At 43.1% G+C, this 288358-nt stretch overlaps 3 protein-coding genes across 9 annotated transcripts; 2 read left to right on the top strand and 1 right to left on the bottom strand.

Moving 5' to 3' along the window:
* The first annotated feature begins 3492 nt into the window (after positions 1-3492).
* On the top strand, positions 3493-4417 carry LOC121289300 (GTP-binding protein Di-Ras2-like). The gene has a single exon (XM_041208610.1). It carries the CDS (start codon positions 3584-3586, stop codon positions 4178-4180), a length of 597 nt encoding a protein of 198 aa, XP_041064544.1. The 5' UTR covers positions 3493-3583; the 3' UTR covers positions 4181-4417.
* An 80244-nt stretch (positions 4418-84661) lies between these two features.
* LOC121289360 (guanine nucleotide-binding protein G(I)/G(S)/G(O) subunit gamma-12) lies at positions 84662-187646 on the top strand. 4 transcript variants are annotated; one of them, XM_041208728.1, is made up of 7 exons: positions 84662-84802; positions 101261-101302; positions 106307-106365; positions 108640-108704; positions 180188-180244; positions 180350-180457; positions 184903-187646. In XM_041208728.1, exons 6-7 carry the CDS (start codon positions 180377-180379, stop codon positions 185026-185028), a joined length of 207 nt encoding a protein of 68 aa, XP_041064662.1. In that variant the 5' UTR covers positions 84662-84802; positions 101261-101302; positions 106307-106365; positions 108640-108704; positions 180188-180244; positions 180350-180376; the 3' UTR covers positions 185029-187646. The 4 variants fall into 4 exon arrangements, with proteins under 4 accessions (XP_041064662.1, XP_041064661.1, XP_041064663.1 ...); XM_041208727.1 differs by lacking the exon at positions 108640-108704; XM_041208729.1 differs by lacking the exons at positions 101261-101302; positions 108640-108704.
* A 16470-nt stretch (positions 187647-204116) lies between these two features.
* On the bottom strand, positions 204117-206213 carry LOC121289119 (growth arrest and DNA damage-inducible protein GADD45 alpha-like). Of its 4 annotated transcripts, none has more exons than XM_041208175.1 (4): positions 206038-206213; positions 205633-205770; positions 205312-205525; positions 204117-204865 (listed from the first exon to the last, which is right to left on the bottom strand). In XM_041208175.1, the coding sequence occupies exons 1-4, from the start codon at positions 206076-206078 to the stop codon at positions 204755-204757; spliced, it is 504 nt and encodes a 167-aa protein (XP_041064109.1). In that variant the 5' UTR covers positions 206079-206213; the 3' UTR covers positions 204117-204754. The 4 variants fall into 4 exon arrangements, with proteins under 4 accessions (XP_041064109.1, XP_041064110.1, XP_041064111.1 ...); XM_041208176.1 differs by having other exon boundaries at positions 205633-205749; XM_041208177.1 differs by having other exon boundaries at positions 205633-205734.
* Between the last annotated feature and the right edge of the window lie 82145 nt (positions 206214-288358).

Below are 288358 nucleotides of genomic sequence, written 5' to 3'. Positions count from 1 at the left end.
GGATGGGAGGAGAGAGGGAATCGACCCCAGAACAGGATTCTGCAACTGACGTCAAACTGAGATCTTTCCAGTGATGATCTTCCCCCACCTCCCCCACACATCGTAATTTATTTAGTCATTTCCAGGGATATCCTTTCCCGAGTGAGCTTTCGTGCTCCGATTTGAGGAAAACAGGGACATATAGGACTGACTGGGATAGAGTCTTGAAGTTCATGAAGTGTTCCGTGTTCCCACCTTCTTGGACGGTGCGTATTCCTGCTGCCTGGTACCTTGACATTCCCCCTGTTCATTATGCGTGAACCTAGACTGCGAATATCAGCAACAACAACATTTGATTCCGTTTTCACCCGACGATATGCATGCCTGCCAGCAACGGATCGCAAGATTGCTTCAAGAAGCAATTTTTGACCCATTTCTAATTAGGGGGCTCTGAGGCCGAATGTAGCATCCCAACTGTTGCGCAATTGGCATCGGTGAACTCGGCAGATCTGGAATGATCGCGGGTGCCATGCCGTCTGCATGTGGAATGCGTTTTAAATTCCCCCAGCCTCCTAAATGTGGATTGACACTTTAATTTATCGTGTGAAATGATCTCAGTGGAGTCTGAAGGAAGTTGCTGTTTTTTTCTCTCTACTAGAGGCGTCGATTGGAATATATTGCAGATGATACAAAGATAGGTGGAGGGACAGGTAGTATTGAGGAGGTGGGGAGGCTGCAGAAGGATTTGGACAGATTGGGAGAATGGGCAAAGAAGTGGCAGATGGAATACAAGGTGGGGAAGTGTGAGGTCATGCACTTTGGTAGGAAGAATAGAGGCATAGACTATTTTCTAAATGGGGAGAGAATTCAGAAATCTGGAGTGCAAAGGGACTTGGGAGTCCTGGTCCAGGATTCGCTGGTCAGACCACTTTTAGAATATTGTGAGCAATTTTGGGCCTCGTATCTCAGGAAGGATGTGCTGGCCCTGGAGAGGGTCCGGAGGAGGTTCACGAGAATTACCCCAGAAATGAAAGGCTTAACATATGAGGAACGTTTGAGGACTCTGGGTCTATACTCGATGGAGTTTAGAAGGATGAGGGGGTATCTGATTGAAACTTATAGAATACTGAAAGGCGTGGATAGAGTGGATGTGGGGAAGATGTTTCCATTAGTAGGTGAGACTAGCACCCGAGGGCACAGCCTCAGAGTAAAGGGAAGACCTTTTAGAACAGAGATGAGGAGAAACTTCTTTAGCCAGAGAGTGGTGAATCTACGGAATTCATTGCCACAGAAGGCTGTGGAGGCCATGTCATTGAGTGTATTTAAGACCGAGATGGATAGGTTCTTGATTGGTAAAGGGATCAAAAGTTACGGGGAGAAGGCGGGAGAATGGGGTTGAGAAACTTATCAGCCATGATTGAATGGCGGAGCAGACTCGATGGGCCGAATGGCCTAATTTCTGCTCCTATGTCTTATGGTCTTATATTAGAATTAAGAACCACAGTAGTTTACAGTGATTGAACATGGGAAATGGTATTTCCTTTTCATGGGATTTGATGGGGTTTTTTTTTGACAGCATTTTGGAATCAAGTTCTATGATTTTATCAGCTGAAATTTTAACGACTGGTTTATGGTGACTATGGTGAATTCAATTTTGATCTTGAAGTATATGATTTTCTGGGAGTGCACTGATGATTTTGGGATCAGTTTTGTGATTTGGTCAATTTTTCCATGAAACCCATAAAGTAATTGATCTTGATTACAACTACTGTTTTCTTGGTGTATTTGCATTTATTATCTGAAAGTCTTTTTTTGAATTTTGAATAAGTTGCATTCACATATATTTAATGAAGCTGTTGTACTCTTATGATCAAGTGAAGTTAAGTCTATGCACCCCACCCCTCCCTCTCCTGGTTTAACTTGTTTTGTAAGTGTTTAACTGTTTACATGCTGTGATTATAAAAGGCACACAGAGACAGGTTTTCTTGAGTTTTAAAAAAGGATAGTTTTTATTGTACTTAACTCAGTCTAAGTAAAATAATAAAAATGCTCCAACAGTCACAGACACACACACACACACACACACACACACAAACAGATTACAGAATGGGGACAATAGATTGAGTAATTTAGAGCATGGTAAAATTGGAGAGGTCTACAGCTCTTGAAGGTTGATGATTCAGCTGGTTTCAGGTTGAACTCAGTGGTCTTGCTGCTTTTGTTGTCAAGGTGGTTTAAAGATGTACATGAATGATTTACCTGTTCTCTGGAGACAGCAGTGCGAGATTAAGTTCCTTTTAAAATTCTGTCAGACAGGGTTCAAACCTTGCATGTTGGATGGAGTGAGAGAGAGAGAGGGAAGGAGCCCACTCAGGGCTTTGTTCCTTCAGTATCTCCTGCTCTGGTCTGCAGAGAAAGCAGGTGCTTAAGCATACAAAGGGTTGGCTTGTCCGTTTCTCTACAACTGCCCAGTGGCCCAAATATGGCCATGGCAGGTGTATTCTAGTTACATTGATTAGATCATGCTGGGAATTCCTCTGTCAGCCTGGGTCCCATTGTCCAAGTGATTGTAATGGTCTAATGGTTTGCCTCCATTTCCAGGTGATTGTCTGAATGCTTTGCTAATGGGATAGGAGATGGCCACTATTCATTGCTTTCAAGACAATTGTTCCTGGTGCTTTGCAGACAGGTTACCTCTATTTCAATAGTTTTGGAATGCAGAAGGTACAGTGATGCAAAGGTGACCCCAAGTCATTGCAATGTGGCTTTAGCAATTTTTAAAGAAAATCAATTAGGGGTTTCTAGTCAGTAAATTCAAAAGTCATTCTTTTGACATGAAGCATGGTTTCACAACAGTATGTTTTTTGATTATATGGTATGTACCACGGAGTGCACTAATACAGTCAGATTTGTTGGTATGGTTATTGTTTAGTGATTTAAGGCAATTTGTTCTGGTTTTCTAGAGACCAGTTGGGTTGGGAATGGGGACACCCCGTCATGGGGCTAGGATTGTTGTTCTTCATCAGTGGATTGTAATTGTGTTTGTGAGGATTAAATACAACCCTTGCCTCTTGTGTATATCTGACTTTCTTCACCCTGCCAATGATGGCCATGCCTTCAGCTGTCTCGGCCCTACATACTAAAAATCTTTCCTCAGACCTCCTCACTTCTCCAATTCTCTCACCTAAGGTGCTTCTTACAACCTACACCTTTGACAGATTGTTTAGTTTGTTGTCCTAATATCTAATTTGGTCCAATGTCAATTTATGCGTGATTACACCCAGCAGAGTTTTGAATGAACTCAAGCTCATGCAAGATAAAAGATGGGAGGATGTTTAGGAGAGTTTTGGAGCATCTGGAATTAGTAAAGGTATTGAGGAGGGTTTCACCAGCAAATGTGCTAAGGTAGAGTTGGAGCAGTGTTATTGAGATGGAAGTAAGTGGTCTCTCTGATGGAGAGGATATGAGACTAATTATGTGTTTGTTTGTTTTTTACAGCTCCACAACAATTTGGGGAATGTAAGGGACTAGAATCACGCACGACTAAAGCAATTCTTAACTGCAAAGGATTTTAACTGCAAGTATCTGCACATAATCTTCAGAAATGCCAGAGCAAAGCAATGATTACAGGGTGGTTGTGTTTGGAGCTGCAGGAGTTGGGAAAAGTTCCTTAGTCCTGCGCTTTGTTAGAGGGACTTTCAGAGAAACATACATTCCAACAGTTGAAGATACATACAGGCAGGTAATCAGCTGTGATAAAAATATCTGTACACTTCAAATCACGGACACCACAGGGAGTCATCAGTTCCCTGCAATGCAGAGGCTGTCCATTTCCAAAGGGCATGCCTTCATTCTGGTATACTCTGTGACCAGCAAACAATCCATGGAGGAACTGCAGCCCATCTATGAGCAGATCTGTCAAATCAAAGGGAACATTCAGAACATCCCCATTATGTTAGTGGGAAATAAGAGGGATGAGACTCAGAGGGAAGTGGAAGCCACTGAAGGAGAAGCTCTGGCCACAAAGTGGATGTGTTCTTTTATGGAGACCTCTGCCAAACTCAACTACAATGTGCAGGAACTTTTCCAAGAGTTGCTTAATTTGGAAAAGAGGAGACCGGTGAGCCTCCAAGTGGATGGAAAGAAATCCAAACAGCAAAAGAGAAAAGATAAACTGAAAGGAAAGTGCTCTCTAATGTGAAATGCAAGTTATTTAAATCATATCTACTGCAACCAGGCATGGATTTCATAGACATCCTGTGCAAAGGGGGCCATTTTTACACAGAATGACTCATTTCCTAACAATCCATAAGACAGACCAAACTAGTATTAAATCAGTTGTACTCTTAATGAATCACAATTAATGCAATCCATCCGGTGGTTTATTAGTTTAGGTTGTTGGTTGGAAAAGACATGCTTCTTGCAATTTCAAATTTAAATCATAATTTCCATATGTACATGGTTAATGCAACAAAAATATATTAAAATTTTATCTGCATGAATAACGTCTGTAGAGTTCTTACTTAGTTATAAAACAAATATTTTACATTCAAGTAAGCCAATGGAAATACACCTGACTGTTGACAAGTTAAATGCATTCAATGACATTTATTTCTCCTTCCAATTTTCTTCCTTCAAGGTAATGACTTGTCCTGGGCTCTCCTGTAGCTGGATAAACTGTCCATTCTTCATGCATAAGTTAGACAATGAGTAGCAGCATGTATTTGAACTTCCAGGGCATCACATTCTGCTCCTGCTCCTACTAATAGCCATGGATCTGCATATTTCAATAGGGGAAACTGGGCATGACCACAAATGAGAACTTGGCTGATCGCTCGCTGCTTTAGTCCAGAGGCAGTGGCCAATTATTGCACCCCAGCTGCTAGACCAGTTTGATTTTTTTTTAGGTTATGTTCTCAGCCTCCCCACTCACCCACCCCCACTTCTCTGATGATGTCCATACACATGATCCAAAATTTTGGACAGAAAATAATTCCAAGTTTCTATTCTGAACTGGTCAGCAGTGACCTTGGAATAACTCTTTCTCTTATTTTCCATCTCTGTGGAGAGACCCAGCATGAGCTCAGCACTTCCCCACAATTGAACTTGGAGAATGCAGCATTGAACTTTTGGCCTACTATTTGCATTGTGTTGATGTTCCATAAATAGATTTATTTTCCAGAAATCCAGAGCTTGTACAAAAAAATGAAATAACAACATATACAGCAGCCCTCCAATATCTCACCCAAGTGGTTAAGTTTGAATGTAATCAAAGTATTTGACAATGGAGGTTTCACCTTCAAGATCCCTCTTCTCTTTATTTAATGCTCATGTACATATCAGGAATTGCTAGATAATGATTAGATGTATGAATCATACATGTGTTTTCCCTCAATAACTCAGGTACACTGAGTCCAACTGTAGTGCCTTTATTGCCACCCTGACCAAGGTCAGCCATCCCAGCACAAACATTTTGAACCCTTAAACTTTCTGGTCTTTGTCTTAGCAGCACATACCAACTGACTGATATGGAAATTCTGGTGTTTTCCATTGTCTCTTCAATGATATTTCTCTTTCTGTTCTTCAACCATACAGCATAGTACATGTCAGATCACTTCTGTTGGTCACATACATGCATTTACAGCAGGAATTTAAAGATTGTGATCAGGAACAGGAACTCTAGGTAATTTTTCTGTCTTCTATGCCTGGTAGACTGAGTTCAGTTGTGGCACTACACTAGATATAATCAGCAAACTCAACACAGACTGGGCTTTGAACTTGTGGCCTTCATGATGTATATATTTCAGCAGTTTACTGCCATAACCAACTGAGCCACTGAGGCAACCTTTATATTTTTTTCTCTATCTTTACATTTATTTGTTATTGAGCACCTAAGTGTCACTTCAGCACAGTACTGAAAGAGTACTACATTATCAGAAGTGACAGCTTTCAGATGAGATTTGAACCAAGCCAAATTTGCTGTTCGGGTGGGCATAAAAGATCCCAGGCATCCTTTTCTTAAACAAAAAGGCAGGGAAGTCTTCTGGTGTCTTAGCCAAAATGTATCCTTGAACCAGCACCAAAAACAATTTAACTGATTATTTATCTCATTGCTGTTTGTGGAACCTTGTGTACAAATTGGCTGCGGTGTTTGCCTACCAGAAAATGTGCATTTTAAAAGTTACTAATTGGCTTTGATGTACTTTGGGACACCCTGAATTTATTCCTTTTATTATTTGCTTCCAGCTTTCCTGAGTTCTTTAAATATGTCAATCTCATGTGAAGGAAAGCAAATTGTTTGAATTAAATGCAAAATAATGCAGATGATGACAATCACTAACAAAATCAGAAAATGCTGCAGCTGATGAGAAAGTATGAGCCAGATGACTCTTCAAGTATAAAACCTTTTGTCCGAATTCAGCACTATGAGCAATTATTTGACTTTGCTTTGTTCAGGAATCTCAGACACAGACTTGATGAACCAAATGGCTCCTTCTGTGCTGTAATGACTCTATGACTCATTTGGCCTTCAGATTACCTTCCTCCCTGTTCTTCCATTTGGCTGTTCTCTGTGATGTTCAGCTCTACTAGTTCAGGCTCAAACTCATTCTAATCTGACCACTCTTAAGATACAATCTCTCATGCCTAGCAGAATTAATTGCTTTTACAGTCTATTATACTATGATAAACAAAAACTTGCACACGGTGTAATCTAGGAGGCAACATGCCTGTGGGTGACGATCAAACATCTTATCCTTCAGAATAAACACAGGACCAGAAAATCTAGGATCCTTGTTCTGCCAGCAAAGACATGAAATTCCTCCAAAGTCATGGGCATGGCGTCATGTCCAAAGTCACTTGCACTTATACAGATGCAACAGTGGCACCCATCTAACTCTCAAAAGTCAGATCTACATCATGACATTGGAGTCCCTGCCCAACTTTTTTTCTTTCCTCACTGAAACTTCAGCCCAATTGCATTTAATATGAGTTGCTTCATGTTCTCCAGAATCTCAATGGACAGACAAATGATATTCTCTCATAGTTTATTCCTGCCTTAAACTACCAATCAAGATTATATTGAAGTGTAACTAGCTGAAGCAAGAGGAAACACAGATGATTTAATTGGAATCCAAAATTCTAGGGATTATGGGAGTGGGGCAGAAATATAGTATAAATATAGTGTATGGGGCGGGGACACCCTGGGGTAGCACCAGATCCCTATAGAACTGTAACTAAAAATTCTGCCCTTGAATGGAAGGGGAATATGGGGACTGAAGGGAGTGATGAACTTAAGCTTGCCGCCCATAAATTTCCAACGAGGATTGAAGCGTCTTGGGTCATATTAATGTTTGTTCTGATCAGAGTCTCAAGCTTGGCTCCACTTTAATTTTCTTGTACTTCATTAGGGCAGGCATCTCTCTTGTATCTCTACAGTTGTGAACCACTTGTCCAGAGTGCTAAATGCCTCCATTCTCTATAATTGGGATGGGGGCAACATGTGGGCCTTTAAGTCCTTACAAGGTCTCTGTAACTTTAGGCCACAGTCCATGTTCCAAAAACAAAATAGTGCAGATGATGAAAATTTCAAACAAAATGAGTAAATTTTGGAGACTCTCAGCAAGCCAGACTGGATCTGATGAAAAAATGCACCAGCACTATTTTGCTTTGGAACATGGACTGTGGGTGTAAAGTTCCACAGACCCTTGTAAAATGTTCTCAAAAATCTTTGAGGATTGCTGTAATGGGGTCTAAATTGGTTCAGTATCAGTGACACAAAGTTCAGTTGTTAAATTGGAGTGTTCACACAGAGTATTCCTGCTAACTACAGTTGCTCAATAGCCTGACAAAGCAAAAATCCATTAAAGACTTTAGATATGAGCCTAAAATAAAACTAATCTTTGCTTTGGATTCCAAACTGAGATAAAAGAATAACCAAAAGGTGTCTTTCACAATTAAATTCAGCTGTCACTCACATCAAGTTTCATGTTGGTTTCCCAGATGCCTGCTTCCATCTCCTTAGACAAGGGTCCACAGCGTGTGAACTATGAAGGTCTGCCTGATGAGATAAATAATGACAAATAATTACGTGTATTCCTTCTCACAAACAACCAGGATTAAGAGTTTCTGTTATTTATTTGAATTGAGCAATTAATATTTGTTATTCAGCCTACATATTCAGTGGTATCTCTCCTGCCTCTTTAAAATGATTTGTAATAATAAGCATGTTCTAGGCATTCATCTAGATAATCTGTCTCCAACCAACAGTAAACAAATTAAAACAAAAATAAAATACTGAAGATACTGGAAATGTGAAATAAAAACAGAAAATTCAGGAAACTCTCATCAGGTCAGGCAGCATCTGTGGAGGGAGTTAAAGGGTGGGATTATAATGCAGACGAGGATGTGGGTTTGGGTATGGGTGGGGGTGATATTAAACCTAGTAAAAATGCAAATGCATCGGGAAGCCCCTGCAACCCTCTAAGTCCCACATTTAACTAGGGCATGGTGGGCTGGTTGCTTACAACCCTTTCAGGGGAGTTATAAAACTAAATTAAACATTTATTAATAGAAGGAAAGATTTTAAGCACATATATAGGTCTACAAATTACCACTATAATAACTTCTAAATCCTGTAATTAATCTGGCTCCCAGTTACTCCTCCATTAAGGCGTAAGTAAAACAAAATATAAGTTTCAACAGATCCGGTAAAGCACACAATAGACTGGACAGTGATATTCACAGTAAGTTTTCTTAGCTTCGGTTCCTGTAGACAGCAACTTCATGAATAGAGGCTGGAGGCTTTTCACACTCGTGTAAGATCATAGAATGCCTTCCCCCTTACACATAACCTCATCTCCTTTATACATGGTTCTCCCTTTTTAATGTAAATTCCAAAGTTCCAATATGTCCTTGCAAATTTACTTTGCTCATAATATAAATCTTTCACAGCACTCATATATTATCAGTAACCGTTTGGAGAAAAACACACTGTTTGTCTTAGCTTCTTGTGGCTAGGTGTAACATTTTACCATGTCTTTGAAATTCAAACTAACCTAATTTACCTAAAAATGCAAATGTTCCTCACACCTCACATTCTAAAACTTCAGCCATGTTTACGTATTTAACATTTCAAACCTAGCTTCCCTCTTGATAACTCAGAAGCTCCAGACAAGCTGTCTCCAATTCAATTAAATCCCCCTCTCCCACACACATCCACACAGAAACTAATCCAAACCCCACTATTAACCTACTTTTACAATAAATCACATCAATGTTATGGAAATTATTATATTTTCATGACACAACTGATAGGTTTTAATGGCCTGGGATGTTGATGGTCCCAGACCGGAACTGTTCAACTTTGATGTCTTGCATCACTGGCTTGAGGCCATGTGGCTTTTCTCACTTGCCAAGTGTGAGTGAGATGCTAACAAAGACCAAATCATGTGATGTGCTGATGTCCCAGAATTTGGCATAGAATCATATTGGGTTAATATACTTTGTTTACTTGATCACTACACATAACTAAACTACTAATTGTAAACAATTATCAAACTTAAACTTTTCTACACTCCAGATGTCTCCAGGGTTTTGCTGGAGCCGTATTCAAGATCTGCCATCAGCAGCCCACAAATAGGAGACTGATGGGTTGTTTGCCAGGGCTGGCAACTTTGTGAACTTTGCTGGTGACACATCAGAAGGAGTGGATACTCAGATCTATGACTCTGTCCAGCTTCCCACAGTTGCACATAAGTGGCATTTGTGCACTGTCGATTAACAGAATGGACAACATGGGAAAGTGGTGAAAAATAATACAATTTACATGATTCTATTAAAGAACAGAGACTTAACAATGTAACATCTTCTAATAGACCCTTGTGCAACTACAAAGCTTTACTTTCCCTTTCCTACCACTCTTGTGTATTGCAACCCCTGTGGCTTCAGCAGAGGTAGAGGCAGGGTGATGATAATCCTGCTCTGACTACTAAGATCCTCTTGCCTGCCAGTTGGAGCCCATGAGGCCCATGAAGACTGCCTCAAGTGAAATCTGCTCAGGGGCAGCATCAGCCTTTGGGACAAGAGGCAGCATGTAGAGTATATGCTGAAGGGAACGGGGATGGGGGGGATTGCAATGAGTGAGGAATTGGAGCACCCACCTCAATGTCTCTTTTTGCCATCAACCCTTTCATGGGATTGCTGTACTTCATTGCTACCACTCAACTGAAGAGCAGCTTGCTACAGATCAATGTACAACTGCAAGGCCAATGTTAAGGGGTATCTTTCATCTTATTAAGATACCACACATGTTGGTATCCTGAATGTAGAAGGTCAAGGCTTGTGTGGACTCATTTGATTACTGCAACTGATGTTCAATGGAGTTGCCAGTCCATCCATGAAAGAAGAGATTGCCACAATGCCCTAGAACATCAACACATTCACACTTGAAACGGACTCTTCCATTCTTATGCAATTGTGGGCAGTGTGCTTGGAAAGCCTGTCAGTAGGTCACCCATTTTCTGATGCTTCTCAGTCATTCAGCTTTTGAAAAATGACCATGGGGTACAGCATCTGTACCCAGCTAAGCAGTGCTTGGAGGCTGCTATGCTCTTTGGCAGTGACTGCCCATCTGTTCCTGTCACCACAATCTGCTCTTGCTCACTTTTCAAATCTGAGTCAGAAGGTAAAAATCCAAACTATCTAGTCAGTCCCATTGAAGTGCAAATATTTGAGTTGATAAACGTGAGTTCACTGACAGTGCATGCTCAGAACCAATCAGTTCTTCTGAGGAATCATAGTCCATGAGTTGCGTGGAAAGCTACTGCACACATGAAGGTCCTATCAGGTGGAATGATATAAATTAGTAATGGAAAGGTAAGAATTTTACAACTTCTCATTAAGGAGATAATATTTCACTCATTGCTGAAATCAATGACTGAGTGTTATATGCATGAGCATCATGTTTCATTCTGTAGATGGGAGTCCCATCGTTGATGGCTAGAGATGCTGAAATGCCTTTGACCTCCAACACCAGCTCTGCTGCAGTTGTCAGCTGTGAGATTGTGGGTGAATACCTGCACTTCTATCCCTCTCACTTGTGTTCTGTACTCTGTCCTCCTGCAAAGGAGGAAATAGCAGACTTGTGAGTGACTGCAAGGACATGTGTTCATCCAGTGGATGGACTGCATTTGGTGATGATGAATATTAGGGAGAGGCATCAAATTGCATAAAGATGAGAGTGAGTGACAGTGGTGAATGGATAGATGGGGATGTGAAGAAGTGCATAGCAAGGAAAGAATGGGTATGCTTGTAATGTTATGGAGTAAGCTTGACAAGACAGAGTGAAGAGGTGGGGTCATGTGCACAGCGAGACGTAGGTGAATAAGCAACTGCACTCTCCTGACTTGGTTATATTATTAAAAGCTTCCTGCACTGAATCAAAGACTATTCCTCCTGCTCAGCTCCTGGGCCACCTGCAGCCATGCCTTCTCTGAGGCAGCAGCAGATTTCTTCCTGCCATTACTGGGGAGATTATTCCTGCAGCTCCTCACTACCGCCAAGGGAGGCATCAAAGGAGGCATGATTAAAGACTACGCAGACTTTGACTCCCCTAAATCCATTGTCAAAAGTTTTTCCTCTCTTGCTTCCAGATTCCAACTGCTGAAAATTTCACCTTTGGATTGGCCCTTTAAAGATGGAAGTTGAGATTGCTTTGTGCAGGTCTGTACCAGCCCTGCTGCCATGCAATCAACACCAAATCTGGGAATAAGATGATAACAATCAGCTTGTGTTAAGATGCCACAGACAGACATGCTGAACTTACTCTGAAAGAGAGTCATACAGACTCAAAATGTTAACTTTGTTTTTCACTCCACAGATGCTGCCAGACCTGCTGAGCTTTTCCAGCATTTCCTGTTTTTTTGCTGAACTTACTTCCTGGGTTTCCCCTACTCCCACGTGCATCAATGTTATTATCAGGGCCAAAATTTCAGGTTAATGACCTTTCATCAGAACTGCCATCATCAGCAAACAAATTAAGATAGTTACCAGCTGGTGAGCTACCAAAGGTCCTCAAAGAAATATAAAAAAATAGACAATATTTTGGTTAGCAACAAACAATTCCTTTATCCATCACACCCACATCGTAGTTGTTCACGGACAAACTTCATGGTGCAGTTTTTAGAAAGGACATATTTTGTCTTCAGCTTCTCTCCAATCATTTCCCCTTCCCTTGTCTTCTTTTCCAAACATGTTAGCTCCTTGCTCTGGTATGATTTCACTGGTGCCAGTTGTCCTCCAGCTTTGGACTATTCAACTTGGAGTTAGCCCTGGTAGGGATATTACAACTGATGTTCACATAGGTGACTAGATAGCAATAAATAAAGACTGGCCAATTTTACCTCCCAAGCCTCAATGCCAACAATCACCTAAACTGCTGAGTAAAGGTTAGCTGTGATTCCCCTACCACTGTCCCAGCTGAGATCAGCTATCCCAGTGCAGCTCAGGAATCTACTCTGGAAGCTACTTGGCCTGTGTGGCTCTGCTGCTCACTGGATATATCTTGAGAGGGGACCAACCTTCCAATGTGATGAATAATTTGAAAGTTAATTGTCACTAGTATAACGTCAGACAGTTCTGATGTAAGGGCTTAGGATATAATTCAAAGTTAAGAGGGATCAGCTTTCTTAAAGACAACAAAGCATGAACAAAGTTCCATAGTGAAAGAAAGGATGACCGGAAGGTAAAATTAAAACAGATGGTATTGGACAAGGAAGTTCAGAGAAATATCTTGAGCAGGAATGGCATCAAAGAAAATCATAGATTTTATGATATTGGTGCAAGCTAGGCCCAAAAGGTTAGAAGCAGCCTTAAATGGGATTGTGTTGCTTGCGCCTAATTTTCTGAGATCAGCTCAATAGCACAGTTCTAGGTGCAGATGCAAGTGTCAGCAGGGAATGCATGTTGGTGAAATTTCAATGAACAGAGACACAAGAGGAGTGTCACAGTCAGGGAAATAGTAGCACAGGGTGCCAAAAACACTGATAAATTTGTAATTGCTCAAAAGACATCTTACCCTTTCCCAAGTCTGAAAAGAGAGGAGACTAAGCAGCAGCAGGTAATAATGAAGGAAAAGAAGCCCAAGATGAAGAATGAGGTATTTAAGCTCAGTTAGCACCCCTGAAGATCATCCCGCCACCATAAAACTGGAAGTGCTGATTCTGTACAGTGCCCCACGAGTAGTAAAAGCGTGGGAAGGTGGAGAATCACACAGGAGTGCAATGCAATACCATCTAGGATGGGAATTACTGTCAATACCTACAAGCTACAGGATCTGAGCATTTAAAGGTATGTTGTGAAAATTGCTGAAAACTTAAAAGGAGCTGGATACAGGGAAACTATGAATTTCCTTCTGGGGTTTTCATTGTTTCCTTGCTTTGAGGGGGAAGATAATGAGGACACAGAGAAAGGAAGGGCAGAAACCAGGAATGTGCTGCAACATACATGCAGGGAACATCTGACAGACAGATATCCACCTAACAGGTTCACCATAAAGGTCCCATCTGAAACCTTTTTTACCTCACCACTCCCAAATTCTGTAACCTGCTCCAACTCTACAACAACCCTGAGCTGTTAATTCCTCTGATTGTGACCTCTTGTGTATCCTTCACCCCATCATTTCCTTCAAGGTGCTCTACTCTAGAATTTGCACTCTCAATCACTCAGCCTTGTTATTTTACATTCTTCCTTAAATATCCTCCTCAAACACTTGTTTCAGTGTCAACAGTGGCTCAATTGATAACACTCTCATCTCTGAGCTAGAAGATTATTGGTTCAAGTCCCACTCCAAGACTTGAGTATGAAAATTAAGTTATTCCAAAACTAAACTGAGATTTATGTGAAACATCATATGGCAATATTTTGAAAAACAACATGGGAGTTTCCCCTGGTGTTCTGGACAATATTCATACATCAATTAACATCACAAAAATAGATTATTGCATCATTTTCACAATATTGTTTTATAGGAGCTTGTTGTGCATAAATTGGCTGTGGTTCCTACATTGCAACAGTTACTTTACTTCAAAAGTATTTAATTGGCTGTGAAGTGCTTTGGACCATCCTGTGGTCATGAGAAGCGCTAAATAAATGCAAGTTTTTTGGCAAAGCTTTTGGTCAATCCGCCCAAATATTTTTCTCTTTGGCTTGCTTCCCATTTTTTCTGATTATACCTACATGAATTACCTTAGGACTATTTTCTATGTTAAAGGCACGATATATGTATACAAGCAGTAGGTAAATTATTTTTAGAAGGCTATGGGTTTCCCCTAGCACTGTCAGTGATATATCAACTGTTGGAACCTAACTTGCAGCCTCTTTTCACTGGCCTTTTATGAAGTTGACAATAGCTTTTATATGCACCTAAATACTTTCAGGTGGCCTCTGGTGATTTTAGTAACATCTATCTGCCAGCAGTGTATCGTTGTCTTAGATGGTCAAGGAACTTCTCTGAGTTTATTCAGTTCTACTGGATCTTCTTAAAGCAGGGAGAGAGAAAATTCAACTGTTCCATCAGCATCCTATCACTCATTTTCTTTTGGAAGTGCTGTTGGGTGCATAATACATCCTCGCAAAAGTACGCAGCTGTAGTAATTATAATTTTAATAAATGTAGGACTGTAGCTTTAAGAATAATCCTGTGCTGTAAGATCACATGATATGTGTAAACCAATCAATTTGCAGTGCAGGGAACCTCTTAGAGAGAGTTCTTCGTTAGTTATACAGTTGGATGCACACATGTAGCTGCTGCTGCTGTCTTGTAGATAAAGTTCAATGTCTCCCCCAAGAAAAGTTGCCTAGAAAATCAACGCTATAACAAACTGGTGATGAGGGTAAACTAGATCTGGTGCTGTTCCTCGCCCAGCGATTGTGAGTATCTAAGATAATTAAAAAGATAAACTCATCCGAGATGCCACAGTTTGGCAGAATTGATCCCTTTGAGCTAGCCACAGATGACTGGCCTCAATATATAGAACGTCTTAGGTTCTACTTTCAAGCCAACAAAATCACTGAGGAGGAAAAGAAAAGAGTGGTTCTCCTAAGTATTTGTGGGAGCAAGACGTACAGTTTAATTGAAAGCTTAATGGCCTCCAACCGCCACTAGCCAAAAATTTAGAGGAAACATCTCAACAGCAAATTTGAAAACTAATCTTTATCGACGTGGAAACAATCATACTCCTAACGATTGCTGATTTAAAGAGGTGCAGTGCTATTTTCATCACAAAAGAGGGCACATATTGAAACATTGCAAAATGAAATTATAACAGGCTTCCAGGCAACAAACAAAGTCAAATGAAGTATATAATGTGGAAGAACCAGAAACAACCAATTCTGACATTTATTCCTTATTCAACATGAAAGTAGGGAAGACAGCCAATCACTGTCACTTTACATGTGAATGGAAAACCCTTAAAAGTGGAAGTAGACACTGGTGCTTCTTCCAGTGTAATAGAAGAATATACTTTCAGATATTTGAATAAAGATGATCAGTAATTAAATTTGGAACAGACTTCTGCAAGTTAAAAATGTGTACAGTGAAGAAATCCAAGTAAAGGGTATTACCAGCACACTTGTTTATTCTAGACACCAAATAGCACAACTACCAGTGATGGTGGTAGAAGGTGAAGGACCAAGCCTTCTAGGTCATGACTGGTTGAAAGAGATTGAATTAAACTGGTCAGAAATCTTGAGTAGGAGGACTGCCAGAGCTACTAAAAATTATGATATCATCTTCCTCGCCAAGATTTAGGTGGATTCAGAAAGCAAGACTGGTGTCATATGCTCTGAGAGAGAAGGCTGACACTGAGCTGAACTGGCTAGAGAAGCTGGGTGTCATAAAAGTGGTTCAGTTCTCAGAGCGGGCAGCACATATAATCCCTGCCCCAAAACTGGATCAGACCGTCTGGATCTGTGGGGAGTATAAGCTAATGGTCAACAAAGCAGCCAAACTGGACAGGTACTCTATTCCCAAGATTGAAAACCTTTATGCTAAACTAGCAGGAGGGACAATGTATACAAAGCTAGATATGAGTCATGCATATCAGCAACTGGAACTGGATGATGACTCCAAAGAATTTGTGATCGTAAACACCCACAAAGGGTTATGTATCAATACACATTGGTGCTAACCTGTGATGCCCTTAGGTGTTTCTTCGGCCTGTGCCATTTTCCAGAGATTGATAGAGAGCTTGCTACAAGGGCTACCTCAAGTTGTGATCTACCTGGACAATGTTCTAATAACAGGGTTCATGGAAACGGAACACTTGGCTAATCTGGAGGAAATCCTGAAATGATTTTTAGAAGCTGGAGGATTTTTAGAAGCGCTTAAAGAAGGAAAAATGTACTTTTCAGGCAAATGAAGTCATTTATTTGGGCCACTGGATAGATGCCCAAGGGTTACACCCTATTGAAGAGAAGGTTAAGGCAATCAGAGAGGCACTTACACCTAAGAATGTCTCTAAACTTAAATCATTTTTAGGGATAGTAAATTATTGTGGCCAATTTCTACCAAATTTATCAATGGTATCAGCCCCTCTACATTCACTGCTAAAGAAAAACAGCATTGGTTTTGGAAGTCACCCCAGGAAGAAGCCTTCATGAAAGTCAAACAGCTCTTGCACTCTTCAAACTTGTTAGTGCACTACGACCCGACAAAGGAATTGGTGCTAACCTGTGATGCGTCCCCCTATGGAGTGGGAGCATTACTAACTCACAAAATGGACGACGATGCAGAAAGGCCAATAGTCTATGTATCCAGGACATTTACCACAGCTGAAAAAGGATACTCTTAGATTGAAAAGGAAGGTCTGTCAATTATTTTTGGTCTGAAAATTCCACCAATACGTGTATGGGTGACAGTTCATGATAGTATCAGACCACAAATCACTCTTGGGACTGCTTAGTGAGGAAAAGGCTATCCCTCCCATAGCTTCTACATGAATTCAAAGATGGGCCCTAATTTTAGTGGCATATGAATACACTTTTGTGCAAAGACCAGGGATTCATATAGCCAATGCCAATCCCTAAGTTGCCTTCCTTTGCAAGAGAAAGTGTCCCAATTCCTCAAGAGATCGTATTAGCAATGAATTTCCTGGATTTCTCACTAGTCTGTGCCAAGCAGGTAGAATCTGGATGAATTGTGATCCAGACCTGTCTCAGTTGAGAGACCAAGTGTTAAATGGATGGTTCCAAGAATCAGTCCCTGATGAATTGAAGCCATTTTTCAACTTAAGACACAAAAGGAGCAGTCAAGATGGTATCCTATTATGGGGTGTGCGAGTAGTAGTTCCTTCGCAAGGAAGGGAACTGCTCTTAGTAGAGTTACACAGTGCCCATCCAGGAATCTCAAGAATGAAGATAATTGCACGAAGTTATCTTTGGTGGTTGGGAATGGATGGCGATATTGAGAAGATGGTTAAACACTGTGTGCAATGCCAACAGCTACAGAAGTTGCCAAAGGCAACCCCATTACACCCATGGGAGTGGCCTGGTTGGCCCTGGTGAGATTGCACATAGGTTATGTCAGCCCTTTCCTTGGAACCATGTTTCTACTGCTTATAGATGTTCATTCCAAGTGGTCAGACAGATATGAAGTTAAGTCGCCAATGTCAGGCGCTACTATAGAAAAATTACACCAAAGCTTTTCTGTCCATGGATTGCCAGAAGTAATCATCTCAGATAATGGTAATGCGTTTACTAGCCCTGAATTTCAAAGATTTGTCAGCCTAAATGGTATCAACCACATGAAGACTGCACTATACCATCCGTCATCTAATGTGGAAAGAGCGGTTCAGACTTTTAAGGCAGGAGTTAAAAAGTTAACATGTGAATCATTGGAAATTAAATTTGTTCATTTCCTATTTCACTACAGAGCAACACCCACACTACTACAGGAGCAACACCTGCAGAATTATTGATGAGGCGCTGTCTTCGAACAAGATTAAGTCTGATACTTCCCAATTTGGGGGGGAAGATGGGGAAAAGTAAAGGGAACCAAAAAAATGACTCATGATTTGCATAGATATGAATGGCAATTTACTACTGGTGAAGCAATGTTAGTAAGGAAATTCAGCGGAGGACTGAAGTGGTTACCTGCTAAACTAAGCTCTGTGACTAGACCATTGTCATACCACATAGAAGTGGAGGGCTGGATCACCCTTAATCATGTGGGTTAACTAAGAAGAAGGGAGATACCCCAACAAAATGATGTTCCACCTGTAACCATTGCTGAACCTGTGGTTCCTGTTGAAGTTGCTCAGCCAAGGATAGACATGCCCGATGTCTCTGTCGGAGTGAACGACACTGAATGGCCTGTGCCTAATGAGGTACCTGATGATATTGCAGTTCCAGAGACTGTGGTTCCTTCCAAAGATTTGGAAGTCATGGAGCTACGATGTTCCCATGGATCAGGAAACCGCCTGAAAGACTGAACTTATAATTTCATGACCTGTGTAAATATTGTATTGTCCTGAGATAAATATCCTTGTAAATACAAGAAAAGTTAAAGGGGGAGGAATGTAGTCATTATGGTTTTGATAAACATGGGACTGCAGCTTTAAGAATAATCCTGTGTTTCAAGATCACATGATCTGTGTAAGCCAATCAGTTTGCAATGTGGGGAACCTCAAGAGGACAGATCTCTAGGAGTTCTTCTTTAGATATAGAGTTAGATGCACACATGTAGCTGCTGCTGCTATCTTGCAAATAAAGTTCAATGTTTCCACCAAGAAAAGTTGCTTGAAAAACAGCAGGTATATTCTAGTTACAGGTAAAGAAGGAAAATGCAATATGTATCTCAAAATTTTCATCAATACAATGCTGGTTGCAAAGAACACCCAGTTGTCCCTGGAGTTCAGCATTGTTAAGGGTCCCAGGGGATTTCAATTTTAACAGGCTGACTTTCACAATGTTATCAATGAAAGAACAATCTATTTATTTAAGGAAACAGGAGGGAATGACAACTTACAAATAGGTGACTTTCATCAGATACCATAGGCACTAGAGAATGTCCACAGTAGCCAAGATAGGGCCTTATGCTGAAATGGCAGTTTAGCCTGCCTTTAGTGCAAGATGTCATCTTGGTAAAGAAATCGCAGATTGTACTTAGAATAGCTGTCCAGAGGATCTTTAAACAGCTGCTGGAGGTTTGAAGAGGACTTTTGAAACACATCGGGAGATTTTACAAAGCAGAATATTAAGGATGCTGGAAATAAAAACAGAAAATACTGGAAATGGTTTGTCAAGAGTACATCAACAATGTAGCAATGTTTATTCCGCAAGTTATCTGAGGACTTCACCTAAAGAGAATGTGCTGTCGACCCCATCTTATTGGATACCATATAAGAGTCAGCAGGAGAAAGGGAGTGCATCTTGTTCAGATCCTCCATGCTCTGCAGAAGGAATGAGAGGACATGAGGCCAGGCAGAGCAGCAGCAGTTGTTGCAGGAGAGAGACAGGAGGACCAGATTGACTCCTTTCCCCTACAGTTCAAGGCATCCCTCCTTCTCTGGGCCTCCTCCACCAGGATCTCCAATACCATACCTGAGAACCTGTGTGCCTTCTCACTCAGTCCCTGAGCTGTGCTGAGCTGGTGTGTGTCAGCTAGCCTACTACACATCTTCAGAGGAAGTGGTTGACTGAAATTATGTGTAACCTTGAGTAATATATCTGCAGGTGTCCGTTTTAGCACCTCGAGGCAAGTTCAGATTATATTAATCAACATGTAGGGTCAAAATTTGCTATTTCCAGACTTTCAAACAAACACCTCTTACTAGTATAGCATCCATGTTTTGGTCTTTACACAAAAATAATACCTTGGCACGTCCCAGGTGCCAGAGGTCACAGGAATGTTTAAAAAGATCCCCATGATTGTTAGACCCACTTATAATGCAGTAAGATGCCACTGTCATTCCGCCTCTCACTTGAGACAGGTGCCCCTGTAGCATCAAGTGGCCCTTGTGCCCATCCAAAATAATTAAGAGCCCCTGACCCAGGAAATAGCTAAGTGGGCAATCAAGCGGGAGATTAAAGTTGCCCACTGCCATGATATATCTGCCCCCATTGAAGCAGAGCAGAAATCTAGGAGCAGTGTATTTATCAACAGAGACATCAGGGAGCTCCAGCTGACAATAGATTGTAGGAAATTCTTTCTTCTGTCTTGGGATTCCTGTGAGTTGCTAGAATCTCCCAAAAGATGAAAGCAGTGCAAAATCTCAGTATTCAGAATGAGTCAGAAATGCCTCATTTATTAACACTCAGTTTCAGTTCAGACCTTTTTAAATACAGAAAAGCTAACAAAATAAATTTCCAACACATATGGAACAAGTGATTCTTATTTTTATAAAGCCGAGTAAAATATTTTATGGAAACATCTCAGAAAATATTTTTTAAGCAAATATGCTTTAATATGGTTTAGCTTTTAAACATTAGTAATTCTGAAAGTGTCTCCGGGTCGTGATAGCTGCGAGTTTGTGTGGGCGTTTGAAAGTAGGCCAGGGAGCACTTTAATTATATGCATTGTTTTCCTCCATACTAATGCCTGCTTGCCACCCACATGGGAACAAGTGCCAGTATGTGCTATACATTCAATGAGTTTCCAAATTACAATAAACCCTGAAATTAACATTGATGTGGAACAATGCATTTTTCTGTCTTTTGAGTCAAATACTGTTTAATATTGACAGTTACAGCCATTTACAGTTGCATTAGATTTTATCAGTGCTGGAATTCAATGCATTTTATTCATTTATTTTAGTTAATTCAGTATTTTTATCACAGTTTTTGCTTATCATGGTGATTTATGTTAGAACTGGGCAATGGAATAGTTCACATCTCAAACATCTAAACCTACATTCTTTGATTGGTAATTCAACTGGTGGGTAAAAAGTACGTTTAACTAATTGTGAAGTGGGGCAGCGATCTTTAGATCTCCACCCAGATGATGCATCAAGCACATTTCTGGCTGTAGCTTTGATTGGCACAGGAGGCTCCTGCTTGAAATAGGCTAGAGCATAGTTTGAATATTTTATTTAGGTGCCCAAATAATTTTCTTGGAAGTCCATACAATTTCCTACCATTCTTTTCTGCATTAGAAAAGTGACTAGACTTCAAAGTTACTTAATTGGCTGTAAAGTGTATGGCGACATCCTGAGGTCTTGAAATTACTATTTAAATGCAAGTCTTTCTTTCTTTATCCAAGCATGACTAACACAGAGTTCCCCACTTGCAGTATGACTGCCCAGAATAGCCAGGAAACTGAGCTATTTAATGCTCCAAGTGACAAGATTGTTTTTCAAATTTTCAAACCACTTCTCAATCATTTTTCTTTTTGTTTTCCCTCTTGTCACTTGCATTTTGAGCCTTTGCGCCAATTGAGCAGTCTTTTTTCCACGAAAGTCGCAATAGTGCCACAATGAGGTTCCCTATGGAAATTTTCCAATATTTAAAAGAAGAAAGAAGGGAAGCTGTTATGTGTCCTGTTTCCCTTAAGTTAGAAATAATCACATTTTAAATGCAAAATGCTGAAGCTTCATTGAGCGTATTTCTTGCTGCTCTCCATGTAGCTGGTGGGCTGATAGACTGATGCATTGTCACTCGGTGACAATGGTGAACGTGGCACTCTGGGATATATATTGAAATAACAATGAATTCCTAGATCTTTATGAATAATATAACAATATAACAGGAGCAACAGTGGATGTTAGGTGGGTCCAAATGTATCAAAGGTATGCTGCACCCATCACTCAGTAACCACTGCACCAGAATCTACAGCCGGAGATGAACCTATCTCTATTTGTTAGAGGGACAGCACATATGCAGGCTTCAACTTACTAGGGATGATACAAGTTGGGTTGCAGGCACTGTAACCGCTCTTCAACACCAAAACAGCATCCAACTTTTACAAAAATATAAGAACATAATAGGCACTGGAGTAAGCCATTTGGCTCTTCGAGCCTTCTTTGCCATTCAACAAGATTATGGCTAATTTTCTACTTCAATTCCACCTCCCTGCACCATCTCCATATTCATTAATTTCCACAATCTATCTACAACTGACTTCAATTTTTTCAATGAATGATCATCCACAACTCTCTGGAGTAGAGAATTCCACAAAGAATCATAACCTTTGAGTGAAGAAATTTTGCCTTATCTCAGTCCTAAATAGCCAACTCCTTATTCTAAGACTGTGGCCCCATGTTCCAATTCCATAACCAGGAGAAACATTTTCTCAGCATCTACCTTGCCAAGCCCCTCAACACTTTTATATGTTTCAATTAGATCACCTCTCATTCTTCTAAACTTCAGTGAATTGTTATGACGTGGCAGATGATGTGTGCCAGGTGGATCAAATCCACGAGGGAAACTTGATCATGCGGTCGCAACTGTTTTGCAATTTGTATTTTATTCCAAGAGGCGTGCCCTGAATTCAGAAGTAATAAAACTACCACGACTTCAGAAGTTTTCAAAAAACTAAATTAAACATTTATTAACAAAGAAAAGATTTCAAGCACATACATAGGTCTACAAATTACTACTATATTAATTGCTAAAACCCCTAATTAATCTGGCTCCCAGTTACACCTCCATTAAGGTGACAGTAAAAACAAATAGATTTAAACAGACCCAGGCAAAGCAACATGATACCCTGTTTCAAAGTGAGTTTTCTCAGCTTTGGTTCCTGTAGACAGCAACTTGATGCATAGAAGCTGGAGGCTTTTCACACTTGTGTTAGATCTTAGAATTTCTTCTCCTCTTACACATAGTCTCATCTCCTTTGTACATGTTTCTCCCTTTTTAATGTAAATTCCATTGTTCCGATATGTCTTTGGAACTTTATCTTTCTCATAATATAAATCTTTTCTTAGTACTAATTTTATCAGTAACCTTTGGGAAAAATAAACACACTGTTTGGCTTTGCTTCTCTGTCTAGGTGTAAGATCTTACCAGCTCCTTGAAATTTAAACTAACCTAACATATCTAAAAATGCAAATTTTTCTCACACCTCACATTCTAAAACTTCAGCCATATTCACATATTTAGCATTAAAACCTAGCTTCTTTTTTAATGATTCAAAACCTCATGACCAGCCGTCTCCAATTCAATTAACCCTGCCCCCCCCACGCACATATATACACAGAGAAACTAATGCAACCCCGACTATTAACCCACTTTTACAAAAAAATCAGCATAATATTATGAAAATTATTATATTTTCATGACAGAATATAGACTTTAGATTCATTCCAAGTTATTACTGGCACTTGAATAGCATAAGTCAAACAACTGTCCACAGATGTACAAAGCAAGTGTCCAATTGTTTGAGAAAGCAAAGTCAGTTCCTTCCCCATGGACATCCAGCAACAGTACGAGGGGACTATACAATTTGACAGAGTGGCAGGATTCAAGATCCAAAGTGTAAGAGATTGACCCCTCTTGGTTATATGTGCTTCTTTGTACAATTGTCACGATGATGTGACGTTGTTATGTGTGATATTAATCTTTAATTTAATTGGCCGATCAAACATTTTTTTATTAGTTCATGGAATGTAGGCATCGATGGTTAGGCAAGCAAAGGGCTCATAAATACTGAATCCTCTACGTTTGCATTTCATCGCTGAATTTTAATTTGGCTAAAAAGACATCTCCTACTGTATAACTTGTTGTTCTGCATGCTTATGTGTGTGTGTGTGTGTGTGTGTGTGTTGCCATGGTTGGGGTGTGTGCTTATATTTTTAATTACCTATAACTTTACCTGGCTGGGTTTTTAGCTCAATAAAAAACTAAACCTTTTTGTTTAAAGTCAATAAAACCTGTCAGATTGGTTTCATTGCAATCAGCACATAAATGGTTAAGCATAGATATTGAATTAATACCTTCACCCTTACAAAAAGACCCTGTTATGGCCAGTCCTGGACTGGCAGAATAAGGGAGTCATTTCACCCCTCTTCACGTGTTCATAACACTATCGCTGTGGATAGAAAGGGATTCCAATAAAGAGAGAATTTGAATTTCTATAGAGCATTTCATGTTCTCAAGACATCTCAAAATGATTGCAATGAATTAAGTACTTTTAAAGTGTATCATTGTTGGAAAGTAGGAAACACAGTAGGCAATTTCTACACAGCAAAGCAATAACGACCAGATAATCTGTTTTTTAGTGATGTTAGTTGAAGGATACATATATTGGTCAGAATATCAGGAAGAACTCCACTGTTCTTCTTCAAATAGTGTCATGGATATTTTCACGTGGTGAGTTGTTAGAGTCTGGAATATATTGTCTGAAAGGGGATGGAAGCATATTCAATAGTAACTTTCAAAAGGAAATTGGATAAATACTTGAAGAAGAAAAACATGCAGGGCTATGAGAAAGGATCGGTGGGACATAATTAGATAGTTTTTTTCAAGGAATTGGCATAGACAGGAGGTACTGAACAGCCTCTTTCTGTGCTGTACAAATCTCTAACTCCATAATATTGCTCTGATGATTGCACAGGTAGATTTTTTAAAATATTAATTTACAAGATGTGGACATCACTGGCTAGGCCAGCATTTATTGCCCATCCCTAGTTGCCCTTGAGAAGGTGGTGGTGAGCTGCCTTCTTGAACTGCTGCAATCGACATGGTGTAGGTATACCCACAGTGCTGTTAGGGAGGGAGTTCCAGGATTTTACCCAGTGACAGTGAAGGAATGGTGAAAAAATTCCAGGTCCGGATAGTGAATGGCTTGGATGGCACTTCCAGATTGTGGTGTATCTGCCGCCCTTCTTCTTCTAGATGGTAGTGGTTGTGGGTTTGGAAAGTGCTACCTAAGGAGCCTTGGTGAGTTTCTGCAGTACATCTTGTATATGATACACGAAGTTGCCACTCTGCATCGGTGGTGGAGGAAGTGAATATTTGTGGAATGGGTGCCAATCAAGTGGACTGCTTTGTCCTAGATGGTATCAAGCTTCTTGAGTGTTGTGGGAGCTGTACTCATCCAGGCAAGTGGAGAATATTCCATCACACTCCTGACTTGTGCCTTGTAGATGGTGCACAGGCTTTGGGGAGTCAGGAGGTGAGTTACTCACTGCAGGGTTTCTAGCCTCTGACCTGCTCTTGTAGCCATAGTATTTACATGGCTAGTCCAGTTCAGTTTCTGGTCACTAGTAAACCCCAGGATGTTGATAGTGGGGGGTTCAGCGACGGTAATGCCATTGAATGTCAAGGGGTGATTGTTAGATTCTCTCTTGTTGAAGATGGTCATTGCCTGGCACTTGAGTTGGGTGAATGTTACATTCCACTTGTCAGCCCAAGACTGGGCATTGTTCAGGTCTTGCTGCATTTGGACATGGACTGCTTCGTTATCTGAGGAGTCACGAATGGTGCTGACATTGTGCAATCATCAGTGAACATCCCCACTTCTGAACTTAAGATGGAAGGAAGGTTATTGATGAAGCAGCTAAAGATGGTTGGGCCGTGAACACTGCCCTGAGGGACTCCTGCAGTGATGTCCTGGAACTGAGATGATTGACCTACAACAAACGCAGTCATCTTCCTTTGTGCTAGGTATGACTCCAACCAGCAGAGAGTTTTCTCCTTGATTCCCATTGACACCAGTTTTGCCAGGGCTCCTTGATGCCACATTCGGTCAAATGCTTCCTTGATGTCAAAGGCAGTCACTCTGGAGTTCAGTTCTTTTGTCCATGTTTGAACCAAGGCTGTAATGAGGTCAGTAGCTGAGTGACCCTGGCGGAACCCAAATTGAATATCAGTAAGCAGGTTATTGCTAAGCAAGTGCCACTTGATAGCACTGCTGTTGACCCCTTCCATCACTTTCCTGATGATCGAGTGTAGACTGATGGGGTGGTAGCTGGCCGCATTGGATTTGTCCTGCTTTGTGTACAGGACATACCTAGGCAATTTTCCACATTGCCAGGTAGATCTCCTCCCATTCCCCTGCCCTGCTTTTCTTGGGGCCTGCTATACTGCCAAAGACGGCTGCTCTCCAAAGTTTCACTTCAATCCAAACAAGGGATTGATTTTTATGGAGGTAGCAGGAATACTGCTACTGGGGTTGAAAGCTGGGTGGCAGGGCAGAGGGGAGGGGTGGTAGGGTTGCCAAACTTCTAGGGTTGATTTAGAGTCTCCAGGGATTGAAAATCAATCTCCAGGACAGTGATGTGTGCAACCCTGCTGAAAAAGATTGGGTTTATTTTGCCATTTTCTTTGAACATCTCTCTTTACTAGATATAAAAATATTGAAAATGGGAAATGAAGACTGTTTGACTGAAAATTGGGTGGTGAGTCTTTTTGCTTTCCAATTGGTTTAGAAAGGCAGAACATCAGAAGGATGGATTTGTTGGCTGACTAATGGCTGGAGCATGGGGCAAGTCATGTGTTGAAACCTCCAGGAGAATATTTAATCAAGTTAGCAACCCTAGCAGGAAAGGGGTGTGCCCACAACTAGGCAAGAGGCAGGACCTCAGGCTGCTCTTTGCTGGCAGCAGCCAATTAAGTGGCAGCCACTGGGGCTGAAGGCCTATTAAGGAAGACTGTCTTCCCCAAGAAGCTACTGACCCAATCAGAAGGCCAGCAGTACTGCAGCCTCAGCAGTCCCACCACTAGCAGTGGCCTTTGCTAGGGCTGCACCTGGCGGGTGAGGGGTCATCAATGGCCAGCACTGACGAACCTAGGTAAGTGGGGTAGCCTGGGCCTGAGAGGTAGGCCTGGCAATGTGGTGTGGGGGTGGAGGAGGTGGTGCCATCACCGTGTTGGTGGTCACTGCCTCCATTGTTCCTAGAGATGTTTAAAGTTCTAAGGGTGGAATTTTTTGTGCCCGCTGGCATTGGGCATGTTCAGTGGCGTGAGTGGACAATATGGCGAGAAGGCCAAAAATTGGTTTCATGTGGTTGTGAAACGAGTTTGCTCAGCCCGTCGATGGCAGGCTGCGTCTCCCACCGTCCAAGGTTGGGAACCTTATTGTAATACATCTGCATATCATCATAAGGCCAGCCTGCCAGAATCATTCCCCTCCATGCTGGATCATCCACCCATGTCAGCGGGAAAGCACGCCCGTGCAGAACAGGTATTGACAAGTATGACATGAAGAAGTCGGGACTTACTGCCAGAGCCTTGCTCACACTGACAACAACAGGACCCTAGAGGAACATCCATGGCATGCTGGGAGGATTCTTATGGACATAGCATTGCCGCAAAGTAGCCCTGGAAAGTTGGAAAGTCCACTGTTGAGGGTCTGCTCACAACAGATGATTATTGAGGGGGTGGAGAGGAAAGTCCAATTGTGTTTGGGAGAGGAAGATGTACCAGGAGAATGGGAGGGAAAGGTTGGGAGGCGGGGAACGAAGGTGTTGGGGGGAAGGTTGAGACTGGGGAGGGACTATGCGGGGAGAAGGAGGTAACGGGGGAGAAGATGGCAACTGGTGAGGTAGGTGTAAGGGAAGGAGTTCAGAGGGGGGAAGGAGTGCAGAGAGGGGAGGGAGTAAGGGTGAAGGAAGAATTAAGGGTTGAGGAAGGAATGCAGAGAGGGGAGGCAGTAAGGATGGAGGAAGGAGTGTGGAATGGGGACGGAGAAGGTTGGAGGAAGAAGTAAGGCTGGAGGATAGAATCAGAAAGCGGGAAGGACTAAGGGTGGCGGAAGAAGCAAGGGTGTCTGAAGGAGTCAGGAAGGGGGAAGGAATAAGGGGCAGGAAATCCAGGGTGGGGGGAAGAGATTTCAGGGGGCAGGGGGAATAGTTTCAAGGGGGGAAGGGGTTCAAGGGGGAGAGGATTTCCAAGGTGGGAAGGAGTATGGAGGGGGGGGTTTGTCCAGTGGAACATGTAAGGGAGGGTTCTGATGAGTCCATGACTGTCTCCTAGGGAGCAAACTGAGGGTGGGCGTGATATGAGGGAATGGTGAGAATGACCCAGGACAGAGTGAGGTGGTAGGGTGGAAAGGTGAGGGTTCAATGGTAGCTACAGAAGGGACGGCGAGGGTGGTTGGTGGGGACTCGGAGGCAGACACGGATTCTGGGGGTAGGAAGGAGGAGGTCGGGGGGAGGGGGGTGTTAATGTGGATGGGGGTGGCCTTTTCAGGAAGGAAGGGAACGTGCAAGTTCAGCTGGACATCCCTAAAAGAAAAGGGTTGCGGCTGGTGGGTCGCGGAGGGGACATGGAAGGTGATGCTGGGGGTCAACAGTGACGGAGGGAAAGGGAGTGGATGACTGGTGGAGGGGAAAGAACGGGGAAGTAAAAGAAAAACTTTACTACTACCATGCATTACTACCATGCTGGCTAAATCGAAATTGAAATGAAAGTCATGGTGGGCGAGATCAGGTGCTGCATGGGAGTGTGATCATTGGGTGGGCGGAGATGCAGGTCAGCTCAGATGAACAACTGAAAGAGAACTCCAGCAGGCAGCATTGAAAATGCTCATAACATTGAGGCAAGTGTGATGTGGGAAGGATCGTGTGCGTACAAGAGTGCTTACATGAGGACCCGAAAGGCCCTGCCCCACATGCGCACAGACACACATACACACACACACACACACAAAACTTCTCTCTTCAGAATCATTCGTGGACTGGCTGCTTGTAGCTGAACTGCTAGTTGGTGAGGGCAAGGGGTTGGATACAGTGGGAGGACTCATGAAGCCTGTCAATGAAGCTGAAAGACAACATAACACATTATTCAGCGAAAGTGAATATATTTCCAGATTGTAAAGTGACAAAATGTGTTCACCCATACAGCCAACTGTGCTCAGAATTTCTTAAGTTTTGAATGCCTTGGACTTCTAGGCAATGCCCTGACATCCGCAGTGGGGGTGGAGACAGCCTGTGCAACGTTTCGCCCTGTTGCCTCTGGTGCTATTGGCATGCGTCCTCTGTAAAGCCAAGGCCTTGGGGGCCCTGGCTTGCTCTGGCTGTCCTCCTGTGGGCCAGCTGCTCCCTCTGCGGTGACAGAGGACAAGGCTGAGGCAAAGGGGACTTGGAGGGAGAGGACAGACTCTGAGATTCCTAAGTGGATGACCCAGGGGTGTCCAGCTTCCACTCGTCCTATCTTCTGGTGCTGGGGATCCCGGCCTGACTCCTTGAGGGGAAGGAGCACCTGGGGGAAGTTGAGTTGCCCCATTTCCCCTTCATGTCTCCACTGCAGGAACTTGCCCATGGCTCCTGTGATGGAGTGCTGGTCTACGCACATCCCTGTGTTCTGTTGGATCAAGGACTCCATAGCGTTCGCCATCCTCCCCATGGAGACCTCCATACACATACATGTGGGCACCACTTCATCAGAGAATAGGCGGACGCACTCCTCTGATTCGTCCGCATTATGTTCCCCTGCCTTCCCCAGGATGAGTTGGAAGGCCAAATCCAGAGGTTCATCATCTGACTCGGACCTCACAAATGCCTCTTCCCCAGCAGTCCCGTGAGTGCCAGGGAGCTCAGCTGAACCTGCCTCCTCTTGCTGCTGACACGTCCGTGCGGTGACCACCAGATTGTGAACCGGAGCCTGCTCTAGATCCAGGTCCTACCAAGGTGTGTGTCTCTGCACTGGTGGAAGGCGTGAGTAAGGGCTGTGACGGTTCTTCCAGGCTGCTTATTTCCAGCTCTTCAATGGAGAAGGAGTCCTCTTGGCTGGAGGTGAGGACTTGGATGGAGCTGAGGGACTGGCTGGCTGTGGGTGTCGACCACTTGGCAGAGTTCCCTGTGAACCAAAGAAGACATAATTAGTGTATGTCAGCAGAGTCAAAAGCAAGAGAGAGAGCACTCACAGTTGTGTTGAGACAGGGATGATGTAGTGCGGGATCCTCATGAGGGTGTTCGCCGCCGATCTCACCATCGCAGCAGGCATGGTCCACATCCTCACCAGTCAGCACAATGGCATGCTCCTCAAAGTGAGTGAGGGGCCCAATGTGGGCTATTCCACCCCGAGTCTGGGACCTCTCCCAACGGTTGCAAGCAGGTTTCTCCTGCATGGAAACAGATGGAGAGAGTGAGAGCAGGACGCATGGCACTGCTTGGAATGTTTGTGTGGTGAGCGGAAACATGAATGGGATGAGGATGCGAGCTCAAGAGGATGTGAGTCTGAGGAAGATGTGAGAGTGTTTGTGAAAGTTAGTGGTGTTGTCCCTTGAGGTGTGAGATCCCTGTGGATGTGTGATGGGTTTGTGTGTGTGTGAGTTGAAAGTGATGAGAAGAATGACTTACCCTGGTGGAACGGAGGAGATCATTCATCCTCTTGCTACACTGGGTGGCTGTCCTCTTTTGCAGGGCGTTGGCGCTGACCAGCCCTGCCTCTGCCTCCCAAGCTGGATTGGTGATGTTGCTGCCCATTCTGCTGCCAGAGAGGGGGTGGAGGACATCATGGCAGGCCTCTAATTTGCCCAAAGGCACTCGAGGGACCCATCTTTGTACCTTTCGTGGCCATGTCTTCTGTGCAGCAGTTGTAGGCTGGAAGCACTGAGAGGTGTCCACATGACTGCACTTTAAATATGGCGCCTGGCATGATGAAGCGGCAAGGTGATGGCATTGCAGGTGAATGAGAGTCCTCCCACGTCCTTTGGGAATGCATAATCATTGTGGCAGGATTGGGACGATATGGCGTGAGAAGCCGTCATTGTGGCTGGTGGGTAAAACGTCATTTTTCCTGCCCGCTACTGCCATTGATGCAAATCTGGGACGATTCCACCATAAATTTTAAATCTTTATATTTTTCCTTACCTTTCCTTTCAGCCTTCTTTCCATTTCTCTCTTAACCCAATTTTTCTTTCCTTCTCTATTTCTTTTGTGTATCAAATGTGACTCTAATTCTCTCTCTTTTCTTCTCTGTCATCGCTCTGTTTCATTCTCTATCCTTAAATCTTATTAGTTAAGGAGATAGATTCTTGTTCGCATCAATCACTAAGGTCCCAGGTGGCCTGCTATCAGCATGCACTTCCAATAATTCATGGCACAAAATTGATTTGAACTGAAGGCTGAGGAAAATGACCTAACTAATGGGCCATGCTGCAAGATCACCTTTCCAGCAAATTCTGAGTCATTGTTTCAATGGGCTGCAAAGCAATTAGATAAGGCATCTCTCCCAATGGTTAACTAGACAAATGCAATGAGCAATGGTACTTACCTAACAAGACAGGAAAACCCCAGGTTTCTACTCCTGATTGCTATCCAACTAATGGAAAGTACACCTATGTGGGTTAGGATGCAGAATTGATTGTCTGTTCATGTTCCCACAGTTGAATAGTCCACTGGCAATTGCTGTCAAGATTTACACATGACGAACAGCCAGTTGGATAAGATATTGGAGGATTGGTAGGCCCTCTGGACCAAACCACTACACTTCCTGGAAAAAAGGACGGAGGAATTTGGTTAGAAAACCAAATCTTGGAAAACGGGTTCAAAGCTATTTGTGCAGTCTTATCATGTTAGTACTGAAAGATATATACTGCATTCATATTAAAACCAAAAGCAATTTTCAAAGCCTCTGGCAGTGAGGCTGGTTTTTACTGGTGTTACAGGCTGGCATAATTTCAGATCTGATAAATTATGCACAGTAGGAAGTGTGTGCAGTAACTATGTAGGAGGTGTGTGAGATCTATTAAATGTCTTTAAAAGCATTTTTATAGCATTTGCACCATCACCTGGCAGAAATAAGGTTTTACAGCGTCACAAAAACAAAATATGCCTTGTAACTTCAGGAATCATCCTCATTTTCACACCTCACAATTTTAGGAATCTCGTCCCTCTGATAATTTTAGGTCTTTGCCAAATAAAATTGTACTCCCAAAAGTCAATAGTTGGGAGGATCCCAAATTTCTTTTCCATTCTTTCATACTGTACAGAAGGATTTATTGTGATTCCGAAGAGGTTGGGTCAGCTGCACTTCTCTTTTGATGGAGCTTACCTCAGCGATCCCCCTACTGGCTGTTGTAACATCAGCAGACCTCACTTCCATGGTTTATCAGGGGTTTCTGACAATTATCTGTCAAAGTTCTGATGATGAATTGGGGAAATTCCAAGATGTTTCATGACCTCTACTACAAATAAGAAGTAAGTGTTTGAACAACTGAGATCGATAGAGTTTTAATGTGTAATGGGTATCAAGGGATATGAGCAAGGGTGGATACATGAAGTTAAAATACAGGTCAACCATGAACTAATTTAAAAATGGAACAGTGCAAAAGGCTGATTAGCCTACTCCAGATTCTATTTCATTATGTTACAAACATAGATTTCTTTTTTTTAAAAAATAAGGAAGTCTCTTTCTTCATAGGCTTCTGAGCTTTACTGTGATCTGTACTTTCATTGTTTTCTACTGAGACTGTATCCATTGCTGGACTGCTTCAGTTCTAAAACTTGGATTGCACCTGGTTCATTGCTGCACCCTCAGTTCTGCTCCGCTGACAGGAAGTTTTCACATTACGCACAGCTAGCTCTGATCTAACATAAGATCATAAGGTATAAGAGCAGGAATAGGCCATTCGGCCCTTCAAGCCTGCCCCACCATTCAATAAGATCATGGCTGATCTGCCCCAGGCCTGAACTCCTCTTTCATGCCAGCTCCTTATAGCCTTCAACTTCCTGATCTATCTACCTCCTCTTTAAATATTTTCAGTGATCTAACCTCCACAACTCTCTGAGGTAGAGAATTTTAAAAATTTGCTACCCTCTGAGAGAAGAAATTCCTTCACATCTCCGTTTTAAATGAATGTTCCCTTATTCTGTAACTATGCACCCTAGTTGGAGATTCCCCCAATAGTGGAAATCTGCTTAACATCTACCCTGTCAAGCCCCCTCAGGATCTTTTACATTTCAATAAGATCACCCCTCGTTCTTCTGAAGTTTAATGAATAAAGGCCTAACCTGTTTAGCCGTTCTTGATAGATCAACCCCTTCATCCCAGGAATCAGCCTCATGAATCTCTTTTGAACAGCCTCCAATGCCAGAATATTCTTTCTTAAATACGGGGACCAAAACTGTATACAGTACTCCAGGTGTGGCCTCGCCAACACCCTGTACAGGTGTAACAAGACTTCCCTGTTTTTAAATTCCAAACCCTTAGCAATACAGGCCAAAATTCAATTTGCTTTCTTAATTACTTGTTGCACCTGCATGATAACTTTTTGTGTTTCATGCACAGGAACAGCTAGATCCCTCTTGTGCTGCATTTGTTTGGAGTTTCTCTCCATTTAAATAATAGTCAGCCTTTTGATTCTTCCTACCAAAGTGCATGACCTTACACTTCCTACAGTAAACTCCATCTGCCAAGTTTTTGCCCACTCACTCAGCCTATCTATATCCCCTTGCAGATTCCTTATGTCCTCATCACAACATGCCTTCCCACCTATTTTTGTACCGTCAGCAAATTTGGATACATTACACTCTGTCCCCTCCTCCAATTCATTAATATAGATAGTAAATAATTGAGGCCCGAGGACTGACCCTTGAGGCACTCCATTAGTTACGTCTTGCCAACCTGAAAAAGCCCCATTAATCCCGACTCTCTAACTTCTGTGTGCTAACCAATCCTCAATCCATGCTAATGCATTATCCCCACTACGGTGAGCTCCTATCTTGTGCAATAATCTTTTATGTAGCACCTTAATTAATGCCTTCTGGAAATCCAAATACACTACATCTACTAGTTCCCCTTTATCAACTCTGCTTGTTATATCCTCAAAAAACTTTAGCAAATTTGTCAAACATGATTACCCTTTTACGCAACTATGTTTACTCTGTTTGATTGCGTTAAGCTTCTCTAAATGACCTGCTATTTCTTCCTTAATAATGGACTCTAGAATTTTCCTAATGACAGAAGTTAGGCTGACTATAGTTCCCTGCTTTTTGTCTCCCTCCCTTCTTGAACAGGGGCATCACAATAGCAGTTTTCCAATCCGCAGGGACCCTCCCGGATTTCAGTGAGTTCTGGAATATTTCAGCCAATGCCTCCACTATCTCAGCAGCCATTTTCTTTAAAACCCTTGGATACAGGCCATCAGGTCCTGGTGACTTGTCTGCCTTTAGTCCCATTAGTTTGTCAAATACTTTGTCCCTCATGATAGAGACTGTTACAAGATCTTTCATCCCATTAGCTCCTTGCTTATCTAATATCTTTGGAATGTTCATAGTGTCCTCCACCGTGAAGACTGATGCAAAATATTGGTTTAAGTTATCTGCCATTTCCCTGTTTCCATGGTATCAATTCTCCAGACGCATCCTCCAAGGGTCCCACGCTCACTTTAGCCTTAGCTTTTGATTGGACACTCTCCTTGACTAGCATTATTAACCATGGGTGGTTCATCCTTCTCCTTGAGCCCTTCTTTTTGACCAGGATAAATTTTTGCTGAGTTTTATGAAATATGTGTTTAAATGCCTGCCACTGCTCATCCACTGACCTTCCCCTTAGTCTATTTTCCCAGCCTGCTTTACACAACTCTTTCTTCATACCCCTGTAATTGCCCTTATTTAAGTTGAGGACATTGGTTTGAGACCTGAGTTGCTCACCCTCAAACTGAATTTGAAATTCTACCATGTTGTGATCGCTACCCCCTAGAAAATCCTTAACTACGATATCTCTTATTAATCCCACCTGATTACACATTACTAGATTTAAAATAGCCTGCTCCTGGGTAGGTTCTGCAATATATTGACCTAAGAAACAATCCCTGATGCACGCTACCAATTCGTCTTCCATGTTACTCTTGCCAATCTGATTTGTCCAGTTAATATGCAGATTAAAATCACCCATAACAATTGTAGTGCCCTTCTTACATGCCTCCATTATTTCCCCATCTATACTTTGTGCTACAGTGAAGCAACACTTCAGGGACTTATAGGTGAGTCCCACCCATGACTTCCTCCCCTTGCTATTCCTTATTTTCACCCAAAATGATTCCACATAATGATCCATTGCACCTATATCACTACTCACCACTGTACCGATACCTTCCCTTATTAACAAAGCTACCCCACCTCTTTTCCCTTTTTGCCTATTTTTCCAGAATATCCTTGAATACTGAGTTCCCAGTCTTGGTCACCCTGCAATCACATCGCTGTAATAGCTATCAAGCTATGTTCATTTATTTCTATTTGTGCCGAGAACTCATCTATTTTGTTACAAGTGCTGCATACATTCAGATAAAGAACCTTAAGCTTTGACTTTTTACCATTATTACTCATTCTGGTTCTAATTTCTGCTGCGCTCTTCTGCTAATATTTTCTGCCCCTTCCAGTCACACTTTGATTATCATTCACCTCTTCACAACCCTGCACCTCTGCCTCTTGTTTCTTTTTGATTTTTTAAACTTTCCTTCAATTGAACCCTCCCCTGACTAATTAGTTTAAAGTCCTATCTACAACCATTGTTATACAATTCACCAGGACACTCGTCACAGCATTGTTCAAATGAAGCCCGTCCCAAAAGAACTACTCTCTCCTTCCCCAGTACTGGTGCCAGTGCCCCATGAATTGGAATCCATTTCTCCCACATCAGTCTTTGAGACACGCATTCACCTCTCTAATCTTATTTACCCTACGTCATTTTGCCCATGGCTCAGGTAGTAATCCAGAGATTATTACCTTTGTAGTTCTGCTTTTTAATTGATCTCTGAGCTGCTCGTTGTCCTTCAGCAGAATCTGAGTCCAACCTATGTCATTGGTACCTACATGGACCACAGCAACTGGATCCTTCCCCTCTCACTTCAAGTTTCTCTAGTTCCCATCCTGTCCAGGATTTGCTCCCTTGCTGCCAAATAAGCATTGCTTTGCTCATATAACTTACCATCTGCCTCAACTCATGTGATTTTGGTGAGGTAGGTGTCTGAAATCCAAAGTATGCAGATTCGAACTGGTAGGGGCAAGGCTGAACTTTGTGGATTCATTTGGATAGCTAGGGTGCCTTTTTGGATCGGGAGGGTGATCCTTTGTATATAGGTCATGGAACACCTTTGGGAGAGTTCGGGTGCCCTTTGGGAGAGGTAAGATACTCTCTGGCAGAGGTAATATACCCCATTAGGAGAGGCCTTTGGGATTGTTAAAAGTAGACATGAATATCAATAAACTCATTGAAACTGACAAAGCTAACAAAGAACTGTCAAGATGTCAAAGAACTGTCAAGTTGTCAAAGAACTGTCAAAATTCATTGGAACAGCCATAGATCATTGGAACTGTGGAAGCTTTCACAGGATTTAACTGCACTGGGCTTTAATTTTTATAAAAATGTGTGGAGCTTAAAAAGATCAGTGCTTGCTATTTCACTCTGCCTGTTGACTTCACTGGACTGGTTTCATGGTCAGAATTAATGATAATAGATTTATATTCCAGATTTATCTGAATTTAAATTCTCCAGCTGCCTAGGTGTGATTTGAACTCATGTCTCTGGATTGTTAGTCCAGGCCTCTGAGTCACTAGTCCAGTGGCATAACCATGAGTTTACTGTATCCTGCCTCCCTGCCAGCTCTTTCTTTTTCACCCTTTCCTATCTCTTTGTCCCCTCTTTCTATTTTGGAGTGTGTCCTTAGTTCTGCTCATGACATTTTCTTTAATTTACAAGTGTTTTGCTTTTGTATCAGCTCAATATATTATATTTAATGTCTCTACCATCTACAGCACACAACGACTTATTTCAGTGCAGAGAATACGTTGATCATTTCCTGTAGGACATGGTCCTAAGCTGCAGTAAATAGTACTTTATCTAATTTTTAATGTAGTCATGATAGTTCAGTTTATTTGAAGAATAATGTCAAAGAGCAGTCAACAGCTTCTTGGAGTATGGTTTAGAAGCAAACATTTCCCCTTATTTCTTTGAATATATTAGAAGTAATATTCTTGATGTTCAATAATTCTTTTCTTTTTCTCTGTAACCAAACTAATGCATTTTGTTTCATTGGTTTACAATTAATTAAAGCAACAATTTGAAACTGAGACCGATTTCTTGGATTTGAAATAACAGATTTAGGTATTATCATGAGTAGATTCTTAATTATGCTAATGAAAGGACTTTAAGCTGTAGGCTGCACAGCTGGGAAGGTATTGTGATCATTTCGGCTACCTACTGGGTGGAATTTAATGCCCTCCACTGTGGCAAGTATGTGGCAGGAGGGCATTTAATAAGATGGGACATTGGCAGACGGGGACCCTGCCGTCTTCCCGCCTCTACTCCAATTAATTCTATGGCAGGAAGGCACATGGACAGGCTTCCTGCTCAAAGCCAATTGAGGCCCTTAATTGGGCAATTAATGCCCACTTAAGGGACTTATCCTGCTGCCACTGGCAGGGGCTCGCCATGCAAGGAGCACAACCTGCAAACCCCTGCAGGGTTGCTTGCGGGTTTCCAGGGTGGGTGGGGGTCCCTCGTTTGAAGGCACTTAGTACCTGATCGATGGGCCTGGCATTGGAATGGTATCAGAGAGCTACCCCTACTTTGCCAACTCTCACCTATGACCCACCTCCCATCATCACTCATTTGTGTTCTGGGCTCCAGCGGCAATACTAGGCCTCATGTGTGTGCCTTATTGGCAACAGCTAGCATCTCATCTGTGGCACTGCTGCACAAGCAGCTCTTGGCAGGTGTGAATTCTGCCCCCGAGGTCCTTGATCCTGGATAAGGCCTGCTGCTGTGCAGTTAAGTGCATGAGTGTAGTTAATATGGGCGGCCTTCCCCAATCGAGGTGATGTGGGGCTCTCACCAGCTCACCAGCCAGTTTGCAAGATCCCCTTCACCTCCATTAAATACTGCCCTTTGTCTCTCCTCCTTTCCTAAGTTCCTTGTCTTGGGTCATCTACATGACCCAATCACACTTTCAATCGAGGCCTGAACCATGGCAGGACCTTGCTCTGTGATTTGAAGGTGGAAATAATCACAACCTCTCAGGTTTGCAGTCTTGTTTGATCGCTGGGCAGTTCCTCTGTCTGTGTAGAAGTGTGGGTGTGTGTAGTGAAGTGCCTCCGAAGCTTAAACCTTGACCTCTTTTTCCAGGTTTTCTGAGTGGCCCTTCATTTGTGTGCCCAGGGGACTAATTGTGAGGAGACCGTGGTGAGAGACCAGAAATACATCCTTCTCTGCCTCACTCTAATAAGTATGTTGGACCTACACCTCTTTCAGGCACAGGATTTAAGTTTAGGAATTCCTGGAGCAGTGAAGTAAGGGCAGAGAGCTGTTGTAAAGGAATTCCAACTTCACTACTTTCATAAGAATGTTAAAGCCTAAGAAATAGGAACATAAGTAGTCCACACAGCCCCCTCAAGACTGCTCCACCATTCAGTAAGTTCATGACTGATCTTCAACTTCAACCCACTTTCCTGCCCAATCCTTATATCCCTTGATTACCTTAGAATCCAAAAACCTATTGATCTCTGATTTGAGTATACTCAACGCTACAGCTCTCTAAGGTAGAGAGCTCAGAAGAGAGACTTCTCTTTGTCTCAGTCCTAATGGCTGACCCGTTGAGAATTTGAGAATATGGCTGGGATTTTCCGTTCCTGTTTGCAGCGGGCTTCATGGCAGGTGCGAGCAGAAAATATCGCACGAAGGTCAAAAATTGGTTTTATGGCATTGTAAAATCAGTTTGAGATTGTGCGCTGCAGCCTGTGTTCCCACTGCAGCATGCTGGGAACATCATTTCAATGTACTTGCACCTTGCTATAAGGATTCCTTACCAGAATCATACCCTCACACTAGATCATCAGGGCATGTTGGCGTGCAATTAGAGTGTGTTTCACAACTATATATAAGCGATGTGCACCTGGCGACCTACACTTCGCTCATGACTTTGAAGTTTATTCGTCTACCTTGCACCATGCAGTGCTCATGGTAATCAGCGCCAGGCATCGCAAGCAGAGCCACATTGCTTTCAGGGGGGTGTCAGAGGCAAGTTTCTAGCTACCAGACCAGCGATAAGGCGAGGGTGGCTTTTAATGGGCTTCAGAGTTAGGGCAGCACTGAGGAAGGGGGAGGAACTGGCCTGAGGCATGGGAAAGGGCTGCAGGACTCGGGTTGTATGGGGGGGTTACGAGTCGGGAAGGTTGCCCTCAGACACATGACTGGAGAAAGGATGCGGTGGGGTGGTTACTGCCCTCAGCACTAGGATTGGGAGGGGATATGTTATAGAGTGGCATAAGTCACTTGGGGCCAGAATGGAAGGAGTGGTGAGTGAGGAAGCGCTTCAGTTTACATTGTTGAGCTTGCAAAGACTGTCCTTGTCCCAGGGCAGGGAGGGGAGGCCATGTCAGTCCAGCCTCAGTTGTGCCCAGAATGGTGTGCGCAGGGCATTGTCATAACATCACTCACCTCAGTTTGTGGGGTTTCTGGCATTATATTGGGCTGCAGATAGCACACTCAGTCAGGGGAGGCATCTGCAGCCTACAAAACGGGAAAAGGCATGGTGGGATTATCTGAAGGTTTTGGGGGGGTATATGTTTAACAGTGCAAGTGGTCTCAAGATGGGCAGGGGTGGAGTCCACACAGGGCAGGGGCTAATGAACGGATATCCACCACAACCATGATGGGATCAAGGAATACAGGGGGAGGATTGAGACGTCTTGGAGGGAAGGAAATTTGAATGTTAAGCTTCTCCGGGATGATGGGAGGGGTTTCCATTTTCACACAGAGAGGGTCCAAGCTGGTCTGACAGTGAGAGCTCAGCACCACCATCTTCCAAGCTGCAGTGATAGCACAGGACAAAATTAAAACGAGAAGTTCTGCTGGTGAGGGCTCTGTAGGCGGATTGGAGGGAAGATGCATGCACTGGAGGGCTGATTAAAGGGACACCCAGCTGAACTGTGCATTCCCAAATGGGGAGAGAGAGAGACACAGCTGAGACATGTTAGGAGCCTTTCAATGACAATGGAGGGAATCAGGAAAGTAAAGCAATGATGAGCATTCACGTGAGACTAATCCCACAAAATGGCACTGATCAATCTCCCTATTTTAACCCCTTGTTCGCAGCTGGATATTATCCAGAGTGACAATAAACTGCAGAGCAATCGGGCGACTAGAAGAACTTCAGAAACATGTTAGAATCATGGTGCTGGATGGTTCACAGAAGAGAAGCCTCAGGCCTCCCTCAAATAATGTCATTTCCTGACTAAACACATACTCATGTTTATTCCAAAGAGTGTAGTATTAGACTGCAGTGAATGAGGATCCCAGTGCCTGGGCTGAAAGCAGCACATCCAGGTGGCTGGCCAAAGCAATGTCATAACAGTCGGTCATATAAAGACGGGGGTACGGGGGTGAGCACCTTGATACGTACTCTGCACTAGCTATCATTTCAGGGGCGAGTAGTTTCCGACACAAGAACAAAGATTTTGGACCCATATTCACTGATGAGTCATTGACAGAGAGAGGACCTTTGGAGACAAATGCTGACTCTTGTCTGTTTCTCATTGATACTGCAGAGAGGAGACCATTAGGAAGATGGAGCCTGGATTTATTTTTGCCCGCATAATCACATATAGGCAGGAGAGAACAAGGAGGAGATTGTGACAGAGGCACCAGGATTGCCAAAGGGAGGAGCAAAATCCTCAAGATCAAGGGGCAGCAGAACCCACTCTGGATGCCGACAATACAGCTCACAAGGGTGTACAGAACTCAGATGCCTTATCTGCAGATGAGTGAGAACCAATGTCATTGATGCCTCCCCATACTCAGGAATCTGGTGACTCTGATTTGCCACATTCTTTAGGAATTAGCCCCATGGGGACTGGGAGGACATTCATTGCCAGTGACTCTGAAAGTAATGGTTGGTCTCCCAACTTCTACGCCAGTGGCTCCTTTCAGGGCTCTGCTGGGGACCTGTGTGGGATCTCTCAAGCACTCACACACAAATGCATTCATAAGGTCACAAGCGCACTTTTTGCCCAGGCCCACAATTATGTAAACTTCGACAGGGATTAAGCAAGCTAGGACACCAGAGCACTGGGCTTTGCTGAGATTTCCGGATTCCCACAGGTGCAGGGTGCCATCGACTGCCCTCATGTGGTTATAAAAGTTCCCTGGCAACAGGCACTCCAATGCACAAACAGGAAAGGCTACCACTCGCTCACTGTACAGCTGGTATGCAACCATAAGTAACTTATCATGCAGGTTTGTGCCAGATACCCAGAAAGCGTCCACGACTCATACATCTTAAGTAGATCGCAGATCCTAGACATCTTTGAGGGACCACACAGGATGCAGGGCTGACTCCTCTGTGACAAAGGGTACCCTCAAAGGACATTGCTGATGAGGAGGTGTCAGACTCCTGCAGAGAGAAGATACAACGAGGCTCATGCAACTACCTGAAGATCGGTGGAGCACACCAGAGGCATCTTAAAGCTGCGATTCCGACATCTAGACAGATCTGATGGAGCACTCCAGTACACTCCCCAGAGGGTCTCATGGATCACTGTGGCTTGCTGCACAACCTGACACTGAAAAGTGCAGAGGACTTGCCAGATGCTGACATGGGGTAGCTACATGTCTCCTTCAATGAGGAGGACAACAAAGGGGATGAGGGCATTGAGTTGGAGGAAGCCAAGGCTGCAGGGGAAGAGGCCACAGCACCGGCCAGACAAGATAGTCATATGCATGAGGCCTTCAGAGACACCATACTCTATGAGGAGGATGATGAGTTGCGGTGAGTACCCTCTTGGACAAGTGCCTTCTATCATGGGCCAACATGAACACCAGATTTGCTATTCCTCTCATTTCAACCATGAAGTAAGGGAGTGAATAGTTACACATTAGGCTTATATTGTCCTGATCCTTTGAAGGACAATGAAGCCTCGGGAGCATGTGTCCGTGCTGAGATGAGGTGCTAACTGGAGGAGGGAGTCCCAGCATCAGAAGTCAGAAGGTGCTGCCTCTTCAAGCATCTCTCCAGCATCCTGGTTGTAGTGGCAGCCTACAAAAGCCAGAAGCTGTTCCACTAACCTCAGTGGGCTTGGAGCTATATGTCTTCAAACTGACAAAGCTCATCAAGGAGATCCATCTCCAGCAACAGGACAACGCATTCTGGGTAACGCCAATGGTGAAACTGAGAGGTGACACTTTGGCCATGGCAGCCGAGGACATTCTGCAGGAGTGCATCAAATCAGACTCAATCTTCTGTGTCACTTTCCTCTCTATCACATTAACATTCGGCACTCTCAGTTAGGGATGCTGCCCTGCTTTTATTCTCAATTTACTATACATGTGGACCACCTGAGGATGACGACGTTCAACCACTTGTGTGCCGGACAATGTGCCCTCATTCCATAAACACAGTTAACATTAAGGTCAAGGCATCGCTGATGTCAGAATGACCTGGAAAAGGGCCACGCACTGTGGTGATATGGAAGCACACCACATAGAAGACATGTCCACGATAGTGACATCTGCACTAAGTGGGGGGTGGACTATGGTATCACACCCGACTGACAGCATAAAAAGGAGACAAAAATAAGAGGAGATGATAAATGGGTGCGATTCTATTTAGTTTTGTGAACATTATATACATGTCATGAACACCAGTGTCATCATTATGCTCCTAAATCTTTTTAACTTTCCTAACCCTATCACTACGTCTGGATGCTTCCCTGACATCCACGGCGGAGGTGGAGGTAGCCTGCTGACTGCGACGCCCTGTTGTCTGTGATGACTTTGGTGAGCATCCTCTGGAGGACCAAGACCTGGAGGGCCCCAGTCTCCTTTGAGTGTCCTGCTGTGGGGAAGATGCACCCTCCTTGGCTTGTGGAGCTGGAGGTGATGGAGCCAGAGGAAGAGGGGATTGGGATTGGCTGGACAGGTCTGGGGTCACTTGGGGGATGGCCTCAGGATGTCCAACTGCTGACCCTCCTCCCTATGGGTGCCCGAGGGCCCCTGGCTGATTCCTTGAGGAGAAGGTGCAGCTGGAGTGTGATCAAGATGCCCCACCCAACCCTTGCGTAGTCACTGATGGATGCCACCAATGGCTACAGTGATGCAGTGCTGCTCCTACAGCAGTGCAGGCCCAATGTCCTGGACCAAGGTCTCCTTGGCGGCCGCCGTCCCACCAGTGTTGGCCTCAGTGCATTGGCAAGCCGGTGCTATCACCTCAGATTGAATGCAGGGGGACTCCTCCATCATTCATTACAATTTGAGGAATGCAGCTGACATTCCTTACTGATGTTCCCGTGATTGTCGCAGCAGCTCCACCTACTGATTAAGGACTGAGTCCAGAGGCTCGTCATCAGACTCAAACTCAGCAGAATCCTGGCCTCCAACAGCCCTCCGAGTGTTGGTGAACTCGGATGTCTCTGTCTCTGGCTCCTGTGGACCAGATTGTGTGCTGCGCTCAGCAGATTGTGACCCTGAGACTGCTCTAAGCCCTTTTGAGGTGTGTGTCTCCACGATGCTGAAGGTTATAGCTGAGTGCAGTGACATGCTCTCCTCTGGTTCCTGATCTGAGTGCTGTTGAGGCTGGAGCTGAGGGCCTGCCAAATGGATGCCCTCTAGTGCTTTCCAGAGGTGCCTTTGAAAGAAAGGAGAGATCATTAGTGGATGACAGGTGACTCTAAAACAGGACAATGCACTCACAGTATGGTTGTCTCAGGGATAAGTTGGTGCAGGATCCTCACTTGGGTGTGCACTACACCCCCTCACTGTCAGCGCAGGCACGGTTCACGTCCTCTCCAGCCAGCTCGATGGCTCAATTCTCGTAGGGAGTGAGGACGTTGATTTTGGCCACTCCACTGCCAGTTGGAGACATCTTCCTTCGACTGTGTGTGAGCTTATCCTGCACAAAGACAGATGGAGGCTGTGAGCGGGACTCATACCAGGGTAGATAATAAGGATGCCTGCCACGTGTGGGTGTGACTGCAGCCATGGATGGGATGAGGACACGAACTGCAGAGGATATTAAGCCAGATGGAGATGTGAAGGTCTGTGTGAAAATAAGTGGTGATGTCCCTTGAGCTGGCAGTGAGTGAGATGCCAGTGAATGTGTGGCAGGATGGCAAGTGTGTGAGTTGAGAGCGATGAGATGGTTGCCTTACCCTGGCAGCACGGATGAGATCATTCATCCTCTTTCTACACTGACCTCTTCTGTGCTGCATTGGTACTGACTACCACTGCCTGCTAAGCCAGAGCGGTGAGGTTGGTGGTCCTCCTCCAGCAGCATGCTTTTTCCCTTTGGGAACCTTGTCTTCCGTGGAACAATCCTGGGCTGCAGACATTAAAAAGTTGTGCATGGGTGCTGTTTAAATATGGTGTCCAGAGTGAGGAAATGGTGAGCTTACGATGAGACGTGTTTCTCGTGAGTGCATAATTAAAGTGACGGGAAGCAGATGATGGTGCACAAAATTGTGGCCCACAGGTAGAACACCGTTTTTCACATTTGCTGCCGCACTTAGTGCAATGACGGTAAAATCCCGCCCTATGACCTCTAGTTCTACACTCCCAGCCAGTGGAAACAGCCTCTCATCATGAACCATGTCAAGCCTCCCAGCATCGCATATGCTTCAATGAGATCACTTCTCATTCTTCTAAACTCCAGAGTATGGACCCATTTGATTGAATTTCTCCTGATAGGAAAGCCCTTTGATTCCAGGAATCAATCTTGTGAGCCTTCGTTGCACCCTTCTAAGGCAAATATATCCTTCCTTAGTGACCGAGACCAGAACTGAACACAGCACTCCAGGTTTGGTCTCACCAAATCCCTATAGTATTGCAAGGCTTCCTTGCCCTTGTATTCCAATCCCTTTACAATAAAGATAAATATACTTTTTGCCTTCTAAATTGCATGCAGTCCCTCAATGTTAACTTTCTGTGTTTCATGTATAAGGACAACAAAATCTTTTGGAGAAACAATATTTATAAGTTTCTCACCATTTAAAAAATATTCTGATCTTCTATTCTTCCTACCAAAGTGAACAGCATTCATTTAACTCATTAATATAAATTGTAAATAGTTGAGGCCCCAGCATTAATTCTTGTGGCACCCCAATAGTAACACCTACCAACCTGAAAATGACCTGTTTATTCCTACTCTCTGTTTTCTGTTCTTGAATCATCATCTATCTATGGAAATATATATACCCTAATTCCATGAATCCCAGCCTTGTGTAACAACTTATTGTGTGGCACTTTATTAAATGCCTTTTGGAAATCCATACAGACTCCATCCCTGGTCCTTCCTTACTTATTCTGTTAGTTGCACCCGTAGAAAACTCCAATAGATTTATTAAACATAGTTTTCCTTTCATAAAATCATTTGACTCTGCCTAATCATGTTATGATTTTCTAAGTGCTCTATTACCACTTCCTTAGTAATGGATTAAAGCATCTGCCCAATGACTGATGTCATAGCTAACTTGTCTGTAGTTCGCTATTTACTCTTTCTTTCTTTTCTTGAATAATAGTATTATAATTGCTACCTTCCAATCCACTGGGACAGTTGTAGAATTTAGGGAATTTTGGAAAATCAAAGCAGTGTGCATCAACTATTTCTGCAGCCACCTGTTTAGAACCCTAGAGTGTAGGCCATCAGGTCTAGGGGATTTGGAGGCTTTTAGTTCCATTAATTTCCCTAGTAATTTTTCTTTACTGGTATTAATTACATTCAATTCCTCATTCTCATTAGACTCTGGTTCCCCAATATTTCTGGCATGTTTTTCACATCTTCAACTGTGAAGGCAAACACAAAATACTTGTTTAACTTCTCTGCCATTTCCCTCTACTCGCTTATAATTTCTCCTGTCTCTGCCTCTGGAGGACAATGTTTGCTTTCACTAATCTCTTCGTTTACACATACTTATAGATGCTCTTACAATCTGTTTAATATTTCTTGCTTGTTTGCTTTTCTTCTATTTTCTCCCTCTTTATCAAGTTCTAGTCACCCTTAGCTTGTTTCTAAAACTCTCCCAATTCTCTGGTTTACTACACTTCTTACAATAATATAAGCCTATGCTTTTAATCCCTATCCCTAACCTCTTTAGTTAGATACAAATGGATCATTTTCCAATGGAGGTTTTGCTTCTCAATAGAATATAGAATTTTTTTCATTCATTTACGGGATATGGACGTTGCTCGGTATGCCAGCATAAGTGCCCACCCCTAATTGCCCTTGATGAAATGGTGTTGAGCTGCCTTCTTGAACCGCTGTGGTGTAGGTACACCGATAGGGCTGTTAGGGAGGAAGCTCCAGGATTTTGACCCAGAGACAGTGAAAGAACAGTGATATATTTCCAAGTCAGGATGGTGAGTGGCTTGAAGGGGATCTTCCAGGTGATGGTGTTTCCATGTATCTGGTGCCCTTGACCTTTTAGCAGTTGTGGTCTTGGAAGGTACTGTCTAAGGGGCCTTGGTGAACTCCTGCAGTGCATCTTGTAGATGTACACACTGCTGCTACTGTTCATCAGTGGTGGAGGGAGTGAACGTTTGTGGAAGGGGTGCCAATCAATGAAATTTTTCTTTAAATATTTGCCATCTTTAAATATGTACCATCATACCTTTTAATCTATTTTCTCAATCTACCTTAGCCATCTCACCCCCTCATGCCTATGTAATTGGCTTTATTTAAGTTTAATGATCTCATTTCAGACTTAAGCACTTCCCTCTCAAATTCAATTTGAAATTCTATCATATTAAAATTCTTCTGCCCATAGGATGCATTACTATGAGATTACTAATTAAACCTGTCTCACTACACAAGACAAGGCTTCAAATAGCATCTTCCTTGGTTAGTTCCAAGAATTATTGTTCTAAGGAACTGTCTTGAATGTATTTCATGAACTTGCCCTCCAGATTACTTTTGACAATTTGATTTGTCTAATCTAAATAAAGATTAAGGTCACCCACGATTATCACATTACCTATGTTACAAGCTCCTTTTTATTTTTTTTACTCTTTCATGGGATGTGAGCTTCACTGGTTAGGCCAGCATTTATTGCCCATCCCTAATTGCCCTTGAGAAGGTGGCAGTGAGCCACCTTCTTGAATCGCAGCAGTCCATCTGGTGTAGGTATACCCACAGCACAGTTAGGAAGAATTCCATGTTTTGACCCAACGACAGTGAAGAAATGATGATTTAGCTCCAAGTCACGATTGTGAGAAAACTGTTTTGGAAAATTTGAAGGACATTGAATTTTGGACATTCCTCCTCTTGTGTTATTTTTAAAAGTTTGCAAGATAAATTTGGGGCTGTGAATATGCCATTCTTCAAGAAACCATGGATCACAATGGATGTCCAGTGGGAACACCTGGAAAGGGAAGAGATGCTTTGTATACCTAAGTTAACAAAGATTCCTTCAACTGTGCACTTCTGGACAGTGGTTGTACTTCTATGGTGTGTGGCATGGAATGGCTTGACTGCTAGCTGGAGTCTCTCAATGAGGCAGACCGACCGAAGTTCAAGGACTATGAAAGTTCTACCTGCTTCAGCTTCAGAGATGACAATACATTAACATCCTCCGAGCAGGTGGTCCTCCCATGTAAGATAGCAGGGATCAATCTGTTTATCAGTACTGATGTGGTTTCTATTATTAAGTCGATCTGCGATGAAGAAGGCTCAGATGATGCTAGATATGAAGGATGATAGAGCAGTCATGTTTAGAAAAAATGTGGATCTACATTTGACTCGGTCAGGCCATTACTGCTTGCCACTAAGGAAGCCAGAGATTTTTCATCAAAAAGTTCATGAAGTTTTTTTAACTGCTGAAAATAAGAATTTGGTGGACAAAAAGAAGATAATTTGGAAATTACATAGACAGTTTGCACATCTGGTGCCACAGAAACTGAAGACTCTACTTCGAGATGCGGGAGTGGTTGATAAAGGATACAATCACCTTATTGAACAAATCACTGCTCCGTGTGAAATTTGTCTTAAATATCGCAAGACATCACCGCGACCTGTTGTGAGCTTGCCACTACCCAGGGAGTTTAACAATGGACTTGAAAGTTTGGGACAAGGACAGGGGCATTTTTTTACTAAACTTCATAGATATGGCAAGCAGATTTAGCCTATCCACTGTAATACATAGTAAAGACAAAAGGACCATTGTCGATAAGGTCAGGGAGAAATGGGTAGGATTAGGAACACCAATGGAATAGGATTAGGGACACCAATGAAGTTCCTCACAGGTAATGGTGGGGAATTCGCCAATGAAGAATTTCAAGATATGTGCGAAAATTTAAACATCATAGTTATGCACACTGCAGCTGAGAGCCTGTTTAGGAATGGTCTTTGTGAAAGAAACCATACAGTAATAGATGACATGTTACATATAATATTGGCTGATCAACCAGGTTGTAAACTGCAAACGGCAACAGCATGGGCAGTGCACACAAAGAATTCTCTGCAAATGGTTGAGGGGTACAATCCATACCAGTTGGTGTGGGGTGGTGGTACAGTCCTTTGGATGCTCCCCCTGCTCTAGAAGGGACTGGCATTAACTCCACCTTTTCTGCTCATCTGAACGCTTTGCATGCAGGCAGAAAATCTTTCCTTAAAGCTGAGGTTTCAGAGAAAATTCGGCCCTACAGCACCACATAAGACCCCAGCCAGCTTAAAGGAATGTTAGAGAGAAGAGAGATCTCTAAGATACAATGGGTTGATACAAGTCACCAACTATCAGACTATTTTACGAAAAGAAGTGCCTGCTTTAAGAAATTATTAAATGTATTGGGAGAGGGGTGTGTTATGTTATGATGAAATGGAAAAAACTTTTTTGTTTTATAATTAATTGTTTATATACATATATTTGGTAAAGGAAATACGGGATCTATAGATGTGGAAATACGTGACATTATTTCCTTCTGTTTGTTTCAAGAAGAATGTTCTTTAATTTTCTTTCAAAGTTTTAAGCTTTAATTTAAAAAGAAAAGAGGGGAATCTGTATAAATAATCACACTGCATTGCAATCACCTTGTTAAAGACAATTGCTAGTTAAACAGGTGATGGGCATTGATTAACCATCTAAACAGATGTAGCTGGAACAGTGTGTGGAAGCTATTTGGAAGTCAGTAGTACTGAAGAGCTATCTTGAAAATAAATCAGCTTGAACCAAAAGACCAGCCTGGACTAATTCTTCTACTACAACCTCTTATTGTGAGTAACAATAAATGTCAGTGAGTTCAGCTTTAAATGCCATATTGTTGTTGAATCACTAGCCTCACATATGGCTGCAAGTCCTTCCTCCCATGGTGGAGAGACAGTGCTCTCCACTATTGGAGTGGCTATGATTGAAGCTGTAGCTAATTGCAGAGCTGAAAACACAGAAGATGGTATGCTCATAGCTAATCCTCCTTCTTATATCCTGCTTCCCCTGATTGCATATCTCTTCTGATTGGCAAAATACACATGGTGTAAGGATGCATCTCTTGCTTCCCTCCCTTTGCCTCACCACAATCTTACCTTGATGTTGACCTTTCTCAAGACCTATAATGATGACAGAGAAGAGGTGGAAATGGAAGCAGAGACTGATTATGAAGAAACACCATCCCCAATCTCATACTCTCAGCCACCAGCTCAGAAGCTGGCACTGTGCATACCTTGGGGGTTAGTGTAGAGTCAGGATTGGAATGTGGTGAGTCACTGGGCATGAATAGGCTGCTACCAGGGCAGGGGCAAAGTGCAGATGCCAGCTCACTAGAAGGTGAGGTTGCACATTGAGTTCTGCTGTAATGAACTCAGCTGAGAACTTTGATGGGACAGGCTGCAGAAAAAGATAATGGATGTGCACATTGAACTGCCTTGTGTTTTAGTAGGCCTGGCAGAACACCAGTGTGCCATATCAAGGACCATGAAGGAGGCCAGCACTGATGTCGCACAGGTCTTTGTGCAGAGCTTGGAGCCCATTCTTTCCAGTGTGGAAGTGGTGGTCAAGTCCATTAGAACACTTGTGGATGCAACTTTAATGCAGCATCTGATGGTTAATATTTCAGCTTCCATTGTGGCACGGACAAAAGCCATGCAATGTTTCACTGCTTCACTGGAAGCTGAGACTGAAATCATGCAAGCTCAGCTTGCTGTCATACTACCTAGATTGCTGCAATAATCCTCTGGATAGCAATACTCGAGGGCTTGCATGTTCTCACAGAAGCCCAGCAATCTGTGCTTCAGCAGATTATAGGATTGCTGCGGTGCTGCTCCAAAGTAGTGAGACTGGTTCTGTGGAGAATGAACATGCTGCCTTCTCTCAGGATGGCAGCATTCACTGCCACTGTACCAGTGCCCTGGCTGTTGGCTGCCAGCCAATGAGCCCAGAGTGCTGCTGCCCATGCTGAGGTGGTGCTATCTGAAGCCAAGCTGGCCAATCAGAGGTTGTCAGCTCTTGTGGTCAGCAGCACCACTGTGGAGGCTATGGGTGCTGCTGGTGTTGCAGGGTATTGGTTTGGTAGGTCTGAAGAAGTTTTCATAATCATATGTAGGTTAACTGTAAGTCTTTGTTTGCTCTTAGGACTATTTACAAATATACAGTAAAGAGTACAAGCTAGGAGCTGTCTCCATGTTTGCTGGCACACACAGCTCTGCCCAACACTTGACTGACTCCCAGGTGCAGGTCATGTGTTCTCTTACATCATTTGTAGGTGGTACTGTACTCAGTCACACATTAACCCTATATGTGCCAGACCCTCATACTACAGCTGGAGGGACAGGCACTGGAGTCCTAGGATCATGGAGTGACCGAGGCCATAGCTAAGTAATGTGGTGGGCGCTCATGGGGAGAGGAATGCAAAGGACTCCACATCAAGGGCAGTGAGTTGGTTCTCAGCAGGGCTGCCTTCCTGATGTCCAGTCCCTCAATCAGGCACTGAATGCCTTTGATCAAGAGATCACCCCCCACCCAGGGCCAGGAGGTGACAAGCTGGCCATATGTTTTAGCTGCTGTGCACACCACATGGTGACAGGCCTGCCTGCAGCTGGCTTAATACCAGTCCAGCAGGATGAGGTCCTTAAGTGGTCATTAATTGGCACTTAGGAGCCTCAATTGATGGTGGGATGGGAAGGTCGACCATGGGCCTTCCTCCCCAGAACTTGATTCTGGTGGAGTTGGAAAGACAGCAGGGTCCCGGTATGCCACTATCCCACCTAATTAAATGCCCTTCCCACTGCCAAGATCACCACCAGAGAGAGCAGAAGATTCCACCCTGTAACTCTGTTTCTCTCCATGGATGTGGCCTGGCCTGCTGAGTATTTCCAGCATTTTCTGTTTTTATTTTGGAAAGGGCTTCTTCCTTCTTCCGACTCCTCTTCCCTCTCCTCAGCTGCTTGCTGCATTCCTGGTGTCCTCATATGATCATGGGCTCGTGCAGGATGCAGCAGATGTGCTCTGTGTGTATTGCAGGGCTCCTCCTGAGTGGTCTAGTCAATAGAAGCTTTGTTAAAGCACTCCAATAGTCTGCCAGATGACATTTCATGTGGCAGCATAGCTTTTATTGTATGCATGCTGTGCACGTATGCATGGATTGTGCACCGGAGTGATGAGCCAGATGGCCAGTGGATAGTACTTACTGTCTAGTAGCCACCCTCAGATTTCTTGTGGTGGTTCAAATGCTGATGGTACAGTGGACTATCATAGAATAAAGGCATCATGACTGCTGCCAGGACTTTTGCCATGGACTTTATGATCCTCTGAGCATGGTCGCACACCAACTTGGCTTGAGGGAGTGGAAACCTTTGTGGTCCATGTCAGAATTTACATGTGGTGCCTGCAAAATGACAGGTGTGCAGTCAATGGCAGCCTGCACCATGGGCAAGTCCAGTCTCTGAGTGAAGCCACATTCTTTCTCCACCTGCTTCTCTCTGGGGACAGAGAATGAAACATATTCCAATGTCCTTGCTTACAGAGCTTCAGTGTCTTCCCTTGTATAACAGTGGATGGCGAACTGCAAGATTCTAGAAAAATATTGCCTGTTCCAGCCTGAAATGAGGACGTGCGAAAAAAATTCATAGCCACAGTCACTTTCACAACCAATGGCAATGCCATCCTCCCCCTGCTCTGAGGCTGCATGTTTGCATGCAACAGGTGACAGATTTTAGCCAGCACCTCCAAACAGAGGTATCTGAAACATTGTTCCGCTGAGGTTAAGATTGGAGAATTGCTCCCTGGGTGTTTATGGCCTCCTGTTGAGAGCTCTTCTCCCCTCCTTCTCCTTTCTCTTCAAGCAGTGTGTTCTCTGTCACAACAAAAACAGAATTACCTGGAAAAACTCAGCAGGTCTGGCAGCATCGGCGGAGAAGAAAAGAGTTGACGTTTCGAGTCCTCATGACCCTTCGACAGAACTTGAGTTCGAGTTCAAGAAAGAGTTGAAATGTAAGCTGGTTTAAGGTGTGTGTGTGTGTGGGGGTGGGGGGAGAGGGGGGAGAGAGAGAGAGAGATAGAAGTAGAGGGGGGTGGTGTGGTTGTAGGGACAAACAAGCAGTGATAGAAGCAGACCATCAAAAGATGTCAACAACAATAGAACAAAAGAACACATAGGTGTTAAAGTTGGTGATATTATCTAAACGAATGTGCTAATTAAGAATGGATGGTAGGGCACTCAAGGTATAGCTCTAGTGGGGGTGGGGAGAGCATAAAATATTTTAAAATACTTAAAAATAATGGAAATAGGTGGGAAAAGAAAAATCTATATAATTTATTGGGGAAAAAAAAAGGAAGGGGGAAACAGAAAGAGGGTGGGGATGGGGGAGGGAGCTCAGGACCTAAAGTTGTTGAATTCAATATTCAGTCCGGAAGGCTGTAAAGTGCCTAGTCGGAACATGAGGTGTTGTTCCTCCAGTTTGTGTTGGGCTTCACTGGAACAATGCAGCAAGCCAAGGGCAGACATGTGGGCAAGAGAGCAGGGTGGAGTGTTAAAATGGCAAGCGACAGGGAGGTTTGGGTTATTCTTGCAGACAGACCGCAGGTGTTCTGCAAAGCGGTCGCCCAGTTTGCGTTTGGTCTCTCCAATGTAGAGACCACATTGGGAGCAACGAATGCAGTAGACTAAGTTGGGGGAAATGCAAGTGAAATGTTGCTTCACTTGAAAGGAGTGTTTGGGCCCTTGGACGATGAGGAGAGAGGAAGTGAAGGGGCAGGTGTTGCATCTTTTGCGTGGGCATTGGGTGGTGCCATAGGAGGGGGTTGAGGAGTAGGGGGTGATGGAGGAGTGGACCATAAACCAGCTTATATTTCAACTCTTTCTTGAACTCGAACTCAAGTTCTGTCGAAGGGTCATGAGGACTCGAAACTTCAACTTTTTTCTTCTCCGCCGATGCTGCCAGACCTGCTGAGTTTTTCCAGGTAATTCTGTTTTTGTTTTGGATTTCCAGCATCCGCAGTTTTTTTGTTTTTATATCATTGTGTTCTGTGTTGTCTCTGCCCATTCGCCTTGTCATGCTGCAGGCTCGGGGATGGAAACTATTGTGTGCATCACTAGGAAGGAGAAAGTGGTCTGAACAGAACCCTTGAATTGAGAACCATACCATTCTCTGTAAGCTTCACCAACTTTAAATAGCAGTACACATCTCCAGACATTTCTATAAACTCAGCAACAGCCAGTAGCAATTAATCAGCAATCAATCTGAGTGGTTAATGATCCCTTTAAATAGCACTGGTGGCAATTCCTGCAGCTATGAAAGGTTAAGAGGCAGTGTTAGCAGGTCAAAAAAATAGCACTGCTACAGTCAAATCAGTGTTACATGTTGACAAAATCAGACAAAAATTAGTAAAACTGGAAAATGATTGGAACCAGTAAAACTTGTCTGAACAGGTTCTGTATACCTGAAAATGGATCTCCAGTAGAACTGGCACCAGTAGTACTAGTTTTTGACTATTTTGAACTGGCATGAACTGATTTCTCTTCCTGGTAATCTACTCTGTTTTACTTCTGGTACATGCTTCCTGTTCCTGCCCTAACATCCTAACCAAAATGGCATCTGCTGCAGCCTGAATTAGAAATGTGCACAGGATGTGGATGGCATTTTGGATGCAAAGTGACACCCCATAGTACCAAACCTACAAGTGCTAGGCATCCAAATTTTTAGAACTTTTCTTAAAAACAATACTTCCTTTAAAGAACCAGTGGCAGAAAAGTCAATGGGCTGGATTTTGTGGGGTACCACAGTCCTGGCCTCCAGCTTAAAAAGTCAGTGGAGATCCCTAAGGCTTTCCTAAAATGACTTAATGCTGGGAGCCAGCAGGGAGCAGTAGCCTTTGTTGGGACTACAGGCAGTCCCGCCACAGAGGATCCCAGGTAAGTTTGAGATTGGGGGTCTCAGCGAGATGGGTCATGGGAATGGAGGACTGAGTTCAAGAGGCCAGGGGGAGAATTAAAGGGGGATGACCTGGGTGTTTACTTCCAATGGACACAGGGGGCCTGCAGAGAAGGTTTACTCCCTGCCTTCGATCAGTGGAGTAGTGCCAAATTTTGAGGTGCAGGAGCTCTAAGAATATATGTTGGCCGTATCATTTCTAAACCTACTATTACGTCATTTTCCTATGTATTAATCATTTGAGTCCCCAAACATCAGTAAAACTATGGCCGGAGTTTTCCGACCCTGTTGGCATCCGGGGTCAGGGCAAGGGGGATCAATATGGCGAAAAGGCCAAAAATTGGTTTCACGCCAATGTGAAAGCACAGTGGGATCATCCTTTAGTGTGCACCATGGCAGAATGCCAATCCTGCTGGTGGCCTGTGTTAACCCACTTTGCACCCCACTGATTGGATGCAAAGTAAGGCCTGACTGGAATCGTGCCCCCACACCAGATTTTCATTTTGCCAGAGGGAAAACATGCCAGCCCAGAACACATCTGGACAAGTCCAATGTGCAGAAGTTGGGACTTGCTGTTAGGGTCTTGCTCAGAATGTGGACATCCAAGGAGCAGAAGATTCTGGAGCCTGAGAGCTACTGGGCCCTGGAGGACCACATGCATCGCATGCTGGTTGGATTCTCATGGACATGGCTCTGCCGCAAAGCAACTCACAGAAGGTGGGAGGTCTCCATTGATGCCTTGGGTCTGCTTTGGAGCATCACAATCTTAGCCATGAGCTGCTACAGATGATTGGTGAGAGGGGAAGAGGAAAGTATACTGGAGGGGTGGGAGGTGAAGGTCTAGGTTTGGCTGGGAGAGGAAGGTGTACCAGAGAGGGGGTGGTGAGGTTGGGAGGGGGGCATGAAGGTGTCAGGGAGGGTGATGTTGGGGGTGGGGGTCAAAGGCATTGGGGAGTGAGGTTGGGAGGGGGGGCAGTCAAGGTGAATTTGCAAGGGAGGGTTTTGTGGAGTCGATGACTAAGGGTGGGTGCAGTACGACAGAATGGTGAATATGAGAGGGTGCAGAGTGAGCCAAAAGGCTGGGAAGCTGAGGGTGCAATAGAAGGGACAGCGAGGGTGGCTGGTGGGGACTTGGACGCAGACACTGACCCTGGGGGTGGGAAGGAGGAAGTTGGGAAGTCAATGTGGATGGGGGTGGGATTCCCAGGAAGGTAGGGAACATGCATGTTCACCTGGACATCCTGTAAAGAAAAGGGTTCAGGGTGGTAGGTGATGATGCGGAAGGGGAAGCTGATGCCAGGGGTTAATGGTAATGGCGGAGAGGACATGGGTGACTGGGGGAAGGGAAAGCATGGGGAAGTTTTGAGAGAATTGATGACGACCATGTTTTTCACATCAATAGTGAGCAGAGCCTCGTGTTGGACAAACATAGTTGCTGCATGGGAGTGCGATCAGTGGGTGGGCGGAGATGCAGGTCGGCTCAGATGGACAACTGAAAGAGAACCCCAGCAAGTGGCATTAAAAATGTTCGGGACTTTGAGATGAGTGTGATGGAGTGTGTGTGGGAGAATGCTTGCACAAGCTTCAAAAGGCCCTGTCCTACACACATTTCTCCCTCCAGAATCATTCATGGGGGGGGGTGGCAGAGGTGATTCAGGGGACGGACTTGTGAAGCCTGTAAATGAAGCTGAAAGACAACATTATACATCGTTCAGTAAGAGTGAATATATTTTCAGATTATAAAGTGACAAGATGTGTTCACCCATGCAACCACTTGAGATCAAAATTTATTCGCTTTTCTAGGCCTACCACTTCTCTAAAATGCTGCCCTGACATCCACAGCAGGCGTGGAGACAACCTATGCAATGGTTGGCCCTGTTGCCTCTGATGCCTTTGGCGTCCTCTGGAGTACCGAGGCCTTGAGGGCTTTCTTTGGCTGTCCTCCTGTGGGCCAGCTGCTCCTTCTGCAATGACAGAGGACAAAGTTGAGAGGGGGGGTCACAGGCAAAGGGGACCTGGAGGTAGAGGACAGCCTCTGAGATTCCTGACGGATGACCCAGTGTGTCCAGCTCCAGCTTCTCCTCCCTTTGGGTGCCCGAGGGCTCCGGCCTGACTCTTTGAGGGGAATGAGTACCTTTTTGAGGGACATCAAGGTGCCCTGTTTCCCCCTCATGTTGCCACTGCAGGAACTACCATGGTGGATGCATGGCAACCATAATGGAGTGCAGGTCTACATACATCCCCACATTCTGCTGGATCAGGGTCTCCATGGCATCCACCACCCTTCCCATGGAGCCCTCTATATGTGCACATGTGGGCACCACTTCATCAGAGAGCAGGCGGATACACTCCTTTGATTCATGTGTCACTCTGTTAAGGGCTGCCAACAGCTCCGCATGATGTTCCCCTGCCTTCTGCTGGCTTTCCAGGATGAGCTGAAAGGCCAAATCCAGAGGCTTGTCATCTGCCTCAGACCTCACAGGTGCCTCTTCCACAACAGTCCTTCGAGTGCCGGGGAGCTTGGCCGAATCTACCTCCTCCTGCTGCAGAAATGTGTCCTTGCGGTGACTGCCAGATTGTGAACCTGAGCCTGCTCTAGATCTAGGGCCCACTGAGGTGTGTCTGTGCTGGTGGAGGGTGTATATAAGCTCTGTGATGGATCTTCCTGGCTGCTTATTTCCATCTGTCCAATGGAGGAGGAGTCCTCTTGGCTAGAGGTGAGGACCTGGATGGAGCTGAGCAACTGGCTGGTTGAGGGCTTCGGTCAATTGGCAGAGCTCCCTGTGAACCAAAGTAGAGATAATTAGTGCATGGCAGCAGAGTTAAAAATAGGAGAGAGAGCACTTACAGCTAAGTTGAGAGAGGGATGATGGGGTACAAGATCCTCCCATGGGTGTTTGCTGTCAACCTCACTGTCGTGGCAGGCACGGTCCATATCCTTCCAGTCAGCATGATGGCACTCTCCTCAAAGTGAGTGAGGGGCCTAAAGTGGGCCACTCTTCTGCCCCCCCCCCCTCCCCAAATGGTCTGGGGCCTCTCCCGACTATGAGCCAGCTTCTGTGTGAAAACAGATGGAGAGTGTGTGAGCAGGACACTGTATGGAATGTTTGTGTGATGAGCGGAACCATGAATGGAATGAGGACATGAGCTCCAGAGGATGTGAGCCTGAGGAAACTGAGTGTTTCTGTGAGAGTTAGTGGTGTTGTCCCTTGAGGATGTGTGATGGGTTTGTGAGATGAGAATGATGAGGTGGTTGACTTACCCTGGCAGAATGAATGAGAGCATTCATCCTCTTCCTGCACTGGATGTCTGACCTTCTCGGTGCTCCGGTACTGCTGACCATTGCTGCCACCACTTCCCAGGCTGGATTGGTGACTCTGGAAGATCTTCTGCAGCCAGAGCAGGGGTAGAGGACATCGCACCAGCCTTCCACTGTGCCCAACAGGTGTCCCAGAGAGGGGTCAATAAATTTGGGGGCTGCTGTCTTTTTTGCTTTCAGGTGCCATCTGTAACCTAGAGCAGTCCTGGTCTGAAGATGTGAAGTAGGCCGCGCTTTGGTGTGCTTTAAATATGGCGCCCAGAATAAGGAAGTGCTGAGGTCACAGCATAGCGGGCAAATCTGAGCGATCTAGCATGTTTCCCGTGAATGCATTATTAATGAGGCGGGACTCGCCGGGAATGGGACGATATGGAGCAAAAGCTCCGTTGCCTTTGCAGCCGGAGGATAAAACATCCATTTTCCTGCCCGCTACCACACTGAGTGCAAATCTGGGAAGATTCTGCCCTTTGTATTAATAATAACAATGACTTCAGAACCATGTTTTTTTTTTCATTCTTTGTTACAATTTTTGTTCATGTGGCTTATCCAGTTTGGGACCCTTTATAACTATTTTGCACTGACCAATTGTAAATTGGAATTGTGAAAAGCAGACAGTGCTGGCAATTTTTGCAGATTCCTACTTATCAGTTTAATGATCTAAGCAAATTCAAAGGAATGGCTCAGTGGCTCACCATTAAATAAACGGCCCAGTAGTCTGAAAAATAATTAACTACTGGGGATTGCTCATCTGTAGTATAAAGTATGTTTAACAGGACAAGTTGATTACAAAAGTCTTCCACTTCAAGTTTTTACTGTGTGCTTTTCCATCTTTAAAAAAAATTGTCAATACTTATCAGAAAATTAGAGGAAACATTTTAGTGTATCTGTGATTTGGTTTATTGGAAAGTTGACATTTATGGAACCAAATAATGATTCCTACTCCCCCTCCACCCCAACAACCCTCCAACCTCCTCCCCCAACCTGCCAGCAGAAGCACAGCAATGAGTGAAATCAACCTGACAGACCAGCTTCAAAAAATTTGAGAACTCTGTTTTAAACACCGAGCTCGGGCTCCCCCTAACTCCCAAGCTTCGGTGTTTGGAACCATCTACATCCACTTCACCTGGGCTCTGTTCGGAGGTGCTGGAGCAGTGCTCCGGTAGCACTACACCACTGTTTTCGATGCCAGACACCAGCCCCCGCAGTCAAGGCTGTTAGGCATCCTGCGTGGTTTGGGCCTACCCTGCCAGAGGTAAAATACCAATAATTGCCACTTAAGGGTCTCAATAGGCCCAAGGGCAGGTGGTTTACCTGACGCTCCCCCACCCCCTGTAAAATTTAAGGCAGGTCTGGGGCAAGCAGGTAGACTGTGGGAAGGCCACCCACTGAATTTTATGTGCATCCTGCCTTCAAACTCAGTGGTGGAAAAGCTAAAATCCAGCCCAATATATCCCCCTCACAACCAATCACAAAATAAAGCTGTTGCTTGCCAAATCATAAAGCAGATATAATGACATTGTCATCGCCTCAATGAAGAGAGAGATTCCTTACTGCTTACTTCTGCAGCTTTTTTCAGATGACTTTGATAACTTCTCTCTGCGTCTGGCTTGGTAAAACAAGTTCCTACACTTCCCCTCTGTATATTTCAAGAAATGAATTCAATTAACATGCCTTGCAGTCATTGTTGTGGAACAAATAATCATTTCTTTGATCTTTCATCTCAGAAATTTTGACACATTTCAAGATAGTAGAAACCAATGGGAGATGGGGTTGTTTTGTCCTCCACTGGAGGTTTTGAGTGCCTGTTGGGTAAATCTGGCTGGTTAGCAGTTGCCATTGTCTTAACTGTTGATTAAAATCCAGCACTTTGCATTTTTAATGTCTTCATTTTAAGAGTCCCGTTCTGAAGTGGACCTTAACACCCCCGGTGTGAAATTCCATGCAACACGTCAGAGCAGGTCTGCTCTGTCTAGGAATTTTCCAGAAAAGTGGTTGACTTACATACCAGATAGCAGGTGACTGGTGGTAGCCATCTTTGATCAGTGTCCTTGCTGGTATTTTTTCTAAAAAATGTTATCTTTAAACAGTTCATAATATTTTTGGTTAGCTGGTGAAGTTATAGGTAGATTTCACTCAGCCACAATTTCCTGTCATCATGATAAGGGATACACTTGCATTGGAAGCATTTCAGAGAATTAGATTGATTTTTCGGATGAAAAGATTGTCTTATGAGGAAAGGTTGAGCAGGTTGGACATATACTCATTTAAGTTTAGAATAATGAGAGGTGATCATATTGAAACATGTAAGATGTGAGAGGGCTTGGCAGGGTAGGTGTTGAGAGGATGTTTCCCCTTATGGGGGAATCTAGAATGAGAGGAAGCTGTTTCAGTATAAGGAGCCTCCCATTTAAGATGGAGAGAAGGAGGAATCTCTTCTTTCAGGGGGTTGTTGCTTTCTGGGACAGAGAATACCAAAGATTAAGTGGAGTCTGGTTTATTGAATATATTCAAGGCCGAGTGAGAGATTTTTGATCTACAAGGGAATCAAGACTTTTATGGGGCAGACAGGAAAGTGGATCTGAGGCCATGATCTGATCAGCTAAGATCTTATTGATTGGCAAAGCAGGCTCAAGGGGCCTGCCTGCTTCTATTTATGTTCTTATGTAATCACTTCATAACTGAGCAACAAAAGTAAATATTTTTCATACAGCTAGAGGATTTTAGTATTTTTTTTATTCATTCATTCTTAGGATGTGGGCTTTACTGGCTGGGGCAGCATTTATTGCCCATCCCTAGTTGCCCTTGAGAAGGTGGTGGTGAGCTGCCTTCTTGAACCGTGGCAGTCCATATGGTGTAGGTGCACCCACAGTGCTGTTAGGATGGGAATTCCAGAATTTTGACCCAGTAACAGTGAAGGAACGGCGATATTTTTCCGAGTCAGAATGGTGAATCATTTGGAGGGGAACTTCCAAGCAGTGGTTTTCCTATCTATCTGCAGCCTTTGTCCTTCGAGATGGTAGTGGTGGTGGGTTTGGAAGGTACTGTCGAAGGAGCCTTGTTGAATTCCTGCAGTGCATCTTGTTGATGGTACACACTGCTGCTACTGTGTGTCGGTGGTGGAGGGAGTGAATGTTTGTGGATGGGGTGCCAATTAAGCAGGCTGCTTTGTCCTGGATGGTGTTAAGCTTTGAGTGTTGTAGGAGCTGCACTCATCCAGGCAAGTAGGGAGTATTTCATCACACTCATGACTTGTGCCTTGTAGATGATGGACAGGCTTTGGGGGGTCAGGAGGTGAGTAACTCATTGCAGGATTCCTAGCCTCTGACCTGCTCTTGTAGCCTCAATATTTATATGGCTAGTCCAGTTCAGTTTCTGGTCAATGGTATTCAGTGATGGTAAAGGAATGTCAAGGGGTGATGGCTAGTCCAGTTCAGTTCCTGGTCAGTGGTAATTTCCCAGGATGTTGATAGTGGGGGATTCGGTGATGGTAAAGGAATGTCAAGGGGTGATGGTTAGACTCCCTTTTGGAGATGGTCATTGCCTGGTGCTTGTATGGCGCAAATGTTTCTTGCCACTTGTCAGCCCAAAGCTGGATATTGTCCAGTTCTTGCTGCATTTGGACATGGACTGCTTCAGTATCTGAGGAGTTGAAAATGGTGCTGAACATTGTGTGATCATTAGCGAACATCCCCACTTCTTCTGATCTTATGATGGAAGGAAGGTCACTGATGAAGCAGCTGAAGACGGTTAGGCTGAGGACACTACCCTGAGGAACTCCTGCAGTGATGTCCTGGAGCTGAAATGACTGACCTCCAACAAACACAACCATCTTCCTTTGTGCTAGGTGTGACTCCAACCAGTGGAAAGTTTTCCCCCTGATTCCTATTGACTCCAATTTTGCCAGAGCTTCTTGATGCCACATTCGGTCAATGTGGCCTTAATGTCAAGGGCAGTCACTCTCACATCGCCTTGGGATTTCAGCTCTTTTGTCCATGTTTGAACCAAGGCTGTAATGAGGTCAGGAGCTGAGTGGCCCTGGTGAAACCCAAACTGGGCATCAGTGATCAGGTTTTTGCTAAGCAAGTGCTGCTTGATAGCACTGTTGATGACCTCTTCCGTTACTTTACTGATGATTGAGAGTAGACTGTTGGGGGGAGGGGGGGGGAGTGTTGTAATTGGCTGGGTTGGATTTGTCCTGCTTTTTGTGTACAGGTCATATCTGGACAATTTTCCACATTGCCAGTAGATGCCAGTGTTGTAGCTGTACTGGAACAACTTGGCTAGGGGCGTGGTAAGTTCTGGAGCACAAGTCTTCAGTGCTATTGCCAGGATATTGTCAGGGCCCATACCCTTAGCACTATCCAGTGTCTTCAGCCATTTCTTGATATCACACGGAGTGAATTGAAGTGGCTGAAAACTGCATCTGTGATGCTGGGGACTTCTGGAGAAGGCCAAGATGGATCATCCACTCGGCACTTCTGGCTGAAGATCATTGCAAATGCTTCAACTTTACCTTTTGCACTGATGTGCTGGGCTCCCTCATCATTGAGGATGGGGTTATTTGTGGAGCCTCCTCCTCCAGTGAGTTGCTTAATTGTCCACCACCATTCACGACTGGATGTGGCAGGACTGCAGAGCTTAGATCTGATCTCTTGGCCGTGGGGTCGCTTAACTCTGTCTATCACTTGCTGCTTATGCTGTTTGGCATACGAGTAGTCCTGTTATAGTTTCACCAAGTTGACACTTCATCTTTAGCTATGCCTGGTGCTGCTCCTGGCATGTCCTCCTGCACTCTTCATTGAACCAGCGTTGATCCCCCTAGCTTCATGGTAATGATGAAGTGGGGTATATGCCGGGCCATGAGATCACAGGTTGTGATCAAGTACAACTTTGCTGTTGCTGATGGCCCACAATGCCTCATGGATGTCCAGTCTTGAGTTGCTAGATCTGTTCAAAATCTATCCTGTTTAGCATGGTGGTAGTGCCAAAAACATGATGAAGGGTATCCTCAATATGAAGGTGGGATTTTGTCTTCAAGTGCTGTGTGGTAGTCACTCCTACCAATACTGTCATGGACAGCATGGACATCTGCAGCAGGCATGTGTTGAGATTCCTTACTGGCCAAAAACAAATCATCAGAGAAAAACTTCATAAAACTTTTTCTGAATTTGTCTCCTTTTGTATTTTCAGTAAACCAGCTGCACTGAGATATATTTGTTAGATTATCAAGTAATAAATAGTGGTTGACTCACTTGACACCAGAGAAGAATAGCAGTTGTACTTGGAACTTCCACCACAGAATATGATTAAAAATGTCTCATAGGTTTTTAAAATACCAAAGATGATTCAGATAATCAGGTTTTCATAAAAGTTATCAGCACAATATATTACTCTAGAGCTCATTCAGACTGTTCCACATTACAGAAAAACACTGCCTGGCTTTAACTGTACTCCTCTGCTCTTTAGACAAAAAAATCTAAAGGCTGGAAGAAGAAAGTATGAAATGGATTAAAAACAAAGCTTTAATTTATTTCAGTGCATTGGGAACAAGAGAGCAATGACAGGCAGTGATTTAAGTGTGGGATTAATGTATTTTTTTCACTTCTGGTTTTTCAATGTGACATGCACCAAGTGTCATGTCTTTTACATTTGTTCAAATTGAATATTAGAGAAAAAAGACATAAAGCCTTTCAGAGTAAAACAAAACCAGAAAATAAATTCCAACATTAGCACAAGTCATTAACCTTTTAATACTTTTTCAGTCTGATGCAGGGCTGCTGTGAAGCACTGAGGCATGCTTTCTCAAGGCAGTGATGGATTTGTCTTTCCAAGGATAGATCTGAAAAAATAAATTAAAACGCTACTCCAAGAATTTAATTTTCCTCAACTAGAAATGCCTTACTAACATGGACTTAGAGGGTATTAGCTTGGTGTGAGGTTGCAAGTAAATAATGAAGCCGTGTTTTTTCACTAGTTTTCTCCCTTTTTCTTCTCTGATTTTGTGGACATGGTAGAATCTACTATCAAAGGCAATGGCAACCCCCACCTCAATCTCCAGTTATGAACCTAGAACTAATGGCTACCTGATTATGGCAATAGGTGGGGGAATCACACCACCTCTACACAACCAATTTTACTAGGGCTGAAATTTGTAATTTGGAGTGCTCCAAGCAATGACCCCTGTCTGAAACATACATAACAGCCCAAATTTCAATGCTCCTGTCATCTTGATGCTGGTATTTTGCTGGTGTCTGGTACATTCAGGATGCAGGAAGCAAGAAGAGCAGTAATTCCTGTGGATGATCCCATCCTGCCAACTCTGCCTAGCTGTTGAATACCAGACTTCTGGGAAGCAGATGAAACCTCTGCTTCACACACTGGAAATCCAAACTTATTCAAGGCCATGCTTCACTTGCTCTTCCATTTTGGGTTTTCTGGCCAGGGAGATTCTGCTTAGACTGTCTGACATCAATTCATTGGGAAAGCACCCAATCTCCTCTCAGTACCTCTACACAGCAACAATACCAAAATAAAGATCTCAGCAAAGCTGCAAATCACTTCAAAATGGTTCAAATCCAGAAATGTCCATACTTAAAAATATTTAAAGGTTTTGCTATTGTGAATGTCCGCATGTTAAATTATGCAGTATATTTCTCTAAACTGTAGTTACATTAGCTATGATGTATGTGGTTCTAGTTAGGCCATAAAAGCTTTTGTTCTGTTTTTACTTCTACAATATGTTTAGAAGTAAATAGATAAATGGATCGATGTGATTAGAAATGTAAACTCTCTCATCTCTTCCTTCTATGCTCTCCTGAATGTGCTACAGCAACAAGCAGAGAATGATCACCAAAAGGAACTGAGTCTATTTATTTCTCAGCTCTCTGGTTCTCTTTACACAGGTTGACATTCACTTCCAGTCTGGGGCATGTGCCACCACTAAGTGAAGCTGCTACTCCTTTTTTTTAATTTCTCCTGCACCGTTCATTGGCTAGTACATGAGGAGAGACCTGCTATAATAATAATAACAACAAAACTGCAGATGCTGGAAATCCAAAACAAAAACAGAATTACCTGGAAAAACTCAGCAGGTCTGGCAGCGTCGGCAGAAAAGAACAAAGTTGACGTTTCGAGTCGTCATGACCCTTCAACAGAACTAAGTAGAAATAGGGGAGGGGTGAAATATATACTGGTTTAAGGGGTGGGGATGGGGGGTGGGAGGGTGGTGGGTGGGGGGTTTGTTGGGACAAGCAAGCAGTGAAAGGAGGAGATTACCAAAAGATGTCACAGACAAAAGAACAAAGTGGTGTTGAAGGTGGTGCTATTATCTAAAAGGATGTGCTAATTAAGAATGGATAGCAGGGAAACGCAAGGTACAGATAGCTCTAGTGGGGGTGGGGTGAAATAAGGCATAAAGGGCATAGATTTAAAAATAATGGAAATAGGTGGGAAAAGAAGAAATCTATATAAATTATTGAAAAAAACAAATGGGAGGGAGAAGAAACGGAAAGGGGGTGGGGATGGAGGAGGGAGTTCAATATCACTCCCCCGGCGGCATTCCGTAGGGATTGTTCCCTCCGGGACACCCTGGTCCACTCCTCCATCAACCCCTACTCTTCAACCCCCACCTACGGCACCTCCCCATGCATACGCAAAAGATGCAACACCTGCCCCTTCACTTCCTCTCTCCTCACCGTCCAAGGGCCCAAACATTCCTTTCAAGTGAAGCAGTATTTCACTTGCGTTTCCCCCAACTTAGCCTACTGCATTCGTTGCTCCCAATGTGGTCTCATCTACATTGGAGAGACCAAACGCAGACTGGGCGACTGCTTTGCAGAATACCTTCGGTCTGTCTGCAAGAATGACATGTCACTTGCCATTTTAACACTCCACACTGCTCTCTTGCCCACATGTCTGTCCTTGGTTTGCTGCATTGTTCCAGTGAAGCTCAACGCAAACTGGAGGAACAGCACCTCATTTTCCGACTAGTCACTTTACAGCCTTCCGGTCTGAATATTGAATTCAACAACTTTAGGTCTTGAACTCCCTCCTCCATCCCCACCCCCTTTCCGTTTCTTCCCCCTCCCTTTTTTTTCCAATAATTTATATAGATTTTTCTTTCCCACCTATTTCCATTATTTTTAAATCTCTACCTTTTATGTCCTTTTAGTCTTATTTCACCCCACCCCTACTAGAGCTGTACCTTGCATGTCCTGCCATCCATTCTTTATTAGCACAATCTTTTAGATAATATCACCACCTCTTTGTTCTTTTGTCTGTGACATCTTTTGATTATCTGCTCCTATCACTGCTTGCTTGTCCCTACAACCACCCCCTCCCCCCAACTTAAACCAGCTTATATTTTACCCCTCTCCTATTTTTACTTAGTTCTATTGAAGGGTCATGAGGACTCGAAACATCAACTTTGTTCTTCTCCGCCGATGCTGCCAAACCTGCTGAGTTTTTCCAGGTAATTCTGTTTTTGTTTAGGAGAGACTTGCTCTTGGACTCCCCCTATTACTGCTTCTGATCTCGTTTGTGAGGAAGCAACTAAAAGCAGCAAAAAAAATTCTAGAGACAGATAAATAACTAAGTAAACAGGAGGAAATGCCAGAAGAGAGGGAGAATGCATGAAGAAAATTAGATCTTTTTGTGCATTTTTGGTATAGCTATACTGTAGATCGCAGTGTATAAGTCAACCGCAGTATAAGGTGATCCCATTTTTTTCGACACCAAAAAGCATGTTTAGGCCTATGCTCAGCATATGTCAACCCTCCTCCTCCACCCCCCCCCCCCCCCCCCCCCCCCCCCCCCGGCATTTTTCAGCTATTAAATGCATGTTTAGGCTATACTCATATTAAGAGTTGCCTCAATTTTTCAGCTCAGAGATAAATGTTATATTTGCCTTACAAGTCGGCGCATGGGATCAAGCAGTGATACTGGCCCTATTGACGAGAAGCTGTGTGAAATTTTAAGACACTCCCACAGAGAGCAGACCATGCATGACAAATGACAAACAGAAATGGGTCCACCTGTATCAACACTGGCGGCTCATATTTTATAATCGGCATCTTAGTCAATTCCAGGGAAAAAAGTGTTTTGGACGGATTTTTCAAAGGTCAACTTAAATGTTGTGATCTAAGGTATATTTTTCTTCTTCTCATCCATTATCTGAATGAGTTTAGGCTAACTATCCACTTCTATTATGAGTTTACTGTCTAAGTAAAGTCAAAGTAAATTATTAATTGCCAGAAGGAAAGCCTGGGTGATGCGAGGCTTAAAGGCCACTGTTCTTACAAAACAAAATCAACAGCATTCACCTTTGGTTGGGAGGGAAGAGCTTTGTGCCATCACCCTAGTGAAATAATAATGCCCCTCAACCTGTGTGACACTTGGGGATCATAATTAGTCTCAAAGCTCCTGGAGGAGGAATGGAAAAATGGTTCCTGCTCTTTGCTATCCGGTGATCCCGATGTGTGAAATGAGGATCAGTTTTTATGATGATGTGATTTCCTCTCCATTGAACAGCCTGTTGACATCCATTGTGTCTCAACTGAAGAATCATCGCTTTGGGGAGGTATGGGTGGACAGCCTGTGCCTATAGAACTATATCCAAATGTAGTAGAGTGCCATCGGGTGAGAAGGGGTAACATTGGAGTGGAAAGATAAAGATTTTCAAATGCTTTCTCATGAAAATCATGCCTTTTTAGGCAAACAGAAGGATTTACTCATCATATATTAATGTTGCTGTTAGGCCACTTATTTTTCATTCAGAATGTGCTAGTTCATCCCTCCATTGACCAAACCACTTCTGAATTAAATATTTCAATACTCAAAGCTGGGACTTTCTATTTACACTTTGGTTTTGGGGAACAGCTGCCTTCATCCCTGGTGTTTATTTTTCTCTCTCCCGAAGATGGTCACCAGGATTTTCCGTGCCTGCTGGCGTCGGACATGTTCGATGGCATGAGCAGACAATTTGGCGCAATCGGTTTCATGACAGCATGAAACCAGTTCATGATCATCTGCTCAGCCCGCCGCAAGTGGGCTGCGTTTCCCGCCATCAGACATTGGGAGCCTCATTGTAATACATCTGCATATCATTATTAGGCCAGCCTGCCGGAATCGTCCCCTCCCCTGCTGGATTGTCTGCCCACATCAGCAGGAAAGCACACTGTTTCACAACGGCACATAAAAGGTGTACACTTGGCGGGCTGCACTCTGAGGGGAATTTGAAGGTGAGTACACAGCAACGATGTGCAGAGCTTGCCAAGGTTGCCTGTTGGACTCCAAGCTTGAGGAACGGGAGGTCAAGGGCAGCCCTGCCATTGAGGCAACTTGTGGGGGGTGGTGGGCAAGGGCAGCCTCGCCGTTAAGGCGACTTGTGGGAGATAAGAAAGGCTGCCTTGCGGCAGAGGCAACATGTGGTGGGGGGGGAAACAGCCCTGCTGTTGAGGAGACTTGTGACAGATGGGTAAGGGCAGCGCTGAAGAGCTTTCAGATTTAACCAGGACAGGTTCTTACTATACCCATGCTAATCACGTGTTTCCCTTTCATCCTGCAGGAGGAGTACATCAGGGTCATGGAGCTTTGTGACCTAGCTGTATGCCTGATGGCCTACAGAGATTGAAGATGATGGAGGAGAGAGTGACTGAGGCACCTGGCTGTGCAGAGGCAGGAGCAGCAACCTCAGTAAGAAGTGGCAGATGGTTCTCCAGCACACACTGTCCAAGAGCCACAGCGAGCCATCGCTGGTTGGTGCCTAGCGACACCTAGGGTGTATAGATGCCGCCTTTCATTCCCACCTTTCGTTCCTACAGATGACTGAGAACAAGTATTGCCAAAGACTGCGCATGTCAAGGGAACTGATCGGTCTCATCTGCCGGCTATTGCAGGATTTGGTGCCGCAGGATTTGGTGCCACAGGGACATGGAGAGCATCCACTGCCAGTGGCTGTGAAAGTGACCGTAGTGCCCAATTTTTATGCTGGTGGCTCCTTTCAGGGCTCCACAGGTGACCCCTGTGGGATCTCACAAGCCTCCACCCACAAATGCATCTGTTGGGTCATGGATGCCATTTCACAAGGACACACAACTTTGTGCATTTCGCCTGGGACCAGGAGAGCCAGAATGCAAGAGTGACTGAATTCGCCCAGATCTCTGGTTTTCCAAAGGTGTAGTGTACGATTGACTGCACTCGTGGTGCTCAGATCTCCGTCGCAACATGCAGTGAGCTACATCAGCTGCAAGGGGTTCCACTAGCTGAATGTGCAACCACCAGAAATGCCTTCTGCGCACAGTTTTCAAGAAGTGTGCATGACTCCTACATCCTCAGTCGTTTACAGATCCCCAAATTCTTCTAGGGTCCACAGAAGCTGCAGGGATGGTTCTTCTGAGGCCAGGGCTACCTGCAGAGGCCGTGGCTGATGACATCCATGTGGTGGCCTAAGACTGCAGCATAGCAACGGTATAATGAGGCTCATGCTGGCAACTTGGGGGAGCAGACAATTTATGCTGCTGAAAATGAGGTTCCGGTGCCTGGACCATCCTGGTGGAGCCCTGCAATAGAGGGTGTGACACATCGTTGTTGTCTGCTGTGCCCTTTACAACCTAGCGCTGCAACGGGGAGATTAACTGGCTGAGGAGGAGATGGAAGAGTTGGAGGTCTCCTCTGATCAGGAGGATGACAATGAGGAGGTCCTCGAAGGCGATGATGATGGGGATGAGGCCCTCACACTGGCTAGATAAGGCAGGCATGACTGAGAGGCCCTCAAAGCTGCTAGTTTTGCGAAGAATAATGACAATGTGCAGTGAAGTGTCCCCATAGATCCTCACATTGCATCTGTGAACGTTTAACTCCAGTCTGGCTTATGACAGAGTGAAAACCCCCCTGTGAGAATGCTCCTGCCATGGAAACACAGTGGAGGCCCTAATAGATGCTCAATTGCAGGAGGGTGATGACAACATGCAGTGAAGGCACTCCATAGATCTTCACATAGCCCCTGAGAATGTCTGACTCTTGCCTGGCTGAGGGCAGCTCGCTTGCGCTCTGTGATCAGGGCCATGTCATAGAGATGCAGCCATGAAGCTTTAGAAGCATCGGAACATTTGTCTGCTTTCAGCACCTGAGCCCTTCAAGAGCATAACGTCAGTGGTCACAGATGCTGAAGAGGTGGGTGCCAGCCCAACCTTAAGTGCTGAGAGCACAGAGAGAATGACGGAACTCTGTGACACCTGCCCTTTACATTCTGGCAGCAATGATGAACACCGTTGAGGTGCAGGCATCAGTAATGTGTCCAGGGATTGAGGGTGGACCATCACTGTGGTCTGAAGGCTGCACAGAGCATAGGGAAAAGGCCCTGGACTGAGACACCTGCCTTTTATCTTGTGCAGAAAGGTTTCCCTTCTGAGTGACATGAACACTGATCATCAGAACAAGGAGACATTCTTGGGTGTATATTGACATTAGTGAACAGTATGTACAAGTGATAAACACCTATGCCCAGGCTGTGCAACTGATTCTTGTTAACTTTCCTCACATTGCCACCATGTCTTGGTGCTCCCTGGACATCCACAATGGAGCTGGAGGCAGCCTGCTGACTGCAATGCCCTATCTGTGATAACCTTGATGGGCATTCTCCTGGAAGGCTGAGACCTGGAGGGCCACGGCCTGCTTTTGGGGTCCTTCCCTGGGGCAGTGGCACCAACCCTTGGCCTCTGAAGCTGGAGTTGCTGAGCTCACAGGAAGAGAGGATTCGGATGGGCCAGACACTCCCGGAGTCACCTGGATGCATAGCCCCGCGTGTGCAACTGCTGATCCTCCTCCCCTATGGGTGCCCCTGGGCCCCAGGCTGACTCCTTGAGGAGAAAGGGTAGCTGGATTGAGGTTGCTAGCAACGCTCTTGCATACACACTGTTGAAGGCCAACAATGGCGTTAGTGATGGAGTTTAGCCCGTGCAGCAGTGCAGGAGCAACCAAGGCCTCCAGAGCATCTGCCATCCTACCAGTGTAGGCCTCAGTGTGTTGGCATGCCAGCACTATCACCTCAGCCTGAAGGCAGATGGACTCCTCCATTGTGCCTTGCAATCTGAGTAGTACAGAGGACATCTCTTACTGATGTTCCTGAGCTTGCTTTTGCAGCTTCAGCAACTGTGACATGACCGAGCCCAGAGGCTCGTCATCTGACTCGGGCTTAACAGGTTCCTGGCCTCCAGCAGTCTTCCTACCGCCACCTGCTGTGGAGCATACAGTGAGATGTGCTCACCAGATTGTGATCCTGAGTCTATTCTGAGGTGTGTGTCTCTGCGCTGGTGGAGGGTGAGGGTGAGTGCTGTGATGGGGCAAAAAGGAGGGTGCCTCCAGATTCCTCTTCACAGGTTTCTTTGGGGCTTGATTGGAGGTTCTGGATCATTGACCTTGTCAGCTGTTTCCCAGATTTGCCTGCAGAAGCAAGGGGAGATAATTAGTGCATGGCAGTGGCCTGTGAATCAGGACACATCACTCATGGCATGGCTGTCTGATTGCTGTTGCACTGCTGCACCCTAGCAGTAGAGCAACGCTGTCCTCACCATCAGCACAGGAACGGTCCAGGTCGTCGCTGGCTGGCTGGATGTCTGTTTTCAAAATCCATGAGTTCAGGCATTCCTCCAATAGTCTGCGACCTCTCCCTCCTGTTGAGTGCCAGCTTGTCCTGCATGAATAGAGATGGAGAAAGTGTAAACAGGACACCTGCCAGGCCAGATGATAAGTATGCCAGGCATGCATGGGTGGTCAGTGGTCCGATGGATGGGATGACGACAATGACGGTGAGTGTGAGAGTGAATGGTGATGTCCCCTGAGCTGGCAGTGAGTGAGATCTCTGTGGATGTGTGATAGGTTTTTGTGTGTGTGAACTGAGAGTGATGAGAAGAGTGACTTGCCCTGGCAGAATGGAGATCATTCATCCTCTGGCAGCACTGGGTAACTGTCCTCTTTTGAAAGACATTGGCGCTAACCACTGCATCCCAAGCCTGGTTGGTCACACCTCTGCCCATCCTGCAGCCAGAATAAGGGCTAGAGGATATCGTAGCGAGACTCCACGGCATCCGAAAGGCATTCCAGTGACACGTTGCTAAACCTGGGGGTTGCAGTCTTTTTGCCTTTTGTGGACATCTTCCCTACAGCAGTCCTGGGCTGGAAGCACTGGGATGTGTGCAAGCGGCTGGACTTTAGATATGGTGCCCAGCTTGATGAAGCGACAAGGTGATGGCAGCTGGGCAAATGAGAGCCCGCCTGCCATGGAAACAGCTTGCTTCCCGGGAATGCATAAATAATGTGGCGGGTTTGGGACTAGGGCATGAAATTCTGCCATTGCGACCAACGGGTAAAACATTGTTTCATCCGCCCGCTACCGCACTTAGTACAAATCTGGGACAATTCCACCTGGTGTGTCTTTTCCAAATGATCCAGTTGAAATTGACAACTCACTGTTGGAGAGCCCCAACCCCTCCATAAAAAGCAACAGTAGACCTTCCATGGTCACCTAGGCATCACCGCACCATCTCTTGACTTCTCCACCCCACTCTTCATGATTTTCCCTAGGTTGGCAAAACCACAAGTTAAAGATAGGAAAATGGAGAAATTTGCTTAATCCAACATCTCCCACCATAATTTACAAATGTAACAAAAGAAAAACATGTTCTGAGTGGGGAGGAGGTTTTAAGGTCCAATTTTCCAGCTGTTTCTTCTGCTGCCCCATCCCACTTGGGGTGGGATAGCAGAGGAAAATCCAAGCTGAAGTATGTGTAAGGGGTGGTGGTGTGTGTGTCAGCTTCACCTCTGACTTCTGAGTGGTTCGAATCGCTCCCACTCCCTGGGTTCTGGACCTTGGACTTATTTGGGGGTTGTGACAAAGTGCAGCAGACAACTGGTTTTGGTGCAAGAAAAAAAAACTGGGCTTATTGCAGTCACAAATGAACTTATAACATTAAGATTACACTGAGATTATACAGACCGACTAAGTACATTTAGTTAAGAATGGGGAACACACAGCATAACAAGGGAAAATAATGCTACTAATCCCCTTACCCTTGTCCCATCCCCAAAATCTAACTAAATTGAACTAGGAGAGGTTAGGGATCATGCTCTCCACCCAGGGTTCCTTGACAGTTTGAAATCTAGACAGGTAAGCTGGTTGCAGTTTTGGGATACGCTCTTTGTGTCTTCTGGGGCCTGATGTCCCCACGTGGTCCTGGTCTGTGGAATCTGAAGGTTCTTTAGTTAAATGGAGGATGCGGTTGTGGGTGGTTGATCTTCGTGGACGGCTGCAGTTACGGCCTTGTTGTCTTTGGTTGAGCCTATCATCCCGTGCCCCTCGCCATGATGTTGCCTGCAAACCTCCGGATCTCCTCCCTGCTTGGCTCAGCTCCCTGCTTAAACTTGGCTTCAATTGCTCACTGCTCTGTGTCAGCTTTCAAAACTGCTCACCCTTCTGTGTCCCTGCCCAAAACTGCCTCACTTTCGTAACTGCTGGCCCAGTTATACTGTTTTTTTTTCCAAATTTATTATCTCAATCCAAATCAAGGTTAGTTCTTTGTTTGATTTTGTTGGGCTTCCCAAGGTGATTGCTGTCTCGTTGGTTTTAATGGGCTCGCATGATGTTTATCATTAGTTACGGGGGCAGGAAGACAGTCTTGAACTGAAAGCCATTGTATGTGTGGAGAATTGATGGATTCGCATAATAGCATTGATTGTTGTCTTCCTGCCTTAGTACTTAGTAGCGATTATTTATGCAAGATTTTGATGAGCTTTAGTTTCATGTGTTTCTCTGGGTTGATTGTTTTAAAGGGAAGAATGTGTATTTGTCTCCTTGTTGTCTGGTTCCAGGTAAAAGTCCAAAAGTCATATCCTTGTTGATATGAAAAATGTGGTAATTCTGAGAACCCTTCACATGTGTAAAGTGATCTGTAAGGAAAACAGCATTAACTTGCTGACATGATATTAACACAAGGCATAAGGAAGAAGCATTTTAAAAGCAATTGAAGATATTTAAAAGGCACAAGCAAAATGCAAATTGTTGAGGTGATGGTAGGTCTGGCAAGGAAGGAAAAACTGGCAAAATTGAACAAGTGTGAGTGATCTGAGGAGGAAAAGGGCAGCTTCATGCTTAGCACTGTCGCACCAGCATGATGGTCCCACAGTGAATTCTCACTGCAGGTACAAGCTTCCTCCCCTGCACAGAAAGACATCCATCCCAATTGCCAGGATCACCTACCTTATGAAAGTTGCAGCTGTAGCTAAAGTCTGAAATTATTACTGCCAATGTTAAAGGTGCTGTTCCTTGAACTCGGATTCAGTTTAACTGGAATAGTCCAAGTTAGAGAGGTCAGAGTCAGAACATGTTGGGGAATTGAACTGGTAGATTCTGCCTGCAAGTGTGTCCCTGAGCTCCTTGAATGAAGGTGTTCAGTGAAGTGGTCACCCCATCTGAATTTGGTCTCCCTCCTGTTGAAGAACTGATACAGCGTACTGAATTTGGTACATGCACATTAGTGACTTGCATGGAAGGGGTGTTTAGAATCTTTGCCAGTGCTGTGAAAGGACATTAGATTATAAATGGGAAGATCAGAGGATCCAATCAGAAAAATTTGAGAAAGGAAATGTTTTCCTTGCAAAGGGGATATTCCCATCAAGCATCTAGTGTAAATACAATGCAATATTAAAGATGCTTGTTGATTATTCCAAAGAACCAATAGTCACAGGTAATATTAAACCTCAAAAGTCATCAAAGCTAAAAATTTGATGGCTTGAAGTAATTAAGTAATTTAAATATCAAGGTCTTTGTTTCAATCCTTCTAGACTGTTTGGTTGTACAGCTGGAGACTGCTTAGGCACAGATATTTACTCATTTGTCTTTTCACAGTATCTCTGTTTCACCAATATTGGTACCAAGGGAGAAATTACCACAGTGAATTAAAGCACAGTGATTATATTGAGAAGAAACAAATTTTGTTGGAGCCCAAGCAGGCATGGAAGACAAGCAGGCATGGAAGACAATGTTTCAAGGGAAAGCTTTGAAGAAACTTCAGTTTCATTTCATACTTGATGATTCAGAAGAAATTATATTGAATTTGTGTTTAGTGTAAAAGCAGTTCAGCTCAATGTGCTTAGTATATATTAAAAATTCTATTAATAAAGTTCTGATTTTGTTATTTAAATACTAGCTAATTAAACTCTACATAGGGAGTTTGATATTTATTGAAAAGAATACATTCATTTTACAGGAATGGCAAATGTGACATTAGACATTAAAACGCTTTGGGAAATTCATTTGCAGTCTGCAGAGCTTCAGAGTTTTGTTGTCCTTCGATGTTGGCTCAGTTGGTAATTGCACTGCTCAGTATGCTGCAATGCCAGGGAAGCCCCAGGTTTGACCCTTGGTTTTTGGTGAATTAGCTAGTCCCAGCTAGGTCGAAGTGGAGACAAGATAGTGGACCACAGCTTTTCCAAACCACAAAGAGGAAGTTATTTACACTTTGATCATATGCTGCTGGCTTAAAACTGAGCCATGCAGAACATGAATGTCCTAAGTTTGACCTGTGATTTATGCTGAGTTAACCAATGTCAACCAGTGCAGCAATATTGGCACCTCAACTGATCTTAGCAGTTACGTAGTTGTTCTGATCACTATCTAGTGACATCTTGCTATATGTAGGTGTGGGTATGTGAGGACAGGCTTATTATGGCATTAGTGCAACTGCACTTGAATAACTTTCCAACACTCAACTGAGTGTCTGGATTAACATAAGGTGCTTATAAGCTTCTATTTTTGCACCTTACAAGTTAATTGAGTTTGTCTCCATTTATCTCACTTCCAAAAATAGATCATGAGAATAGGTGCAACATGGTATTAAGATCATAAGACCATAAAACATAGGAGCAGGAATTAGGCCATTTGGCCCATCAAGTCTGCTCCGCCATTCATTCATGCCTGATAAGTTTCTCAAACCCATTCTCCTGCCTTCTCCCCGTAACCTTTGATCCCCTTACCAATCAAGAACCTATCTATCTCGGTCTTAAATACACTCAGTGACCTGGCCGCCACAGTCTTCTGTGGCAATGAATTCCGTAGATTCACCACTCTCTGGCTAAAGAAGTTTCTCCTCATCTCTGATCTAAAAGGTCTTTCCTCTACTCTGAGGCTGTGCCCTCAGGTCCTAGTCTCTACAACTAATGGAAATATCTTCCCCAGGTCCATTCTATCCAGGCCTTTCAGTATTCTGTAAGTTTCAATCAGATCCCCCCTCATCCTTCTAAACTCCATCGAGTACAGACCCAGAGTCCCCAAACATTCCTCATATGTTAAGCCTTTCATTCCTGGGATCGTTCTCGTGAACCTCTGGACCCTCGCCAGGGCCAGAACATTCTTCCTGAGATACGGGGCCCAAAGTTGCTCACAATATTCTAAATGTAGTCTGACCAGAATCTTATAAAGCCTCAGCAGAACATCCCTGCTTTTATATTCTAGTCCTCTCAAAATAAATACCAACATTGCATTTGCCTTCCTAACTACCGACTCAACGTGCAAGTTAACCTTAAGAGAATCCTGGACTAGGACTCCCAAGTCCCTTTGCACTCCAGATTTCTGAATTCTCTCCCCATTTAGAGAATAGTCTATGCCTCTATTCTTCCTACCAAAGTGCATGACCTCACACTTCCCCATCTTGTATTCCATCTGCCACTTCTTTGCCCACTGTCCTAACCTATCCAAATCCTTCTGCAGCCTCCCCGCCTCCTCAATACTACCTGTCCCTCCACCTATCTTTGTATCATTTGCAAACTTAGCCAGGATGCTCTCAGTTCCTTCATCTAGATCATTAATGTATAAAGTGAAAAGTTGTGGTCCCAACATTGACTGCTGCGGCACTCCACCAGTCACCGGCCGCCATCCTGAGAAGGACCCCCTTATCCCCACTCCCTGCCTTCTGCCAGACAGCCAATCTTCTATCCATGCTAGTACCTTGCCTCTAACACCATGGGCTCTTATCTTACTGAGCAGCCTCCTGTGCGGCACCTTGTCAAAGGCCTTCTGGAAGTCCAAGTAGATAACATCCATTGGCTCTCCTTTGTCTGACCTACTCATTACCTCCTCAAAGAATTCTAACAAATTTGTCAGGCATAACCTCCCCTTGATGAAACCATGCTGACTTTGCCCTATTTTATCATGCACTTCCAAGTATTCTGAAATCTCATGCTGAATAATGGACTCTAAACTCTTACCAATGACTGAGATCAGGCTAATCGGCCTGTAATTTCCCGTCTTTTGCCTCACTCCCTTCATAAACGGGGGGGTACATTGGCGATTTTCCAGTCCTCTGGGACCCTCCCTGACTCCAGTGATTCCTGAAAGATCACCACTAACGCCTCCACTATCTCTTCAGCTATCTCCTTCAGAACTCTGGGGTGTAATCCATCTGGTCCAGGTGATTTATCCATCTTCAGACCTTTCAGTTTTCCTAGCACCTTCTCCTTGATAATGGCCACCATACTCACCTCTGCCCTCCCGACTCTCTTGAACTTTGGGGATGTTACTCGTGCCTTCCACTGTGAAGACTGACACAAAGTACCTATTCAGTTCCTCCGCCATTTCTTTGTTCCCCACTACTACTTCTCCAACATCATTTTCCAGCGGCCCAATGTTTAGTTTTGCCTCTCTCTTCCCCTTTATATATCTAAAAAAAACCCTTGCAATCTTCTTTTATATTAGTGGCTAGTTTACCCTCATATTTAATCTTCTCCCTCCTTATTTCTTTTTTAGTTGTCCTCTGTTGGTCTTTGTAGGCTTCCCAATCCCCTGGTTTCCCATTGTTCTTTGCCGCATTGTATGCTTTCTCTTTAGCTTTTATGCTGTCCCTAACTTCCCTTGTCAGCCATGGTTGCCTCGTCCTCTCTTTAGTATGCTTCTTCTTCCTAAGGATGAATTTTTGCTGTGTCTCCCAAATTACTCACAGAAACTCCTGTTATTGCTGTTCCACTGTCTTTCCTGCTAGGCTCATCTCCCAGTCAATTCTGGCCAGCTCCTCCCTCATGCCTCTGTAGTTGCCTTTATTCAACTGTAATACCGTTACATCTGATTCCAGCTTTTTCCTCTCAAATTGCAGGGTAAATTCTACCATATTATGGTAACTTCCTCCTAAGGGTTCCTTCACCTTAAGCTCCCTTATCAAATCTGCCTCATTACACATCACTAAATCTAGAATTGCCTGTTCCCTAGTGGGCTCCACCACAAGCTGCTCCAAAAAGCCATCTCGTAGACATTCTACAAATTCCTTTTCTTGGGATCCACTACCAAGCTGATTTTCCCAGTCTACCTGCATATTGAAATCCTCTATGATCACTGTAACCTTGCCGTTCTTACACGCCTTTTCTATCTCTTGGTGTATCTTGTGCCCCACATCCTGACTACTGTTTGGAGGCCTGTATATAACTCCCACTATGGTTTTTTGACCTTTGCGGTTCCTTAACTCTACCACACAGATTCTACATCATCTGACCTTACGTCGTTTTTTTTGCTATCGATTTAATTTCATTTCTTACTAACAAAGCAACTCCACCCCCTCTGCCAACCTGCCTATCTTTTCGATAGGATGTATATCCTTGGATAATTAGCTCCCAGTCCCGAACCCCTTGCAGCCATGTCTCCATGATGCCCACCACATCATACCTGCCAATTTCAATCTGCGCCACAAACTCATTTACCTTATTTCGTATACTGTGTGCATTCAGATACAACACCTTCAGTCCTGTATTTCCCGTCCCTTTTCTCATTGTCGTCCCTTTATCTGATGTGATTGAAGTTAGATTCCTAGCCCTTTCCAAACACTCTGTCCTATTTTGTGTTCTGGAGACTTTAATAGCCTCTCCTGGGCTCTCCTTTCTTTTCAGTTTTTTCATAATTTTCCATGAAGTTGAATCCACCCCTCCACATGCTCACCTGCTGCTTTGTTTCCCTTTAGTCATACTTCTTGGAGTTTTACCCTTCCCTCCAGCACCCCCCCCCAACTTTCTAGTTTAAAGTCCTGTTGACCCCCTATTTCCCCTTTTCGCTAGAACATTGGTCCCAGATCGGTTCAGGTGGAGACAGTCCCAACGGTACAGAGCCCTCCTGTTCCAATACTGATGCCAGTGCCCCACGAAATGGAACCTCACTTTCACACACCACTCCTTTAGCCACGTGTTTACTTCCCCTATTCTCGCATCCCTATGCCAATTTGCACATAGCTGGGGTAGTAATCCGGAGATTATAACCCTTGAGGACCTGTTCTTTAATTTAGTTCCTAGTTCCTGATAATCCCCAAACAGGTCCTCTTTCCTAGTCTTACCTATGTTATTTGCCCCGATGTGGAACACAGCAACTGGATCCTCCCCCTCCCTCTCCAATATCCTTTCAAGCCGGTCAGAGATGTCCCTCGCCCTGGCACCGGGCAGGCAACATACCATGCGGGACTCTAGATCCTGATTACAAAGGATGCTATCAATTCCCCTAATAATAGAATCCCCTACAACTATCACTTGTTGGACAAGGTCAAGAGCTGAGGCTCCTCTGGTCCTGAACACAGGATCCCTCTACCTGCCTCACTTGCAGTTACACCCTGCTGACCCTGACCACTGACCGAATTTGAGGTACTTAATCTACTGGGTGTGACCACCTCCTGAAACAAAGCATCCAGGTAACTCTCCCCCTCCCAGATGTGCTGCAGCATCCGGAGCTCGGACTCCAGCTCATCAATTCTGAGCCGGAGTTCCTCCAGCAACCAACACTTGCTGCAGATGTAGTCACTGCGGCTCGCATTGGGATCTGTCAGCTCCCACAGCATACAGCTACAGCACATCACTTGCCCAGTCATCTTGACTTAGTTAATTAATTCATTAATTAGCTTTGCAGTGTTTTTTTTTCAAATTTGGTGCAGATTTCCTTCCAAACAATCAGGTCACAGCTTTCCTGTGATGTCGCTTTTTCAGTCTTAGCTTCAGCTATTCTTTGCCCCGAGGTCACCGCTCTGGTGCTCCTCCCTCCGAGTCTGCTCCCTGGAGACAAGGCTGCAAATCCCCAAGGTAAGCTAGATTTATACCCACCACACCTGGGCTCCTCCCTCCGAGTCTGCTCCTAGGATTTACTCACCAATCAGCTGCTTTTTCTTTAAAATCCACTTTCAGAAGAGTGTCCCTCGCAGGTGTGGTGCACTCCTGAAGGCACTGCCTTTTCGTCTCTTTTTTTTAGGTTTGAGCAGGAAGGAGGGATGGAAGCACTACAGCAATGTAATGTTTGGGGCTACTCCGTTCTTTGACAGTGGGTCCTCCTTGATTCCCTCCTGAGTCACGGTGTCTGCTGTGACTTCTCCCAGAATGCTTCAGTCACTTCTCACCAGTGCCCTTTGTTGGATGCTCTTCCTCCTCTTGAGTGCAAGAGTCCTTCTCCTCGATTCCCTTCTGAGTCGGGGTGTCTGTGGTGACTTCTCCCAGAATGCTTCAGTCACTTCTCACCAGCGGCCTTTGTTGGACGCTCTTCCTCCTCTTGAGTGCAAGAGTCCTTCTCCTCGATTTCTTCCTGAGTCGTGACGTCTGTGGTGACTTCTCCCAGAATGCGTCAGTCACTTCTCACCAGCAGCCTCTGTTGGGACATGAAGTGGATGATACACTTCCAGTCAGCTTGGATTGTTTACCACCTCATTTAAGTTGGCATTCTTAAAACAGAAAATGCTGGAAAGACTCAACAGGTAGGGCAGAAGGTTTTTTATTCGATCATCAGTGTTGCACTAACTGTGTATTTTGACGTGTTGCTCTGCTTCACTCCAATTTCATAGAATAGGTGTGCCCACCCTGTGTTTATCTTGATTTGGAAATAGAATCCTTCCCAGTGCTGCCAAATCACAACTGTCAAATCATCTCCTGCTCCCAGATTCCAGAATACTTTCCTCCATATGCTGCTAAATCCAAGAGCTCCATTTCTCTAGTTGTTTTGTCTAGTAGCATGCTAAGGGTACAATCGGGATTTATGTTATGCAGGCTATAATGATCTGAATGGCCTATTCTTTTGCAATGAGCGAAGTCCTTTCAGTGTTTTTAATAGCTCAATTGTCCAGTTAATATGGAATTCAACCATAATGGTCAGAGATGGGTCTCAGTTTTACCAGTCTCTGCAGGGTGAGAAACAGTACACTGATGTCAGGGTTCCCCTTCCCAATTGCTTATTCAGCGAACGAAAAGCAGAATACTGCGAATGCTGGAAATCTGAAATAAAAACAGAAACGCTGGAAATAGTCAGCAGGTTATGACAGCATCAGTTGAGAGAAACAGTTTGATGCTGCCATAACCAGCTGAGTATCTCCAGTGTTTTCTGTTTTTATTTCTTATTCAGTGACTCTTCCTGGAAGGTGGAAACCTGTGGAGCTGAGATAAGAGTAGAATAAAAGCAAAAAACTACGGATGCTGGAAATCCAAAGCAAAAAGAAAAATACCTGGAAAAACTCAGCAGGTCTGGCAGCATCTGTGGAGAGAAGCACAGTTAACATTTCAAGTCCGCATGACTCTTCGACAGAACTAAGGAAAAATAGAAAAAGGGTGGAATATAAGCTGGTTTAAGGTGGTGGGGGGGGGGTGGGAGAAGAAGAGCTGGTTAGAGGGCCAGTGATAGGTGGAGATAACCAAAAGATGTCACAGACAAAAGGACAAAGAGGTGTTGAAGGTGGTGATATTATCTAAAGGAATGTGCGAATTAAGGGTAGAAAGCAGGATTAGCAAGGTACAGATAGCTGTAGTGGGGGTGGGGTGGGGTGAAGGAATCGATAAAGGATAAAAGGTAGAGATAAAACAATGCATGGAAATACATTTAAAAGTAATAGAAATAGGCGGGAAAAGAAAAATCTATATAAATTATTGTAAAAAACAAAAAGGAGGGGGAAAAATCGGAAAGGGGGTGGGGATGGAGGAGAGAGTTTATGATCTAAAATTGTTGAACTCAATATTCAGTCCGGAAGGCTGTAAAGAGCCTAGTTGGAAGATGAGGTACTGTTCCTCCAGTTTACATTGAGCTTCACTGGAACAATGCAGCAAGCCAAGGACGGACATGAGGGCATGAGAGCAGGGTGGAGTGTTAAAATGGCAAACGACAGGGTGGTCTGGGTAATGCTTGTGGACAGACCGAAGATGTTCTGCAAAGCGGTCACCCAGTCTGTGTTTGGTCTCTCCAATGTAGAGGAAACCGCATTAGGAGCAATGAATGCTGTAGACTAAGGAGGGAAGTGCAAGTGAAATGCTTCACTTGAAAGGAGTGTTTGGGCCCTTGGATGGTGAGGAGAGGGGAAGTGAATGGGCAGGTGTTGCATCCTCTGCGGTTGCATGGGAAGGTGCCGTGGGAGGGGGTTGAGGTATAGGGGGTGATGGAGGAGCGGACCAGGGTGTAACGGAGGGAATGATCCCTATAGAATGCCAAGGGGGTGTGAAGGGAAGATGTGTTTGGTGGTGGCATCATGCTGGAGTTGGTGGAAATGGAGAGGATGATCCTTTGAATGCGGAGGCTGGTGGGGTGATAAGTGAGGACAAGGGGGACCCTATCATGTTTCTGGGAGGGAGAAGAAGGTGTGAGGGCTGATGCACGGGAGATGGGCCGGACACGGTTGAGGGCCCTGTCAACCACTGTGAGTAGAAATCCTCGGTTAAGGAAGAAGGAGGACATGTCAGAGGAACTGTTTTTGAAAGTGGCATCGTCAGAACAGATGCGACGGAGGCAAAGGAACTGAGAGAATGGGATGGAGTCCTTACAGGAAGCAGGGTGTGAGGAGCTGTGGGAGTTGGTAGGCTTGTAATGGATATTGGTGGACAGTCTATCACCAGAAATTGAGACAGAGAGGTCAAGGAAGGGAATTGAAGTGTCAGAGATGGACCATGTGACTCCATTCCAATACTCTCAGTTCCTTCGCCTTCGTCGCATCTGTTCTAATGATGCCACTTTCAAAAACAGTTCCTCTGAAATGTCCTCCTTCTTCCTTAAACGAGGTTTTCCACCCACGGTGGTTGACAGGGCCTTCAACCGTGACCGGCCCATCTCCCGCGCATCCGCCCTCACACCTTCTCCTCCCTCCCAGAAACATGATAGGGTCCCCCTTATTCTCACTTATCACCCCACCAGCCTCCGCATTCAAAGGATCATCCTCCGCCATTTCCACCAACTCCGGCATGTTGCCCCAACCAAACACATCTTCCCTTCAACCCCCAGCCCCTGGTGGCATTCCGTAGGGATCATTCCCTCCATGACACCCTGGTACACTCCTTCATCACCCCTACACCTCAACCCCCTCCCACGGCACCTTCCCATGCAATCGCAGAAGATGCAACACCTGCTCCTTCACTTCCCCTCTCCTCACTGTCCAAGGGCCCAAATACTCATTTCAAGTGAAGCAGCATTTCACTTGCACTTCCCTCAACTTAGTCTACTGCATTCGTTGCTCCCAATGCGGTTTCCTCTACATTGGAGAGACCAAATGCACACTGGGTGACTGCTTTGCAGAACACCTTTGGTTTGTCTGCAAGCATTACCCAGACCTCCCTGTCGCTTGCCATTTCAACACTCCACCCTGCTCTCATGCCCACATGTCCGTCCTTGGCTTGCTGCATTGTTCCAGTGAAGCTCAACGTAAACTGGAGGAACAGCACGTCATCTTCCGACTAGGCCCTTTACAGCTTTCCAGACTGAATATTGAGTTCAACAATTTTAGATCATAAACTCTCTCCTCCATCCCCACCCCCTTTCCGATTTTCCCCCCTCCTTTTTGTTTTTCCAATAATTTATATAGATTTTTCTTTTCCCACCTATTTCCATTATTTTTAAATGTATTTCCATACATTGTTTTAGTTCTACCTTTTAGCCTTTTTCGATTCTTTCATCCCACCCCACCCCCACTAGAGCTATCTGTACCTTGCTCGTCCTGCTTTCTACCCTTAATTTGCACATTCCTTTAGATAATATCACCACCTTCAACACCTCTTTGAGCTTTTGTCTGTGACATCTTTTGGTTATCTCCACCTATCACTGGCCCTCTATCCAGCTCTTCTTGTCCCACCACCACCCCTTAAACCAGCTTATATTTCACCCCTTTTCTATTTTTCCTTAGTTCTGTTGAAGAGTCATGCGGACTCAAAACATTAACTATGTTCCTCTCCACAGATGCTGCCAGACCTGCTGAGTTTTTCCAGGTATTTTTGTTTTTGTTTTGAGGTAAGAGTAGGATTGCCTCCCACTGTTGACCAACCTCCTTACACTCACCCATCCCCACCCCCTTTCTGTTTCCCCCTTCCTTTTTTTCCAATAAATTATATAGATTTTTCTTTTCCCACCTATTTCCATCATTTTTAAATATCTTAAAATCTTTTATGCTCTCCCCACCCCCACTAGAGCTATACCTTGAGTGCCCTACCATCCATTCTTAATTAGCACATTCGTTTAGATAATATCACCAACTTTAACACCTGTGTTCTTTTGTTCTATTGTTGTTGACATCTTTTGATGATCCGCTTCTATCACTGCTTGTTTGTCCCTACAACCACACCAACCCCCTCCACTTCTCTCTCTCTCTCCGCCCCCCCACACACCTTAAACCAGCTTATATTTCAACTTTTTCTTGGACTCGAACTCAAGTTCTGTCGAAGGGTCATGAGGACTTGAAACGTCAACTCTTTTCTTCTCTGCCGATGCTGCCAGACCTGCTGAGTTTTTCCAGGTAATTCTGTTTTTGTTTTACACTCACTGTCTAGGTTGTTACATTAAAAATGATATAAAAAAAATCCAGAGAGATTCCTGTCTTGTGTGGAGCATTGCGTCAGCAAGAACTAGCACCTTCAGGAGAGGTTGCAGAAATTTATTTTTAAAACTGCTCAGTCAGTACAATTACTGAATTCCAAAACAAAACGAAGGCGAGTAAAACCTGCAGAGGGCGCAGCTCTAGCGACAACTCATCAACCTGTCATTCACCATTTCCTCCCTTTCCTCCAGTCGTGGTTGGGAGTCCTCCGGAGGAATTCTCAACTATCCCGGCAATCCCAGCGGCCTGCCGCCCCGCGCCACTCCGCCCCCCCCCCCACCCCAGGATTGTCGAGAACGAGGCTGGAAAAGAGGTGAAAGGTCAGCGGTGTCGAGCAGCGGATGGAAACGGGGTTTAAAGAGGAAAATTAGAAGTGAAGGACGAGGTAGTGGAGTGAGAGTCGAAGGCGGCCGGCGGGGAAGTTCACAGACAAGTACCCCTGGTTGAGGTCGGTTTATATTCGCCTCCGCACCTATAAAATAAATAATTTCGGAAGAGTCTTAACAGACAAACACTGGGGGAGTGTGTTTGGAGCTCAAACAGCGCGTCTCCCCAGGAGCTGAGGCTGTGGTTGGGGGAGGAACAGCAGTCTCAGCCTGACTGCTAACTTCGTAAATAACTCCCTAGTACATTATTATTTCAGTTGACCTTGAGCTCAATTGAGTCTTCGTTCTGGATTAAGTTTTACTAATGGGTTAATGCTCTGTTACATATTTTAGACATAAATATTCGTGATTCCATTTTCATAGCGCAGTCAGGTGCTAGTTACATTTGTTATTTTTTTTTAAAGTGTGATCTGCTTTTTCTCCCCATTAATTCAAGGGATTGAATGGCGGAGCAGGCTAGTAGGGCCGAATGGACGACGGCTATTTCCTTTTTCTTACGTTTGGATGTTGTTTCTCCGCAACCCCCCCAAAAAACGTAGAAGAAAACATTTATATCTGAGACGAATACTCTTCGTATCTGATTCTGATTTGCTGTGGCTAGTTTTCGTTTGTTGATTGAATCTAATTTTATCCGTCATTAATTTCTTCATTTCGGGGTGTATAATTCCACTTGTTATATTAGACTGAAAACAACTAGAAGCAACAATCGACATCTAACTTTTCTCATGGGTGATATGCTTTAAATAGGAAGTTCTGTTATGGTTTTTGCTGTTTGATTTTGGTGTCCTTTGGTAATGCAGGATATGAACTGTGCTTATCTTGATGGTGACTTCTGAACAAAGACTTGCAAAATTTAATTGCAGAATCAAAATAGTGTTAATCTTCAGATTGAACATGAATAAGCAGCTATTATTTTAAATTGATTTTGCCTAATGCACAAAAGTTTTAGTTTTGTCTGCTTATTTCAATATATATCTGGCATGTTTAGACAGTCAGTATGGTGGAAATTAGTCAATTTGTTTTATTAAATCCCAGTATTAGTGTTGCAAGAATACTTTGAATATACATATATACCTTTTAAAATTGTTGTACCAATTTCCACACAAATTAAGTACTTTTTATTCTTAGTCATTCTCTCACACAACAGCATTAATAAATCATTAAAGTGCATCTCATCCTCAGGATGCCATTTCCAGATCAGTCAACAGTAGACAACTTGTGTTTGATCTTTTTGGTTTTGTATTATTCTGACGAATAACACTTACTTTAGCTATTTCAGAACAGTGTGAATTAAATTAAAGAATTGCTTATTTTATTAGTTCCAACCTGTTATTTGTGTTAACTAAAAGAAAATAGAAAAGCAACAGGGATAAAACTAATCGATTTTTCTAAGTTGATATTTTTCATTTAAATGGTTGTGCTGGACACAAGGATAGTTCTGTGTATCGGATGTAGTAATATTTATTAAGGTTGTGAAGCCGGTTGCAAAATGGCAATTGAAAATGCATGTGTGTTGGGTGTTGCCTCTGTGTGATGTAGTGCATTCCCGGCTTCCAGCCTTTCCTCTTCCAAACATGAGAACGGTGGAACTCCCAGGGGGAAATCCATTCTTGATCATGCAGAGCTCCTTTTAAATTCTTTCTACAAAATTCAGTCAATACCATTTTTAATCATCATCTACTGCACCTTTTTCAGTGTTGGAAGTGACTTCCAGCCGAACAGTTACAGTATTTCTCTCTTGTAAGTAGTTTGAGCATCTTGTGTTTGGAGATGTGTCCATTCTACCAAATAGTTAACTCAGTGATAGGGTAAACCAGGGCTGCAACAATAGTAAGCATTTTGTCTTCCATGTAATAATGTAAAATAACACATGCGGCACATTTCCCCGCACCAGAGGTCACCATGATAACTTGCACAAAATAAATTTTAACTAGTATCCAAACCAAGATCTTGCAAAAGCATGCTCTTGCAGCCACTGATTGTGTTTTTTTTTGTTAATCCACTTATGTTCACAACCCAAGGGGGAAGGGCTTATGCCAGATGATTCCTACTGAGCACCTGGGATGAGACACATCCTAAAATACTGGGGTGTCAGTCAGTTACTGACAGGCTAATAAAATGCTTCTAGTTCATAGTCTTTGGGGAAATAACTTGAAATCCTAGCTTATTAACATTTTAACCACCCCTTCTTTCATTTTGGTTTGCCACGTTCATGTTTCAATACACTCTAGGCCAGCCTTCTCTCTCACACCCTCCATAAACTTGAGGTCATACAAAATTCTGCTCATTTCCTAACTCACACTAAGTCCAGCTAATCCTGTGGCTAACATATGCTGGCTGCTGGCCCACCAGCACCTCAAATTTAAAATTCTCATCCTTTTATTTAAGTTTCTCCATAGCCCTGTCCTTCCCATCTCTAAACCTCCTCCAGCCCTGCAACCCTCCAAAAAGTCTGTGTCCATTGAGCTCCAGATTCCTGTTTATTTTGACTTTCTCTTCCTCATTCTAAAAGTGTCCTTCCTTCTGTCTCATCTAAATGTGTCTTAGTTCATGGGGAGTGGGTTCTGGCCTGCACCTGCTTGGAACCGTAGAAGGGAGGTCAGCTGCCTTAGAGTGGGCACAACTTTTTATTTAAACCCCTCATGGCACCTGAAACAATGGATGATGAATATGCCTCTTTCATGACATTGGACTTGTCTATCTAAACTTCATTCCAAGCTATTCTGCATTACGCCTTTTAAGCTGTGGAGGCAGTTGGGATTTTGAATGATGGCTGCTAGAATGGGCTACCCGCAAGCTGGATATGAAAGCATATATAAGTATAATCAAAGTTCGATGTCTGTCATGATTGATTTTGAGAGACAACCTGCTGATGGTACATACCCCCACATGGTGGACCTACCATTTGATGGAGTATTATGATATGTGCCTTTGTTGAGATTAGGTGATTAATGGCAGTGTAGTCAGTTATGCTGTTCAACCCTGTGTTTTCGGTGTAATTACTAACTATTAACTATCTCCCAAGGCAAGTGGGTTATTTTTGGGACTAAAGTAGCTTGAAGGTGAAACTTTGTGATGAAAGATTGGAACTATGTCAGCACTCTACTTCTCTATTTCCCTTCCTTTGCACCACCTCCCTACAGCATCTTTTCATGCAAGCAGAGGAAATGCAACACCTGACCTTTTATCTCTGCCTTTCTCACTGTTCATGATCCCAAATACCCCTCCCAGATGAAACAGTATTTTATTTGTACTTCTTTCAACTTAGTATGCTGTATTTGTTGCTCATTCCCTCTACACTGGGGAGACTAGATGCAGACTGGGTGAGGCTTTGCGCAGCACCTCCGTTGAGTCTGCAAATGTGACTCGAGGCTTCCAGTCACCTGTCATTTTAATTCTTATCTTGCTCCCACTCTGACCTTTCTGCCTTCGGCTGCCTATAATGTTCCAATGAAGCTCAACACAAGTTGGAGGAACAGCACTCCATCTTTCAGTTGAGCATTTTACAGCCTTCTGGACTCAACATTGAGTTCATCAATTTTAGATTATAAACTCTGCCCTCATTTTGTTTTCTTTTTCCTTGCTGGTTTGCTTTTTTCCCCCCCATTCGCCATCACTCCTATCCTTGCTGACCTAAGTTGGCTCCTGGTTAAACAGTCCACAATTTAAAAAATTCTCATTCTTGTTTTCAAATCGCTCCACTGTCTTGCCCCTCCATATCTCTCTCATTTCCTGTAGCCCCACAACTCTTCAGGATATTTGTGCTCTAATTCTGACCCCTTGACCATCCCTAATTTTGATTGCTCCACCATTGGTGGCTGTGCCTTCAGCAGCCAAAGCCATAAGCTCTGGAAGTCCTGTCCTAAACCTCTTCATCTGGCTCCCTTGCCTTTCCCCTTAAAACAACATCTTTGATCAAGCTTTTAGTCATCTGTCCTAATATCGCCTTATGGCACTTGGTTCAGATTTTGCTTTATAACTCCTTGCAATGTTTTATTATGTTAAAGGTGCTAAAATGGGTTGATCAGCGTGATCAGGTGATGTGAGAAAACTTCTTGTTGGAGTTCAGGATCTTGGGGCAGCATTAGGAATAAATATCCCACATGAAGAATCCCTTCTCCCAGTTGATGGGAATTATCAGATAATAAAAGAAGGCATAAATATATGGTGCAGTAATATCCTAGCAGGGATATTCTGGCTTAACCTACTATGTAAAGTTGCAAGTTGTCGTTTGTTATCCCAGGTCACATTGACCCATCCCACCCTCTCTCTCTTCTGTGCTTACCTGGATGTTTTCTTTGACAGTTGTAACTCAGCCCCATTTGATTTCCTGGCCTGGTCTGTCATCAGAATTGTTCTGGTCTACTGTACTATGTTGTACTCTTAAACTGCTTTGACTGTACGGTACCATTAATTCTCCAAGTTTAAGGTAACCAGTGAGATAAAAACAAAAAACTGCGGATGCTGGAAATCCAAAACAAAAACAGAATTACCTGGAAAAACTCAGCAGGTCTGTTGAAGGGTCATGAGGACTCAAAACGTCAACTCTTTTCTTCTCCGCCGATGCTGCCAGACCTGCTGAGTTTTTCCAGGTAATTCTGTTTTTGTTAAGGTAACCTGTGCCTGCTCGCCTCTTGCAATTTGCCAACAAATCAATAATCACTGCTCCTCTCTATATCTTCCTCCAGAATGTCAGTTCACTTGCATACAAGGCCCTTACCATCCACAATCTTCTTGTGGATGATGCATTGGTGTTATGACCTTGACAAAACTTGGTTCATGTGTTACTGTCCTTACTGCAGTCCCCTGCCTGGCTATACTTTCCACAAACTGCTTTAACTTGCCATTGCGGTGGCAGTGTTGCCTTTATCACCAAAACATGCCTTGACCTCTTCCCCTACTCTTTAGGCCTACTCTCTTTTCAACATCTCACCTTGTTTTATCCCTCTCACCTCATTGTTAAAATCTTTTGTTCTCCACTGCCCATCCATTCCCAAGTTTTGCAATGAGATTTCCTCATCCCTTTCCTCCTTCAGCTTGTGCAGTGTGAATTCTCATCATCTGTGATTTCAATCTCCATCTTAACTTGCCTTGCCCTCTCTTTGAATTAATTGCCTCTTTTAGTCTGTCTCTCTATATAAACTCTGCTACACAAATGTTTGACAACTCTCTCAATCTTGCCATCTCATGGCATTCTAGCCCGAGGGCCCTCTTAGCTACCCCAACTCTGGCCTCATCTGCTGCACTGCCACTCCCTTTTCCCTACAGTTAGCAGCTGTCTAGGCCCTAATGCCTGTAATTCCCTTCCTAAACCTCCGTCTCTCCACCTCTCCATTTAAGACTAAAACCTACCTCTTTGGCCAAATCTTTTGTCCCTATAAATTTCTCCTTCTTTGGCTTGGTATCAATTTTTGTTACTTACATTTCCATGAAGCTCCATGGGACAGTTGTCTACTTTAAAGGTGTTATATAAATGTAAGATGTTGATTGCAGTGCCCATTGCTGTACTATCTGAGCACCCCTCTTGGAATTCACTCCTCATCCATTCTGTTGAAAGTCCTTTCTCTTACTCATGCGCCTTTTGAATGCCAGTATACTGGGAGAGCTCCACCGTTGCGCTCTGAAAAATGCCATGTGATCTTTTATGCCCAGTTGAGAGGCAAACGGAACCTTGGATTAATGACTCCCCTGAAAGTCTGCACTTCGGGCAATGCAGTGCACGTTCAGTTTTGCATCAAAATGTCAGCTTAGATTATGTGTACAAATTCAAAGTTTAACTTGAATCCAGGATTTTATGATTTAAAGACAAGAGTGTGCCTACTGAAACAAACATGGTATTTTTTTAAATGTAAAATGTCATGTATGTTCTTTTATTTCCTTCTAAAGGTCTACTTAAGTTATTGAATGCAGTATGAGAGTGGGCTAGTAAGTTCTATGTAGAAGGAGATGTAACTGGTTGTTATAAGGGAAATGGGTACCATATAATAATAAAAGCAGAAACTGCTGGAAAAACTCAGCAGGTCTGGCAGCATCCTATGACTTTTCCTCATCTTCAGCATTGAAGAGTCATATGGACTCAAAACGTTAACTCTGTTTCTCTCTCTCCACAGATGCTGCCAAACCGGCTGAGTTTTTCCAGCATTTTCTGTTTATATTTCAGATTTCCAGCATCCGCAGTATTTTGGTTACATCTGGCTGTCATACTACTTTTGTATGCTGGCTTTACAGGACATTCTCCTTCATTCTGTTTGCACATGAAGCCTGACTGCTCTACTGGGGATTTCAATTGTGATGTCTATAAATAGCATTCCCTTTAGTGATTTAAGCATTGGGGTGAATGCTACCTGTGGTGGTTGTTGAATCTATTGCTCATGGGTCTGAATTAGGTTAGATATCTGAAGGCTGATGGCATTCACTTATCTTTGGGCAGCCAGGGTTGTGGAATAATGAGTGGATTTGAATTGTAAACGAAGCATGCTGCCGAGGACATCTTTGGAAAGCATGTATTTGATTAAGAGGTATGTGCTTCTTAAGATTCACTTATAAAAGAATAAGTGAGTACAATTTACAGAAGTCGTGCAGATGTTTCTGAAAGGGTATCATCCAAGAGAGCTTTCTGCAGATTAACATTGTGTACAGTGTATTTGTGTTGTGCCACATAAGTTTGTGCTAAAATCAAAGGACCTATACAGCAATTCCTCAGGTTTCATCCTTTATCTGGTTTTGCCTTTTTTGTTTTTTTTCTCTAGCTGATTTGCAAAGCCTTTTTCTTTGTAGTTTTTATTTGTTCCAAATTGTATTTCTACGTAGAAGGTAGTGAATGTATTGTTATGATGAACTGATTCCTCTGGATGTTAAGTTAAAGCTAAAAATTTGATATATAGTTGTGGCATTCTGTGTACTGTCCTTCACTGGCTTTTAAAATATCATAAATTGAATGATTTTGCTTCAGATTGACTTGATTACAGAAGGAATTTGATCTATGAACTCAAAACAAAGGTCTTGGTGTATGTACAGTATATGTCATCCAGCTAATTCTTAACACTAATGCTTTTGCATGCAAATCTAAGGTGTCAAAAGCAAACTGACGCATGTGCTGGCATTACTGATTTATATTGACATTTTGGATGAAAAGGTTGGCTTCAAATGTATTTTTTTTAGTTGAAAGTGGTGAAAGGTCTGATATTTTGAAAAATGTGGATTATTTGTTCACTTGCGTGGCATGTTGGATGTTATTTGAAACTGCATTGAATTCCTGTCGGCAATTTGATTAAGCAATGTGTTTCAGTATCTAATGTTTCATTTGTAAAATGTTAAACCTTTACAGTTGAGAGTTCTGAATTCTTACTGCATTCTGTGCAGACCAGTAACTATTCAATGCAGCCACTGTGGATGCATGAATTGCCATGGTTTAGATTTCTAAAAAGCAAATAAAAATCTTGCAGAAAAAAAGTGTCTACTCAAAGCATAATAGAGAAGAAGAGAAAGGTTGGTCCATTAAGCTGGTCATGTTGCATGTTCCTAAAATTTATCCTACCCACCATTATTTTCCTGGGGATTGCAAAATATTCTTTTTAAAGAAACACTTGACCAACTCTGGGAAATTCCTATCTTTAAGCTAGGTCATAATCTATTGGCACACCTGTGAATCTTTTCCAGTCGTTCTAACTCAGCCACCATATCTGATGACCAAAGCCAGACACGGTATTCAGGATGAGACCGTTAGAGTGAGTGGTAGCCTGGTGAATATAGTATTCTGCCTTGGATTCCAGAGGTTATAATTCAAATCCCACAATGGCAAGCTGGCCGAATTGAACCTGGTGGTTTGAGGAATGGCAGTAGATAATTAACCATGAAAACAGCTTGAATACCCAGTTCAGGAAAGCAACTGGTCACCATGGTCTGGCCTAGATCAAACATCAGTCCCATGCTACACACTGACTTTTAATGCCCTGGGAAATAAATGTGGATTTGCCAGAACTGCACACACACCCAGAATATAAAAACACATCAAGACCTTTTTTTATATTTATTGAGTTGCCCTAACACTCTTATTTGCTTTTGTTATAGTCTTGGCACTGGGTTTGAACCTTTAGAAACTCATGCACTTGGATCTCTTTCATGCTCAACAATGTTTGTTGCCCACATACATAAGACAATATTTATCAAAAATAAATGTAATTTGGCAGCATCACTTCCTCACTTTTTAAAATTCCAAACTCTATTGAGATAAAGGCCAACTTTCCATGAGCTAATTTGATTACCTATTGTACTTGTGCACAAGATTTTAGTGATTTCTGTACACTGGCACCTAAATCCCTTTGTTCTTCCACAGTTCCTAGTCTTTCAACATTAAGATAATAGTCTTTATGTATCTTTCTTGGGTCCATAATGAATGATTTCCGCTTGCTCATAGTTTTGCCCCTCATTCAATCTGTCTATATCCCATTGTAACTTCCTGCCCTTATTTACGGAACTTAAAAATAAAAGTCTTGCTAACTGAATTACGTATATAACGTGGACGATTAAAAGTTAATAAGCATTGAAAGTAAAGTGTCAACTGCAAACTTTTTGGCCAACAATGTTGTATTCTTTCATCCAAGTCAGTAATATATGATGTATAAAGTCAAGCAATGTACAATCAAAAACTGAGGCCCCAGTTCACTAAAGAACATCACTTGTCACATCCTACCCTATCTCCTACCACCCTGCCAAGGACCAGCCCATGTCACAGTTCATTTTTGCTAATAATTTTTTGTATGGAACACCAATCAAAGGCTTCTGAGATGGTAGCGATTATTGATGTGGTGTGTGAACCAGAGGTGGCCTAGTTGCAGTTTGCTGCATTTTCGTAGCTTGGAGGGTGGTTTGGGCTTTCAAGCTTTCAGAATTTATTGAGCATGTAAGGGGGTCGAGATATTGCTGTCTTTCTGGATGACAACCTTATTTGTACCCATCTCACAACTGTCTCTCTTATTAGGCCCACATTCACTGACCTGCAGGAGAAGAGACTTGACAAAAGGTTTGAACTGATTTTGCCCCCCATTCATTCATATGTCTGAAACTGACACTAGGAGCATCTCCGAGACCTGCTCTCACTTGAGTTACAGGCTCTGTTGTGGGGATACAGGTGGGAATTTCTGAAGTAGATGGCCTTGAAGTGACCATATCTTCCATGGCAGACTGCAGAGTTTAATTTCACATATCAAAATCTTGCACATAGGATATAGAATACTGGAGTGCTCTACAGTCAGCACCATGAAAACTCATATTGCTGAAGGCATTGGGCATTGTGCCTATATATCAGACCTAAAAGTATCCTTTTAAAAAGTCTGCATCCCTATCCTCAACAGAAGAGAGCTGGCTGTTGTGAATAGCTAATTTGTTTTCCTCTGTTCCATCATTGCTTGCTCTATTGATTATGATCTGTGCATCAGACAGTTCGCTTTTCTCCATGTCACCTTTTTAAAATCATGTAGGGTATGTTATCTCTGAGCTGGTGCTTGCAGAGTATGGATGGATGTCCTTGCACCTTCAGAAAAGGTTATTCACATTACCCTCCATGAATCCCAAATCCAAAGTGCTCCACAGGAGCTTCATTAAGCAAAATTTGACTGAGTCACATGAGATAGGTCAGATGACCAGAAGCTTGGTCAAAGAGGCTTTTAGCTGTTCCTTAATGGAGGAAAGTGAGCTAGAGAGGAGGAGAGGTTTAGAGAGGGTATTCCAGAACTTAGGGCCTTGGCAATGGAAGGTATGGCGTCCAATGGCGAAGCAATTAAAATTGGGGATGCTCAAAAGGCCAGAATTAGCAGAGCGTAGGTCTTTTGGAGGGTTGTGGGGCTAGATGAATTTGCAGAGTTAGGGAGGGGGGGTGAGACCATGGAGGGGTTTGGAAACGAGAATTAGAATTTTAAAACTGGTAGTGCCTTTTATTCGTTCGTTCGTCATGGGTGCCAGTGGCAAGGCCACCATTTGTTCCATATTCTTGATTCCCCCTGAAAAGATAGTGGTGAGCCAGCTTCTTGAACCACTACAATCCATTCTGGTGTAGATATGCTGACTGTTGTTATGTAGGGAGTTCTAGGCTCTTGATCTAGCAGCAGTGAAGGAATGTCTATATTTTCCTGAGCCAGGATGATGTGTGACTTGGAGGGGAACTTGGAAGGTTCTTGTGCACCTGCTGCCCTTGTTCTTATAGGTGGGGAGTTCATGGGTTTGCTGTTGGAGTCTTGGTGAGTTGCTGCAGTGCATGTTGCAGATGGTGCACATGAAAGCCATTGTGCATTAGTGGCGGAGGGAATGAATGTTTAAGGATGGGATACCAATCAGTTGGACTACTTTTGTTCTGGACACTGTTGAGCTTCCTGAGTGTTGGGGCCCCCTCATCCAGGCAATTGGTGAGTATTCCATTGCATTTCTCACTTCTGGTTTGTAGATGATGACTTTGGGGAGTTGGGAGGTGAGTTACTTGATGCAGAATTTCCAGTCTTTGACCTGCTTTTATGACCACAGTATTTATGTGGCTGGTAGTTATGTTTCTGCTCAATGGGAACCCTAGGGTGTTGATGGTGGGGATTCAACAGCAACTTATGTTTAAACAATGCCTTTAATGTAATACAGCTTTCCAATGTGCTTCACAGGAGCATTAGAAAACACCATATGACACCGAGCTACAAAACGAAATATTAGGTCAAATCGGCAAAAGCTTGGTCAAAGAGGTAGTGTTTAAGGAGTGGCTTAAAGAAGGAAAAGACAGTGGAGAGGTGTAGGGAAGGTATTCTAAAGTTTAGGATATCTGCAACTGAAGGTCCAGCCACCAATGTTAGAGCAATTCAAATTGGGGATGCTCGAGAGGCCAGAATTACAGTAATGCAATTATCTGAGGGTTGTGGGGTGGGAGCATCTTATAGAAATAGGTGAGCCAAGGAGGAATTTGAAAACAAGGATGTGAATTTTAAAATCAAAGTGTTGCTTGACTGCGAGACAATGTAGGCCAGTAAGCACGGGGGTGATAGGTGAAAGGGGCTTGTCGCAATTTAAGACTTGGGCAGCAGAGTTTGTGATGACCTCAAGCTTAGAGAGTAGAATGTGGGAGTCCAGCCAGGAATATGCTGAAATAGTCGAGTCTAAAGGTAACAAGGCAAGTGGTAAGTCAGATAATGTTTCAGTGGTGGAATTAGGTGGTCTTAGTGATGACACAAATATGAGGTCGGAAGCTGATCTCTGGATTGGGTATGACACCAAGGTTGTGAACAGACTGACTTAATCTCTGACTGTTGCCAGGGAGATGGATGGAATCGGTAGGAAGTGAAGTTTGGAGTGCCAACCAAAAACAATGCTTCAGTCTTTCCAATATATAATTGGAGGAAATTTCTGCTTGTCCAGTACAGGCTGTCGGATAAACAGTCTGATAATTTGGCAACAGTGGCAGAATCAAGAAAGGTGGTGGTGAGGTCGAGCTGGGTGTCGTCAGCGTACATGTGAAAACTAGTGTTGTGCCTTCAGATGTTGTTGCTGAGGGGAAGCATGTAGATGAGAAATAGGGGGCCAAAGGTCGATCCTTGTGGGGGACACCAGAGGTAAAGGTGTGAGAGTGGGAAGAGAAATCATTGCAAGCGGTTCTCTGTTTACAATTAAATGATATGAATGGAATCCAGCTGGATGACAGTGGAGAGCCTTTGAAGGGTGGTGTGGTCAACCATATCAAAGGCTGCAGATGGTTTGAGGAAAGATATGGAGGGAAAGTTTACCTTTGTCACGCATTTGTAATGATATTTGTGGTTTTGAGAGTTGTTTCAGTACTGTGGAAGGGGTGGAAACGTGATTGGAGGGATTCAAGCGTGGTGCTTCAGGAAAAATTGGAACGGATTTGGGAGGTGACAACTCATCCAAGAACTTTGGGAAGGGTTGTTGGAGAGGGGCAGTGAGGAGAAGGATGATTTTAAAGGAGGGAGGAACAGTACCTGAAGTGGGAGAACTGTTAATATCATCTAACATGGGGACCAGGAAGAGAAGTTAGGTGGCTTGCAGTCTGGTAGCAATAAGGTCAAGGGAGCAGGAGGTAGTTTTCACGGACAATCAGTAATGATAATGCCATTGAATGTCAAGAATTGGTTAGATTCTCTCTTGTTGGAAATGGTCATTGCCTGACAATTGTGTGGCGTGAGTGTTATATGCCACTTAAGATTCCAGACTGAAAGTTGTCCAGATCTTACTGCATATGGACACAGGCTGCTTCAGTACCTGAAGTGCTGCGAATGGTACTAAAAACCGTACAGCTGCCATCAGTGAACATCCCCGCTTCTGACCTTATGATGGAGGGAAAGCCTTTTGTAAAGATGATTGGGCCTGGGACACTACCCTGAGGAACTCCTGTCTTGGGGCTGAGGTAATTGACCAACAATCCCAACCATCTATTTTGTGCTGAGTATGACTCCAACTAGTGGAAAGTTTTCCCTGATTCCAATTGACTTCAGTTTTATTAGGGCTTCTTGACATCACACTCTGTCAAATGCTGCTTTGATGTCATGGGCAGTAATTTTTGCCTTCCTTCTGGAATTCATCTCTTTTATTCTTGTTTGGACCAAGGCTGTAAAGAGATCTGGAGCTGAGTGATCCAGGTGGAGCCCAAGCTGGACATAGATGAGTAAATTATTGGTGAGAAAGTGCTGCTTAGTAGCACTGTTAAGAACACCACTTTCCATCATTTTGGTGATAGTGGTAATTGGATGGATTAGGTTTGTCTTACTTAACTAGGAGCCTTGGTCAGCGAGCACAGGTGGAAACTTGAACATGGATAGCAGAGTTTTGGATTACCTCAGGTTAAATATAGGGACAAGAGTCAGCCATTTAGAACATGGAAAACTGGCCAGAAGTGCATTGGAATAGCTGGGGCATGGGCAGAGTTGGGCAGTATTTTGAAAATGGGGTTAGATGGTGATGGTGCAGATATCTGGCTGGAAGTTTAACTCTGGCTGAGATATGACACCAATGATGTGAACAATCTGGTTCAACCTCAGATGCCAGGAAGCGGAAAGGAGTTAATGCCTAGGGAACGGAGTTTGTGATGGGATCTGAAGACAATGGCTTTGGTCATCCCAATATTTTGTTGGAAGGAATTTCTACTCCTCCAGTTCTGAATGCCAGATAAGTAGTCTGCCAATTTAGAGGCAATGGAAGGTAGGGCTCAAACCTGAGCCTATTACTGTACTCTTCTCTTCTCTCTGGACCTGTCCAGTGAGGATGCTCAATGGTTTTGCAGGAGGACCTGCTGTAGGTGTGCCCAAGCTCAATGCTGCACTTAGCTTGACAGAGCCGACCATTGCCCTTGACCAGTTCTTGAGAGGCAAGTCCCCAGGGCTGGATGGGCTGACAGTGTAGTACCACAGGATATTTTGGGGCATCCTGGGGAATGACTACAAGCAGGCCCTGGAGGAAATTTTACTGACTGGGGAGGTGCCATGCTTGTGGCACAGGGGTGACATTGTCCTGCTGCCTGAGGGCATCTCTGCCTACTTAAGAACTGGCGCCTGGTCTTCCTTCTCAACATGGATTATAAGGTCTTTGTCAGGGCAATGTCGTCTCGCTTGGCGGAAAAGATGATTCAGGCTGTGAAGGTGACCAGAGTCAGTGATGTGCTGGATGGTGGAAGAGAGGGCTGGATGGCATCAGCCGAACTAGTGTGTCATGCGATGTTGGATGTCCAACTCATAGCCAGAACCGTTCACAGCCTTAAAAAGGCCACAACTGCAATTTTAAGCGGCTCAATTGTGCGGCGCATTCCCATCCAAACTGACCTCCGTTTGGGCACAATTTCTCATTGGCCCCAGGTCCCGAAGCCTCCCTTGGAAACTTCAGCCCCACAATCCCCTTCATGCCATTCCACCCTGCACAGAGAGGTTTCCTGTACAGGCTGTGGCTACACTCCTTCCACTTCTTCACCCTAATTGGCCGTGGCATTCTGTCCCGCCAACCGGAGGAGGTGGGGGCGCTCCCAGTACAGGGCCCTCTACTCAGGAGCCCTTCCCTTTTCCATTCGGGATTTGGCATGGAGGGCATTCCACACTACTGTCCAGTGCAATCGTAGACTAAGTTGGTTCACTGAATTCCAGGCCTCCTGCAATTTCTGCAGGCTTGCTGAGTCTGTGTTCCGTGTTTAATTAGGTTTTGTGAGGTTCCAGTCCTTTTTTATCTGAGGGGTCTGCTCCTCAGATTTTGGTTCCACTTCAGCTACATGCTCCTGATCCTTTGATACTTGGTGCTGAGAGGCAAGGGCAGATCGGAGAACCACCTCATTAGTCTGTTCCTAGGCCTGGATATGGTGGCCAAGCAGTTGAGGCAGTACGACTCAATTATCTGCCTCTTGGTGGTTGCATTCATGCCAGGGTTTTCGTGGAGAGAGAGCATGTGTTGTCCAATGGTACACTGGAGGCCTTCCATGACCGGTGGGCACTGCAGGAGTTGGAGTGTGTCATCAGTCCCCAAAACAATATTTTAAGTTTTTTGATAAGTTTCCTTTCCCAGTTTTGATTTTGCTGCAGTGCCTGTTTTTAAGGGGTTGTTAATTTGGCCTTTTGTTTTTGTTTGCTCATGAGCTTAAAGAGACGCTCATTGACATTAGTGTGGGATTAGAGTTAGGAGCTTTAACTCTGAATCAGTGTAAAACTGAGTAAAGATTGGTTTCCTCCCTCCTAATTCAACCTACTGATTGTCAGGAAGTTTTATCATGTAGGATCTCAATTCTAATTTTGTTAAGAGTTGTTTGCTTCTGTAGTAGGCATGAAAACTTGATTGGGATGATTCAAACATGGAATTCCAAAGATTTCATGTATCTAGGTGTTGGTAACACATTCAAGATTTTGGAGAGGAAAGGGAGTTGGAAATGGGTTGGTAGTTTGCAAGGATGCTGATGGTGGTGAAGATTTTTCTTTCTTTTTGAAGAGAGGGGTAATGATAGATTTGAAGGCATGGGGAACGTGAAGGAAGAGTATTGTTAACAATTTCTGCTAATGTAGGAGCAAGGAAGGGAAGTTGGGTGGTAAGGAGTTTAGTGGGAATAGGGCCGAGGAAACAGGTAGTAGGTTTCGTGGACAATATGAACTCAGAGGATATGACATAAGATGGGAGTGAAACTCGCAAGCAATGCATGTTCAGGGTTGGGATAGGTCGAAATCTTAAAGGGATGTTGGAAATTTTAGAAGAGAGATGGGGCAAGTAATTTTCATTGGCGACGGGACTTCACCTTTGCCTTGATTATAGTGATGACAGAAATAAGTATCATGTAACTATAATCAATGGGTGGGGTTTTCTGCTTTAGCATACCTGGCAGGCCTTTGAAATTTTCTCTGCACTACACCCTTAGACTTGTCCTTGACATTGACTTGGTAACTTGATAAATCCTTTTTCAAACTCTTCACAGAACATAGCGTCTGTCCAAGGAGGAAGTGGTGTCCGTTCTTTTCTGATTGTCCTGCCAATGTCATCCCTGCCTCAAAAGGAGAATCAAATCGCCTTGCCACATCTTGAGCCTACTCATTAACATCATGATGAACTGGAAGTCAGTTGTTTATGCTCTTGTGGCAGGAACATTGCAATGTCCCTTTTTAGGGGAAGAATTTATTGCTGTCAGTGGGCGAGCTGCCAAACCTAAGCACTATTTAACTCTTTCGAGTACAAACCTGTTTCCATCTGTTTCAGATGAAGTTACATTGTTTCATAGTTTGCTATTGTGAGATTTGAACTCTTGATCCCAGGGCTGATTCCTATTCAGATGAAGTTACATTGTTTCATAGTTTGCCATTGTGAGATTTGAACTCTTGATCTCTTGATCTTGGGGTTACAAACCCAGTACCATAACCACTTGGCTATTTAGGCCAAGCTAAGAAGATGAACTCTTGATTTCTTTCATGTAACTCTTTTGAGTACAAACCTGTACTCAAACCTGTACTCAAAAGAGTTACAGATGTAGGAGCATCTGTTTCAGATGAAGTTACATTGTTTCATAGTTTGCCATTGTGAGATTTGAACTCTTGATCTTGGGGTTACAAACCCAGTACCATAACCACTTGGCTATTTAGGCCAAGCCTAAGCACTATTTATATGTGCAGCTCACCCACAATACGTAATTGAAGAGCCACCTGGAAATTCAGTATTACTCTGGGATGCTTATCTAGCTGTTTGAAGTGGGTAGGTTAAAATCAATTGTTAGATCAAGGCCTCTCGACCTCAATGGTAGATACTTAATTAGGTTCCACAGGGCAGAGTTTATAACACAAAATGGAAAATGTTTGTGCATTGGTGTTTTAATATATTAGCCCTATATCATATCCTGAAGATTGAGGATCATTCTACCTAAGCTACAGCTGCTTCCTGGTTTACTCTCAATCAAATTTCAGTTGATAGCAATTTAACTGCAGTCTGTGCTGGTGCCTTTAGAAGATTTTGCTTTGGCAGGTAGTATGGTTACTATGCAACGGTTCACACTCCTAAATTTTTGCTCCTTTTATGTGCTCCTACAGTGTGTGGAGGATGCAGAACGAAGACGATAGATTAATTGTCTGGTAAGTTAGTTTCTTTCTTTAAATGATGTGCATTATCCATCTACCACTATTGAAGTCAACTATCCCTCCAGGGATGATGTTTTGGTGAGGTTCTTGTTAACAGGTTTATTAGTTTCATTTTGCTGTCAGGTCATACTGAGCTGGTGTAACCTGTAAAGAAAGAGAATTTGCTTTTGTATAATGCCTTTCCTGATCTCTAGCTGCAGAGCACTTTGGGACATCCTATGAAGTACTTTTGAATTTTAGTTACTATTGCAATGCAGCAACCAATTTGTGTATGGAAAGGCCCCACAAAAGTCAATGAGATATTTAGTAAAATCTGTTTTGGTGATGTTGGTTGGTGGATAAATATTGGCCAAGGCACCACGGAGAAGTCCCTTGCTCTGCTTTGAATAAATCATGAGATATTTTATGTTCTCCGAGAAAGCAGACAGCCTTAGGTTAACATCTCATTTGAAAGCCAGCTTGTCTGACAGTGCAACACTGCATGGAAGTGTTTAGAAGGTTATGTGCTGAATTGTCTGGGGTGGGACTGGGAAGCCATAATCTTCTGACTCTAGCAAGCGTGCTACCACTGAGTGGAACCTTTATAGCGTGGTAGTAGGAAGCCATGTGTTGGTTATCTGTCTACAGCATCAACAACTTGTATAGCAATAATGTAGTAACATAATAAAAGGTCCCAACATTTCACAGGTGCATTATAAAACAATGTGACACTGAGCCATGTAAAGATATTAGGTCCGGTGACAAAAAACTTGGTCAGAAAGGAAGATTTTAAGGAGTATCTTAAAGGAGGAAAGGAAGGTGGAGAGGCAGAAAGTTTAGGGAAGGAATTCCAGAGCTTAGGGTCTAGATAACTGAGGGCCCAGACACCAGTGGTGGAGTAATTTAAAGTCGGGGATGCACGAGAGGCCAGAATTAGCAGATTGCAGTCTCTAGGAGGTTTGTGGGGCTTCAGCAGATTAGAGCTGGGGAGTGGTGAGTCCATGGAAAGATTTGAAAACCAGAACAGCCATTTTAAATTCAAGTCGTTGCTTGACTGGGGGCCAACATGGGTTAGTGAACACAGGATGAGACATGGGCAGCAGAGTTTTGGATGACTTCAAGTTTATGGAGGGTAGAATGTGGGAGACCAGCCAAGAATGTGTTGGAATAGTCAAATCTAGAAGTCACAAAGGCATGAATGAGTGTTTCAGCAGCAGATGAATTGAGGCAGAGACTAATTCAGGCAATGTTAGGGAGATGGAAATGGGTGGTCTTTGTGATGGTGCATAAAGGCGGCCTGAGGTTCATCTCTAGGTCACATATGGCACCAAGAATGCAAAGATACTCGTTTAGGCCCAGACAGTTGCAAAGGAGAAGGATGTAGTCAGTAGCAATGGAATCAAGTTTGGAGCGGGGACCAAAAACAATGTCTCTTCAATCTTCCCAGTATCTATTTGGAGGAAATTTTTGCTTATACAGTACTGGATGTCAGATAAGCAGTCTGATAATTTAGCGACACTGGAGGAGTCAAGAGAGGTGGTGGTGAAGTAGAGAGAACTGCGAAAACTAACACTGCCTTCGGATGATATTGCCGAAGGGCAGCATGTAGATGAGAAATAAGAGGGGACCAAGGATCGATCCTTGGGGGACACCAGATGTAATGGTGCGGGAGCAGGAAGAGAAGCCGTTGCAGTGATCATGATGGCACTTTCGGGTTGTTCAGGCTATGGCTTTCCCAGAAGCTGACAAGTTGAAGTTGTGTGTAGTGGATAGGTATTTGAAAAATGAAGATCCTATCGGGTAGGTTATCTCATTTTACTATATCTCTATGGGTCAAATATTTCATGAGCTTCAGTTTACTAACTAAATTATGCAGGTTAAAGTGCATCAGAAACTCACTAGGCCTTCATTTAAAGTATTTTTGTAAATTAGGATATTTTATGTTTTGATTTATACTGAATCTGTCACTGCAATTCAACTAATAAAGGAAGCTGCTCTGAAAAAGATTTTTTACTCATTCATGGAATGTGGGCATTGCTGGCAAGGCCTGCATTTATTGCCCCACCCTAATTGCACCTTGAGAAGCTGGGGCTGAGCAGCTTTCTTGAAACAAGTGAGTATCTAGGCCATTTCAGATGGCAGTTAAGAATCCATCACATTGCTGAGGGTCTGAAGCCTCATATGGACTAGACCAGATAAGGATGGCAAATTTTCTTCCTGAAATGGCACCAGTAAACCAGTTGGGCTTTTCATTCAGTCTGATAGTCACATGATTACCATTACTAATAGCAGCTTATTTATTTACTTAAACTCCCCAGCTTCCAGGATGGGATTTGAACTCATGACTCTGGGTCATTACTTTAGGCCTCTAGATCATTTGTCCAGTAACAAAACTGTTATACTATTCCAGCAGAACAGTTTTCAGCCTTGTTCTTTATTCAACAATTAGGCAACATGTATCACTTACTAAGTTGCTGGTGGTTTGGATCTAAATCTGTGACCAGCATCACTACTGCAGTGAAGTTTGAAGTACAAAACATTCTGAATATTGGATTCTGACAGTTTGAATTTGGTTGAAATCTGGGCTGTGAATTATTGTTTAAATTCAATTTTCAAGCTGGCAAGTTTAATTATTTTCCTGTAAATAGATGTGTCAAATTGCGACAGTATGCCTGGTTTTAGCAATTTTATTGTATTTAGGGTGGAATATTGCATCTTGTTATTTATCCGTTGTTGTGAAGATTCTGGCATCATTTTCAGATCAGACCCACTGGGTGTATTGGCTGAACTCTGATAAAGACAGGAATGGCAATAATGACCTTGATATTGTAGGGAGGAAGTAGGGTGACTGTTTCTTGGTGGCCTGACAGGACCTCGTTTCAAATCTTTTTTTGAATTTCCCACCTCGTAGCTGACCAGTTATGGGACAGCAAGGTTTACGGTAAGAGATGCCATCCAGCAGGATGGTGCGGGGAAGAGGGTTGTAGCGGGAAAGGGAGATCATGGGGGTGCAGGGTGGAATGTGGAAGGGAGTTGGAATGGAAATTGTGGTGATGAGGAGGAAAATCGCAGATTGGATCATGGCTCTCCCCAGCTGAAGACTAGACTGGGGAGTAGGGCAGATTGTGGCAGTTAAACCTGGGCCAGTGAGAAGCCCTCAGCTTCTCGTGGACTGCAAACAGTTCCTTAGCTGCTGGATCTGTCAGTTCGCATATAACCCCACCCTGCCCCCTTCAACTGCCAGATTTCCCTAGCACTGATAAATCTGTGGCATAGCTGTTATGCTGCTGAAACCTGAGTCGGCCAGCCTGACTTAAACATTATAGTTCCTGACTCGCCTCTAGAGTGCAGGGTACTTGCCCAATCCCCAACCCACCCCAGTTAAACAAGAATTGGATGCGTTCCCAAGATTTTTAAGAACCGTTCCCACTGCTGTCTATTCTGGGGATTAAAAATCCTAACAAAGCTTTTATAATAGTTTCAGTTCTGCAAGTTGAAGTAGAGGAAACAGTTAAAGTTTCAACTAATCTTGCAGTCAGTGAGATTCTCAATTTCTGAGTTGTTTTGCATTCATGACAATTTTCTTTTAATTCTATTAAACATTGAAGTAAACTTAAGATAAAAGCAAAATACGGCAGATGCTGGAAATCTAAAATAAAAACTGCAAATGCTGGAAAAACTCAGCAGGTCTGGCTGCATCTGTGGAGAAAGAAAGAGTTAACGTTTCGAGTCCTTAGGATGTCAGAGATAGGTGGGAGCCAAGGAGCAATTTGACAAAGATGTCATGAACACAGGACAAAAGGAGTGTTAACGGTAGTGTTAGAGACTAAAGAAGGTGTTGATAGTGGCATAAAGGTAAGATAGCAAAATGTGTTAATAGCAGACTAAGGATCCATGCTCTGAGAAAACAACATAAAAATAAGTGACAGGTTGCCCTGTTGTTGTGGATGAAAGGGAGAGTGGGGGGGGGGGGCAGAAGAATTAAAAATAAAGAATAAATAAGTAAATAAATGGATTTAAAAAGGGATAAAGATGGAGGAGAGGGTTCATGGTCTGAAGTTGTTGAACTCACTGTTAAGTCTGGGTACATGTCTGTCCTTGGCTTGCTACAATGTTCCAGTGAAGCCCAATGCAAACTGGAGGAACAGTGCATCATCTTTCGATTAGACATTTTGCAGCCTTCTGGAATTAACATTGAGTTCAACAACTTCAGACCATGAGTGCTCTCCTCCATCTTTACCCCTTTTTTAAATCCAATGTTTTAAAAAAAATTATTCCCCCCCCCCCCCCCCACCCTCACCTCCTGAGGCCACAGCAAAGGGCCATCTGTCACTTGTTTTTATGTTTTTTCACAGAGCATGGATCCTTGGTCTGCTATTAACACTTTTTGCTATCTTACCTTTTATGCCACTATCAGCACTTTCTTTAGTCTTTAACACTACCTCTAATACTCTCTTTGTCCTGTGTCCATTTGACATTTGTATTCTACGTGTAAATGTTACTTTAAAAGACACACTTGTCTACAATTTCAAAGTTTATGTAGGATAGAAAATGTTTGGGTTATTCAGGACTGATTTATTGCTTTTCAAAACAGTTATATTCACTTGTACCATGATTTTGGTTTGTGCATAAACTGCAGTTCTTTCATATAAGGATTGTGTTGTATTTTACCAATCTATTTCCTATTGTGTGTAGTTTAATTTGTAAATAAATCTGGAGCAGTAGTTTAGCCTGAGGTTGTCTGATGGTACAATATTTATTTTCCAGATCCTGTATATTTAGTAAGCAATGCACCATGATTGGTTAGATGTTAATGCTGGGCTGCACTAATTTAAATATATTAGTAAATAAAGATTTCAGTTCATGAAAGACCTCAAACTGGGTTATTGGAAACTAATATGCGATAACTTATGCACTTAAGGGGGCATGTTTAAGGTAACAATTTATGCAATATTTTCATTATCAAGACCGATAATGGTATTGACTAGTTAAACATTTGTAATTTGCATTATTTTTCAGACTCCTGCAGAATAGAAACAGGCTTTTAACCAGTTCCCTTTTAAGACTGCCTGCATCAAGTGAGTGATTTTAACTTTTTCCTCTTTACAGACTGACAATGGAATTATCTTAGTGCATGTGATTTAATTCATGCTGTACCTTTTCTGCCTTCTCATATTGAATATCAGGGGAATTTGTTGTTTAGGAGCTTTTTAATGCAAATTTTTAGTTCAAAGATGAATATCGGACAAGCTCTCCAAATATTTTATCTCCAAATATAGTCCCTGCCCTGGTTCCGCTTCAATAACATTAGTCATAGCAGCACCGGTTCTAAGTTTAAAAGCTCTTCTGCAATATCTGCAAGCATTCTGGCTTGCCAAAAATTAACACTTTTCACCTTGCTACTGAGATTTTGTGGTATGCTCCCTCTCAATAAGGGTAGTAAGCTGTCTGTTAAATTAAACCATGGGAATCTTCTATGGCCACTTTTGAGTTAGGTGAGGAATTTTCACTGAGAATGAATTGAAGTACACTAACTAATCCACACTAAGGTATCTGCTACAAAACCTGGTGAAGGATTGACTTCTGGGCATTATGATGTTAATTTCTGCTCAACATATATAATCCAGATAGTTATTCTTTTTTCAGTTATTGAAGAACTTTTCAGACATTTTATCCAGCTGCTGCATAAATGTGGCCTAGTGTGCTGTTTTGCGAATGATCAAATAGTTCAGGCTCAGACAGGCATGTGTGCAATATTTCCATATATAGATTTTATAACATTAATTTCAGGTGCTCAGCGCAATTCATGCAGAATTTATTGTCTTGTGCCATATCCGAATATTGGTTTTGTAAGGCAGTGCTATCTATCTCCTGTGGCTATACATTGATGAATTAAACTTTGTTCTCGTCCATTATTTGACAGTCCTCCTTTAGAAGCGCCAAAGTAATATCTTATTTATGCTGAAATCTGGTGCCTCAGTCTGTTTGAAATCTGCAAGTGTGTGTTGAGTGGAGTTGCAACATTTGTACAGTTGATTCCATAAATGTGTGTATCCTGTCTTTTTTACACTTAGGTCAGATAATATACTTACATGATTTATGTGCAAGGGAATTGCTTTTCTCGTACAACATATAATACAGTTGATGGGTAGAAATGCAATGGGAAATTTTTTCTGCCTTCAATTCGTGTTGCCGGCCATCTGAATTGGACACCTGACATTAATTTAACATGTAATTTGGCCTTTTTGTGTTGAATGTCATTATGCTGTTTTGTAAGTTTAGAACCATGTTTACTGTTAGATTCGCTTAAGGCCCAGAAGCTCTGCATTTATGGGATTGATCAGTCTGACTAGTTCACTTATTAATCAACATTAAAAATATAATGCTGATAAATCCTGGTTTGTAAGTTTAAATATATTTAAATGTTTAAAACTGAAATCAATATTGCAGCAGTACATCACCCTATCATGGTCAGGAAGGCTTGTGCAACATGCTAAAAACACGTTCTCCAAATAACCTTTGGTGTAAGGGCAATGTCAGTCTCCAAATGTGTACTCATGACAACCATCCTCCTCAACGCCTTCACTGTATCTAATTTGTCATACTACTTGTCCGATATTCAATATTGGGTAAGCCGAAATTTCCTCCAACTAAATATTAGAAAAACCTAAGCCATTATTTTCAGTCCCTGCTACAAATTCCGCTCCCTGGCCAGCAATTCTGTCCCTCTCCCTGCCAATAGTCTGGGACTGAACTAGACTATTTATAGATAAAAACAAAAAACTGCGGATGCTGGAAATTACCTGGAAAAAGAAAGATCAGTTCTGTTGAAGGGTCATGAGGACTCGAAACGTCAACTCTTTTCTTCTTCGTCGATGCTGCCAGACCTGTTGAGTTTTTCCAGGTAATTCTGTTTTTGTTTTAGACTATTTATAGCCTTGGTGTCATATTGACCCCAGATAAGTTTCCAACCACATATTCATGCCACCACTAAGACTGCATTGTTTCACCTTTGTGACATTGCCTTATCTCCACTCTTGCCTCAGCTCATCTGCTGAAACCCTCATCTATGCCTTTGTCTCTGAACTTAATTGTTCCAATTTACTCCTGGCTGGTCCCCCCACAAGCTAAACCCCATAAACGTGATGTCATCCAATACCGGTGTCTGAACTCTGCCCTGTATTTGGGACCATAGGTTTTGCAGTGGCTGAAGGCATTACATTCTGTTTTTATTTCTTGAGATTGAGAGAGTTTCTGTTTTGTTTGTCAGCATTTTGAAGTTACATTCTGAATTTCTGTCTTTTTCCGTGAAAGCCACAAATCACTGACTTGAGTGTTTTTTATTGGTGCAGATCAAATGTAGGACTTGGAACGTGAGCAAATTGACACAAGGACCTGCAATGCTGTTTTTTTTAAAGTAATTATGGCTGTTTCTTTGTAGGTTAAACTACACTAATTTCAATGATTAAAAAAAAAACTGTGGATGCTGGAAATCCAAAACAAAAACAGAATTATCTGGAAAAACTCAGCAGGTCTGGCAGCATCGGCAGAGAAGAACAAAGTTAATGTTCTTCTCCGCCGATGCTGCCAGACCTGCTGAGTTTTTCCAGGTAATTCTAATTTCAATGAACTTGTCGAGTGAGACTGATGTGACTTTCCCCAATCTTAATGTCTTCAGCTGCTCATTTCTTCAGTGATTTGAGAATGTTTTCTGCTCATCCTGATGTATGAATATTAAGACACACACTTGACATTAACTTAGCCAACTGATATCCAAATGATTTTTAAAAAATCTATCAGTTTAACATTGGCACTAAGTTTTAGTGACCCACTTCCTTCCTGGTGCAAATGTTAGTGTAAGATGGACCTTTGAAGAGATTGTCAGCATTAAACACCAATTATGCTTCTAAATGTTGTTTAGATTCATGTGCCAAACTGAGATGCTGTTTGAAAACTTTGCATGGCAATAGTGCATTGGAGAATTTTAAGTAGCCATTCACGATTTCATCTAAAAATTTGTCAGTTGTGGCGTATGTTCATGGGGGAATGGAAAGAAAAGAATACAGAAATTAAAACTTGTAAACACTCAGATTGGGTGACCGTTTTGCGGAACATCTCCACTCATTCCGCAAGCATTACCCTGAGCTTCTGTTTTAATTCTCCACCTTGCTCTTGTGGACAGCTGCACCCTTGACCTGTAGCACTGTTCCAGTGAAGCTCAAAGCAAGCTCAAGGAGCAGCACCTCACCTTTCGACTCTGCATTTTAAAGCCTTCCGACATCAACACTGAGTTCAACAATTTCAGTCTCTAATCTCTATCCACACGTTTTGTTTTTCATGTTTTGCTTTCAGATACAGCTGTCCATTATTCTGCCATTCACACCCAATCTGGACAGATCCTTTGTTTCTTTACTACACCCATTACCACTCCCTTTTGCTTTTTGTACCATAAGATCTTTTTGTCAGTTAATCTCTCCCATCCTTTACTGTATCACAGACCTCCCCTTTCACTTTCTTAAAATCTATTGCATTTCTATCTTCAGTTCTGAAGAAAGGTTCTTGATCTGAAACACTAACACTTTTTCTCAACAGATGCTGCCAGACCATCTGAGTACTTCCAGTATTTTCTATTTTTAATTCAAATGCCTTGAATGGTTCAGCTGATTTTTATATAACATGCACGTTTCCCCCCTCATCCCAATAGTGGCAGTTGTAAGACACATCATGAGAGGTGGCAGTGTTTGTTTGAAGACAACACAAAGTGTTTTTATTGGACAAGAAAGCTTAAAATTGCCAGGAAAGAGAAATTGCCTATGTTTTAACTGTTGTCCCTTTATTTTAAATTGACTAGAAAGCATGATATCATAGCTCCCACTTACACAAAACTATTATTTTCTATCCGTATAGTCTATGGCTTCATTGTAAAAATATGTAATATAAGGTTTTTTCTTCTAAATTTTAGGTACAGCATTTTTTAAATTTCTACATATTTTAATAAGGAAGGGTGCAAAAATGTAGTTAGTACAGAATGTCAAATCAGTATTCAGCTTAAAATGTGGTCTCCCAAAATGAAATGTGACTTTGGAAAATTTTGTTTTGAATGCTTGCATGCTTCTAAGATGGTGATGAGGCATTTCTTCTCTGACGGTCGTTAATCTTTGGAATTTTCTTCCACAGAGAGCAGTGGAGGCTAGGTCATTAAATATTTTCAATGCTGAGTTAGACAGATTTTTGATCGACAAAGAAGTCAATAGTTATGCAGGGCAGACAGGAAAGTAGAATTAAGGCTGCAATCAATTCGGTCATGATCTTATATAAGGGAGGGGTAGCAACTCTCATAGGTGGGTTTTCAACATTCTTTGGAGTGGCTCATCCTGTATTGACCCTCTCCTTTGCCGAGTTCTCACCTGTGGCACCTGGTAGTTGGCATGCGACAGTGGCCACATCCAAGTAAACAACTTTGGACGGGCCAAACCAGGTGGTGGTAGCTGTTGGGTCTCCAACCCTCAGTGACTTGGGGATTTGTCTACCCTGGCAAGCAAAGACTGATTCCGACAGACTAGGCAGATGAGACTGGCCTTGAAGATCGGTCAGCAGTGTGTTGTGGAACGCGTAGAGCTTGTCAAGACATTGTGGTCACTTAACTACACCCAAACCCATCTCCAGATGTCTATACTCATCTTGCCACCAGACCAGGATGGGTCAGGACAAGAGGGTGAGGCTGATATGCAACGTTCTCTCACTATAATCCAATACACATGAAAGTTCCATTGATGTTCGTTCTGTCATCTGGTGTCCATCTTCTATCTGTCATAAGCCCTGTGATGATGAGCGAGTGATGTAACAGCAAGTGTAGATTCACTGGGAGCTGTAGTCGTGAACCTGCACGCGGGCAGTTCAGGGCCGAGTCTGCACGTGGGCAATTCAGGCCATAGAGTTGTCTTCCACTTGAAGGGACAAGTGGAAATCTTCGGTCCCCTGAGCAATGGAACAGACCTTTCAAGACCACACTGCTCACCTCTAGTATGAGGAAAGGGCTTGAAAAGGTGCCCTAAACATTGCCTGCTTCACCTGGCCAGCAGTCCTCAGTTGGCAGGGATTCCATCAGTGCTGTTTTTTAAGTCAACCTCAATACAGAAAAAGGTGGCATCGGTCACAATTGATGCCTGGAGTGTGCATACCCTCATGGACAATCCCACAGCTGACAGACCTGAGAGAAGAACTGCTCTTTGTTGATAGAGAACTGGCTAGGTACAACACCAGATTGCCACACTGAAAGCAGCTTGCCTACCTGAAGAGGGTCAGCTCAAGGAAATCAGTGCAGGTTACACATTCTTTTGGAATGGGCATGGAAAAGAAGAACAGTGCAAAACTTGCATAGGCTTTGCTGTCATGAACCGTCTTGTCAGAAAATTGACATGCCTTCCCAAGAGTGTTAATGATCATCAGGTGGTGCATAAATTCCCCCTACATGGCAACAGGCAAACAACTCTGTGCGTATGCCCTTAAACATGACGAAATTTGCAGAAGTTGAGGGTAAATTCTTTGATCTTTTTGACCTCTCCTTTGACTACTGTGCCAAAGTTAGACAAGCTAATCATTCTTGGTGACTTCAGTGCAGGGTCATCAGTAAAAACATGGTTGACAGATGTAACAGCAACGGTCTGCTCTTGTTGAAGATGTGTGCTAAGCATGAGCTCTCTTATTCTTTCATGGGATGGGGGCATCACTGGCAAGGCCAACATTTGTTGCCCATCCCTAATTGCCCTTGAACTGAGTGCTTGCTAGGCCATTTTAGAGGGCAGCTAAGAGTCAACTACATTCATGTGAGTCTGGAGTCACATGTAGGCCAGACCAGATAAAGATGGCAGATTTCCTTCCCTAAAGGACACTAGTGAGCCAGATGGATTTTTACAGCAATCAATGATAGACTAGCTTTATATTTCAGATTTATTAATTGAATTTAAATTCCACTAGCTGCCACAGTGGGACTTTAACTCTTGTGCCCTGGGTAGTAGCCTGGGCTTCTTGGATTTTTAAAATTCATTTACAGCTTGTGCGCATTGCTGGCTAGGCCAGCATTTATTTCCCTTGAGAAGGTGGTGGTGAGTTGCCTTCTTGAACCACTGCTATCCCTGTGATGTAATTCCGTGGCATTACCACGCACCATTTGCAACCCCTCGGATACTGAAGCAGTCCATGTCCAAATGCAGCAAGACCTGGACAATATCCAGGCTTGGGCTGACAAGTAGCAAGTAACATTTGTGCCAAACAAGTGTCAGGTAATGACCATCTCCAACCATCGCCCCTTGATGTTCAGTGGCATTATCAACACTGAATCCCTCACTGTCAACATCTGGGAGTTACCATTGACCAGAAACTGAACTGGACTAACCATATAAATACTGTGGCTACAAGAGCAGGTCAGAGGCTAGGAATCGTGTGATGAGTAACTCACCTCCTGACTCCCCAAAACCTGTCCACCATCTATCTACAAGGCACAAGTCAAGAGTGTGATGGAATACCCTCCACTTGCCCAGATGAGTGCAGCTCCCACAACACTGAAGAAGCTGGACACTGTCCAGGATAAAACAGCGCGCTTGATTGGCACCGCATCTGCAAACATTCACTCCGTCCACCACTGACGCACAGTAACAGCAGTGTGTACCATCTACAAGATGCGCTTAATTCACCAAGGCTCCTTAGGCAGCACCTTCCAAGCTCATGCCCACTACCGCCTAGAAGAAGGGCAGCAGATAAATGGGAACACCATCATCTGGAGTTTCCCCTCCAAGTAACTCGCCATCCTGACTTGGAAATATATCGCCGTTCCTTCACTGTCACTGGGTCAAAATCCTAGAACTCCCTTCCTAACAGCACTGTGGGTGCACCTACACCACATAGACTGCAGCAGTTCAACAAGGCAGCTCACCACCACCACCTCAAGGACAACTAGGGATTGGCAATAAATGCTGGCCCAGCCAGCAAAGCCCACACCCTGTAAATGAATGAATTTTTTAAAAAAATTACCACTGCCAACATCTCCCGATCTTAATCACCAACACAGTTCCCTAATCGTAAGAAGACATCTTGGATGCCCCCCATTCTATGCATTAGCATCTAATCAACTATATCATCACCAAGCAGAGGGCCAGGCAGGTTATGTATGTAATTAAAGTCACCTGTGGCACTGACTGCTGGACTGACCACTTGTCTTATCATTTCAAAGCTAAACATCAAGATCAACACCCCCCCCCACCAGATGTTCTCAATGCATGAAGGTCTAGAAGCATCTCAAAAGCTCAAACAGGCAGTCTCTCAACAACTCGAGTCACCTGTATGCAGCAAAAATGGACACTCACTGTATTGAGCCTGACTGGGTAACTTCAGGGATGTAGTGTACTCCAGTCTGTAGCGGCCCTTGGCCCTACCTCTCGTAAGCATCATGATGGTTTCAATGACAACCATAAGAGGATCCAGAAACTACTGGCGGAGAAACATCATCCCTACATACTTTAACTCAATGACAGGTCATCCCTATCCAAGCACGATGCCTACCAAAACTCTTGCTGAACAGTCCGGTGCAAACTCAGTGATGCAAAGCGCTTGGCTGAATCAGAATGCAGATTAACTTCAGTCAAATGCAGATCGCAAAGACTGTAAGAGATTCTACAATACTCTAAAATCTGTCTATGGGACCGAACCTACTGGTCACCACTGAACCTCAGTGCCAACAGATAATGACTACTCACAGAAAAATCCCAAATTCTAGAAAGATGGGCAGAGCACTTTAATCACATACTCAATCAGCCTTTACCCATCAGTGTAAGAGCATTAAACAGGCTGCCACAGGTTGCCATCAACTGTTCTCTTGATGACCCTCCCACACTGTTAGAAACAACAAACTCCTGTCTAGTGGCAAAGCTCCAAGACCTGATGTTATCCCAGCTGGAATCTACAAAGCTGGGGGTCAGTGTCTGGTTAAGAAGCTCCCTAAGCTGAGTTTTTGTGAGAGCAAGCAATTTTCCTTCAAGAATACAAAGATATTGCCATTATCCACATGTACAAGTGGAAAGGAACTCACCAATTTTGCAACTATCATAGAGGAATCTCGCTCCTCTCCATCCTTGGCAAAATCTTCTCCAGAATCCTTCTGAAACACTTAGTGTAGCATCTTGACTAAGATCTGCCAGGGAGTTGGTGCAGCTTCAGAAAATGTTGAGGAATCACTGATGTGGGTTTGTAGTTAGATGGCTGCAGGAGAAACGTTAAGAACAGAACATGGACATCCACACCATGTTTGTTGACCTGACCCAGGCTTTTGAAACAGTCAGCCACAAGGGCCTTAGGAAGGTAATGGAGAAATTCATTACAATGGTTCACTAGTTCCAGGACAGCATGTTTGCATGTGTCCTGGATAATGGAGAGTCCTCTGACCCATTCCTAGTCACCAATGAAGTTAAACAGGGCTGCATGTTAATGCCAACCCCCCATGTTTTTTTTCCACCATGCTGCCCAATGCCTTTCATTAATGGTGATCCTCAGTGAAGTAATGTACTAGCCTGACTCAGGAAAATCCTATCTTGAGCCCAAGGTTTCAGTTCAGAACCCCTCAGCAGTGGATAGTTTCATTTATTTCAATAGCACACGCTCAAGTTGCCTATATCGATGCCTAATGTAAGAATTGCCAAACCAAATGTAGCACTCTGCATACTTCGAACATCAGACAGGGAACAAAGAGGTGTAAATCTGCCTACCAAACCATAAGTCTCTAGAGCAATAGCCCTGCCCACTCTGCTGTATGTATGCAAGACTTGACATGGCACTGGCATACAGTCCAAAAAGCCCAACCGCTTTTGCTTGAGCTGCCTTCGCAAGCTCCTGACGATCACATGCAGGACAAAATACCTGACACTGAGGTGCTCACCCTAGCACATATGCCAGGCATCCACCCCATGTTGAAACAGTCGCAACTGAACTTGGCTGGCCATGTAGTCAAAATGCCTGACACTTGCTTACCAAAACTAATCTTCTATGGAGAGCTCGAGTCTGGGCTGTGCTCTCCTCGTGGTCAAAGGAAGCACTACAAGGACACGGAAGACTTCACCTTAAAAGTTTTGATACAACTTGGAGTCCTAGGAAAAGCTTGTCCAGGATCACTGCACCTAGCACAACCAGAAAAAAAGTTTGGCCTCCTTTGAAAGCAAACGCATATCAGAAGCGGAGAGGAAATCCTGAAAGCCAGAAACTCATCCAAAACTCAAATCATCGGTGGTATCCTGTCTTATTGCAGCACAGCCTTTTGGGCATAGGTGATTGCCAAGGCCAATCTATGTACCTACCCTAACTCTACCAAATACTCTAAGTGATGAACATGGGCCATCTTCGCCTTGAAGGACAAACAAGAATGATGTCTTATAAAAATTATATATTGAACACTGCAGTCTGTGAAGAAATGCAAGAACAGTGTTGCATTGTGTCCAGTGATTGCTACCTCTCCCTGGTGGATGACTGTTGAATTGTTTCTGTGCACACTTTTTTAAACCTAAAAATACTCGTTGCCTAGTGCGCTCTATTTTTCTCTGCTACCCACTTTTCCACCCTTCCCCACCACATAAAATGAATACTAAAACAAAACATATTTGGAAGAAGTCTAGGAACAATGGAACAAATCTTGATCAAATTGTTTAAAGTGCAATACACATTCATTAACCTGTAGAACTGCAGCAAGAAATTTTAACCTGTAGAACTGCAACAAGAAATTTTAATTGTGATTCTTATAGAAGTTCTTTAATTCATCATTAGGCTGGTGATATAAAACATGCTAGCCATTGATCCTGGGATAATCACTAGGCAAGTTCTATTTTATTTTCTTCTTTGGAGCTTTTACCTGAGTATGTATTTTGTCACTTCTTAATAAATGTATAGCGATCATTTCATGTCGAGTAGAACATGAACTCTTAACAGTCCAGATCCAATCCACCATCAGGGTGTTATTCATGCTTCAATTATGTTCTCTTGTAAGCACACCTCAGGAATTTTTACAGGTAGTGCCTTACTATTAAATGTAATGTAAGGGGATAATGTGCTTGTGCCTGGCTTGCCTATGAATGTTAGTGAACCACAAGGTTTCAAGCCCTGTGATACTGATAAGCATGAATTTGGCACTATTTGTGTCTATGGTTTTTAAAATTTGGACCACTCTAAGTGGGATGCAATGAGACAAGGTTAACTTATTTTCGAAGACAATGAGGAGTTTCTGTACAATACTGGTGGAGAGGGTGGGGGAAATGATGGCTATTTGTGCTTTCTCTTTGCCTATCTCTAATTCATTTTGGACATTGTCCTAATTCACTTGCAACTCGTACCCAATGACTCTTGCTGTTCTTCAGCATCCCTGTTCTGTACTAGTTACTAGGGCAGTGGATAATTAGCTTTAAACAATAACAAAATTAATGGTGGGCGGGGTGGGGGGGAGCGGTTTTGCAGCCAGCTACGATTGAATGCGTTCACCATTCATTATGCTTACAGTTGCGCACAGACCTGGGCTTTTGTGTGGCAACATACAATAATTAGAGAACCATTTTAGTTTCCCATCCTCTACAGAGAGGATCTAGGACCTTGTGAACAGAGCAAGAAACAATGTGCCTCTTCAACCAATCGCATTGAAGAATCCTTACTGAGACATGTAGCATCAGAACCAGAAAGTGTAAGTTAGAATGTTTAATCAAATATTAATGTACATGAGGTTAAAATAAAGAGAGGAAAATAAAGAGAGGAAAAGAAAGCTAGGATTAAGCAAGAGCGTTAAGAGACAGTTGGTTTTATTTTTTTAAACCATCAGCAATAATTAAAATGAGACTCCACACACACACACAAGTAAATTTTTAGTGCCAGAGAGGTTGTTTTCTCATATTTAAGACTTATCACACACTATTAGAAATTGAATTACATATGAATGGATAAACCCCAACCTTTTCTAGCATGTTTAATGTGTATACAGTGGGTAAGTCATCTCTTCCATGTATTTGAAGGCAGAGTCTCTCAGCTAGATACTGTTATAGTGAGGCCTCTGAAGGTCAAGACAACTGTTTCCAGTCCAACTGTGCTAGATAATTCTTAGATCATTGAAATTGATGCTCTTCTGATAAATTTTTCTTTGTCTCTTCTCATAGTTTCTTTAAACCTAATTTTATTATGATTGCTATTAATCAGAAGTTCCCCCACTGCAATACAGTTCACTCTCCTTATTTCACCAGAACTAGATCCAGCACTGCTTCCTTCCTGGGATAGAAACATACTGATTAAGGAAGTTCTCTTGTACATGTTTTAGGGATTTTTCACTTTTTTCTTTCCTTTTTATTCTTTTTATCTCTCATTCTGCATTAGGGTAATTGTGGTCCCCTACAACTATTGCTGTACTAGTTTTACGTTGCTCTGAAATTTTCATAGATTTGCTCCTCTCTTTCCTCCTCACTATTTGGGGGTTGATGGTAAATGCCGAACATAATTGCTCATTTTCTGTTCCTTTAATCAAATAGATTCAGTCTTTTGAACACACTATATTGTCTGCCTCAAACCATAATATTATTTTGCCTTTTTCCCCTTACTGAATACATTGTAACCAGGAATGTTCAGTTCCCAATCCTGCCCATGTTTAAATTAGGTAGTCATTATAGTCAGTATACCATAACCCAGTGTGGCAACTTGCACCTTAACTCATTAACCTTATTTGTAACACTCCTCGCAATAACATACACGTATTCCAACAACATGCTAGTTGGTTTTGTTTTTCCTGCTCTTTCTTCTATTGTTTGTCCATCCTAGTTTTCTTTCTACCATGCTTCTCCTTGCTACAACCTGCCACTCCCAATGCCAAATTTGTTTCACACTAGCTAACCTCCCCTCAAAGGCATTGTTTACAGCCTTGTTCATCTGGCTTGTAGAGGTCCCTCCTGCTCCAGAGCTGGCCCCAATGACTTAGGAATCGGAAGCCTTCCCTCCTGCCACCACTTACCCAGCCATTCTTTCACCTGTATTATCTTCTGTTTCTGTATTCACTAGCCTGTAACAGTATTTAAGTTCCTGACAGATTGATCTTTTGCTCAATTTTGTTTTTTGCTGCCTTCATTAGGGGCTATAATTCTCGATCAAGATGACTTGCTCTTGGTGAAGCTGTCCATTATTCAGATAAATGTCATTCTTCTCATTGGCAAGATGCACTTCACTGGCTCTATGTAAATAGGAAACTTAACTGGACCAGCCACATGAATACTGTGGCAACAAGAGCAGGTTAGAGGCTGGGAATTCTAAGGCGAGTAACTCACTTTCTAATTCCCCTGATATCTCTTTAATAGGAAGTATTCAGTTCCTCAAACTCTCAATGTGATACCCTGCTCTAAAAATATTCAATATTACAATGTTGCATATTGCAATTTAGTATTGCAAAAGCAACCCTTTAGTCACAAGTCCTAACTATACTGTGATACATGAATGTGATACATGAATATAAATTAAAGAATACAGTAGGAGAGTCCTTAAATCATACATGGGAGCTTTTTATTTATCCTTTCATGGGTTTTGGGTGCCGCTGGTAAAGCCAGCATTTGGCGCCCTTCCTTAATTGCCCTTGAGCAGATGGTCATGAGCTGCCTTCAGTCCATCTGATGTAGGTACACTCACAGTGCTGTTAAAAATAAGTTCCAGGATTTTGATCCATGAACAGTGACATAGTTACAAGTCAGGGCGGTGTGTGGTTCCTACACGTCTGCTGTCCTTGTGTTTCTGGGTTTGGAAGGTGTTGTCGAAGGAGCCTTGGTGAGTTGCTGCAGTGCTTCTTGTATATGGTACACACTGCTGCCACTGTGCATCAGTGCTGGAGGAGGTGAATGGGGTACTGATCAAGCGGACTGCTTTGCCCTGGATTGTGTGAAGCTTCTTATGGTGTTGGAGCTGCACTTATCCAGGCAAGTGGAGAGTATTCCATCACGTTCCTGACTTGTGCCCTGTGGATGGTGGACAGGCTTTGGGAGGTCAGGAGGTGAGTTACTCATCAGATAATTCTCACCCCAGTATTTATATGGTTTGTCCAGTTCAGTTTCTGATAAGTGGTAACCCCAGGCTGTTGATGGTGGGGCATTCAGCAATGGTGATGCCATTGAATGTCAAGGAGAGATGATGAGATTCTCTTGTTGGAGATGGTTATTGCCTGGCACTTGTGTGCTGTGCATGTTACTTTTCTCAAGCATTTGGTATGTCATTAAATTTAAAAGTTAAGTTTAAATTTTATGATGTGTTATTTTAATTTCTCAACTGGCTGGTTTATGTACTGAGTGCTTATAACCTGTTGATGCAGTTGTTGCCCCTTAATCCCATTACTTAGTAATAAATGGTTTTTTGATGACTGTTACAAAATCAGTAGTGGCACATAACATCTACAGGGTAGGGTGTGTTTGTGTATCTCTGTTTTAGTATTCTGGTGGGATTCATTTAATAGACACTTCATTGAGGTGAGCTAACCTGTGTTATATATGTTTGCACCTGTCATTAAACTGAATTTGATTGATTAAAAATGTCATTCAGTGTATCCGGCTATTTGTGATGGCCATTATTTCATAATTTAATATTTGTGTGTATACTTGAAGATACTGAATGAGACAAGAACAATTAAGAATTTAAAGAATGATCAAGATTAAGATTAATTTCATGGTTACTTCATACTACAAGGTTACCCCTGACGGGGCCCATAGTTCTCACCGTTGGTGGCTCAGATTCTCCCTGATTTTGCTTGGTGACTGTGACTTACTGCCACCTACAGTATAGCTAAATAGCTACTGGAGGGCTGGGGTGTTGCTGACTAATCATTTTGGCACTTTTGTCAGCAATTTAGGAACAGCTGAGCATGCCAAGTTGTGAATGTGAGCAGTTTTCCTGTTTGATAATCTGATATCCAGCATCAGTGGGAGCTAACTCAAAGGGATGCAGTTCATTGATGTAAAAGCGACATCAGCATGGAATATTTATTATTCCAGCTGATCTTGTCCAACAGCAGAGACAAGTGATAGAAGATCATTTGATTATATAGCAACATAAGTATCAAACTTCATCTCTGGAATGATTGTACTATGAATGGTTAACCGTTTTAAAGTGTTTCCCATTGCTTTTCTACTTGATTAATACATAGGCAAAAAAGATTCGTATCGAGCCATAAAGCCTGATAACCTATAATGGTAGCTATAGGTCAGTTGGCCTAATACAGGAAACTATAGGCCAATTGGCATAACATCTGTCATAGGGAAGGTGTTAGAGCTATTATTAAAGATGTTATAACAGTGCACTTAGATAAATTCAAGGTAATTGAGCAGAGTCAACATGGCTTTGTGAAAGGGAAGCCATGTTTAACCAATTTATTAGACTTCTTTGAAGAAGTAACAGATGCTGTGGATAAACGGGAACTAGTGGATGTACTGTACTTAGATTTTCAGAAGGCATTTGATAAGATGCCTCAAAAGTTATTGCAGAAAATAAAAGCGAATGCTGTAGAGGGTAACATTGGCATGAATAGAAGATTGGCTAGCTAACAAGAAATAAGCATGAGTGGCTCATTTTCTGGTTGGCAGGATGTGATGAGTGGTGTGCCACCGGGATCAGCACTGGGGCCTCAATTCAATGTTTTATATAAATGATTTAGATGAAGGGACCGATGTTATGGTTGCTACATTTGCTGATGACACAAAATTTGTAGAAAAGTTGTGAAGAGGACATAAGGAAGTACAAAAAGATACAGATAGGTTGGGTGAGTGGGCAAAGATCTGACAAATGGACCATAATGTAGGAAAAGGTGATGATGTCCATCTTGGCAGGATGAAGAAAAATGAAGTATATTATCTAAACGGTATGGGGATGCAGAGGAATCTGTGTACCCTATTGCATGAATCACAAAAGGTTAATATGCAACTGCAGAAAGTAATTAGCAAGGCTAATAGAATCTTATTGTTTATTGCAAGGGGAATTGAATACAAGAATAGAGAATATGCTTCAGTTACAAAGGACATTGGTGAGACCACATCTGGAGTACTGTGTACAGTATTGGTCTCCTTATTTAAGGAAAAATGTAAATGCTTTAGAAGCAGTTCAGCGAATGTTTACTAGTTTCATAGCTGGAATGGGCAGGTTATCTTATGAGGAAAAAGGCTGGACAGGCTAGGCTTGTATCAGCTGGAGTTTGTGAGAGTAAGAGGTGACGACTGAAATTGTAAGCTCCTGAGGGGGCTTGATGGGGTCAGTGTGAAAAGGATTTTCCCCCTTGTGGGAGAATCTAGAACTTGGGGTCACTGTTTCAAAATGAGGGGTTGTCCATTTAGGACAGAGTTGAGGAATTTTTTTTTTCTGAGGGTTGTGAGACTTTGGAATTTTCTTCCTCAAAAGGTGGTTGAGGCAGTCCTTGAATATCTTTAAGACAGAAGGAGATAAATCCTTGAGAAGCAAAGGGGTGAAAGGGGATAGGCAGGAATATGAGATTAAAATCAGATCAGCCATGATCTTATTGAATGGGGGAAACAAGCTGGAGGGGCTGAGTGGCCTATTCCTCCTAATTTGTATGTTCGGATGTAAGCCACCTGCTTGTAATGGAAACTTTGTTATAAATTGTAAACTTGCTTTAAAAAATCCATTTACCTATGTTAATTATTTTGTTCATTATTAAACCTGTAATATAATTAATCATGAATGATCTTTGAAAATGCTTTTTAAAAGCCAGGTGAACAAAATTAAGGCTGATGGCAGAAGGGATTCCATTTGGATAAAAAAAAATTGACTTAAGGACAGAAAATGTGGTAAATGGGTGTTTTTTGCCCTGGTGGATGGTAGACAGCTGTGGTCCCCCAAGGGTCAGTGCTAGGGTCACTGCTTTTTTAGATTTACATAAATGACTTGAAATTTTACTCTGTATTTCTATATCCAGAATTTGCAGTTGATATCAAACTTGGTTAGTTTGATATACCTGTATATTATAGATTTAATAATGAACAAAACAATTAACATAGGCAAATTGATTTTTTTAAAGCAAATTTACAGTTTATAACACAGATTTAAGTTTCCATTGCAAACAGGTGGCTTACTTCTGAACATATGAATTAGGAGCAGGAGTAGGCCACTCGGCCCCTCAAGCCTACTCCCCCATTCAATAAGATCATGGCTGATCTGATTTTTATCTCATTCCTACCTACTCCCAATAACTTGCACTCCCTTGCTTGTCAAGGATCTATCTACCTCTGCCTTAAAGATATTCAAGGACTCTACCTCAACCACCTTTTTGAGGAAGAAATTCCAAAGCATCTCAACCCTCAGAAAAACATTTTCCTCAACTCTGTCTAAATGAGCGACCCCTTATTTTGAAAGGATGTGTGGCTGTAATTGAGGGTGATACCAATTGACTGCAACGGGATATAAGCTAGCAGAATGGATAGATAATTAGAAGATGGAATTTAACACAGAAGTACGAGATGATGCATTTTTGGCAAAAGGGTTATGGGGAGGCATTATAGACTTAATAGCACAGTTCTAAAGAGTGTGCATGGATACAAGAACCTGGCCTTCATGTGCATAGATCTTTGAAAGTGACAGGACTCATAATGAGAGAGTAGTCAGCAAAGCGTATGGAATCTTGGGTTTCATAAATAAAGATATTGAATAGAAAAGCAGGAAAGTTTGCTGAACAAGATCTGTTTAGGCCAAAACTAGTTTATCGTATCCAGTGCTGGTAACCACACTTTAGGAAGGATGAAGGCTCTTGACGGGGTGAAGAGGTGATTATGGGAAAGGTTCCAGGGATGAGAGAATTTAGCTACTATGTTAGGATGGAGAAGCTAGGGTTGTTTTCCTTGGTGGATGTACAAGATTATGACAAGTTTAGATAAGGCAGACAAAGGCTATTTCCATTCAGCTGACAGTACAAGGACACGGATTTAAGGTTTTGGCAAGAGATGAAGGGGGTTGTGAGGAAGAATTTTTTTCATGCAGAGTGGCAAAGACCTGAGACTTTCTGCATGAGATGCTGGCGGAAGTGGAGCCAATCAATTGGTTGGGCACTTGAGGAAAATAAACTTGGAGACTTGTGGGGATAGAGCAGGAGAACGGGACTGATTGGATTGTTGTACAGAGAACCGGCATCAACTTGATGGGCCATTTGGCCCATCATGTCGCAATGATTCTACGACGCTATTGTCATTGAATTTGCAAGTATTTAAAATAATTCTTATGGCAGAAATGAGCCTTATTAATGAGCTGAAATGCAAAATAATTTTTGACGTTGTAGACCCATTTTGTCCTCATCTAGCAGAGGAATCCCAGCAGTGGGATGTTTGCTGCCCAATAGTTGTAGGAAGTGAAGTTCAAAACAATTTCCTCTACTTTTCAATGGTTTCTGTGACAAACCTCATGCCACTAATTTTTTTTTTTTGTCTTCCATGCACAATCCATCCTTAATTGTTTTTATTGCCATTGGACTGTGTGCCCATGGCTATTGGGAAATATATAGGGATTGTCCAAGACTCAAGTTCTTTTATGATTTTTGCAGCCAACTGCGATATCATTGCTGCATCTTTCATTGAATTCAAATCCCATAGGCAGATAAACTGTTCGTTAATACTGTGTCAGACAGACACTTCACCTTTTTGTGAATGGAACAAAGAATTATTGCAATAACTGTCAGATTTTGTTCTTTTCATTGGCCAAACTCCAGAGTGGAAAAATGTTGGCATTTCCGGCATTATCCAATCATGAAATTTTATACCATAGAATAAAGAAGCCGTTTGCCCATCTCTCCTGTGACAGCTGTCAGAAAGCTATACAATTAATCTGCACCCATTAAAATTCGTATTTTTCAAATGTTTATAAGAACATAAATAGGAGAAGGAATAGACCATTTGGCCCTTCGAGCCTGTTCCACCATTCAATTAAATCATGTTCAAGGACTATTAAGATCAGACGTGCTGTTGCCTCCCAAGTCTGCCCCTTCTTTCCTGGAACTTGTGTTTGAATTCCTCCAACCTGGTTTTCCGTCCCTCTTGTACAGTTAAGCCCACATTTAAAGCTGTGGTTGCTTTCCTGAAAATCACGACTTTAAGTGAAGCGGCTTTGATTCCTATGGAAACCCATGATTCACTTAATGTTATAGCTGGAGTTAGGTTACTTCAGGCATTTCTTGCCTGGAAAATACAATATACAATTTGAAGTACTGTACCATACATGTGCAGCACTGTGCATTCTTAGCTGAAATAACTTGCAACATAAAATAAATTACTAAACATAAAAAATACTTCGCATTCAAATTAGATAATACTCACCAGTCCCTATTTCTTAGGCAGTCATTCGGGTTCGGGGATGACTTGCTTCCACCCTGGCTCAATGGACTTAGCAGCTGTCTCAATCCAGTCTCCAGACTCTGCCATTTGTGGCAGATGTTGCTTGGAAGGTCAGTTAGATGAGTTGCTTGAAGGCTTTTGCACTCTCTGCAACCTGGACTTAGCCTCTGCATGTTCCTGATGAAGTCTGTGTTCAGTGCCTTCCCAAATGAACCATCTCCCATTTTGGTCAGTCACCATGAGTTGGTGGAGACATTTGACCACTTCAGGAATGATTTGAGGACATCCCTAAAGCATTTCACAAGAGGTAGCTTTGAGTTCTTTAGAGCCTGATCCCTGCTGAAAATGGCTGTTTCACTGGTTTTAAATTGGCTTCTGCCTCACCTGCTGCAGACTTGAATATGGGCCAGATTTGGGGGAGCTCCAAAATTAATCATGATTGCAGAGTCAGCTTCCCGAAAGATACATCTTATATTTTTCATCCAAACTTGAGACAAGGAAAGCAATTCTACTATACCTGTGTACAGTAGCAAATACCATTCTTTCAGACTTCGATGGCTTCTGTGCCTCACCACAGCAGGCACTATTGAAGCTCTAAAATTGAAATCAGCTTGCGAAATCAAAGAAATGGGCTTTTTTCACAGATGAGCAGCCCAGATTTCAACTTTTTGCTTTGAAAATAAAACCCCTTGCTTTGGATGTTCTTTCTCCAGAACTTTGCCAGGTTTTTTTTTAAATCAAAGCTCCCTTGAGTGCAAACACCTTTCTTCACACTGACGCCGATCGGGTCATGGTGAGCTAATGTGTGATGACACTGTGTGTGCAATGAGATCGATGATGACAACATTGGCAATGACACTTAACGATATAAAAACAGAAATCGCAATGTAATTTTGAGAAACAGGCCTTGAAAAAGAAACAACTTTCAAATGAAATGATGTTAAGCTGGGCAACTTGAAGCAAGGACAGACTGTAGCCCATATGGCTCTTATCAAAATCACAAATGACATCCTTTGTGACTGTGACAAAGGTTAACCCCCTCATCCTTTCTGCAGCCTTTGCCATGATTGATCACTCCATTCTCCTCCAACACTTCTCCATTGTCATCCAGCTGGGTGGGAATGAGCTCAATTGGTTCCATTCTTATCTATGTAATTGTAGCTAGTGAATCACTTGCAATGATTTCTCTTCATGTTACTGCACCTTTACCTCTGGTGTCTCCCAAGGATCAATCCTTGGCCCCCCCACCTATTTCTGTTCTACATATTGCTCCTTGGCAACGTCTTCTGAAAGCACTGCATTAGTTTTCACGTGTATGCTGACTACATCCAGCTCTACCTTGCCACCACTTTTCTTGACTCCTTCACTGTTGCTAAATTAACAGATTGCTTATCCAGCATCCAGTACTGGGTAAGTAGAAATTTCCTTCAATTAAATATTGGGAAGACTGAAGCCACTGTTTTCGGTTCATGCTCAAATCTCTGTTCCCTAACTACTAATTCCATTCCTCTCCTTGGGAACAATCTGTGATGAAACCAGTCTGTCGCATTTGAACCTGAGATCAGCTTTCAACCTCATAGTCATACCACCTCCAAGACTGCCTATTTCCACCTTTATAATATTGCTCGACTTTGCAACTGTCTCAGATTGGATATTGCTAAAACCCTTATCTCTGCCGTAGTTGCCTCCAGACTCCACTTTTCCAATGCGCTCCTGGCTAGCCTCCCACATTCTACAGTCTGTAAATCTGAGGTCATCTAAAACTTGGCTACTTAACTCGCAGCAAGTCCTGTTCTCCTATCACCCTGCGCTCGTTGGACTACGTTGGTTCCTGGTCAAGTAATGTCTTGATTTTAAAATTCTCATCCTTGTGTTCAAAATCCTCCATGACCTCGCCCCTCCCTATCTCTATAATCCTCTTCCCACAATCCTGTGGGATACCTCTGCTTATCTAATTCTGCCTCTTGTGTGTTCCCAGTCATCTTTGCTGCACCATTGGTGGCCATGCCTTCAGTTGCCTCAGCTCAAAGCTCTAGAATTCTCTCATTCTCACACTCTCACTCTCATTAAAACCTACATCTTTGGTCATCTGACCTAATATCTCCTATGCGGCTCAGTATCATTTTTTGTTTATAATGTTCCTGTGAAGTAGTTTGGTATGTTTCATTACCTTAAAGGTGTTATATAAATATAAGTTATCTGCCTCAACTCCATCTTACATTTGTTGCAAGTGCTTTGTGCATTCATACATGGTGCCTTTAGATTTAACTTTTTTTTTCTATTTTCCCTATGTCACCTTAGTCACTAATGCCCTATTCCTGACCCACTCTGTTTATTTTTACCCAAATTGTATCTCTGCTCTACAGCCTTGACATTTCTTTTGCTGCTTTTGATCTTGCCCTTTCTTGAATACTCCCATGTATACCCCCTTCATAGTACCTGTTTACTGCCCTAGTTATTCAGTTCACCAGGAAAGTGGTCCCAGGCTAGCTTAAGTGGAGCCTGTCCCAGCTGAATAGCTCCTTTCCCTGGTCCTGGTGCCAGGGAATTGATCTTTCCATGAAGTGGGAACTCCTGCCTCGTGCACCACTCTCAGCCACGCATTATCTATTTACCCCTATGCCAAATTACATTTTGCTCGCATACTAATCTAGATATTATTACCTTTTGAGGTTCTGTGTTTTAATTTTGACCCTAACTCCTCAGTTCTCTCACCAGAACCTTGTTCCTGGTTCTGCACATGTCATGGGTTCTTATGTGGGCCGCACCAACTGGATTCAACCACCCCCCCCCCCCACAATTACTACAGAAATGGTTGCCTGGAATCGCAGTGGTCTCCACAAACTCCCACTTGCTGCAGTACAGCACACCACCAGCATTGCCATCCCCATGTAACCTTGTATTTAATTAAATTGAAATTGGCGATGCCTATTTTTTTAGGCTGTTCTGATTCCCACTCTTTTACTCTGGCCTGAGCCTAGTTTTTGTTTATCAGTTCCTTTTATTTTCTTAATTAATCCTTATTATTTGTCAGATTTTAACTTATTGAAAGCTCAGAACCCTTTAATGTTAGTATCCTCTATTTAGTTAATTGATCTTTTTATCATTAGATTTAGCTTTTAATTAATTAAATTATACACTTGAACTGGTTGTAAAATAAATAACTGAGTTGTAGTTCCTCAGCTTCCACTGTCCCTCTTACGTCATTTTTTTTCAAATTTAGAATTTTTTTATTCAGGTTTTTCTCCTGTCTTTGATTTATAGCCTCTCCTCAGCTGCTTCTCCCTTCCTTTACAGCTGCATTAAAACTGTTATGGAATCTGCTTCCACAATTGTTCCTAATAACTTGAATGAGTAACAATCTTCTGCATTTAAAAAAAAATTGTATCTGAACCTCTCCCTTTGTTTGGGTGTCAGCTAGAATTACGCCTACTAGTTACCGTTTCACTGAGCAGTACGATTAGTATATCGCTGTATACCTGATCAAAATACTTGAACTCTTCTATCGGATTTCTTGTTATCCACTTTTGTTCTAATGATCAGCACTTTGCAGATGGAAATTTTTAGAGTGGGAGCTCAGCATTTTTGGGCGTGCATTGAAAACCTTGTAGTAGATCAAAAAGGACACAACAATTTCAATAATATTTGAGATCTATGGCAAGTTGTGGAGGATCCATGTTCACTGATGATAAAAGTCAGAGTAGAACCCTGTTAAATTCATATAGCATTGGTATTAAACTGTTAGTAAAAGAAAAAATGACTGGAAAAGGTTTTTCTAAAATAAATTTGAATGCTGCCTCAGCCTGGCACATTTAACTGAGCTACTGTTAATAGAGCATATTATCCCTTGCTGCCTGCTGTTAGTTAATCATAAACCTGTAAGATTTTAAAGTAAAATCATGTAATTAAACTTGAATCTTTACATTCAGAAGCTGCATAATGCATGCACCATGGTTTGGAGCCACCCCAGCAATATGTTCACTATGAACAATGTGTAAAGTTCAGCAAACTATCTCTAAACCAGTTCTTGATTGGGTTTTCGACAATAAGCTGTCTTCCTGTGCGCACTTCCTACATATTGTCTTTTTGTTGTTTATTATGAACAAGAATTGAGTGCGGCAGGATGATGGTTTGTTCCAAGCAGAGAAAAGAGGGTGAGTTTATCTGACAGTGCCACTAGCAGATGAGGAAGTCACAGTTTAGCAAGTTAAAATTCTGGGCTGTTAGCCAAAGATTTGTTCCATATTCTTCATGTAAATTTCACCATTAACAGGAAGTACTAAAAATTAGCTGCATTAATTGACTGCCTAATAAAATACTACTTTTTGTAGATTAGATGCTATTAATTATATAAAGTTGAAGTCTATGCAATTTGCATTAAATATTTTGTGTCGAATTGGTCGAAGGTAGTATGCTTAAAATGGCTGTTAATTATTCTGCTCTATTACCTTCAAATTAATGCCACAAAAATCTAACTCGTAATTGAATTCTTCCATTATAGTTTCCCACACAAAGCCAATAGAAGAAAAAAATCATGTTCTTCTTTTCTCATTGGCTAAATGAGCACGTAAGCACACAGATTTGTTGAATGTAAGTCAGAAAATATGTCTTGAACCACTCACACTGGCAACCCCAAGCCTGCAATTTCAACCAATCAGTTCTTTTTTCAGTAATTCAAGCTGCCATTTTATTTCTCTGAGCTGGGCTGTGTAAAGAACATTTATAAGTTTAAATCCATTTATTTTTATATTCTTTCTTGGGATATGAGCATCACTGGCAAGGCCAGCATTTATTGTTCATGCCTAATTGCCCTTGCGAAGGTGGTGGTGCCTGCTTAAACTCTGCAGTCCATCTGGCAAAGTATACCCACAGTGCTGTTGGGAAGGGAGCTCCAGAATATTGACCCAGCAACAGTGAAAGAACAGCAGTATGTTTCCAGGTCAGGGTGGTATGTGGCTTGGAGGGGAACTTTCAGGTGGTGGTGTTCCCATGCCTCTGCTGCCCTTTTCCTTCTAGGTGATAGTGGTCATGGGTTTGGAAGTGTTTGTTGAAGGAGCCTTGGTGAATTGCTGCAGTGCATCTTGTAAATGGTACACACTGCAGCCACTGTGCACCGGTGGTGGAGGGAGTCAATGTTTAAGGTGGTGGGTGTGGTGCTGATCAAGTGGGCTGCTTCGTTCTGGATGGCACTGAGCTCTGAGAGTTGTTTGAGCTGCACTCATCCAGGCAAGTGGAGAGTATTCAATCACACTCCTGACTTGAGCCTTGCAGATCGTGGATGGCCCCTGGGAATTCAGAAAGTGAGTTACTCGCTACAGAATTCCCAGCCTCTGACCTGCTCTTGAAGTCGCAGTATTTATGTGGCTATTTCAGTTAAGTTTCTGGTCAGTGGTATCCCCAGGGCATTGATAGTGGAGGATTCATCGATGATATTGCAGTTTGAATGTCAAGGAGAGGTAGTTAAATTCTTTCTTGTTGGAGATGTTCATTGCCCAGCACTTGTGTGGCATGAACGTTACTTGCCACTTATCAGCCCAAATCTGAATGTTGTCCAGGTTTTGCCAGAAAATAGAATTCTGATCAAAACAAATTACTGAATGCACTTAAAATTGGCCATCCTATGTTAGAAACTCCTTGAAGTTTTGTTTATGAAGGTTCTTTGAAGCTTCAATTCTGCTGCAGTCCTTGGGTATCTGATGGGGAAGGTTGGGCCCATTAGTAGAATGTACCGGTGTCACTCAGTGCATTTTACATAGGTGGAGTGCAACTCCCAGAATTCAGTCTAAGGCTACCTCGTTCTTCACTTAACACAAACCTGCACAGGTAGGCAACCCAGATACTAACAGGAAGTTATACTCTGGTCTGCAAAATTGCTATTAGCAATTCGCAAGTTGCCTGTCTTTGTAACCTGCCCCTGTATTAAGGCCTCAGAGTCTAAGCCAGGGAGGGTAAACTAGAATTATTTAATTCAATGCAAAAACCATGTACAGAAGCTAAAGAGAGGGAAACAAAGATATGATTAAGACTTAAAAGGAAGGATGTGAAAGCTTTGAGGGTTCAGAGAAGATTTCATGAGAATGGTTCTGGGGTGAGGAACTTCAGTTATGTGGATGGATTGGAGAAGCTGGGACACCTCTCCTTAGAGAAGAAGGCTGAGAGATTTGGTAAGTGTTCAAAATCAGTAGAGAGAAAATATTCCCATTTGCAGAAGGGTTGAAAACCAGAGCACACAGATTTAAGGTGATTGAGAAAAGAACCAAAGACAGCATGAGGAAAAATCTTTTTACACAGCAAGTGCTTAGGATCTGAAATGCATTGCCTGGATGTGTGGTGGAGGCAGATTCAATCATGGCTTTCAAAATGAAATTGGATAAACATATTTACAGGTTGTGGAGGTGTTGGAGGGGGACTAGCTAAATTGCACTTGCAAGAGCCAGCAAAGGCTCAAGGCTAAATGGTCTCCTTGTGTGCTGTGACCATTCTAAGTGTGCAGGAAAGTTGCTAGCAACATCTCAAACTGCAAGATTATAATGAAACAATTTTTTTAACAATTCATCTTTTTTGTTGTTTTCATGGTCAAAATTGCAGAGGTTCAAATTTACACCATTTTAACTTGGTTCATTCTTATTCTTTTATGAACTACTCCCTCCCCCAAGTAAATGTTGAAAGTTAAATGCTGTTTTTAAACATGAAGCAAATTTTTACTTCAAGTCTGCATTCTATATTTTTGATTTTCTTGTTTTAGAAAAGGAGTGGAGAAGCTTCCCTGTTGAGGGCAGAGGCTGCTGTGGCAGTGCTTTGTGTTTGAACTTAATGTCTGTATCATATTACTATGCCTGCTTATAGTCCATGCATAGTACAATGAAAACTTCTTTGACATTGAACTCAACATGCTGTAATACCCAACAAATATCATCAACAGAAGTAAAACATTGCACTTGTTGGGGCAGAAAGGTGAGCATCCCTGATTGAAGGACATTTTTTTTTCAGCCTGACGAACTATTCACAAATTACTAGGCTAACAAGTTCCAGTGTCCCTTATCGCATAAAATAGCATGTCATTCCAAAAGATTTCAGCATAGCCTCTAGCAACTAGCCAGGTGCCAAACTTCAACACCACCTTGGATTAAAGTGAGTTGATCTTTAACCAGTGTAAGCCTGACCAGAAATGAGGTGGTGCAGAACTGCAGATCTTCCATTTCAAGTGCTGGCCCCATTTGTATCCCTGTGGTCAGCTTTAGAGATGATACTATTAAGAAGTTTCAGGTGTGTAAAACACCAATGATAGGAAATTAGTGGGCAGGAAATTACATGACACACCTCTGGAACAAGTGCAGAAGGCATGTGTGCTATAAGTTCTCCAGGAAGAATAATTGAGATTCCCAATCCTCCTAGAATTCCCAGGAACTTCTAGAATTGGTGTTCCTCCCCGAAGTGTTGCATTCAGTGGCCCAGGAAATCGGTGATTTTAAGCTTCCTGCCACAGTGCATCCCCCCAACTCACTCTATGCTGTTAACTGCACTCCACTAGCAGCAATGGTTAGATATGAGGGAAGTGGAAAACCAGGAGCCGTAGCATCTCGACAAGTTGAGATCTGTGAATTCAGAGGGGTGGGTCCTGAGTTTTCTCTCCCCTGCTGTATTCTCCCCTGTTTCCCACCTACTGTATTCCTAGCCTGGCCCCTCTACCTGCTCAAGAGTGCCTCCTGTTGCACAACAGCTGCTAGTGCAAAACTGCAAGGCTAAATAATCAACTGCAGTGGATTGAACCTTTTTTAAGATAATGCTGTAATATTTGCAGATAGCTTGTGATTGAGGATCACATGATCAGATCTCAGGTAGTCAGAACGTTGCATGATTAATCCTTCGGGGACAGTTCGAGGTGACCAAATTTACGAAGAGTAGAATGTGGGAGGCTAGCCAGGAGTGTGTTGGAATAGTCAAATCTAGAGGTAACAGGTATGAAGACGGTTTTGGCAGCGGGAGAGCTGAGGCGGGTGCAAAGTCGGGTGATGTTACAGAGGTGGAAATAGGCAGCCTTAGTAACAATGTGGAAATGTGGTTGACAGCACATCCCAGTCAAATTTGACACCACAGTTGCGAATGTTGCCACTGAGAGGGTTGGAATCTATAGCTAGGGAATGAAGTTTGAAGGAGAGCTGTAAATAATGGCTGCAGTCTTCCCAATATTGGAGGAAATTGAAGCTCAAGCTGTACTGGATTGTTAGACAAGCAGTCTGATCATGTAGCAACAGTGGGAGTTGAAAGAGATGTTGGTGAGAGAGCTGGGTGTCATCAGCATACATGTGAAAACTCTTGCTGTGCTTTTGGATGTTACCAAGTGGCAGCATGTAGCTGACAAATAAGATGCGGCCAAGATTAGTTCTTCAGGGGACTCCAGAGGTAATGGTGCGGGAGCAGGAATGTACTGGATGACAAGTAAATAAAAACAGCTGGTGATGGCAGAAGAGAAACAACCTGCTATTGGAAGGCTAGCTTGTGTCTTGTCTTGATGTGCTGTAATTTAATTATGGATATCTACTTTGAGTATCAAGTTAATGCAACACACAAACAGTAACTCTGAAAGATGAGTCCACTAGCCATGTGTATAAGCTTGCCTGCTGGTTTTGCAGCACCATAATCAACCATGTGGGAACTCTAGGGTTATCTGTAGCGGACCCCCAGTGATAGAATCACAATGGCTCTTGGTGCTTTTCATTCAAATGCTCAAACCATTGTAGTAAAAGGTCTAGAATCTCAGAACAGAGCAACAGGCTTATTTTCCAGATTTTACGAACTCTGGGATTGGTTGGATAGAATCATGAGAGAGAGCTTCATTAATTCTATTGGTAATGTTATTGTTAATCAATGGCCATGTGGAGGCGGAGCCCAGCAGCAGTGGCATGTGTTCAAAGAATATCATTATTATGCTCTTTTAAACATCTAAACTACTAGCAACCCTAGATATCCATTTTATTCAAGTAGCTAAATCACTCCTATTGCATTGGAAAGTTTCGTCAGTCATTGGAGTATTATTTGAACACTGAAATGACACCACTACCTAATACAGTCATTTTCCTCACCAGAAGTGAGTGATGCTGCAAATAAGTGGGAATGCAGCACGATATACCTCAGTTCCTTTTCCCAATCAAGTATGCTCCAGTATATTTAAAAATGTTGCATTATTGATTGTAAAATATATCTGAAGTTGTCCTGATACAGTTGTTAGATATCATGTACTTTACCCCCACGACTTTTGCAATAGTTACATTTCTGAAGTAGATGGAATCCAAAACCTACTATATTTGATTTTAAAAGTAATATTTATTCTTTTTCATGACATTTTAAATAACCTGCTTTTGTACTGTTTCATAATTGATAAATACATTAAAATTTCTGTTAATGGCAATAAACTGAATTGTAATATGAAACTTTATATATGAAAAGTTAGACCATTTTCATATTCTATATATTACAAACAGCACTTGATCATAGCAGTCCAAATGTATTGCACCTCCAGGTGGTGCTATGAGCATAAAGTTCTATAAAAGTGCAGACCACAGCAAAAATGATGAACCTGTTTTGGAGCCTCGTAAGGTGGGGAGAGGAATATTTTAATACCCCTTCAAAACACAAAATGTAGAATAATTTTTATTAAAAAAACAGTCTGCACCCGCTCCGCCTTCATTCTTATTTCTCTCCGCCTACAACGAACAAATACATAGCCTAAAAACTCAATGTCCTCTTAACTGAGCAAGATTTTGATCCAAATCAGTCGTGATCTAATTGAATAATGGACTGGCTTGACCTACTTCTGTTCCTATATGTCAACCCCTATCATTCTCCTCAAAGTAAGTTTCAGTAATGAACTCCTAGCCCATGAAAATGGCTCCCATTTCTCTCCTCAACGAGCCCTTCCTACCTCCATAACCTGCTGGATGCATTTTCCCTACCCCATTTCTACCTTGCACCTCTGTTTCCCCAACCCACCTACCATCTCCTCCTCCTCCACCCTTACCGCTCCTCCACATAGGTTCAATTTCCTACCCTAACCCTGCTTTATTGTTAGACATTAAAACTGGTCTTGACTCCCCATTTGCAGAATAATGAGCAGGAAAGCTTAAAATATGCAGCAAGTTAACCAGCATTGAAAGAGAACTGTAGACGGAGATGATTATTGTAGATGGTTCCTTCCATCAGAGATGGCTACTTGTCATTTTTGCTTAAATTTTCCAGTATATGTAGTTTTCCTATTTACCGGTATTATTCCACTTTATCTATTTAATTGCATGTGCAATTATTTTACAGTGCAGAATGCAGCATTGTGAAATTAAAGGGTTAAGCACTTGTAAGCTGCACCAACAGACTAGTGCTGGCATGTCCTAGTCTGAACTTCAAACTAAATTTTATTTTTAAAAACTGGACACAGGCTGGGAAAGATGGCCACCTGAGTGTTACCTGCTGCCTTTTGTGGTTTAGAACCACTCCCCTGTCTTAACAGGGAGCAAAGGAACATTCCATACTGATATGAATCAATGCCTTTCTCTGAAACCAACCAAAAGGATACTATCAGATTAAATGGGGTATTCAGGAACAAAGACATTGACTTTTTCAAACCCGCGGGTGATGAACCATTCCAGATTTTCCTAGGCTCATCCCATAATTTGGCCCCTCGTCCCATGTCCCGGTCAGGTCTTCTGGGAAGTGGTTTGTTCTGGATTTCTGATGCTTCAGAAGGCTTAGTTTTTTTGCGCATGCACCAGGTACAGAGCCAGCATCAGAATTGGGGCGGGGTGCACAGTTGTGGGGGTGGTATGACCCTGCTCACCAGCATCCTTGCTTTCAGCATCAACTAATTCTCTTTCCCTCTTCCCCACCTCCATGTGTTCTCAGGGTCCTGCCACATGTTCCACGGCAAAGTGTCCCTCATTTTTTTTCACCCAGAGTTGGTCACCGTGGTGTTAGCCCATAGCCCTGGATGTGGAATCAACATGACCGCTACCCCATTATTTGGAAAAGACTTTGAACTTGTGAAAAGTCACTTGGAGGGACAGCTATGTTTTCTTGGTCTGCTTAAAGGAAGAGAGAGTTGTAGTTTACAAAAGCGAAATGTCAACTAGAGTGTTTGATTGCAACCCTGTGAAATGCATTGTGATATTTTATTATGTTAAAGGCAGCATTGTAATTGTTGTATTCAAAATATCTTTTGTCTGAAAATTAATGTTCTTGTACTTTAAAAGAAAATATATTTCTGTACAAGAACATTAATTTTTCAGGCAAGAGATATTAAAAGTGTAAGCAAGTAATGAATTCATGGCCCAGCATGTACATGGTCATATTTTAGCAAATTACTATAAAAAGGAATGATAAGTGCTTGAACTAAGTGTTGCAAGCTCCTTCAATCTACATTTTGTCTTACTAGAAATGAATACTTCCTGTTCTTGGCAAACCTGTACATCCTTTCCCAGTTATGAAGTAAGCAACCCCGCCCCAGCCTCCCTTCACAATTATGACAGGAAATTCATAGTACATTACAGTTAATGATTTGTTGCTCCAACTGTTTGGATCAGCAACTATTAGCATTGTTACCAACATTAGAAGAAAGAGATTTCAAACTTCTCAATTTAAGCTTTATGCTCCCTTAAAACCATGGTGAGGATAGTGGGTTCTTAGATTTTTTACTATTAAATAAACTTGCAAGTTTTTTTATAATAATTTCAAAAATCTCTTACTATTACATGCCCAAAAAACACCACTGCACCCAGCTTGGAAAATGTGTTAATTTTTATGAAGGATTACATCCAAAATAACCTGAGTGACACTGCTGCACATTTCCAACATTTTAATTTTTTCAGGTTTTCAACATTTTCTGTTAACATGCTAGTGGTCGTCTTGTAGTTTTGACACAGATATTCTAGATACTTCAGTCCAGTTTCTGATGTGTATTATGCATGCAGAATGTGACAATTTACCAATGACAATAATGCACATAAATTATAGGAGGAATGTATTGCAAATGTATCAGACAAAAATATTGAAGACCCACTTAGCAGAAAAACAGGCCTAACAGACATTAGTAACACTTTATTTTATGTACCAATTTACAAAAATTTACTTCATATGCAAGTAACTTTGTTCTTCCTCCCCCAACTGCCTCCCACCACCCCACAAATCCTTTATTTCCAATTACTTTAAGATTTTTGTTTGCTTCTCTTTCCAAGAAGCTGATGAATTCTTCCCTTCTCCCTACCCTTATTCCTTTTTCTGGTCTTTCTGAACATTTAAGTTATTAGGCAAATAACCATTCAGTGTTGCATTGCACTGAAAATAATTTTATTTTGTATTTTTTTTCTTGTTATTCACTTCACAAAGTTATTTGTAAAATCTACCTGATCTTTAAGGTGCACCTTGCTTATGCTTTAACATCTTTAGTCTGAAAAAATAATGTTCTTTTACAGAAATATATTTATTTGCTTTAAAGTAATATTTTTCTCTCTCAAAGCTATAAGCAATATAAGTTTTAAATTCCACACTTTCAAATATAAATCAGTTGAGTTATACTATTGCAAGCAAGGTGCATGCAATTGTTTAACTATTCTGGTATATATTTGAAGACCTATGCTTGCAATAGTAGGACAATTGATTTATATTTGAAAATGTGGAATTTAAAAATTGTATTGCTTGTAGCTTTGAGAAAAAATGTTACTTGTACAGTAATATATTTCCTTTTTAAAGTACAAGAGCATTAATTTTCAGACAAAAGATATTTTGAATGTAACAGCTACTACGTATATATGTTGCCTTTAATGTAATAAAATATCGCAAGGTGCTTCACAGGATTCCTATCAAACAAAATTTTGCACCAAAATGCATAAGGAGATTTTGAGACAGGTGACCAAAAGCTTGGTCGAATAATTATGTTTTATGGACTGTCTTAAATGAGGAGATAGATGTGGAGAGGTTTAGGGAGGGAATTCCAGATCTTACAGCCTAGGCAGCTGATAGTATGGCTTTCAAAGATTGTATGATTAAAATTCAAGAAGTGCAGGAGACCAGACCTGGGTGCATGATAGAGAACTTGAATGTAACTGAAGTTTTTCACAAGGATTACTTTGTTATTTTTGTAATACTTCCATCCATTTTGTTTTCCCTCAAACAGATGCATGCACATGAGTGTTTACACAAATGCACACTTCAGCTTGGAAAACAATGCCAGTGAGATCCACATGTTAGTATAGGTCATTGTTCACTCTATTCAGATAATGTAATCTGACCAAATTTCACTGCTTTACAACTTTTCCTGCAGCAACATTGAGATCTGGTATTTAATATTGTAATTAGAGGTCCAACCCAAATTTGTTTTGTTAAACAAGATTACATTTATTATAGACTTATTACTTTTTTTAACCATGAATGCACCCCTATAAATTTAATCTCAGGTGAAATTCCTTTACAGTTTTACTGCAAAAAAAGTAGATGATGGATAATCCAGGAGCATAATACAAGCATACCAATGGTCAGTGAAAGAGTTAATTGTTTTCTAAGAAAGGACATATCCACTTGCAAATTAGCAAAAATTGGTAAGATTTTGTTAGTGTGTTTGGTGCAGAAACTTGACAGCCTTTAGTTATAGTCTTAAATATGTAACCTATTCAATACAGCATTACTTTGTTACATGAATGAAACTTTGAAGCATATGCCTGTGAAAAGAAGGTGGGCCATTATCAGCATGAGCATATGATCCTCACACTTACCCTGTATAACTGAAAATTATTTGCTTGGCTTTGTAACACTCCCTCAATTTACATAAACTAGCAGAGACCCACAAAACTGTTATGGCCAAATTAGTATATTGTAACAGTGCGGTGAAATTATGATGAGTCAAACTTGGATGACACAATTCTGGTTATGTCAAAGTTGGCAATCATTCCCGCCGGCAGAATAGAAAGTCCCATAGCATGATGTCTGTGATGAGATGAAATCCCACACTGGTAACTCTGGATTATCCAAACTTATTTAAGCACTGACAGAGCAGAGTTAGATCACATGTGAAATCATGGAGTGCTGAGCAAGCCATCATTTGACATTGGGATCCCCCTGTGTAAGGATGTGCAAAACTTGTGAGTATGGCTAAACCTGTGAGAATGTTAAGAGTGTTATCAGTTGGAGGAAAGGTGAAGTTGATGCAGCAAGTGTGCAGCAAAGTGGTCATTGTGAAAGAGTGGGAGATTCCACCGTTGAGTTTGTTGACCAATGTAAAATACAAGGCAAACATCTTGAAAGGGTTTGACAAGCAGGCATTCTCTCCAGCACGGAGCAAGGCGAGAATGGCTGCCTGTCCAGACATTGAAGGAAGCTCTGTTAACGTGGTCCAAGGCAGCTGAGTAGAGAACGTTCCCACCTCTGGTCCAATCCTGCAGGAAAGGTCTTGGCAAAGAACCTGGGCCACATGAAATCACCAACAGCAACAGATGGCTGCACCGATAGGAGACTAGGCATGGCATCATCTGCCGCATGGCAAATGGTGAGGTCCAGAAGTTATAACAGCATTGACCTTGCTCACGTCTTGAACAATAATATGACCCACGACTTTTTTTAACACTGAGGAAATGGGACTGTTTTACTGCCTTTTGCCAGACTGTTTTTTGATGTTTAAAGATGAAACACATAATGGTGGAAAGCAGAACAAGGAACGTGTCACTGCTATGGCCTGCGCCGACGTGGATGGCATCGAAGAGCTGCTGCTGCTTGTGATAAAATGCAAGATGCAAAGTTGCTTTGCAAATGTCAATACACTAATCATATGGTACGATGCTAACTAAACCACCTGAATGATCTGCAGCATTTTAGAGGTGTGGGTTAGGAAAGTGGACAAAGTATATCAGCTAAAGAAAAGGAAGATTGCCATCATTACAGGCAGTTGCCCACACCCTGATATCACTGGCCTTAAGGGCGTCAGGCTGTTGCTCTTGCCTTCCAACACCACAGCTAAGCTCCAGCCAATGGGTCATGGGTGACTAGGAACCTGAAAACTCATGCAACTAATCCCGCGGGTTATCAAGGCCATTGATAAGCAGGAGTACAATCCAACTATTTTAGAGGCCGTGTTCAAGTTGAAGACGTGGAAGATCGTGATGGAAGCCACAATTGCTAACTGCTTCCACCACACCTGGGTTCAAACAGGTTAGGACTGCACAAGATGATGAGAATGAGGAGGAGTAGGGTGAGGCCAACCAAACTGGATGACGAGGCATTTTTTGCTCACATACAGGAGGCTGGCATGGAAATTCCAGCAGAGACAACATAGAGGTGAATGATGCTGTACTCTGCATGACGGAACTGACATTTGATGCAATCATAGATGCAGTAGGTTCTTCAACTGAGGAGGCTGAAGAATATTTGCCTGCCTGTCTCCCTAGCTGATGCTACAAAGGCTGTAGAGATGTTCCAGGATTTTGCACTGCAGCAAGAAAACACCGAAGACATGTTTGACTGGATGGACATCGTGGTGGACTGTATTGTGCAGGATCGAAGACAGCAGGCTAAGCAGAAGCAGACAGTTCTTCTGGAGCTAACTCCTGACATTTTTCAATGCAAAGTTCTGACCTTTTACAAAGTCATTTATAGGGTGTAGATAAAGACTCTTTCACGCATTTACTGCTCTACTGTCTTTTCATTTGGCACTTAATTTTTTTTTACATAGACTATATTTGTAGGCATATAGATATGCACTCATGGAAATGAGGCCTCCTTGGCTATCATGAAACTCCACTTAACACACATTCGTGGGCGGACCCCCTGGATTCAACTCATTGGGATTTACTGTACTACTTTTACTACAGAATTTATAGTTACTCCTTCACCAAAGACTTTAACAGAATCAAGACTTCTCGTTCTGGAAAAAGCTACATAAAGCAGTCCCATTGTGAAAACAGGCTTAGGAATAGAAATACAAATTTTGTGTTAAGTGTGGTTTAGAATTGTTTAGGATTCAAGTTTCATACTTACATTATAACTGCTCCTTCCTAGACTCTAAGTCTGTGCGGTGGCATGGTCATTGGAGTTGGACTGTGTAGAAATTTTGGCGAGTATAGACTGTTGTCACCTTTGCCTTGTGACTGGTGACTTTTTATAGTTATAGAATATGAAAGTCTAATTGGGAACTGTTTTCTCCTGTGTTGAAAAGGCTGGTTTATGGCTCTAATGTTCAAGGAATAAACACTTCATTTTCTTAAAATCTAGCTGTTATAATTTCAGCATCTATCATCAAAATAAATGGCTTCCCAACTACCAGCCTTGTTCATGACAAAGTCCTTGTTTAGGATTCAAGTTTCATACTTACATTATAACTGCTCCTTCCTAGACTCTAAGTCTGTGCGGTGGCATGGTCATTGGAGTTGGACTGTGTAGAAATTTTGGCGAGTATAGACTGTTGTCACCTTTGCCTTGTGACTGGTGACTTTTTATAGTTATAGAATATGAAAGTCTAATTGGGAACTGTTTTCTCCTGTGTTGAAAAGGCTGGTTTATGGCTCTAATGTTCAAGGAATAAACACTTCATTTTCTTAAAATCTAGCTGTTATAATTTCAGCATCTATCATCAAAATAAATGGCTTCCCAACTACCAGCCTTGTTCATGACAAAGTCCTTGTTTAGGATTCAAGTTTCATACTTACATTATAACTGCTCCTTCCTAGACTCTAAGTCTGTGCGGTGGCATGGTCATTGGAGTTGGACTGTGTAGAAATTTTGGCGAGTATAGACTGTTGTTGTCACCTTTGCCTGTAGAATAGTTGCTGATATATTCTTTTAATTCATCTGACAACTTTTCGAAAACTACTTCATTCAAATCTAGTGAATCTTCATATTTAGCACAAAGAGTAACTTCTGAATAATTTGTATGAGATAATTGGCCCTGCCAATTTGCCACACTTAACCAAAGCCATCATCTCATCCCATGCCAACCTTCTTGTTCCACTCCCATACCATTCTCTCCATTCAGTATATGCCATCCTATCCCTTCCTTCACAGAAACAATCTCTTCAGCCAGAGTAACTTTGTTGTTGGACTTCCCTCCGCTGTCTCTGTCCTCCACCAATCACTCCACCACACCCCGCACCCCCCCCCCCCCCCACCAACCCCCCAATCCCAGCTCTGCCATCACCAACATGTTAACAGCTGCATGCATGTCATGAGCTCAAGTCCTCCATGTGCCCCACTTACCTTTACATGCACCAAAGAAACCCACCAACAGATGCGCCCTTAGACCAAACAAAAGTCTTGCCTGACAAGACTGAGTTATTAGATTTGTAGTATCATCACATTTTCACTTCCAACAATAGTTAACATTTTATAAAGTGTTTTCAAGCCTCTGTTCATGCATTTTGTGTTTTGCTTTAGGGTACATTATAGCTACCTCAGATGGGTTGAGTGTCAATTTGAATCATTCTCGGCTGTTGGTTATTTTCAAATTTTGAATTGTGATATAATTGTCAATCATTTAACATGGGCATCAATGACTGTAAATATTCAAACTGAGTGCTCTATTCCTCGTGTCTTTTAGGAACAAATTATTCATCATTAAGATGGTCCGCCGCCTTGTGAACCAAAACAGCTTCACTGATTTCTGATTAAATACTCAACTTGCACAGTGTACATTTAGTAGCCTCACAGAGCATTTTCAATTTCAAGAGTTGATTCCAACTGTACTTTCCACTGAGGCAGGTGAACTCTGTGCCTTTGATAAATCAGGCCTAATTTCCCAAAAGCGCAGATTGGAGGCACAGAAAAATAGTTACATAGTATGTTGTCTCAAATCTGGCTGTCCAAATACCAGACATTTTTACGATGTGCCGTACATCAATTTTAATTGGAAAAAAAATGTTTTAAACTTACCTGGACTATTTAGCTAGGTGCTGCATTGGCGCGGTTTGGGGCCAGACAACGTATCGGTTTTGCTGTTTCATACTCTGGTCTATTCCTGCACTCCCGAGTGACCCTTGACCCAGACCGCCCAATCCAAAATCCGGCAAGATCTGAAATCTAAAGGTCTTTGTCCTGAGGTGCCAGTTTTGAGACACTGTACCTGTATTAACCCTCATAGACAAACAACCGCACAGAGATGAATGAAGGGTGGCACTTAAGAAGTCACAAGTCTCTGAGCTTCACTAGCAATGCAGTCTGTTGTATGGCTCAGCTAGTAGCACATATTTAAGCCAAATGAGTTCAAACCCCCATTCAGAAAATTGAGCATAAAATCTGCACTGATACTCTGGTGCAGTACTGAGGGAATGCTGCACTGCCAGAGGTGTTGTCTTTTGGATAAACCAAGGCACCATCTGCCCCCTCGTGGAAAGATCCCATGACATTATTTTGAAGAACAACAAGAGCGTTCTCTCCATTGTCCTGGCCGATTTTATCCTTGACCAGTATCACAAAAGTAAATTATCTTGTCAAAAATAGCAATGTGATAATGACACCTTTTTTTTTATAAAATTGACTGCCGTACTTAGTATATTATAACAGTAGATACATTTCAGATGCACTGTAAAGGGCTTTGGGTGTCCTTGGATCATACAAGGCATTATATAACTATTAGCTTTTTGTTCTCCTCTTATGCTATAAGTTCCTGCATCCAGACAATGTTGCAGAGTATGCCTCCTCTTTTTGGACTTATTCATATTAAAAGTGGGTTTAATTAGGCTATGGGGAGAATTTTTTGTTTGTAGCATTGCCATGTTGGGATCTACCTTCAGTTAAATTATAAAAGGAACAACAATCTTGGCAACTGACTTAATCACCTTGCATGATTGATATGTGATGCCATGTAAGAGGAGACATCAAAGCGCTGAAAGCAGACATTAATACTGTATCATGAGAAGCACAGTTGCTTTTATCTCCTATACCTCAAAGCAGTCTTGATGCCTTTAGGCAGGGTTGGTCCACATTGCCCCTCAGGAAAGACAGCCAAAACTGAAAAATATTTGGCATATGCAGGTGGGTTAGAAGTACTGGACAAATGCTAAATACACACATTAAAGCTTAATTCACGTTAAATGTCTAAATTTTTAAGCTATAGATTTTGTTGATGAAATAAACGTCCATTAAAGTGGTATTTTCGAATCCTGATTGCAATTTCATCTATAAAAATACAGCAAACATGCGACCCCCCTACCTATGACTGCATCTACTATTTCCTTCCAGACAGCCTGCATCACCCTCTATAGGCATCCTGCCCTCAGTGCCCAGCAGTCTGCTTCTGCTAACCCTCATTTCCATCTCTAGTGGTTCATCAGAAAACCTGAGGGAACTTGAAGCTATTGATTTCTTGGCTGGAGTGGAGAGAAAAGTATACTGAAAGTTTTATTGCTTTTGACATTGCTGCTATTCTTTGTGCTATCAGGGTGTGATGCTGTACTTTAGCTGCAGCAGTAGTACAATACCTATCAGGAGCAGCATTACTGCTTTAAATCTACAGCAACTGCTTCCTGCTCCCAGACACCACTACCTCTGGAGTCCCCAAGGATCCTTGGCCCTTCCTATTTCTCCTCTACATGTTGTCTCTCGGCAACATTGTTGGAAGACACGTCAGGTTCTACCTGCACACTGAGAATACCCGGCTCTATTTCACCACTCTCAGTCCCTCCACAGCCTGTGTTGTCAGACTGCTTGTCCAACATCCAGTCCTGGATGAACCGAAAATTATACCGATTAAACATTTGGAAGACCAAAACAACTGTCTTGGTTGTGGACGCAAGCTCTACCCTGGCCAACGTCTCAGGCTGAACTAGGCAGTTAACATTCTCGCCATCCTATTTGACAATAAAGCTGAGCTTGCGACCTTGTTGTCCTCCGTACCACAGAGACTGCCTATGTCTACTTCGTATAATATTGCTTGTCTACATCCCTACCTCAGTCCATCTGTTGCTGAAACCCTCATTCATGCCTTTGTTACCTCTTGACTTGATGACTCCAATGCTCTCCTGGCCAGTCTACAATTTTCTATCCTTAATAAACTTGAGCTGATCCAAAATTCGACTGTCCATATCTTGACTTTCACTAAGGTCCTTTTACCTGTCACCCCTGAGTTCCTGGCCCACCAATGACTTGATTCAGGCTCATGTTCAGGTCACTGCAAGGTCTTACCCTTCTCCTGTGTGACCTCCTCCAGCCTTGTGGCCCTCTGAGTGCTACGCATTCTTCCAGCCCTGGCCTCTTGAGTGTTCCTCGCTTCCTTCATCTCCCCATTAGCAGCTACACCTTCAGCTGTCGCAGCCCTAAGTTCTAGAATTCCTTTCCCAATCCTCTTTGCATATCCACCTCTCACACTGCTTAACGCTTATCTCTTGGACCAAGCTTGAGGAAACCTCTGCAGATGGTGTTGGCTTTGGCTCAGTGTTGATTTATGTCTGAGTGTATTCTAGTGAGTTGCTTTGGGGCATTTTTGTCTGTTAAAGGCGCTTTATTAATTTAACTTGTGTAGCAATGAGGGCCCCAGCATAAAACTGCAGTGAGTTTGCTACTAGTAAGCCAATCGACAGGTGGAGAATTCAACCCATGGTGCTTATTTCAGGCAGAGCTCAAGGGTCCAAGCAAGAAAGATTGCAAAACTTTGTAATGTTGAATTCCTTCGCTTTATGCAAGATTAGGAGTTTCATCGAAGTAATATTGTGCTTTATGAGAGGACAAAATTGACATTTGTATTTTACCCTGCAGCATTAATGCCTCCAGTCAGTTTGTGGTCTGGAATGCATGCCTTTACACATGAATGAACTTGTAATTGGGTTGCAGCATGAAATCAGAGCAAAAGAAGGAGCAGAAAATGGAAGAGGTTTATTTGTGAAAGATGATTTGGAGTTGGGTGGAGGCCAAAGTGGGCAGCAAATTTACTGTGGCAGCATGAGGCCTGGAAGAATTTAACTCGATCTCCCAAACCTCAGTGCAACAAGACAAGCCAATAAAAATATTTTTGGCAGACAACTTTTGTGCTCCTTCTGGCCTTGAATCGACTCAACTTCCCATTAGATTGGCCTGACTGGAAAGCCATAGCCACAGCTCCTTACCCAAGCCTTCAACACAATATAGAAGGAATTTTCCACCCACCTGAATTCTGCTGATTGGATGGACTTAAAATTACCCCTTAAGACTTTTTTAATATATCAAAATCTAAAGATTTCAAAGCTTTTCTATTCACTGGATCACTTCAATTTTCTTTAATGTATAAAAACTGAGTTGAAACTTTGGGATACCTCTTCTAGTTTATTTTTGCCGCCTCCTTACCAGATCTGTGTTCATCAACGCTTTCAGTGGTATACAAGTGCTGCTCTACCTGTTTGGGGACGGTGGGGGGGAAGAGAGCGAAGAGAAGGTCGGTCCCCTCAAATGGTAGGTTTGGCACTAGTTATTAATTGAAGCAGCTGGTGCCAAAGTCAGGCCAATTTGCGTCAGCAAATGCTCCACCTTATGTAATCACTGAAAGCTGTTGCTTAATATTCTCTCATGCAATGTCCTAGTTCCTGGTAAACAAAAAGGAATGAAAAACAAATATCTTTTTTGCCCATGTAGTATCTTCGTATCTTCAATAAGTTTTTTAAAATGAAATATTGAAGCTCTTGGAACCCTGTTTGCATGAATCCTCAGTCTTGGCCCTTGCTGTAATAAAATTACATACTTTGAAATTATCTTAAGGGTATGTTTGTTGTAATTTGGCCTTTTCATTGTCCTTTAAAATATCTTTTTCTTTCCCCCCCCCCCCCCCCGCACTTCTCCCAAAAGGATTGACTCAGGAAGTTAACGTTTACATGGGCAATGACCATCCTTGATTAATTTGCTCATGTGAGTATATTTCTTTGCAGACTTTCTACCTCACCTTGACAACTTACTTTCCTCCCTATCTTGGTGTCATCGGCAAATTTAGCTACCATGCATTCAGTCCCTACAATCCCAAGCCATTGATATAGATTATACGTAGTTGAGGCCCCAGCACTGATCCCTGTGGCACTCCACTATTTACAGCTTGCCGACCCAAAAAAGACCCATTTATCCTGACTCCCAGCTTCCTGTTAGCTAATCTATCCTTCATCCATTCTAATATGTTACCCCTACACCATGTGCTCTTGAGTAATGTTTGATGTGGCACCTTTTCAAATATCTTTTGGGAGTCCAAGTGCACAACATCTGCAGGTTCCCCTTTATCCACCTTGCTTCCTCAAAAAAACAAATAAATTAGTTAAACACCATTTCCCTTTCACAAAACCATGGTGACTCTGCCTGATCACATTATGATTTTTTAAGTACCCTGCTATAATCTCCTCAATGATAGATTCTAGCAATTTAATTTATTAATAATTGTAAGGCTTTTTTGGGACAGAATTGGTACTTTTCAGCAGTTTTTTTAGGCCATTACCAAACCATTAATAAATCTCCTTGCCTGTGCTTTTTCTCTCCCCATGCTGAAATTCCAAACATATTATTAAATGACTAACTTTATAATTGGAAAGATTCCATAGTTCCTATGTAAGTTTGTTTACAGTGCACTACTTTACAACATTCTTGGAAGACTTTTGGTTTTGGGTGGAGTGGGGATGATGGAATATATGCCGAACTTTACCATTATGCAAAGGATACATAGATATCTAAATAAAAAAGGGGAGAAAGGGCTTGGTTTGGCCATAATAGTGTAATTTTTTATTCAGGGGATGGGTATTTGTTGCCCCTTTACAGAGGGCATTTAAGTGTCAACCACATTGCTGTGGTCTGGCGTCACAGGCAGATTTTCTCCCCTGAAGGACATTAATTTTTACAACAATCGACAAAGGCTTCATGGTCATCAATAGAATTTGAAATCCAGGTTTGCATTGAATTCAAATTCTGCCATCTGCCGTGGTGGGATTCGAACCCAGGTCCCCTTGGATTACTAGTCCAGCGACAATACCACTATGTCATCACCTCCCCCAGACTGTTGCAAAGGTGAAAGTTTTATTTTTGTATTTCTATTTCAAAAACAAACATTTAAAATACAATGTTTAGTTTAAAAATAAAAAGTGAAACAATATACCTTTTTTGTGCTTGCCGCCTATGTTCAACTTCTATTTAACTTTATTTGTAGCTAGTCTATTTTTGTACCTTATTTTTCAATGCAAACTTTAATACATTTTAAAATTATTTTCTCTTATTTGTACCATTGTTCATTTTTTGAAATAGGATCATCAAGATTTCTGAAATAGGATTTTCATTGTTCTAACAGTATAAAAAGTTTTTTAAATCAGTTAAAAGTCCAGAATGTAAAATCTGACAAAATTGCATTATAGCAGCTCACCCAAACTAGTAAACTTTGTGGCAGCTTTTTGAGGTTCGTTGTCAGAGATGAATAAACTCTTCTGCATCAACTTCTTTGTCTCCATTGCAAAGGCATCCAGTAAGTATGCAAACCTAGACAGAAACTTCAACACTGCAAAAGGTGTAGCTGTTTATTCAAATACTTTAACCTAAGCTATTGCTGACAGGTAGTTTTGAGGGTGTTTACATCTATGTTAACATACATACCAACCTAGAAAAGCACTCAAAAGCTTATGCAGCTCCTCCTAAAAAGCTGACAACTCTCAAAGGAACAGCCCACCACTCCTAAACAGCCCTGGAAAAAAGCCTATGGCCAAGACCATTGTTTTAGGTTGACTAAATAATTTAAATTCCATATTTGTTATACACGATCTTAGAATTTTTCACCCATGTACAGCACAGAACCAGGGCACTCAGTTGAAATGGCCTGTGCTGGTGTTTATGCTCCTCACTCCACTTCATCTAACCCCATCAGCATATTCTTCTATCCCTTTCTCCCTCATGTGTTTATCAAGCTTCCTCTTAAATGCATCTTCGCTATTGATCTCAACTAATTCTTGTGGTAACTCATTCCACATTCTAGCTACTCTTTGTACAAAAAGCCTGAATTCTCCTGAATTCCCTGTTGAATTTATTAGTGACTATTTTATAATTAAGACTCCCAGGTTCAGCCTACCCCAAAATTGGAAACATCATCTCTATGTCAAACTCTTGCATAACCTCAAACACCTCTATTAGGTCAACCCTTGGCCTTCCCTTTTTCTTTCTAGAGAAATTAGCTCCAGCCTGTTGGATCTTTCCTGATGGGTATAGTTGAAGTATCATCCTTGTAATTTTGTGATTTGATTCGCTTATGTGATAACTGAAACCCATTTTCCTTATCCATGACATCTGAGAGCATAATACCTTGACTGCAGTTTGACTTTGTGCCTGGTTGGAAAATCAGGATGGGCATAAAGGACTAGTCTTAGTGCCAACCTGCTCTGCCTGGTCACCTGTATTGTGAGCACAGCCATATTAGTATAAATGGCCACCCAAAATAAGCGTGAGGCCCTCATTAATGTAAGAAAGCTGTCTAATGTTGATTGAAGGACCCCTCTGTAAAATTAGTTAATGATGAGCAGAGCAAATGTGGGTCCTGTTCCGCTCAGAATTCTTCAGTGCCTACAACATGGTGTTTTTTAAATTTCCACTCTCAAACATTTTTTTCCTGAGTTTGTATTTCGGCATCTGCCGAACGTTAGTCATTCAACAATGCGTGAACTGCCTCTAAAGGCGCAATAGGTGACTCTGAGATGAAGGATCAAATGTGACAGTAGCATCAGCCCCTTTTGGGGGCTGTGTTGACCTGGTTTTCCTGAATGCAATTGAGAATTGGCTGCATTCATGACCATGGCATTTGAGGAAATTAAATTCACTGGGCTACAGGGATAAAGCGCGTAAATGGGACTGACTGGATTTGGCTCCAGAGACCCAGCATGGATGAGATGGACCAAATGGCTTCCTCCTGTGTCATAATAACCTATTACAGAGGTGGCTGCTAGGTTTTTAGGCAGCTTATTTGCATTGCTAAGTATGGATCCAGGATGACTATTTTTTGCCTATGCTTATATAAAGCAGGCAATGCACTTTCTAGCTTGTGAGCATTAACTTCCTGACCACCATATTGGAGGCTCAAGAGGGTAGTTTTTAGTGTCCAAAAATTGGATGCTGCTTTCTAGGCCAATAATTCCAGATAAAGTCTAAAGCATGACCACATCCACCTGCTACTTTATAAGGACTTCATTGCCAAAGACAATGTAGGAGAATTTCCCTTGTTTACTTTACAACCATATTGCATGAAGCCAGATGGATGAGACCAAGATGCATCTTTTTTCTTACGCTATAGGCCCCTGATATGTATATCACCAAAAGTCAAAAAGTAATCCTAAAGCCACTGATGTCCATGAGATTCCTCTGTTGTTTCTGAGCTCACTAGGATCCTCCCTTCATGAGGATAGAAGTCAGTCTGGAACATTAAGGGTATATCAGACATCGCATTCTGAGGCTGATGAATAGGATTATCTCCAAAGCAATTTGGTGGCTTTGACCATTGCTATTCTCTTCCAAACCCCATGCCAACCTAGAGCAACAATCAAACATCAATGGTTGGATTGTTTGCAATCAATTGCAAGATAAAGTGAAAGTGCTGTGTTATATTTGACTTACAAAATGTAGCATTGGATAGCTCGAGGTGCATAGGAGGCAAAATTCATCATTCTAAATTATTGGTTACTGCTCCTGTTCCCACACTTGTACATGTTTGATACCAGTGTAAGTGCTGTTTACAAGGTCATCTGCAACATACTTAATGAAAAGAAGCATTTTCTTTTTACTTCATAGGTAATATTGTTATTTCTTGTTTGGACTTTGTTTTACTGCTCCTTTGCCTCTCACTGTTCACCCTCCTTCCTTTAAAAAAAAGTACCAATTTTCATGATTCACAATGATATTCTAGAGAGCAAGTGTGTGGAAAAGGAATTGAATACCAAGACATAACTAGCTGCAAAAGAAACCTGTAAACCTAAGTTGTAGGTTTTAGCCCTGGCTGGGTAGGGATTGTAACAATAAATCCTTTACATGAGATTTCACTGTCTAACATGATATTAATTGTCCAGGACAGGTAGCTGGAAACATCAAGTTAGTACATTTCTAAATGCATCCAATCCCAGCAGTTTATAGTGAATGGCATCAGCTGTAATTTTGCAAGTGTCCTTATTTTCAAGATAGTCATTTTACATGTCTTAATATTCCCAACAATCTTGAAGAAGTAGCTGAGATGGTGATCAGCAAGTAACAAGCTATCTGCCAAGAATCCCATATAGAATACAACAAACCAATGAATCATTGCACAATCTCTTTCAGAATCCATTTACCACTGCTTCATCTTAATAGTTAATTTAAGGAACTTTAAATAAGTTTAGTCATTTTAAAAATGTAGTTGTCTTATCGAACTCTGAAATATTGAAATAGTTACAGTTTATAATACTGTCCTACCCTAGATTCCATGGCTCTTTGAAATTGCTAGCAGATTTCCTAAGGTGTGAACCATCCGCAACACCATTCACAGCAAGTTAAAGAATGTACTTTATAAAGTGAGGAGCTTTATATCCTGTAATGCATCATGTATTATTCTGGTGCTTAAAGTATTGGGGTATGTTGCTTAAGATTACAAGTGGTAATTGTTCTATATGTTTGAAGTCAGTGGTTAAGGTAGCTAATGTTGCTGATTTCTTTTTCTTGGAAGCACTTCAAAGTCATAAAATCTAATTGCCAAATAATAAATGGAGGCTGAGGCGAATCAGAGATGAAGTATTTGGTCAAGAAATTTTTGCAGACTGGGAAGAACTTGTCAGTGTCTGGTTCCAGTTAGTAGCACACACTGGTAATCTCCATGTGTTTCTTTCCCTCATTTTAAAACTATTTAGCACCTGTAATGGCTTAAACAATGATTTTTTTCATAATATATTCAGAAAAATAGCTATAGCATGTATGTTTTATTCTCCTAAAGAAGCATCATGCATAATAGTGGTCTGGTTGATTATTGTACAATTCATTATTTGTGCAAATGTTTCACTTGCAATTATAAAGAATGCAAGAGATGTTTACTTACCCTATCCTCAAGGTTCACAGCTCATCATAAACTTGCATGAAGATGCTCCTTGTGTAGTGAAATTCATTGTGTGACAAAAGTAGTACAAGAACAACATTCAGCCACAGATGGTTTATCTGAGGTTTTATCACAATTAGGTTGCGTAATAAAAGGCTGGCATGAAGTTATATCACAGCAAGTTCAGTAGGATGCTTAAAAGGGAAGTGAGTTGTACCTTCTCAAAGAATCTGTTCTGTAATTTATTTAAAATCCTTTAAATTCCAAGTGGCTGCAGACAACTTTAATTTATTAAACTTTGCAATACTGTTAATGTTAGAAATGTGTTTTAAGTTAAAACTGCAAATTTGAAATTAGTTTATACAAGGTAAAATGTCTTGCTATGTTGGATCCTTCTGTACCTAACATTCGTCGATGCGGTTTCTTATACATTTCTAAATAAACTTTAATTGCCCTTTGTTTCAGAAGAGAAATACAAAATGTTATTGGAGGCTAATTTAAGGCAAGGCCTTATCAAAGAGTCAAACTCTCTTAACCCATCCTCCCCTCCAACAATAGCTTTCCAATGAAGTGGTTAGATTCTATTTGATAACTGTCAGCTTGGCCTCGGTAGCAAAAGGGTTCATGTTCCATACCAGGAATTGAGCAGATAACACTAGACTGAGGCTCCAGGGTAGTATGAAATGATGCTCTTTCAACTGAGATATTAGTGAAGCCATGATTTAGGTGGACGTAGGAATAGCATCTAAATTTAAAATCTATAGTAGCACCAGGACTCTTTTTTTAAAACAGACCATTTACCCATTTCCTGCTTCCCAACAGTAAGCTTTCAGGTGAATGTGCTGCTGGGAGTCTGCTGACCTTTAGTAAGGCAGCTTTGCCAGGGTCAGCATCAAGTCGCTTGGGTTGTTCCTGCCATTTCTCAACTGACATCAAAGAACCAAAATAATCATTGGTTCGGGTATTGACTGCAATTAATTAGTTTTAGTTTATTGCTCAATTAGTTATTTTACGTTCTATTCATTGTAGCATTGTGTTCAGGAAACATTAGTTTTCTAGTGTGCGGATGAAGGAACAGAACTGTAATAAGTGGTATGCAAATGAATACATTGGACAAGGAAGCTGGCATAAGTAATGTCTATGATAACTCAAACATTGAAATTTTTGCAAGGCATTGTCTTGCTTGTCAAGACAAATGCTAGGCTGTGCAGGCATACCTGTGACACAATGCATTAACCCTCTTTCCAGTTCTGTCTCTTTGTGCCTTGCCCTTAACCCAATTAACTTCACTATTGTTTTCTTACCATTTTCAATGGTTTTCTTTTTTGATGTGACATGAGAATAACATTTTCAATTTGCAATTGCATTACAATTATAGGAAGGGTTCAATATATGATGTGATGCTTGAATCTTCAGTTTGTCAGCAGATGACAGTTAACCAGAATAAAGTAAATGACAAGTGGAAATCTATTTGAGCTAATTTTGTAGTGGCCACTAAAAACATGCTTAAAATATAATAAAGATGTTATAACCTGGCAACATTTAAAAGCAGCAGAAAATTGCTGGAAAAATGTGAGCACAGCAAGCATTGAAGAAAGCCAAATGGAAAAGTAAACATACACGTAAACACAAGTACTCGTAGGAGACAATTATTTATAACTTAATGTAGCAGCTTTTTGTTGTGGAAGAAAGTCGTTCCACATTAGTAAATCAGTTTTACTTGGCTTCGAAAAGAGATCTTTTCTGAAGAAACATTTCAGTATGTTGACATGGAATAATCTTACTCAGGAGTCAATTTTTTTTTCTTTCAGGGGCTCTTCTTGGGATTTTCTCAAGGGCTACATTTTGAGTTTTGAGGATCTTCTGGTTTTCAGGGGCCCCTTTTTCATTTTTACATGAGTTCAGGATATTATTCTTCCTTAGTTGTGGAGTGCCACATGGATCAGTGCTGGGCCTCAGCCAATTACGATTTATATGAATGACTTGGATGAAGGGACCAAAAGTATGATTGCTAAATTTGCTGATGACACAAAGCTAGGTAGGAAAGTAAGTTGGCAAGAGGAAATATATTCAGATCTTTCTGTAGACTCTTAAGTGAATCAGCAGAAAGTTGGCAGATGAAGTCTAATGTGGGAAAATGGGAACTTGTCCACTTTGACAGGAAGAATAGAGCAGAGTTTTTGAATGGAGAGAGACGGCAGAGTTCTACAGTGCAGAGGGATCTGGATGTCCTAGCACATGAAATCTCAAAAAATTATGTAAATTAGTACATACATGAATCTAAAATTAGTATTAGGGATGCAAATGGAATGTTGGTGTTTAATGCAAGGGGCATTGAGTGTAAAAGTAGGCAAGTGTTGCTACAGTTGCACAAGGCCTTAGTGAGACCGCATCTGGAATACTGTGTACAGTTTTGGTCTCATTTCAGAAGGGATGTAGTTGCATTAAAGCAGTTCAGAGAAGGCTCATTTGACTGATACCTGGGATGAAGGAATGGTTATGATGGAAGTTGAGCAAGTTGGGCTTCTACCTATTGGAGTTTAGAGGAATAAGAGGTGACCTTATTGAAACATATAGGATCCTAAGGAGACTTGACAGGGTGGATGCTGGGAGGATGTTTTCCCTTGGTCCTTGCTGTTTTCCCAATGCCCCTTGCTGGCCCCAAATCCTAGAGCCACTCCTCCAGAGCCAGCATCCAGTTCCCGTCAGCCACATGCACCGGCTACTGCACAGCGCACAAGGGTCACTTTGCTGTTGAGGGTGGAACCCCTGCCAACCTGATGGATATCAAGACTTCTGGAGATGGCGGCAATGCAGCTCAGAACAAGAGACCCCCACCATCCCGCCACTTCCAGCTCGTCATCTGCAACAGTAAACTCAACAAACTGTTGGGAGGACACACCACCATAGTGCAAAGTGAGATCCTGTCCAACTTCCAGACCCTGCACCTGCCCAAGTAAATAGGATGCTCCTGCAAGGTAAATGGACAAGATCAGGGTTAAAAAAACAAGTGGGAGGGAGGGGACCTGTGATTGGAGAAACTGGAGCAGTTACATGGGATAAACAGAATCTGTGATTGGAGGAGCAGCTCTTCACAGACTGTCTCTCCTGTGCTCACTGCTCCTTCAATCAAAATAGACATGGGTGATCTTTCTTGAATTTTTGGCCCCATCATTTGAGGTTTTTAGGGGGGCTATTTGTGAGGCTTCCAGGGCGAATTTAGTATTTGGACCCCTAATCTTACTGTAGATTTTCTATCCTGTGATTTGGGAGATGAGAGAATTTGTTTGGTTAATTTCATTTTTCTCCAGATCACTGACATACCTCAAGGACCTGCTCCTACAATGGTGTGCTGGATATAATTTTAGATGATGTGATGAGCTGGCAGAAAGTGGGTAGAGGCGATTTTTGTAAAGATGGAAGAACTTAAATCATAAGTTAGAAGTTTATATAAAAGCAAAATACTGTGGATGCTAGAAATCTGAAATAAAAACAGATAGAAGAGTCATATTAGACTCAAGATGTTGACGCTGTTTCTTTCTCCACAGATAATGCCAGACCTGCTGAGTTCTTCCAGCATTTTCTGTTTTAATTTATATTCGTATGTTGTATTTCTTCAGTTTTTGTTATCTTCAAAACTTTAGTAGCCATGTCCCCGAAGCAATTTAGATGATTTTCTAAAATCATTTCTATCACATCCAAATTAATTATTTTAGTACCTATGTCTTTAAATGGAGCTTTTGTCGCTATGAATTGAGTTTCCAAAATTTAGATATGCCAATTCCAGGAGAGAATGCAATAAATACTGTAAACATGCTTTCATTCTGGAATGACTGGGATCTCTTAATCTGTCTAGTCTGTTAGTTTTGAGAATCGATGTACTGTTAAAGCAGGTAGAATGACTATAATGTGAATTTGTTGTTAAACCTTTCGATGTTCATGCCAGTAATTTGAAACTTTGCACAAGGGTTTAATTGTACCTAAGTGCTGTACAGTGTGTCCAACTCCAATTGCTCTTGGTTGATTATCTCAAATGTTCAAAATGCAGCCCATTAGTGAGGGGAAATTATGTCTTTAAAGCCCATTTATGTTGTTAATCAAATAGAAACTGTTTAATCTGCTCTCTTGGTCACCCCTTTACTGTAATGTAGTGATGCACAACTTCTTTAATGTTCAACATGAAATGTGTCATCTATACATGTGGCAGGGATTTGTGTTTCTGTCACAGGGATGTTATTTTTCCCCCTTTCTGAAGTGTTCATTTTAAGAAAACTAGAGCTACGTTTGGGAAAAATACAAATCCCTTTTTTGGGGCCCAGGGATGGTAGAGGAGAGTGTGGTTCCACTAACATTCTGCATGATATTAACCTTTTCCATCTTTTTGTTTGATCTGTACTACCAGCAGGGAAAATATCATTGGGCTCAATAGAAAGCCACCTTTTAAGGCAACTATAGGAAAGTTTTTGTAATTTCAGAAACTGTAAAAGAGGTTTGCAGATGAGGTGCTAACGTGTTCATGCTGACCCCTTCCCCTGGTAAATTCGCTGCGCTACTCTGGTAAGGAGCTTAGCTAACTAAAAACTTCCCCTTCCCTTATGCCCCCCTTCTCTCACTCCACATATCCCCCCCCCCCCCCCCCCCCCCCCCCCCCCCACCCCGGTTGTCCTTGTCTGTTTCCATTCCATTGAGCTCACCTCATCTCTTTTCCTCTGTCTCTCTCTGACCTTTGCAGTCCTGGTGAAATAAACTCAATTAATTGTGTAGTTCACCTTCGATTGGGACTCCTAGATCAAAAGCTAAATCCAATACTGAGTTGACTGATATCCATGTGCCTCAATATAAGGATTTGTGTATGCATGGGCACATATTTAATGACGGTTTAAATTGAATTTGCTTTGCATGAGAAAAGGGAATGCTGCTAGAGGACTGACAGACAGCTAATGTGACCCTTATATTTAAAAAGGCAGATAGAACAAGTCCAGGGAATTATAGACCAATTAGCTTGATGTCAGTGGTAGGCAAGGTAATAGAATCCTTAATCAAAAAAACAAAATATAGTAATATTCAACACAGATTGCAAAGGTGAAGGTCAGTCTTGATTAACATTATTGAATTTTTTTGAAGAAGTAATATAAAAGGTAGCCAAAAGTAATGTTGTAGACAAGACCTTTGACAAAACCCTTGATAAGGTACGCCTATTAGACTTACGGCCGACGTTGGCAGACCAGAAGCAGAATGGATAGCAGTTGGCTATCAGAAGAAAATGGAGTAGGGGCTAAATGTCGATTGGGAGCAAAGTGGATGGTCAGGAAGAAGACTGGTTTGGTATTGATGGCATTATCCAGACTGGCAAAAGTTGGGAAATATCCTTGAGCTGATACTTTTCCCCCAATTTCATGTAAGGATTCTTGCCTGCAGGTAATGCCCATTAATAATGTGGAGACAGTTTTTTTTTTCTGGTTATTTAAATGTATGGTTGAAAAAACACGCATGCCTGAATTTCCAAAATGCATTTCTAGCAGGTGAATCTACCCTTCAGGAGTGTAAGCTTGGAAAATTAGACCTGCCTATTCAATTTTAAAAATCTTAAAAATTGTTTGGTTCTGATGGATATTATTAATTTCCGATAGTATCAGCTTCAACTGGTGGGAAGTCACATGAGTGGTCAGTAATTACTAAAATGTATCCTTGATGTCTTGGAGATGAGAGCCAACTGGACACGTGTCTCTAAATACATAAAAGGGCCAGAATTATTCAACTCTACTTTAAAAGCAGCAGCACCTTAACTTGTTCTCTTGAGTACTATTCCTTTGGTTCCTGCTGGTAGAAGTCACAGTCACTGAATGTTGTAGGGATTAAAATAATAATGAGAGGAAGTTTGTCTTTATACTATTCCCTATAAAGGATCAGGTAGTGCTCAATTAGGCGTCTCATATTTCTCCCTAGTGTGATAGTGATAGTGATTTTCAGAAGTTTTTTCTCCACTGCCTCATTTCACGACACAGGCTATAGGATTTGAAGTATATGTTTTTTCTTATGGCTGAGTTAAGCAGATCAGCTACAGAAATAAACTTCACTACATGTATAATTTTAATACTTCCCATGTTGGGTGTAATGCGGACAAGTCAAAAGTATGATATACTAACTGCTACAATTTATGTCTTTTTTAAAAGCACATAATTGTTTCTATTCTAATTGAGGAAGGGGTTTTTTTCTATTTTTGAAAGGGTGGAGTGTGCTTTTCTTGCAGAAGGAACAGTTATTAACTCTACACTTTCTGAATTGCAATGAACAAGTCTAAGTGTTCTGTTAACCTTTGGGGGGGGTGTGGTGCAAGTAAAGCCTTCAACCTATCAATGTCTGTCAAAAATTGCCTATTAGCAAAGTGGGGTAACTTCAGTTGATAAATATAGGTAAGCTGTGAATGTGAGTCAGAGAAAGATTCCAGGTTTGATTGTGCAGAATTAGCTGATTTCTGTCAATTTGAGGATCAAAGTACTTAGCATCCTTGAGCTATGGAGTAGTCAGGGCTCCCACTCCTATCTACTGTTAGAAAATGTGCATGTGTGGATGTTCGATGATGCATCCATAAATGTTCATAGTCTAAATTCATTTTTTTTTAAAAAAATAGCTATTTGGAGGAGTTGCCAAAGGACATCTGACTCCCACGGGACTATGCCATAGCTGGAACTTACACTTTCAGGGGCAAAGCAAAAAAATTGAAGGGAGAAAATATGATGCTTCCATACCTTCTTGAGTGGGATAGAAATAAACATGATTTTTTAAAAAATAAAACAAGCTAAAATCCTTTTTTGAGAGAATATGGTTAGAACATGGTTAGTTGCTGAGCTTTATCCTTGGATAGATTTGTAAAGACTCAAACAAAGTATTGGGACTTTTTTATAAATGCAAATTTATAAAATGACTGGAACTTATCGGAGAGTTCAGCAGGCACCGAGTTACAGCCTGATAACTGCAGTCACACAGGCTGTGCCACTGACCCAAAACAATGAACTGGTTTAACTATGCTCCTTCTCCTTTCAACCAACTTAATACTTTGTAGCCAAAAGCAATAAGCATACTATTTTCTTGCCTTTCTTTAGATTGCTTCAGTCTTTTTGGTTAACCTTTGTTTTAATTTAAAAACATATTCAAATGCTTTGTGAGCTAACTGAGGCTACTTTGAAGAATTTCATGTTTCTGGTTGGAGCGTTTTAAATAAAACTTATACAGTTCCAAAACACGGGTTGACTGTTGCACTATAATGCGGTTACATAAACTTAGTGGTTTCCCAAAAATATGGACATGGAGGTGAGGCTAAATTGTGACATTTATATTGGAATAATGAATGGATTAATTCAGTGTACTTTGATGCCACAAAATAAATTAAACCTAACGATGCAATCTACTCCTGATAATTCACCTGCTCACTAATATCCTTTAGAGGAGGAGACCGACTGACTCCACCCAGTGTAACCTGTGTTATTCTAGACCCCAGTAAGCTGGTTGACTCTTAATTGCTCTCTGAAATGGCCTAGCAATCCACTTGGCTGTATCAAACAGTAAGGGGGAAAAAGCATAATAAGAATAAAATTGAATAGATCACCCAGCTTCGACCTAGGCATCAGGATTGGGCAAGACCAAAGACACATCCAGCTTAGATGACCCTACAGTGTCCTCGTCACTAACATCTGGGGACTTGGTACCAAAATTGGAAGAACTGCTCCACAGACTAGTCAAGCAACAGCCTGATATCTGTATGATTCTGAGTATGATGATCAAGATACATCCCCGATTCCATTGCTGGGTATGTCCTTTCTCAGTGGCACCGGAGGTGGTGTTACATTGGTATACAGTTGGGAGGAAGTGGCCCTGGGAATCCTCAACACTCACTACAGACCTCAAAGTCTCATGGCATCAGGTAAAACATGGGCAAAGAAGCCTCCTGTTGAGTACTACCTATTGCTCTCCCTCAGCTGATGAATCAGAACTGCTTCAAGTTGAACACCACTTGGAAGAAACACCGAGAGTAGCATGGATACAGAACGTATTCTGGGTGGGGTGCATCAATGTCTATCATAGAGTAACTCCAGTAACATCACAATTGATCGAGTTGGCAGAGTCTTGAAGGAAATAGTGACGAGACTTGGCATGGTACTGGTATTGAGAGAACCAACACGAGGGAAATAGAGAATTTATTATTTGTTGTGGGGCGTGGGTGTTGCTGGCTAGGCTAGCATTTATTGCCCATCCGTAATTGCCCTTGTCAGAGGGTATTTTGATGAGTTAACCACATTGAACGCATTCTCGCCAGTCGACTTGCTGCAGATGCACTTGTCCATGACAGTGTTGGCAAGAGTGACCCCTGTAAAGCCTCCTTGTTGAGGCGGAGTCCCATCTTCATACTGAGGGCAACTTCTGTCCTTATTGTGTGGTTTTACCACCTTGTTAAATGGGATAGATTCAGAACAGAACCAGCAGATGAAAACTGGGCGTCTATGAGGTGCTGTGGACTATCATCAGCAACAGAGTTGTATCCTGTGACAATCTATAATCTTGTGGTTCAGCATATCCTTACTCTGCTATTACCATCAACTGAGGGGACCAACCCTGATTCAGGGAGGAGTGTGGAAGAGCAAGCCAGGAGGGGCACCTAGGTGTACCTGAAGACCATGTGTTTACTTCCCTTATTCTCGCGTCCCTATGCCAATTTGCACATGGCTCGGGTAGTAATCCAGAGATTATAACCCTTGGGGACCTGTTTAATTTAGTCCCTAGTTCCTGATAATCCCTAAACAGTTCCTCTTTCCTAGTCTTACCTTTGTTATTTGTTCCAGTGTGGACCACAACAACTGGATCCTCCCCTTCCCTCTCCAGTATCATTTCAAGCTGGTCAGAGATGTTCCTCACCCTGGCACCGGGCAGGCAACATACCATGTGGGACTCTCGATCCTGCTTACAAAGGATGCTATCAAGTTCCCTAATTATAGAATCCCCTACAACTACCACTTGTCTTTTTTCTCCCCCCTCTTGAATGGCCTCCTGTGCCACGGTGCTGTGGTCAGCTGGCTCATCCTCCCTACAGCCCTGTTCCTCATCCACACAGGGAGCAAGTATCTCGTACCTGTTGGACAAGGTCAAGAGCTGAGGCTCCTCTGTTCCTGAACGCAGGATCCCTCTACCTGCCTCACTTGCAGTCACACCCTGCTGACCCTGACCACTGTCAGATTTGAGGTGCTTAATCTACACGGTGTGACCGCCTCCTGAAACAAAGCATCCAGGTAACGCTCCCCCTCCCGGATGTACCGCACCGTTCGGAGCTTGGACTCCAGCTCATCAATTCTGAGCCGGAGTTCCTCCAGCAACCAACATTTGCTACAGATGTGGTCACTGCGGCTCGGAATGGGATCTGCCAGCTCCCACATCATACAGCTACAGCACAACACCTGCCCAGCCATCTCTACTTAGTTAATTAATTTATTAATTAGCTTGCAGTGTTTTTCCTTCAAATTTGGTGCAGATTTCCTACCAACCAATCAGGTCACAGCTTTTCTGTGATGTCACTTTTTCAGTTTTGGCTTCAGTTACTCTGCCCTGAAGTCACCGCTCTGGTGCTCCTTCCTCCGAGTCTGCTCCCTGGAGACAAGGCCGTGAATCCCCGAGGTAAGCTAGATTTATACTCACCGCTGCAGTGCTCCTCCCTCCGAGTCTGCTCCCAGGATTTACTCTCAAAGAAGAAGCAGTGCCAACCTAATAAAGCTACAACACAGGACTACATGTGTGCTAAACAGCAGAAGAGCATGCTGTAGACAGGCTAAATGATCCCACAACCAACAGATCAGATTAAAGCATTGCAGTGCTGCCACATTTGATCATGAATAGGGGTGAACAATTAAGCAACTAACTGGAGAAGTGACAAAATAAACACACCAATCCTCCACAATGGTGAAACCCAGCACGTGAATGCAAACGACAAGTCTGAAGTTTTTGCTACCACATTCAGCCAGAAACGCCAAGTGGATTATTCACCTCTGCTGTCTCTAGAGGTCTCCACTATCACAGATGCCAGTCTTCAGCCAATTTAATTCACTCCTCATGATTTCAATAAATGGCTGTAAAGCACATTGGATACAGCAAAAGCTATGGGCCCCAACAGCATTTGTCTCTAGGGCTGAAGACTTATGCTCCAGAATTAGCTGTACCTCTAGCAAAGCTGTTACATTACAGCTGCAACGCTGGCATTTACCCAACAAAGTGAAAAATTGCCCAGGTACGTCCTGTCCACACAAAGCATGAAAAATCCAATTCTGCCAATACCAACCCACCAGACTGCTCTCAGTCATCAGAGTGATGGAAGGTGCCATCAACAGTGCTATCAAGTGGCACTTACTCACTAGTAACCTCTTACTGATGTTCAGTTTGGGTTCCACCAGCATCATATGATGCCAGACCTTATCAGTGTCTTGGTGCAAACCTGGGCAAAAGTGCTAAATGTCAGATGTGAGACAAGTAACTTACCTTGATCTCAAGCCAGCATTTGACTGAGGGCAGTACAAAGGAGCCCTAATGACATTGAAGTCAGTAGGAATCCTAGAGTCATACTCAGCACAAAGATGATTGTGTTTGTTCGAGCCCAGTCATCTCAGCCCAGGGACATTACAGCAGAAGTTCCTCCTTGGCCCCAATAATCTTTGTCTGCTTTCTCAGTGTCTGTCCCTAATTGCGGATGTTTGCCTGATTGAATAGTTTTCAGTTTCATTCACAATTCCTCAGATAACAAAGCAATTTATACCTGCGTGCAGCAAGACCTGGATAACATTCTGGCTTGGGCTGATAACTGGCAAGTAACATTTGTGCCAGGCAATGACCATCTTTAATGAGAGAGAGTTTAAGCACTTTGCATTGACGTTCAATGGCATAACCATTATCAAATGCTCAGCCAGAAACTTAACTAGACCACCCACACACATACTGTAAGTACAAAGGTAGATCAGAGAATGAATACAGTATTCTGTAGCAAGTGACACACTACTTGACTCTCCAGAGCCTTTTCACAATTGACAAGGCACAAGCCAAGAGTGTGATGGGATACTCTCCCCTTGCTTAAATTGAGTGCAGCTCCAACAACAGCGCTTGAAGAGTGACTCCATTCAGGACAAACCAGCTCAATTCATCAGCAACCTATCTACAACATTCACTCCCTCTACCACCGATGCACCATGGCTGCAGTGTACTATCTGTATGGTGCAAAGCATCAAATCACCAAGGTTTCTTTGACAACACCTTACAACCCCACAACTTCTACCACTTAGAAGAACAAAGGCAGCGGGTGCATGGGAAGATCACCATCTACAAGTTCCAAGTCTCTCACCATCTGTACTTGGAAATATACTGCTGTTCCTTCATCATCATTTGATCAAAATCCTGGAACTCACTACCTAAAAGCAAAGTGAGAGTACATTCACCATACTGACTTGCAGTGGTTCAAGTCGGCTGCTCACCACCACCTTCTTGAGGGAAATTAGGGATGAGCAATAAATGCTGGCCTTGCCAACAATGCTCACATCCCTTGAATGAATAAGTGTGTTTTTTGTGCTTAAAAAAAAATTATTCAAATATTCAAATTAAGCAATACAAATTAAATGGCAAAGCATGAACTTATTGCTTAAATTTTTTAAATATTTGAATGATCAGATCATATTAATTGGCTTCAAATTGTGATGATCAGACAAACTACAGCAGTTTTAGTCTGGTTTGAGGAAAGTGTTTTTCCACACTGGTGGTGGAACTTGTGACCCAAAGTCATACAACATAGCAAAAATGACCCCAAATACAAAATAAGTAAAAACATGAGCCACTTGTAATATTCATTATCAGAATATATTACTAGAATTGACATTGTAAGCTGAATTTCCAAGGATCCTGTCTGGTGACAAAAAGTCATAGACCCAAAAATCATATGTTTAAAAAAAAATTACTGTTGATGGTGTTGCTGATGCCATTTTCCAAAGGCTGTAGCGGTTAGGTGACCAAATGCAACAGTGGTCTTATGACATGATTACGACCTGGATGTAAAAGTAAGTGACGTTGAGGGGTGGGCCCCATCAACAAAACTTGCCAGTTTGGGCATTTAAGAGTATTCAGTAGCATAGGCTGCAGTGCACAAATTGGTCAGTAGTTGTGCAAAAACTGTACTGAGATTTGGAACCTTGTGTAGTGAATACCGGCGGTTTTTTTTGCCAAACATACCTGAATTCTGTTTTTCCTTCGGGTGAGGTGAGGAAGACCAGGTGTCATTTTAGCTACCTAATTGTGGTCATATGTCCTGAAGGATGAGCAGGATTAGCAGCAAGGAAAGCATGCTGAAGCGGTAACAGGTCAGAGTTGTGCTCAGCCGTACCCTACATGTTGGGTTTATAGACTGCAACCTATAGCTAACTGCTAAACAAAAATTCAGGACCAACCCCTTCACATCACAGCTGCATTAACAGTCTTTCAGTGCCGTTCGATTTAACTGTCCACGTTATAAGAACCCCCCGCCCCCGGACTCTGATTGTCATTTCCACAGATGCTACCTGCCATGCTACTTAGCATTGCCCTTGCAACAAATGTAATTTCTTGGGTGCTGCTGGGGCAGCCTGGCCCAGTTGTCTTTTAGGTACCACTGTAGGCACCAGTTTAGTGCGTGTCAAAACAGCAGATGTGCTGTCATTCTGAGAGGATGTAACATATACCCTTCCATTGAGCCACTGCCTGTCCTGAGAGCCTAAAATACTTCACTCAGTGGGAGACCAGACTGTAGGAGATCAGTGGCACTTTGGAAGCTCTTATCCATGTGTTCTGCAAGCATTTTGAAGCTGGAGCACACTGACAGCATCCCGCTGTGTCACTAATGCTTCTGCTGTCTCCCTGGTTGTGTACCTCCACCATGCTTCCCTCCCCATGCCCCTTTTCCACATTCACTCAGGTGACTTCCTACTGTTGTTCACCATCTTGTTCTGTAGAAAGACTTGCAGAGTGTTTGGTATTTTGTTGTTATAACATGGTGCTCAGCCATGAGGCTTCTTCATCTAGAAAGCATGCCAAGAGGGAGAAGCTGCAAGTTCATAGAAAAATGTGAAAATGCTCTTGCGCAAGAGTGTGTTGTGAGTAAAGAGTGAAAAGCCTTCTGGTTGTGAGGCAGGTAAACCCAGACGACAGTTTGATTGTTGTGAAGGCATGAGTGGCAGGTGAGTGTCTGTTTGTGAAGAGAGAGGGAGGCGCTGGCATCGTCTGATTTGATTGGAGAAGTATTAATGCAAACGGTTATGGGGAGAACAGTGAGATGGCAAAAACTTGTGATGGAAAGGTTTGATTTATTTGAATGTAGGGAGGAAGACCTGCATATCATCCTTGCTGTCCTGGTCAGTTCATGAAACCCTTTCTGCATTGAAGCCATGTCCTGGCTGTAATGCTGCACATGCTCACCACCTTGGTAGCTTCCCTCCAGGATTGCACCTGGGTGCGTTTTTGGCATCCCTGTGCCATCCTTTGAGAAGGAGAAATGCTTCCCATCTTGTACTTGACTCCACCAGTAACTCCACTGTAACGTCACTGAAGCATGGAGTTTTTGTCCTCATTCTGTAAATGCTGCAAGCAAATGAAGAAACATAACTTACACTTTTGAAGATCAATGAGTCATTGTGAAATTGCTTCCGGTCAGTAAGCAACGCCATTTTTGACAGTGAATGTACAACTCTCTTTGAGAGTTGCATTCTCCCTTTAAATACTGGAGGTCTGAAACAGAAGTTCCACCTTGCTATTGAACAGACTGTCTGTCAGCACCCCGGATGCTTGGACAGCCCTGCCAATGACATGCAAGTAATACTCGGCTGTCTGAAATGGCTAGACTTACTAGCTGGATGAATGGATAGCCAGAACTGCAAAGCTGCCCAACAGAACTAGTCTAGGAGATCACTCTGACCCTGAAGTCCTCGCAATACCTACCTTTTTGTAATTGCACTCCAGCCAGGAGCTGGTCCAGGACGCGCTTGAAGGAATTCAGTGATTTAGCATTCATGGCACAAGCCAGCAGCCTGTTCCAAATGTGTACATTTCTCTGGGTAGAACAACCATCACTTGATATCTAACCTGGATCTGGTGTTATACAGCCTAAGATTGTGACCTTGGTCCCTGACCTAATTAATTGGAACAAACTGTCAACTTGAACACAATATATTCCTTTTATTGTCTTTTAAACCTCAATCATAAACTTAAAACTGAAAAACTTTTAACTATAAGCCTTGGCAAAAAACTTAACTGGGCAAGCCACGGAAAGACTGTGGCTACAAGAGCTGGGGCCTCAACTTTTTGCAATATATGTAAATGACTTGGATGAAGGGACCAATGGTTTGGTTGCTAAATTTGTTGATGACACAAGTTAGGTAGGGAAATAAGTTGTGAAGAGGATGTAAGGAGGCTACAAAGGTTAAGTGAATGGGCAAAGATCTGGCAAATGGAGCATTATGTGGGCAAATGTGAAATTTGGTAGGAAAAATAAAAGAAACATATTATCTGAATGGTGAGAGATTGCAGAGCTCTGAGATTCAGAGGTATCTGGAGCCCTAATGCATGAATCTCAAAAGATTAGTATGCAGGTACAGCAAGTAATTAGGAAAGCTAATAGCATGTTATTGTTTGTTGTGAGGTGAATTGAGTACAAAAGTAGGGAGATTATGCTTCAGTTGTTCAGGATATTGGTGAGACCACATCTGGAGTACTGTGTACAGTATTGGTCTCCTTCATAAAGGAAAAAGAAAATACATTAGAAGCAGTTCAGAGAAAGTTTACTAGATTAATACCAGGAATGGGCAGGTTGTCTTATGAGGAAAGGTTGGACAGGCTAGGCTTGTATACACTGGAGTTTAGAAGAGTAAGAGGTGACCTCATTGAAACTTTTAAGATCCTGAGGGGTCGTGACAGGGTGAATGTGGAGAGGATGTTTCTACTTGTGGGAGAACCTGGAACCAGGGGTCACTGTTGAAAAATAAGGGGTTGCTCGTTTAAGACGGATGAGGAGAAATATTTTCTGAGGGCCTTGAGTCTTTGGAAAACTCTTCCTCAAAAGCGGAATCAGAGTCTTTGAATATTTTTAAGGCAGAGCTAGATAGATTCTTCATGAGCAAGAGGATGAAAGGTTATTGGGGATAGGTGGGAATGTGGAGTTGCGGTTACAACCAGATCAACTATGATCTTATTGAATGGCGGAGCAGGCTTGAGGAGCGGAGTGGCCTACTCTTAATTCGTACGTTCATAAGTAGAAACTAAGATGCTAAGTAGTGAGAGAGATGAAACCACTTTCAAGTAATCGTTTAGCAGCTCTAGCAAGAAGTTAAAGTTATTGCTGTTCTTTAAAACAATGCTTTGCATTTTGGCATGGTGCTATTACAAGCTTTTGTTTTCAGTGGAATCTTTAAGCAATCTGAGCACGTTTTATGTGGTTGAATCACACTGGGCCGTAACTTCTTTGGAGTGGCTGTCAGCGTTGGATTGCCACTCCATGCCCACTTACCTATGCCAAATTTCTTCCGTGCCTGTCTCGCCCGATCTTCCGACTCAGGCCAGTCAATTTCCAGGCAGTGCAGCTGTCTCTAAAGTCCGGTGTTGCAGTCCAGCAGCGTCGAATTGGAGGACACGCCCCATTTACTGCACTGACTGCTGTAAAGCAGGTACATTTTAAGGTCCCATTAAAATTGACAAGCCAGGGAGAAGGTAAGTGCCTAAGGTAAGTTAAAAGGATTTGGTGGGGCAGCGGTATTCAGAGGCCAGGTGGAGATGGGAGGAGGGGGCCAGACATTGGGGTGATGTGGGGGAGTTAGACATCGGGAGGAGGTAGAGTGGGTTGGACATTTGGGGGGCCGGGGGCTAAGTGTTGGGCCAACCGGGGTGGGAGGGTGTCATTGAGTGTGGTGTCGGGTGAGGAGTCCCATGTGGGTGGGGGGAATGCCATGGGGGGGATCGGCAGGTGGGGAATACTGTGGGGGTTGGTTAGTCAGGGGTGGAGGAGTGACCTGGTGGGTCAGGGCTGTGGGTGGAGTCCTGTGGGGCATTGGCTTGGGTCTTTACAATAGTTACTCAGAAGTTAGAATAGTTTTTAATTCTATCTTTTTCTGAGTAACTATTTTTATAACCCTGATGAAACTATCTAACATTTGCAATTTAAACTGCATTTTCGGATGGTCCCCAGCACAGTTGTCCAGAGGAAGTGTGTACTTCTGGGCAATTGCCATGCAAACCCTTACCTGGGAACCTCCCAGAGGGATTCTTCAGCGATTCTTCGGGGTACCCCCCCCAATCCGACACTGGGGAGTTCTGAGCTCAGGAATCACTCGAGTCAGGGAGGGTCCCAGAGCACTGGAAAAATCGCTAATGTAACCCCCCCTTATTTAAGAAGGGAGTGAGGCAGAAGGTGGGAAATTATAGGCCGATTAGCCTGACCTCGGTCATTGGTAAGATTTTAGAGTCCATTATTAAGGATGAGATTTCAGAATACTTGGAAGTGCATGGTAAAATAGGGGCAAAGTCAGCATGGTTTCATCAAGGGGAGGTCATGCCTGACAAATCTGTTAGAATTCTTTGAGGAGGTAATGAGTAGGTTAGACAAAGGAGAGCCAATGGATGTTATCTACTTGGACTTCCAGAAGGCCTTTGACAAGGTGCTGCACAGGAGGCTGCTCAGTAAGATAAGAGTCTATGGTGTTCGAGGCAAGGTACTAGCATGGATAGAAGATTGGCTGTCTGGCAGGAGGCAGAGAGTGGGGATAAGGGAGTCCTTCTCAGGATGGTGGCTGGTGACTAGTGGAGTTCCGCAAGGGTCAATTTTGGGACCACAACTTTTCACTTTATACATTAATGATCTAGACGAAGGAACTGAGGGCATTCTGGCTAAGTTTGCAGATGATACAAAGATAGGTGGAGGGACAGGTAGTATTGAGGAGGCGGGAGGCTGCAGAAGGATTTGGACAGGTTAGGAGAATGGGCAAAGAAGTGGCAGATGGAATACAGTGTGGGGAAGTATGAGGTCATGCACTTTGGTAGGAAGAATAGAAGAATATTTTCTAAATGGGGAGAGAATTCAGAAATCTGGAGTGCAAAGGGACTTGGGAGTCCTAGTCCAGGATTCTCTTAAGGTTAACTTGCAGGTTGAGTCGATAGTTAGGAAGGCAAATGCAATGTTGGCATTTATTTTGTGAGGACTAGAATATAAAAGCAGGGATGTGCTGCTGAGGCTTTATAAGGCTCTGGTCAGACCGCATTTAGAATATTGTGAGCAATTTTTGGGCCCCGTATCTCAGGAAGGATGTGCTGGCACTGGCGAGGGTCCAGAGGAGGTTCACGAGAATGATCCCAGGAATGAAAGGCTTAACATATGAGGAATGTTTGAGGACTCTGGGTCTATACTTGATGGAGTTTAGAAGGATGAGGGGGGATCTGAATGAAACTTACAGGAAACTGAAAGGCCTGGATAGAGTGGATGTGGGGAAGATGTTTCCGTTAGTAGGAGAGACTAGGACCTGAGGGCACAGCCTCAGAGTAAAGGGAAGACCTTTTAGATCAGAGATGAGCAGAAACCTCTTTAGCCAGAGAGTGGTGAATCTATGGAATTCGTTGCCACAGAAGGCTGTGGAGGCCAGCTCATTGAGTGTATTTAAGACCGAGATAGATAGGTTCTTGATTGGTAAGGGGGTCAAAGGTTGCGGGGAGAAGGTGCGAGAATGGGGTTGAGAAACTTATTAGCCATGATTGAATGGCGGAGCAGATTCGATGGGCCAAATGGCCTAATTTCTGCTCCTGTGTCTTATGGTTGTGGCTCATTGTTTTTCATCTCCTTGTATGAGATAGTGCAGCCCTGACCTATTACAACAGTATGTTGTATGATCTGAACTGGATATTTGTGTCTTTCCGACATTTTGTTCAGTTTCTCCTGAAGGCAGGCTCAATACTAGTTGGTCTTTGGGCTGAACCATTTCGTAGCACGAATCGTTCCCTGCGCTGCATTATTTCTTGGTCATTGTTTACAATTAAAGAGCTCGTCAAATGTAGAATTTGATTTGGATGTAGTGTGTAAATATGATGTGTGTAAATACACACATTGGTCTCCTCCACAGACTTGCAGCCCAGTACAGTATTAGGTAATTTAAACTACTGACCTGTCTAAGCAGCAAAATAGTCCAGTTAAACATAGAAATATAATACACCAATGCAACTTTGTGAGCAGGGCTGCAGTCATCAGTTCCAGTACTGTACTATCATTTCAACTTTGCATTCTCTGTTTTGAGTAAAGTACAGATGCTAGCATTAGCATATCCTAATCATCAAGTAAGAGGTTGTTCTTCGTCCTAAACTCACCCTCAGCAAACAAACGTGCGCTTATCGTTTAGCTCTTCAGAACTTTCCACGGGATATGTTATGAAAACATTACTGACCATGATTAGCTTTATTACCCAAGGAAGTTCATAGATGGATTTTAGTGGCCTTGGCCTTTACACCTTTGATTCACTTTCTGCCAGCACTTCAGCTAAGTCAATAATATACAATTTATGTCCTGTATCTTTGCTTCAATAAATCTTGGTAAAAGTGTGTAGGAAGTAGTTTTTTGATTAGCTGATTCCAATTTTAAATTTCTCAAATTTTTAAAATTTGGAAAGTATTTTGAGGTTTCTGTATGCAAAGCAGGGTATTGCTGTGTACTCTACATGGACTACAACCAATGTGCCTACTCCATATATTACCAAAGTAGGGAAAAATTCAGATTCTCACATCTTCAGTTAACTGAATATTAATTTTATGTAATTAATGATGGAATTAATAAGCATTTAATCAAGGCATTTAGCATGGCAGGTACAAAGTTTAGAGGGTATTAAAGCAACCACTGCTATAGTTGGAACTCTGAAACACATGCCTTGGAACTGATGAATGGAATAGATCAGAAGTTTTATATATTATCCGTGGAAAAACAATTAAAATAAACTTTCAAGAATATTGAAAGAAAAAATGACATTTGTCAAGAGCAAATACTTGAAATATCCACAAGAATTTCTCCCAAGCTACTGCGGTAACTTGGCAGAAGATCGTTGGAAGCCCAGAAACACGACATAAACAAAACACTTCTACATAGTTTTAAGAAACAGGAATAGACCATTCGGTTTGAACAAATCATTTTCTTATTCATATAGTGTTGTGCCAACTATTTGTATTTCCTGTGAGCATTCAATGAATTGAGGCCAAAGTTGTCATTTGCAGATGAAAATCAGTGGTTCTCCCAGTTACTGCTTCAGGGAATTAAATGCTGCTGTGATTTTTTTTTTAAAAAGTGCTGAACTTTTAAATAGTTTTTCAGGTTGATGTACATGCACTTATGACTCCAAACTTAAAGCAGACAAACTGTTGCAAAAGGTATGGGGAGTGAGCAATTTAAAATTTGAGCCTTCACAATTGTGACTGTGTTAATCTGCCATTCAGTCACTTCATTCTTCTGCACCAGTTTTGTTCCATTCACCATCTGCTTAGTATTGTCCTTTAATAACTCTATTCCTATATGTCCCAACGTAGCTAGCCATCTTCTCTGGTAACTCTTCCCATGCACACGGTCACCTCTGGCATATCCCAGGGTTCCATCTTTGCCCCATATTCCTCATCTATGTGCGTCCTCTCGCTGACACAGTCCATAAATTTGCATTCAGTTTCCACGTGTAAGGTGATAATGCATACTGTTGTCTATCTGCCTGTCATCTACCAAGTCCTGGATGAACCAAAGCTTCGTCCAACTTGGTGCTGGCTGTTTTATTCAGCTCCCACCAGAGGCTTCTCATATTTGGCTCATGTTGGGAAAAATTAAGCAGGGCTTGAAATAGCCCTCCGTTTGATCCCACCAGTTATGCCTATCAGGTGAATATGGGCTCTGTTTAGATATGAGGTCCCACAATCTCAAGTTTGAGGTCCTGAAGGCTTTCCACCTGTGTAAAATGTAAATCACTGTGGGCAGTAAAGGAAAGAAAATAATCTCCACTATTGCCACTGCCTATAATGTATTGGTAGATTGTGATCGAGTAGCAGAATAAGCCACATGTACCAGTAGCTTTAGTGTAGCTTTCATGGGTTAATACTCTCATTGCCTTTATTGACATTGAATTATTTTTCTGTTTTAACTTACCCCACTATCTCATCCTTAACACTACTTTTTATGATTTGCATTTGACCATCATGTATTTATCAGTTTTAGTTGTCCAACATTGTGAGACCCCATTATCGATATTAATGCTTATACTCTTGCCCAAGGTCATTGTTGTGCCTCAGTTGACAAAATACTGTAACAACTTTATTTTATCTCTGTATGAATTAGTGATGTCACTTTCATGTTAACATGGCTGTCTGTAGCAATTGCGCATGTTCATTGAATGTATGTTGTTGACTCTCTGCTTAGCTGATCAAATATTTGGAGAATATTTACTAGGGAGGCAATAGAATAAAAATTAGATTTTAGAATTAAGGAAGAAATAAACTGCCTACAAAAGATGTAGACCTTCCCACCACCACCACCAACCCCCCCTTTTATTTGACTACTGAAGGTGGTAGTTTTTGCTGAACTCAAGTTCCATGACTGCTGGCAGGCATCCGGTAACGTTTCCAAGTGTTCGTTCATCGCAGATGAGCCTAGAATGTAGGTGGGCTTTTCTTCCATGGGAGTATGGCAGGCCTGACATTCACGCACACATTTTTTTCAAACAGAGGTCAATGCTTATCATTAAGAAATGGGAACTCCAGGGACCAGAAATTAGCCTGGACCTGTTTTCCACAGCAAAGACTTCAGTTTGGGCCATCCGCCTCACTGGCAATGGCTCTCAGGTCACGTGGCTTATTGGCGGGGCAGTGGGGGAATGCATTGGAGACTCTTGTGTAGGGAAAAAAAGTTAAATTAAAATGTTTTCACAAAACTACCTTTTGATTGGCAGCCTTCAAGGACATTGAAGATCCCTTGCACATTGGCAACAAATTTCTAAAAGGGATCCTCAACTATGAAGTAGTGATAATGGGACCATTAATCATCTTGATATAAACTGGGACAATAATAGTGTAAAGAGCTGAGAGGGGGCAGAGCTTCTGAAGTGTGTTCAGGAGAATTTTCCCGATCAGTACATTTCTGTATGACTGAGGAAGGAGGAATTGCTGAATCTGGTTCTGGGAAATTCAGTGGATCAAGTGTCAGCAGGGGAACATTTAGGACACAGTGATCATAGCATCATAAGGTTTGAATTAGCTATGGAAAAGGAGGAGCAGCTATCTGGAGCAAAAATACCTAATTAGAGAGAGGCCAATTTCAGTGGGATGAAAATGGAGATCTCCCAGGTAAACTGGAATCCACAATTGGCAGACAGAACTGTAATTGAATTAAATCTGCTGCATTTTTGGTTGAGATGTTTTGGGTACAGTTGAATATGATCCCACAAGGGGTAAAGGCAGGGCAATCAAACCAGAGCTCCCTGGATGATGAAAGAGGTGGAGATTAAGATGAAACCGAAAAAGGGTGCGTATGACTGATGTCAAATTGATAATTCAATTGAGAACCAAGGCTAAAGATATATAGAAAGTTAAGCGGTAAGTGAAAAGTAAAGGAGAGTATGAAAAGAGGCAACTAACATAAAACAGACTCCAAAGTTGTCTGTAGACACATAAGTAGTAAGAGGAGGGATAGGGTCAATTGGGACCAAAAGGGGGTCCATGCATGGGGACATGGCCGAGGTACTAAGTGAATACTTTGCACCTGTCTTTAGCGAGGAAGAAGATGCTGCCAAAGTCGTAGTGAAAGATCAGGCAGTTGAGATACTGGATGGTTAAAAATTGATTGAGAGGAGGTATTAGGCTGGCTGTACTTAAAGTTGATAAGTCACAAAGACTGGAAGGGACGGATCCAAGGAAGCTGAGGGAAGTAAGGGTGGAAAAATTGTAGAGGCACTGACAATCTTCCAATCCTCTCTTAGATATAGGGTGGTGCCAGAGGGCTGGAGAATTGCAAATGTTACACTCTTGTTCAAAAAAGTGTGGAAAGTTGAGCCCAGCCACTACAGGCCAGTCAGTTTAACTCCAATTTGGGAAAGCTTTTAAAAGTGATATTATGGGACAAAATTAATAGTCAATTGGCAAATATGGATTAATTAAGAAAAACAAGCACACATTTGTTAAAAGCAAACTGTAATCAACTAATATGATTGACTTTTTGGATGAAGTAACAGAGATGGCTGATGAAGGCAATATGGTTGATGTGGTTTTTACAGACTTCCACAAGGTGCTTGATGAAGTGCCATATAATAGACTTGTCAGCAAAGTTGAAGCCCATGGAATAAAAGGAAAAGTGGCAGCATGGATGCAAAGTTTGCTGAGTGACAGAAAACTGTATGTAGTGGGGAATGGTGAGGAAGGCACACAGTGGGGTTTCCCATGGTTTGCTACTAGGACTACTGCTTTTCTTGATATACATTAATGTCTTAGACTTGGGTGTGCAGGGCATAATTTCAAAATTGCAGTTGCCACAAAACTTGAAAGTATTGGGAACGGTGAGGAGAATAGCAATAGATTTCAAGAGGGCATAGGCTGGCTGGTGGAATAGACCGACATGTGGCAGATGAAATTTAATGCAGAGAAGTTTGAAGTGATATACATTGGTAGGAAGAATGAATAAATTATATTTCTCAACAGGATTCAGGAACAGAGACCTGGAGGCATATGTACACAAATAATTGAAGATGGCAGGGCAGATTGAGAAAGTGGTTAAGAGGCACACAGGATCCTGCATTTTATAAATAGAGGCATAAAGTATGAAAGCAACAAAGTTACGATGAGCCTTTATAAGATGCTGGTACAGCCTCAACTGGGGCCTTGTGTCCGATTCTGGATACCGCACAGCAGGGAGAATGTGAAGGCTTTAGAGAGGGTGGAAAAGATTAACAAGAATGGTTCCAGGGCTGAGGGCATTGAGTAATGTGGTTGTAGAACTGGGACTGTGCTCTTTGGAGAAGAGAAGATTGAAAGGAGGTTTGGTAGGAGTGTTCAAAATCATGCAGGGTCTAGACATTAGATGGGAGAAACTGTTCCCATTTGTGAAATGATTGCAAATTAGAGGAACCCAATTTAAGGTGATTAGCAAATGAACCAATAGCAACACAAGAAAAAATGTTTCTTTTGCACACAAGTGGTTAGGTCTAGAATGCACTGCCTGAGATTGTGGTGGAGACTGATTCAACTGTGATTTTCAAAAAGGAATTGGATAAACAACTGAATAGGAAATATTTGCAGGGGTGGGAGGAGTGGGATTAACTAAATTGCCCTTGCAGAGGGCTGGCATGGATGTGACTGGCTGAATGGCTTCCTTATGTGCTGTAACCATTCTTTGACTCCATGTGTTAGGCCCCTCAATTAAGTATTCTAAAAATACAAGGACTAAGGGGAAAGAACAAAGAAATGGGAATAACTAGATAGCTCTTTCAAAGAACCAGCAAAAACACAATGAGCCAAATGGCCTCCTCCTATATTCTGTGATGTGCATCTGTCTTAGGCATCCACCCAAAATGCCATTTTTTTTTAAAATGGCCCAATGAATAGCAGAGGGCCCAACATTGCAGATTGGTAGACTTTGCACCCACTTTATGCCTGAAAGATTGGTGTAATATATACCAATTTCTAATCCTGGTGATCCTCCGTACAGCTATCCTGGCATGGGAGTACAGAGGCCAATTATGATGCTCCAATTATTACCTTGGCTAGGATCAGCTAACTGCACACAGACCATGAATCAAACTCCAGCTTTCTGATCTGTAGGGCCTCACCACATGCTGGGGAAGAAAAATAATTTATACTTCTGAAGCATTTATTCTGTCTGCCTAAATACTCTTTTGTACTCTTGCATAAATTGTGTATTTTAGGGTATATCCAGAGCATTTTACCCAGCCAGTGCAGAACTACTTAACCATGTGAAGGTCAACACTTGAATGCAAATTATATTATGCATTATGAATGAGTATTTGAGTCACAATACAGTGCTAAAGGCATTACAAAGCCCTATTCATGAGGCTGTTTGGTTTACCAATTGGAAAAACAAAATGGTGCTGTCTTAAACACTGTGAAAGCAAAAGGGTGGAATTGCAGGAAGATAGAGACCAAACCCAGCCATAATTTTTTTCCATATACATGTTGGCTATAAGATCTTCAGCTGGAGAGCATATCAGGGTTCCTCAACTATTTTACAAGTATGTATGACGACAGGGAACAGCTTTTGCTGTGATTATCCCAAGTTTAAAAGCTTGCTAACAGTCATTGCCTCGGTTCACACACAAAGATTACTATTAATTCCCAAAGGGGCTATCGGTGCTTGTGGGGAACCTTATGCTAATACAAACCGTCACCTTCAGGAAATGAAGGGATAAGATTGGAGGGGAAAAGCTCCCTTGATAAGCCATAAAATAATCATCTTGGAGCAACAGTGAGAGTCCATAGCTTAATTAGTTTGAGAATATTGCTAAACTTTGGTAGAAAAATGTCTTGGAACATTGCATTCAGACAGCAATACTTACCAGAAGATGGGATACCAGTCCAAAAGGCTCCATCTCTGGGCAGAGGTGCCTGCAAAACTTTACCTCCTGAGGGCTCACAAGTCCCTCCGACTAAACATACTGAAAATCCAAAGCGCACTAGCCACTATTTTACGCTTTGGCCATATCCCACTGAATCTTGTTGTGGCACCAATTCTGCTTACACAGTGGCTTTCCCCTGACCCCAGCTGACTTGTTTGGGGGGGGCGGGTGGGGGGGTGGTTAGGCTGTTTTACTTATTGTCGGCAAAACAGAGTAATGCTGGCAGGCATCAAGCACCTGATACAGTTTGGAAAGGCCCATGGCCCCCGAACTGAACAGAAATAATTTTTTTTTCAGATGCCTTCCCACCCACTCCCAACAGCTCTGAATACCAGGAGCGTACAAATACCACTAGCACTACCACTACCACTAGCGTACAAATAATGGAAAACATTGGCATACCTGTGGAATATGTAAATTTGAAATGGATATATTGAAGTCTGATCTCCTTTCTGCTGGAAACCGTTAGAGAAGCTTCTGAAGAACTTACTGCCAGGAAGCCAGTGTAACTGCATTGGGAGATCTAGCCTGGTATATGCAGATTTGAGAGATGGGAGCAGATTTACTCTCTCATCATTTCACATTAAACAGTCAGGTGCCTCGAGCACATAGTGGAATATTAAGGAAGAGGATGTCCCATCCATTAATTTTAACCTTTAAGAGAAAGAAGTCAAAACTTTGCTCTAGATGTATCATCTAAATCTATAAAGATCCTTATACCTGAGATAATTGTCCAAATTTAGATTTTACTGGTACAAGAAACATTTTCATAACTGATCACTGCAGAAGTAGTGTTGATCTCTTGTCCTGGAAAGCTCTCTTCGAAAGGAGACCTTATGTTATATCTTTCTGCCTTGTCATGGCTCTACAACCATTTGGCTCAAACGTTACAGACCATGAGAGTCAGTTATTTGTAAATTTGTAGGTATTATGGTATATGCAGATTTCACCACGAATGTTTGAACACTATGCAGATCAACGAGTTGTTGAAAACAAAACAAAAAAATAGTCAGACCATATTTCACTTTTAAGGAAGTTTTAAGTTTCCAGACTTGTATGGTTTGCCCAATTTATTGCTTCAACTTTTGTGCATATATTTCAGTAATATGTAAAAGAAATCGCAGCATTTCCAGAAATAAAGAACCACAGTCATAAATTACTGCCAATTTCAAGTAATGTTTTGAACGAGAATGGGATTGATTTCTAGGAGCTCTGACTGATGTTTCAGCATTCAAAGTAGTTTCCATGCATTACTATTAACTTGTTGCATTGCAGTTGAAAACTAACACACCACATGCTGCTTTTAAAATATGTACAGACAGTGATTTAAAAATGTTATTGATACAAAAATAGAAGTAAACCATCATATTAAATTAAAACAGTTCTTAATTTTGCTGCTTCAGCTGCTTTTCCATGAAAGCAATGGAAGGAAAATATTAATTTGGGATGCCAGACAAGCAGATTGAAAATACCAACAATTCATACACAGTGGTTGCACCATCTCTCTGCATATGAAAACTGTCTACCATAGAAAAGGGGCATGCATATCTGAGCAATCCAAATATTCTAAAATCTGCTGATGAACCTTGAATGGTCCCTCAGTCTTGCTTTCCTCCTAAAATCTACAAGCTTTCATAATACAAGTAAAGCATTATCTAATCACTTTTTCTTGATTTGCCTAGTCTTCTCTGCTGCACTTTTGACATCCATGGTTCACTTGCTGGCATTCTTTCCTCCGAGTCAGAAGGTTGTGAGCTCAAAGTCTAACTCCAGAGACTTGATTACAAAAATCCCAGCTGACACCCCAATGGAGCACTGAAGCAGTGCTGCATTTTTGGAGGTGCTGCCTTTCGGAAGAAATGTTAAACCAAGGCTCTGTCAGCTCTCATGGATAAAGGTAAAAGGTCCTGTGGCAGTATCTTGAATAAGATCAGGGGAGTATTCTGGGTTGCTGGCCAATATTTATCACTCAATTAACACTGGAGTCAATGGAAATCAGGTGGGAAACTCTCCTCTGGTTGGAGGTGTATGTAGCACAAAGGAAGATGGCTGTGGTTGTTGGAGGTCAATCATTTCAATCCCAGGACATCACTGCAAGAGTTCCTTAGGGTAGTGCCCTGGCCCAACCATTGATGAAGCAGCTGAAGATGACTTTCCCATCATCATAAAGTCAGAAGTGGGCATGCTTACTGCTGATTGCAGTGTTCAGCATTTGCAACTCCTCAGATACTGAAGCAGTCTGTGTCCATATACAGCAAGACCTGGACAATATTCAGTCTTGGACTGATAAGTGGCCAGTAACAGTCATGCCGTGCAAGTGCCAGGCGATGACTGTCTCCAACAAGAGAGAATCCAACCATCTCCTCGTGACATTAAATGGCATTACCATCACTGAATCCCCCACTATCAAAATCCTTGGGGTTTCCATTGACCAGAAACTGAATTGGGCCAGCTATATAAATACTGTGGCTACAAGAGCAAGTCAGAGGCTAGAAATCCTGCAGTGAGTGACTCACCACCTGACTCCCCAAAGCCTGTCCACCATCTATAAGGCACAAGTCAGGAGTGTGATTGAATATTCTTCATTTGCCTGGATGAGCACAGCTCCAACAACACTGAAGAAGCTTGACACATATAGGACAAAACAGCCTGCTTGATTGGCACCCCATCCACCACCTTCAGCATCCACTCCTTCTACCGCTGATGCACAGTGGCAGCCTTGTGCATCATCCACAAAATGCAGCCACTCACTGAGGCTTCTTTGACCACACCTTCCAAACCGTGATCTCTACCACCAAGAAGGATAAGGGCAACAGATTCATGGGAACACCACCACTTGTAAGTTCCCCTTTGAGCCACACGCCACCCTGACTTGGAACTATTTTGCCGTTCCTTCACTGTCACCGAGCCAAAATGCTGGGACTCCCTTCCGAACAGCCCCATCGGTCTACCTACACCACATGGAATGCAGCAGTTCAAGAAGGCGGCTCACTGCCACCTTCTGAAGGGTAATTAGGGATAGACAATAAAAATGCTGGTCTGGCCAGTGATGCCCATGTCCCATTAAAGAATAAAATAATTCAGCCATTCTCACATTGCTGTTTGTGGGAGCTTGCTGTGTGCACATTGTCTGCCATGTTTCTTATATTAGAACAGTGACTATGCTTCAACAGCACTTAGTCAGCATACTGCTGGGGCTAGAAATCTGAAATAAAAACAGAAAATGCAGGTCAGTCAGCATCTGTGGAGAGAGAAACTGAGCCAACATTTCAGGTTGATGATTGATGTTACAGCTCTAATGTTTTCAGTCCTGATGAAAGGTCACCAATCTGAAGCATTTTCTCTCCACTGATGCTGCCTCACTAGTGAATGTTTCCAGCATTTGTTTTTACTTCAAAAGTACGTAATTGTCTCTAAAGTGCTTTGTAATATCATGAAGTTGTGTAATATCATGAAGTTGTGCAAGACAAGCCTGTCTTTTCAATCTTGGTGTAATGTGCCACAAATAAGATTTCATCCTTGACCATGGTTTCTTAAATCAAAAATAAAGTTTGATTCTCTAATTTCCATTCATCACAAGTGGGAAAATCCACTAATTTTACCACTTCACTTTCGGCATTGCACAAATAAACTGATGTGCGACATTGTCAAATTCATTATTATGACACAACTATTACTGGAGTAGAGATGAAAAGATTTTTCAAAAATGTGGTCAAATAACTGCATATGTGGAAAATTGTAAGACTTTGAAATTGAAATGGAAAGAAGCCATTAGAAAGGAATTGTTGTATACCAAGACTCTGAACAGCAGTTTACTGTGAAAGGACAAAGCTGGTTTAATTTTGATGCACCACCATTTACTGATATTAAAATTATTTCTATTTTGTAGGATTTTGCACTGCAACATCTCTGAAAAAGCACCTGTTGCTTCTCAGAACCAAGCTAGGTATGTTTTACAAGCATAATGTGTTATATGTTCTGTGCTTCAAATAAATTCCATTGTTCTTCTACTGTCTCACTTCATACACTACTATATGCCTTTTTGGTCCAGGTTTTAACTTTCAAAATATCATCAAAAATGGCTAGCACAAACAGCATAGCGCAAGCAAAAAGGACAGTTCGACAACTTAAAGTAGAGGCCAGTATTGAAAGGATAAAGGTAAGGAATTTGAATGTTGTTATAGGATGGGGCTTTGTTATACTGCTGTAAATGAAAATAAGTGCACTGCAGGGTTTATCACTTTTCAAACAAATTTAACTGATGGTACTGAAATTTTGCATTGCAATGGTAAGTCGGTCAGCTGTTTGAGCACAGTTCAGGAAAGCCTTGTTGCATTTTAACTGCAAGTTTGCCTAGTCAATTTGCATGTTTCACAGTCATAAAGGGATTAGGTAGTTGTTCATTGATTTATACTTTGCTTTTACTCAGCTTAAAGGACCATTGAACATTGGCAGCACAATTTTTCCAAAGTCCTGATTTTTTTTGGCAAGTTTTATGCCTTTCACCCATCTTTACCTTCAGGCCTTGGCACTTACTGAGATATAGTTCTACTGGTGTCAACAAATTACCTCGTCCAAGTGGCCATTCCTCATCGGCAAGATTAGACAACAAGTATCAGCATGTTCTTCAGTTTTGGATGGCACCTTGGCTAAGTCCGATTCTGGCTCGTTTGCTGACCTCCCCCCCCCCCCCGTAGATCGATTGGCACTGAAACTAGCTGCTGCACTAGACGTGATTAGCTAACTCAACACAATCTGTGAATCAATTCTGTTTGTTCTAGTGTATATGGTTTGTTCTGTTTTATTCTGATAGCCATGCAGGAGGCATTGTTAAGTGAATGCAGTTGCTTTTTCCAGCCTTAGTGTAACTATTGAAAATAGTAAAAATCAGCCTGAGATCACCCCATGAGTGGCCTCTTTTTTTACAACACTGTTAAGGTCGTTATCATATCAGGGGAATTATACTACAGCGGCAACAGTAATTAACTTTCAAACATTATGACACTGACCCCAAATCTGCAATGTGTTGCGTAGACAATAATTAAAATTATATGCCTGAAATTCCTTGTAATTTTTGCTGGTAAATATGGGATACAAGTGGTATAGTGCCAATTTTTAGCAAGGAAACTTCCGTGTACATAATTTCTTTCTCTTTCTCACTAAAAGGTCACGTCATGCATGTTCTCTTGCTCTTGGCCAGTTTTCACCATCTGTTCATTGAAACTCTGTATCACTCTCGTCCATTGCTCTACACCCCCTCCCTGCCTCATCCAATGGTGCAACTGACATGAGATTTCTGCTTTAACACCACCAATATTATGTTGTAGATTTACATGTGAATATGAGGTACAGTAGGATCTCTGTCACCTGAATTCAATGTAGCTGAGAGTTTGAACACTGAAGCGCCCCCAAACTTTTGCTGTAGTTTTGTAACATGTGAGCTTGTGAGTTTACTACTAACATCATCCACAGATATGGGGGTCAACTTCCGCGTTTACACTGGTAATTGTCTCAAACTGAACCAAACCGTTTGCAACCTTGGACCCAATTTGATTGCAAGCTGAGCTGTTCACCCAGTATCTTCTCCATTACTTAGCTGACTGAATGCAGCTGCAACACTCAAGAAGTTCACCATCATCTAGGACAAAGTAGTCTACTTGATTAGTACTTCATCCATTTACTTACACATGCAGTGTGTACTATCTACAGGATGTCAAAGGCTTCTTTGGCATCACCTCAAAAACCCACAACCTCCACTTGCCAGGGCAAGGCCAGCAAGTGCATGGGAACACCATCTCCAAATTCCCCTCGCACCTTCCAGACATGGTCAAATGTGACTGTTCCTTCATTGTCACTGGGCAAAACCCTGAAACACTCTACAGCATCATCGGAATGCCTTCACCACAGCGACTACAATGGTTCAAGAGGGTGGTCCACTACCACCACTTTAGCAACTAGGGATGAGCAATAATTTCTGGCATTTCCCACATCGCATGAATTAATTATTTTAAATTGGTGGTGTTAAGAAATGGACCAAGCTATGAGTTTTACTCTAGTGGAGTGGAAGTGCCAATATGTTCTTCGCTTTAGTGTTGAGGAAAAAGGGCTGGCTGCAAACTCTGCTCAGTGATTTTTTTTTTAAATTCATTCATGGATTGATAGCATCACTGGCATTTAATGCTCATCCATAATTGCCATTTAGAAGAAGCTGGTGAGTTGACATTTGATGTAGGTGGTCCCAGTCCATGGAACTGGTTATGTGACTTGGAAGGAGCCTTGCAGGTTATGGTGTTTACATACACCTGCTGTCCTTGTCCTTCTAGGCAGTAGAAATTGGAGGTTTGGAAATATTGTTGAAGAAACCTTGGCGAGTTACTGCAGTGCATCTTGTAGATGGTGCACACTGCAGCCGTGGTGGTGGTGGAGTTGAATATTTAAGGTAGTGGGTGGGGTATAAATCGAGTGGTCTGCTTTGCCCTGGAAAGTGTTGATCTTTTGAGTGTTGCTCCATCACACTCCCAACTTACCCCTTGTAAATGGTGGAAAGCCTTTGTGGGGTTGAGCAATGACTCACTTATGCAAATTCCAAATCTCTGACCTGCTCTTGGTTTCTAGCCAATGATGACTTCCAGGATGCTGTTGGGGGAATTCGGTCATAGTAATGCCATTGAATGTTCATAGGGAGGTGGTTAAATTTTTCCCTAAGATGGTCATTATCTGCCACTTGTGTGGTGCAAAGGTTATGTTATCAGCCCAAGCCTGAATGTTGTTCAATGGTGGCACTATTAAAATCAGGAATGCTAAAGAGGCAGGAATATAGAGGGGTGCAGGTCTTGGAGAATTGTAGGGCTGGAAGAGATTACAGAGATATAGAAGGACCAGGCCATTAAGGGATTTAAAATCACGGATGAGGATTTTAAAATTGAGGCATTGCTTAACTGGGAGGTTATGATGGAGACAAGGTAATTGAGGAAGCGGCTGAAGATAGGTTGAGGACAACGCCTTGAGGAACTTTTGTAGCAATATTCTGGGGCTGGAATGAGGAGGTTGAGGGGAGATTCAGCAGAGGTGCTCAAAATCATGAGGGGCTTGGACAGAGTAGATAGAGAAAAACTGTTCCCATTAGCGGAAGAGTTCAGAACCAAAGGACACCAATTTAAGGTGAATGGCAAAAGAACCTAAGGTGACATGAGGTGTAGCTAGGATATGGAATGCACTGCCTAGGTGTGTTGGAGAGAGCCAATTGTGGCTTTCCACAGGGAGTTTAGAGAGCTATGGGAAAAAGACGAGGTAATGGGACTAGCTGAATTGCTCTTGGAGAGCCACCATGGACAAGATGGGCTGAATTGCCTTCCCCTGTGCTGTAACCTTTTTGATTTTATTACTGGGGTGGTCACTCACCTGATGGAGCGGATACAGTTTATTAATGGTTGAATTTTGGGTTCAGGGACAGGGAGCTTTGTGTTGTCTAGTACATCTATTGAGTGAGGGTAGCAGTCCCTCTTCATTGGAGGTGAAAGCATTGTGATTCAGTGCTGTGTTTCATTGATTCTAGGATTGAAGTGTTCTCTGTTCTTTTCCAGACCACTGGTACTGTCATTTCACATTTGCTATTATTGTCTCTGCAATCTCTAACTTCTCAATGTGGGTCAGGCTTGCATCTTTATGTCTGAGGGTTTTATTGGAAATGTTGCCTATAGCTAGCTTTATCTCTATTACAGACTGCTTCTGCTTTTTGTGATGTTTGGCTGTTGCCAGTGGAGAAGGGCTGTTATTTCTGGTTAGTGGGGAAGGGCTCTGGAATCTCTGCTCTACTTGGCTATTTTCCACACTAATTCAATGTTTTCTTAATATTGAATGTACACTCCTCCACTGGATGGGCTAACACTATCAGATTCTGTTCAAATGACATCCTTCTTAATTACTGACAGCCATGTCTCCATTTCATGATCTTTCCATTTGGCTTGATGTTCCGTTGTGAGGACTAAATTTAACTATTTTCCGGGCCTTGTTCATTGACTTCTGATTATTTTTACATTTCTGCTTAATGATTTGCAATGGCAGATTACTTTGAGGTGCTCGATTCTTTAAAAATACATAATTCAGCATCATTTAGACTGTAAAGAATTTAGCTGTTAGCGTTTAAGTCACGGGTGCCATGTAATTTTGTATCGTACCCTGTTGTTTTAATTAGTCACGTAGCATTACATTCACAACACTACCTACAAGTGCAGTGCTTTTGAAATTCCAAGACCACTCAGCATTTTTAGTAAGTAGCAGGTATATATTTTTAAAATAAAAAGAATTTGGGAGAAGACATGAGCATTAAAAATCTGTTACTAAAAGAGTAAACAGCCAAGGGGTTGGTATTTAAAAAGAACAAAAATAAGTTAACATTTTGGGTGGGACCCTCCATCAAGCCTGAGTCGCAGACTGATATACTGTGCATTTCTAGAATTTTCTGTCCACTAACTCCTTTTGTTTATGTACATTAAATGTTATTTTTAAAAAGACAGTTTTGTAATGTTCTTGTGCCATCCAGTAACAAGTTACATCCTATTTCCTCAAATATAAACAATTCGGCCTCTTTTTCTTTTGTTGCAGGTTTCAAAGGCTTCAGCAGATCTTGTCCGCTACTGTGAGGAACATGCCAAAAGTGACCCTCTGCTCATGGGCATCCCAACCTCAGAAAACCCCTTTAAGGATAAGAAGCCTTGCATTATATTATAGTTATGATCACCTTGTGCTTTTCTTTTTAAACAGACCAATATTAGAATAGATCTTAATGATGCCACTTTAATGCCCTCTGGCATTCAGACAAAACAGTTTTGTTTTTCTTCCTCATGTTGGATTTTTCATTTCTCCCTTTTTTTCCCCCCAAAATCAAATTAGATTAGAGTCGGGAACAGTTATGAATTCAGACCAAAAAGATGTTTTTTAAAAAAAAAAGTTTATTTGTGCCAGAACAGAATAATGAAGTTCGAATGTAATAAATAACACTTAGAATATGCCTTTATATTTACCATAGTTTCGGAAGTTAAAACAAAAGTGTGCAGTTTTTGAACTTGCAAATGTATGTGTTATATGTATTTATCTGAGACCATTGTCCTCATTGTTAACCTTGAAGTAGATCTTTTCCAATTCATTGAGTGCAAAACTCTGTGGATCAAAAGTAGCCACATTTGACTTCTTTTCCAACCAAATGCAGTATACCACTGGAACCCTTGAGTTGATCCCAAAGTCCTGTCTGCCTTTGGTGATCTTTGTCATTCCTCTATTCATTCACCCAGATCCCATATTTGTTCAGGAAATCCATCGGATCGAAGAAAATTAATATCTCCCCAGTCACCTGGGCTTTAACAATGTCCTTCCACAAAGCTTAAGGTTACATTTAACCTTCATCAATGTGACTTCAATCTGATGAAGCTTGGAGAGCGGAAGTCACAAACAAATGCCTCATGAAAGGCTCAATGTAGAAAATCACCTGCAAAGTTTGAGAAACCTAAAACTGCATCCGCACAAACCAAGGCAGATGCAACTACTTGATGTACAAATGGAGAAGTAAAAACTCTCCATTGTGTGACTGTGGTTGCCTGCAACAGACCATGTCAATGTCCAATTCACAAATATAAAACAGTCATCAGAGTGATACACTGCACTATTCCTGATGCAACAATCAGGTTTAAGCACCTGAACTTAAAATGTAGTTGCTCAACATCAACATCAGCCATAAGAAACAGAGACCATCCCATCACTTCTGACTCTCATCCCTCTGTCCACTTTATCTTTGCACTGAACCAAGTTTGTGTGTCTCGCCTAGCATCCTGAAGCCCTTCTGGCTCTGATCTTCTTGCCTAACCTCCTCCTCTTACCTCAGCAATGGTGACAGAACGTTTAGCTGCCTCAGTCAGATTCTTAAACCCTGCCTTTTCTCTTACCTTCATCTTTTAAAAACCTCATTAAACACAGGTTTTTTTTTTTTTACAATGATTTAATTCATCTCTCTTAACTCTCCAGCCATATCTCTCCATATTGATGGTTCAATATCCATCACTTTTTAATTTCCTTCTATAACACCCATAGGGGAATTTTTTTCAGATTTATCATCACAATCATTGGTTGAGACTTCCATCACCAACGTTTTCAAAACGAGGAGGAGTGAGCTTGCCTATTTACGGTGTACACAGGACCTATGTTGTCAATCTCTAACTTTGATGGCTCATGTGCAAATGCAATAAGTTTGAAAATTTCCTGTGCATGGAAGTGCAGGTCAGATCTCTTTGTGTCAGTGAAAGAAAGGTGAAATACAGAAAAATAAAAATGAGCAAACGTTGTTTTGGCAGCCTGTCCTCCAATATGTCCAACAGGTTGTAAATGGTAAGAACTGAATGTTGTGAAAACTGCTCAATAATTAAACTCACTGGCATGCAATTTGAGATCGAATAATAATACTTTGTTTAACTGGATTAAGTTTTATGAAGAAGACTACTTTCAAACCCATTAGTCCTTGCTTTTATACTTGATAAATTTGGATCTTTGGTGGTTGCCCCGATATGCTGTCCATATTCTTTTCGGTTTTTTTAATATCTAAATTCTGGCAATTGGCAGCATGATTATAATTTTTAATGGTGTTCAAAGAATTTTGTATCTGCAGTATTAACTTTGGTATTGCCTTAGATCAATACAAAGATAAAATACTATTTTTTAGGACTTGCCAAAATGAAAACTTCAATGCAAATACCAGTTAAATGGTATTATATTGCATGTGAACAATATAGAATAGCTTTAATTATTATAACAAAACACTTTCAAACATTCTTTTAATTTGAATTCCAGGAGCCAGCTCCCAGTATTTATGCTATTAAATTGATTTTCAGGAGCCCCTCAGAGGTACAGACATATTTTATCCCAAGTCTGTGAGTCTGCCATCACCTAAATGAACAGTAAATTTTAACAGCAAATGCACCTGTTAGAAAAAAGAGGTGCATTGAAGATGTCACCATGTGATCAGTATTTTACAACCAAACTAATTTTTGAATCATCTAATTGAGCCTACTTGCATCCATGAAAATCACCTCTTCCATTTGCATGTAAGATATTAAATAATCTGTTCCATACAATTCTATAACTAAACATGGTTGAAGTAGAACTTGATTTCTGGTGATTTGCACAATTTGAAGTTTATTATCACCGTTATCCCCTTTTAATTTCTACTCCAATCTTTATTCATTCAAGGGATGTACGCTTCGCTGGCTATACCAGCATTTATTGTCCATCCCTAATTGCCCTTCAGAAGGTGGTGGTGAGCTGCCTTCTTGAACTGCTGTAGGTACACCCATAGTGCTGTCAGGGAGGGAGTTCCAAGATTTGGACCAAGCGACAGAGAAGGAATGGCATATATTTCCAAGTCAGGATGGTAAGTGACTTGGAAGGGAGATTCCAGATGGTGGTGTACCCATGTACCTGTTGCCCTTGCCCTTCTAGATGGCAATGGTCGTGGGTTTGAATGGGGCTGTCTAAGGAGTTTTAATGAGTTCCTGCAGTGCATCTTGTAGATGGTACACACTGCTGCTACTGTGTGTCGGTGGTGGAGGGAGTGAATGTTTGTGGATGTGGTGCCAATCAAGCAGGCTGTTTTATCCTGGATGGTGTCGAGCTTCTTGTGTTGTTGGAGCTGCACTCATCCAGGCAAGTGGAGAGTATTCCATCACATTCCAGACTTGTGCCTTGTAGATGGTGGACAGGCTTTGGGGAGTCAGGAGGTGAGTTACTCGTCGCACGATTCCTACTCCTGACCTGCTCTTGTAGCCACAGTTCAGTTTTTGGTCAGTGGTAACACCGCCCCCCCCACCAAAACCACCCAGGATGTTGATAGTGGGAGGTTCAGTGATGGTAATGCCATCGAATGTCAAGGTTAGATTCTCTCTTGTTGGAGATGGTCATTGCCTGGCAATATAGCTGTGTAGACCCTAGTTTAGCTCTTCTGGTAAATGGCTACTGGGAATGCCATTGTTCTAAGGCAAGTATTTCCTTATTTACCCAAATTTTTAGGAAAGCCCTGATGGAGGGTCTGGTGGCAGATCTTCAGCACCTCTCTGCCTTGAAGTTTGTGGATTTTTCTTTAATTCCAAAGTTGGATCACAGGAGCCTTCCTGAAGCGTAATCATGCAGTCAACCAGAAGCCAAACTCAGTGATGCATTGACAATATTTATTATGGCATCACCAACCACTTCAGTCATTTCCTTGAGAAGCTTTAATTGGCTTGCAATATTTTAATGGTAAAGCAACCAATTTGAGTTTTACCTCTACTCTCAATAGATGGGCCAGCTCAACACTCGGCGAAAAACAGATACTAAGTATTTGTTCAAATCATCTTTTGTGCTCTTATCGTTTATTATTTGCCCAAGTCTCCCTCCAGCTTTTCTATGTGTTCTCTAATGGACCTCTGACACATAAACAAAAGGGGCCATCCCTTTATTTTTACTGCATTCAAGTATTCTTTCCAGATCTATTTTAGCCTACTTAATTATTTTTGTTAATATCACATTTCCTTGTTCAAAAATCTTTTAACTTATTTTATAAGCCTTTAGTAACTTAATTGGCTCAAGTTACCTAAGTCCCCACAAAGCCATTGTGGCTTTCTCTCATCATAAACTCTTCATAGGGATCTCACAGGCTTCACATCCTTTCAGGGTTTTCTGGAAAATATTCTGTTTCCTTTGCATGTTAAAATAATGATCATTAAGCTCACTCTCTCTTCAGTCTCTTTTCATTTTGATAAAATGAGCCAATGGAAAATGCAGAAATTACATGCTGCTATCCTAAATTTTTTTACAGTCCCATACTTCAAATAGTGTGTAAAACAGTCCAAATCAACAAGGTGGTGGGAGCAATTATAATCAATTGCTATATCTACCCTCCAGTGGTTGTCCTCAAGCTGAATTAAGAAGCAATCATTTGAATCAGCAAATGTTTCTTTGTGGGGGTGGGGGGGGCTCCCCCATCTCTTGGGCTTGCTTCTTGTTTATCTACCTTTTAAGAATTGGATAACTGTGCTCCCCTATCATCATCACCCTACTGAGTTGAGTACAAAACTGTAGCTTCTTTATTATGCAGCTTCATTCTTCCTTTTTCATTTTAATTATTCCACATGTCAGTTTTTGCTTCTGGGTTGCAACAGTTTAATATGTCTCTCAAATTAGAAATCTGTAAATAAAATTAAAGCTATTATCCTAATGCAAATCATATTTTTTAATGATTGCAGACTCACATTCTTAATAGATAAGTTGCTTCAAATAAATGATCTTCACATTGATAGAGGTGAATGAGGAGGACAGGCTATCAGCCAAGCTAAGAACATGGCTGGACTTGTGTTCTTATGAACTGTATTGAATAGATCTGTTATCTATGATTTTTAAATGGCAAGGGAAAAGGTGTTTGAATTGCAATTTAATGGAAAAATTGTTTCAGGTTTAATCATGTGCATTGATAAATCAAACTTTAAATGCCTTAGTATGAAGGAAAAGAAATATGAAGTATTAAAATTTTGTACACCAAGACTGTGTACGTTAACTATTTTGCAGTCTTATTTATGTCCATGTTGAATGAAAAGCTTAATTGTCACAATAGTAATGTTGCCTGTGCCATAATGGAGTCTAAATGTTACTGTTAAAAGACTCGGAAACTTCATTCTTCTGTGGTCAATAAACCAGCAAAGAGAACTGTTAGAAAATGGACAAAAACAACGCAGAGTCAGTGCAATATGGTAAACGTCTGTCCATTCACTTCTGGGATCTAAGTTTGAATCTAGCGCAGGCTGAGATTATGTCTCTGCTGCTGATTTAAGGATTGTACGAAATTTTAGCCTGGTTCAAAGCTAACATGAATCTGCAGTTCAATGCTAAATTGCCAAGCATATTCCAAGATTGTAAAGATCACTATGAAAGTTCATACTGGTAAATGTAGTAGTTAAGACACATTATGACACTGTTTTTGCCATTCCCAACCTTGGGCATACTTGATTGGAACACTAGATTCCAATAAAATGGAATAATCTGTTTCCTGATACCAATATCCCTCTCTTGATGACCCAGAATATTTGAGAAGTCAAAACTGTACACAAAATTCATAACTCAGAACTTGAGTCTGATTGCATTTCTACATGAGGACTGCCTGCTACTCAGACTCTATAGCCATGACACACCATGCTGCACAGTGATGATGTTTATTTTATGCCTCAGAATTAACACTTAAATTCACCATTTCATGTTTAGACTAAATCTCACAAGATAGTAAGTAGTAAGAAAAAAATGCATTGTGTTTTCTAAGCACTGGTTCTGTACCATCATAGTATGAACTAGGAAGCCGGAGTCATTATTGAATATTCATTTAATCTGTGAATGTTGTATTTCTACTTTTTATGTATTTTCTTCCTTTGATTTAATCCTTGCAAAAAAAAAAAATGAAGTTCAGCTTTACACAGACATGTTGCTATTTACTGTTAGAAGAAATCAGTACTACAGCTGAGAATGATTTTTCTATTAATACTATTTGCCAACACAAATTATTAGACAGCAAATAATTTTGTATACTTTTGTCTTTATTTCACCAATTCCACTTTGTGAAAAAGGAAATGCTGAAATTGTTCAGTGCTGTGAATGTAAGTATTATGGATCCAGTTACTCAATTCATTTTAGCAATAAACTCATTGCATTTTATAATTTGTTTCTTGATTTTATTAATCATTGATGAAATGTTTTTATGCTTGTGGCAGTGTAAGGATTGGTCCTAGTTGATTACCTAAAGTGAAAATGAACCTGCCTTGCAAGCTTTCTCTGACCTCCCTCATCCTCAGCCGAAATCAAGAGAAACCAATATGCGCACACATCTATATAAGCAGCACTGCTGATAAGCAATACTGCTCCCTTGGGAAATGGGTACAGATAGCAGAAGGTCTGAGTAAGTTCCGGTTTGAGATATAGTAAACCACATAGTATTGAAATTGGTGGAAACAAACAGATTATCTGCTAGCAACGGGTATCGAAAGTTTGAGTCCGCTTAAGAGAAAGGACTGAATATAGAATCATCGAACAATTACAGTGCAGAAGGCCATTCAGCCCAAGGTGTCAGTGTTGGCTCTGCAAGAGCAATACACCTTGTGCCGCTCCCCTGTCTTTTCCCTGCAAGTTTATTCTCTTCAGATAATTATCCAATTCTCTTTTGAAGACCTTGATTGAATCTACCTCCGCCACACACTCAGGTAGTGCATTCCAGATCCTAACTCCACACCATGTTTTTAAAAAAAATTCCTTAGGTTGTCATTGCTTCTTTTACCAATCACCTCAAATTGATATCCTCTGCTTCCTGATCCTTCTGCCAATGCGAACAGTTTCTCCCTATCTTTGTCCAGACCCCTTATGATTTTGAAAATCTCTATCAAATCTCCTCTTAACCTTTTCTTCTCCATGGAGAATAGCTCCAGATTCTCCAATCTATCCATCTAACTGAAATTCCTCACCCTGGATCTATTCTCGTAAATCTTTTCTGCACCCTGACCATCGCCTTCAAATCCTTGAAGTGCAGTGCCCAGAACTGGACATAGTACTGCATTTGAGGCTGAACCAGTATTTTATACATATCATAATTTCCTTGTTTTTGTATTCTATGCCCTTATTTATAAAGCCCAGGTTCCTGTATGCTTAATTAACTGCATTCTTACACCTTCAACGATCTGTACACGTATAACCTCCGGCACCCCAATTAGATTTGTACCCTTTATAATACCCCTCCTGAATCACTGCACACTAAATATCTGAATACTCTGACTTCATTATGGTGTTTTGGCTTCATTTGAATTTTTGGGTCTCAATGTCACAAATGGTAATGTATCACATTATTGTGGGAGATGTGCAATGAGTGCACCCGTATCTCAACTTCAGACTCATAAAACCTCAATTGTTTGGTGAATTCAGGGAATCGAATTTAGTAGAATGCTCTCTTAGAATCTGTCTATCACCCACTATAAAACTTCCTTTCGATTTCCCAACTGTCATCTTTCTGTTTCATTGTGTTCACTTACAGCAGGATGCACTGTGTATTTATAGGATGTATTTTTAGAGCTAACATTTTAAAGAGAGGGATATAAAATTCAATTTTCTGCTATTCTAATGCAAACAGTGGCTGTGGTTAAAAGTACCTAGCCAGGTGGCAGAAAATTCCCAAATTCAACTACTGGCCTGTCGTTACTCAACTGGGCTCAGAGTGGGGATATTACAGCTGAATTCAAGACCCCTGCCTCAAGTGGCTAAAATTCAACCTTGTTTGTGGTTGCTACTGCCTGTGCTGGTGAGAGCATGCAATTGGACATTGAGAAGAACAGTTCAGGCTTGGCTTTGTTGCTTACTGTGGTCCAGAACCTGTTGTTTCCTATCCAGGCATATTTAAAGGCTGACGCACGATGGGTTAACAGAGGGTCCCCATGAAACTATACCCAGAATGAAAGTCGGTAACTTTAGGAGCGAAGGGTGAATACTGTATTGTTCTTGACATTTTCTTTTAATGGCTCAGTGATTTTTGTCAGGCATAAATCTGAAACATACAGACTAGAAAAGTCCCTAGTGCTCAATGAGTTAGGGTGGTAGCAGTAGGAGTGCAATTGACCTCAGCACTCTGGATGAGTGAAGGATAAATCATGATCAAGAATCCCCTGTTAGAGGTGTGTGTTTGGGGAACATTTAATGGAAGCCATGTTAGAGAGATTTCAACCAGGAGTTACCAAATAGATTAAGGTGGGAGGTAAGAACACATTCAAATTTTTGAGAGATAGGGAAGGGGAAAATTGAGGGGGAAGCTTTTCCATTTTGAGTTTTTTTGAATTCGGTTACTTGACCTTCTCAATTCAACACTACACAAATCTGCAACCCAAAACTGCATTCTTTCACTTCTGAAACTTTGTCCACTTTTGAACCTAAGTCAAGATGCAACCATCTCAAGACATGGGGTAGATTTTTATCTTTACCTGATAGAGCAGATTACCTAGCCTTATAAAACCTGCCTGCTGTTGATTCAATTGATTTCAGTGGAATGAAAAGTAGGAGCGGTTCTAAAACTAATGAGTTCTGCTTTGCCAGTTAGTGAAGACAAAAATCTACCTTTTAATTTCTTCAGTGTCACCTTGCCAACCTCTCTCAATTCCAATTCGTGTATTCTCCCACAAAAATCCCATAACCGCCCTAACCCCACCCCTCCTTACCAAGCCCCCTAACATCTCTTCTATTCAACCAGGCTTTCAGTCCCCAAGTGATTATTTCACTTTAGCTAATATCACCACCGTCAACACCCCTTTGACCTTTTGTTTATGACGTCTTTGGCAATCTCTCCTTTGCCTCCACCTATCACTGGCCCTCTATTCAGCTCCACCTGTCCCCATCCCCCATAAACAGCTTATATTTCACCACATTTCTATTTCTTTTTAGTTCTGACGAAGAGTCATAAGGACTCGAAATGTTAACTCTGTCTTCCTCTCCACATATGCTGTCAGACCTGCTGAGTTTTTCCAGCAATTTTTGTTTTTAATTATTTCACTTTCTGTTCTGCTTTGTATATCATTTACTCATGTCATGCAAAGTGCCGGGATGTTTTCTATAGAAATGCAAGTTATATTCACCAAACTGAATCAGCCTCCATGCGAATCGACTAATAAGCAGAGGTTTTTTTTAAAATAAGGTTTACAACTCTGTCTAATGAGTGCTTCACAACATGACAATATGCCCTGAAGGATCAATACCAAAACTTTGAAACCATGATCAATCAGTCTGAGAAAGTCTTTGTATACTTAACTCTTTCCTTTAAGGAACTTAAACATTTTCAGAAATTACCACCCCCCTGCTTAAACAAAGCCTCTAAGGAGTTCACTGGTATACAAGGACACTACTGAAACATGTCAACATGTAATTTTCACTTGGTTTTACAGCCTTATTGGTACATTTGCATAGAAAAGAAAATACCACTTTGCTTAATTACATGTTGCTTTTGTAACAGCTTTACTTAATTAAACCTACAGGTAGACCATCAAACTACCAAACAGCCATTCAAGGATCAGTGTGTAAATCCATTAGCCTTAAAGCCATTCTGTGTCTTTGTTTTGAGCTCTGTTCAAAGGTTTTCAGACTATGCATTCTGCCAATTTTTGATTATCTTTCAATTACAATTTAATGTTAGAGTATTCCAATGCAAGGAATTTATACAAATTAAGTTTAACCATGAAATGAATGGATGTTGGGTTCACTCACTTGTTCAGTACTTAAGTTAAATGCCTAATGTGGTACTATCGTGTGCAGGTGAGAGCTGCTTTAAATTCCAGCGCAAAGTTTGGAGAGTGGAACTATACCAGGTGCTGCTGTCGCCCATTTACATTTTTACCTGGCACTGTTCTCCATAAGGCAACCTCCCCACTTTCCCTGCCACTCTGGCCCTGAGCACCCAACTTTCTGCAGCTTCTCCTTGTAACCTTCCCTGCCTTCTCCAAACTTGGTTTGGTTGTGAGACCTACTTCTATCTTGCTTCCCTTCCCATTCAACTTCTGACCATGCAACTCCACTTCCAGACCCCCAGGCTAACTGATATCATCTTTTTCCCGCTCAATCAATGTCCACATCTCCCTCAAAACCATTGTTATTGTTATCACCTTGTTCTCAAAAAAAACCCTTCAGCTATTTAGAGGAGATTTGATAGAAGTGTTTAAAAATCATGAGCAGATTGAAATTTCCAACTGGCAGAAGGGTTGAGAACCAGAGGACACTGTTTAAGGTGAATGGCAAAAGAACTAATGGCAACATGAGGAAAACCTTTCATGTGACAAGCGATTAGGATCAGGAATACACTGCCTGGGAGGTTGGTGGAGGCAGATACGATTGTGGCTTTCCAAATGATAATTGAGTGCAATAATTTGCAAGGGCTACAGGGAACGGACAGCAAATGGGACTAGCTGAATTGCTCTTGCAGAGAACTGACAAGGACACGAAGGACTGAGTGTCCGCCTCCTATGCTGTAACCATTCTGTGGTTCTCTCCTTCACTTACCATCCCATATTCAACTGCTTGCTAAGGTACTTGAACATGTCACCACTTCCCAGCTCCAATACTGTATTAGCTGTGACTCTGTTGGATTCAACTCCCACTGCAGAGACTTGACAAAAAAAAATCTAGACTGACTGACACTCTAGTGCAGTACTGAAGGATTGTCTTAGGTGTGCTGAGATGGTAAATCAAGGCCTTGCCTACACCCTCAGGTGGCATAGATCCCATGGCACTGTTTTGAAGAGCAGGAGTTAGTCCCAGCACCCTGGCCTAGGTTTAACCTTTCCTTCAATCAGCCTCACTAAAATGTATTATCTTGTCATTATCATATTGCTGTTTGTGGGAGCTTGCAATGCGCAAATTGTCATCTTATATTGCAAAAGTGACTACATTTCAAAAGTACTTCATTGGCTGTAAGATGCTTAGAGATATCCTGTGGTTATGGGAGGTGCTATAAAAATTCAAATCTGTCTTCTATTCTGTTTGAATCTCTCTTACATCAAAATGACTGACCAAAGTCATTTTGATAAACCTTTGGCTATGGCACTTAACTCCAGCTCAAACTCTCTGCATTATCTAACATTGATAATGCCGTCCCCCTCCAAAGCCATCTCTTTGTCCGGTTTCTGGGACTTCCCTTTCATGGTTGAACTGTCATGTATCTGAATATAACACAAGCATCTCCAGAAATGGCTTCTCTTTGCACGTAAATCTTCAAGTATCTATCTTTGGCCTCCTCTTATACCTCCTTGGCAAGCTTTCCCTTGGTAGCATTATCCACAAGTATGGGACCAGCTCCCACATGTGTCGTGACACCCAGCTTTACAAGCTCGCATGACCTTTGCAGTCTTTCTTTATTGTGAAGCTGCTTGTCTGATGATTGGCCTTGGCTGAGTCCCACTTCAGGCTCAATATTGGTTCATATGCCAAACACTGACTGGCACCCTCTCTACCTTTTGCCTAAACTTCGCTATCAACCTGTAGACCGAGAACCCTCATCTGAGTGTAACTCGTCTGCATTTGGACCTGCAAAGCTGAAACCAGTTGGTGAGAACTTGCAGGCATCCACCAGAACCAGCAGCCTGTCTTCACCTGAGAGAACTCCAGGTTGACAGTGTCGAAACCCTGTGGATTTTATCCTTTGTTTTATAACGACCATACTCCAAAGCCCATCTCTGCAGAGAGGCTCTATCTGTTCGTCCTTTGTCTTTGTGTGTGTGTGTGTGTGTGTGTGTGTATGTGCGCGCGCGCGCGCGCGCCCTGGGGGAATTCTTTAGGAAGAGATAGATGATTGCACTTCCTGATTACAATTGTGTGTTAACCAGTACTTGCAACTTGTTAAAATAAGTTTCTGTTTTAAAATAAATTAAATTTTTGAATGAAGCCTAGCCAGAGTCTCCTCTTCTGGGTACTAGAGATATAGGTACACAATTGGCCATTTTAGTGAGAAAAGTAAATATTTAAGTTAATGGTACGGCCTGCGAAGTAGTGGGGCTTGAGATTTAGCACAATCCTCCCATCCCAGTCGCAACAGTACTCCAATTTGCTTATGTGGCTGGATTTTCCCAAGTAGAGGTGCCATATTGACTGCACAAACATGGCAATCCAAGCATCACTACATCAGGAGGTTTTATAAACCATAAGAGAGATTCTTCCATCAAAATGCAGCAGGGGTGCATAGTGAGAGGTTCATGCAAACCTGTTCCTTGGGAACTGTAACGATACTTATATACTGCACCAGCCCAACGTTTCAAACCTTTTTGTTCCAAGAAGCAGACTTAAGGGCCAGCTCATTGGAGATGATAGATATCTACTTCAAACTTTGCCCATGAGGAATTCAATCAATGAGATACAGGAGCACCACAATAAGAGCCATATGACACCAGGTGTATCATCCAGCATGTCATTCACATGTTGAAGATGTGCTTCAGGTGCCTGGATAGGTCTGGAGGCACCCCTTAATACTCGCCAGTAAGGGTGTCCAAAATAATAGTGCTGTGCTGCATCCTGCACAACAGTGAGCAGCAGAGAGGACTGCAGATCGAGGAGGACGGAGAAGCTCATTACTCATTTTCAGATGAGAATATGGAGGAAGAGGAGGATGATGAAAATGAGCACCCATCAGTAGGCCATTACTAACATTACTCCCTCTGACTACACCCAGCAGTTATTTCAGTGAGGCATCATTGAATCTTTGAGTGTTCACCTGTGTTCAATATCATCCTGAACATTTCTAATTTCTATTTGTGGATATCCCTTTAAATAGAGCTGAGGTTCAATGCCACTAGAAGAGACAAAATCAGAAGTCAACATTAATTGCTACAATGGAGTTGAGATCACAGATTCCAACCTGTTCCAGGTTCCCTCCACAGAATTTAACTTTTGAGCCAGGGGTTATCTTCAAATTAATGTCAAGACCTAACGCACTCTGAGCTCAGACAACAAGAATGGCTACCTGCACAAATCTAGCCAGTGCCTTCAGATAATGAGGGAGAAATGTCAATTTAAAAAATGGAATTTTCCAACCTTAATTTCACGCTAAGGACCTGTTATGAATTCTATATACACCCTGTTCTCTACAATCCAATTAATATATGATCTGATGTATGGACCTCAGAGTCAAAACAGTTAATTATTTTGGATTACACATGCCTGATTGTAGGGAGTTCACATTGAATCAGAGGGTGTGTAACTTACAGTACTTGTAATTTGGCTTGGATCTTTAATTAAAGCTTTCAAAATGGACACTGGTGGCTCAGTATTACACATTGTGATTAAAATTATCACATCATTTCCATATATAGCATGTAACTTTGGCTTACCGTGATTCCTAATTGTGTTTTTCAACCACACCCAAGCATTCAAAACTTTTAGAAAAGTAACCTATAGTTCACACCATTCCACAGAAAGCACATTACTGTCCCAGTAAAGACAAGTGCAGGGGACCTATCATCATGCCTGATTTCATAAATCTAAATAATGAGAAAAATGAAGGTTGCTCCCATCATAAAAAGGGAGTGTTCAAAATGATGAATTAAATTGATATAAAGATGCTCTGTAACAAATTATTTATACTGATTGAAGGGTTCAAAATTAAGCCACAGCATTTAAAAGATAAAGCTATTGAGGGGTGAATATCTGCAGAGGGTTCTCCCACTCGTCCTCCATAACTACGGTGGAAGAGTTGAGGAAACTCAGGTGAAACGGGTTAAACTTCTTTGTCATTTTTCCAGGGTTTCCACCACTTTTTTGCCATAGTTATGGCAGATGAACAAGAATTCCCCCACATGAATTCATCTCCACTGTCCAGTTGGTAAAGCACTGTCCAGAGTGCATTGGCAAGAAGCATGATTGGCAGTAGCCCTGAGGAATTGATGCAGTATTTTTAATGCACTGGTTTCTGTGAAATTCCTGCAAGTTCTACTTTAACGGCACTAGCCAATTTGTTTGAGCTCATAGCTTAATTAAAATCGCCACAGAAAAATTTGAAAAATAACAGAGAAATTTCAACTTAAAGGATTGGTCCCAGCTCTGATGGTATCCTGTTGCTCACTGTTTCAAGTCATACTTAAAGAATGACTACTTAGGAGTGCTACCAGAAAGCTGTAAGCACATGTGGAACTAAAGCTCAATAAAAATCAATAACTTCAGGAAGAGCAGAGAAAATTGGAAAGAAGACATATGCCCAAAAGCTATTAGCTGTGTTTACTTTGAGGCATATTGAGATCATGAAAGGCACTTCATCAAATTTCTTTAAATACGTTAAGATAATAGGATATGGGGAGAAAGCGGGAGCAGACTATTGAGTTGGATGATCAGCCTTAATAACGAATGGCGGAGCAAGCTCGAAGGGCCGAATAGCCTACTCCTATTTTCTATATTTCTATGTTAGGAATTAAAACAAACTAGCATATTTAAGAACTATAATGTAATTTTATGAGTTATATGCAATTGCATCAAATTAAAACTCATTTGCTTTCAATATACTTCAAATATGTTTCATCTGGGGTTTGTATAGTTACAACTCTGTGGAAAACACAGACTATGTTCATAATGAGGGATAGAGTTGTTGGGTAGTGTAAGCATTTGTAGTGCACACATACTGTTCATGCAGAAACACAAGCAAAATGGAATGCAGGGTTTTCCTTGGCTTACCTACCATCTGCCTATCCCTTTCTGAAATCAATTACTAACTGCTAAATTTTATAAACATTTTAACCTGAGACATGACTCAGAGAATACATTCCTCTAAACCGCAGCACTGTATTGGAATTCGGCCAGAAGGACAAGGTTCTAACCCATTTAGTGTTCAAGTTCCTGCCTCTGAATTAATTTCTTCTGTTAAACTTTGACCTAGCATGTCGATTTGGATCTGACTTGTGCAATCTTAATTACATCAATCTAATTTAAAGGCATACTTATTTGAACCCATTTCAGATTGCTCACCAAGTGAGCACTCTATAATATGAACAAATATTTCTTTCCTCAGTAATGTAGTACTCTCTTCTGACGATATGGGCTGCAGCATTCGACTCCATAACACCTATACTTTCAGTGCAATGGTGCTGTTTTGTGTCCAAAATGGCATCTGCGCTGTGCGCATGCCCTTCTGATATGGCCCACAATGCACATCATTTTGGAGAGGTCAGTGGTGTTGGTGCTAGGGGTGCGCACCAGATAAATGCATAGTAGGCAGATAGTAATGTCAGTCAGTGTGAGACGCTGATTTGTCTCTAGCAGTGCCATTTTCAACTTCAATGGCCCAGTTAACACCTCCTTTAACCTCACACAGCTGAATAGGCATTCAACAAGGACTCCCCACCAGTGCTATTTAAGGGAATCATCAACCACTCAGGTTAGTTGCTGATTGGTTTTGACCACTTGCTGCTGAGTTGGTAAAAATATTTGGTGGTGTGTTCTGGTATTTAAATCTGGTAAATTCTGCAGGGAGTCGGGTAGCACATGCTTCAAGGATTCTGTTCAGACCACCTGTCATGACTTCTTTAGTTTCTATCTCCCTGGCCTCAAACTCAGTGAGGAACAGCATGGTAGATGCCTCTGTTTCACTAAGGAAGTGCTTACTGAAATCTGCCACCTGTTGCAGGCAGATCTGCAGCCTCGGAGCAGGGCAAGCATAGCATTGGCAGTGACTATGGAGGTGGTGACCATGGCAATGAACTTCTTCACTCTGGACTACTTTCAGGCTGGGGCAGGCATTTTCATGATGTCCAGTTCCCCATCCATCTTGTATAAGGGAGGCAACTGATGTGTTGTATGCAAATTCAGGGGAATACATTGGCCACAATGATAAAATAATGCCACCACAAAACAAGCATTCCAAACCAAATTTATCAAAACATCCAATATTGCAGTCTATTAATCACTGTGGTCCATTCCCTCAGTGTGTTTCTTCCTTTTGACTTTATTTGGCCTAGTACTGCATTGCAGAGCTACTCCAGTGGTCACAGCATATTTGATGGGAGCCTGCTGACTTTCATTGGGGGAGACTTCAGATGGACATGCAAGATGCCCTCAAGCAACTGTAGCCCTGGAAAGCCCAGCTTCAAACTGCTCCAATTTAGCATGGGTGGCAGCAGTCTAGGCATGCTAGCTGGAGTGACAGTGGTGGGAGGAAAATGCTATCATCCTAGAGAGAGAACTGCAAGTTTGTACCCCATGGAGCCAATGCCACTCCTAGGACAAAGCTTGAACAGTCCTAGTAATCTGCTGGAGCACGGATTGTTGGACTGCTCTGAGAAGTTGTAAGGCCTTTTGAGCACTGGTATCCACAGCTATGAGCCTGCATAGCAGCAAGCTGAGCTTACGTACTTTTAGTCAGAGCTTCCAATGCAGCAATGAGACACTGGGTGGCTTCTGCTTGTGCTGCAATTGGGAGGTGGTGACGTAGTGGTAATCTCACTGGACTAGTAATCTAGAGGCCCAGGCTCTAATGCTCTGGGAATGTGAGTTAAAATCCCACGATTTCAGCTGGTGAAATTTGAATTCAGTTAAAAAAAAATCAGGAATTAAAAGCTGGTCTTGGGAATAATGATTGTCAATTGTTTTTAAAAACCCATCTTGTAATGTCCTTTAGAGAAGGAATTCTGCCGTTCTGGCCTACATATGACTCCAGACCCACAATGTGGTTGACTCCTAACTGTCCTCTGAAATGGCCTAGCAAGCCACTCAGTTTAAGGGCAATTAGAGATGGACAACCAATGCTGGATTTGTCAGTGATGCCCACATCCCATTAATTTTTTTAAATGGAAGCTGAGATATAGGCCATCAGATGCTGCATGATGGTTGGGTTCACAAATGCTGTCATGGAGTTAGCTACCACTTCTATGTTGGAAAGCCTGGGCTTCAATCTCTAGATTGATGCTGGACTCCTCCATGCCCCTTGACAATGAAGGCAGGCTTTCTGGCAGGCCTGTTAATGCATCAAGCATGCCAATCAGCCTTTTTCTGTACCTCACCCAACTGAAGCCCTCATCTGAGTCGCCTGCTGCAGAACCTATGTGTGACCACACCCTCTGGCAGGTTGCTACCTGCCCTTTCCCCTTTCTCTGGCTGCAGGCCACTCAGACCCAGTGCCTCGGATGCAAATCCTGCTAAGCTGCCCTTTAAACTATGTGCAGTGTTTATGTCTGAGCTGGTGGCTTCAAGTGTCAGCGAATCATCATGTTTCTTCATCCTTAGTCTCTTCTTGCGCCTGCTCTACTGCCTTGTTCTTGTAGATCTGAATGAAGAAGGGTACAATGATAGGGTTATGGTGAAGGGATGGGTGAAAGCAAGGGGTGCATCCATAAACCATCTGCAGTTTGTAAATCAAGAGATTGTGTGATGAGAACAAAATAGGATGTGCAAAGGAGGATTAGATATGAGCACATTATCTTCTATTGTTTCAACCCTATTGCTGGCCACAGCCTCAGTCATGGTCACTCCAGTAATGGTGAGCACCATCTCCTCTAATGGGGCGACGACATGTAGCTGCTGCTGCCTGTGATGTGTGCCACCTTGACCTGCAAGAGAAAGGGAAGTGTATCACTGGGTGTGGTACAGGGTGCCAGTCATAGTTGAATAGCTGACAATGCGCACAGGCTTAGATGTGGGTGTGAAGGAGGCAGGAGTGCTATGTGTGTAATGGTGAGGTAAAGCTATAAATGCAAGGTATGAGTCATGGTTGATAAAGAAATGGGTGATAGGTGAGTGTGATTAATTGAGCAGTTTCTGAGGCTAGTAGTTCAGTTGCAAAGATAAGGCATGTGAACATACATGAATGGTCAAGGTCAGTGAATGTAAGGTCATTAAGCTTTTTCCTACATTGCATCTGGGTCCTCAGGGCTACATTTCTTGCATTGACAATGATGGCTGTCTGGTCCCACTTCCTACACAAAGTTTGGCTGGAGGACTTCCTGGCCCACTTAATGTAAAGGAACCCCCTCCTATACATTTCAAGCACCAAAGCCTTTAGTACTGCATCAGAAAACTCGGAAGCATGCTTTCTGCCCTATGTTCACTCTTCTCCGCTTAAGGAGGTGCAGGATGGTTTTAAGTAGAGCAAGACTTGCATGAATTTGGCTCCCCTGCTGTGGTATACAGCCACTCAACAGCTCATTTATACTGAGCTGCCGAATGCTATCATTTAAATTAGCAGGCAGCATGAAGTTTGATGCTGCCTGCATCAGAAGAAAGGATGGTGGATTAATTCTGCATCGTGACCCTCATGGCCATTTTTCCGAGCTATTGAATTTTGTTCCATTAACTCTTGCCGAAGAATGATTCCTTGGGCATCTTCCAAAACTTCTGTTATGATTACATGTGATTATTGGCAGAAAACGTCAGAACCTATTTGACCCAGGCAGTGATGGCAGCAATGAGAATAAAGGATTGTAGCTGAACATAAAAGGTAAATACTGCAGATACTGGAAAACTGAACTTTTTCCAGCACTTGCTGTCTTTATTTCAATCAGGCAGCATCTATGGAAAGCCAGAGGTAGGGTTAACATTAATTCAGGTTGATGACCTTTTGTCAGGGTTCTGACAAGAGATACTTGATCTGAAATATGAACTGTACTTTCCTGTCTCTAAAGATGCTGCTTGAACAGCTAAGCATACTCTTATCCTCAGATTACATGCACACAAGCAGTTCTAGTAGTGGTTACCGAACAAGGTGGGGACATGGGCTGTATTTTCCACCTCTAATCCTGGGAATCTTCATCGCCAATTGTAGCATCTCTTCATCCATTCATGCTGTCTGTTAACGCATTGAGGTTGAACATACAATCTTCCATATAATTATTTACTATCTTAACTAGCTGACCAAACTAGGAAATCAGCCAGTTTATATTCACCACTGTATTCACAGGACACATGGCCTTTGGAGGTATTGATGTAACATTAATGAAGTGGTATATATGCATCAGGATATCATCTTGCAGAAGAGAGTAGTCACTAAATGCAAACATAAATGGGCACTGCTGCATTTTGTCCTGGTCACAGGCAGCCTGCGTTCTTACCTGTACAAAGCAGTGGTGTGGTTCTTATATTGCTCATCTATGTAAACTGTTCCCTGACATAGGGGAAAGTCCCTGGCCCAAATGCGATTTAAAAATATACCACAATGAAAACAGGCTGAAATTAGAACATGGGCAATCCTACTGTACTGTGTTGCAACTGCTTCCAATTAAAACAACCCAGTAATGTGCAAAAAAAAATGCTTCAGCTGTGTAGATGTTGGTGAATGAAAGTGTAATAATCTTTACTAGCTGGTTAAAAAATTATAGTCGATCCTTTCAGTTAAACATAAATAATATAAAGTCCGTTTATATAAATCGCAAAATAACTTATGTAATTTCATACTAAGACAAAACAGCAAAGAAAAATTATATTTACAGTTAAAGTACAATAAGAATCCTTAACACATTACGTTTTTTTAACTTTCCCCTCAGGTCCGTGACATTTTGTAATTAGTGAACAATACTGCATTTTCACAACTAAATGAAGTGAAACACTTCTGTTATCCATCCGCCCAGTTTTGTCGAAACAAGTTTTTTTTTAGTTCTAGTTCCCGAACTGGAAAGTTGCAATTCCCCGCAATTCTTCCGGCAGTTCTATTGCTGTCTACTATGAAACCAGCTCACCCTTTATTTGAGTTCCCGTCTGCTTACTCATCGTCACAATTTCCAAGCACAAACTGAAGCTGAGTCATGGTCCTGCGTTCAGAGAAAATAATTAGAGTCGAAACTCCAGTCAAGCCCGCCCTCAGCAACAAAAATCAACCTTAATTTTGCAGTGCCAAGTTTTCGGGCAGCTAACGAGAAAGTCTTCTGAGCAATCCCTTCGATGCTCTTACATCCAATTTTATGATTAAACGGGATCATCGTTCGGGCAAGTTGATGATTGGGACCCACTGATCCAGATAACGACTTTCTTTGCAAAAACAGTTGACTTTGCTGAACGCTGCATCTTTCCATGGTGCAACTTGACTCTGAAGTAAATAAAAATAGTCATCCTTTTGGAACAAACAGCATTAACAATTTGCATCATTAATTAACTCCACATATGATCCACATTGGCTAGTCACATACACGTCATTCAAACAGAGGAGCTACTTTACGCCATCTATTGGTGCAAAACTTCAAACAAGAAACATCAGTTCATCTCCGAGTATCGTCTACATCTGACCACAAAAATCAAAAAACAGTTGGGCGTCTTTGCAATAAATTGTTTAGTCTGCTTCCAGGGGGGTTGCACTAGTTAATTAGCAATAGCCTAGACTTATTTCAATCAGTCTGAACAGTTTCATCTTGTCCATAAATTGCATAATTTAAACCTTCACAAAAGCAAAATTTCTGTCAGTTTTTGTTTAAAGATGATGACAGTTCTATGCCTCGGTTGTGGATTTGTTATTATTGTTCTTAGAGTAATACTTACTGTGACCAATATGCAATGGAGATCTTTAGGTTCGCCTGTACCGTCCATCCCGCCCAAGATCTCAGCCAGACGGTGCATATTGTTCACCCTCATGATGTTAATGTCGTTTTCGCAGCAAAAGGCTTGGATCAGAGTAAAATGAATTTGCAAAGCCACGTCCAGATCGTCCTCTTCCTCCGTGGCAAGCAAACATAAAACAACGTTGTCAGGGTCCCTGTTGAAAATCAGAAACAAAATCCAGCGGTTTTCAAATTTTTAATATTTTATTGCAGTTGCGAGAAAAGAAACGTGTAGGAAGCTTAGTTCTTGATGAACACTTACGCGTTTAGAAGTTTTGCTGCCTCATACACTCCAACTGTGATACAGCCTTGCGCTAACGCGGAGCTCAAAACTTCTTCCAGAGCTTTTCTCACCACATCCATCCTATCAGCAGAATCCCTCATCAAAATAAGGAAATCCCTCATCAAAAACAAGAACAGAATCGAGCTCCAGAAACTAACTATACCGTGTTACAATCGCCTCAAGCAAAAGCAAATTTGCGAACTTCATCTTAAAAAGATTCAAATATGAAGAGAAATTTAAACTTTTTAACCGACAGTCAATGCAAAATAAGAATCAGCATCTCAAAAAAAGACTATCCAAATTAATCAGACATTGTTGCACTTTTTCTTAAAAAAAAGGTTTAATTTAAAATGCAATCGATGAGTTGTGTAGCATTATTTTTACCTGTCTGTTTTCTGATCGCCTGTGAGTTCTTCAAAAGTCATTCTGTTTGTAGGTTTGGGTGAGTTACTCAGGTTGCTATAGGTTTCTTTGCTTGCAAATAATGCACCAAATCACTGTGACTGCTGCCTATGTCTCCCCCTGTAAATCCAATCGCTTCTGTCAGCTCCCGCATTCACTTCAACCCTCGCGAGCAGAGGGTGGAGCCACAACCAGGGCAGGATTTTACAAGCCCAGCCCACCAACCCCCGGCTCATTTCCTCGCGTACTTGCACACTCGCTTCGCCATTGGTTCCTTTGCCTCATGCTAATAAACCCATGGCTCTCTCTGCTGGGGCCAAGAGGTCAGCCTGATGAGGGCGGGAACTCACCGCCTCACTCACATTTCATTGGATAATAGTGTTTGTCAATCAGCGCGCATCCCTGTTGTGATTGCTGGTGTTTATGGTTTGCAGGTTTGCTTTGTGAAATTATATGCAGAAATAGAAACAGAAACAACTGCCTTTGTAAGAGTCCTACTCGAAACGTTAACTCTGTCTTCCTCTACACAGATGCTGTCAGACCTACTGAGTTTTTCCAGCAGTTTTTGTTTCAGATTTCCAGCATGCGCAGTATTTTGCTTTTGTCTTTGTAATTTGCTTAAAACGAAGTATGAATTTAAAAAACGCGCATAATTTGTAGATACAATAAACAAACCTACCCTGCAACAACTATCACCAAAGGGCAAGGGCAACAATGTTAAGGGAATGAGATCAGCTCCACATTCACTCCCAAATCACGTCGTCATAATAGTTATTTCTTCATCATTGCTGAGTCAATATCCTGGAATTTCTTACACTTCAGAAGTAGTACATTGACTGTAAAGCACTTTGGGAAATCCTGAGGTTATGAAAGAATGTGCATTTGTGTAATGTCTTTTAACGATCTCAGGATGTCCCAAAGCACCTATCCATACAACAGCCTAATACTGCAGCCAATCTGCATTCGGCAAGGCCTCACAAATTGCAGTGAGGTAAATGATAAAATACTCAGTTTCATAGATGTAAATTGAGGGATAAATAATGGCCAGGGCACAGAGACAGCAATATGACTGCATATGGTATCTCCCTGGTGCCAGGATAAAGGGCATCACTGAGAGGCTGAAGAACAATTTGAGGGAGGAAGGAGGCATCCCGAAGCCATGATCTATGTAGGAACAATGATATAAGAACAAAAAGGGTTGATGTCCTGTTCTGCAGTCAGTTCTTCAGAGTTAGGGAGGAATTTAAAAAGTGGGGCCTCCAAGGGAGTAATCTCTGGATTACTCCCAGTGCTACTCAGTAAGAATAAGTAGTAGGGTAAAGCAGATTAACATGTGGCCGGACAGGAAGATGGACTTCAGATTCCAGGGGTATTGGGATCAGTTCTGGCACAAGATGGACCTGTTCAAAGTAAATGAGTGGCATCTCAACAGAACTGGAACCAATATCCTTGTGGGAAGGTTATCTAGTGCTGTGGGGGCATTTAAACTCAGTTGGCAGGGGATTGTGCAGGATGAAATGTTAAAAAGAGGCAAAGTGTAGAGAGGTCTGGGAGAGGCAAATAGCTCTAAAGAATAGTTCAGGAATAGGAGGGATCAGATAGAGAAAAGGGAAAGAAGTTTAATATCTGTTTGGAGTGCATATCCATAAATGCATGGGGGAGATAAGTAGGGCTGGTGAGCTGCAAGCACAAGTCACCACATAATATAATGGCAATAACAGAGGCCAGGTTTAAAGAATGGGTGGATTGGAAACTTAATATTTCTGGCTACAAAGTATTCAGGGAAGATAGAGAAGGCAAGGAGGGGAGACAGTTTTGATGAAATATACTAGTATTGGAGAGGAAAACAAAAAATGCTGGAAAAACTCAGGTCTGACAGCATCTGTGGAGAGAGAGACAGAGATAACATTTCAAGTCCATATGATTCTTCTGCAGATCTCAAATTGGAGAGGGATGATTTAGATGAGGGGCCAAAGACAAAATCTATTTGGCTAGAATTAAGGAACAATGGAGGAGCTATTACACTATTGTTTGTATACCATAGACCACCAAATAGTGAGGAGGAGATAGAGGAGCAAATTTGCAGGCAAAATACAGAAATATGCAGGAATAACAACAGAGTAGTGATGATCGGAGAATCCATTTATCCTAATAAAGACTGGAATAGTAACAGTGAAAGGGCAAAGAGGGGGAAGAATTCCTGAAATGTGTACAAGAGAGCATTCTGAATCTGTATGTTTCCAGCCCAACAAGGAAGGAAGCAATGCTGGATCTATTCTGGGAAATGAAATGAAGCAAGTGGAGCATGGTTCAGTGGGACAGCACTTTGGGAACAAGGATCATAATACCATCAGGTTTAGATTTGTTATGTAAAAGGGAAAGATAGAACCAAGCATAAAAATACTTAACTGGAGGAGGGCTAATTTCCGTGAAAAGGGATCTGTCAAAGATCAAATGGAATCAAAAGTTGGTAAGCTAAACAGTAATTAGAGAATGGATGGCCTTCGAAGAGAAGATAGTTTGCCTATAGAGCAAATATATTCCTATGAGGGGAAAAGGAATGGTATTCAATGTTAGAACTCCCTGTATGACTAAAGATATGGACTGTGACAGAGATAGAATAATACAGCACAGACGAAGACCATTTGATCCATGAAGTCTGCACTGGCTCTTTAGAGCAATCTAGTTAGTCATACTGTCTTGATCTTACTGCATGTTCCTGCATTTTTTTTTCCTTCAAGCATTTATCCAATTCCCTTTTGAAGGCTACTATTGAATCTGTATCCACCACCCTAACATCAATGCATTCCACATCCTAACCATTTGTTGTGCAAAAAAGTTTTTCTCATGTCACCTCTTTTGCTCTTAAGTTTGTGCCCTTTGATTATCAGCCACTGGAAACAGTTTCCAGGTTTCTGTTTGCACACCCTTTAAAGTTGTACTATTTAGCATGTCTCTTCTCATTCTTCCTACCATAATGTACCACCTCTCCCTTTTCTGCATTTGATTCTATCTCCATGTGTCTGCCCATTCCACCAGCCTATTTTTGTCCTCTTGACGTCTGTTACTAACTTCTTCAATGTTTACTAGATTTCCAAGTTTTGTACCATCTGCAAACTTCAAAATTGTACTGCCTAACCCAAGTCATTAATGTATATCAACAAAGCAGTGGCCCTAATACCAAACCCTTGGAAACTCCATTGCATACATCCCTCCAGTTCAAAAAATTTACCACTATTTTCTGTTTCTACCCCCTAGCCTATTTTGTATCTATGCTGGTACTGCCCCTTTTAACCCATTGGTTTCAATTGTTCTAACAAGCCTAATGTGAGGTCCTTGATCAAATTCCTTTTGAAGGTCCACATACACAACATCAACTGCACTGTCCTCTTTGACCCTCTCTGTTCCTGCATCAAAAAACTCAATCAAGTTAATCAAACATAAATCTACCCTTAACAAATCCATGCTGATTCTTCTTTATTAATCCTTGCTTGTCCAAGTGGCTGTTAAGTTTCTCCTGGCTAATTGTTTCTAAAAGTTTTCTTGCCAATGACGTTATATGGACTGGTCTCTAATTGTCAAGTTTATCCGTTTCCCCTGTTTTTGAACAAGGCTGTAACAGTTGCAGTCCTCTAGTCCTTTGACACAGCACATTTATCTAAGGAGCATTGAAAGATTGTGGCCAGAGCCTCTGCAGTTTCTTACCCTTGCTAACCTCGGATACTTTCCATCCAGGTCGGGTGACTTATCTACTTTAAGTATTTCCAGCTTTCTTAGTTTCTCCCTTTTATTTATTTTTATCTTATTCAGTATCCCTGCAACACCATCATTTCCCAAAATTTTGGCTAACTCCTCTTCCTTGGTGAACATCGATGTAGAGTGTTCATTTAATATCTTAACCATGCCTTTTGTATTCACCAGTAGATCATCACTTTGGTCCCAAATTGATCCCACCACTCCTCTGACAATCTTTTCATATTAATATGCCAAAGACTCTTGGATTCCTTATTATGTTAGTTGATAATCTATTCCCGTCTTATTTCCATTTTCACTTCTCTGTGCTTCTTATATTTAGCTTGATTCTGCCTTCTATTATCAAGTTATGTGCCTCTTTTTACTGCTTCATCCTATTCTCTAAATCCTTTGTCATCTGGCTTTGGTTGCCCTACTTATTCCCCTGTGGGAATGTACCTCAACTGTGAATTATCTCTTCTTTAATGTCTGCCCATTGCTCTTTTACATTCCTGTCAGTCAGTCATTGGCTCTTATTTAACTAGTCAGATCCCTGCTCAATTTCCTGAAATTAGCACTCGTCCAGTTAAGTATTTTTATTCTAGGTCATTTATCCCACTACCACACAGTTCACAGTCTTAAATAGGGTTCTTGAGGGTATCTGGGTATATATCTTATATTTGCTTTTGAATTTTAAAGGTATGCTTATGAATACTTGCAGATTATTGCTTAGCTGCACTCTGATCAACAAAGGTACAGTACTAGAGCCTCTAAAATATCAAGTACATAGCTGTATGATCATCGGTCTCCAATGTGCACTACAACCACATTATGTGAGAATGAAATCACTATTCGCTATTGTCAATCAGATTTGAACCACCTGAGGTCACCAAGCTCACACCCTCCCAATTCTTTCTGTATTAATTCCTGAGATATGGAAGTCACTTGGAAGGCCAGGATTTATTGTCCATTCCTAATTGTCCATGAACCCCTTTTGAAAGTCTGCAGTACATTTTGTTAGGTAGTCCCACGGTGTTCTTAAGCAGATTGCAATGGGTACATTGAGCCAGGAACAGAACAGTATCTGCTGGATTTCCTGTTACTAGCTGACTAACTGACTGCTATATAGACAAGCTGAGGCATATACGATTTAATGCTAAAAACAAAAAAACTGCAGATGCTGGAAATCCAAAAAAAAAACAGAATTACCTGGAAAAACTCAGCAGGTCTGGCAGCATCGGCGGAGAAGAAAAAAGTTGATGTTTCGAGTCCTCATGACCCTTCGACAGAACTAGGTGAATAGGTCAAACCTATTCACTTAGTTCTGTCGAATGGTCATGAGGACTCGAAACGTCAACTCTTTGTGATTTAATGCATTGTTTGATAAAAACTGTCCCATTTTGTCCCCAACATCAGGATTCCTTCCTGCACCACTGTAACATTTTCTAATTTCATCAACAGACATATCTGTGTGTTTCTTTGAGTGATGCTGCAAACACCTGGGCAGTTTGTGTTGTGGATCCATGCCAGCTAGAAACTAGAACACGGGTACTTGAACATATTTCACATTCAACTCTTACAGGCAGCAGAGGACTGGATTCAAACTCAAAATTCAGCAGTGAAGGTGATAAAGCATTTTGACACACTACACTCCTTAGCTTGTCCCTCCCTTGTCCCCCTCGTCCCTCTCCACACCCAAATAGTTTATAAAAGATACTGAAAAATGTTAACATAATATCCATTTTTGTTTTTGCATTAAGTGCAATTGCTAAGAGGCTGAGATTTCTATGGTGGGATAAGCTCAACTTTTGTGGTTCACCATGAGGGAGCAGGAATCTGGGGCGAACTCAGATACCCCGTGTTTCCGCTCCATTTATAATGCATCTGATAGTCTGATTGGTGGGGGGTTCAGGGTGGCAATGGGTGAGTCAATGTAAATTTTAAATCTGAGAACAATGTTTTTCATTATCTATAGGCATGAAGGGAAATATGGCAAAGTTGGGCATATGGAGTTAGGTCGCAGATCAGTCAAGATCTCATTGAATGTAGAGATAGGTTTGATGGGCTCGATGGCCTACTTATGTTCCTACTTTCCTTAATATGTTCCTATGAGTCTTCCAGCCACCTCCCACATTCTCAGCCATCTTTGAGATTTTGGGGGTGTGCCTGTTTTTAAATTGTGATGAGATGCTCACAAAGCTGTATTTATTTCCCATTCCCAGATGCCCTAGGGCATCACCTTGTACCAATGGTGCCCATAATGGTGTAAGGCAGGGAATTCTAGGATATTGCCCCTGCTACAATGCTGCTCTTATCCTAAACAAAAACAGAATTACCTGGAAAAACTCAGCAGGTCTGGCAGCATCGGCGGAGAAGAAAAGAGTTGACGTTTCGAGTCCTCATGACCCTTCGACAGAACTTGAGTTCGAGTCCAGGAAAGAGCTGAAATATAAGCTGGTTTAAGGTGTGTGTGTGGGGGGCGGAGAGATAGAGAGACAGAGAGGTGGAGGGGGTTGGTGTGGTTGTAGCGACAAACAAGCAGTGATAGAAGCAGATCATCAAAAGATGTCAACAACAATAGTACAATAGAACACATAGGTGTTAAAGTTAAAGTTGGTGATATTATCTAAACGAATGTGCTAATTAAGAATGGATGGTAGGGCACTCAAGGTATAGCTCTAGTGGGTTTTTTTTTTTTTTTTATTTTATATAATGGAAATAGGTGGGAAAAGGAAAATCTTTATAATTTATTGGGAAAAAAAAAGAGAAGGGGGAAACAGAAAGGGGGTGGGGATGGGGGAGGGGACTCACGACCTAAAGTTGTTGAATTCAATATTCAGTCCGGAAGGCTGTAAAGTCCCTAGTCGGAAGATGAGGTGTTGTTCCTCCAGTTTGCGTTGGGCTTCACTGGAACAATGCAGCAAGCCAAGGACAGACATGTGGGCAAGAGAGCAGGGTGGAGTGTTAAAATGGCAAGCGACAGGGAGGTTTGGGTCATTCTTGCGGACAGACCGCAGGTGTTCTGCAAAGCGGTCGCCCAGTTTACGTTTGGTCTCTCCAATGTAGAGGAGACCACATTGGGAGCAACGAATGCAGTAGACTAAGTTGGGGGAAATGCAAGTGAAATGCTGCTTCACTTGAAAGGAGTGTTTGGGTCCTTGGACGGTGAGGAGAGAGGAAGTGTAGGGGGAGGTGTTGCATCTTTTGCGTGGGCAAGGGGTTGTGCCATAGGAGGGGGTTGAGGAGTAGGGGGTGATGGAGGAGTGGACCAGGGTGTCCCGGAGGGAGCGATCCCTACGGAATGCCGATAAGGGGGGTGAAGGGAAGATGTGTTTGGTAGTGGCATCATGCTGGAGTTGGCGGAAATGGCGGAGGATGATCCTTTGAATGCGGAGGCTGGTGGGGTGATAAGTGAGGACAAGGGGGACCCTATCATGTTTCTGGGAGGGAGGAGAAGGAGTGAGGGCGGATGCGCGGGAGATGGGCCGGACACGGTTGAGGGCCCTGTCAACGACCGTGGGTGGAAAACCTCGGTTAAGGAAGAAGGAGGACATGTCAGAGGAACTGTTTTTGAATGTAGCAACATCGGAACAGATGCGACGGAGGCGAAGGAACTGAGAGAATGGGATGGAGTCCTTACAGGAAGTGGGGTGTGAGGAGCTGTAGTCGAGATAGCTGTGGGTGTCGGTGGGTTTGTAATGGATATTGGTGGACAGTCTATCACCAGAGATTGAGACAGAGAGGTCAAGGAAGGGAAGGGAAGTGTCAGAGATGGACCACGTGAAAATGATGGAGGGGTGGAGATTGGAAGCAAAATTAATAAATTTTTCCAAGTCCTGACGAGAGCATGAAGCAGCACCGAAATAATCATCGATGTACCGGAGAAAGAGTTGTGGAAGGGGGCCGGAGTAGGACTGCAACAAGGAATGTTCCACATACCCCATAAAGAGACAGGCATATCCTTCTCATTGATAGCCGTCATAGGGGAGGAGGTACCCAAGTGCATCCTGTAGATCATACACAATGCAGCCACTGTGTGCTGGTGATTGAGGAAATGGATATTGAGTCTGGTGAAAGAGGGATCAATGAAGTAAGTGATTGAGTGTTGTTTTGGCTACACCCATCAAGGTGAATAGTGAGTATCCATAACACTTTTGAAATAAGCCTTGTAGAGGCTGAAAAATCTTTGAGAGGTGATGAAGTGAATGTCATAGAGTACCCAGCTTCTACCTGTTGCAGCTTCTGTTGATCTGGCTGATACAGTTAAGCTTGTGGTTAATGGTTACCTCCAAGATGTTGAGGATAGTGGACTTGTCAATGATAGTGCTGTCATGGTGAAGGAGAGATGACTTTGTTTACTATTCTTCGAGATGCTCATTACCTAGTGAATGTTACATGCCACTTGTCATCCCAGGTCCTGCTGTAGGATGGCTTAAGCTGCTTTAATATCAGAGAAGTTGCAATTGGAGCTGTGCATGGTGTAATTTGGTAGCAAACAACCACTCAACCTTCTGATGTAGGGAGGCCATTAATGAAGTGTCTGAAGATGGCTGGGCCAAGGATTCCCTGAGGAAATGATATAATGATGTCCTGCAGCTGCGATGACTAGCTTCCACTAATCACAACCATATTCCTTTGTGTCAGGTAGGACTCCAGTCACGGGAGGATTTTCGCTTTGATCCAAATTGACCTCAGTTCTGCAAAGTTTCCTTGGTGGCATACTTCCCTTAAAGTCAAGGGAGTTACTCTCAACCCCCCATTCAACCCTGGCAGCCATGTCTCAATCAAGACTGCAGTTGAATGATTTAGAACGAAGAGTTGGTGGGCTGATTGTTCGTAAGCATTGCTTGATGACCATTCTTTTATCATTTGACTAATGTTTGGGAAGAGGCTTGTGTGGCTGGGTTACTTTTGTCCTGTTTTTCTGTGGACATATTCGGCAATTGCACAGGTTTTCAGCAACCAGGATGCTGTTAGGGCCCACAGCCTTAGGTCGAGTTTCCCTACAGGACACCTACCCTGAACATTAAAATAACCCAGCATTTTGAGGTCAAATGACTTCAGAAGAGTCTTGGGGAGATGGTGGCATAGTGGTACTGTCACTGGATAGTAATCTAGAGGCACAGGCTAATGCTGTGGGGACATGGGTTCAAATCCCACCACCAATAACAGCTGGTGGAATTTAAATTCAATGAATAACCCTGGAGTTCAGTAATGGTGCCCATGAAACTATCATCAATTGTCATTAAAACCCATATGGTTCATTAATGTCCTTTATGGAAGGAAATCTGCCATCCTTACCTGCCCTAGATGTGACTCAAGACCCACAGTAATGTGCTGACTCTTAACTGTCCTGTGATATGACCAGTAAGCCTCTCAGTTCAAGGACAATTAGGGATGCTGATGCTGGTCTTGCCAATGGCATCCACATCTCATGAAAGAATACATTTTATAAAAGTCACAATAACTGCATCTAAGACAATAACAAAAATAAGATCATCTAAAAATGTATAGGCACAAGTTAGGAATGTGATGGAATATTGTCTATTTGGCTGGATGAATGAAGTTCCCACAACACTCAAGAAGCTCGACGCTATTCAAGCCAAAGCGGCCCGTTTGATCAGCACCCCATCTGCCACCTTAAATATTCACTCTCTCGAACACCATCCACAGTGGTAACAGTGTGTACCATCTACAAGATACACAATTTGCCAAGGCTCCGTCAACAGCACCTTCCAAATCCATGACCTCTGCCACCAAGAAGGACTAGGGCAGCAGATGTATGGGATTATCGCCACCTGCAAGTTCTCCTTCAAGTTTACTGACTTAGAAATATATCACCATTCTTTCACTGTCACTGGATCAAAAACCTGAAACTCTCTAACAGCACTCTGGATGTATTTTCAAGAAGACAGCTCATCACCACTTTCTCAGGGCAACAAATGCTGGCCTTAAAGTGACCCTCATTTCCCAAGAACGAATAAAACAAGACAGATGAGAGAAAGCCAATTTAACAGGTCATTTCTTGAGTGCCCTAAATGCTGCCATTATATCATATGGTCTGGCATATCCCCCACATTAACTTCAAGCCATGGGATCAATGCTGGTTCAATGAAGAGTGCAGAAGGGCATGCCAGGAGCAGCACCAGACATACCTAAAAATGAGATGTCAACCTGGTGGAACTATAACACTGGACCACTTGTGTGCCAAAAACATAAGCAGCAAGTCATTAGAGCTAATCAATCTCACAGCAAATGGATCAGATCTAAGCTCTGCAGTCCTGCCACATCCAGTCGTGAATAGTGGTGGACAATAAAACAACTCACTGGAGGAGGTGGTTCTGCAAATATCCCCATCCTCATCGATGGGGGAGCCCAGCACATCAGTGCAAAAGATAAGGCCGAAACATTGCTACCATCTTCAGCCAGAAGTGCTGAGTGGATAATTCATCTCAGCCTCCCCTGGAGATCCCCAGCATCACAGATGCCAGTCTTCAACCAATTCAATTCACTCCATGTGATATCAAGAAACGGATGAAGGCACTGGATAGTGCAAAGGTTATGGGCCCTGACAATATTCCGGCAATAGTACTGAAGACTTGTGCTCCAGAACTTGCCGCACCCCTAGCCAAGCTGTTCCAGTACAACTACAACACTGGCTTCTACCCTGCTATGTGGAAAATTACCCAGGTATGTCCTGTACACAAAAAGCAGGACAAGTACAACCTGGTCAATTACTGCTCCATCAGTATACTCTCGATCATTAGTAAAGACGCTTGCTTACCAATAATCTGCTCACCAACGCCCAGTTGGGTTCTGCGAGGGCCACTCAGCTCCTGACCTCATTACAGCCTTGATTCAAACATGGACAAAAGAGCTAAACTCCCATGGTGAGGTGAGAGTGACTGCCCTTAACATCAAAGCTGCATTTGACCGAGTGTGGCATCAAGGAGCCATAGCAAAACTGCAGTTAATGGGAATAGGGGGGAAAGCCCTCCATTGGTTGGAGTCATACCAAGCACAAAGGAAGATGATTGTGGTTGTTGGAGGTCAGTCATCTCAGTTTCAGGACATCACTGCAGGAATCCCTCAGGGCAGTGACCATGGCCCAACCATCTTCAGCTGCTTCATCAATGACCTTCCTCCCATTATAAGGTCAAAAATGGGGATGTACACTGATGATTGCACAATGTTCAGCACCATTCGTGACTCCTCAGATACTAAAGCAGTCCATGTCCAAATGCAGCAAGATGTCATTAATATCCAGGCTTGGGCTGACAAGTGACAAGTGACATTCATGCCACACAAATGCCAGGCAATGACCATCTCCAACAAGAGGGAATCTAACCATCGCCCCTTGACATTCAATGGCATTACCATCATTGAATCCCTCACTATCAACATCCATTGACGAGAAGCTGAACTGGACCACCCAATATAAGTACTGTGTCTACAAGAGCAGGTCAGGGGCTAGGAATCGTGCGACGAGTAACTCACCTCCTGACTCCCCAAAGCCTGTCCACCATCTACATGGCACAAGTCAGGAGTGTGATGGAATATCCCCACTTTCCTGGATGATTGCAACTCCCTCAACATTCAAGGAGCTTGACACTATCCAGGACAAAGCAGTTGATTGGCACCACATCCACAAACATTCACTCCCTCCATCATCGACACACTGTAGCAGCTGTATGCACCACATTCAAGATGCACTGCACGAATTCGCCAAGGCTCCTTCGGCAGCACCTTCCAAACCCATGGCCAGTACCATCTAGAAAGACAAGGGCAACAGATAGCTGAGAACGTCACCACCTGGAAGTTACTCCCCAAAGTCATTCACCATTCTGACTTGGAAATATATCACTGTTCCTTCACTGTTGCTGACACAAAATCCTGAAACTCCCTTCCTAACAGCACTGTGGATGTACCTACACCACATGGACTGCATCGGTTCAAGACGACCACCTTCTCAAGGGCATCTAGGGATGGGCAATAAATCCTGGCCCAGCCAGCGAAGCCCACATCCTGTGAATGAATTTTAAAAATTCATTTGTATTTTTCATGTATTTAATATCTTACTTTAACGATGCTGGTCATTTAGTTACGCCTTGCATACAGCTCCAGATACATTTTTGGAGCATATGAAATCTGTAATGTATGTAATATTGGCGGTGTTCTCCAGTACTATATAAAACAAGGCTATTTTTAGAATATTGTATTTTCTGTGAGTCGTTAAACATCTTTAATATTTGCTGACAGCTGCAAACAAACTGGGCTGTTAATGTTCACAGGCGACACTCGTTCCCTCTGTTATCTTCGTTCCCACACAGCAAGGGAAAGAGGTATGATCCTGGCGCCATCAGGCGGTCAAACGTGATTCAAGTTTGGGTGTTGACTCACGTTTCGGGTTTTTTTTAAGTTGCATTTTAATACACGAGTCCTTTTCCTGAAATGTTAATACTTTCTCAAAAATGCAACTAGCATTGCTGAAGATACACACACTTGCAAATTGAGATTAACACACATCTTACTCTATGATCCGGGGATGAGACATTCATGACAAATGAGGAAATGGAAAACGATATCTTTAATTAACGAAGTTAACTCAATTGATCAACATTTATTTATAATTTATTATTTGATAATGAACATCAAAAGAAATTTAATTTCTGGTCATTATTGTTTGCAGCATTTAATGCGTAAAAGCAAGAACTATTCGGGAGCACATGAGCTGTTCCGATGCTTGTGCCTCTAGCCACATTTTACTGCAATGATCTTCACAAGCGAAGGACCTCCATCCGAACTCCGGATTTCATTCCTTTTATTCTCCCTTTCATAGGATCGGTGCGGTGTTCCGTAGTGATCGACCTTTGGTGCCGGATTATTGTAACGCATGAGATAACCAATCGCGGCCTCCTTCCTTTCCCAATCCATGACAATATTTTCCTGAAAAGAGCTGGATTAAACAAGCCAGAAACTGTTCGGGATGCAATGTGTGAGGTTTGAATATCCAGTGCCTTACTTTGTCAGGAATTCTTGGCAAGAATTGTGAAGAACAATGCCAGAATGTTTGGGGTGTTTATAATACAACTTCCTCACGGTGAGGACGCATCTCAGGTTTACAGAGATGTTGGACACCTAATAGAGATAAAGGGATTATCAAACGGGGCTTGATTTTCTTAATTGCCCATGAGGGCGTTGGCGCGCATTGAAAATCACGTTCTTGTGATTTTCAAAAGGAGGACAAGGAGTCCCAGCAAACTGTACGGCTCCAATGAACTTGTCGTTGAGCTCGTAGTACTGTTAATTAACAGGCCACAAAGGAGCAACTCCAAGTTTTCAATTGGGAGACATGGGGAACATGCAGTGTCTGGATCATGTCAGGGTGCAGCTAATGTGAACACAGCAGGAAACCATGAGGGCTAAAAGATTCGCTGGTCAACATATTTAACAAATGGAGAATAATGCTCAGCTGCTCAACCAGTTACACAGAGTTGCCATTGCTGGTGCTAACATACTTGCACGGAGTGAGTGGTTGGGCTCATGAAAGGGACTTGAGGTTGGTGGCATCACTTGGGTAGTGGAAATTGGCAAAGGAAGCCCATGTGAACAAATGACTAACAGCTGAGGAAGTTGAGATGGGCGCAGGCAACTCTGACATTGGACTAAATAGCAAGGAGGAGCTTCAGCACATGCTGCATACTGGTCAGGAGGAAAGCAGAGGAGCACAGCGAGGCACTGCAGGGTAAGGTGCTACTCAAGATATACTCTTCCTCTGTGGAGGATGGGAGGAGGATGGAGGGGGTGCTCAAGAAGAGCCTGATGCCCAGCCATTGGAGGAAAACTGCCAAAAAATGCAATTCCAAGGCTCACGGTGTTTCAGTAATGTTCCACCTAAGCAGTTCTCAGCCTTATGAAGATGACTCTGTAACTCACCTTCCATCAGAGAGAAAAATGATCTAGCAAGCACATAAATTTGAACAATCCTTCTGCCACCCAAATGGATTGAAAATGGGCTCTTCACCACCAACAGTCTGCCACAAAACAGATTATGGCATTGCAGGAAACCCAAACCCCTCTGGGCCTTTACTCCATGTCCCTTTTGACATCAATCAATTACAGGCATTAGCAATAATTTTTAATCATTAATGGCTACATTAACTATACAAACTGAGAAAGCATTAACTAGGTGACCCATTAAGTGCATCTAACAATGTTGTGTCTTGCATTCCCATCCAGTTCAACAGGATGTTCTCTCTGGTGGTTGAAGGTGAGGTGGAAGCAGCCTGTTCTCTTGTACCTGCAGCTTGGAGGTGACCAAGGGGGTTCCTCCACAGGCAGCTGCTTCTGCATCATTGCAAATCACAGGGCCTTGAAGCATAGATGGTTCCTCAGTCGGAGAGTCTGAGGAGGTGAGGAATGAAGCTTCTTTGACTGCCTCAGTCCTTTCATGGCAGCCTTGAATGCTGGCTGAGGCCACCAACTGGAACACAGCTGATACCCATTCCATACATCTTTGTGCTATCAGCGACACTGAGTTGTCAATGCTACAGAGTCTCATTCAGTGCATATCAGCATGCTTCTCCGGCATTCACTCAGTGTGGCCCTGCTGTCATGCCCAGTTGAGGTATCATATTTCTAACTTTCAAAATACAAACTTTATGCATTGTGGACTTTTTGAAATTAACTTCAGATAATGGACACCTTGCTGCTTCACAATGGCTACCAGAAAGTCAGATAGCTTCTGTTTGTGGTTTCTAAACAGACAGAGACAATTTATCTGGGTGGATACGAAAAAAATGCAAATAGATTTTCCAGGTACAAATTGACTATCCTCATCAGCTCAATGGAAGAGATTTAACAGACAATGGCTGCCAGACCTATTGGGGCAATGAGGATGAAATATCAAATAAAATCTTCCTGTGATCATAACTGGCATGTTGATAGGTTATCAATCATTCCCCCATTGTATATCAATCACCCAGCTGCAACCCCACTATGTGGACAATGGGAAGCACTGAAATTTGCCACCACATGATTAAAACTGGCTGGAGGAGAGTCAAGACCTTATTACTTCACAGAAGAACCCAGCAAGTCAGTCTAGAAGCCAACAGGATGCAAGAGGGACCATTGCTTCAGCAAGAATAGAACCCTGGATGAACAACCAACCAATCTAGGCAATGAGAGAGAGAGAGAGAGGCTAACCTGCCTTCACCTGCAAAGATTCATCTCAACAGAAACTTGACCACTACTTCATTCGGAAATCACAAAGCTTCCAACTTCCATTCACCCAAAGAGCCATGAGAGAGAACCCATCCAGGCCTGCGACACGTACATCTTAAAGGACTGAAATTTGAACACGGATTTACTTGTATTTCTGCTAATAACCCAAATGCATGTTTCATCTGTAGAAGCCATCTTTACCTGTGTGTGTTTGTGTGCGTGAGGGAGTGAGTGTGTTTAGATTTTGGAATTTGTGAATAAACATTATCTTTTCTTACGATTTAAACTTACCTGAAAGCTGCTTTGTGTTTAGTACTGAAAATCACAACACTTGAAAAGTTTAAAACACTCCCTCTAAAGCACACCTTATTGCAGGGAAAGGGGAAAAGTTATCCCACCACCATCTCTCTCCCTGTCAATAGCAATACTTATGGCTGCACTAGAGGTTGGTCACTCTGTCAATGAAGGAGCTCATGCACCCAAAACCAGAGCATAAATGTTAAATGGACTCCTCCACTGAGTTCTCATGGCTCCAAAATGTCTCAGAGACCCCCAATAATTGGGAGTTCATCTGCCTCTGATGCTCCAGAAAAACCCTCCTCATGTGTGATACCCAAGGCCCAGCATCTTCGTCCAGCAGGCGCTCCATAGCTGACTCTGCTTCACCCTCTCCCTCCTGCTCACTCATGATATGCATTTCACCCAGTGCTCCCCATCTTAAGCTGGATTGAGGACCAGTCAAGATGAGTGTATCCGCATTGGTGGAAGATGCAGAGGTGTGACAATGCTGGTTCTGGAACATCTCTCCCCACTGAGGAGGCCAGCAATGACTGAGCAGGAGCACTCTGCTCCCTTCCACAACTGGACCTGTGCACAACACAAGAATGTGGTGATGAAAATTTGGCCTATTTAGCAAGTGCCTCAGCACAACCAACCCCATAGATGACACTGGTTGTATTGTCACAGTACGCATTGTGCACAAGTGATCTCCATGCTCTTCACCTGTAGATTGAGCTATCAAATAACCCTGCTCTTCATGACCTCCTATTTGCCATTGCCCAGGGCCTGACTTGATAGCACCCTCACAATCACCAGCACTGCCTCTTCCATTTGGGTCGGTTTGTGGAACTGCAGCACACTGTCACCAGTCAGAGACATTTACCTCAAATTATGCTACAGGATGAAGAGAGAAAGATTTATGAGTAGGCTGCTCTCCCTCACCTTTCCAACATGACACTTATATGAGATGTTACATTCCTCAGTGATGTCCACTGTTCAATTGCACACCATATGCTGGGGTCGCTGATGACTCGGTGATACAACTGGCCACTTGATCTAACAATGTTAAAGAGAACTATGGGCAGCTCAAATGTATGCTGGTGTATACAGAGTTAGAGAGCTGTCACCCAGGTGCAGCTTGCTACTCACTTTTCCAGACCTTATCAGATCATTGAAACACTTTCTGTACTGGATCCACATCTGTCTGGTGACTCGCCGGCTGCTGTGCTCTGTTGCCACCTCTGTCTGTACCCTCTTGGCCTCTCCTGGCAATTTCTTCTTCTTGACTTCCCTGGATACTTTAAAATTGTGCAGCCGCCCTTGGATCCCTACCCAAGCCAGTTCTGGCCCTATAAACACTCTGCTGCTCCACTGCATCAGTGAATAGCAAGTCCAATCATGGTTATAGCTATGAGGGATTGTTGGAAAGGAACATGACGGAGATGGGGTCAACATATTAGAAGGTTAAGAAGTTATTGGTAGGTGGCTATAGATGGCCAGGTTAACTCTTGATTTTCAAAAAACTTTGCTAATATGGCACACAAACAGTTCCTTAATAAAATAGGGGCCTATGTGATTAGTGGGTAGACTTTAGGCTATAAGGAATCAGCTAAATTTTCCTTGATAGAAAGTTGATATTAATAGTAGTTGTTTGTGTGGAGACAAGTTACCAGTGGAGAACCACATAGTTTGGCATTAGGGCTATTGTTGTTCTTCACATTTAATGAGCTGGTGAAGGCACCTGGGGAACTGTCTATAGATGACACAACGATTAGATGAGGAAAATAGATCGCATATAACAGATCTAGAATAGGTCTGCAGTTGACAGTTGTCATTTAATATAGGTAAATGTGAGTGTAAGGGCTAATCTATCTAATGGCATTTCCTTCATATCAAGGATAATTTTTACAGAAGGTTGGGTGGAAATGAGATGTCATTGTTGGCTGTGGGTATGAGTCTTATCTTAGTGTTGCAGGCTCTCCCACAGTGAGGACATTGGTTGTCAGCTGGTAGAAACGGTGGCAGATTGTTGGCTCGAACAGCTGCCCTCTCTTGCATCCTGTTGGCTTCTAGACTGACTTCTCTTACCATTCTCTCCCAGTGACTGCTCTTGTTGATTGAAAGGTCTTGGCACCATTTTTGATGATATCACAATTTTGGTTGTGATTGGACATCTGCCTCCCATGTATTGATGTTAATAGAGTAAACCTTTATTGGAGGGTTTCAGATTGTCTTTGCAATGTTTACTTTGGCCCCTGCATGAGCGGGATCCCTGGCATAGCTCTGAGTAGAGCACCTGCTTTGGCAGTCTTGACTACGTTGCATGTCCCGTTCATCTCAGCTGACATAAGATTACCATGACCTCTATACTTGGCATGACTGCATCTTGGAGGACACTCATGTTTGCTCTTTTGTCTTCCCACTTGATTCTCAAGATCCTTGTAAGACATGGTTAATGATCTTCAAGGGTCTTGGTATGGCATCTATAAGTTGTCCAAGCTTCAGCACCATAGAGAAGCCATCAATATCAGATTTTTGGGTTAGATTACTTTCAATGTATGGGAAGTGAAAGACATTTTCCAAAAATTCATCACAAATCTCAGTTGTTCATCCCTAGTTGGCCTGAGGTCATGTGGTCCAATTTCTTGAAATAAGTTTGATGAATGATCCAGTATTTTCCTCTCCTTTGTTTTTGTGTATCTGTGTGTAGTTGTCACAAAGTGGTGGAACTATGAGGGATCAGTGTCATAGAGTTAGATGAGAGAGAGAGAGACAATGGAGGAGATGGAGTGGACCCAAATATTAAGGAGAGGTTGATGTCAATGAACGTGGCATGAGTAAGAGATGATGGATCATTAGGAGCTGGACTAGGAAGGGACTAAGTCTTGTTTTGCAACATGATTATAGAGTAATGCAATGAACAGTGATGCTTTAGAAATGCCATGTATAAATAATAGTTATGAAAAATAGTAGCCAGTATGACTTATGGTTGCTTTGTTTTGTCCCCCTATTTTTTTCCTTTGGTGAACTCATGCTCAGTTATGTAAGCCATTAGCACTGACCACCTCTGGTATTTTGCCCAAATGTTAATTGTTATATGAGTAGCAGGCTGTTGGACTAAACAAGTGTAATAACTAAGACTAGGCCTATCCTCCCCTCAAAGTCTGCATGCCTGTCAGTATAGGACAAGGATGCCAGCATCTCCTGAGCCCTACACAGCATTTAGTTCTCCCCATAATGGGACAGGCTGTGACAGAGTCCATGGCATCTGGCATCACTGGGAACATTAAGGATGACACTTTGCTCCTGCCTTACATCCCTTCTCAACTCCCAGCTTATCCTCATCCTGATATCTAACTTAATAAGCCGCTGCAGATAGTGTGATCAAGGATCTCTTATATTCCACCCTACCCCACCTTCCCTCACCCCAACCCACCCCTTCTGATTTTCAGCTTTGAGATACCCAAGAGCTGCTGCCTGCCCACCCACAGCAGCCCAAAGAGGAGAAGAGAGAGCAACACTACACTATTAATGAAGAAGCACTGTCACTTGATCAGAATCTCGCAGCCACCAGCACAGATACTGGCACTGCATATAACTTAAAGGCTAGAATAGAGTGGGGATCAGCACATGATGGATCACTGCCTCACCAGGTATGACCGGGTTAAAGGATGGTTTGTGTTCCAGCTCATCACAGGACGAGATTGCAGATGCATTCTGTTACAGGGAACTCAGATAAGGACCTTGATGTGGTGGCCTACACGAGAATGATGATGGGCATGCACAGCAAGATGGTGGGTCCATTAACTGGCCTTCTGTCACTGTCAAAGAGCATGGAGGAGTCTGGCTTTCAGAGCTTGCCTTCTTTGCAGCCTCAGCTCCATCTCCTTATCATGTTGCAGAGCCAGAGGCACTGCAGCTGCAGCCCCCATACCTATTGCAACCTTTTTGTGAACAAATCAACTACCCTGAGCCCTCCCTGTGATAATGCAGCAACACTCAGCCAAATCCAGGAAATTATGACAGCATTTTCCAAAACACTCCAGAGCACTTTCAGTTACTATGCAATAACATTAATCCTTCCAAATCACCTTACCTGCAAGTAACCTTAAGTAATGCTAGTGCAGGGTCCATCTTGGAGATGAATGCTAGATTATTCGTGAGAGATAAGCAAATTCATCCAATGGACCAGAGTGGTCCAAGTTTGGTAAATGGATGTTATGACAAGTAGGCTGTGTGATGTCACGCTAACACATAGCTGCTGCTGGCGTTCGCAGGGATATGCCTTTGTGTGTCCACTTCTCAAGCTGGTGTGCCACATGGGCTGTGATGAAAATGGGTGGCGGTGCAGAGTGCACCCCCAGGAGAGCAATTGGCTTATGACCTGAATTTCACTCCCAAAATGTTTTCCTGAACTGTAATAGTACAAATTTCTGAATCTATGAATTTGGCAGTGATAGTTTTGAAAAAATAATTCAGATTCAGCTGAAGTGACATGGATCTGACATTGCTCTGAAATATTATGCGATAAAGGTGATTTGAATGTGATATCCCATTGTGAGGATAAATGACTGCTTAGATTCTCTTACTCCATTTCCTCCCATTAAACTCCCAACCAACACCCACGAACAATTGCCATGAGGAAAAGGAGCAGGCGATTTGATCAAGCTATTCCAGAAACATGACCAAATCCCCTGTTTTGCGATCCAGCCAAACCATTCAACCTTCTCTCTGACTGTGCTCTGATCGAAGAAAAAAAGTCATTTTTTTATCCTGTGCATACTGCTTTTTCAACTGAAATAGATGGGAATGTGCCACAGAAGATTCCAGTTGTCCCTTTTCCTGTTGAATTAGTGAGTAATGAGAGTTGCAGACACTGAGCTTTTTTCTTTTTCATTTTTGCCCTGCCCCTTATTTGAAGGCACTGACTCATTATATTGGGTGTGGCATCTTGTCCAAATGTCATACAGTATTATTCATTGGAAACCTAAACTGAAAATCCCTGGTATGGGTTTAACCTATTGTAACAACAGTTCTGATAGAGAGTCATACGGACTCGAAACGTTAACTCTGTCTTCCTCTCCACAGATGCTGTCAGACCTGCTGAGTTTTTCTGGCAATTTTTGTTTTTGTAACAACTGCCTTGTTTGTTTCTCCTGGAATCAGGGAATCCCCACAGGAAAATTTGTTTCAGCAGCAAGGATGATGTAACTGTTCTGCAATATTCTGAGAAGGTAACATTCTTAACAGCGGATTTTTGTTTTTTAAGAAAACACACAAATCATTGGAGGCAGAAAGCTGAGGTCAGGCATGACTTAGCACATGATTTAAATAACGTCAGACATATGTAGACAGCTGTGGGTTGTGCTGAGTTCCAGCATGGGCCGTGAAACGAGGAAACAAATTGAAAATAAACTAATAGCAAAATACTGCAGATGCTGGAAATCTGAAACAAAAACAAAAATACCGGAAAAACTCAGCAGGTTTGACAGCATCTGCGGAGAGGAAGACAGTTAACGTTTCGACTCCGTATGACTCTTCATCAGTCATACGGACTCGAAACATTAACTGTCTTCCTCTCCGCAGATGCTGTCAGACCTGCTGAGTTTTTCCAGGTATTTTTGTTTTTGTGTTGAAAATTAGCTAGGATGAGCATTGGCTGAAAGAAAAAAAGTCCAAATGAAGCAATGAGCAAGGATTTATCCTGCCAGAGAAAAAGCTAACATGAAATTAATGTGATGGGGCAGTTTTTTTACAAGTATTGGGCCCTCCCAGCCTTCCTCACTGAACAAGGATATATATCATTTAATTCCTTCCTGTTATAAAGTTACATTAGCTGCATTACTTCCAGGCTGCAGATGTTGTTTCATCAGTACATGATGCTCATTCCAAGAGCCTTTGAATCAATGATTAATTTTTCTCTTCAGTTGTTCTTAGCCATTGTGAGAAATGTTTGGTCTTCTCAGTTTGCTGCAAGTGTTACTTAAATTTAAAGAAGGTATACTTTAATCTGACAACAACTACTTTTATCTGGCACTTTAATAATCCTAAAGCATGTGTCAAAGGAAGAAAAACAGACATTGAGCATTAGTATTAGTCAGAGAAACTGACCAAAAGAATACTCAAAGTTGGGTTTTGAGGACGCTTTTAGAAATGGATATAAAACAGAAAGTGCTGGAAAAACTTAGCAGGTCTGGCGGCATCTGTGGAGAGAGAAACAGAGTTAATTTTATGAGGCCAATTTGACTCTTGTTTGGGACTCGAGTTAAAAGTGGAGAGACAGTTTTGAAAGTAGGAAAAGAGTTCAAAATTGCTGAAGACTGGACCAGAAGGGGGAATATGGGAAGCTGGAGGTATAAGAATGGACAATGTACACTGAAATACACAATTGCAGTGACATTGCAAAGGAAAGGGAATAGTTGAGTCGTGGAGTGATTTGTAAACGAGGGTGAGAATATTGACTTCAGCACATTGAAGGATGTGAACAGAGATGATGGGTAAATGGGACTGAATGCAGGACAGGCTACAACCGACACATTCCGTGAGGTCATGTATGCTGGAGTTTGGCAGTTGAGAAGAACATCATTTGAGAAATTCAGCCTGCAGATGATAAACACGTGGTTGAGGGTTTTAGTGACAATGATGGTGAAGTAATAGTGGAAGGGGGCAATGCTGAGAAGGTAGAAATATACAATCCTGATAATGGAAATGATTATGGACTTAGAAACTTTGTTTGGAGTCACAGAATCACAGAATTGTTACAGTGCAGTAGGAAGTCATTCAGCACATTGTATCGACACTTGCTCTCTGAATGAGTAACTCTCCTAGTTTCATTCTCCTGCCTTCTCCCCATAACCCTGCACATTCTTCCTTTTCAGATGACTGTCTAATTCCCTTTTGAACGCTTCAATTGACCCTGCCTCAACCACACTTTCAGACAGAGCATTCCAGTCACTAAACACACTGCAAGCAAAAGCTTTTTCTCATATCACTTTTGATTCTTTTATTAATTACTTTAAACCTGTGCCTTTTTGTTCTTGATCCTTTCATGAGTGGGAACAGTTTCTCCCTATTTATTCTGTCCAGACCCCTCATGATTTTGATTACCTCTATCAAATCTCCTCTCAACCTTCTTTGCTCTGGGGAAAACAGCCCTAACTTCTCTAATCTATCTTCATAACTGAAGTTCCTCATCCCTGCGATCATTCTTGTGAATCTTTTCTGCACTCTCTCAAATGCCTTCACATCCTTCCTAAAGTACAGCACCCAGAACTAGATGCGATACTCCAGCTGAGGCCGAACCAGTGACTTATACAAGTTCAACATAACCTCCTTGCACTTGTACTCTATGCCCCTATTAATTAAATCCAGGATCCCAAATGCTTTACTAATCATGCTCTCAACCTGTCCTGCCACCTTCAATGACTTATGCACGTACATACCCAGGTCCCTCTGCTCCTGTACCCCCTTTTGAGTTGTACCTCCCATTTTATACTGTCTGCCCATATTATTACCACTAAAATGAATCGCTTCACATTCTTCCACATTGAACTTCATCTACCAGTGGTCTGCCCATTCCACCAACTTGACTCTGTCCTTTTGAAGTTCTACATTATCCTCCTCACAGTTCACAATGCTTCCGAGTTTTGCAAGCTTTGAAATTATGTCCTGTACATCAAGATATAGGTCATTTATACATATCAGGAAAAGCAAGGGTGCCATTATTGACCCCTGGGAAACTCCACCACAGACCTTCCTCCAGCCTGAAAAACATCCATTCAGAATTACTCTTTTAAATTTGTCCTGAATTATTGTTTCCAAAAGTTTCCCCACTACTGAAGTTAAATTGATTGGTCTGTAGTTCCTGGGCTTATCCTTATACCTTTTTTTGAACAAGGGTGTAATGTTTGCAATTCTCCAGTCCTCTGGCACCACTCCTGAGTCTAAAGAAGACCGACAGATTATGGCCAGTGCCTCCGCAATTGCCATTCTCTCTTTTCGCAGTATCATTGGATGCACCTCATCCAGTCCTGGTGCCTTATCATCTTTAAGTGCAGATAACCTATCCAATACCTCTTTTACCATGGCCTAAGTAGCATCTTCTTCCTCAGTAAAGACAGATGCAAAGTATTCATTTAATACCTCAGCTGTGCCCTCTGCCCCCATGTGTAAATTCCCTTTTTAAGTCCCTCGTCATCTGTACTCCTTTACCATCCTTTTACTATTTATATGCCTATTGAAGACTTTGGGGTTCCCTTTTATGTTAGCTGCCAGCCCCTTTTCATACTCCCTTTTTGCTTCCCTTATTTGCTTCTTCACCTCCCCTCTGAAACTTTTACATTCAGCTTGGTTCTCAATTGTAGTTTCAACCTGACACCTGTCATAAGCACACTTTCTCTTTATCTTAATTTCTATCTTCCTTGTCATCCTAACTGTCCCTTTCGGGGGAATGTACCTTGACCATGCCCGAATTAGCTCTTCCTTGAAGTTAGCCCATTAATCAGCTTATGTTTTTCCCGCCAACCTTTGACTCCAACTTACTCAGCCCAGATGCATTCTCATCCCATTGAAGTCGGGGTTCCCCCTGTTAATTTTTCTTACTCTGAATTGTTCTTTGTCCTTTTCCATTGTCAGCCTGAACCTTATGATATAATGATCACTGTCCCCTAAATATTCTCCTACTGACACTTGATCCACTTGACTGATCTCATTTCAGCTAGGATGTTTAGTCTGTGTACTATCAGGTTCAGTGTGAGCACACAGCCATGGTGGGAGATGGGATCAGGGAGGTAGGGTACAAAATTTTTCTGCCAAAGTTAACTTAGAAAAACTGAGGTTCATTCAGGACTTGATGTCAGACAAATGAGAGTATAGTGATGACTTTGGAATTGTGAGTGATAGTGGAAAAGTAAATCTGGGTGTGTCCTGTATACATATGGAAGCTGAATCCATGCCTATGGATAATATTACCAATGGGACAACAAGCGGTTAATAGTAAGTGGAAGACCAGGCTGGAGCCTTTGGACACTCCTGAGATAACTGCGAGGAGTGAGGGTAGCGGTCTTTGCAAGAAATGTGCTGGCAGGAATGGGCACAAGATAGTGGAATCAGGAAAAAGCAGTGCTTTAGGGGTGGTAGAGAGCTGGTGAGAGATGACTGATCACCCGTTTTTAACATGGATAGTTTAAGAAGATAATGAGAGATAATGCGCCATGGGTACAATCAAAGAGGGCATCATTTGTAAACTTGATTAGGGTAGTCTCTATGCTATAGGCAAATTGGAAATTGGACTGAAGTGATTCAGACAGGGAATAGTGGTTCAGGTATCGCTGAATTGGATACCATCAAAACTTTTGAAAATCTTAGATAGTCTAAGAAGGGAAGTTAGAAAGGGGGTAATAGTTGAATCACCTGGAATGGCGGGCTTTCTAAGGAGGAAATAGTAACAATAGTTTTGAAGGATTGAGCAACAATATTTGAGGAAGGGGAGTCACAGGTAATGTCTGCAAACAAAAGCCCAGGAAAATATAGATATGTGATTAAAAACAAAAAACTGCAGATGCTGGAAATCCAAAACAAAAACAGAATTACCTGGAAAAACTCAGCAGGTCTGGCAGCATCGGCGGAGAAGAAAAGAGTTGACGTTTTGAGTCCTCATGATCCTTCAACAGAACTAGGTGAATCCAAGGGGAGGGGTGAAATATAAGCTGGTTTAAGGTGGGGGGAAGGGGGGGTGTTGGGGGGTGGGGGGGTTGGGGAGAGAGAAGTGGAGGGGGGAGGTGTGGTTGTAGGGACAAGCAAGCAGTGATAGGAGCAGATCATCAAAAGATGTCACAGATAAAAGATCAAAAGAACACAGAGGTGTTGAAGTTGGTGATATTATCTAAACGAATGTGCTAATTAAGAATGGATGGTAGGGCACTCAAGGTATAGCTCTAGTGGGGGTGGAGGGAGCATAAAAGATTTAAAAATATTTAAAAATAATGGAAATAGGTGGGAAAAGAAAAATCTAGAGAAATTATTGGAAAAAACAAAAGGAAAGGGGAAGAAACAGAAAGGGGGTGGGGATGGAGGAGGGAGTTCAAGACCTAAAGTTGTTGAATTCAATATTCAGTCCGGAAGGCTGTAAAGTGCCTAGTCGGAAGATGAGGTGCTGTTCCTCCAGTTTGCGTTGGGCTTTACTTATCACCCCACCAGCCTTCGCATTCAAAGGATCATCCTCCGCCATTTCCGCCAACTCCAGCATGATGCCACCACCAAACACATCTTCCCTTCACCCCTCCTGTCAGCATTCCGTAGGGATCGTTCCCTCCAGGACACCCTGGTCCCCTCCTCCATCACCCCCTACTCCTCAACCCCCACCTATGGCACCTCCCCATGCCCACGCAAAAGATGTAACACCTGCCTCTTCACTTCCTCTCTCCTCACCATCTAAGGGCCCAAACACTCCTTTCAAGTGAAGCAACATTTCACTTGCATTTCTCCCAACTTAGTCTACTGTATTCGTTGCTCCCAATGTGGTCTCCTCTACATTAGAGAGACCAAACGTAAACTGGGCGACCGCTTTGCAGAACACCTGCGGTCTGTCCGCAAGAATGACCCAAACCTCCCTGTCGCTTGCCATTTTAATACTCCACCCTGCTCTCTTGCCCACATGTCTGTCCTTGGCTTGCTGCATTGTTCCAGTGAAGCCCAACGCAAACTGGAGGAACAGCACCTCATGTTCCGACTAGGCACTTTACAGCCTTCCAGACTGAATATTGAATTCAACAACTTTAGGTCTTGAACTCCTTCCTCCATCCCCACCCCCTTTCTGTTTCTTCCCCCTTCCTTTTGTTTTTTCCAATAATTTCTCTAGATTTTTCTTTTCCCACCTATTTCCATTATTTTAAAATATTTTTAAATCTTTTATGCTCCCCCCATCCCCACTAGAGCTATACCTTGAGTGCCCTACCATCCATTCTTAAGTAGCACATTCGTTTAGATAATATCACTACCTTCAACACCTCTGTGTTCTTTTGTTCTTTTGTCTGTGACATCTTTTGATGATCTGCTCCTATCACTGCTTGCTTGTCCCTACAACCACACCACCCCCCTCCACTTCTCTCCACGCCCCCCCCAACCACCCCCCCCCCCCCCCCCACCACCACCTTAAACCAGCTTATATTTCACCCCTCCCCTTGGATTCACCTAGTTCTGTTGAAGGGTCATGAGGACTCGAAACGTCAACTCTTTCTTCTCCGCCGATGCTGCCAGACCTGCTGAGTTTTTCCAGGTAATTCTGTTTTTGTTATAGATATGTGATTACAAATTGAGCTTGGAAGTACAGCTATATCAAGGGTAGAAGAGATGGATCACATGGAGGAAATGAGTCCTTGACAATACAAAGAATATCAGCCAGCAACCCATCCCTTTTAGACAATTACTTCACTGATATAAGAGCCACCTCGGGCCTCTAAAACTCAAAGGGGGATCATCCCACACCCACCTGCCACCGAGCCTTGTCTCATTCATGGGGTACTAGGAGCTCAATCAAGAAAGGTAGCCGGCACAAAGGGTAGCATCAACATTAACAATTAGTTGTAGATAGGATGAATCGATTGTCACTTTTGTGTGAAATTTGTTCTGCAAAATAAATACAGCTTGATGACATAGGCCAGAATTTTGAGGTCGGCGGGCAAGCACGATCAACAGGCCCGGGAGCAGCTGGGAAACAGCCCGCCACCCACAATCGGCCCCTGACCACAATTTCACATGGGCGGGCCAATTAAGGCCCATCCAGCATGAAATGTGCCTCCTCACTGGTCAGGAAGGGGCAGGGGGTGTTGTGGGGGGTGGCCTAGACAGCCCCAGCATGGCTGCCAAGGAAGAACGTCTCTCTCTGCATCTTCAACATTCAAATCATGGAGTTGAGTGTGAATGGACACGGCAGGCAGGAGGGCAGGTTGGGTGGGGCACTCGGCCCCTCCGCTTTTTGGATGAGTGCCTCGCGGTCTTCCTGGAGGAGGTGGCTGCCAGGAGGGACATCTTTGTCCCCAGAGATGGGAGGAGCAGGCCACCACCCCTCACAAAGAGGGCATGGAACGAAGTTGCAGCATTGGTTAGCAGCCACGACACAGTGCAGCGCACATGGGTGCTATGCCAGAAGAGGTTCAATGAACTGCTGGACTCAAAAAGGGCGAGTACTATGTTGGCATGGGTCAGTGTGCTGAACTGTTAAGATGTGGCTGTCCCCCTGTGGACCTCAGGGGTGTTGGAGTCTGAGTTCCAACTGTCAGTCACGCTGAAGCTGGCCAAGAGGGTGAGCTCTGGTTGCTTGGATTGAGTGCCTTGCAGCTCGAGGGCCACGACTCAGATGTGTCCTGCAAGGTACTCCTCAGCTGGGGTTGGCCAGGTTGCAATGGTGCTGCAGGTAGAGAGTGGACTAAACAATGCTCCTCTGTTGTTTCAGGAGAAGACAAGCCTTAACCAATTGGAGAGGATATGTAAAGGTGGAGGCCCACCCAGCCTGCTGCTGTGCACCAGATTCGAGCAGGATGCCCTGGAGCAGGAGAGCCAGCACACTCCCTGTGCAACCGAGTGTGGAGAGGCGAGGGTGCCTGACGAAGGTAAGAACGCAGTGCAGAGAGGTGAGAGTTTTGGATTGGGCAACCATTCTAGTGTGGTCTCTTCATTGATGGGAGCTTCGAACCTGGAGCCCCTATTGATCATTGAAAGACAATGGCACCATGATGCAGATCTCCATTGTCTCACCAGGGTGCCTAGCGTGCACAGTGACAGTGTGGTGACTTTAACTAATGACATGTCCTCCTTCTCCCTTTTAGATTTGCCTACACACACTCGCTCTCTGGACCCCGAAAGACCACCCCTGATGCCAGAGGATCACTGGGCTTCATTTGCACCTGCATCACACCCGCTCTCTGAAGCAGGCACCAGCGCAGATAACAGCACCAAGGTGGGCACTAAATCAGTGGCTAGAATGTGCACATTGGCGAGGGCATTTCACACTCACTTGATGTGCAGGCGGAGGCAGAGAGTGCCCAGGGCGCCAGCAGTCAGAGGACATCCAGGGACCAGGACGATGCTCAGTCGAAGGCAGACGATGAGCTTCTGGAGTCGTCCATTATGCGGCAGATACTGAATGTCCAGCGGGATGTGCGGGAGGATCTGGCTGAAATCCATGAGGATCTGTGTGCCATGGCCTCCGTGATGGAGGAGTCTGAGCACTGCGTTGACTGTCACAGCTGAGCGCACTGCCTCCTCCATGGAGAGAATGGCGACTCTCATGGAAAGGCAGCTCTGGGGACAGAATCACGGCTCCCTGGGGTTGCGCTGGAGCCTGCAAGCCCTCACACAGGCACTGGCCTCAGCTGGTCAGTGTCAGTGTGGAAGATGGATGAGGCACCCAATATCCCAGCTAGGTTCCTGTCCATCAATGGTGAGCAGGGAGGTCCAGAGCGACCTCACATTGGTGCACAAGCTGCTTTTCATCTCTGTGGGCTCTTCTCAGTGCATTCTGGATGATGGCAGCAGCTCCTCCGCCCCTCCACCAGTGACCGTGACATCTGATGAGGCTGCGGTGACTGGGGAGATGCCAGCCATGGCACTGGCCGCAGGGCCAGCACAGGCTCCACAGGCCAGAGGACGACTGCCAAGGTCATCGAGGCCAACAAGACAGCAGAGTCAGCAGGCTGCTTCCAATGCCGGTGCCAGAGAAGGGGGTCTCCAAGACGTAGCACTTGGAAACATAAGTTAAAGGCACCATGAGCACAAGAGGGACAGTTCATGGGTGATTTTCTGTTCATTTATGTTTGGTTTATATGCCTGCTGCTGTGGACGTCAACACCAGTAATGGTAATGTCATTATGCTTTCAATGTGATAATAGCAATAAATTTGCTTTGGTTCTGATGGTCTGAGTATGCTTCACCTTTTTTCTTTCTGGTGCAGGGTACTCCAGTATGTAATGCTGGACATGAGTGGCTGGATACTTTATTGCAGAGGCACTGAGTGGACTTTGGGTGCAAATGAAAGGGTCGTTTCAACCATCCGGGATGGAGGTGGCAGCCCTGGCACGAGGTAGAAGCAGACCTTTGGTAGCCTAGTTGAAGGAGCATTGGATCAAAGCATCCGTGGTGTCTCTGCCCCGGTCTGCCTCCACGCCCTCAGCGTTCTCTTCACCGTGCTCCTCTTCTGACTCACCACTGGACTCATCCTCTGTGGCCTGTGCTGCTGCATTAAGATCCTCTTCCTCCAGTGGGTCCCCCCTTGCCAGTGCCGGATTGTGGAGAGTGCAACATGCAACCACTATCAGTGACACCTGCTATGGGGGTTATTGTAGTGCACCCCCTGAATGTTCCAGGCATCGGAAGCGAATCTTGAAAAGACTTATGGTCCTCTCTACCACTGCCCTTGTGGAAGCATGACTCCTATTATAACACTTCTCTGCCTCTGATCTTGGGTGGTGGAGAGGCGTCATGAGCCACCTCTTCAACAGGTAGCCCTTGTCACTCAGCAGCCATCCATCCAGTCAGGTTAGAGCACTGAGGAGCCTCAGCACCTGGGAGTGTCTCAGGATGTAGGCATCATGGGAGCTACCAGGGTACCTTGCACAGACTTGCAGAATCTGCATCCTGTGATCACACGTTCATGGAGTGGAATCCTTTCTTGTTAAAGAAGGCACCTGGCTCATCCACTAGCGCCTTGATGGCCACATGTGTGCAGTCGATGGCACCGCAGTTGCGGGAGAACTCAGCAATCACTGGCTCACTCAGCCTGGCTGGCCTTGTCCATATGGTAAAGAATAAAGGTCAGTACCTGCCTGCACAGAGCTTCTGTCACCAGCTTGACGCAACTCTGGAGAGCTGGTTGGGACAGTCCACAAAGATCCCACACTTAGCCCTGGAAAGAACTGGAGGCATAGAATTTTAGGGCCATTGTGACCTTCAGCGCCACTAGCATGGGGTGTCCACCCACACAGTTGGTGCTGATCTCAGGCCCAATCATCTGACAAATGGAGGTCACTGTCTCCCTTGAGAGGCAGAGCCTCCTTCGGTTTTGTACCTCGGACATATTGAGGTGGCTGCATCACTGTCTGTAAACCCTGGCAGCAGGATAGTGGCATCTTCTGTGGCCCCCTCCGCCTTGGACTTCCTGTTGTGCCTGCAACTCTCCTCCCACAGGTCACTCCCCTGGAAGCTGCATTGGGACATCTGGCCTCCTCTCCCTTCGGCCATTCCTTTCCTCCTCAGAGGAGGTGCCACCAGCGGAGACCACACTCCCCATTACCAGGGTAAGGGAAGGCTGTGTGATACCTGGAAGGGTCCTCAGGGTCTGAATCTTCCGGGAACCTTGCAGACAGCAAGGAGACCTGAAATGAAATCTGGAAATGTTAAGAATGAAGCCCCGAGCAGAGATGAAGCTGTCAAGTACCAATATGTCACCAGCAGCAAACAATCTCCAAAACTCCTCACTATTCACACTGGCAATGCTACTGACCCTTTTTATCCCACCCCTGGATAGGGTTTTTGAAATTGTCGGCTGCCCATTATGCCCATGTGACGAGCGCTAAATCGTATGGGCAACATGAAATACAGCTTAACTGGCCTGGTAATTGATGGTGGATGGGGCTCCGGCTGCCGCTCGCACCCGCTGACCGAAATATCACATGAGTGTGCAATGAGGTTGGAATGCTCACCCAACGTCATTGCCCACTATTTTACACTTGGGCTAGTCGGGCGCACGCCTGCATGCTGAGCGAAAAATTCTGGACATACCGTTCTGAGTACATTTCTGAGTATGTTTGAAGCTTATGGCAATTGGATGATGGCAAGGGAAATGTAAAGCTTAGTCTAAATATGGAGAAACCCTTGACAGTGAGGCACTTTGTGAGGAGAGGAAAATGCAGGTAAAAAATGAATTGATTTCTTCTCTCAAATTTTATTCAAACATCAACTGAATCATACCTTTCTTTGGATGTCAGTTGCCCTGTTTCACGTCCTCCTTCCCTTCCTGTTCAGACTACTCCACTGTGGAGATGGAAGCATTTACCCCTCCTCCCTAGCCCCTACTCCCCCAGGCTTCATCCTATTTCCCTTCAGCAAACCTTTCTTCATTGTTACGTAGCATATAGCAAGCGATGATGATTCTGAAGCTTTTATTAGGCTTTGATTAATCAACAGATTAATCTATGCACCCAAAATAAGATTTCAAGAATGTCTATCACTGTCTCGTAGCAATATGTGCTCATTGTATCTAATGAAACCTTTGTTCGCTGGGAGGGGAGGGAGTGTGTGTGTGTGTGGGTGGGTGTATGTGTATGTGTGGGTGGGTGTGTGTGTGGGGGGAGAGTGTGTGTGGGGTGGGGATAATGTGCATGTGTGTGAGGGTGGGTGTATGTGTGGGTGTGTGGGGGAAGAGCATGTGTGTGTGTGTGTATGCGTGTGTGTGGAGGGGGGTAACAAGTGTGTGTGTGTGTGTGTGTGTGGGGGGCTAACAGGTGTGTGGGTGTGTGAGTGGTCGGGGGGGGTAACGAATGTGTGTGTGGTGGGCGTGTTTGTGTGTGTGTGTATGGGGGGACAGTGTGTGTGTGTGTGGGGAGGAGAGTGTGTGTGTGTGTGGGGGAAGAGTGTGTGTGGGGAGTGTGTGTGTGTGAGGGGTTGGAGAGTGTGTGTGTGGGGGAGTGCATGTGTGTGTGGGTGGGAGAGTGTGTGTGCAATGGGGGAGGGCGTGTGTGTGTGCTTGTGTTGGGGAGAGCGTGTGTGTGGGGGCAGAGTGTGTGTGTGTGTTTGCACTGGGGGGAGAGTGTGTGTGTGTGGGGAGGAAGAGTGTATGTGCATGTCGGGGGAGAGTGTGTGTGTTTTTAGGAGGAGCATGTTGGTGGGGAGAGTAGGTGTGTGTTTGTGTTTTGTGTGTGTGTGTGGGGGGAGAGTGTGTGTGTGGAAGGAGAGAGTGTGTGTGTGTTTGCACTGGGGGGAGAGTGTGTGTGTGTGGGGAGGAAGAGTGTACGTGCATGTCGGGGGAGAGTGTGTGTGTTTTTGGGAGGAGCATGTTGGTGGGGAGAGTAGGTGTGTGTTTGTGTTTTGTGTGTGTGTGGGGGGAGAGTGTGTGTGTGGAAGGAGAGAGTGTGTGGAGGGGAGAGTGTGTGTATGTATGGGGGAGGAGAGTGTGTGAGTGTGCAGGGGGGTAACGAGTGTTGTGTGTATGTTTGTGAGTGTGTGTGTGTGTGCGCGCGTGTGTGGGGGGATTGTGTGTCTGTGTGTGTGGGGTGGAGAGTGTGTGGGGGGAGAGTGTGTGTGTTGGGGTGGAAGAGTGTGTGTGTGTTGGGGGGGAAAATGTGTGTGGGGGGGGCGGATAACATGGGTGTGTGTGTGAGTGTGGGGTGGAGAGTGTGTGTGGGGGAGAGTGTGTGTGTTGAGGGGGCAGTGTGTGTGTGTGTGTGTCGGAGGAGAGAGTGTGTGTGTGTGGTGGGGGGGAGAGTGTGTGTTTGTGTGTGTGTGTGTCGGAAGGGAGAGTGTATGTGTGGGGGGGAGAGTGTGTGTGTGTGTCGGAGGAGAAAGTGTCTGTGTGGTGGAGGGGGGGAGAGTGTGTGTGGGGTGAAGGTGGGGAGAGTGTCTGTATGTGTGTTGGAGGGGAGAGTGTGTGCGAGTGGGCAGGGCAGAGAGTGTGTGTGTATGTGTGTGTCTGTGTATCGGAGGGGAGAGTGTGTGTGTGGGGGGGAGAGAGTGTGTGTGTGTGTGTGGGTGGGGGGAGAATGTGTGTGTGTGTGGGGTGGGGGTTAGAGTGTGTCTGTGTGTATGTGGAAGGGAGAGTTTGTGTGTGATGGGGGGGAGAGTGTGAGTGCATGTGGGGGGGGGGGGGAGTGTGTGTTGGGGGGGTTAATGAGTGTGTGTGTGTGTGTGGGGATGAGTGTGTGTGTGTGTGTGGGGCGGGGGGAGAACATGTCTATTGGTTAATTTAAAATGGATTGGTTAATTTAACAGGGATCACTTCACCCCCACCGTGGATACCTTTTCCCAGTCTAAATGTATTTATTTTTTAGAAGGAGCCAATTTACCAGGCTTTCTTGAGTCAAAGAAAGAGTAAGTTTATTCGTTACTAAAATCAGAGAAAAATAATAAAAACCCAACACACATAAACACAGATCAGAAATGAGAAGTTAAGAGTCCAAATAAAAGTACAAAAACATATATGAATTGGACTTCGGCTTGTCTATGAAGCATAAATGACGGTGCACTGTGGTCGTTAAGCTGGTTGATTCTGGTAGAGCTGATTTTGGCAGTTTCACAGTTGGTTTAGAGGCACTTGGTTCTGCAGAGTAGCTGAAGAGGCTGCCCCATTTCCTTTTTGATTGTGGCTTCTGTCGAACCTTGCCCCCAGCAACAGAGAGAGAGGGAGGGAGACTTTGCCTGCAACTGCAGGGATGACTAATTGGTCTTCTTGTGCTGTCACTCTCACAGCACACTAGCACATACTGCACTGCTGTGCAGCTAGCTTTTTAACCCAGATTTTTCCTGTGTATTCCAGGTATTCCAGGATCCAACCATCTCCCCTTGAGGTTCAATGGCATTACCATCATTGAATCCCCCACTATCAACATCCTGGGGGTTACCATTGACCAGAAACTGAACTGGACTAGCCATGTAAATACTGTGGCTACAAGAGCAGGTCAGAGGCTAGGAATCCTGTGACGAGTAACTCACCTGCTGATGCTCCAAAGCCTGTCCACAATCTACAAGGCGCAAGTCAGGAGTGTGATGGAATACTCTCCACTTGGCTGGATGAGCGCAGCTCCAACAACACTGAAGAAGCTTGGCACACGTAGGACAAAACAGCCTGCTTGATTGGCACCCCATCCACCACCTTCAGCTTCAGAATCACACCCATAAACATTCACTCCCTCCACCACCGACACACCATCTACATATGGAGTGTGTACCATTTAAAAGACGCACTGCAGGAACTCACCAAGGCTTGTTCGACACCACCTTCCAAACCTACGACCACTACCATCTGGAAAGACAAGGGCAGCAGATAGATGGGAACACCACCTCCTGGAAGTTCCTCTCCAAGACACTCACCATCCTGACTTGGAAATATAGACTCATAGACTCATGGATGTCTACAGCACAGAAGGAGGCCATTTGGCCCATTGTATCTGCGCCGGTCAACAAAGATCTGACTGCACTAATCCCATGTTCCAGAGCTGGACCCATAGCCCTGGAAGCTTGGCAATGCAGGTGAATAATATCTAAATACTTCTTAAATGTTACAAGAGTTTCTGACTCAACTACCCTTTCAGGCAGTGAATTCCAGACTCTCACCACCCTCTATGTGAAAACATTTCTCTCAACTCCCCTCTTAGCCTTCTACCTCTTACCTAGATCTATGTCCCCTGTTCATTGACCGCTCTACTAATGGAAAAGGTGCCTTCCTATCTATCCTATCTGTGCCCCTCATAATTTTATGCACCTCAATCAACTCCCCTCTCAACCTTCGCTGCTCCAAGGAAAACAACCCTCAGCCTGTCCAATCTTTCCTCATAGCTCAGACCCTCCAGCTCAGGTAGCATCCTGGTAAATCTCCTCTACACCCTCTCCAGTGTAATCACATCCTTCTTATAATGTGGTAACCAGAACTGCACGCAGTGCTCCAGTTGTGGTCTAACAAGCGTTTTATACAGTTTCAGCATAACCTCCCTGCTCTTGTCTTCTACGCCTCAGCTAATAAAGGCAAGTATCCCATATGCCTTCTTAGCCACCTTATCTACCTGTCCTGCAACCTTCATGGAACTGTGGATATGCACGCCAAGGTCTCTCTGATCTTCAGTACTTTCCAGTGCCCGACCATTCATAGTGTAATCCATTTCCTTGTTAGCCCTCCCCAAGTGCATTTACCTCACACTTCTCTGGATTGAATTCCATTTGCCACTGTTCTGTCCATCTGACCAGTCCATTGATATCCACCTGCAGTTTATAGTTATCCTCCTCACTATTTACCACCCTAGCAATTTTCGTGTCATCCGTGAACTTCTTGATCAGACTCCCTACATTAAAGTCCAAATTGTTTATGTACACCACAAACAGCAAGGACCCCAGCACCAAGCCCTGCGGACCCCACTGGAAACAGACTTCTAGCCACAGAAACATCCTTCTACCATTACCCTCTGCTTCCTGCCTCTCAGCCAGTTTTGGATCCAGCATGCCACTTTGCCTTGGATCCCATGGGCTCTCACTTTCTTGACCAGTCTGCCATGAGGGACCTTAACAAAAGCCTTGCTAAAGTCCATGTAGACCACGTTAAATGCATTACCCTCATCAACACTCCTGGTTATCTCCTTAAAAAAATTTGATCAAATTTGTCAAACTCTATTTTCCCTTAACAAACCCATGCTGACTATCCCTGATTACCCGTGTCTCTCCAATTGCAGATATATTCTGTCCCTCTGACTTCTTTCTAGTAATTTCCCCACTGCCGAGGTTAGACTGACTGGCCTGTAATTTCCTGGTCTATCCCTTCCTCCCTTTTTTAATAACGGGACAACGTTAGCAGTCCTCTGGCACTTCACCTGTGGTTAGAGACGATTTGAAAATTACTGCCAGGGCCCCTGATATCTCTTCCCTTGCCTCTCCCAAAAACCTGGAATACATCCCATCCGGGCCTGCAGATTTATCCACTTTTAAAGCCGCTAAACCCGCTAGTACCTCCTCTCTCTCTATGTTAATTTCCTCTAATATTTCACAGTCCTCCACCCTGATGTCAATACCTGCGTCATCCTTTTCCATTGTGAAGACCGACACAAAGTATTCACTGTGGACTGCATCCACGGCTTTCGGGTCCACACACAGATTACCTCTAAGGTCCCTAATTGGCCCTACTCTTTCCCTAGTTATTCTCCTGCTCATTATATATTTTTAAAAAACCCTTTGGGTTTTCCTTTATTCTACCCACCAATGATTTCTCATGCACTCTCTTAGTTTTCCTAATTTCCTTTCTAAGTTCTCCTCTGCACTTTTTATACTCCTCTAAGGACTCTGCCATATTGAGCCCTCGGTATTCTGTCATGACCTTCTCTTTTTTTCTTAATCCTAACCTTTACGCCCCTTGACATCCAGGGTTCTCCGGACTTGGTCTTTATGGGAACATATTTGCCCTGTACTCTTTCTATTTGTTCCTTGAATGCCTCCCACTGCTCTGACACAGTTCTATCTGCAAGTAGTTGCTTCCAGTCCACTTGGGCCAAATCGTATCTCATCTTAGTAAAATTAGCCTTTCCCCAGTTTTGAACTATTATTCTTGGCCCAACCTTATCCTTTTCCATAACTACCCTAAATATATCGCCATTCCTTCACTGTTGCTGGGTCAAAACCCTGGAACTTCCTTCCTAAAAGCACTGTGGGTGTACCTACACCACATGGACTGCAGTGATTCAAGAAGGCAGTTCACCACCACCTTCTCAAGGGCAGCTAGGGCTGGGCAATAAATGCTGGCCCTGCCAGCAAAGCCCACATCCTGTGAATGAATAAAAAAAGATGAAATAGTCGCCTTTCATTCAGAACTATTTATACATCCTGAGATATAAATCAACAGAAGATGGATTTTTGGGTGACTGTTGAGATTTGCAAATCAGTCTTTTGTCTCCACAACCAGAGGAAATTCAAATGTAGTCTTTTGCATCTTTCCTATCTCCCTTTTAAGTGTCTCTGCTTGAAGAAGGCCAAGACACCTTTTCAGGTGCGCCATTCCATGTTCTCTCAGTACAGGTCTGTCAGCATAATCCACATAGGAATTTTCTAGTATCAGCCATCTTTTGCTCAGTATCCTTGCTTGTATTTCTTTAAAAACACACAAGTCTTCCTTAAGAAGTTCAATATTCCCATAAGTAATTCATGGCTGTATTCGGCTTTTCATGACAGTGTATGTTTGGCGGAGAGTGAGTGAGTGAATGTGGGGGTGAGTGAGTGAGTTAGGGTGGGAGAGAGTAAGTGAGTAAATGTGGGGGAGAGTGAGTGAGTGTGGGGGAGTGTGACTGTGGGGGAGAGAGTGAGTGAGTGAGTGTAAGAAGTGTATGTGTCTGGCTCACTCGCAGTTGCAGGATTTCCTCTCACACTCAACCCCACACATAAACACACAATCATACCCACTCACATGGTGGGTGAGGGTGAGTGAGTGAGCATCAAGAGATTGGGAGTGAGCCAGACAAACAGATTCTGTCCCTCTCACTCTCTCTAATGGTGATCTTTTTAAATTGCTCTTTAATATTCAATTCATTGCTTTGACATTGCTTTATTTTTGCTCAGCAATTTGCTTCTTTTGTTCATGCCATATGTTCTTGGGAGTTTATTTACAGGAGTGAACATTTAGTACAAGTGATTAACACCGCAGGCCATCCACAGCAGAGATGGAGGCATCTTGCTGACTGTTACGCCAATTGTCTGTGATAACCTTGATGGGCGTTCTCTGGAGGGCTGATACTTGGAGGGCCCTGGCCTGCTTTCGGGCTCCTGCTGTGTGGCACTAGCACCCTCCTCAGCCTGTGGAGCTGGAGCTGCTGGGGTCACAGGAAGGCAGGTTCCAGATGGGCCGGATATTCGCGAAGTTACCTGGATGGATAGGCCCGGAGTGTGCACCTACTGATCCTCCTCCCTATGGCTATCCAAGGGCCCCAGCTGAATCCTTGAGGAAAAGGGGGGAAGCTGGAGTCAGATCGAGCATCCCTCTCGCGTTGACACGATGCCAAATATGGCATCAGCGATGGAGTTCAGCCCGCGCGTCAGTGCAGGACCGATATTGTGGGCCAAGGTCTCCATGGCAGCTGCCATCCTACCTGTGTTGACCTCGGTGTGTTGGCATGCTGGTGCTATCACCTCAGATTGAAAGTTGATGGACTCCTGCAATCTGAGGAGTGCACCCCTTCCCGATGTTCCCCAGCTTGTCTTTGCAGTTCCAGCAACTGAGGTATGACCAAGTCCAGAGGCTCGTCATCTGACTCAGACTCAGCAAATTTCTGGCCCCCAGCAGTCCTCCAAGTGCCAGAAACTTTGAAAGTCCTTGCCGCCACCTGCTGTGGATCAGGTAGTGTGATGCACTCACCAGATTGTGACCCCGAGTATATTCTAAAGCTAGATCACACCGAGGTTTGTGTCTCTGCGCTGGTGGAGGGTATGGGTGAGTGCTGTGACGTGTCACATCAGATTCTTCTTCCAAAGTGTCTTCAGGACTTGCGTTGAGGACATGGCTCTGGACCCCTTCGGCTGCTTCCCAGATGTGCCTGCGAAAGCAAGGAGAGAGAATTAGTGCATGGCAGGGGACTGCGGAACAGGAGAACTGACTCACAGCATGGTTGTCTGGTGGATGTTGCACTGCTGGATCCCCACTGTCAACACAGGAATGGTCCTGATCGTTGCCAACCAGCTGGATGACTCTATTTTCAAAGTCTGTGAGGACCTTGATGTCAGGCATTCCCCCACCAGTCTGTGACTTTTGTTTGTTGTGTGCTAGCTTATCCTGCATGAACACAGATGGAGAGAGTGTAAGCAGGATGCCTGCCAGGCTAGATGAGAAGGATGCCTGGAATGTGTGGGTGGTGAGTGGTGCCATGAATGGATACGATCCACAGGGCAGATGTAGGTGTGTGTGAGAGAGTGAATGGTGATGTCCTTTGAGCTGGCAATGAGTGAGATCCCTGTGGATGTGTGATGGGCTTGTGCGTGTGAGAGTTGAGAGTGATGAGAAGAATGATGGCGGAAAGGAGGAGATCATTCATCCTTTATCGGCACGGGGTTGTTGTCCTCTTTTGCAGGGTATTGGCGCTGACCACCACGGCCACTGCCTCCATGCTGGATTGGTGACCTTGCTTGCTGGTCTTTGCCCAGAGCGAGGGTAGAGGACTTCACAGCGGGCCTCCACTGCATCAGGTAGGCACCCGAGGGAGGTGTTGCAAAATTTGGGGGCAACATGTTTCTTCCCTTTGGCAGCCATGACTTTGCAGCAGCTTCCGATCCCTTAGAGAGTGCTAGCTCTGTGTAGGGGGCTCCCTTTAAATATGGCGCCCAGATTACTGAAGACCTGAATTGACGGCAGGGTGGCTGAATCAGAGGCCTCTTCACCAGCAACCTGGCATGTTTCCCGGAAATGCATTATTAATGAGGCGTGATGCGCCAGGAATGGGATGATACAGCACTAAAAGCCGCCATTGTGGCTGGTGGATAAAACATCCTTTTTCCAGCCCTTTACTGCACTTTGTGCCAATCTGGGACAATTCGGCCCTATGTATTTTGATCCTGGTATAAAACAATGTCATGAAACAGGATCCATGATATGTGGAGCTGGTTCAGCATCACACAAGCATTATTAGATAAATTCAATGCCAAGCCAGAGAACATAATATTATAAGGGATGTCTAAAAGTTTTGTCAAAGAGCTGGATTTTAAGAGTCTTAGAAGAAAAGAAGGAGGCAGAGAGGGCGGGGCCTGGGCAGGGAATTCCAGAGCAAAGACATATCCACCTATGATAGTTTGAAAGGTGGAGGCCAAAGTCAAAGGAGCCGGGTAGTTTCGGCTGGATAAGGTTACAGAGATGGAGAGGGATGAGATCGTGAGAGAATTTAAATGCAAAAATAAGAATTTAAAATTTGTGATGTCAGCAAACCAGGAAACAATGTAGGCCAGCAAGGAGAGGGGCGATGAGTGAGTGGGTGCACAATAAGACAAGGCAGCAGAGTTTGGATGGGTTGAAGTTTGTGGAGGGTTGAGAATGGGAGACTGATCAGGATAGCATAAGAATGGTTGAGACTAGAGGTGGCAAAGGCATGGGTGAAGTTTTCAGCAGTAACTGGACTAGGGCAGGTGTTACGAACAGAAGAGAGAGAAACTGAACTTCTTTATCCTCTCCCTGTCTGTCTGTAAGCAGAAGTGTTTTAAAATTATTTTTAAAGTAGGCTGTGATGTGGTTCCCCAAATTCCCAGTTTATGTGATCCAATTTAATAATCACTAACAGCAAAGTCACCTTATAATTAACTCAGAAGGTTAGATTATTCACATTCAAACTCAGGAGTGGGGGGTGGGGGGGGGGGGCGAATGTTCACAATCTCGCAAACATGTACAACACACACACACACACACACACACACACACTCTCACACTCAGACTCACACTCACACTCACACACACACACACTCATACACTCACATAGTGAGGGGAAATGGAAAAGAGGAAGATTTACAACTATGGGCAACAACTGTAAAATAACAGAAAATGCTGGAAAAACTCAGCGGATCTGACAGCATCTGTGGAGAGAGAAATAGAGTTAATGTTTTGAGTCCGTACAACTCTTCTTCAGAGTGAGACAGTAAAAAAACACAGCCCAGAGGAGATTCCCTTCATGGCAGAGTCCAGTCCAGATGAGTTCCTGGTTGGAGACAGCATGATGGGCTTTATGTGCTTAGACCGCTTGGCAGGTGATGATCAGAGACTTTTAAAATCAAACAGGCTTCGAAGAGTTGAGAGACGATGGCTGGCAGCTTGGTTAGCTGGGAGGCATTGGGGTTCTTTCTGGTTGGCGTTAATCAGCAGTCTGAGCAGTGAGGCTAGAAATATAATATTAAAACGATCCAAAAGACTAATGGGCCATGTGAGATGGCCCATTAATGAGTTAATTGCAGCATCACCAGCAGTTTCTGTGCTCCCGCCAAAATCCATTGTTTCCCTTAGGGGTAAAATGGTGGCTGTTTACATTTTTTCAGGTATAACAAGTTTCAATGTCTCTGCCTTTGTTATCGTCCTGGCTAGGGGGAGTCAGTTCCTCTGTTAGTCGTCTAGTTTCATGAATATAATGTGGCCTTACAATGGAGTGTGAGATTCCACAAAGATGAGAGTGGAACTCTTTTGTTCTTGTAATCTACGTAGGAATCTTCCAGAACAGATGGCCTATCTTGTGAGTCATTTGACCTGTAGCAGCCATTTTGTGGTTCAGCAGAAGTCCATTTTAAAATAGCGAAAAAGAATAAGGTTTTGATACACAGGTTTGATCTCTTTTCATGTCTTATTGACATAGCACATTAAAAAAATGAACTTCAGATGAAGTATCAAAGAGCAGCCTGAAAAACCAAATCCCAGCACGAGTCAGTGAGTTTCAAAATCCTCAGCCCTCTGGACACAATGAGTAATTTTTGCACCTCCAACTCTTAAAATTACTGAGTCCAAAATTTCTCAGGTCTCTGATTTCAGCCCCTGTCAGTGATGACCCTGTCCCCCCAGAATTTGCAGACTCAGCAGAAGTTCCAATATTTGTGTGCGCATGGTGGGTACTTGTGCCAAAATGACAATTCTCATAAAATAAACCATAAACGATTAGCAATAAAAAATGTGTAGTAATTATGGTTTTGTTTAGTGTGTAATGTATCTTTAAGGATAATACATGTGAGGAAGATTACATGATCTGTAGTAATCAATAGGAGAGTAGCGCAGGCTACCTCAGCATTCAGTGTAGAGATAGATAAAAGCAAAATACTGCAGATGGTGGAAATCTAGAACAAAAACAAAAATACCTGGAAAAACTCAGCAGGTCTGACAGCAGCTGCGGAGAGGGATACAGTTGACACTTCGAGTCTGTATGACTCTTCATCAGAGCTAAGACTATGATGATTATGTCTTAGTTCTGATGAAGAGTCATATGGACTCGAAACGTCAACTGTATCCCTCTCTGCAGATGCTGTCAGGCCTGCTGAGTGTAGAGGTAGAGTTGGAGTTGAAAGCACACGTGTAGATGCTGCTGAGTATGTTGTAAATAAACCTGATGTTTCTACCCAAGAAGTGTCTGCAGATCAACTTTATCAACAATAGTAGCAACAAAATGTAATAAATTTTGGTCTGCCAAATCTTTGGGAGTGTAGACCATAATTCAGGCCTGGACTCCTGAGGGGGCTGTACATCAACATTAAAGAAGACAATGAATCTTTTTCTCCTAGGATCCACTACTTGGAATTCTGAAAGGTGCAGGATGCAGGAATTCTTGGTGTAACACCTCCCTGTCCTCTCTGCTGTAGTTGGCTTCTTTGGGGCACTGAAAGGCTCTGTCCCCAAACAAAGTTGTTGGAAGTAGCCATGTTGAAGTGGGGCCTGATGTATGCTGGAATTATGGTGGATTGTGTCCAGAGGGCTGAGGATTTTGAACCTCACTGACTCGTGCTGGGATTTGGTTTTTCAGGCTGCTCTTTGACACTTCATCTGAAGTTCCTTTTTTTAATGACAGAACCATGCTCAGTCTGTCCTCATCTGATATCCATATATACGCTGATGCTAGCAGGAGTTCCTGAATAGCAGTTAGGATCAAAATTCCTGCCTGATTTCATTTCTCTCACCTCTGTAGCTGATGCTGAGTCTAATTATAGCACCCATAATGCCACCTTAGGTAATATCAGCGTGGACCAACAATCAAACCTAAGTACCTCTTCATCTATGTAACCCAGTATCACCATGTGCTGCTTTTGCCTCCTGAACCATTATGAAATCTTAAAAATAGATTACCAGATCTGTCTGAATGAAGAGTGCTGCATTCTCCACCTTATAGACAGAGCTGTGCTTAGCGTCACATAGGGTTCAGGGTAATGTCTGATAGTTCCTGTCATGAAAGATTAAAAACAATTCATCCTGTGTTTAATGCAATATCTAAATGGCAGGGTTTAATCAGTGCTAGAGGCAAGGTAGACATAACAATGATGCTATTAAACTGGCTGATTGGTATCCATCAGATAAGAATACCTCCCAAGGTTACAAAATCGACATCTGTAAATAGCTCTTTAAGCTCTGAACTTATTCATGGGTTTCAGAGAATCAAGGGAAGCTCTTAACATTATTGAAAGTCATGAAACTGTCATCTTTTAGAGAGTATAGTGTATTTTTAAATTGCTAAAAATCTTTTAATTCATATTCTACTTTGCTCATTGCAAACTGCAGCTGTTGCTGCAAAACAGAGAGGAAGTTTTCACTCAGCACATGCCAGGAATTAATTAACTGGCTGGGCTGGGGCCAGTTCACTGAGTCCTCTGCCTGCTAATCTGATTCTTTTTTCTCTATTGCTCTCATTTTCACTTTCATTGGTATCATTTTTACTCCTGCTGACAGTTTTAGTTTGTGCACGTGTTCCAAGAGAACTGTGTAGGACTGTATAAGATGCAACCATTTTCTCATCTGTGTCCAAAATGAAAATGACCCCTTTCTCTCTGCTATATTTCTTTCTTTATGGTCTCTCATTGGTAATCCCTCTTGCTCGCTTCCATTCTCTTTCCCCTGCTATGTCTTTCTTTCCTGGGTAATTTTTCTCTTTACTCCTTTCTGGATCTCTCATTTTCTCATTTTCCTTTTCCTCTTAATCTCGTGTTTGCCCCCTCTCTCAGTCCCTCTGTTCCTTGCTGTATTGCTGTGTTTCAATCTCTTGACCACTTTCTCATACATTTCCTTTGTCCTACAAACAACCAATGAGTGGCCAATTATCTTAATTAAGGAAAAGCATTTTTCAAAGCACTTGCTCTTCTTCAGATCTTTTATGCCCACATGATCAGACAGATGACTCAGTTTAACTTTTCATCTGAAAGATGGTATTCCCAACAATGCAGCATTCCCTCAGAAATGAACTGAAGTGTCAGTCTAGTTTATATCCTCAAATTCCAAATTAATACTTGAACCTTCTGACTCAGATGCCAGGATGTGACCAACTGAGACAAGTTGACACTGTTGCACAAGTGGCAATAATCAAGACCTAACCAGTAGATAAAGGATTCCCTAGGGCAAGCCAACATTCTAGGTTATATATGTTCCTTCTGATGCATTCCTGGAAGATGCTAGTTTCCATCACAGTTTCACTGATGTATTTCCTCTCTCCTAATCCAGCCAAGGCATTGCTATTTTAATTGTCAATAACATATCAGGCCACTTCCAGGCACTGCTGTTCCCAGTATTGTTGTGTAGAGATCAGAGAGTTGTAGTTGCCTGGTAAATCCCATTGATGTTAACCAGTGATTTGTCAGAGACTGACTGCCAACATCATGTTAGCACAGCATCTGTCTACCTCTCCCCTTCCCTTGCAAAACTGAGACAGGGAAAATAAGTAGATTCAATGTTCAGAGAAAGGACATGGCAAGTTGTTGAAATCACTCTATTTGAGTGGTGCTCGATGGAAATGTATCCCACCCAACCCCTGGTCAGAAATCAGTGTGAGCTTGGAAACCTTTGATTCTCAGTTACTTTTTTTAAAAACAAATTCAAGGAAAAAATCCAATTATATATCCTTACTATTAGCTATCGTGGATGAAAAGAACTTCCAAAACAGGTGGCACCCAAGTCATCCCTGCCCAACCTTGTTTTTGTTTCCTGTACCAAGCCCAAACTCCTGTTTCAAATTAGAATGAGATACTTTCCCAGAAAATACAGGAAAGTAGGATTCCAAGAGATGATATTATCAAAAATAGCAACAAAATCCCATTCGCAAAAACTAATCTCCACAAGTTATTTTTAAAGAATATTTTATTCATTTTAACAATAATAGCTATGCTAGTACCAGTCCTCCCATGTTTCTGACCCTGAGGTTATTATATCATTGGTTAAACCCGCCAGATTTTTTACTTAAATAGCAATCACAATCATTCAGGTAGCACAAATGCTACAATTCCTACAGCACAAACATTATATGATGTACAAAATATAGTCAAACCAGCCTTTCTTCTCTTCTCTTCCTCCTCTAAAGATGGGAGGGCAATTGGAAACCCAAATTAATTGCCATCGTATCCATAATAAAAGCAAAATACTCTGGATGCTCTGAAGAACACATGAGGACTCGAAACATCAACTCTTTTCTTCTCCACCGATGCTGCCAGACCTGCTGAGTTTTTCCAGGTAATTCTGTTTTTGAACTGGAAGTAAGTCAGTTGTAAGAGATACAGTTGGAAATCCAAGTCTTGGAAGTGCCAAACCATCATGCCTAAACAGCAAAAATGAATGCATTAATGAAAATGAATAATTAAAACAGATAATGAAAAAAATCCAAGTTTCCATTCAACAATTAAAAAGTGATACTTACCTTTAAGGAGCCTAGTCACCTAGGCCATACTGAGTACACACTGCTTTGGCTGTTTTAAATGAACAAACAGAGTTATCAGGAGGAGACATTGAGCAAGTCATTGAATCCAGCACAGATGGAAAATCACAGCTGGGATTGCACAATTTCCTGATATGCACTCACAGAGTGCAATAGGTGTGCTGAAATGGAAAATCTCTACATATTGCCAATCTCTTTCATGGCTAGTGTGCAAGGTGGAAAATATTGCAATGATGCCTTAGGCATGCTCTATCATCATGATATCAAACATTTGATATCCACACTAGGAGTGTGGATGCTGATATGGTGGAGTAAATTTTAAACCCCCAGCCCGCCCCGCCAACCCCAGAATGGGTGGTTTGGAGGAATCGGGTGGCATGTTAAAACTCCTGTGTTCAACAAAGGTGGGACAAGGGAAAGGCAGCCAACACACACGCGCAGGGTCAGGGATACTGCCCTCCCACACGATCCCCCTCACACCTGGCAGCAACTACAGGCTCCCTACCTGGAGCTTTGGTGTGCGCTCTGGTTAAAATCTTGTGTGGATGTTGAGGAGTAATTCCTGCCTAATTGGTAGTCAAGTCTGTTGAGCAGTTGTACTTCCAAGCAAAAATAAACAGTGAAAACCGCACAAGGAGCAACTCAGACTTCTGGGTTTCCCGTCTGAAACTGTACCCGCTCCCCCCACCCTCATCTGCATGACTCGCCCCTGTCTGGATCAAGACCTGTGTGCCTGCGAAATGTTCTAATCCTGGCACCAATGTCCTCATTTTGATGAGAACACAAAGAAGTTGTCATCAATTTTGCTGCAAAATCATTTCTGTTCTTCCCCTAGTTCTTACCCATCTGGCCTGAAAATGTGAGAAAGTCCTGTTAATTCCATGCATATTGTAGTGAATAGAGGAAACTGGACACACCTTTGTCCAAAATAGCTTGTATTTTGCTTAGCCATGTGTTCAAAACTCAAACACTGTCAATGTACATTCCATCTAATCAATACCCGGCCCTAAACTTGAATCTTTCTCTAGTTTCTCTCCTATCTCCCTATCTCTGAGCTCAAAGTGTCTGTGAAAACCATCTCCTGATTTCTCAACCTTATTTCCACTAATGTGCTGACCACCCAACTTCCCTTTCTGGTTCCCTTGTTAGCTGATTTTTGTTAACAGTCCTCTCTCTTCAAGTGTAGTCCCTTTTCCCTTTAAATCTGCTGTCATCACCCCTCTCTTCAAAAAATCAACCCTTGACTCCATCATCCTTACAAACTACTGCCCCTTCTCTACTTTCCTTTCCTCTCTGAAGTCCTTGAATATGTTGTCATCTCCTAAATCCGGGCCCATCTTTCCCGAACTCCATATTCGAATCTCTCCCATCAGATGGACCCAACTATTTCAATGCACTCCTGGCTGGTCTCCTAGATTTTAACCTCCAGAAAATTGAGGTCATGCAAAATTCTTAACTTGCACCAAATCCTATTTCCCTATCACCCCTGAACTTGCTGGCTCCCGGTCAAACAATGCCTTGATTTTAAAATTCTCATCCTTGTTTTCAAATCGCTCAATGGCCTCACCCTTCCCTTTCTCTGAAATGTCCTCCAGCCCCACAACCCTTCATGATATATGCACTCAAGTAATTCTGGCCTTTTGACCATCCCCAATTTTAATTGCTCCACCATTGGTGGCCATGACTTCAGTTGCTTAAGCCTCAAGCTCTGGAATTCCCTCCCTATACAACTCTGCTTCTCACTTTCTTTCTTTAAGACACTCCTTAAAACCTACTTCCATGACCAAGCTTTTGGTCATCTGACCTAATATCTCCTTATGTGGCTCGGTATCATATTTTGTTTTATAATGCTCCTGTGAAGCGCCTTGGGACATTTTATTACATTAAAGGTGCTATATAAATATAAGTTGTTGTTATATATGGCTGAATCCATCAAAAGCTTCAATGAATCTGTTGAAAATATGAAGTAGATGTACAATAATTTCAATCCCGATCTCTCAATGCCCACACAAGATTTTAACCAGAGCAACATCTGAAGAGCTGACAAGCCTTTAGATTCTGCCTTCCAACACATCGTGGCGAGTCAGCAGAATGTGGGCTAACATCACGCAGAGCTATTGGAAGCCCTCAACAGAGTGGCATTTGAGTCAGAGGAGTGCGCCCACTTGCTCTGTGATGAAGTGGTGCCCACATGTGCACACATTGAAGTCTCCATGGGGAGGATGGGTTGGACACCATGGAGATCCTGGTCCAGCAGAATGCAGAGATGTGTGTAGACCTGTACTCCATTGCGGTAGCCATAGGTGAGTTCCTGCAGTGGCAACGCGAGAGGGAACAGGGCACCACGTCATCTCCAGGTGCTCCTTCCCCTCAAGGAGTCAGGCCGGGGCCTTCGGGCACCTAAAGGGAGGAGGAGTGGCAGCTGGATAGCCCTGGCTCATCCGCTTAGGAATCTCAGAGCCTGTCCTCTCCCTCCGAGCCCCCTTTGCCTTTGACACCCTCAATCTCATCCTCTGTCACTGCAGAGGGAGCCGCCATCCCAAAGGAGGACAGCCACAGTAAGCTTCAAGGCCTCAGCTCTCCAGTGGACCCATGCCGAATTCATCAGAGGCAACAGGGCCAACCATTGTACAGACTGTCTCTACCCCTGCTGCAGATGTCAGGGCAGCAGCTAGAAGAAGTGGTAGGCCTAGAACAGTTAAGAATTTCTGATCACAGTTGGTTACATGTGTGAACACATTTTGCCACTTTATAATCTGAAAATACATTCCCTTTCACTGAATAATGTGAAATGGTATCTTTCAGCTTCATTTACAGGCTTCGCGAGTCCTCCCCCTGCATCTCCCTGCCTCTCAGTAGCACTTAAACTGCATGCAACTGGCCCATGAGTGATTCTGGAGGGAGCAGTGTGTGTGTAGCAAGGCCTCTTGGACCCTCGTGTAAGCATTCTCCCAGGCCGGCAGATCCTTCCTCCATCACACTCATCTCAATGTCCTGAGCATTTTCAATGCTGCCTGCTGGGGTTCTCTTTCAGTTGTCTATCGGAGCTGACCTGTATCTCCACTCACCCTCCGATCGCACTCCCATGCAGCACCTGTTCCCAACATGAGGCTCCTCTCACTTTCGATTTCAAAAACATGGTCATAGTAAGGCTTCTTCTCAGCTCCCCCATTCTTTCCACTCCCCCAGTCACCCGTGTCCTCTCCCCCATCACTGTTGACCCCCCTGGCATCATCTTCCACCTCACCATCGTCACCTACCAACCTGAACACTTTTCTTTCCAGGATGCCCAGGTGAACATGCATGTTCCCTACTTGCCCTAGAATCTCACCCCCATCCATATTGACCTCCCCGACCTCCTCCTTTCCACCCCTGGGGTCCATGTCTGCCCCCGTGTCCCCACCAACCACCCTCGCTGTCCCTTCTACCACTACCGTCGCACCCTCACCCTCCTAGCCTTCCGGCTCACTCTGCCCCATCTCATACTCACCATTCTCTCCTACCAAGCCCACCCTCAGTTTGATCCCCAGGAGGGTCATTGACTCCACAGATCCCTCTATTACATGTTCACCTGGAAATCCCCCCTCTTACTCCCTCCTCCACCCTTATTCCCCCTGTCCCTGGACTCCTTCCTCCCCACTGAACTCCTTCCCCCCCATTAAATTCCTCCCTTGCACCAAAGTCCTGCCCCCCTCCAAACTCCTTCCCCCCTCCGACTTCTTCCCGTTACACCTTCCTGCCCCCCATACCTATCTCCACCATTGCCGCATTCTACCCCGTTACACCCTCTTCCGCCCATACTCCCAATCTCACCCCCGAAACCTTTGTTCCCTCCTCCAACCTTACTCCCTCCGACACCTTTGATCCCCCCCTTTCAGCCTCACCATCCTCTTCCCCCACCTCCGGTACATCTTCCCCTCCCAGTCAAACCCTGGACCTTCCTCTACCAATCCCCTCGGTACGCCTTCCTCTCAGATTCACAGCTGGATCTTCCTTTCCTCTTCATCGACGATCATCCGTAGGAGCCTATGACCAAGACATTGATGGCTCGAAGCAGACCCCAGACATCAATGGACACCCCCTCACCTTCCGTGAGTTGCTTTGCAGAGGAGTCATGCCCATGAGAATCCACCCAGCATGCGATGTACATGTTCCTGCAGGGTCCGGTAGCTGTAGATCTCCAGTAGCTGTAGATCTCCAGCATTTTCTGCTCCTCAAATGTCTGCGACGTGAGCAAGGCCCTAATGGTAAGTCCTGACTTCTTTACATCACACTTGTCAAGTCATATTCTGGGCCAACGTGTTTTCCCACCGATGTGGGCAGTAAATTTGATGTGGTGGGTTGATTCTGACGAGCAGGCAAGATGATGAGATGCAAATGCATTGAAATTAAATTCCCAATGTCCAGTGGCGGGAAAGGCAGCCCGCCATTGATGGGTGGAGCGGACAATCCCAAACTGGTTCCATGGTGGCGTGAAACCCATTTTTGGCCTTCTTGCCATATTGTCCGCCATGATGTCCAACACCTGATGCCAACGGGGCCGGAAAATGCCAACCTTGGGTTTGCAGAAGTTCAAATACAAAGTTGACCATCGCTTATTATCCTTTGTTGTCTCAGTTTTTAAATGTACCACCTGATGTATAACTGAACCATGCAGAAGGGTCCCGCCAACCCCCCCGCCCCCTCAACTGTTTGTGCTTAATCGGCTGACCTCGCCAAGGCAGCAATAGAGGTGCTTCTACTGACCTCAGTGTAACAAGGAGAAGAGAGAAGAAATCTGTCGGCGTTTCCACTCATCTTATGACTCCTATTGCAAAATGCTTGCATGAACTCTGAAAATGGAACAGAATCAAACCTGGCTCTGATACCTCCATTACTGGGTAAGCTGCTAACAGTCACTGTGTATTGTCATATTTAACAAATAGCACCTAAGAGGATAGAGCAGGGCACATAATACCTTTTACCTCCTTCAGTAAAGTAGGGAGGCGAAGAAGAAACACTGCAGGAAAGGGAAGTTGAGGTGAGTAATTATGACCCTTCTTATGTGAGTTAAAAAATTGAAGCACTGATTATGAAAACTGACAATATATAATTATCAGAAATTGTCTGTTGTGTGTAACATTTACAGTGTTTAGTTTTTCATGTGTGTCCTGAATGAAATACTATTATTCACCCAGACAGTAGCGTGTTGGATTACTGAATAGTGAATGGATTGACATACTGGTTGGTGGCATTGTGTTGCTTGGATTCCGTTTCACATAAATTATTTTTGATCATTTTGACAGAAGGTTTTTTGATGGCTCCCAAAGAACATAAAGCTTATTCCTCAGCCGTGTTGCCAGCTGGAGTACTTCGTGATCTGTGTGTATCGTGATTTGCAGCCCCATAATCCAACTACCACATGATCTGAGCACATCGCAACCTTACATTTTCTTGTCTATGTAATCAGTTTGAGAATGGGTTGTTTTCCATTCAAAATTTTCCCAATCTTTCCTGAAGGCAGTGGGAGCTGGTAAAATATGTCGAGCGCATTTTGTGTGCAAAGTTTGTTCTGACTGAAAAAAATAGTTAATGATCTCCAGAGGCACAAACTATTAGAAGACTGGCTTTCAATTAATTATTTAATTTATTCAAGGGTTTCCTGCCTTCGATGCCCACAAGATGACCCTTCCTTAACTTGACTTCTGCCAGAAGAATCTGCGCAGATGCATCTGTGGACCTTGGTACCCTTTTTACTCTTGCCCCAGAAGTTTTACAGTATCTGCAGCTCTATATGCAAGGTTCCCTTTGAAATGGCTGCAGCCTTTTAAACTGCGTTCTTTCCCTCCCAGAGGTGGTAAATCAATGAAGGACAAGTTTCAGACCCGAACTACCCTGATGGCTAATAAAAAAATACTGACAAGTTAGCAGTGATTTCACATTGACAGGTGTTGGGACTACTTGGTTTCACATTGACAGGTGTTGGGACCACCCTGTTTCACATTGTTGGGTGTTTGGACTACCCTGTTTCACACTGGCAGGTGTTGGGACCACCGTGATTCACACTGGCAAGTTTTGGAACTACTCTGTTTCACACTGGCAGGTGTTGGGACCATCCTGATACACATTGGCAAGTTTTGGGACTACTCTGTTTCACACTGGCAGGTGTTGGGACCACCCTGATTCACACTGACAAGTTTTGGGACTACTCTGTTTCACATTGGCGGGTGTTGGGACAACCCTGGTTCACACTGGCGGGCGTTAGGACCACTGTTTTATAAACCCAGCAACAGGTGGAGTATCCAGGCCCATGTCTTTGTGGTAAAAATGTATGCCTTTGCTTACTGTTTCTTGCAGCTCTGTTTGATTTCCCACAAAAATGAACATACAAATCATGAGTGAATCAGGGAGGAGAAGGAAGCAAGGCTTCTATTATGAACTTAGCCTTTTTAAGAAGCAAATAAGACTGACAGACTTTTGGAACAGTCAACGCATGCCTGATGATTTAGATTGCGTGGAAGTTCCAAGGTCCATGGGCTGGTTCCTCCTATAGTTCTGATGTAATCAACCTGACCTTGGATAAGGATTGCATAATACCACCAGTAAAATGCCTCCATTCCTTGTGCTCAGCCCTTCATATTTTCAAGTGCAAATTACTACTTGCCAGGGTTGTCTATGGTTTCTTGAACTGTCATTAGTGTTATGATTGGTCAAAATGAGGTGAATGACCTTTGTTAGCTCTCCATTCCAGTTTCTTGGCTCTCAGGCATTTTATTATCCATTAGTTCAGCTGATGGTTTACAAAACTCTTCCCAACCACTGAAAGACCAGATGTGACAGAAAACACTCAAGTCAAACTTAACGACTTTGGCAAGAGCTTGAGGTATTCAGTCAACATAAGGCCTCTTTACCCCACAAATATCTCCAAAGTGGAAAGGTCAAGGGGTGATCTGTAACAACCTGACAAGAGACTCCTCCCTGGAAGATTCACAGCTGTGTCCAGTGATTGGGATTCATGCCTAATTTTCAGTTCATTAAAAGCAATACAGAGATTGCATTGAAAATATAGTACTTAAACTTGCGATAACACAATTTTAATCCTGCCCATCTGTTGGAACAGTGTGAGATAGGGATGTGTTAAAATAGCGGCTGCGTGGAGCTCACCACATTCCTGCAGTGTCTCCTCTCTCTGTAATTTTAACTCCAGGCTTTTCGGGAGCATGGAGGCTATCGTTTGCAGGCGGGAGACAGGGGCCTCATAAATATGGAAATGTCGAGGGCCGATGATATAATTCAGACCCCAATGTAATTCGAATTCTGCAGTGTGCAATTTGTGCCTCAGAGCCGCAGAATGCTGCATCAGGCCAGAAGAAGCTCAAGTAAGTAGCTATTTTTAAAATATTGTTGAGGTTCCTTGTAGCGCAGGAGGAACAGGAGTTCTCCCTGCGGTCCAAGAAGGAAACCTTGAGCCCCAAAGTTTCCCCCATCTTCATTCTGATTTATCGTGCCAGTGACCATTCAGTGAACTCCTGATGGCAGCCCGCAGTCTTGCAATTTCCTGTTCCTGTACACTGGCTTTTACGTCTCCAGGCAGTGTGGGGTGGGGGTAGGATTTAAGTGAGGCTTGGGAGTTAAGATCGCCAAGGTTTCCATGCTCCAAGTCGCTGGATGAATTGTAACCCATTTTACTGCCTGAAACCCCGATTTCCGCCCAAGGTTTAAATCGGGCCTAATGTTTCTCCCCAATTTTTTTTGCTCATCTCCTGAAAATGCTGATTTTTCTGGGGTGCCACAAATGCCAACAGTTCTCTGGAACTTCACCCAAGTGTGTATTGAATCCATCATAAGTAAAACACACACACACACAGGTACACTTCACACTTTCTACGTTTTCACACCCCTATGACCCTATTTTCCCCCCACTAATAACTGCACTGTAATTCCCCTGACAACTATCTCATCCGTGATTCCCCTCTCCGTGATCTTTCCTTCTGACTCCCACTAGACCTATCTGCTCCTCTGCTACTTGCTTCTACTCCAGGCTTATCCACCAAACAGGTCAATCTGGCAGACTGTCTGGCGGAAAACCTGGAGAATAAATTAAATCATGCCCTACATTTCAAACTGCAGGATGTCTGGGGAAATCAGTTCCTAACTTCTCTCCTTCTCCCTGCTTAGCAAATAGTAGGGCCATGTAGTCAGTCAGATTTTTAAAGAAAAAGCTGGCCTCCCAAGGCTAAAAAGGAATTCAGCAGGGTATTTAAAAGTTATTTTGTCTAAGTAAAGCAAGATGATCCACTGTTAGTCCAGACATAACTGGAGCTTTTTAGGTTCACTTGCTGGCTATGAATTAACACAGCTTGTTGCTTTGCACCTGGCCATGGCTCACGCAAGTGTTCTCTAGGTCCAACTTCAGACGAGTTGAAAGAAACACAAACCAGGGTACACAGGAACATCGCATGGGGTTAAATTTGAAACAGTCTTGAGGAACATGATGCATGTTCCTAATACCTGCCTGTTGCCTGCAGTCTAGTCAGCATGCCAATTCCATGCTGCCTGCTCATTTCAATGATTTCAATGTCTAGCCATTGCTAACCATGCTTTGTGAGTGGCTGCTCCATCAACAGAAGTCCCATATCATGAGTAACTAGCACCACTTAAAGTTAGCATGCACACCTCAATGTAAGGTGAATTGTGGCTGGAGTAGGTGCTGGCAGTTGTGCAGGGAGTGACTGATTGGGAAACATTGAAGAACTGAAGAACACTAGAGTGAATGTCTCCAAGGTTTTCAGACACTCCACTGAAGGTCTTGGTGGAAAAGGTGGGCAGTAGGAGAGATGTCCTGTATCCACAGGAGGTCCTGTGGACACATGCTGAAAAGGCAGTGGGAGCAGTGATCAATGCCAGGAGTCAAGTTTTAAGTGTTGCCAGAAGTTCAATGGCATCACATGACAGTCAGTGTATGCACTTTCACGACAGCCCCATAACACACCAACATCTATCATTCAGGTCTCATAACTGGCATTCATATACTTCACTGCACCTTCAGACACTTAGCACTCCTACAAGCCTCACACTCGCATCTCACAGCTTTAACATGCTATTCAATCATAACAGCTGCATGACATGATCAGATTACATGACACTTACAGACACACTTCCCTTTTTCTCGCACAGCAAGGTGGCAGACAAGTAGAGTAGGCAGGAGCTAACTAGAGGGAGATTGATGCACCTGTAGATCTTAACCTCCATGGAGAAGATGGCGCTGACTATTATTGGAACAGCCATAGCTGAGGCTGTGGCAAGCAGCCGGGCTGAAACCACCAAAGCTAAATGCCATGCCCATATCCTTCTGCTCACATGCCACCTCTCAATCATCCCAAACACTTCTGATTTATAAGCTGCAGATGATGTAAACATGCACTGATTCCTCCCCTTTATCTCCACACCACCACCTTACCCTTGTGCTTTTCTCCATTCAGGTATCCAAGTGGTACAAACTGGTCAAACACCAAGAAGAAAGTGCTGATGAAAATGATCGTCACTCAGTTTCACAGTCGCAGTCACCAATTCAGATATTGACACTGCATTTCTTACAGATTGATTTTAGCCAGTGAGATACTGGACATGAGTGCGCAGCAGCCAGGGTAAAGGGTGAGATAGCACAGATGCCAGCCCACCACGGCAAAGTTGTACATGAGCTTTGCTGTGGAGGATTCAGGTGCGAACTTCAATGGCTCAGCCTAATGAAGAAGGCTGATGAGTATGTACAATGAAATACTTGGTACATTTGGAAGGCATTTCTGAAAGCCTACATTCAATGTTAAAGAGCATGGAGCACCAACCTGCTTTTGTGCAGAACTTGGAGTCCATCCTTTCCAGCATGGAAGTGAAGGCCAACTCATTCACACACTTGTAGATCCAATCTTGATGCAGATTCTGATGGCTGACATTGCAGCTTTCATTGCAGTTCATGCAACCACCCAATGTTTGAGTGCTTCAGTGGAACCTCTGACTGATGCCATCATGACTGTGGATTACAGTGTGCAAAGAGGCTTGCAGGCTGTCACATCAGTCCAGCAATCTGTCCCCCAACAGATTACTAGGATTGCTGTGGCACCGCCCCAGGGGAGTGGCAGTGGCTCCATAGAGCATGAACCAGATGTCTGCTCTCAGGATGACAGCAATCATCTTCCCACCACTGCCACTCACCAATGCTCTTGATGTTGCTTGTCAGCCAAGCAGCCCAGACTGCTGCTGCCCCGCCACAACCCTCTGAGAGAAAAAAATTCTCCTCATCTCTGTTCTAAAAGGGTGAAGCCTAATTTTAAAACAGTGCCCCCTAGTCCTGGACTCACCCACAAGAGGAAACATCCTTTCAACGTCCACCTTGTCAAGGCCGTTCAGGATCTTGTATATTTCAATCAAACCGCCCCTCACTCTTCTAAACTCCATTGGAAACGCGCCCAGTCTGTCCAATCTTTCCTCATAAGACTGCTCACTTATTCCAGGTATCAACCTAGTAAACCTCCTTTGAACCGCCTCCAATGCATTTACATCCTTCCTTAAATAAGGAGCCCAAATTATTCTAGGTGCGGTCTCACCTGTGCCCTGTATAACTGAAGCATAACACCCTTACTTTTAGGTTCAATCCCTCTCGTAAGGATCCCAGGATCCAGGATCCAGTCATCAACCTGTTTTCAAAAAGCTCTGGCAGCTGCAAGTTGCACAAAATCTCATCAGAGTTCCCTGGGAAACAAGCACAGACCAGCATGATTCCTTGTCTGTAGTCACAGACCAGTTGCATGTTCAAAGAATGAGAGCCCGTGCAGTTCACATATGCCACTGGCTTTTCCCAAGGAGCTCCATATGGCCACATAAGTGCAGCCTATGACCCCTTGCACTCTAGGGAAATGAGAGATGGCCCCGAAGCCCAATGCACTTGTTGCCTGGTTGTCCTCAGCTGTGCAGAAATTGATTAATTGTTTGCACGATGGAAGAGGGCATTGCTCACCTTTTTGCATTTGTGTGTGGCAGCCTGAGAAATGCTACACATCACCCTGGAACCCTGAAAACAACCACTGGCACAAAAATTGAGCGCCGTAGTCACCTTGAGGTCCACTGGCGTGGGGTCCCTGCCAAACCCATGCAGCTGCAGGGCTTGCTGCACCCACATGTGTCTTCCTGGGATTTCCAGGAGAACCTCAAATGTCATGGCATTGCCTCTCAGACACCTTCATTCAAGAAAGGAGGGAGACTAGAATGCAGGAAACTATCGCCAATTTAACCTAAGTTCTGTCATAAGGGAATTCCTAGAATCAATTATTAACGAGGTTATAACAGGATACTTACAAAATCATGTTGGGATCAGGCAAAGTCAATATGTTTTTGTGAAAGGGAAATTATGTTTAACAAATTTATTAGAGTTCTTGAGGAAGTAACAATCAAGCTGGATAAAGGGGAACCTGTAGATGTGTTGTACTTGGATTTCCAAAAGGTATTTGATAAGGTGCCACATCAAAGGTTACTACACAAAATAAGAGCTCATGGTGTAGGGCATATTATCATGGATAGAGGATTGGTTAGCTAACAGGAAGCAGGGATAATGGATAAATGGATCTTTTTTGAGTAGGCAAACTGCAACTAGTAAATTATCACAAGGATTAGCGTTTGGGCTTCAACTGTTTACAATCTATATCAATAACTTAGATATAGGGAGCAAATGTATAGTAGCTAAACTTGCCGATTATACCAAGATAGGTAGGACAGTAAATTGTCAAGAGGAGGTAAAGAGTCTACAAAGGGATATAGAAAGGTTAAGTGAGTGGACAAAAAAATTGGCAGATGGAGTATAGTGTGAGAAAGTGAGAACTTTTCCACTTTGGCAGGAAGAATCGGAAAGCAGTATACTATGTAAATGGAGATAGATTGCAGAACTCGGACAGTACAGAGAAATCTAGGTATCCTGGTACATGAATCATAAAAGGTTAGTAAGCAGGTACAGCAAGTGATTAAGAAGGCAAATGAAATGTTGGCATTTATAGCAAGGGGAATGGAATATAAAAGTAGCAAGTTTTACTCCAGCTTTTTAGGGCATTGGTGAGACCACATCCAGAATATTATGTACAGTTTTGTTCTCCTTATTTGAAAGAGGGTATAATTACATTAGAAGTGGTCCAGAGAAGGTTCATTCAACTCATTTCTGCGATGAAGGACTTATCTTATGGTTGAACAGGTTGGGCCTATACCCATTGGAATTTAGAAGAATGAGAGGTGACCTTATTGAAATGTATAAGATCCTGACGGGATTTGATAGGGTGGATACTGGGCGGATGTTTTATCTTGTGAGAGGAGACTAGAACTAGGAGACACCGTTTAAAAATAAAAGATCTCCTTTTTAAGACAGAGCTGATGAAATACTTTTCTCTCAGAGGGTTGGTAGTCTGGAATTTTCTTCCTCGGAAAACCGTGAAGGCTAGGCCATTGAATTTATTCAAGGCCAAGGCCTACTTCTGTTCCTATTTCATATGTTCATATAGGCAAGGGAATCAAAAGTTATTGGGGATTGATGGGAATGTGGAATTTGAAATACAAATAGATCAGCCATGATCTTATTGAATGGTGGAGCAGGCTCAAAGGGCCGAATGGCCTATTTCTTCTATATCATATGTTTGTAGATAGGTTTTGATTGGCAAAGCATTCAAGGGTTATGGGGGGCAGACAGGAAGGTGGAGTTGAGGTCACTATCAAATCAGCCATGATCTTATCAAATGGCGGAGCAGGCTCAAAAGGCTGAATGGCCCAATCCTGCTCTTAAGTCCTATGTTCCTATTTGCAGCTAGTTCTCATTCTGAAGATGTGGTGAAGCACCAGTGCCAGTCTTCTACAGCACCTTCCCTGAATGGCTTCTGCCTCACCAACTTGCCCCTCTGGTGCTGCCTGCTGCTGGCCTTGCTACCTCTTTTGTTGGCTAGTGACACCCTCCTTTGTCACATCTTCTCTTCCTGCTCCTGAAGTTGTAAGAATATTGTGTGTATCAGACCCATAGCGAATCCACCAAGTTAACTGAAGAAGGCAGCAATGATATGAGCACCTCTGCGTTCATGGCTTTCATCTATACAGCTGCTGAGCAGTGAGACTTTCAAATCCTCCCTTGGGCCACATCCAAAATTGGGTAATACTAAACCTGCCCTTTAGGCCCCTCATTTTGCATTTCCTGACTGCTCCCCTGACCACACCTGAGACACCAGGCCATTCCTGTTGCGCACTCCCAATCCCACCTGGTCCCTTTCCTCGAAGACTGGCCCCTACAGATAGATGCCTCTGACCCAACATCCTCCTAACCCCGATTCACCTTTGCCCCTTCCCATTTTCCATCCAAGCTGACAGTCTCCTGCTCGCCTCCGCTGGGCTGCAGATTTTCACGAGAAGAATTGCTCAGCTCAGATCTAAGTGGACAAACTTGACTGGTGCACGCCACCTTGAAATGACCATGAAACCAATGCCACAAGTTTCCTGTGTGCCACTGACTTAACCTTGAAGTACGACTGAATTTGAAAAAGTTTAGATAATTAGAAGGCAATTATTCAAGATTTTACATGGCCCGTGCGCTTTTACAGTTAGTGGGTGGGTCAATTGGCCAGGTGGCCTTCACGTTTTCACTTCACACTCAATGCACGGCAGGATAAAATGCCCAGGATGAAATAAAATAAAAGCTTTTTTAGTGTTGAGCTGTTATGATTTCTGCTGTCAGTTGCTTGAATTTGCATTATGGAGAGAGTTTGCGGCAATTTTTATGCAAATTTAATTGGAGCAACACTGCAGCTCCCTGAAGCAGCTTCATAGCAGTAGTCAACCTTCAGGGAACTCGTTTGAAACGCCCACCTGCACCCTCACTTTTCATGGTGCCCGCCCTATTCCCGCACCGCACCCCCCCACCCGCACCGCCGCCCCCTCCCCCACCCCCTCCCCGGCAGCACTGAGCCTCTCTTGGCGTGTGTTTTATGCTGTCTGCCAGTTAATTGGCCAGCCAGCGCGAAATTGCATTTGGGGTCCAATCGTGGCCAGACGTGGAAATCGTGGCCACTTCCACATCCGCCAATCAAGCTCAGCCGACAAGCTCAAAATTCAGGCGGATGAGTATTCACGGATGCAAATGTATTGAAAATAGGAAGCCACCACCTGATATGGCGTGAGGTCCGACACGCAGCTGCTGACTTAATCATTGCACCATTGAGAAACTGAGATTTTGACTCCTACTTAATTAAAGCCCTCCAGCCCACCACATTTCCTGATCTTACGGGCCCCATTAAATATTGCTCCTTATCTGCCTTAAACCTGGTTTTGGACCCTTTCTGCCACATACTTTCTAGGGTTGAGAGACAGAATTGATTCCAGATTTCACGAACTTTGGTCTGAAGTCAGTTCCCAAGGTGATGTCAGAGTATAGCCCATGGAAGACTTTTCCTCTGATTTTTCCCTCTTTTTAGCCTGTAGGAAAGTGCTTGGTAAATCCCAGAGACAACACAGGTAAAATTGGGAACTGCATGATGAACAGCAAGTGTGAAATTTGTCCTCAGTAGTCCCAAGTGCACCCTTTGGCTGATCTTAAATGTCTTTCTTACTTTCCAATATCTCCCTGCACTATTATCCAGTTCAGGCAATGGGCCGGCAAACCTGCTGCCAGGGGGTTTGCCACTTCAAACATTCCTGCAGAAAAGTGATGCTTCCCTTTAACTGGTTACGGTGCTGGTAAACCCATCAAGAGCATTATTACTGTTCCAATCCTGCTCTCAATTAAACTGAGGCAGGATATTACAGCTAGTTAGCAGTGAGTTTACATGGGAGGGAGGTCAATATTTCCATTTTGCCAGTAATCTGCACAGGGATGGAGGGGGAGAAATTCTGAATCAAGTTTGTATAAAGCATGGATCTGAACTCACCAAGAATAATTTGCTCTGTATTATTGATCACTGGGAGACATCTTGACATTAATTGAGACCTTGGATTATCCACTTCAATTGATAAAAGACAATGGAAATTGGGAATATTTACACAGGAGCAAAGAAGGCTAAGGCAAGTCTTACATAGGTATTAAAAGTTCTAAGCAATAAAGACAAATTGAACCACATTAATATAGGGGTTGTGGACTCAAGTTGAGAAAAAGGAATTTGGCCATTTTAGATTTAGCTAATTTGCATACAGGATGGTGAGTTATGGGACAGACTGCCTAGGAAAGTGTAGAGGCAGATAGTGTTAAGAAATTCAAAATAGAACTAGGTATACCAAATATACTCATGTAAAAGTCGATCTCATGTAAAAGTTGACCCCATGATATTTGACCTAAAAAAATGTAATTTTTTAGATATGTTGTGTAAAAGTCAATCCTAGTTTTTCAGAAATCAAAGCCCAAAAAATTCAGAACCAAGGTGTAATCCTGGAGATGTTCATGATTAAATTTTATTATAAATGTATAAATGCTATACAGCATGTGGGGGCAGGACACCAGAGTGTTTGCGGCTCAAGGTGCTTAGGCTCAGATTCAATGAACTAGAGGCCAAGCTACAGACACTGTAATGCATCAGGGTGGGGAAGGTTACCTGGATACTTTTCAGAAAGCAGTCACACTCCTTAGGATAGGGTCTTCTGATTTGGTCAGTTATCAGGGACGGGAAGGTGTGACTACAAGTGTGGCAGGTAAGAAGATCGAAAAGGTAGAAGTGGTTTGTCCAACAGGTTTGAGGTTCTTGAAGTCTGTATGGATGAGAGCTGGGTAGATGAGTGAACTGACCATGGCACCATGGTACAGGAAGGCATTCAAGAAACAGCAGTAAATAGGAAGGTTGTGGTAGTAGGGGAGATGATGGCGTAGTGGTAATCCAGAGGCCCAGGCTAATGTTCTGGGGACAAAGGATGCTCATGGATAATGAGCAGCTGAAAAGCAGAATCTCAAAGGTAATCTTTTGATTATTACCTGAGTCACAAGCAAATTGGCATAGGGCAAATAAGATTAGAGAGGTGATTGCATGGCTCAAAGACTGGTATGGGAGAAATGGAGTTCGATTCATGGGGCACTGGCACCAGTACTAGGGAAAGTGGAAGCTGTATCATTGGGACAGTCCCCATCTGAGCTGTGCTAGTGTTCTGGCGAGTCGTATAATTAGGGTGGTAGGGAGGGCTTTAAACTAAATAGTGGGGGGGAGGGATCATGTGAGAGAAGATGTGGTAAGTTGAAAGAAAATGACAAGTTATTTGAGCAGGGTAGAAATTTGGGTAATGATAACCACAGTATGACAGGAAGGGGCAGAGAGTACAAACTTAAGAGAGAATCAGCAGAAAAAGCCAGAGGTTACAAAAATCGTTAAAAAAAAGAGTTAAAGGCTCTGTATCTGAATGTGCACATCATTTATAACAAAATAGATGAATTGTTAGCACGGATATAAATAAATATATATATCCTGATAGCCATTGTGGAGACATGATGGTATTTGACATTTTAGAAAGACGGGAAGCTAGGATAAGGTGGTGAGGTAGCTCTGTTAATTAAGGATGACATTAGTACAGTAGCGAGAGATGACCTTAACTCAAAAGAGCTGATGTAAAATCATATAGAGATAAGAAATAGGAAAAGTAAGAGGTCACTTGCAGGAGTGGTTTATAGGGTCCCTAACAGTAGTGTACTGTAGGACAGAGAATACAGGAAGAAATAAATGGGGTCTGTAGGAAGGTACTATAATAATAAAGTATGACTTTAATCTACATGTAGATAGGATGAGTCAAATTGGCAAAGGTAGCCTGGAAAATGAGTTAATATAGTGTGTTCAGGACAGTTTCTTAGAGCAATACATTCTAGAACCAACCAGGGAGCAGGCTATTCTAGACTTGGGGTAATGTGCAATGAGACTGGATTAATCAATAACCTCACAGTAAAAGAACCTCCAGGTGACAGCGATCATAACGTGATAGAATTTCATGCTCAGTTTGAGGGAGAAGTGTGGGTCTAAGTCTAGTGTTCTAATCCTAAATAAAGATAATTATAAGGGTATGAAGGCAGAGTTGACTAAAGTGAACTGGGGAACTAGGTTAAAAAGTACGACAGTCGAGCTCCCAAGGCAGACTTTTAAGATGATATTTAATAACTTCCAGCAAAGATTTATCCCGGTGAGAAAGAATACTGCTTTGAGAAGGATGCATCATCTTTGGCTAAATAAGGAATTTAAGAATAGTATCAAATTGTAAGAAACACTGAACAAATCTGCAAAGATTAGTGGTATGTCAGAATACTGGTCCAGAAATTTCTCCCCATTGGGGGGAGGCGGGTGTGGGCGTGAACCTGATTGGGTTTTATGTGGGTGGGCCAATTAAGGCCCACCCAGCGTGACGCTCACCCAGAAGCGCTGAGTGCTCCCTGTGTGGGCAGGGAGGTGGGTGGGGGTGTTCCCTGAGAGGTTCCCTGTGCTCTTTCACGCATGCGAGCGAAAAAGCGCAGAGATCTCCCCAAGTCACGGAGGAACCTCAGGGAGATTTGTTTCAGTGCTAAAGTTTTATATACATGTTTTTAACACTTTTAAAACATGCCACCTCACTGTCACCTGAGCTGGAACATGTCAAAGAATAAAAGTATAAATTTTTATTAGATTTTGAAACGCTTAATGAAAACTCATCCCGCCCATGGCTGAAGTTTCATGAAAAGGGCGAAAGCCGCTTGGGCTTTTCACCTGCCCGCCAAGCTTAAGATTGGACGTGCAGCTCATTGAATTGAATTAATTAGGTTTTAAATGGCCTTAATAGGCCTTTGACAGCGGCTGTGCACCCACCGAATTGAAAATCTAAATGACGTGCGGTGACGTTGGGACGCCCGCCCGACCTCACCGTGTCTCATTGTACATATCAGTGAGCAGGCCCCGCCCCCGTTTGCCAGCGGGAAAATTCTTCCCCTGGTCAAATTTTAAGAACTAGCAAAGAATGACTAAAAAAAAGTAAAGAGGAAGAAAAAAAATGAGAGAAAGCTAACTAGAAATATAAAAGCAGACAGCAAGAATTTTGACAAGTATTTATAAAGGAAAAGGGTAATTAAAGCAATTGTTGGTCCTGTAGAGAATGAGTCTGGGGAATTAATAATGGAAAACAAGGAAATGGTGGAAGAGCTAAACAGGAAAAGCAGAACTTCAAAGGTAATCTTTTGATTATTACCTGAGTCACGAGCAAATTGGCATAGGGCAAATAAGATTAGAGAGGTGATTGCATGGCTCAAAGACTGGTGTGGGAGAAATGGAGTTCGATTCATGGGGCACTGGCACCAGTACTAGGGAAAGTGGAAGCTGTATCATTGGGACAGTCCCCATCTGAGCTGTGCTAGTGTTCTGGTGAGTCGTATAATTAGGGTGGTAGGGAGAGCATTAAACTAAATAGTAGGGGGGAGGGATCATGTGAGAGGAGATGTGGTAAGTTGAAAGGAAATGACAAGTTATTTGAGCAGAGTAGAAATTTGGGTAATGATAACCACAGTATGACAGGAAGGGGCAGAGAGTACAAACGTAAGAGAGAATCAGCAGACTTAGAAAACTTCCCAAAGATACTTGAAAGGCAAGAGGCGAAAGGGAGGGAGGAAGTTAAAACAATCGCCATCACGAGGGAAAAGGTGCTGGGAAAACTATTAGACCAAAAGCCTGACAAGTCCCTGGGACCTGATGGCCTGCATTCTAGGATTTTAAAAGAAGTGGCTGAAGAGATAGTAATCTTCCAAAATTCTTTAGAATCTGGAAGGGTCCCAGCAGATTGGAAAAGTAGTAAACGTAACACCTTTATTCAAGAAAAGAAGGAGCAAAAAGCAGGAAACCATAAGCCAGTTAACCTAATACCTGTCATGGGGAAATTGCTAGAATCCATCGCTAAGGTTATAGTGGATGTTTAGAAAATCATAAAGGGATCAGGCAGAGTCAACATGGTTTAATGAAAGCGAAATCGTGTTTAACCTATTTATTGGAGTTCTTTGAGCAAGTAACAAGTAAGGTGGATAAATGGGAACCTGTAGATGTGGTGTACTCGGATTTCGAAAAGGCATTTGATAAGGTGCCACATCAAAGGTTAATACACAAAATCAGAGCTCATGGAGTAGGGGGTAACATTTTAGCATGGATAAATGACTGGTTAGCTAAAGTGAAGCAGAGAGTAGGAATAAATGGGCCTTTTTTGGGATGGGAAGATGTAACTACTGGAGTGCCACAGGGAGCAATGCTGGGGTCTCAACTAATTACAATCTACATCAATGACTTGGATGAAGGATGTATGGTAGCTAAGTTTGCTGATTACGCCAAGATAGGTAGGAAAATAAGAGGAGGTAAAGAGTCAACAAAGTGATATAGATAGGTTACATGAGTGGGCATAACCTTGGCAGATGGAATATAAGGTGGGAAAATGTGAACTTGCCCACTTTAGCAGGAAGAATGGAAAAGCAGCATATTATTTAAATGGAGAGAGATTACAGAACTCAGTGGTACAGAGGGGTCTGGATGCCCTGGTACATGAATCACAGAAAGTTGTACAGCAGGTACAGCAAGTGATTAGGAAGGCAAATGGAATGTTGGTATTATTGCAAGGAGAATGGAATATACAAATAGGGGAGTTTTACTGCAGCTGTACAGGGCATTGGTGAGATTACATACAAACATACAAATTCGGAGCAGGAGTAGGCCATTCGGCTCCTTGAGCCTGCTCCACCATTCAATAAGATCATAGCTAATTTGATTGTGGCCTCAGCTCCACGTTCTGCCTACCTCCCGATAACCTTTGACACCCTTGTTAGTCAAGAATCTATGTACCTCTGCCTTAAAAATATTCATTGATCCTGCCTCCACCAATTTTTGGGAAGAGAGTTCCAAAGACTTACCACCCTCTGAGAGAAAGATTTTCTTTTCATTTGCGTCTTAAATAGGAGCCCGCTTATTTTAAAACTATGTTCCCTAGTTCTAGTCTCTCCCATAAGGGGAAACATCCCTTCAGCATCCACCCTGTCAAGATTCCGCAGGATCTTACATGTTTCAATAAGATCACACCTCAATCTTCTAAACTCCAATGGATACAGGCCCAGCCTGTCCAATCTTTCCTCATAGGATAACACTCCCATCCTAGGTGTCGGTCAAGTGAACCTTCTCTGAACTGCTTCTAATGCATTTATATCCTTTCTTAAATAAAGAGACCAAAACTGCACGTAGTATTCTAGATGTGGTCTGACCAATGTACAGTAAAATTGTAGTTAGAACTAAGGTCATCTCTCTCTCTATTGTACTAATGTCATCCTTAATTAACAGAGCAACCCCTGCACCTTTTCCTAGCTTCTTGTCCTTCCTAAGTGTCATGTACCCTTGAATATTCAGGTCCAGTCTTTGGGCAGAATTTCCTGAGCCCGCTGGTGGTGGGTGTGATAGCTGGTGTGCGTGGAAAATGTGGCGTGACCTGCTTCACGACGACGTGAAAACAGGTTGCGATCATCTGCTCAGCCTGCTGACGGTGAGCCGTGCTTCAGTGGGGAGCTAATTGTAATACATTAGCATATAATTAAAAGGCCATCCCGCCAGGCTCTTGGAACCCTGCCGTATTGTCCATCCACGTCAGCGGAAAGCACGCCGACATGTTTCACAACAGCACGCAGGTGACGTGCGCTTGGCAGCCTTCACTTTGGGGGAACTGAGGTGAGTGAGCAGCAGCATTCTCCACAGCTCGCCCATTGTTTACAGGCCTCAGGGGTGCCGGGGGATGGAGGAAAGTGCTGGTTGACAGGGCATCCGAGGGGTGACCAGCACTCTCCAGGAAGCATTAAGGAGCGGTCACACAGGGCCAGGAAAGGTGCTGAGTACACCCATGATAACCACGTCTCTCTCTCTCTTTCATGCTGCAGGAGGACCACGTCAGGATCATGGATCCTGGTGACCTAGCTGTATGCCTGATGGCCTACAGAGACCGTAGAAGACTGAGGAGAGAGTGACTGAGGCTCCTGGCTGCGCAAAGGCAGGAGCAGCAACCTCAGGAAGAAGGGGCAGCAGGGGCTCTCACACGCTGCCCAGGAGCAACAGTGAGCTGTGACTGGTCAGTGCCCAGTGACATCCAGAATCTATAGGCACCGCCTGCCATTCCTGCAGATGACTGAGAACCAGTGTCGCCGACAACTGCACATGTTCAGGGACCTGGTCACGCACATCTGCCGCTTACTACAGGACTTAGCGCCAAGGGGACATGGAGGGCATCCACTGGCAGTGGCTGTGAATATGGCTGCGGGGCTCAATTGTTATGCCAGTGGCTCCTTTCAGGGCTCCACAGGTGACCTCTGTGGGATATCACAATCCACCACCCAGAAATGCATCCATGAGGTCACAGATGCCAGCTTCTCCATGGCACAACTCTGTGCATTTTGCCCAGGGCCGGGACAGCCAGGATGCAAGGGCCATTGGATTGGCCCTGGTCTCGGGATCCCCACAGGTACAGGGTGCAATTGACGGCACCCCTGTGGCACTCAGGTCTCTGTTGCTGCACTCGGTGGACTTCACCAACCGCAAGGGATTCCACTCACTGAGTGTACAGCTGGTGTGCGACCACCAGAAATGCATTCTGCAGGTGTATGCACGGTTTCCAGGGAGTGTGCACGAAGCCTACATCCTGAGTTGCTCACAGATCCCTGCCGTCTTCCAGGATCCACAGAAGCTGCAGGCATGGCTCCTCAGGGACAAGGGCTCCCTGCAGAGGCTGTGACTGATGACACGCGTGTGGCGGCCTCAGACTGCAGCAGAGCGACGCTATAATGAGACTCATGCAGCAGCTCACAACTTGGTGGAGCAGACCATTGGGATGCTGAAGATGCGGTTCCAGTGCCTGAACCGGTCTGGTGGAGCCCTGCAATACAGTCCACAGAGGGTGTCACACATCATCATTGTCTGCTGCACCCTTTACAACCTGGCGCTGCAATGGGGAGAGGAGCTGGCTGAGGAGGAGATGGAGGAGCTGCATGTCTCCTCCAATGAGGAGGACGAAGATGGGGATGAGGGTGAAGAGGTCCTCAGTGGTGACAATGATGGGGAAGAGGCTCTCACACTGGCTAGATGAGGCGGGTGCACCCGGGAGGCCCTCATACCTGCCAGATTTGTGGAGGATGATGATGACGATATTGAGTGAGGTGTCCCCATAGATTTTCACATCCCAGTTGTGAACATTTGACTCCAGTCTGGTTTATCTCAGCGCCAATACCCTCTGATAGAATGCTCCTGTCATGGAGATGCAGTGGAGGCCCTAATAGTCACTCGATCGCAGGAGGATGATGACAACATGCAGTGAAGACACACCATAAATCTTCACATAGCCACTGAGAATGTCTGACTCCTGTCTGGCCAAGGGAAGCTCGCTTGTGCTCTGTGATCAGGGCCATCTCAGAGATGCAGCCATGAAACTTTAGACTCATCTGATGCTGTGTCCACCTTCGGCACCTCAGCCCTTCAGGAGCTGGTGCACAGCATCACTGGTCATAGATGCTGGTGTGATGGGGGCCAGCCCCAACTTATAGATGCTGAGAGCACACAGAGAGAATGAGAGATCTCTGTGGCGCCTGCTCACTAAATTCTGGCAGCAATGACCAACACCGTCGAGGTGCAGGTATCAGTAATGTTTCCAGGGAGTGTGAGGCTGGACCATCAGTGTGGTCTGAAGGCCGCACCGGGAAGAGGCCCTGGACTGAGATACCTGCCTTTTATCTTGTGCAGAAATGTTTCACATCTGAGTGACAAGAACATTGCTCATCAGAACAAGGAGCCATAGGCAGGGAAGCATTCTTGGGAGTTTATTGACAATAGTGAACATTATGTACAAGTGATCAACACCTGTTCCCAGGCTGTGCAACTACTTTTACCTAACTCTCCTAACCCTGCTGCTACATCTTGGTTCTCCCCGGACATCCACAGCAGAGGTGGAAGCAGCCTGCTGACTGTGACGCCCTGTGATAACCTTGGTGGGCATCCTCCAGAGGGCCAAGACTTGGAGGGTCCTGGCCTGATTTCAGGGTCTTGCTGCGTGGCAGTGGTTCTGCCCTCTGCCTGTGAAGCTGGATCTGCTGAGGTCACAGCAAGAGGGGATTCAGATGGGCCGGTCACTCCCAGAGTCATGGTGGATGACCCTGGAGTGAGCACCTGCTGATCTTCCTCCCAGTGGGTACCCGAGGGCCCCTGGCTGACTCCGTGAGCGGAATGAGTAACTGGAGTGAAATCAAGGGGTGCTGCCAGCACCTGTCTCGCATACACACTGTTGGAGACCAACTATGGCAACAGCGATGGAGTTAAGCCTGCGCAGCAGTGCAGGAGTGACATCCTGGACCAAGGTCTCCATGGCGGCTGCAATCCTGTCAGTGTTGACCTTAGTGCATTGACATTCTGGCACTATCATCTAACACTGAAGATGGACAGACTCCTCCATCGTGCCTTGCAATCTGAGGAGTGCAGTGGACATCCCTTCCTGATGTTCCCGAGCTTGCCTTTGCAGCTCCAGCAACTGTGACATGACCGAGTCCAGAGGCTCGTCATCTGACTCGGACTCAGTGACGTTCTGGCTCCCAGCTGTCCTCTGAGTGCTGGAGACATGGGAAATTCCAGCCTCTGCCTGCTGTGGATCAGAAAGTGCAATGTGCTCACCAAATTGTGAACTCGAAGCTACTCTAAAGCTTGGCCCCACCGAGATGTGTGTCTCTGTGCTGGCAGAGGGTGTGGGTAAGTGCTGTGATGGGACTTCAGGTAGGGTGCCTTCAGATCCCTCTCAAGAGGTTTCTTCGGAGCTTGTTTGGAGGCCCTGGTTTGTGGACTCTGTTGGCTGTTTGGCAGATGTGCCTGCGAAAGCAAGGGGAGATAATTAGTGCATGGCAGTGGCCTGGGAAAGAGGACACATCACTCACGGCATGGTTATCTGATGGATGTTGCACTGCTGGACCCTCACGTGGTAGAGCAGCGCCGACCTCACCATCAGCACAGGACCGTTCCCGGTCATCGCCGGTCAACTGGATGGCTCTGTTTTCGAATTCTGCCAGAACTTTGATCTCCGACATCCCTCCACCTGGCTGCGGCCTTTCCCTTCTGTTGTGAGCCGGTTGGTCCTACATGGATAGAGTTGTGGAGAATGTATCAGGACACCTGTTGAGCCAGATGATAAGTATGCCTGGCCTGTGTGGATGGTGAGTGGTCCCATGGACGGGATGAGGACAGTGAAGGTGTGTGTGAGAAAGTGAATGGTGATGTCCCTTGCACGCAGTGAGTGAGGGCCCTGTGGGTGTGTGATGGGTTTGTGAGTGTATGGGTTGGGAGTGATGAAAAGAATGACTTACCCTGGTGGAATGGGGGAAATTATTCATCCTTTTGCGGCACTGGGTGGCTGTCCTCTGCAGGACGTTTGCGCTGATCACCGCTGCCACTGCTTCCCAAGCCGGGTTGGTGACTTTGCTGCCCATCCTGTGGCCAGAGTGGGGATAGAGCACATCCCGGTGGACCTCCACAGCATCCAGCAGTCGCTCGAGGGACCCGTGGTTGAAGCGGGGGGGCTGCACTCTTTTTTCCTTTGCAGGTCATGTCTCCCAGGCAGCGGTGGTGAGCTGGTGGCGATGAGCACTTTGGCGGCTGTCTTTTAAAGATGGCAGCCAGCGCGATGCAACAGCGGGGTGATGGCAAGCGGGCGAATGAGAACCCGCTTGCCATGGGAATGGCATATTTCACAGAAGCGAATAAATAATGATGCGGGCTCGGGACGATATGGAGTGAAAACCCGCCATTTTCATTGGCGGGTAGGACTCCATTTTACCCGCCCGCTACTGCACTTATTGCAATTCTGGGAAAATTCCACCCTTTGTCACCTTGCAGCCATATCTCTGTAATGGCTATCAGATCATACATTTTTACATTTTTATTTCTATTTGTGCTTTGAATTCATCTTTTTTGTTATGAATGCTACGTGCATTCAGACACAGAGCCTTCAGTTCTCTCTTTTACTATTTTGGTAACATCTAGCCTTAATTGCTGGTGCACTGTTAAATTTGTATGCTCTGTACCATCCTGCCCTGCTCAGATCATCATTTCCCTTATTCCTACCTTGTTCTTTTGCCTTGTCTTCTCTGTTTAATTTATCACATCTTCCTAAACTTGATCCCTTGCCCCCACTGTGTAGTTTAAAGCCCTCTCTACTGCCCTGGTTACATGACTCACCAGAACACTCCTCCCAGCACGGTTCAGGTGGAGTATTGTGTACAATTTTGGTCTCCTTATTTGAAAAAATATATAATTGTGTTGGAAACAACTCAGAGATGGTTCATCTGAATTATTCCTGGGATGAAGGACTTATCTTATGAAGAAAGGTTAAACAGTTTTGGCCTGTATTAATTGGAGTTTGAAGAATGAGATGTGACCTTATTGAAACATACAAGTTCCAGAGTGGACTTGATAGGATGGATTCTGGGAAGATGTTTCTGCTTGCTGGGGAGACTAGAACTAGGGGACACAATTTAAAAATAAGAGGCCTCCCTTTTAAGAGAGAGATGACAAGAATTTTATTTTCTCAGGAGGGCCACTAGCCTGTGGAATTCTCTTCCCCAGAAAACAGTGGAGGCTGGATCATTGAATTTATTTGAGGCTGAGTTAGATTGATTTTTGATTGACAAGGGAGTCAAGGGTTATGAGGGGCAGACAGGAAAGTGGAGTTGAGACTGCAATCAGATCAGCTATGATCTTATTGCATGGTGGAGCAGGCTTGATGGGCTGAATGGCCTACTCCTGCTCCTAAGTCCTATGTTCCTGTACCAACGAAAATTAGTAGTGGTAAAGAAATTTATAATGTTAGGAAATTAATATGGATGAAATGTATGTGGTTTGTAATGTAGTAGGATAAATAAATGGGTAATTAATATGAATTATTTGGTGTTGGTTTTTATTTTCTTCCATTGTGACAAGCTTTTTGGATTTCATTTGGGCCCATATCAAGACATGACAACCCCCCCAAAAACACTACACTTGTAAAAGTTGACCCCATGACTTTTGGCCTAAAAAATTAGACTCAAAAGTTTGATTTTTACGTGACTATATACTGTATATCTAGCATAGCAAGTGAATTAGGGATATGAGAGGGAATGTATAGTATTTTTTAACCTCTTGGAATGGTCAGATGGACCAGGGTGATCTCTTTCAGTACAGTACATTCCTATATTCCACATATGTTGTTCTTCCCAGTAGTAGTGAGAAGGAGCATTAACTGAAGACCAAAGTACTTCTGTTCAGAGAAGAAGCAGAGAACAAGCAGAGCCTTGCTGTTGTTATAAAGCTCGGAGCAGCAGGCTCAGTAATGACATTAACCTAAAACCAGGCAGGTGGTTGCCTACTCAGCCAAAGATGATGCAACCACTAGGAGATCAGGAAAGAGCGGAAGAAGAAAACCTGCCCAATTATTAATGTTCTTATTAAGCTAATGTCAGAAACAGGAAATGTTGTGCTTGAGTGCCACCAACTGGTTACAAAAGATATATCAATTCAGCTTTACGGAAAATGTTTCTCTCCCTCCAGCCAACTTAAACCAAGACACAAGAGAAAGAGTAGGGATTGGAGAACAGTGACACAAATGAAAGTATTTTATAAGGCAGCAGTACCTCAGCTAACTGTTTAACATTTCACACCAAGGCTAGAAGAGGTGTCGTATCAGTCGAACATGGTGATGTTCAATGCCTGCACTGAATTGCCGTAAAGAAAGAACTTGCATTTATATAGCACCTTTCATCACATAAGGATGTTAACAGCACTTTACAGCCAATGAAATACTTTTGATGTGTCATCACTGTTTTAATGTAGGAAACATGGCAGCTAATTTGCGCAAAGCAGCAACAGCAGTGTGATAATGATCACTTGATGTTTTTGTGGAGCTAGTTGAGGGATAAATGTTGGAAATTTTGGCGAGAACTCTCCTGCTATTCTTCAAAATAGCGCTGTGGAATCTTTTACATCCACTCGTAGGTCAGGATAACTAGTTATCAGTAGTTAAGGGATGGAGGAGGAATTCCCACAGTCAGTAAATGTGCTATCCAGTGCAGAACTAAGCTTTACCAATTAGACAGGTCCTGGATTTGATGCTGGTTGGAGCTAAGTTAAGGGCTTGGCCTAAATAGCCAAGTGGTTATGGCACTGGGTTTGTAACCCCAAGATCAAGAGTTCAAGAGCTTGGCCTAAATAGCCAAGTGGTTATGGTACTGGGTTTGTAACCCTAAGATCAAGAGTTCAAATCTCACAATGGCAAAACTATGAAACAATGTAACTTCATCTGAAACAGATGGAAGTGGATTTTAGGCTTGGCCTAAATAGCCAAGTGGTTATGGTAATGGGTTTGTAACCCCAAGATCAAGAGTTCAAATCTCACAATGGCAAAACAATCAAGAGTTCAAATCTCCCAATGGCAAACTATGAAACAATATAACTTCATTTGAAACAGTTGGAGCTAAGTTAGCTCATCTCAGCCAGATTAATTACTACTGGGAGTTGAGAGATAACAGAACGCAAGAAGGAGTGAGAGAGGAACTAGCAGATAAAAGAGCGCAAGAAGGAGTGAGAGAGGAACTAGGATATGCAAGAGAGGAGCTGGGAGATAAAAGAGCTCAAGAAAGAGTGAGAGAGGAGTCAGGATATAAAAGAGTATGAGGCGGAGTGAAAGAAGAACCAGGATTTAAACGAGCGCGAGAAGGAGTAAGAGAGGATTCTGGGGATAAAAGACAGTGAGTGAAAGAGGAGTATGGAGATAAAAGAGTATGAGAAGGAGTCGGGAGATAAAAGAGTGTGAGAAGGAGTAAGAGAGGAGTCGGGAGATGAAGGAGTGAGAGAGGAGTCGGGAGATAAAAGAGTGTGAGAATGAATGAGAGAGGAGCCTGGAGATAAAATAATGTGAGAGAGGAGGCGGAAGATAAAAGAGAGTGAGAATGAGTGTGAAAAGAGTTGGGAGCTAAAAGAGTGTGCGATGCGATGAGCCAGGAGATAAAGGAGTGAGAGAATAGTCTGGAGATAAAACAGTATGAGAAGGAGTGAGAGAATAGTCTGGAGATAAAACAGTATGAGAAGGAGTGAGAGAATTGTCTGGAGATAAAACAGTATGAGAAGGAGTGAGAGAATAGTCTGGAGATAAAACAGTATGAGAAGGAGTGAGAGAATAGTCTGGAGATAAAACAGTATGAGAAGGAGTGAGAGAATAGTCTGGAGATAAAACAGTATGAGAAGGAGTGAGAGAATAGTCTGGAGATAAAACAGTATGAGAAGGAGTGAGAGAATAGTCTGGAGATAAAACAGTATGAGAAGGAGTGAGAGAATAGTCTGGAGATAAAACAGTATGAGAAGGAGTGAGAGAAGTGTCTGGAGATGAAAGAGCTTGAGAAGTTGTGAGAAAGGCGTCTGGACATAAAAGAATTTGAGAAGGAGCAAGAGAGGAGTCAAGGGATAAAATATTGTGAGAAAGGAGTATGGAGATAAAAGTGTGTGAGAAGGAGCAAGTGAGGATGGGAGATAAAAGTGTGTGAGAAGGAGCAAGTGAGGATGGGAGATAAAAGTGTGTGAGAAGGATTGAGAGAGGGGACTGGAGATAAATGAGCATGAGAATGAGCAAGCGAGGAGTCTGGAGATAAAGGAATGTGAGAGAGGAGCCTGGAGATAAAAGAGCAAGTGAAGGAGCAAGCGAGGAGTCTGGAGATAAGGGAGCATGAGAAAGAGTGAGAAAGGAGTCTGGAGATCAAAGAATGTGAGAAGGAGCAAGAGAGGATTCTAGGGATAAAAGATTGTGAGAAGGAGTGAGAGAGGAGTAAGGAGATAAAGAGTGTGAGAAGGGTTGAGAGATGAATGCGGAGATAAAAGAGCGTGAGAAGGAGTGAGAGAGGAGTCGGGAGATAAAGGTGTGTGTGAAGGAGTGAGAGAAGAGTCTGGAGATAAAAGAGCTTGAGAAAGTGTGAGAAAGGCGTCTGGACATAAAAGAGTGTGAGAAGGAGCAAGAGAGGAGTCAAGGGATAAAATATTGTGAGAAGGAGTGAGAGAGGAGTCTGGAGATAAAAGAGTGTGAGAGGGAGTGAGAGAGGATTCTGGAGATAAAAGAGTGTGAGAAGGAGTGAGAGAGGAGTCAAGGGATAAAATATTGTGAGAAGGAGTGAGAGAGGAGTCTGGAGATAAAAGAGTGTGAGAGGGAGTGAGAGAGGATTCTGGAGATAAAAGAGTGTGAGAAGGAGTGAGAGAGGAGTCGGGAGATAAAAGAGCGTGAGAAGGAGTGAGAGTTGGGTCAGAGATAAAAGAGAGTGAGAAGGAGTGAGAGAGGAGTCGGGAGATAAAAGAGCGTGAGAAGGAGTGAGAGTTGGGTCAGAGATAAAAGAGAGTGAGAAGGAGTGAGAGAGGAGTTGGGAGATAAAAGAGCATGAGAAGGAATGAGAGAGGAGCTGGGAGATAAAAGAATGTGAGAAGGAGTGAGAGAGGAGTCAGGAGATAAAAGAGCGTGAGAAGGAGTCAGAGCGGGGTCTAGAGATAAAAGTGTGTGAGAAGGAGCATGTGAGGAATCTGGAGGTAAGAGAGTGTGAGAAGGAGTGAGAGAGGAGTCTGGGGATAAAATAGTGAGAGGAGGAACGAGAGATGAGTCAGCAGATAAAAGAGTGTGAGAAGGAGTGAGAGAGGAGTCTGGAGATAAAAGAGTTTGAGGAAGAGCGAGAGAGGAGTCGGGAGATAAAAGAGTGTGAGAAGGAGTGAGAGTGGAGTCAGGAGATAAAAGAGGGTGAGAAGGCGTGAGAGAGCAGTCTGGAGATAAAAGAGTGTGAGAAAGGGTGAGAGAGGAGTCGGTAGATAAAAGAGTGTGAGAAGGAGTGAGAGAGCAGTTTGGAGATAAAAGAGTGTTAGAAGGAGCAAGACAGGAGCTGGGAGATAAAAGAGCTCAAGGAGGATTAAAAGTGGAGCTCGGAGCTAAAAGAGTGTGAGAAGGAGCGAGAGAGGAGTGGAGGAATAAAAGAGCGTGAGCAGGAGTGAGAGAGGAGTCGAGGGATAAAAGACCATGGGAAGGAGTGAGAGAGGTGTTGGATATGAAGGAATGCAAGGAGGAGTGAAAGAGGTGCCAGGATTGAAATGAGTGTGAGAAGGAGCAAGAGAGGAGCCTGGAGATAAAAGAGCAAGTGAAGGAGCAAGCGAGGAGTCTGGAAATAAGGGAGCATGAGAAATAGTGAGAAAGGAGTCTGGAGATCCAAGAGTGTGAGAAGGAGCAAGAGAGGATTCTAGGGATAAAAGGTTGTGAGAAGGAGTGAGAGAGGAGTTAGGAGATAAAGAGTGTGAGAAGGGTTGAGAGATGAATGTGAAGATAAGAGAGCGTGAGAAGGAGCGAGAGAGGAGTCGGTAGATAAAAGAGCCCAGAAGCAGTGAGAGAGGAGTCGGGAGATAAAAGAGTGTGAGAAGGAGTGAGAGAGGAGTCGGATATAAAACAATGCGAGGAGGAGTGAAAGAGGAGCCAGGATGTAAATAAGTGCGAGGAGCAAGTGAGGAGCTGGGAGATAAAGGAGCACGAGACGGAGTAAAAATAGAGCTGAAAGATAAAAGAGCGTAAGAAGGAGTGAGAGAGGAGTCTTGAGAAAAAAGAGTGTGAGAAGCAGCAAGACAGTAATCTGGAGATAAAAGATTGAGAGAAGGAGTGAGCGAGGAGTCTGGAGATAAAAGAATATGAGAAGGAGCGAAAGATGAGCCGGCAGATAAAAGAGCTTGAGAAGGAGTGAGAGAGGAGTCTGGAGATAAAAAAAAGTCTGGGAAGCAGTGAGAGAGAACTCAGGAGATAAAAGAATGTGGGAAGGAGCAAGAGAGCAGCTGGGAGATAAAAGAGCTCACGAAGGAGTAAAAGTGGAGCTGGGAGATAAAGGAGCTTGAGAAAGAGAAAGAGAGGTGTCGAGGGATAAAAGAGCGTTAGAACGAGTGAGAACTGAGGCTTGAGATAAAAGAGTGTGAGAAGCAGCAAGAGAGGATTCTGGAGGGAAAAGAGTGTGAGAAGGAGTGAGATAGGAGTCTGGAAATAAAAGAATGTGAGAAGGAGTGAGAGATGAGTCTGGAGATAAAAGAGTGTGAGAATGAATGAGAGAGATGCCTGGAGATAAAATAACATGAGAAGGAGCAAGAGAGGATTCTGGAGATAAAAGATTGTGAGAAGGAGTGAGAGAGGAGTCAGCAGATAAAGAGTGTGAGAAGGGTTGAGAGATGAATGTGGAGATAAAAGAGGGTGAGACGGAGCAAGAGAAGTGTAGGGGGATAAAAGAGCGTGAGAAGGAGTGAGAGAAGAGTTGAAAGATAAAAGAGCGTGAGAAGGAGCAAGAGAGGAGTCAGGAGATAAAAGAGTGTGAGAAGGAGCAAGTGAGGATGGGAGATAAAAGAGTGTGAGAAGGAGTGAGAGAGGAGCCTTGAGATAAAAGAGTGTGAGAAGGGGTGAGAGATGTGTTTGGAGATAAAAGAGTGTGGGAATGAATGAGAGAGGAGCCTGGAGATAAAATAATGTGAGAGAGGAGGCGGAAGATAAAAGAGAGTGAGAATGAGTGTGAAAAGAGTTGGGAGCTAAAAGAGTGTGCGATGCGATGAGCCAGGAGATAAAGGAGTGAGAGAATAGTCTGGAGATAAAACAGTATGAGAAGGAGTGAGAGAATAGTCTGGAGATAAAACAGTATGAGAAGGAGTGAGAGAATTGTCTGGAGATAAAACAGTATGAGAAGGAGTGAGAGAATAGTCTGGAGATAAAACAGTATGAGAAGGAGTGAGAGAATAGTCTGGAGATAAAACAGTATGAGAAGGAGTGAGAGAATAGTCTGGAGATAAAACAGTATGAGAAGGAGTGAGAGAATAGTCTGGAGATAAAACAGTATGAGAAGGAGTGAGAGAATAGTCTGGAGATAAAACAGTATGAGAAGGAGTGAGAGAATAGTCTGGAGATAAAACAGTATGAGAAGGAGTGAGAGAAGTGTCTGGAGATGAAAGAGCTTGAGAAGTTGTGAGAAAGGCGTCTGGACATAAAAGAATTTGAGAAGGAGCAAGAGAGGAGTCAAGGGATAAAATATTGTGAGAAAGGAGTATGGAGATAAAAGTGTGTGAGAAGGAGCAAGTGAGGATGGGAGATAAAAGTGTGTGAGAAGGAGCAAGTGAGGATGGGAGATAAAAGTGTGTGAGAAGGATTGAGAGAGGGGACTGGAGATAAATGAGCATGAGAATGAGCAAGCGAGGAGTCTGGAGATAAAGGAATGTGAGAGAGGAGCCTGGAGATAAAAGAGCAAGTGAAGGAGCAAGCGAGGAGTCTGGAGATAAGGGAGCATGAGAAAGAGTGAGAAAGGAGTCTGGAGATCAAAGAATGTGAGAAGGAGCAAGAGAGGATTCTAGGGATAAAAGATTGTGAGAAGGAGTGAGAGAGGAGTAAGGAGATAAAGAGTGTGAGAAGGGTTGAGAGATGAATGCGGAGATAAAAGAGCGTGAGAAGGAGTGAGAGAGGAGTCGGGAGATAAAGGTGTGTGTGAAGGAGTGAGAGAAGAGTCTGGAGATAAAAGAGCTTGAGAAAGTGTGAGAAAGGCGTCTGGACATAAAAGAGTGTGAGAAGGAGCAAGAGAGGAGTCAAGGGATAAAATATTGTGAGAAGGAGTGAGAGAGGAGTCTGGAGATAAAAGAGTGTGAGAGGGAGTGAGAGAGGATTCTGGAGATAAAAGAGTGTGAGAAGGAGTGAGAGAGGAGTCAAGGGATAAAATATTGTGAGAAGGAGTGAGAGAGGAGTCTGGAGATAAAAGAGTGTGAGAGGGAGTGAGAGAGGATTCTGGAGATAAAAGAGTGTGAGAAGGAGTGAGAGAGGAGTCGGGAGATAAAAGAGCGTGAGAAGGAGTGAGAGTTGGGTCAGAGATAAAAGAGAGTGAGAAGGGGTGAGAGATGTGTTTGGAGATAAAAGAGTGTGGGAATGAATGAGAGAGGAGCCTGGAGATAAAATAATGTGAGAGAGGAGGCGGAAGATAAAAGAGAGTGAGAATGAGTGTGAAAAGAGTTGGGAGCTAAAAGAGTGTGCGATGCGATGAGCCAGGAGATAAAGGAGTGAGAGAATAGTCTGGAGATAAAACAGTATGAGAAGGAGTGAGAGAATAGTCTGGAGATAAAACAGTATGAGAAGGAGTGAGAGAATTGTCTGGAGATAAAACAGTATGAGAAGGAGTGAGAGAATAGTCTGGAGATAAAACAGTATGAGAAGGAGTGAGAGAATAGTCTGGAGATAAAACAGTATGAGAAGGAGTGAGAGAATAGTCTGGAGATAAAACAGTATGAGAAGGAGTGAGAGAATAGTCTGGAGATAAAACAGTATGAGAAGGAGTGAGAGAATAGTCTGGAGATAAAACAGTATGAGAAGGAGTGAGAGAATAGTCTGGAGATAAAACAGTATGAGAAGGAGTGAGAGAAGTGTCTGGAGATGAAAGAGCTTGAGAAGTTGTGAGAAAGGCGTCTGGACATAAAAGAATTTGAGAAGGAGCAAGAGAGGAGTCAAGGGATAAAATATTGTGAGAAAGGAGTATGGAGATAAAAGTGTGTGAGAAGGAGCAAGTGAGGATGGGAGATAAAAGTGTGTGAGAAGGAGCAAGTGAGGATGGGAGATAAAAGTGTGTGAGAAGGATTGAGAGAGGGGACTGGAGATAAATGAGCATGAGAATGAGCAAGCGAGGAGTCTGGAGATAAAGGAATGTGAGAGAGGAGCCTGGAGATAAAAGAGCAAGTGAAGGAGCAAGCGAGGAGTCTGGAGATAAGGGAGCATGAGAAAGAGTGAGAAAGGAGTCTGGAGATCAAAGAATGTGAGAAGGAGCAAGAGAGGATTCTAGGGATAAAAGATTGTGAGAAGGAGTGAGAGAGGAGTAAGGAGATAAAGAGTGTGAGAAGGGTTGAGAGATGAATGCGGAGATAAAAGAGCGTGAGAAGGAGTGAGAGAGGAGTCGGGAGATAAAGGTGTGTGTGAAGGAGTGAGAGAAGAGTCTGGAGATAAAAGAGCTTGAGAAAGTGTGAGAAAGGCGTCTGGACATAAAAGAGTGTGAGAAGGAGCAAGAGAGGAGTCAAGGGATAAAATATTGTGAGAAGGAGTGAGAGAGGAGTCTGGAGATAAAAGAGTGTGAGAGGGAGTGAGAGAGGATTCTGGAGATAAAAGAGTGTGAGAAGGAGTGAGAGAGGAGTCAAGGGATAAAATATTGTGAGAAGGAGTGAGAGAGGAGTCTGGAGATAAAAGAGTGTGAGAGGGAGTGAGAGAGGATTCTGGAGATAAAAGAGTGTGAGAAGGAGTGAGAGAGGAGTCGGGAGATAAAAGAGCGTGAGAAGGAGTGAGAGTTGGGTCAGAGATAAAAGAGAGTGAGAAGGAGTGAGAGAGGAGTCGGGAGATAAAAGAGCGTGAGAAGGAGTGAGAGTTGGGTCAGAGATAAAAGAGAGTGAGAAGGAGTGAGAGAGGAGTTGGGAGATAAAAGAGCATGAGAAGGAATGAGAGAGGAGCTGGGAGATAAAAGAATGTGAGGAGGAGTGAGAGAGGAGTCAGGAGATAAAAGAGCGTGAGAAGGAGTCAGAGCGGGGTCTAGAGATAAAAGTGTGTGAGAAGGAGCATGTGAGGAATCTGGAGGTAAGAGAGTGTGAGAAGGAGTGAGAGAGGAGTCTGGGGATAAAATAGTGAGAGGAGGAACGAGAGATGAGTCAGCAGATAAAAGAGTGTGAGAAGGAGTGAGAGAGGAGTCTGGAGATAAAAGAGTTTGAGGAAGAGCGAGAGAGGAGTCGGGAGATAAAAGAGTGTGAGAAGGAGTGAGAGTGGAGTCAGGAGATAAAAGAGGGTGAGAAGGCGTGAGAGAGCAGTCTGGAGATAAAAGAGTGTGAGAAAGGGTGAGAGAGGAGTCGGTAGATAAAAGAGTGTGAGAAGGAGTGAGAGAGCAGTTTGGAGATAAAAGAGTGTTAGAAGGAGCAAGACAGGAGCTGGGAGATAAAAGAGCTCAAGGAGGATTAAAAGTGGAGCTCGGAGCTAAAAGAGTGTGAGAAGGAGCGAGAGAGGAGTGGAGGAATAAAAGAGCGTGAGCAGGAGTGAGAGAGGAGTCGAGGGATAAAAGACCATGGGAAGGAGTGAGAGAGGTGTTGGATATGAAGGAATGCAAGGAGGAGTGAAAGAGGTGCCAGGATTGAAATGAGTGTGAGAAGGAGCAAGAGAGGAGCCTGGAGATAAAAGAGCAAGTGAAGGAGCAAGCGAGGAGTCTGGAAATAAGGGAGCATGAGAAATAGTGAGAAAGGAGTCTGGAGATCCAAGAGTGTGAGAAGGAGCAAGAGAGGATTCTAGGGATAAAAGGTTGTGAGAAGGAGTGAGAGAGGAGTTAGGAGATAAAGAGTGTGAGAAGGGTTGAGAGATGAATGTGAAGATAAGAGAGCGTGAGAAGGAGCGAGAGAGGAGTCGGTAGATAAAAGAGCCCAGAAGCAGTGAGAGAGGAGTCGGGAGATAAAAGAGTGTGAGAAGGAGTGAGAGAGGAGTCGGATATAAAACAATGCGAGGAGGAGTGAAAGAGGAGCCAGGATGTAAATAAGTGCGAGGAGCAAGTGAGGAGCTGGGAGATAAAGGAGCACGAGACGGAGTAAAAATAGAGCTGAAAGATAAAAGAGCGTAAGAAGGAGTGAGAGAGGAGTCTTGAGAAAAAAGAGTGTGAGAAGCAGCAAGACAGTAATCTGGAGATAAAAGATTGAGAGAAGGAGTGAGCGAGGAGTCTGGAGATAAAAGAATATGAGAAGGAGCGAAAGATGAGCCGGCAGATAAAAGAGCTTGAGAAGGAGTGAGAGAGGAGTCTGGAGATAAAAAAAAGTCTGGGAAGCAGTGAGAGAGAACTCAGGAGATAAAAGAATGTGGGAAGGAGCAAGAGAGCAGCTGGGAGATAAAAGAGCTCACGAAGGAGTAAAAGTGGAGCTGGGAGATAAAGGAGCTTGAGAAAGAGAAAGAGAGGTGTCGAGGGATAAAAGAGCGTTAGAACGAGTGAGAACTGAGGCTTGAGATAAAAGAGTGTGAGAAGCAGCAAGAGAGGATTCTGGAGGGAAAAGAGTGTGAGAAGGAGTGAGATAGGAGTCTGGAAATAAAAGAATGTGAGAAGGAGTGAGAGATGAGTCTGGAGATAAAAGAGTGTGAGAATGAATGAGAGAGATGCCTGGAGATAAAATAACATGAGAAGGAGCAAGAGAGGATTCTGGAGATAAAAGATTGTGAGAAGGAGTGAGAGAGGAGTCAGCAGATAAAGAGTGTGAGAAGGGTTGAGAGATGAATGTGGAGATAAAAGAGGGTGAGACGGAGCAAGAGAAGTGTAGGGGGATAAAAGAGCGTGAGAAGGAGTGAGAGAAGAGTTGAAAGATAAAAGAGCGTGAGAAGGAGCAAGAGAGGAGTCAGGAGATAAAAGAGTGTGAGAAGGAGCAAGTGAGGATGGGAGATAAAAGAGTGTGAGAAGGAGTGAGAGAGGAGCCTTGAGATAAAAGAGTGTGAGAAGGGGTGAGAGATGTGTTTGGAGATAAAAGAGTGTGGGAATGAATGAGAGAGGAGCCTGGAGATAAAATAATGTGAGAGAGGAGGCGGAAGATAAAAGAGAGTGAGAATGAGTGTGAAAAGAGTTGGGAGCTAAAAGAGTGTGCGATGCGATGAGCCAGGAGATAAAGGAGTGAGAGAATAGTCTGGAGATAAAACAGTATGAGAAGGAGTGAGAGAATAGTCTGGAGATAAAACAGTATGAGAAGGAGTGAGAGAATTGTCTGGAGATAAAACAGTATGAGAAGGAGTGAGAGAATAGTCTGGAGATAAAACAGTATGAGAAGGAGTGAGAGAATAGTCTGGAGATAAAACAGTATGAGAAGGAGTGAGAGAATAGTCTGGAGATAAAACAGTATGAGAAGGAGTGAGAGAATAGTCTGGAGATAAAACAGTATGAGAAGGAGTGAGAGAATAGTCTGGAGATAAAACAGTAT

This window comes from Carcharodon carcharias, chromosome 16 (genome assembly GCF_017639515.1).
Source record: "Carcharodon carcharias isolate sCarCar2 chromosome 16, sCarCar2.pri, whole genome shotgun sequence".
In the NCBI taxonomy this organism is placed as follows: domain Eukaryota; kingdom Metazoa; phylum Chordata; class Chondrichthyes; order Lamniformes; family Lamnidae; genus Carcharodon; species Carcharodon carcharias.
Note: the sequence above shows the minus strand (reverse complement) of the source record. Positions and strands in the feature narration are given on the sequence as shown.

Excerpts from the sequence above, each read along its gene's own strand:
- LOC121289300 (XM_041208610.1), top strand. The coding sequence starts at position 3,584 with ATGCCAGAGCAAAGCAATGATTACAGGGTGGTTGTGTTTGGAGCTGCA.
- LOC121289360 (XM_041208731.1), top strand. The coding sequence starts at position 180,377 with ATGGCTAGCACAAACAGCATAGCGCAAGCAAAAAGGACAGTTCGACAA. Across the intron at positions 180,458-184,902 it reads CCAGTATTGAAAGGATAAAG|GTTTCAAAGGCTTCAGCAGA; the intron begins GTAAGGAATTTG and ends CTTTTGTTGCAG.
- LOC121289119 (XM_041208175.1), bottom strand. The coding sequence starts at position 206,078 with ATGACTTTTGAAGAACTCACAGGCGATCAGAAAACAGACAG. Across the intron at positions 205,771-206,037 it reads GGCGATCAGAAAACAGACAG|GGATTTCCTTATTTTGATGA; the intron begins GTAAAAATAATG and ends GTTTTTGATGAG. Across the intron at positions 204,866-205,311 it reads TCCATTGCATATTGGTCACA|AGTCAAGTTGCACCATGGAA; the intron begins GTAAGTATTACT and ends TATTTACTTCAG.